The sequence below is a fragment of the Simochromis diagramma genome, unplaced genomic scaffold (assembly GCF_900408965.1).
Source record: "Simochromis diagramma unplaced genomic scaffold, fSimDia1.1 OVJJ01000646.1, whole genome shotgun sequence".
NCBI classification, from domain to species: domain Eukaryota; kingdom Metazoa; phylum Chordata; class Actinopteri; order Cichliformes; family Cichlidae; genus Simochromis; species Simochromis diagramma.
This window is the reverse complement of record NW_024387279.1, coordinates 3,307,280-3,580,881: the sequence shown is the minus strand read 5'-3', so window position 1 is coordinate 3,580,881 and position 273,602 is coordinate 3,307,280. Positions and strand designations below refer to the sequence as shown.

At 41.4% G+C, this 273,602-nt stretch overlaps 18 protein-coding genes and 1 long non-coding RNA gene across 29 annotated transcripts; 9 read left to right on the top strand and 10 right to left on the bottom strand.

Annotated features, from left to right (window-relative positions):
- Positions 1–26,466: 26,466 nt before the first annotated feature.
- On the top strand, positions 26,467–32,368 carry LOC120715902 (bactericidal permeability-increasing protein-like). The gene is made up of 16 exons (XM_040003159.1): positions 26,467–26,560; positions 27,555–27,665; positions 27,759–27,873; positions 27,976–28,107; positions 28,192–28,347; positions 28,461–28,524; positions 28,862–28,922; positions 29,001–29,092; positions 29,194–29,370; positions 29,453–29,512; positions 29,589–29,756; positions 29,840–29,907; positions 29,992–30,034; positions 30,109–30,172; positions 31,465–31,541; positions 31,690–32,368. Exons 2-16 carry the CDS (start codon positions 27,563–27,565, stop codon positions 31,726–31,728), a joined length of 1,419 nt encoding a protein of 472 aa, XP_039859093.1. The 5' UTR covers positions 26,467–26,560; positions 27,555–27,562; the 3' UTR covers positions 31,729–32,368.
- Positions 32,369–40,096: 7,728 nt separating this feature from the next.
- Positions 40,097–44,459, top strand: LOC120715903 (bactericidal permeability-increasing protein-like). The gene is made up of 15 exons (XM_040003160.1): positions 40,097–40,231; positions 40,324–40,438; positions 40,533–40,664; positions 40,745–40,900; positions 40,992–41,055; positions 41,736–41,796; positions 41,875–41,966; positions 42,068–42,244; positions 42,324–42,383; positions 42,456–42,623; positions 42,707–42,774; positions 42,859–42,901; positions 42,976–43,039; positions 44,086–44,162; positions 44,323–44,459. Exons 1-15 carry the CDS (start codon positions 40,129–40,131, stop codon positions 44,359–44,361), a joined length of 1,419 nt encoding a protein of 472 aa, XP_039859094.1. The 5' UTR covers positions 40,097–40,128; the 3' UTR covers positions 44,362–44,459.
- Positions 44,460–45,187: 728 nt separating this feature from the next.
- Positions 45,188–51,238, bottom strand: cdk5rap1 (CDK5 regulatory subunit associated protein 1). Its single transcript, XM_040003158.1, has 13 exons — positions 50,432–51,238; positions 50,250–50,353; positions 50,131–50,165; positions 49,943–50,043; positions 49,644–49,854; positions 49,436–49,556; positions 47,790–48,020; positions 47,604–47,701; positions 47,451–47,506; positions 47,040–47,170; positions 46,792–46,941; positions 45,876–46,016; positions 45,188–45,505 (listed from the first exon to the last, which is right to left on the bottom strand). Exons 1-13 carry the CDS (start codon positions 50,715–50,717, stop codon positions 45,374–45,376), a joined length of 1,797 nt encoding a protein of 598 aa, XP_039859092.1. The 5' UTR covers positions 50,718–51,238; the 3' UTR covers positions 45,188–45,373.
- Positions 51,239–58,523: 7,285 nt separating this feature from the next.
- LOC120715778 (trichohyalin-like) lies at positions 58,524–60,626 on the top strand. Its single transcript, XM_040002903.1, has 3 exons — positions 58,524–59,601; positions 60,263–60,360; positions 60,483–60,626. Exons 1-3 carry the CDS (start codon positions 58,524–58,526, stop codon positions 60,624–60,626), a joined length of 1,320 nt encoding a protein of 439 aa, XP_039858837.1.
- A 3,539-nt stretch (positions 60,627–64,165) lies between these two features.
- LOC120715993 (mitochondrial tRNA methylthiotransferase CDK5RAP1-like) lies at positions 64,166–67,478 on the bottom strand. Of its 2 annotated transcripts, none has more exons than XM_040003333.1 (5): positions 67,006–67,477; positions 66,824–66,927; positions 66,705–66,739; positions 66,517–66,617; positions 64,166–65,339 (listed from the first exon to the last, which is right to left on the bottom strand). In XM_040003333.1, the coding sequence occupies exons 1-5, from the start codon at positions 67,286–67,288 to the stop codon at positions 65,332–65,334; spliced, it is 531 nt and encodes a 176-aa protein (XP_039859267.1). In that variant the 5' UTR covers positions 67,289–67,477; the 3' UTR covers positions 64,166–65,331. The 2 variants fall into 2 exon arrangements, with proteins under 2 accessions (XP_039859267.1, XP_039859266.1); XM_040003332.1 differs by lacking the exon at positions 64,166–65,339 and adding an exon at positions 66,239–66,428 and having other exon boundaries at positions 67,006–67,478.
- A 603-nt stretch (positions 67,479–68,081) lies between these two features.
- Positions 68,082–71,852, top strand: ghrh (growth hormone releasing hormone). Of its 2 annotated transcripts, none has more exons than XM_040003114.1 (7): positions 68,082–68,129; positions 69,242–69,319; positions 69,543–69,630; positions 70,303–70,407; positions 71,240–71,344; positions 71,452–71,577; positions 71,674–71,852. In XM_040003114.1, exons 3-7 carry the CDS (start codon positions 69,554–69,556, stop codon positions 71,684–71,686), a joined length of 426 nt encoding a protein of 141 aa, XP_039859048.1. In that variant the 5' UTR covers positions 68,082–68,129; positions 69,242–69,319; positions 69,543–69,553; the 3' UTR covers positions 71,687–71,852. The 2 variants fall into 2 exon arrangements, with proteins under 2 accessions (XP_039859048.1, XP_039859047.1); XM_040003113.1 differs by lacking the exon at positions 68,082–68,129 and adding an exon at positions 68,376–68,564.
- Positions 71,853–73,877: 2,025 nt separating this feature from the next.
- rpn2 (ribophorin II) lies at positions 73,878–85,494 on the bottom strand. Of its 2 annotated transcripts, XM_040003107.1 has the most exons (18): positions 85,400–85,494; positions 84,871–85,061; positions 84,675–84,770; positions 84,381–84,556; positions 84,200–84,275; positions 83,578–83,712; positions 83,315–83,491; positions 83,096–83,214; positions 82,755–82,860; positions 78,809–78,900; positions 78,575–78,689; positions 78,163–78,357; positions 77,997–78,083; positions 77,811–77,906; positions 77,265–77,340; positions 75,637–75,766; positions 74,973–75,072; positions 73,878–74,478 (listed from the first exon to the last, which is right to left on the bottom strand). In XM_040003107.1, exons 1-17 carry the CDS (start codon positions 85,410–85,412, stop codon positions 75,021–75,023), a joined length of 1,932 nt encoding a protein of 643 aa, XP_039859041.1. In that variant the 5' UTR covers positions 85,413–85,494; the 3' UTR covers positions 73,878–74,478; positions 74,973–75,020. The 2 variants fall into 2 exon arrangements, with proteins under 2 accessions (XP_039859041.1, XP_039859042.1); XM_040003108.1 differs by lacking the exon at positions 74,973–75,072.
- A 1,123-nt stretch (positions 85,495–86,617) lies between these two features.
- mybl2b (v-myb avian myeloblastosis viral oncogene homolog-like 2b) lies at positions 86,618–93,900 on the bottom strand. Its single transcript, XM_040003109.1, has 15 exons — positions 93,601–93,900; positions 93,070–93,166; positions 92,869–92,940; positions 92,693–92,785; positions 92,372–92,592; positions 91,698–91,830; positions 91,544–91,603; positions 91,241–91,441; positions 90,796–91,068; positions 90,581–90,720; positions 89,538–89,634; positions 89,342–89,449; positions 87,851–87,955; positions 87,634–87,765; positions 86,618–87,533 (listed from the first exon to the last, which is right to left on the bottom strand). The coding sequence occupies exons 1-15, from the start codon at positions 93,618–93,620 to the stop codon at positions 87,405–87,407; spliced, it is 1,881 nt and encodes a 626-aa protein (XP_039859043.1). The 5' UTR covers positions 93,621–93,900; the 3' UTR covers positions 86,618–87,404.
- Positions 93,901–94,598: 698 nt separating this feature from the next.
- On the top strand, positions 94,599–95,530 carry si:ch73-303b9.1. Its single transcript, XM_040003116.1, has 2 exons — positions 94,599–94,700; positions 94,789–95,530. Exons 1-2 carry the CDS (start codon positions 94,667–94,669, stop codon positions 95,274–95,276), a joined length of 522 nt encoding a protein of 173 aa, XP_039859050.1. The 5' UTR covers positions 94,599–94,666; the 3' UTR covers positions 95,277–95,530.
- Positions 95,512–100,167, bottom strand: ift52 (intraflagellar transport 52 homolog (Chlamydomonas)). 3 transcript variants are annotated; one of them, XM_040003112.1, is made up of 14 exons: positions 100,073–100,167; positions 99,384–99,551; positions 98,958–99,045; positions 98,689–98,818; positions 98,517–98,592; positions 98,292–98,363; positions 98,083–98,209; positions 97,912–97,995; positions 97,745–97,813; positions 97,471–97,625; positions 97,304–97,391; positions 97,056–97,164; positions 95,813–95,958; positions 95,512–95,738 (listed from the first exon to the last, which is right to left on the bottom strand). In XM_040003112.1, the coding sequence occupies exons 2-14, from the start codon at positions 99,500–99,502 to the stop codon at positions 95,697–95,699; spliced, it is 1,305 nt and encodes a 434-aa protein (XP_039859046.1). In that variant the 5' UTR covers positions 99,503–99,551; positions 100,073–100,167; the 3' UTR covers positions 95,512–95,696. The 3 variants fall into 3 exon arrangements, with proteins under 3 accessions (XP_039859046.1, XP_039859045.1, XP_039859044.1); XM_040003111.1 differs by lacking the exon at positions 100,073–100,167 and adding an exon at positions 99,835–99,942; XM_040003110.1 differs by lacking the exon at positions 100,073–100,167 and having other exon boundaries at positions 99,384–99,828.
- Positions 100,168–102,459: 2,292 nt separating this feature from the next.
- On the bottom strand, positions 102,460–107,356 carry srsf6b (serine and arginine rich splicing factor 6b). 2 transcript variants are annotated; one of them, XM_040003048.1, is made up of 6 exons: positions 107,146–107,356; positions 106,288–106,430; positions 104,882–105,003; positions 103,937–104,139; positions 103,705–103,767; positions 102,460–103,287 (listed from the first exon to the last, which is right to left on the bottom strand). In XM_040003048.1, the coding sequence occupies exons 1-6, from the start codon at positions 107,250–107,252 to the stop codon at positions 102,909–102,911; spliced, it is 1,017 nt and encodes a 338-aa protein (XP_039858982.1). In that variant the 5' UTR covers positions 107,253–107,356; the 3' UTR covers positions 102,460–102,908. The 2 variants fall into 2 exon arrangements, with proteins under 2 accessions (XP_039858982.1, XP_039858983.1); XM_040003049.1 differs by having other exon boundaries at positions 104,882–105,000.
- A 239-nt stretch (positions 107,357–107,595) lies between these two features.
- Positions 107,596–112,384, bottom strand: acot8 (acyl-CoA thioesterase 8). The gene is made up of 6 exons (XM_040003047.1): positions 112,132–112,384; positions 111,104–111,240; positions 110,672–110,897; positions 109,699–109,856; positions 109,417–109,608; positions 107,596–107,880 (listed from the first exon to the last, which is right to left on the bottom strand). The coding sequence occupies exons 1-6, from the start codon at positions 112,329–112,331 to the stop codon at positions 107,762–107,764; spliced, it is 1,032 nt and encodes a 343-aa protein (XP_039858981.1). The 5' UTR covers positions 112,332–112,384; the 3' UTR covers positions 107,596–107,761.
- phactr3b (phosphatase and actin regulator 3b) lies at positions 111,966–170,894 on the top strand. Of its 3 annotated transcripts, XM_040003044.1 has the most exons (14): positions 111,966–112,173; positions 114,152–114,918; positions 140,058–140,216; positions 140,348–140,422; positions 140,562–140,702; positions 141,639–141,869; positions 141,943–142,150; positions 143,324–143,514; positions 145,169–145,322; positions 167,415–167,470; positions 168,732–168,793; positions 168,941–169,081; positions 169,810–169,886; positions 170,309–170,894. In XM_040003044.1, exons 2-14 carry the CDS (start codon positions 114,810–114,812, stop codon positions 170,322–170,324), a joined length of 1,620 nt encoding a protein of 539 aa, XP_039858978.1. In that variant the 5' UTR covers positions 111,966–112,173; positions 114,152–114,809; the 3' UTR covers positions 170,325–170,894. The 3 variants fall into 3 exon arrangements, with proteins under 3 accessions (XP_039858978.1, XP_039858980.1, XP_039858979.1); XM_040003046.1 differs by lacking the exons at positions 111,966–112,173; positions 114,152–114,918 and adding an exon at positions 134,614–134,960; XM_040003045.1 differs by lacking the exons at positions 111,966–112,173; positions 114,152–114,918 and adding an exon at positions 135,827–136,157.
- LOC120715831 lies at positions 147,770–166,280 on the top strand. Its single transcript, XR_005691743.1, has 2 exons — positions 147,770–163,288; positions 163,324–166,280. It is a non-coding gene; the product is annotated as an uncharacterized LOC120715831 (long non-coding RNA).
- Positions 170,895–180,747: 9,853 nt separating the features above from the next.
- On the bottom strand, positions 180,748–182,299 carry ppp1r3db (protein phosphatase 1, regulatory subunit 3Db). Its single transcript, XM_040002886.1, has 2 exons — positions 181,995–182,299; positions 180,748–181,825 (listed from the first exon to the last, which is right to left on the bottom strand). The coding sequence occupies exon 2, from the start codon at positions 181,803–181,805 to the stop codon at positions 180,912–180,914; it is 894 nt and encodes a 297-aa protein (XP_039858820.1). The 5' UTR covers positions 181,806–181,825; positions 181,995–182,299; the 3' UTR covers positions 180,748–180,911.
- Positions 182,300–185,429: 3,130 nt separating this feature from the next.
- Positions 185,430–201,737, top strand: LOC120715862 (solute carrier family 41 member 1-like). 2 transcript variants are annotated; one of them, XM_040003098.1, is made up of 10 exons: positions 185,430–185,593; positions 192,626–192,733; positions 192,993–193,064; positions 194,371–194,515; positions 194,608–194,754; positions 195,144–195,288; positions 195,386–195,465; positions 198,428–198,562; positions 198,735–198,883; positions 198,990–201,737. In XM_040003098.1, exons 1-10 carry the CDS (start codon positions 185,465–185,467, stop codon positions 199,167–199,169), a joined length of 1,290 nt encoding a protein of 429 aa, XP_039859032.1. In that variant the 5' UTR covers positions 185,430–185,464; the 3' UTR covers positions 199,170–201,737. The 2 variants fall into 2 exon arrangements, with proteins under 2 accessions (XP_039859032.1, XP_039859031.1); XM_040003097.1 differs by lacking the exon at positions 185,430–185,593 and adding an exon at positions 187,021–189,583.
- Positions 201,738–202,787: 1,050 nt separating this feature from the next.
- Positions 202,788–222,578, bottom strand: si:ch211-236h17.3 (carbohydrate sulfotransferase 11). Its single transcript, XM_040003099.1, has 3 exons — positions 221,987–222,578; positions 209,465–209,544; positions 202,788–205,083 (listed from the first exon to the last, which is right to left on the bottom strand). Exons 1-3 carry the CDS (start codon positions 222,078–222,080, stop codon positions 204,238–204,240), a joined length of 1,020 nt encoding a protein of 339 aa, XP_039859033.1. The 5' UTR covers positions 222,081–222,578; the 3' UTR covers positions 202,788–204,237.
- Positions 222,579–236,986: 14,408 nt separating this feature from the next.
- Positions 236,987–248,164, bottom strand: txnrd3 (thioredoxin reductase 3). Of its 2 annotated transcripts, none has more exons than XM_040003345.1 (16): positions 247,736–248,164; positions 247,082–247,142; positions 245,986–246,095; positions 245,245–245,346; positions 244,736–244,808; positions 244,452–244,634; positions 244,226–244,368; positions 243,755–243,870; positions 242,668–242,893; positions 242,348–242,440; positions 241,869–241,945; positions 240,205–240,361; positions 239,757–239,864; positions 239,408–239,503; positions 239,172–239,306; positions 236,987–237,981 (listed from the first exon to the last, which is right to left on the bottom strand). In XM_040003345.1, the coding sequence occupies exons 1-16, from the start codon at positions 247,850–247,852 to the stop codon at positions 237,919–237,921; spliced, it is 1,860 nt and encodes a 619-aa protein (XP_039859279.1). In that variant the 5' UTR covers positions 247,853–248,164; the 3' UTR covers positions 236,987–237,918. The 2 variants fall into 2 exon arrangements, with proteins under 2 accessions (XP_039859279.1, XP_039859280.1); XM_040003346.1 differs by having other exon boundaries at positions 237,919–237,981; positions 244,515–244,634; positions 247,736–247,852.
- Positions 248,165–255,304: 7,140 nt separating this feature from the next.
- bin2b (bridging integrator 2b) lies at positions 255,305–269,381 on the top strand. Its single transcript, XM_040003347.1, has 12 exons — positions 255,305–255,655; positions 257,913–257,993; positions 258,908–258,962; positions 259,385–259,479; positions 261,407–261,502; positions 261,624–261,731; positions 261,835–261,920; positions 262,783–262,858; positions 262,945–263,027; positions 264,889–265,519; positions 265,677–265,769; positions 268,381–269,381. Exons 1-12 carry the CDS (start codon positions 255,563–255,565, stop codon positions 268,492–268,494), a joined length of 1,611 nt encoding a protein of 536 aa, XP_039859281.1. The 5' UTR covers positions 255,305–255,562; the 3' UTR covers positions 268,495–269,381.
- The last annotated feature ends 4,221 nt before the right edge of the window (positions 269,382–273,602 follow it).

The following is a 273,602-nucleotide window of genomic DNA, read 5'->3' as shown; positions in this document are numbered from 1 at the left end:
AACCGTAGCTCAAAAATAACAACTCAATACAACCGAGCTATGAAGAAGATGACGTCTGAATGCGCAACGCTCCCAACTTTGAAGCATGGGAGCACACCGGGGGCCAGTCCTGTCAGCTAAGAACAGGAAACTGAAGCTATAATTTGCATGGCCTCGTCAGAAAAAAAGAAAACTGGAAAAATGTTCCCTGGTCCGATGGGTCCTAAATATGGGGCAGTATTTGAACGGTTGGGTAGAAATTTGGCGCATACACCATGAAAGCATTGATCCATCTGATAGAGCACCTTTGGGATTTTGTGGAATGAATGATTCACATCATGGATGTGCAGCCAACAAATCTGCAGCAACCGTGCGATGCTATCATGTCAATATGGACCAAAGCCTCCGAGGAATGTTTCCAACACTGTGATCTATCTATGAATGCACTTCTAAATGGAAACAGGGGCGTCCAGCCTGGTAGTAGCAAGGTGTACCTAAAGTAACAGGTGGGTGCCAATCGCTATTTGCTAAATTTTGTGTTGATCTTGACAGTTTTTTAACAATAGCACCACAACTGCTCCATAACACAAAACAAAGCCAGAAGCACTTCAATATTTTATTGAAATAAAGTTAGACATAATTGGTAAATGTTACCTAATCCCTGCTGTAGTACAGCTAAAATCACTGCAATGTTTTGGTATCTTCACAACCTAGAAAGTGATGTAATAGGTAATGTAAGATGCTACATTTACCATTCTGTAATAATTTTTTGAAATGTTTTCTAAGATACTGATCGATATTGAACCACTTCATATACAAAAATGTGTACACGTAGTGCTGTGTAGTATCAAAGGGGTTTAGAAGCTTGTTTTTGTTCTGATGCACGCAACCGGGGGGGGCAACGCTCGGTCCTTGTTCGTACTTATCCAGTGTTATGTTTCTCCATTTTTTATTCAGCTTTCTCCTCTTCATTTGTAACCCGTCTGTAAATTTATCGTCTTTTCCCAAAGTTGCATCATTAAGACATTTCCACTGAGAGAACTGAATAGTAGATGAGACAGCCTAAAAGTCAGTGAGAGATAAAAGTGTTGTTGCACTTTGAAAACAAGCATGTGTTCTGTGTGAAAGTATTCTGAGGCTGAGAGTGGTTTAAGTGGCTGTGTTCCTCCGTTACTCCAGTTCAAGCCGGCCAGATCTGCATGCACGATGCGCCGAGCTATAAGTCAAAAATGAAATTACTATAAGTGTTTAGCTATTGATCCTTGCCGCTCGCCTCCCCTTAACACACGCAGGATTGTTTAAATTGCGGGTGGACAGATCAATCCGAACTACTTCAAAGGCAGCCTGTTTAATAATGAAGCATCTATCTCCTCTGCAGTGGGAAACATAATGGCTCTTCAGAAGAGAGTGAAGTGAGACGATGGCCTCGGAGGAAAGTGGAACAGACACGGGGATGGACATAGCACACCAGTAATGCATATTCATAGACAATCAGGATGTTAATAAGTTGATCCCGGGCTCCAGTCCCTTGCTTAGAATTTAATTATCCAAACTGGCTGAGTAAGCACAGAAACATGAGTCAGAGCTGCCGGTTGAGGTTCAACCATCACCTTAATGTTCCCTTTGAAACATGAGGTAGCAATTATTCTTTGTAATGATGATCATAATGATCTGCTTTTCATTAACATCTTTATGAGAAACTCTGAAATTGTGGAAAAAGCTGCCAGAATATTTTTTCTAAAATATTATTTTTAGGGCTATGTTAGCAGTCGTGTATTTTAATTCCACATTTCTTCCAAGACTAATTTAAAGTCATTAGAACCAGAAGATTGTCTCAGTTCACCTTGTGCATATTTGTTTTTTAAATGTACTTTTTATAAATCGGTGGCGTTGCTGGAAATTGTTTGCCTGCTTAAATCGCCCCCCTGGGATGAAAAGGGTTTTAAGCTCAGTTCAATTATTCTAACATGCTGTGAGGAAACAAAACGGCAATTCTGGTGAGAACTGGTGCAAATTATTTGTTCCTCTGGCTCATCCATCTCACATTACCTAGATCAGTATTATTGCTGCCTACTGCAATCACCTTTTTGGATTCTACCAGTGGGTTCCCCAAAATTGGGAAACCAAACTTGTGAGAGGCCAACAGCATATTTAAGTCTTAGAGCTGAAACTGGATTTCTGCTCTGTCCTGGCTGCATGTCTAATAGCATCCTGAACCCCCTGCCCCCGCACACCTTTTGGCCTCATATAGGAGGTGTCTGTGTCGCCTATTATCAGTAAATTTCCGAAACCGAAGATGCAGCACTCCCTTTACTTCACGCTGTGCTGAGGTGAGAGAGATCTGTTTCCCCCACTCGCTTGGAAATTATGAAACCACTGAAACCGGCAGAAATTGAGTTCCATCGTGCAGGTGCAGACCTATTGCTGCATCCAAATGATGCTTTAGTTTAAACTAGCTTGGTTTACGACTCCATGGAAGCAGGATCTGTTTGGCTCCAAGCAAACATCTACTTGGCAGGATAGCACATGCACTGCGGACAAGAAAAACAGCTGAAACGACACAAACGCCGGTTACACGTCCACCGTGTTATTCCACCTTTAAACCAGCTCATCATAGTGCCAAGTCAGCGTAGGCCAGAATTTCCCAAAATCTGAGCTGATAGATAATCTATCCAACAGACAAGCTTTTAGGATTCTTATTGGAATCTGCTGTTAGCTGCAGGCTGCTAATCAAAGACAAGCCGAATACTCAATGTGAAGCAAGGATGCTGCGTGGTTTCTGGCATCTGCTGCTTCCAGTGATGTTTTTAACAGCAAAGAACATCATATTTATTTCATTAAGGGCTTCTCCTTTCCCACTGGCAAAGTTTCTTATCAAAGCACGCACTGCATGGAAGGCAGGGAGACACAGGTCCACTGCACGATTAACACAAAGAGACAGATGCTCGAGCCCATACTGAGCCAGAGCACTGTAGAGTCTCCAACCAAACTTAAAAGAGTCCCTGAAATACACTGTCTTCAAATTAACTTCAAAGGGCTGTCAGACCAAAAGAGCATAAATAATAGGAAGAGTGTTCACTGGCCAAATGGATAACTTTAATTAAATATTCATTGTTACTCATGTCACAGACGTGGTAATAGGTAGTGATCTCTGAGCCCTCTGAGGTAGAAGTCATAGGTGTTAACCCCTTACCCTCATCCTGTATTTTGAAAGACGTTTAGTTTAAGAAGGGCAACCAACATGCATGATGTCATATAAAACAGACATTTTTTTAAATATATTTACAGATTATTTACAGATATAATTACCCTTTTGACCCTTTTGTTAAAATCATTCTGTTAACCCTCTGAGGTCTAAATCATTATACGTGCTAACCCTAACCTGCAGCACCAAGCATTGCATTGAAAAGCTTTGCAATATCAAACTTAAACAAATACCTGAATCCCAAACCCAATCTGTTGGGTTATTTTAAAATATGACACTGAATGTTATTCATGCCATTTCTGTATATATTATTTTAAATAGTTTAACAGTGTCATTATCATATCGTAGAACAACTAAAAGGCTCCTGTGTAGTAAGATGTGTCCACAAGTAAAACAAAAGTATTGGATTAGGCTTAATGATGTCTCCCCCCCCCCCCCCCTTTTCTTTCTTTTTTGGTTTTTATTTATAGCATCAGCTAAGTAGCCTATTTCTTATCAGTCAGTCGACTGTGACTATTGCTAAGAAACACTAACTGACAACATTTAGTAACATTTTAAGCCATTAACTGATGTCCATTGGTTAGATGTCTAAAACACGTGTTTAGAATGAAAGCCAGTACAAGGGGTATTAGCATGTACCATGGTTAGCTATCATGGATAAAACTGAATGAATAGCTGACCTTGACTAAAACTGAGTTAGCCAAGTAGATGTCAGCTCATACCTAGCAGTAGTTTCAACTGTGGTTATATGTACTAATATAAACACATATCTAAAACAATAAGACAATGTGGAGTAGAACATTGCTGGCTAAGAGCTAGTTAGCAATTTTCTAAAACTAGCTAACACATCAGTTCCTGCATATGATCACCGGACAGATTCGGGTTTTACTTATTCTCATGTAGCACAAAATCTGTCAGGCTAACTATAGGTCACTTTAGATTAAACAATAAATGATTTTCTTCAATAATAAATTATCGGGAAAAATCTATAAATTATTTGATAATTCCATTATGCGTCTTTGGAGCGTTTTAGATGTTCTGGGCTATATCGTAACTTCATCTACCTCATCCATCAACAAATGTCATTCTAAATTATTTTAGCACAGCGTATGGACTTCATGTTCATGTTGAACATTTATAGTTGAAATAATTTCAAAAAGATGTTTTATTTATCCAATTTAGTGAAGTGAAGCCATCTTAAATCTTCTAAATAATTATTTAAAACTTATATTTTATAAAATACTCTCTCCTCAGTCTGTCTGCTGCCTGTCTGCTGATAACGCTCAACAAAAGAGTAATAAATAATTCTAAAATTATTTACACGTTTCCATTTTTTTCTTTGAGCAATTCATCACCAGCTCACTTCAGGAAAATTGTAATAGCTGTTTTAGCAGACGTCCACATAGGCCAGGAATGAAATCTGGGTCCTTCATGCTCTGCTCTGCCCACTGAGCTTCTACCATATATTAACTTTGCCTGAACTATAGTTGTGCAACAATGCCCATAAACATGCTGTGTTTTGCACAGCGCCTGGGAAAATATCCCACTTTATCTATTATGCTCACTGTTACCAGTTAAGCCCATCTGTTTATGTAAACCAGTCACATCCCGAACAATTTTCCTCCCTGTGTGACAAAGTCTGGCATGAAATGATAAAGTGGCCCCGTCCAAGTGATTTACAGTGTTTTTGAAGAGACTCAGAGGAGACCTGCAGCATCCTGTCTCTTCTCGGTCTGATCCTTTTTCCTCACCGTCCTCCCCTGCTATCTGTTGGCTATTTCCTTCTTTTCATTTGTTCCACCACCACATGACCTTTTTCTCTGTGCAGCCGTGTGTTGTCTCTAAAACAGAAAAATTTAAAAGGTTAAATTTCAAGTGCAATTTGTCAGACGAAAATAGATCAAATACAAACAAGGAATTAATGTAACTGTGTGTGAATAAATTGTTTTTGTCTGGAGGTGCTCGTACAGCTTTGCAGTTTTTGAATATCTGCTCGTATTTTAGTGTATGTAAATTAATGTCTAATTAACATGGTTTGTCTAAACTACTCACTGCGGCACTGAAGGTCTCCATCTTAATTCAGTTAACTCAACAACACTGAGGCGATCTGGTGCTGATCTGCAGTTTTATGGGTGAAACTGTCTCTTTGTTTTTTTTCTACTACTATCTGTGCTGCATCGAGGGTCAGACGGGAACCCGCCTGTCATGCTCCACCATGCATGTGCATCTGGACAGCCCTGATGATTGCAGATGGCAGCACAGCTCCTTTGCAGCTGCACAGGAAACCTACCATGACATCCTGTATCTTCCTTCACCTCTGTTCATCAAAACAACAACAATTGACATACAATGCAGATCATTGTGCATCTATGCCACTACTGACTGAAGGTTTAACAGATTCAGGTTCAGGCTGCTGGTGCTGTAATGGTGTGGGGGTATTTTCTTGGCACATCACAGCCTACCTGAGTATTACTGCTGTCCCTCTATGACCACATTGTGCACATCTTCTGAAATAGTTACTTGAACATGACAATACTCAAATGATTTCCACAGTCCCCAGATTCCAACAGAGCGCTTTTAGGACTTGGTGGAACAGGAGTGATGCATCATGGATGTGGAGCCAACAAATGTACAGCAACTCAGTGATGCTGTCATGTATGGAGCAAAATCTCTGAGGAATATTTCAAGAACTTTGTTGAATGTGTGCTATGAAGAATTAAGGCAGTCTAGAAGGATCTATGTCAGTATTAAGGTGGAGCGCCTAATAAAATGGCTGGTGTATAATGACAGAGTAGTGCCTTATCCCAGTGGGAGCTGGAAAAACCAACTCCCACTGGGACAAGAAGATAATGCGGCACATTAGGCTTCATACACAACTTGCTGCATTTACTGATCCATAGTCATATTGGAATTTTAAGAAGAAAAGAAGAGGAAAAAAACATTCATAGAAATGAGTTCCCTGAATTTTGTCCTTTATTTTAAAAGCAACTCATCTATAATTAACATGATTAGCCATTCTGGCTATTTCTATTCAGAATCTGATGTTCACTCACTATGTTCTGACATTTCTTCAGCAGACAGATGTGAAACCTATTAATACATAATTATTATCATTACACAATTTCATATTAGCTAACTACTACGTGGGGTAAGTAATGATGCAAGTTAGCCTCCACTTTGCATAAATTCAAGGCTATTAAGATTACAAAATATTAATATTTAATATTAAAAAATATCATTTAGCTCCTGTTTTACATTTGAAATTAAAGTGGTAAGTCTAAAATAATATAAATATGAATATGAGTTTTAGAATTGCTTATTTCACACTGTTGAATATAGTGTGTCACTGTAGTTTGTAGGTTTGTAGGCAAGAACAAATGTAATGTTTAATGTTAATGACAATAAAATGTGTACTCGCAGTATAGAAATGTATCGTATTTGTATATGCATGAACGGCTCCTTGTGAGCCAGTCCAGAGACATGAGGATAATATAAACTGTGTGGCTAATGGATAAAAAATAAGTGGTCTGATAATTTGGTTATTGGTAAAAACCTAAAATGCAAATCCGTATCCAGTAAGTCCACACACACACACACACACACACACACACACACACACACACACACACACACACACACAAGAGAGAATTATGGTTGAATTAGTGTTGCGCGAAGCTTAAACGAACTGCACAGCCTTCTAAGTGCTTCTTCTCTCTCTATTTGCTCCCACAGAGACTGACTCAGTGCTAATGTTGTATGTAATATATGTCATAATTATCCTCAGATTTAAAGTTTATTCGTAACTTTCTCATTTGACTCACAGTATGAAGGAAGCGAAGGCATTTCATTATGTAAAAGCTAATTTTATTCCCTTCACTGTTTTTACTCTTATAAATCTGCTGACAATATGATGAGCCTGGCATTAAGCATTTCTTATCTCTTTTCAAACATTCTGTCAAATTAAAATCTTACTATGGTGAACCTATTAGGAACTATTTATAAAATTCAGTGGCTTCTGGCGAGAGCTGTTTGTTTGAACCAGTTTGAAAAAGCAATTTTAATGTTGTAACGCTGGTCATTTTTAATGGATTCATGGGGACTGCGTCTCTTTTAGATCAGCCTCAAGTGGCACAAAGAGGAACTGTGGTTTTTCTCACTTCCTCGTTGGCTTCAATGTTCAGCTCTGGAAAATGCCCGTTGGGTCAAAGCAGTTCTATTTTAGAAAAGAAAAAGGGTTCAGCCTAGTTAGCCTGTGCAACAGCCACCATTTCAAAGATGCAACTTTAAGTTTCAGGATTTTCAGTCAACAAAAGACGTTCACGTATACTAGACTACCTTTGTCATGCACCACAAATGTTGAAGCCATCAAAAGATGCAAAAAAGCCACAAAACCCAATGATAGTGATAGCGACTATAGCAAGGAAACAACTCTAAAGCTCTTTTTTGTAAGCGTTGTTTAAAGGGAAACATTACCAAAGTGCTCATAAGTAAATCATTCATTGTCAGTTTCAGCTTGTTGATACAAGAGTAATCCGTTTCACTCATTATGGGAAAGAAGCTTGCAAGATTACCGCCAATGTTAACATAAAGGTGAACAAAGGAGCTAGCAATGTTGGCGCTTGACCTCTTATGATAAAAACCATAACTAATCTGTCTTTATGGAAATCATTATTTTTGTTTTGTTTTGTTTATCTGTCTGTTGCTTGTGAGAACCTAAAACATCTGGCTAGTTTATTAGTTATGCCTTAGCCCTGCTCTTGAAGGCGGCTTCTCATAGTAACCATCAAAAGATGGGTACACTGTGGTCATAAAGTGATGGGCATGGTCAGCAACACTTTGTGTGGAAGTTTGGCATTTCAGTTTCCACAGTTTTCAATTGGTACTAAGGCGTGTTGTGCGTTCAGAGACGCTCTTCTGCATACCTTAGTTGTAACAAGTGGTTTGTTGACTCTTACTGTTGTCTTCCCATCCCCTTGAAGCAGTCTGCCCGTCTCCCCTGACGTCATATTTGGCCCAGATAACTGTCACCTACTTATTGTAGGTAAATCCTAAATGGCTGTTTCTGTTCATTTGGATGTAGCGTTTTCAGTGGGAGAAATGTGCTGTTTGTAAGTTTGGGGAAACCTGCAATCAGCCAAGACTGAAGAAACGTTTCTCCCACTGAAAACGTTACGCTACGTCCAGATGAACAATCAACCTTTTGGGAGTCAAACCAGCCAAATTCTAATTCGCTTAAATGATCTTTCATCCTAAAACTAATGCTCAGTTCGAACTTCAGCAGGTCTTCATGCACAATTGCTTTGAGTTGCGATGTGACTGGATGATTAGATATTTGCAATAATGAGCATTTGATCAGGCATACCTAATAAAGTGGCCAGTGAACGTACAATAGTGCAGTTTATGGGTTTGGGGCTGGTTTAAAGTTTGTCTCATCAAACATGTGATCAAGTCCATTTGGATTCTTTGTTTTTTCAGTGGAATAGACATAAAAAGCCAGTGTTGCCATGGAGAAGTTGGATGTGGTCTCCCCGTAACCATGTTTGTGTTTGTTTTGTCACCAGCTCGGAAAAATTAAGTTGGTGTGTTCCTTTTTTAAGAAAAATAATTCTGCCCCATTGCACAACAACAGGAGATAAATAGGGTGTAGCAGAGAGTCTAATATCTAAAATCACACATGCCTTACAGGGAAATAAAGAGGCCTTAATTTGTGTGCTATTGAGCATGAAGCCCTGTGGTCACAAGAAAGCCCCTGCTCTGCCTCACATTCTGTGAAAGCTCAAAACAGATTTTAGAGATCAGTGAACTTTCAAATATGTGCTAAACGGAGGAAACAACTGTAAAAACCCCAGATTTTAAATTATGTCTCCCACCCACCTCCTCCTGCTTCGCTGGGCCTTTGTAAGTCAGTCAAACACAAGTTAAATGCCATTGTCATACGTGGTCACGGATAATTTTTGAAAGGAGTGGGCACGGTTTGCAAGGTTACGAGTGCAACATTAAGCTTATGAGTCAGTAACTTTCTAACTTGTGTTTTACGGACATCTTTCGAAGATATGCGACGTTGCATTGCAGAAGCAGATGTAATTAAAGTGCGGTTCTTTTCTGAAAAATTTACAGAGCTCAGTGTTTTGGCCATAGACGGAGGTCTAACAGCGTATGGAGCAGAGTGCATGGATGGGTGCCCGGGTCCCGCAGCTGCATGGCGCTGGGGCACAGACAGCCCTTCTCTCTGGGACACATTGCTCTTTTTATGCCCAACACACTGAACCATTGATTTGAGGATCCCTCGTCTCCGCTGCATCAGCACAACTCAGGTCATCATAGAGTGCAGCGGAGCTCACAGAACACAATATCTGATATCTGACAAACATTCATTTGCTTACAAGCCCCCGCCAAGGCACGAGCAATTGGGGAAGTGAAAGTTTATCATGATATTCCTGTAACCTCCAAGATGTTATCAACACTGTGGAATGTATTTTTTTTAGCAACCGTAGAAATTCCAACAATATGACTAAACTTGAGGTACACATGACATGTTATCACACAGAATGTGAAATATTTCATGAATTGTGCTAAATGCAACTATTTTGACTGTGTTACTACCAAATATATTAATAAGATTAAGCTGACAACACCTACAGTGTGCTCAGACAACAACAAAAAGTTAATTCAAATGATTCAAGACTGTCATACCATCACAAGACAGCACCTGCTACACATGGCATCATCTTCTGGTGGTCGCAGAAATTATAACAAGAGCAAAAGATTATGGCAAAAATATAAATTCAATGTAGAGAGGAGCTCGGGGTGGCTAAATGGGTCAATGCAACACTGTTTTTTCTGGGGGGCTATTTATTTCAGGCCTCTCACCTTAAAATACAAGAGTAGAAGAAGATGACTGGGGAGAGGCAGGTCTGGGCTTAGGCTGCTACCCCTGCGTTAGTGTATTGTTGCCTTTTTTCAATAAGTTCTTTTGAATTTACAGCAAACAACTTTTTAAATCCATCTCACAGATGTTCAAAAGGTATTTAAGGGTTTGAAGGACACCTTGAGGCACCACTTTTCCAACATATGGCTTTGGATGAGCTGGAGCCTATCCCAGCAGCATCTGGAGAGAGTGAGGCCGGTCACCAGTCCCTCACACAAAGAAACAAACATCCATGCACTCCTACTGCACCTTCTAAATCACCAGTTAACCTATGTTAAGGTTCACATAATTGAGGAAGGAGAGTACAAACAACCATTGGTCCAGAAGATCTTGGTCAAACAATTGATTTTAATGAATACACGCGTGGGAAGACCAGTCTGTACACAGACAGGAATTGATCTTCGTCTTAATCAAAGCATACACAGATTTTTATAGCATCAGGGTTTGAATTAATGACGCCCCTTCATACATCACAGACAGAATACATACATACGTCAAATCAAAACCACAATGATTTTTAACACGGTTTAAAAGAACGTTGTCTTCTATCTCGTCTGGAACACGAGCCCCACATCCTGCCAGACGCTGTTCCTCTTTCCAGAGACAAACATGACCAACTTCTCACCTATAAATGAGTCTAACTAATGTGTGTGTGTGTATGTGTTGACCTTACATGCTCTCTCATCTCACCTGTTGCACTTCTGACCTTTTACCAGACCAGAGGCTCATCCTTATGTGTAATAACCTAACTGAAACTATATGTACTATGTTGAATAAATGTTTTAATCAAGAACCTCTACTAAAACCTTAATAAAAGAATATAAAAGTATAACAGACAATTTGAATAACCTAGTAATTCAAATAGCCTCGTCTAACCTGCTTCTCAGAATAACTTAGACTCTGCTTTCACTTCTGCAAACTCTCTGCAACTTCCTGTCAACTCCTGCCTGCAACTTAGTCTTTCTGAAAGACACACACTGTTTAAACCTCTGAATACAATATCAATGCTGCAGATTATATTATTAATGCAATGGTAATGATGATGATTATTTAACAATAGCAGTAAAATAATTTCCCTGCTCCACACCTAACATACATGTCTCTGGACTGCAGAGAAACTCAGGCAGGAACATCGATGCCCCAGATGAGCTCAAACCTACAGCAACTGTCTTAAGCACTGTACCTTCATATTGTACATAATGGAACAACCTCACCTAATTTAAAGGTTTACAAAGTAGAGAAATTGTAGAAGATACCTGAAAAGCTTTAGCCTTACGATAAAGCTGTTCTTTATGCGTGGGTGGTAAAAAATCATTTATGGTTGCTTTGATTTATCTCATGAAGCAGGAGTAGTCCAGGTTCTTTCTATTGGTTTCCTGAAGTTTCTCTCATTTTTCTTTGTGTCTTTGTATATTTATGAATCGAGCAGCACGGCATTGGAATGAGCATTTTTTTGCAAAACAAAAAACAAGAAAACAAAAACATTTCCAGCTCATGCTGTTGTGTCTTCACTTTCATTCATGCTCCAGGGCTAAGATGAGTCTGTGTATCAACTACTTGCATCCATTTTGCATGTAATCACTCAATCTGAGAGATTCAGATTATACTTCGGTTTAATACTCCCGGAGGTAGCATTATACCAAATCCTGCATAAGAGCCTCCAGATGAATGATGTCGCAACTTCAACCTCAATTGTCTCATTTTAATACAGAAAAACTAATAGCTTCTGAAAGCTGTGATAGATATTACAATTCCATTAAGAATAGTGGCTTAAGCAACACTGATTACATGAAAAAAACATGAGTTTACTTGGATCATGCATACTTGTTACTGCTTTGCTGATGTAAATAATTATTTATAAACTGGCTGTGTTGGATGTGTGAGCTGTAGCAGACTGGGTGTATAATGCAAAATAAAACTATAAAACTTCTCAAATCTTTTTGTTTTTTGACATTTCTTCTGTAAGTGTTGCTTTAAGTATCAGAAGCAGCAGCCAGCGTACTGTACAAAGTACACTCTAGTGCATATATTTTCAAATATCTCATAATATCACACAGATAATTGAGCTCTTTCGGTTAAATGACAACATAATCGGATTGCAAATTAAAGCTGAGAATGATTTATAACAGCTTTCCACATTAATAGATCTTTGCAAGTGTTTGTAGGCGTTTAGCTGTATAAGCAAAAAACTGTAAAACTTTTACAGTGCATGGCAAACTATCAAATGTGAAAGTTTGTGAGTTCTCCACAGTTCTCTGAGTTCTCTATTGTAAACTGTTTCCGATTTAAAAAAAAAAAATCAATCCACCCCCCATCAGTCTCGCTTTCTTTATGTCTCTCTGTGTGTGTTCAGCTATCATTCTGCTGGCCCAGGGAATACTGATTGATATTCACTGCACTTTTCCGCTGGCTGATACACTGACCAGTTTACAACCTCGGTGGGAGGAAGCCTGTCAATACGAGGCTGAACCTCTTTTATGATTCTGCATAGCAACTTTTCTAATTCTGTGACTGAAGTGCCCTTCAATGATATCTGTGCGTTTTAGAATTAGCAAGCCTCGGGTTTAGACTATAAACCACTGAGACATCAGTTTGGACTGAAACTGAGATTTACTCACATCCAGTTTATTCTGAAGAGCACCCATTGACACAGACAGAAACCGTATCGATATGTCATGCTAATGTGCCAGGATTACAGTAAGTGTTAAAATATTAAGTGACCTACATGGTGTGATGGCAGATACTAGAGAACTGCATGCTTTTTAAATATAGAAACCGTGTGTGTGTGTGTGTGTGTGTGTGTGCGTGCGTGTGCGTGTGTGTGCGTGCATTCAAGGATTCTCCACCAAATAACGTAAAAGCATCGGCTTTGTGTTTGCAGCCAATCGTGTACAGAAACATGTATTCGTGGACTGGCTGACATGACAATGTGCAAGACAGCATAAAGTGCCTTGTTTGACCTCTACTGTGTGGAAGTTTTTTTTTTGTTGTCCTTTAGAGAAAGGTTACTGGTGTTTGCTGATTAGCTAACACTAGTATGCTAGTCTTAGCTAGTCTTAGCATTCACTTGCAGCTCTAAGAAACAACATGGCGGAGGCCAAAAGGCTGATGTTAAAAGGTCCTACATCCTGTAAAGAGTCCATTCTTTGATTTATTATCAAAAATAATGCCACCCATCAAGGATCAATCATGAAAATTTACTTATAAACACAGATCTGAAAAGTGAAGCCAATAAGGAAGTGCCTAAAACTTGCAGTATTTCCAGCAGGGGGTGAATCCTGTTACTGTAAAAATAAGTCTGTTTGCATAGAAGTCTACACAAAAATGTCCCAACTGCCCACTTCACCCATGACCTCAGTTAACCCTGATGGGTTTACGGTCTCAGTTGCTACCTTAAAGTCTTACAGATGCTCATTTTGTGAGTGAAATAAATTTACATGTTGCTAACATAGTAGCCTTAGCAGTAGTAGTATTAGCCTTGTTTACATCGTCAGATCCATGTGTCTTGCTTTATACAACATGCCTCAGTCAACCATGTTCATGTGCTGCATTGAGAGGAATCTGGGGTTAAGTATCTTGCCCAGGGATACTTTGCCATGCAGACTGGACCAGGGTGGGATCATGTAAATGACCTGCTCTACTTCCTGAGCTACAGCCACCCTTACAACAGAGATTGTGAGAGTCAAAATAATCAATTTGTGCCTTGGAAAACCAATAGGTGATTACAATGGTTGCATCAATCTTCACGTACAGCCTGTGGATGCTATGCTGTACATGGCTTATCATAAATTACAAAGATGGACACACATCACTCAATATTATACCTGCTCAACATTAATTTGCTGTCATTTACTGTCAGCGTGTTACCATATCAGTGTTAGTGTTGTTTGACTTGAAAGCATGGCTGCTTGGCATCATTTTGACAGGGTACATTGGTATCATCAGGGCAAAATCACAGGGAAATGTTCTGGTATCTGTAAAGTCAGTGACAGGAAATCTTTGCTATAAACAGGAAATTAACATTAGAAAGATGAAATACCAATCCAGTATGTCTCATCCACAGCACAGCAGTGTGCAGACGTTCTGCTCAGAGAGAGACAGATTCACTCACGTTAAAGCTGTCCCTTTATGATTTTCTTTTTTTGGTTTGAAGCCATCAAAGACCTGGGTGGTAATCACAAGCATGCTGTGTGCATTTTACTGACGCCCCACTGCATAATTCCAGAATACAGTTCAAATTAATTTAAAGTGCCATTTGGAGTCATTAACATAAAAGGCTACCAAAGGAGACATGCCACAGCAAAACTGTTTCATTTACCCATTTCCCATTGTTTAGCTCCAACCAGCCACCCGTGACTCATTAAACACTGGAATTAAATGAAACCATACACTATATCGAAATGCGTCTTGCGCTGATGTAGTATCAGCCTCCCTAAGTTACTAAATGTTGTTATTCTGTGTGATTTCATGTTAACGTGTGGTTATTGTCTCCTTTCTTGCAAATGAGCAGCAGAGCGTCCTTGAAGCTTTTGCGTCCTCAAGGAAAGAGTAGTGAGTTTGCCCAGAGTTCAACCATGGGGCACTTGGGCCATCCGCCAGAGCATTTCCAGTGTTTAATGCCCTAGATTTATTTTTTTTAAGATGCATGACTTCAAGAGAACATTTAAAAGTGGAAAAGAGAAAGAAGAGTAAAATACAGGCATGGTGAAAAGAATCACAGCCTTGTTAAATTCCAAGGTTTTATGCATCAGGACATAATAAAAGCTAATCTGGTCCTTAGTGATTCTTAGAATTGGGTAAATATAACCCCGGGTTAACAACAATACATTACATATTACCCCGTTTGATTATTTATTTAACAAAAGCTAATCCAAAATGCAGAACTGTGTGAGAAACTAAGAACACCCTTCCTGCCTTCGTAAATATTAAGAGGATAAGTAGCAGCCAGATGCTGATTATCAAATGCATTTGATTAATTAGTCATCAGAAAGTGTGAGCGCTGTTTAAAAGCAGATGTTTGTACTGAGTGTTGGCCTGGAGCATTCAGGTGTGTGTTAACACAATGCAAAGAGAGAAATACATCAGCGGTGATCTTAAAGGGGCAACTGCTATTGCCCATCAGTCTGAGAGGGGTTATAAGTCCATTTCCAAACAATATGAAATCTGCTACTCTGAGAAATATTATTTACATGAAAAACAGCGCCTTAGCTTTTTGCTGTGTGATATGTCATGTGTTCTTGTTGTTGTATGTCTGAGGTTGTTTTTAGTTCATTTTAGGGGCTAAATCATTTTTGAGTTTAGCTTATAGAGGGTGGCTTTTGTTTTACCATGACTCTAATTTTTAAGGGAATGTTTCCTCTTCTAGAATCTTCCTAAAACATTCACAGATGATTTGGCAGCTCACTGCAACAGAAACTTCAAAGGTCCACATATTCTGTCTCTGCATCACATCGCTGTACACTGGCTTATTTATTTGAATATATTGATTTCTGGGACGCAAGAAAAAAAATGTTTAAATCATATTTCAAGGTTGGCAATTTTAAGTCTCCTGTTTGTATACATCAATATTGTAGCTGAGGAAGCAAGCAAACAAATTAGTAAGTAGATTTGCATCCAGTTTCTGCCTAAACATAGAACTGTACACAAGATTCATCACTCTGTGATAAAGTAATAACATTTTTCTGAGTTCAGCAGAAAACATGTTGAAGATTTGATGAGTTTTTATCACATCTCCAACATTACCTGCACTTTGGAAACAGTGATTCATATTTTATGATAAATAAATAAATCTTGGGTTTGGTTTATCCAGTGTAGAAAAGAATCATCATGATCTTTAAGCTGAAAAAAGACATGCAGACTTTATGAAGCCACTGTGATCAAAACAGAGTAAAACTGATAAGGCATTATGAACTAAAAGTGCATAGTTCATTACCATAAACTGATGACATAATAATTCATTTGGATGAGTGTTTTTCCTATTTCTGTCACGATTACAAGTGCAGGACTCACTCTGAAGGAAAAGTCAAAAGGCGGTTTATTCACAAAGATGTCACCAGGTGGGATACATACTGTGGTATCGCAAGAAATTAGTTGGTTATATAAATATATGAGTATGCATAATAGTTATTATTCATAGATACCTACATCCTAAGTTCCTGTTATTCATCTGAAAGAAACAGAATGAGTGTGTCGTCACAATGGTAATGCCAGGAGAGGCAGTATTGGTTCTGTGTTACATTAATGTTGTAAGGAAGTGGAAGAAGAGTGAGTCCTGTAGGAGGCAGTAGAAAATGGATGCTGATGTTCTGTACATGCACTGAAAAGAAGGTTCAGTAAACCAGTTGCAACGATACTTCATTGTGGGTCTCAGTTATTTCATTTTTATTTTTTGAAGATGCAACACATACATACATATATACAGTGCTGGGGGGAGGAAACGGGGTCCAAGGCTGCTAGGAGAAGGTCCAAAGGAGGGGAGGTCGAAACTGCTCTTCACACACTCAGTGACTCCACACAGTAATCCAGTCCAAATTCCCTCTCACTCACGCTTATCCACACAGTGTCCACACAGTGTCCACAGGGAAGGAAAACAGGCCAAGTTCCAGGGAATCTATACACAAAGAGAGGTTCATGTTAGCAAGGAGCAAAAATACTGGTGTGTGCAAATTTATTCAGCTACAGCCCTTTCCCCCCTGTACTCCTAGCAACATGGCAACATATTTTCATTGTTTAACAAATGAGCTTGGAAAGGTAGCCTGCCACTGTTTCTAGTTGCTGGACGACTTTTGTCAGCTTAAATCTGGGGAATCTCTATTTGCATTAGAAATGGCCAGGACTGGTCACATGTCCTGACTAGCTCTCACGTTAATGTTGTCATTTTATTATTAGCTATTACTTGCTAGCCACTGCATTAACGATTATGCATCAACCAGCCAGGTTCGAATTTATTTGAACTACTTAATACTTTAATGCTGTTGAAACAGGAGCTTTAGTGGGGTGTTCGTCTTTACGATGACTTGCTAAGTTTGGTGCGTTTATGTGTTCATCTGCTAGCGAGAGCTGTATGATGTGTGTCTGTGTGATGAAAAAGGTAATGAAGAAAAAGTATCTGATTCTATAATAATATCTGCTATCAACCCATATCCGACTATCAGCCCTACACAGTAAAAACGCTGTTTACAATACCTACAGTTCTTTAATTAAAAAACAATCAGCGTCACATTTTCAGAATTTTTGTAACAAAAGACACAGTTGCATCATTTCTGGACCGCTTGTCCAGCTTTGTGATGGGCACAACAGTGTGTGAGCTGTTTTTGTCTTTTAGAGCATTATTAACAAAAAATATTAGAATAATATTATAGCTCGATGTAAGCAGTACAGCCAAATTTGTTTTGCAACCACTGGTGGTCATTTAAAAGAATGTAAGGAACTTGCACATTGGCTTCACTTTTCAGACCTGAAAGCTCTGTCCTTTATTTTCATACAGTCTATGTTCCCAAGCCTCTAAGCGGATGTGCTGGGAGGAAAAGTTTGCTTGCTGTGAGTCTGTCAGTTAATCTGCATTCATACAGAGTCAGGTTTTTGCAACACATTTCTTCTGTAATTATCTTGTGTCATAGTGATCAAAGCGTCATGGCTGAAAAAAACCTCCGAATAGCTCCCAGCTGCTCTTTCCGTGATGTTTAACCATCACAGCTACGTTCCAAACCTTTAGCCTAAACTAACCCTAATTCTAACTGACCTCACAGCCCGTTGTTCATTCGGTGGGCTGGTTTCAGTCACTGTGCAAAGGTACTGTTTATAGGGCTGGGGAAACCTGCAGTCAGCTGAGACTGAAGAAGTCACTTGGATGAGTGACAAAACGTTTCTCCCTGAAAACGCTACGTCCAGATGAACAGAATCAACCTTTTGGGAATTCTAACTTACCCTTTAAGCTTTCTGGTGGTCTAAAACACAAAACTGTCTTTGCTTTCCTGTGACACATGACCTCAGTCACTCACTCATTTAATTTTGGTCATTTGAGAAAGCTGCAACCCACAATCCACCCATTCTGCACAGCCACATTTTAAACAGGCCCAGTCCCACACATACACTCATCAAGTCTGTCCTTGTTGCTGCCCTCTTTCCAAAACAGTAACACTATGATTGCCTGCATGTGATTTGTTTTTCAGGAGTCATCTGTAGCTCTGGCTACAAACACATGGCTAGAGCTACAGGTGGTTACACTTTTTTTAGATGGACAATGCACAACTCTAATAAAGTCTATTTCATCAGGATGGCCCATATTCCAAACTTATTTCCCCCCCAATCAACATTTGTATCCGTCAATCTAGACAAACAGGCCCAAGCCAATTATGATAAGCTGAGCAAGGACAAAATATCCTATTAATTCTAAATGCTGTTGCTTTCCATACAAATTAGCTGAGAACCATCCACCCACAACATTCAGATTTTATTTCCATCTCCACTCTGACTGAGCTATAATCCCGCTTTGAGTTTTCTTTGATTCACCTCAGGCAACTTTGCTGTTATTTTTTTATATATACAGCTCTGAAAAGTGTATCATCAATCCTAAGATATTAGTTGTTCTGAGTTGGACTGCAAATGTCAGTGTGGGGGAAAAAAGTATCACTGAAGCTTGAGAGAAAAAGATCTTTGTTTTCAGAAGAGTCAGGAGGCTCCGAGGACCATAACAGTGAAATATTAGAGGGGGATTTCTCATCAGATACTAGAAAAGCCTGAAGCAGTTGTGACTTTAACAGTATGGTGACAAAGGTGGTACGTTCAACCGAGCCAAGCAGTGCAGAAGAATGTCTAAACTGGTGCTGCCATTCAAGCGGATTTGCCCTGGATGTATATCTCATGTGCCGTGCTGCCTTTACTCTGAAGGGGGCAGAAGTGCTGCTCCAAGTTCAGAGCAAAAAGCCAGCTGACCAAGATGATTCACATCTAGCATTAAAAAGTAAATGTTAAATGTGATTAAGAAGATGTTTTTATAAGAAAAAAATGCATTTATTACAAATAATGCCATAAAACTGTTAGAAAATACAGTTTTAAAACAGTCAGGTCAGGTGAAAATCCCGTCAGTGAAAATCAGTGACTGGACGAGTCAACTGTGACTCGACACTTCGCAGTCACTCCACGGTTCTTCATAGCTGTGCGGGCTGACAGGCCAAGTTAAACTCACTGCTGAAGACAAAAAGGAACAGGCTCTCTGTTGCAGGTCTGAGTGTGGACAGCCTGCAGGCAGGAGCAAAGCAAGCTGAACCCTGCGTGAACTCCTCCATGAACCACTCTTTTACCTCCTCTGTACTGAGCTGCAGAGCATTTTTCGCCATGTGTTTTATCTTCCCCCAACGTGAGTGCTTTAGCTGCTCGTTTAGTGCCCGCAGACATTAGGCTGTGAAAAGCTATGTGTCCAAATGGCCCCAACAACTAAGAGGGCTTTCAGACCCAATGTCTGACTGAATAAACCGACCTGCTGTCTGCTCTCGTCCTGGACTAAAAACCATCAGCGTGGAGTCTTTTGAGCCAGACACACAGACTCACACAGCTCATCTTGTTCCATAGTCGGATAACATGAGAGTGGATGAATAATAAACACACGCCTCGTCTAGTTGCATCACCTCAGCTGTTGTTTTACATATCAGACCAACAAATTCAAATTCACTTTAATAAAAGCATGCTTCTTTCCAATATTATCTTCATATAAGGCATGTGTTTAACATCTTATTGTTTACATGCAGTGTTTTAGTGTGTTTACTGATGCAAATTGATGATTAGTAAATCCACATCTTCAATACAGGATGCAATGAAGCAAGGGGATGCTTTCTAAAACAGCCCTGGAGTCAACAGACAGCTGTCCTAGCTTTGTTTCCTCGCAAGAAGGTAACAGGACCTACATTCTACCTGTGTCTCAGGAAACCAGGGATCCCTCACCCTGGAAAGCAGTAGCATTTGAAGGTGTTTACAGGAAATGTTGGCCATTTCTGCACAAATGTGAGGTAAAAAAAAAAAAAAAAAAAAAAAAGTATTGCAAACCTATTCAGGAACAGCAGAAACATACCAAAAAGAAAAGTTTTCCACTCTCAGATTATGTAATATGGAATCCTTTTCCTCATTACATACCAAACCATGTCTATTTTTGTTTAAATGACTGCTCTTTTCCTACTTTTCGGACTTCTATGACAATCAAATAAGGTCGAGTTCATGCAGAAATACAGAAAATTCTAAAAGGCTCTCAAATCTATAGTGAATAACAGCCACATTTACACTTTGGTGTTCTGGACAGATGAAACATACTGGCAATAAGATGTTAACTATTTCAGAAGTGCTTATAAAGTTGCAGTTGTTGACACTGGATGTAGCTAAGATAATTTAACCTCTTGCTAAGCTAATCTGAAGTAACCATCTCCTTGTTTTATTGCCTCTTGTAGCACATGAGAATCAGGAATAGTGCTGAAATTTGGACTGGTTTTATTAGATGAAAAACAAAAATCAAAATCTTAAACAGATAGGCAGAAGAAAAACATGAGATACAGAAAAAATGTCCAGAAAACTGTCCAACAAGTTAGGCCGTCTACTAAAAACAAAGTTTTGATGATGTTCTGAAAGTGAAAAATGTGTGTATTCCACTTTCAGTCCATATTCAGCTGTAGCAGAAGTACAACATCCAGGTATCTGTAGAGGACTTTGTACAGCAGCATATGATACTATATAAATACACTTTTGGACTCATAGTTCTCAGACTCCTCAATTTGAGAAACCAGTGTTTGGTTATTTGGTACGTTTTTCTAACGTACCGTTGTCATCATGTTAGAAAAACGTTTTTGTGTTATCAGAGACACAACTGCATTCAGCCGTAGCAAATTTTCAGCATTTTCGGTAGTTTACAACTTCATTTTGAAAAAACACAACACTGTCAAAATTCATGTCTTAGTGAACACATTCATGTATCCAGTGGATGTGGTGAACTAATTGAAAGTGTACTTAAAGTATCCAAATTGAGACACGCTGTGAGAAGAAGCTCTGAGTGATGGGAAAGGGGTGGGATTAAAGGCTTTGCACACACCTGCAGGTGTTCCAGTCACACCCTAACAGGTTTAACTAAGACGGGGAACTGAGGCGAACGCCAGTCAGGCGCAGTCTCTGCGTGCCTACACAGAGATGTCAAATCAGCAACGGCAAGGAGAAGCATTTATGTGGGCTTACCTCTGGGTGCTGTGCAGGCATCACTCACTCGGTTTGAGTCACAGAGCAGGTTTAAATAATAAGAGCCTCAGCAACAGTTGCTACAGGCGTTCAGCCAGCATTCAATCAACTTACCCATTAATCTTTCATCCAGTAATTAGGCTAATTCATGTCACAAAAACTAAAGAGAATTACTGAGTTTGACAGAAACATTTTGTCTACTTTTCATCCTCCATGAAACAAAAGACCTTATTGTCCACGCGCCAGTGTTGATTCGTCACACACTGCAACACTGAAAGGGCTTTTTTCTCTCTTTTTTTTGGACAAGGACAACAGAGCATGAAGTGTGTGATCTCTTAAATCCCCAAGCAAGACCTCGAGGCACCCCTGCTGGCTGCAAATTAACCTACTTCATACCAGGCTCCTAATGCAGTGTGCGTGATAGTGTGAAACTAAAAGCTCGTCGTAGCTTGTTTTTCATGTGTTTGCTTTCATTGAGCTGCAGACTGGACCTGGAGTGTTGCAATTACATTAGATGTTGTGTAATTAGCTTGATTAATAGAGGCAGCAACATGGGTAATCACGGAAGCAGTTCTCCAAACGTGAAGACTGGGTTTATCCATAAACAGCATGTAAACATTGTAAATGTTAATGTTATTAAATCACAATCCCGAGGTTGTCTGAGGGATCCCCTTTGAGAACCACATATAAAGTAATGTGTACATTATATATACTTGTGACCACAAGATGTCACTCCAGTTCAGGAAGTCTCAGCAACAGCAGTGTCAGCGTCTCCTGAAATAGCAAGCCTGTCCTGTCAGCCTCTCCTTGAAAACATGCATGACTGTGCTTTTGATTGCAATGTTTATGGGCTTTTCTATTAGCTGCTGCCTTTGAGGGTCACCACAGCAGATAATCTGCCTCCATTTCACTCTATACCTAACATCCTCCATCACACCAACCCATCTGCATGTCACACTCATGAATCCCTACTCTGGCTTTCCAATTTCCTCCTGCCTGGCAGCTCTATAGTCACCATCATTGGCTCAGTACATCTACTGTCCCTCTACACATGTCCAGGCCACTCAGCCTGAGCTGTCCCTCTAATATAATAATTTCTGGTCACTCCCAGTGAAACCTTCAGGTCTGCCACCTCCAGATCCACCTCCTGTCTCTTTGTCAGTGCTGCCGTCTCCAAACCACACATCATAGCAGCTCTCACTACCATCTTGTAAACCTTCACCTTCACTCTTCTCGCTACCCTTCTGTAACAAATCACCCTTGACACTCCTCTCCCACCCACTTCACCCTGCCTGCACTCTCTTCTGTCTGTTGCTTTGGACGGTCGATCCCAGGTATTTAAATTCACCTGTCTTCACTGCCACTGCTCCTTGTATCTTCAGGTAATATGTTTTCAATCATCTTGCTATTTCAGGAGAGTACTTGGCACAGTGGTTAGCACTGTCGCCTCACAGCGAGAAGGTCCTGAGTGCAAGTTAAGTGCTAACTTTAACTGTCCGTAGGTGTGACTGGTTGTCTGTCTTTAAGCCCTTTCACAAACTGGCAACGTGTCTCCCACCATATGGCAGCAGGGATAGGTTCCAGCTTCCTGTGACCCTGAGTTAAAGAAGATGGATGGATTTGATTAGCTCCATATTTCTTGAGTGCATCAGTCTTCTGTTACCTTACACCTGTTTTGAGAACTTACAGCACTCTGAATTACACCACACCTGTATGAAGGGATGTTCTACACTGACTGTCCAATGGCCTCTCAGAAAAGGAGAAACATTGTATCAGGGTCAGTTTAGGAATTAGGGAAAAAATCAAGATGAAGCAAAGCTTTGAATCCATTTTAAAGACATCATGCCGCTAATGAAAATGTGTTATTTGTTTTTATCTCAGAGATTATCTAGTAGCTTATGTTGAACATAGCGGAACAACTCTACATTACTTTTCTGTTTTTACAGTGAGGTTTCACTTTAGCTTCAGTCTATCCTGATGTTTTGAGTCTAAAAAGTCTTAAAAGCCACTGAGTGGTACTTACACTAAACATCAAACAGTAGAAAGAAACGGTTGTGTGTCTAGCTTGTGAACGTAGTGCATTTAGCAGATAAATATTTCCTCAGGAAGTTGGTAGGGAGCAAAAATAGGTGGCATAGGTGGCAGGTGGCAAACGCTCCCAAAGGCAACAACTTAAATGTGTGTAAAACAAGTTTCTGCTGCCACCAAGTGGACAAAAGCAGTTACTAGAAGTTTGATTTTTTGTCACCTCACCTTTGAGTTCAGGAATAACAGTGAAATTCTGCACACAAACCAGTGACAGGAGCCATTTCTGCAGAGCAGCTGTGACTGTGCCAAAAGCATTTAGAGCAGTTAAACTGTCTCCTGTAGTAATAACGAGTTGTTTCACTACAGTTATAAAAACCTGATGTTTTTTTATGCTAGCAGTGCGTACTAATCTAAGCTGCTTGCTTGAACCCTTCTAAGGCGTCATATACACAGTTTCATTGAGGGTTTGTGGTTTTAACTATAGTCTGTTGCATATTGAGCAACCGTGTGTTACATCCCGTCTAGCGGCCGATGTTATGCAAAAAAGTGATTTCCAATGTTTTTGTGTAATAATTATGTGTAACGTCTTTGATAAATTGGTAAATATATTGCATTAAGGGGTTATATATAAATTTATGATAGGAATGTTGTTTATGGATAAAAATGACTTGATATGATTTGTTGAGATATGTCTGATGCATATTTTACAGATTATAAGCCCGCCCTTTATAAAGGAGGAAACAGGGGAAATCACATTTTAGCACAACGACAAGACATGGCATGAAAACAAAAGCATCCACTTCCCCGAGAAGCCACAGAGAAGAGGAAAAAAAAGTGTTGTATTTATTATTCAGCAGATTCACAAATTCGGAAGTAGAGAATCCTCAGGGTGAGCCAAAGTCAGAACAACCAACAAACAGAGCTGTGCATCAATACCAGATCAGATGACCTGCCTGAAAATAACAAACCAGAAAACATGGGCTTGCCTCCCTGGTCCGTGAAAACGGTTACAGAAAACAAAAGGCAGAACAGTGCTGCTTACTTGTTCTCTCTTGCTAGACACAGAACAACTACAAGTCTCAATTATCTCTGCTGTGGCTGATTGAATCAATAAGAAGCAAATGAGCCATGTTGGTTCCATATATAGGGATGGTCCTCAGGTTGGAGCTGGTCCTCTGTAAGCTGTAGTGTTGCCACACTAATTATAGCCACTCCATTTAAATGCAGATGCCTTCATAAAACATTGCACGAGAAACACAATACGGGTCTAACACAGAGCTTGCCCAGCAATTTAGATCTGAATTAAATTCATATTCATTATCTAATCATCCAAGTATTTGCTGATGACATAAAGTTTCAGGTTGGAATAAAGGAAATGTTTTTGTCTACAAGCAGCGGTTTAAAATCAATTCAATTCAGTTTTGTTCATACAGGGCCAAATCACAAATCACAGTCACCTCTAGGCGCTTTATATTGTAAGCTAGAACTTACAGTAGTGCATACAGAGAAAAACCTCAAAATCATATGACCCCCTATGAGCAAGCGCTTTGGTGACAGTGGGAAGGAAAAACTCCCTTTTAACAGGAAGAAACCTCCTGCAGAACCAGGCTCAGGGAGGGGCGGGGCCATCTGCTATCCAGCTGTAGGTGGTGAACTTTAAGAAAAATGACAACAATTCCTTCAGAATGTGTGTCACATGACCAAAGCTCTTCATGTGACTGTATTTCCTACCACCTCTTTACTTCGTGTGTTGCAGTTGTAGGCACTTTAGGAGGAATGCTGTAAACTAATAATCCACCCAACATGCTTTTTCTCCTGTCAGCACAATAATTAGATTCTCTCAGACTTTAATCCCATGGCCCGCTGCCATTTTTTACCTCTTCATGCTGCCTCACATTTCTCACTGTGTAAAAGTTCAGTACTGTTCAGATTGTAAGCGATGTCCACGTTGCTTTGATGCTCCATAAAACAGCAGTAAACACCGAATAGTGTACAAATCATCGTGTCTAATTCTAGCCGCTGGTTTGTGTGGACCAAAACAGGTCTGACTGGATGCCACCTTGCTTTTTTGTACCTCCACCAATCAGCAGCAAGCAGAGTGTTTTCTTCCCACTGTAAAGGTTTTACACAATTGTGTCAGTTTTCAGTGAAAGGCTTCCTGTTTTCAGACAATAACCGCAGTTACTGACCAGCTGATGTGTGATGACTTTGTATTTTAAACATAAACAGCAATTCAAAAAGCAGGAAGCAATTTCAGTGGTTTTTAAATCACAAAGAAAATATTGATGCACATCATGACCAAGCAATCTGATATAGTAAACTTGGTTTTGGTTGTGATGTTGTCACACTGGATTTTCACTGAGGAACCATTTCCTGGTCTCTTCTTCTGTTTTTTTTTTTTTTTTTTTAGAAAGTCTAAATGTGCATTTACAGTAAAAGTACAATAAAAACACATGTGGTTATCTACTCAGAGCAGCAATTTGAAGAGTATTTTTTGATAGCATGGAGAGTTAAAAGGTTATGGCAGTCACAATAAGCACATTAATACTTTAGTTATAGCCAAAATTGTGTTGTGTGAGATCCCAGTGACTTTAATAAAGAGACCAAAATCCACCAAGTTCATCTTTGAGTCCATTTGAATGCTTGAAATTCACTCAAGGGACTGATAACTGATACTGAGTCCACAAGGATGGAGTGGAAAGCAGCCATTGTCTCTTTAAAAAGCCGGCCTGGCAGCTGAACACATTCAATAATTCTTTGAAAAACTGAGATGAGGAAGTGGGAAGTTGAGTTGTGCCTGGTTCTTGTGTGGTACTTACTGTAAATTCATGCAAGGAACTAAAACACAGACATACCTGCAAAACAAGAGGACAAACTTTCAAGGACATAAAGTTCTTCAAACAATACCAAGCTTTACAGTAGTTGACTTAGTCTGTCTTTAAAATCTCTGATAATCTTTAACTTCTACACTGTTAGTCTTTTGTGAAGAAATGATAAGGGAGTGGAATGAAATTCAATAAAGGGACATTGCAAACAGCATGTTTGCTTATTGTTGCTGGGTGAGTTTCTTTGAGAAGCTCAGTTCCTGATTAAGTAAGTGAATTAGAGCGCATGTGATTCTCTTCCTCTTTCAGTCTGACTCTTTGGCTACGCTGGCACATCGTCTGAGAAAGGGCAAGCTACGTCTTCCGGACGAACTGTTGCTTCAGGTAAGAGTGAGTGTGGGTTAAATGTATATGACAGCAATGTTTTGTAATGCTTAATCTCAACACAGATGGTGCAGGCAGTTAACACAGATCTCTCAAAGGGTAAAATCTGAAAGGGTACGTGGCTACTCTACTGCAAAATAAGTTATATTTAGTCTCTCGGTGTGCTTTGGTTGTTGTTATAAGGTTTGACTTGTAAAGACTTGTTATCAGTTGAGCAAACTAGTGTTGCAACTCAGGTTAAGACAGATGTGGTTTGTATTGAGTGCACCATCTCTGAGTGTTGAAAACACTGAGATCTGCATTCAGATGAAACATGAAACATACTTGAGCCAAACTGACAACATTGAGGATGCTTTTTTTTTCACTGGGTATAAAGAAAGGTTTTGGTTTCTAGTGTGGGCTGTAAAAACCAAATGATCTTCAATAAAACAACAAAAACAATCCACATTCTTCAGACAAACACACTTTACATCACATTATCATATTTTAGACTTGCACAGAGTCCAGATCTGCCATCCACACATGCAGTGTACTAAAGTTCAAGCAAAGTCAGCAGCAAGAGTGAAGTATGAGTTAGAAACGGTCAGCTTTATTTTGGTTTAGTGGGGAGAATGACACGCTGTAGACAAAAAGCATGTAACTGCTCTGGTTTAAAGCTGTATGCACATCTAGCTTGAAACACGCAGTGCTGGTAAAGATGGTGGACCATCTTTATGCCCTGACAATCAGCCTAGGTTGATATAGCTCAAGCTCACCCTGCTGACCTCTCAGGGGACATGTGGTTTCATGTGAAGCAATGACTGTTAGCTCTTTCAATGAAGCATGAAATAAACCCCTTTATACTTCTCCTCCACTGCATAGTATTTCAGTAATGTTGTATTTGTACATCTTCTTTAATTTCTTTCTTTCCAATCTTTCTTCACAGTACTGCTCTGTCTTCTGTTGCTCTTGCATAAACAGGAATTTTGCTGATGTTCTTGTCCTTCTTTTCCAGCTGCTGAGATGTTCCTGTGCTGTTGGCTGGTTCTGGTGGCTCTCATCCCCACAACCTTAAGCACCAATCCTGGAGTAAAGGTCAGGCTGACAGAAAAGGGCATTGAATATGGTAAGGTTTGTGTAAAAATGCTTCATTTTTAGAAAAGCACTGATTTCTCCAGGATTTGTTCATCAGATTCTTTTTTTCTTTGGTTGTTCTTAGGCAGGCAACTGGGCATGGCTGCCATCCAGCAGAAACTCGGATCAATCAAAATTCCAGACTTTTCTGGGACAGAGAAGGTGTTTCTGATTGGAAAGGTTCAGTATAGTTTGTCAAAGTAAGCCACCAGATTTTTTTTCTTTTACATGTGTTTAGATTCTGTAGCAAACTGTTATTTTGTCCTTTTCCTTCTTTAACAAAAACACATTAATTCCTCCAGTATCCACATAGTTAATGTGGGCTTACCAAAGTCTTCAGTGGACCTGGTGCCAGGGACTGGAGTCACACTGTCTATAGGTGATGCCTTCATCAGTCTGAATGGAAACTGGAGGGTCAAGTACCTGCGAATAATGTGAGTGAGGTAACATCTCTTCTATAGGGAAAATAATTTGGTTGCTTAAAAATATAATATCTGATATCCTTTTTATTTTACTAGAAAGGACAGCGGGTCTTTTGATTTGGATGTGAATGGTCTCAGTATCGCTACGACCATCTCCATCAAGAGTGACGAGACAGGCCGACCAGCGGTCAGCAGTGACAGCTGCTCAGCCACTGTTGGAAGTGCAAAGGTCAAGTTTCATGGTGGAGCGAGGTGAGAAACCCAGCTGTGAGGGAGAAGGGTTTTACTATTTTACTACATTTTCTTGACAAATGGCAGAATTTCTCTAAATCCTGCTGTTATTGTTTTTGTTTGTCTTTTGTTAGCTGGCTGTACAATCTCTTCACAACATTTATTGATAAGGCTCTGCGCAATGCACTCCAGAAACAGGTGAGAGCAAATCAGCTACTTGCAGCAGAAATCCAGCTCATGCAACTGACCAGAAGTGTCTGCTAGTGCACAGTGTCTCACATTATCTTTTACTCTGAAGTAGAATGAATATATAATATAAAAGGTGCATCTACAGATGTGCCAAGCTTCACTGTTGCTCATGTGCATTGATTAATTAATTTTTTCCACAACTGCTCTTTTGTTTGAAACATTCACCAAATGTTTAATTTTGAAATACCGCTGTGAGCCTTTAATGATGACTTTCTTCGATACAAACCACTGTCTCCAGATTTCTTCCTGAAAATAAGGTTCTTCTTTTCACTACTTGCTGTTGCAGATCTGCCCCCTGGTGGCTGATGCAGTATCTGATTTAAACCCTCAGCTGAAAACTCTCAATGGTAAAGTATCCTGTTTAGTTACTCAATCAGCTGTTTCACTGGTGATGAACACATGAGTGAGCTTCTGTCTCTATGCAGTCTTAGCCAAGGTGGACAAGTATGCAGAGATTGAATATTCCATGGTATCGTCCCCGACTGTTTTAAAGTCCTCGATAGAGCTGAGCTTGAAGGTAAAGAATTATGCAACACTACATTTTTACAGGAATCTAAAGATATCATTTTATTATTTTTAAAAAATCTGGAGCATTGTTTTCTGGGTCTTCTTTCTCAGGGGGAATTTTACAACATCGGGAAGCATCAGGAGCCTCCGTTCTCACCAGCGGCCTTTTACCTGCCACCCCAGAACAACAACATGTTGTACATCGGCATGTCTGCCTTTACTGTCAACTCTGCAGCCTTCGTCTACAACAATGCTGGAGTCCTCAGCCTGTCCATCACTGACGACATGGTAAACTGCTGCCTCCTGAGTCTCATACCTTCTTTTCAGGGCATCAAACTGATCTCTAACCTTTCTCACTTTGTCGTGCCAGATACCAAAAAGCTCTCCAATCCGACTCAACACCAAAACGTTTGGAGCCTTTATCCCACAGGTGACAACACAATTTGGTATATTTAAAGTATAAATGTTTGGTAGCTTGTCATCTGAATTTCTTCTTTCTTTGCCAGATTGCTAAGCAGTTCCCAGGTCTGATGATGAAGCTGCTGGTGAAGACAGTGAAAACCCCCACACTGACCTTTGAGCCCAACAACGCAACAGTCCAGGCCACCACCACAGTGACGGCCTTTGCCATCCAGCCCAACTCTACTCTGTCGCCTCTTTTTGTCCTGAACTTGGTAAGTTACCCAGCTGATATGATTTTAAATTGTCTTTGTGGTTTTAGAAAACCATCTGAAATGAACCACCATTGCCTTGACAGGAGGCCAGCGTGAGTGCCCGTATGTTTGTCAGTGAAATGAAATTGGCTGCAGCTGTCACCCTCAACAAGTGAGTTAACTGGCAAAGAAAAATAGGGCCGAGAGGTCTTTGTTAAGATGAACATCACGTTCTAATTTAGTCTAATTTGCACAGAATGGATCTGACCCTGGACAAAAGTAATGTGGGAGACTTTCAGGTAAGAAGTGCGTTTCTATACAATAACAGTCTGAACCATCAGCAACTCAAACTAACCCTACATCTAACCTACAGGTGGGACCACTGGAAAATGTCTTTCAAGGGGTCCTCAAATTGGTGGTGATACCTGCTGTTAATGGTGAGTTCATCCTCACTTTGAACTCTAAAGAGGATTTTTCAACAAAAGTTCCAAAAAGGATTTCCATTTGCATTTTCTCAACGCTTCCAAAGTCCTGGGGAATATTATACAAACAACTTGAAGGACCTACACAGAGCATACAATGAGCTTTGCAGACGAATGTTTAAATACTTGAGTTTAATACTGACACTGGGCAATGACTGTAACGTGGAATAACCACTCCTGACTTCACAGTCAATGATGTCTCCTGCAAATCGTTGTCATTACTTTTTACTTGAAAAATCTCTTGGGCCTATCCAACTAGCAAAATCCACATCTTCATGTCGAGCCAGTTTGGGACAGCAGTAGAACAGACCATAAAAAGCTGCTGTGCAGACCCAAAAGCTCTGCCAGGGTATGTAGTTGAAAACATTGCATAGTTATTACCAGTGCATTGAGTAAAACAGCCCTCCAGAAATGTACTGCTGATGTATATCCACTGTGTGGGTACTGGTAGGCACAACGTAGCAGAGACGTGTGTTTGTTTTTTAAGAACAGGTCCTTCTTACGTGGTTTAGTGCTGCTGTAAATGATGTTCATCAGCAAGATGCTGTAGCCACGTTGCTTATATGTGCTTCTCGTATTCTTCTATTCTTTCTCTGTCTCTGTGCGACAGAGAGACGGGAGGCGCTGGGTAGCTTGGAGATTGTTTGGGATAAGTAAGCAGGGAAGTTGGATAGTGCAGTCTTCCCAATGAGCCAATATGTCGCTGCCATTTAGGGACTACCACACTTATTTCACAATGAATGAAATTCACCAGTGAACTTACTTTAGCATATTCCACAGTTCGCCCACTCTCACCTCATCAAACAGCCACAAAGGTTTTTGTGCTCGAATCACAAACTTTCCTCAGCAATCACCTTACTCTGGATTCCTGCAACTGATTCTTCTTCCTCAAAGTGAAACTGTAGAGTCACCGTCCCTGTTCTGATGCAGTGAAAGAGACATGCAACTCTGCCCTATGAGAAAACCTTGAAAGAAAGATTAAGCCTAATTAAAATCTGGTCAAGTTTTTACTTCTAGGTGGAGTTGCAGAAATGTGTGATTGTAACTTGAACATCTCCATGACTGGATTGGATTTGTAAACTCACTGATTTTCCTCCTAAAGTGTATTTTAATGTTGTATTTCAGTAGATGGCAGTAGATCCATAGATTCCAAAACATGAGCCGTCTAATACAAGTACTTCCTATTAACAATAGGCCACTTATAAGACTGTGAAAGTTGATCTAAAATTATGAATCTTACTTCACAGCCCAACTTGCTAAGGGATACCCACTGCCCACAATTGGAAAGATGAAGCTTATGAACACCCAGCTTGATGTGCTGAAGGTCAGAGATACTGATAATGTGTTTGATAAGTTTGTTTAAGCATGTTTGTGAGCTTAGTGCTTTTTGTTTATGACATGAGATCTAATTAGAAATCTTGACATTTCTAAGAGAGATTTTTTAACTCAAAGCTGTGAACTGTTCCTTCTAGGACTACATCCTGATTGGGACAGATGTTCAGTTCAGCTGAACTGCACTCCTGAAAACTCCCAGGAGTCTTTTCTGCATTCTGGCGTCCTTCCATGAAGACACAATTACAGTCAGAGTACGATAATCTGGCAGAAATTCCACTAAAACCCCCAAAACAAAAAACAAACAAACAAACAAACAAAACAAATGAGAATGAGTATTACTTCTGTCTGATGACTGTTTGGACATCATTTGATTTTTAAAATATATATTATATATTTTCTATGCATTGATTTTGTGAACTTTTGTGATAGGTATATAAACAGTTGATACCGACCTAATCTTTTCTTCATTATGACCTGAAACCAGTGGCTCAGCCCATAAACTCATCAGGAAGGTTTGTACTGATGTCAAGGGTATGATTCAGTGGTCCATTTTGTTTAGGAAGATCCTGAGTGAGTGAAGCAACCTGGAAGTCTCTACATGATGGCCATAGCTTCAGAAGGGTTCAGAACATTGTAACAGTTACAAAATAATCGAACATACTAACACAGTCCTGTTAATAGCAACATTTGGACAGGCATTTCACTTTTATTGTTACAGATTCAATAATATCTGTGATAAAAAAGTAACTTCCTGTATGCAGATTACTGAGATCACTTTATTTCTGCTGTGTTTCATTAAAATAAGAGTGTTATTGAGGTGTGTGTGGTTCATCTCTAAATACTGATCATAGAAAGTTAGTGTTTTAAAAAAAGAGTCAAGTTTGGGGGGTTTAGGTTTGAGCTAAAGCACACATCCATTCTAATAACATCTCCACCTCTCACGCCAAATAAATCAACTCATAGGAATAACTTTCACAGCCACAATACACATGGCATAAGACCAGCCCCCCACTTCTATCCACAACTTTAAAAACTGTCACAATGGGAAACTCAGATGTGTGAATATGGACAGAAAGACAGAGACAAACCTCAGTTTTTCACTAATTAGCAGTTAATAAATTCACTGATCTACAATGGTTTTTATACCACTGTGTTAGCAAGCCTTACCTCCCTTTCTGACATATTTAATCTAAGTAATCGATAATGAGTCAGAGTCACATAATGAATCAAATATATTTACATATTCAGCACCAAACAGTTTATAATAATTATAATAATTATATATAAAAATATAAAAATGTTTATCATGTAGTTCACAGAGGCAGGAAGCTTTCTGTCCTTCTCTTGGAGAAATTTGCTATTACACTAGAGCGCATTAGCAGGTTTCAAACTGCATTAACACACATATTACTGTGCATAGTGTTTTACCAGACATGTTTCAACAGGCATTCTACACTGTAAACAAAATCTGTAATTTACCAGAACTTTTTAAAATATATTTTTTCAGAAATTTCCTGTTATTTTTAAATACATGAAATATCATTGAATTACAAAAAAGACGTGAATTAACATGTCGAATGTACAATAACGTGAAAAATTGCACCTGTAAATACAGATGATTTATTTGCATATGTTTTTGTAATTTTACATAGATTTGCTTGTTAATCAACTTCTATGTTGTGTAATTTTGTGTTGTTATGGCTATGTAACATCAGAAAGTATTAATAGACTGTCAATTGGTAGGTATATTTACAGTAATTTCACAGTCTGTTTTATAATAGTCATGTATCTTTTGTCATTATTTCCCCTAAATTGGTAAAATTATAGAAAAGTAATAATAACAGAAATACATATTTTATATTATTCTTAAGATAGTCACAAAATAAAGTGAAGTGAGATTAAAGGCTTGCATCATTAAAATACAATCAATAGCATTTTAACCCTTTCACTCATTGTGGTCACTACAGTGGACAGCTATTCAAAGGCTGTTTTTTTGTATTTGTATCAGTGTTGATGGTATACTTGCACATAAACCACTACATTAGACACTGATGTGCACTCGTTTGTCAATTTCATAAATTAAAACACATGTTGTCCACCTAAGTGGACATGTAAAAAACTCTTCGAAAAGTACATTTTAAAAAATGTAGTCTTTTTTTCATGCCTAAAGATGAATAAAAGTACTTAAGAAAAAAATCTTGATTGAGGTTGTCATAATTCATGCATGACAGGTTTAAATTGAAACAACACAAAACACTGCAAACCACAACACAATTAAATATAAATTATAATATGAAAACAAAAAGAACATGCATATTCTCTGTCATATGGGCCCGCATGAATAAACTTTCTGAATCCTTTATCATCTGCAACTGAAAATAGTTGTGGATGATTGCTATACCTTTCTAATGTGACGTTGTTGTCCCTGGCTCTTTCTCTCTCTCTCCCTCCCGCTCTGTTCCTGTGCTACTGAGTGTAACTACCGCCCTTCCCCCCTCTTCCCAGCTTAAAGCACAAGGCTGCATGCTGAGTGAAGCGGAAAAAAATTGCGAGAGAGAGGGTGAGAGAAAGAAAAAAAAACCCACGGCTCCCGATAAGGAGCTGGCTTGCGTTGTTCACATCAAAGAGCCGGGTCCAAGAGCCATTTTGTTCGCGACCGACCCATCACTATTGTTTAGCAATCTTATAGACGAACTAAAGAAAATGGAGAACAAAAAAAGGAAAGGAGGTGCAGAAAAATTAGGGCCAAAAAGAAACAAGCCCTTCAGGCAGACGCTGCCAAATGTGTAAAAATAACTGAAGTGTTTGGCGGTAGCTATGGCATAGCTTCCACAGATTTAGCAACATCAGCAAGTGGTGGAGGCCAGCAGGTGGATAAGGGAAAGGGGAGGCAAGAGGACCCGAGGCGGCCGCCGGTCATAGTGGCAGAGGAACTGAAGTTATGACCTGCTGTCTATCTGTGTCAGATATAAACCAAGTTTAGTTGTAGTTTGTTTTCGTTGTGCTGACTTTTTACAGTCGCTTAGAATAACTGGTACTGCGTACTAGCTAGCATGACAGAGTTTATATACTGCTGGGCGGGTGCTATGAAGTTACTGATGGTAAATTTTATTTTATGCTTAAGGTTAGTTTCTCAAACTCCTCAAAATCTTAACAAATTGTGCCAATCCTTACATGTTGCACCAGGCTGATTTATCATCAAAAGTGGAGAAGTCTGAGACAGAGGAGACAGAAGAGCAGCAGAGAGAGATGGAGAGATGACTTTATGTCATCCATGAGGGATGCATTTGACATATGTTTCACATATTATATCCCAACAAGTTACTTATAGCAATTTAAATACGAGCAATCACTTTTTGGCAAATACCAGAAATCACTTTTTGGCACAACACTGGCTATTGCAGTTAATAATACAACAGCTTCTTGCCATTTTTTGTGTTTCTTTTTATCGCTGTGTAACTGAGTTCAATTGAAAGCCTGCATGCGCTAGTTCCTCTTGCCACAAGTTCCCAGAATCCTTTGCGGTTTTACCCCTGAATGACGTCACATTTTTGGTGGGCCGGTCTCTAGTCAAAATGCCCGGGCTGATTTTTTGTCCCAGTCCAGCCCTGTCCCCTTCCCTCATTCACCTGTTGCCTCTGTGGAAGCTCCGCCATAGCCACCACCAAACAACTGAGTTATTTTTACAAATCGGCCAGCATCTGGCCAATCCACCACCTCTCATTGTTCATGCCGTTACAAAAAAAAAAAAAAAAAAAGTTATCAGCCCACCGTGAGAATTCCAATGGCTAGTCCAGCTATGTTAACTTGTTAATCTTTCGCCCAAAAAATGTTTTCCGTGGTGCCGTCTTTCGTGCTTGGCTCTCCTACCTTTGCTAACATGATGCTCATAGTGCAGAAGCCGGTGCTGCATTCACTTACCCTCGGATATCTGAGCTTCACTGTGAAACCATAATCGTACATTTGATATTTCATTAATTTTTTTTTTTTTAGCTTCCGGGTGGCACCTGGGGTGGCCAGTCTGGTTGGGGGGGGGGTGGCCTGTGCCCCCCCCAGGCCACCCCGCTGGACACGCCACTGCCAGGGATCCCAGGGGCTGTGTTGTCCGGGGTGCTTTGGTACCCCGGCAGGGTCTCCCATGGCCAATTTGTCCTAGGTGAGGAACCACACAAAGGTTCAGAAGACCCCTATGAATACAATATCAAGGGAACAGTTCACCCTGCCCAGGATAGTGTTACTGGGGCTCTGCCCTGGAGCCAAGCCCAGGGAGGGTGGGCGAGGGCGAGTGTCTGGTGCCCGGGCCTTAGTCCTTGGGACCCGGCCGGGCACAGCCTGAAAATGGGACATGGGCCTATCCTCCTGCAGGAGGCGCCATAGGGGTCAGGTGCAATGTGTACCGGGCGGCGGCATTCTCTAGTTTGTACATTTGTCAATGAATGACACCATTGTGAGAGCGAGAGAAAAATGAACTAGCAATACAACAAAACTCATCAATAAACCAGGGCAGATAATGGTTTGAGCATGAGCTTTCTTTCATTAGTGGCAGTTTGCAGATTGATAAAGAAGTGAAACCATATTCTCAAAATGCAAACAATGAATTAGTTTAATGCAAACAATGTTAAGGCTTTACTGAATCTTTTAGCAAATTTTTATTAACCTTAAAAAACATAAAATAAATGAAAACATAAAACAAAACATTAAAAGATAGATAGGCGCGACCCTTTGGAAACATCCCATCAAGTCAATAAAAATCTAAAACTGGTCCATTAGATTAGTTGGTTTTTATTTTGTTTGTTTTATGTCATAACATGAAAAGTCAAAAATTTATTTTAAATGAAGGATTATAACAGAATTGACAGAACATCTAAATCTAAACTTATCACTACTGTATCTTAAACACTAAAAAAATTTTTTAAAGTTAAAAAAAAAAGATGGTGAGATATTCTGAACGTACTATTAGTACATTTCAAATAACTTATCATTACTACTCTATATCTTAAACTTAGCAGTAACTATGTAGGTAGGAAGGAAAAGAAATGTGTAAAGAAATGTGTGGCTGATGGATTTGCCACTTAAAGACTCTCTAATGGAGACTGCCCTTGAGTGAGTGAGAAAAACTCCATCTGTGGTGTAAATGAAGACCTGTTCCACCACTCCGACACCATACCCAGTACATACAATATTAACATTAACAATTTTTGGTAGAAAACAATAAGGGAAGCGCACGGTGGGGCGGGACCCGTCGGTGTCAGTCTGGACTCTGTAGTACCCGCTCCGGAATCTTTGCCGTTCCTGCTGCAGTAACGAAAAGGAACAAACAGGTTAAAAATGCTCCAGTCATTAGAGATCAGAGGACAAACATTTAAAGCTGAAGTGAATACAGTGAATACATGACAGTATTTTTTTTTTTTCTTGAAATATCCACCACTGATGCTTACAGCATTGTGATTACTCACCTCTTCCTGGTCAGCCTCCTCTCTTCCAGGGTTGTAAAAAGAGGTAGAAGACTGGTTGGACCACATGATCTTCGTTTATCTGTGTTATGTGACGGCTGTGTGCGAGCAGGAGTGGTAGGCCACCCAGGCCACCCCGCTGGACACGCCACTGCAACCATGGAAAAATTCAGGGAAGGAAAGTATTCACAATTTGAATCAGGTGAAGGAACAAAAATGAACCCTACAAGATCAATCAGCTAAGCACTGTGGATGAGGCAGCATTCTGAAATTGTTGTTGTGAAACCAACTATAACTCATTTCAAAGGAGGACTAAAGTTCCATCATGGATCTGTAAGAAAAGTAAACCAGACTGTACCATTAGGCTGCTTACTGCTTACTATATCACACTGTCTTTATCCCAACTTGGCCCTAAATCTCTATGACCAGTTATGGTGCATATACTTATTAGATGTGTCAGCTAACTATAAGTATTAAACCAACTGTTCCCTCTCATGATGTTGAGAGGAGAGTGGGTTTGCTAGCTAAGCAAAAGCAGACTGAGGTGATGTTAGCGGTTTTAAAATACCTGAACACGATAGTTGTTCAGTGTGGTTCAGGACTCAGATTAATAGAGGAAAATTAATGGAATAATTTAAAGTTATTACTTAACCTAACCTCTTTAAGCATAAAATAACACCTGTTGTGTTCACAGTCAAAAGTGACCGACAATATTTTATTTGGGTATTTGATCAGTCCAGGATACGGTATATTTCTTTGTCCTGTGGTCACCTTGTGACATTTTCAGCTAAAAGCCCACCTTGATTCTCAGGTGGGGATTAAGTCCAAGTCTTTGACTTGAATGTGACATCAGCATCAGCATAGCCATTATCTACATCAGTGGATTCGCCCTCATTAGTCATTTCTTGGTCTGGATTATATTCAACTTCTGACACTTCCCCCTCTAATCCATCTTCAGTGTCAGTTTCCTGGCTTCTCTTTCTCCTCACCAGTGTGCTTCCTGTTAAATCCAGAATTGAATTCAAAATCCTGCTCCTCACATACAAGGTCTTAAATAATCAGGCCCCATCTTATCTTAATGACCTTGTAGTACCATATCACCCTATTAGAGCACTTCGCTCTCGCTCTGCAGGCCTACTTGTTGTTCCTAGAGTATTTAAAAGTAGAATGGGAGGCAGAGCCTTCAGTTTTCAGGCCCCTCTTCTGTGGAACCAGCTTCCAGTTTGGATTCGGGAGACAAACACTATCTCTACTTTTAAGATTAGGCTTAAAACTTTCCTTTTTGCTAAAGCATATAGTTAGGGCTGGACCAGGTGACCCTGAATCCTCCCTTAGTTATGCTGCAATAGACGTAGGCTGCCGAGGATTCCCATGATGCATTGAGTTTTTCCTTTCCAGTCACCTTTCTCACTCACTATGTATTAACTAGACCTCTCTGCATTGAATCATATCTGTTATTAACCTCTGTCTCTCTTCCACAGCATGTCTTTATCCTGTCTTCCTTCTCTCACCCCAACCGGTCGCAGCAGATGGCCCCGCCCCTCCCTGAGCCTGGTTCTGCCGGAGGTTTCTTCCTGTTAAAAGGGAGTTTTTCCTTCCCACTGTCGCCAAAGTGCTTGCTCATAGGGGGTCATATGATTGTTGGGTTTTTCTCTGTATCTATGAAGCACCTTGAGGCGACTTTTGTTGTGATTTGGCGCTATATAAATAAAATTGAATTGAATTGAATTGAATTGAATTGAATTGTGGTGATCAAATGTGTAATCACGAGCCTCACTCTATATCGACCTGCCACAGTGCTGCCAGACAGTGCTCTGTGAGCAAGGCTTAGAAAACAACGAATCATTTCTATTAATGGGATTACGTTTGACCAGGAACACCAAGAGTGTAAAAATGCTCAATAGAATACACAAAATGTTATGCAAATTAATCAAATTTAGGTTGTGCGTTGACATCCTCTTTGTGGAGAAAATCACAGAATCTTAAGTCTGTGTGATCAAATTAACAACACTTTTCAGACATAAAACTATTAAATTGGTCAAATTTGACCAGAACACAACACAAGGGGGGCTAGTACAGGAGTAACGGCTCCCACCACTGACACGCTCTTTGCAAATTTCTCGTCACTGTTTTGCCAGAAAGTCTTTCCCTGTTAACAGAAATTGTGTGAGCCTCCGATGTGTGATGAAAACAGGATGTCAGAGCAAACCAGCCAGTTCTGGTATTCTATGGGGAATTCCAATGGATACATGGTGCTGGGCTGCAAGCACAAGTCCCACTGCATGACTGACAGCGTTTGTTCTGTTCCTCGTTGCACAAAGCAGCCGTCACTAGTCCTGCTCTCCTTGTTTAACAGCATATCTCCTGGTATCTCTGTCACACTCTTGCACTGTGTCTTGCAGTAACAATGACACTAGCAAAAAGCAAAACTAGAAAAAAAATAGGATGGATTAGGAGAGAGCAATGGTGTTTGGGCACCTTTCCTAGAAGATGGGCAACCGTTTCATTCAGGTTCACAGTCACACCTGTACCTGTCGCCAAATGCACCTACAAACATCTTCAGGTGTCTATAGCACCGGGATAACTTTTGATGTTCAGTGTGACTCTAAATTTAGGGTGCTCTCAATTTAACAGCTAGATGTCTTTAACTTTTTCTAAGACTTAATGTTAGAGGTTTTTTGTATAGCTCTGATAACAAATCGTTAGTAGTTTTCTGTTGTGGTTTATTTGTTAACAAAATTAAATGTTGAGACACATGAACTAAGTGTGTGATAACTATGTTGTCATTGTATAACTAAACTTCATCATTATGTAATTTGTCATTCAATCTTATGCAGTCTCATGTGGAGCAATGGCCGTTAGCTCTTTCATAGGCTTTCACTATAAGCAACCCAAGGAAGTGGTGAAATAAACTGCTTTGCATTGCTGCTCCACTAAGCTCGGTATGTCAGGACTGTTGAATTGGTACATGTTCTTGTAAACTGTCACTAAAAGAAGAAGCTGGATTTTATTGCTCTCCGATTTTTCCCCATAGATTTCGTAAGCAGAAGCTTAGCTTCTTCTGCTTTTGTGCTTGTATAAATATTCCTTGGTCTTCTTATTCTTCATGGCTCAGATCTGAAGATGTTCCTGTGCTGTTGGCTGGTTCTGGGGGCTCTCATCCCCGCAACCTTAAGCATCAATCCTGGAGTAAAGGTCAGGTTGACAGAAAAAGGCATTGAATATGGTAAGGTTTGTGTAAAAGCTGTCCTCTTGCTCAAAAAGGACTGATTTCTCCAGTGTTTGCTCAGTAAATTATTTTTCTTTACATTTCGTTAGGCAGGCAACTGGGCATGGCTGACATGCAGCAGAAACTCAATTCTATCCAAGTTCCAGACTTTTCAGGGGAACAGAGGGTGTCTCCGATTGGAAAAGTCCAGTACAATTTGTCAAAGTAAGCCTCCAGTTTGTTCAACATGTCTCTAAATTCTGTTACAAAGTATTTTGTCCTGTTGCCGCTTAAACAAACAAAACACGAATTCTTCCAGTATACGTGTATTGAAGGTGGGAATACCAAAGTCTTCAGTGGACCTGGTGCCAGGGACTGGAGTAAGAATGTCTATAGGTGATGCCTTCATCAGTCTGAATGGAAACTGGAGGGTCAAGTACCTGCGAATAATGTGAGTGAGGTAACATCTCTTCTTTAGAGAAGTAATTTATCTGCTTAAAAATATATCTGATATTTTTTCTCTTTTACTAGAAAGGACAGCGGGTCCTTTGACTTGAATGTGAATGGTCTCAGTATCGCTACAACCATCTCCATCAAGAGTGACGAGACAGGCCGACCAGCGGTCAGCAGTGACAGCTGCTCAGCTGCTGTTGGAAGTGCAAAGGTCAAGTTTCATGGTGGAGCGAGGTGAGAAACCCAGCTGTGAGGGAGAAGGGTTTTACTATTTTACTTCATCTGCAGAATTCTTCTAATTCCTGCTGGTTTTGTTTTTTGATAGCTGGCTGTACAATCTCTTCACAAGGTTTATTGATAAGGCTCTGCGCAATGCAATTCAGAAACAGGTGAGGGCAAATCTGCTACATGCAGCAGAAATCCAGCTTACACACTTTACCTGCTAGGTAAGGTGTCTGCTAGTTCACAGTGTCTCACATTATCTTCCTTCATTTGTTACTCTGAAGTAACCGGATAATGATGAAAATAAAGAAGTAAAGATTGATTGGTTCGGGCTTAGCCCGCAGTGTTTCAAGATACTTTGATTTACCTCCAAAATATGGAAACCTTAGGAGCCTTAGATATGCACTGAAAGCCAGAAGCAGGGAGGAAGGGAGGCAACAAACACAAACCAAACTACACTAACAATGTAGCCTAATTGAAATCATGAAACAAGCTGTATGTGGAATGAAACGTTCAACTGCAGCAGCATTAAGTTTATCATTAAACAAACACATCATCATCTCTTTGCTTTCCCAGTTAGAAGGATTTTGTTTGTTCTCAGAAAAACTTGTGTATGTTTTTTCATTAGGTTATTTTAAGCTGCTACATGGAGAACTGTGAGCTTCTCTTAATGGATATCCATGTTGCTCATGGATATCCATTAAGAGAAGCAATTAAGTGATTATTTAACATCTGCTCTTTTGTTCACCAAATGTTTAATTTTGAAATGTCTTTGTGAGCCTTTAATGATGACTTTCTCCAATACAAATCAAAGTCTAACACCAGATTTCTTCCTTCCGCTTTGCAGATCTGCCCTCGGGCCACCACTGTAGTATCTGATTTAAACCCTCAGCTGAAAACTCTCAATGGTAAAGTATCCTGTTTAGTTACTCAATCAGCTGTTTCACTGGTGATGAACACATGAGTGAGCTTCTGTCTCTATGCAGTCTTAGCCAAGGTGGACAAGTATGCAGAGATTGAATATTCCATGGTATCGTCCCCGACTGTTTTAAAGTCCTCGATAGATCTGAGCTTGAAGGTAAAGAATTATGCAACACTACATTTTTACAGGAATCTAAAGATATCATTTTATTATTTTTAAAAAATCTGGAGCATTGTTTTCTGGGTCTTCTTTCTCAGGGGGAATTTTACAACATCGGGAAGCATCAGGAGCCTCCGTTCTCACCAGCGGCCTTTAACCTGCCACCCCAGAACAACAACATGTTGTACATCGGCATGTCTGCCTTTACTGTCAACTCTGCAGCCTTCGTCTACAACAATGCTGGAGTCCTCAGCCTGTCCATCACTGACGACATGGTAAACTGCTGCCTCCTGAGTCTCATACCTTCTTTTCAGGACAAACTGATCTCTAATCTTTCTCACTCTGTCTTGCCAGATACCAAAAAGCTTTCCAATCCGACTCGACACCAAAACGTTTGGAGTCATTATCCCAGAGGTGACAACACATCCCAGTCATTTTATGTGACGCATTCTTGGCAGTTTTTCACATGAAATTCTTTTTTTCTAGATTGCTAAGCAGTTCCCAGGTCTGATGATGAAGCTGCTGGTGAAGATGGAGAAAACCCCCACACTGACCTTTGAGCCCAACAACGCAACAGTCCAGGCCACCACCACAGTGACGGCCTTTGCCATCCAGCCCAACTCTATTCTGTCGCCTCTTTTTGTCCTGAACTTGGTAAGTTACCCAGCTGATATGATTTTAAATTGTCTTTGTGGTTTTAGAAAACCATCTGAAATGAACCACCATTGCCTTGACAGGAGGTCAGTGTGAGTGCCCGTATGTTTGTCAGTGAAATGAAATTGGCTGCAGCTGTCACCCTCAACAAGTGAGTTAACTGGCAAAGAAAAATAGGGCCGAGAGGTCTTTGTTAAGATGAACATCACGTTCTAATTTAGTCTAATTTGCACAGAATGGATCTGACCCTGGACAAAAGTAATGTGGGAGACTTTCAGGTAAGAAGTGCATTTTTATACAATAACAGTCTGAACCATCAGCAACTCAAACTAACCCTACATCTAACCTACAGGTCAGCGCCCTCAATAGCATCTTACAAGGGGTCTTCCAATTGGTGGTGATACCCACAGTTAATGGTGAGTTCATCCTCACTTTGAAATTTAAAGAGTTTTTTTTCACCAAAATCTCCAAAGAAGATTTCCATTTGTATTTTCACAGCAGCTCCAAAGTTCCAGGGAATATTAAACAAACAACATGAGGGACCAGCAGGATTATCATTTTTAGCTACATATGTCTGGATAGTTATTAATATTGTATTGTGTAAAACAGACCCCCAGCTCTTGCTTATATGGAGACTATTCTCATTCCATTTCTTTCTTTCTGTTGATTTAATTTACGCTACCAGCTCATATTTTATAAAGTCAATAAGTTTATGAAATCTGAAGAAGTTCATTATTTACCTCTCAGGTGTTGTTAAGAATTTAAAACATAAAAGATAAAGTTATTCAAGTAATTTACAAGAATCCAGAATACTTCCACCACAGTACAGGAACTGTACTCACCTACCTTCACTCCTGCTTTTATTGGAGATAAAATATCAGGAATTTCAGGAGTAGGACCACACCTCCAAATATGCTCCTCCGGGTTCTCATCTATGTACGTTCCTCCAGTTCTAACAGCTGTTCGTTCTCATTTACGTGCCTCACCTTCCCTCCACTTTTCAATTCTTTAACTTCTTCACTTCTGTTTAGTGCATGGGGATAGAGCTTGTACTGGTCTTCTGAATATTTTACCATTTATTTTAAGATTCGACCCCATTTTCTTATTGGGGAAATCATAAAATGTTCCAAAAATATATACCTTTGAATCACCTTCAGGGTCATCTCCTTGTGCATCTCTTTACCACTTCTAATGAGTCTGCTGTTTTTAATTTGCACTGTGGGAGTCTATTTTCTAACAGTTTAAATGAATGATGTTCATCAGAGACCTTACTTTAACACATTCCACTGTTTTCTTCAATAATTTTATTGATGTCAGTATTTTCCTTAATTGAATTTGTGTATGAAGTTACATTAGGTTGAATGATTCCAGTGCATGCTATGTAATACATCTATAATATCATTATGACATTTTGCCACATTTGTGAAATTGTGATCTAAAATTATGAATCTCATTTTTGCAGTCCAACTTGCTAAGGGATACCCACTGCCCACAATTGGAAAGATGAAGCTTATGAACACCCAGCTTGATGTGCTGAAGGTCAGAGATACTGATAATATGTTGTTGTTGTTTTTTTAATCGATTTCATGCATGTGAGCGTATTGCTTCTTGTATATGACATGAAATCTAATTAGAAATCTTAACATTTCTAAGGAATGAGCAGATTTTTGAACTCAAAGCTGTGAACTGTTCCTTCTAGGACTACATCCTGATTGGGACAGATGTTCAGTTCAGCTGAACTGCACTCCTGAAAACTCCCAGGATTCTTTTCTGCATTCTAGCGTCCTTCCATGAAGACACAATTACAGTCAGAGTACGATAATCTGGCAGAAATTCCCAAGAAAAAGCTAAATAAGTATTACTTCTGACAGCAGTCAGAATATTGTGTTTTCTATGTATTGGTTCTCCTCTGAAGTTAACCATTTCTATATTTAGTGCGTATGGACTTTTTTTTTAATATGAGTGAAATGAGTTGCCAAGGACATCATCAGCACACTCATCAGCAAAATGTCTTCTGAGCTCCAGTCTATAGACCACTTTAGGACTGCTAGTCTTTTTGCAACTGCATGCATCCCTCTGTGGTTGGTAGAGATTAAAAGAATATAAGCTACTTCCACATGGTTTTATGGGTGAAGCTACATGACATTAATCTTAGCAACCAGCATACAGTTGCCAAGCTAGCTGTAACCAAGCTAGCTGCACAAATATGACATGATTCATTTGTAACAATAAGTATTTTGGCAAAAAAAAGCTAAGCTACTACTTCAGCCCTGCAATTAACCTTTTTCTCTCAAGACTACATTTTGACATATAAGTCAGGTTGGAATTTACCTTAGTTGGGATTAGAATTGGACTGTAGAATTTACCTTAGGGTGTCGTCCGGCTAATATTAGCTAACGCTTGCTTCCCTGTTTGCTTTTTGTAAGTTACCTTACAGCATGTTCAGACATTGGCAATTTAGAGTGCTTAATAAATGACAAAGTCATATAAAAGACAATGTGTCTCCTTATGATTCAATGATCTTAAAAAATGCCACTTTATGTATCACACAGAACACCGTCAGGCATCGTTCAAACAGCTTTTAATAAACTTCCATAGTTTGTTTACAAGTGAAACTTTCACAGCTTGTTGCAACAGTCCACCTGAAAGCATCCTCCATTTGTCAAAAACGTCAAACACGTGATGAAGGAAACGTAGCAGTCTGTTCGATGTGGTATCATCCGAGTCCATCAATCAGTGACATGTTTAAGTCACGGTTGAGTGTGAGCTACATGTTCATCACGCTGGTCCTCAGGTGGAGTCCTACAGTGCACTTCTCTGGCTCTCAGGGAGCTGAGACTGAGAGCTCGACCTCTCAGGCTCTGGGAGTTGGCAGACAAGATCTAAAACAAGACAAAAGAAGACGCCAGAGAATAAAAGACTGAATACAAGAACCGTATTTATACATTCAAGATAATCAATATTCCCGAAACACTTTTTCAGTCACTTTCCTGACTGGTGACAGTGTACCCAGCATTTAAAGTTGGATCAACCAATTCTTACAGCAGAAACATTAAACCGCTGACATGATGATACATCATAAACACATGATATATTCACTAAAGGATCCCTTAAAACTTGGCTTTGACTATTTCATGTAGTGGCCTAACACTCATTCAATCTGCCAAACATCTTGCTCATATAAATTGTGTTTTTTTAGAAGACAACAGATATTCTTTAAAGTTGCATCCGTCTATATCAATTATATCCTACCTTCACCAGCACATAGTCTCCAACACTGATGGGTACAGTGCTGAATGCTGTAGGCTGAACATGAACGTCCTCTTTGGGGAAAATCACTTTCATATTGCCATCAGTTCTTCCACACAGGTCCTCAGCAGATCTTTTACTTTCCTGAATAAAAATCAAAAGCAGCCAATTCAGTTTCTTTCTACTCAAAGCAATTTAAGTTCCAGTCAAGAAGCCACATCCAGGCCTTAAGCCCACAATGAAGTGCCAAAAAACTTAGTTCCTCAGCAAGTAAACCACCACAAACCTTGACAAATGTCAAAATATCTAACTAAACAGCACTGAAAAACATGAGTACAGTCTGTTACTTTGTTTTACTATGTCATTGTGGTGGGACGTGGTCTCGCCGGCTTAAAACATGAACTATGTCCTGTTGTTGTTGTGTGTAGGCTGTAGCTGAAAAGCTGCAGCCGAGTATGTAAATCGACAGCCGCAATAAAGAGGTGTAGCGACAAGTGCAAATATGTGGTCGGGTCTGTCATGCATCGTTTACAGACGTACATTTGGACACTGGCAAGGCTTGAAGTTAGGGGGCTAATACAACTCAATGAACTGGACCTGTCGACAATGTGCTGTTGGTGCCTCTTTAATGGAATAGCCATATAATGGGGCTGTTACCAGGTACAAAGTGTGCTTCAGTTTGTGCAGTAATTGTGCACATTTGTGTTTGTGTTTTACTCATATAGCTCAAAATGTCCAAAACCAATGGGTGACATCACAACAGCTACACCATCCTTTACATATGGCCTGTGGTTCAAGGGTGTGGCTGACGTAGTTACTGTTCACTGCTCTACCACCTGCAATCATGCTATTTGAAGGTCAACATATATTTAAAAACAATTTTGATAACACACTGGTAAACTCTGTGTGTATTACTCACTCCCTCCACCAGGACAAGCTGTGTACTGCCAATGAGAGCAGCGTTGACCCTTTCAGCTTCTCCTCTGAACACGGTGATGCACTCCTCCAGCCTTCGCTGCTTCACCTCCACTGGGACGTCATCTTGGAGCCGGTGGAAGGCATGCGTCTTCTGAATGTGTGGCAGACATGGAAAAACAATTACATCACATATCATTTAAAGGACGGGTGAAAAGAAAGTAAGTGAGTTCTAGAGTAAGAAGAACTCACCTTTCTCATACTGTAAGCAAAAAGGAATCCCACATTGTAGCCCACCTCTCTGATTAGAGACAAAGTCTGCTGGTGGTCGTCCTCAGTTTCACCACAGAAGCCTGAGATGAAGTCACTGCTGAGACTCACGTCTGACACACGAACAGAAATTATGTAAAACAGACTGCGGTTAAAGAGGACAGAAGGTGCTTTTCCTTATTTCTTAGTGTATTTTGTAATTTTACAGATAGATTCAGGATTCTCCTGGAAAAAGGAGAAAGTTTTGTTAAAAATGAATGGACAATACCAAGATCTCTTTACATTCGTTCTACATACAAGTGAAAGATACTCAGGTAGTAAAATGAATGTTTAAATGTAATAATCGTACCCAGAGACAGGTGACAAATTGAAGGAGAAACCTGATTTTAGTACCTGGGATGATCTGCTTTATGTTCCTCACAAGATCGAGGTAGGCCTCTCTGGTGTAGCTGTACATATTAGGAGGAAAACAACATGTTATGAGGACAATTAGTGGTGTTTAAGTTTAATTTCACAAAGTCATATGCTAGTGAACTAATCTCTTACCCGCGACGCATTGCTTTAAGGACCCGGCTGCTTCCACTCTGGGCTGGGAGGTGGATCTGCTTACAAACGTTCCCTCGCTCCGCAATCAGATGCAAAACCTGTAAAGATCGACACACAGACCAGGTGAGCAGGGCTCACTGAACCAGGTGAATATCCAAAGGAAGAAAAGCATATTAAAGCAAATACCTCATCAGGAAAATCCTTGGGGTGAGGTGATGTGAATCTGATCCTCACGTCGGGATCGATGCGTGACACTTGGTCGAGCAGGTCAGAGAAGCGCAGACCCCCCCGCTTTGTCTGGTAGACGGTCTTAAAGCCACGGCTGAGCTTGGTCGCATCTGAACCACAGAACTGCTCGTCTGACGTGTCCCTGTAGCTGTTCACATTCTGACCCAGCAGCGTCACCTCCTTCACACCCTGACAGAAGCACCCAGCACACACTCGTCAGGCACACTCAAGTGTTCATTTTAGAGAGCTGAACTCAAAGGACGACAAATTTGCAGCAGTGTCAGACACATGAATAATTCAGAAGAAAAGGATCAAAATCAACACCAGAGAACCAGACATAATTATTAAAGCACTCGCCTACTGCCTATAGAGTGCAAACTGTATAAACACACATCTACATATGAATTTGGAGAATCTATAAACAAGGTGGATGATATTTGGGCACTGAAAGCTCTCTGACCAATCATATTCAAGCTTTGGATTCCTTCAGTACAACAGTCTATGTTCAGAGCAAGAGGGAGATTGCATTTACTGTGTAGAAAAGAGGGATAATGTCTCTGTAATGTTAGGGTTTTCACTGTCATCACATTAGCATCTTTTATCCATACCAGACCAGTTAGGGGTGGATCTGACTGAGAAACAGAGGGATGCTCCAAGCTCACAGCCCAACGATTTGTTAATGAGACGGTAAAGCATACCCTGCTTTAGCTCCTTTTTTACTTTACTGGACAGTTTAAATTACAGAATGAACATCATACTGTAACAACTGAGACCTCAGACTGACAAGTAACGCAATTGCTGAGGTGACAGATCAGGTGAGTTGACTCATAATCAGGGGTGCACATAAGTGGTCCGCAGGTGCGCGTCTTTTATTTTGACAGTGCAAGCGCACCTGCGGACCACTTATGTGCACCCCTGCTTATAGATGCATACATCTTTTTAACGATAAGAGGCATTGTTGCCCCCTGCTGGCCATAATAAGAATTAAAGGTTTCATGTACTTTTTCATAAACTTCATTTTTCAGACTTAGAAGCTACAAACTTTTTTATAATAGCAGGAAGTCTATGATTTATGGGTTATTATCAATAAATGACTGGTTGTACAGAATTTCATCCACTTCCTTATTGCATGACCTCAATAAACACTTTCATGATGAGATTATGGTCTTAATCAATAGTTTCAACCTTTATTGAAAGGAACATGGCATATGTTTTCAGTCTTGTCTCCCCTCGACCCCAACCAGTTACAGCAGATAGCTGTCCCTTCCTGGTTCTGCTGGAGGTTTCTTCCTGTTTAAAAGGGAGTTTTTCCTTCCCACTGTTGCCAAGTGCGTGCTTATGGGGTGTTGTTTTATTGTCTGGGCTTTTGCTTACCACATAAAGTGCTTGGAGGCAACTCTTCTCGTGATTTGGTGCTATATAAGTAAAACTGAATTGAGTTTGTTTCATAAGTCATGTTAAATTATTGTTGTATAGATTTTGCATTTATCATAAAACACAAACACAAAGTCACTTTCTTTTTTGTTTTTTTCCTATTCTGTTGTTGCGTGGTTACAAATGCAGGAGTTTTTCCAACCAACCTTAAGGTTGAAGTTACAGCTTACCTGATCAGAGAGCATACGAACTTCCTCCAGGATAGAGCGGACGGGTCGACTCCTCTCTCTCCCTCGAGTGAAGGGAACAATGCAGTAACTGCACATGTTGTCACAGCCTCGCATGATGGACCTGCCGGTACACAAAACCATCAGCAGATTCAGTATGAAGATGCGTTGTTACAGGAAAAGGCGAATAACCATTTGATAAACAACATACACAAAAGCACTGTGCCCCCGAGGCGCGTGGTGGACGGGCATGACGTCAGCATAGGTCTCCTCTAAAGAGAGCAGCACATTGCACGCCTGCTGACCTCCATCAGATACAGCCAAGAGATGCGGAAGGTCCCGGTATGCATCTGGACCGGCAAGGACATCTACGAGCTTCTCTCGCTCCAGAAGCTCCATCTTCAGCCTCTCCGCCATACAGCCTGAGACAAACACACCCATGAACGTACCCTTAATGTGACCTCCATCATCTGATGGAGCATGAGAGATGGTGCATGAGAGCTTACTCACCTAAAATTCCAATTTTCATTGGTGTGTGGGTCTTTAATCGTTTCCTCTTCATAGCTGTTAGTTGTTGCAGTCTATTCCATATTGTTTGCTCAGCCTTTTCTCTGTTAAGAAAAGAGATTAGGTTGCAAAGCTGCCATCACCTAGCACTAAATTTCAAAACTTTTCATGAGTTTGATCTTTGCTCCTACCTTACAGAGCACGTTACCAGAAGAACAACATCTGCCTGCAAGTACACGCACATCTTAAACAAACTGCTTTAAAGTTACTTCTGCTAGATTCATAAAATAAAACCAGAAGTCAGCTGTACCTCGCTTAGATGAGCTGTGCGCTGATAGCCCTTCTTCTGCAGTATGGACCAGGCTATCTCTGTGTCATTCACATTCATTTGACATCCATAGGTTTCAAAATAAACTGCAACAATAAGCCAAAGAACCCCTTTAGCATCACCACAAACATTCAAAGCTAAGTAAACAAATGGCTTTCACCGACCTTTCCTTGAGTTTCCCATCAACAAGCCTTCAGAGAGATAGTCATGCTTTTCTGAGGGTTCTTCATCTGCAGCACGGCTCCTGTTAGCTGGAAGCCCTTTAACGAAATCCTGAAAACTTGGACCAGATGATAGCCGACTCTTGAACTTGTCTACAGTCTTCTTCTTTTCTCTCACAGTGTCAACAGCGCTAGCCAGTTTAGAACAGTATCTAGCCTGGATGCGGCTGAGAGGTGGCCAGTGTTGGGTTACTGTAAATATAGGTTTTAAAGTCCTGAGGTACTCCATGCTTAGCTAACCACAACAGCAAAGGCTTCGTAATTCCCTATCGGGTGTATCTGGAAATGAGCGACTATGTATTTTAGTTAGCTACTTTTGCCGCAACCTAAAAACTAACATAGTGTCAAAAGTCTCTTTTTACTCAGTAAGATACACCACGAGTGCTAACTACCTCGAATGATTTGTCATTCAGGTACAGATATCATGTGGAGCCAAAGATGTCTTAGTATCAAGAGGAGTCACTCCCTGTTTCAAGTACCTGACGCTAATGAAACCCGGAAAAACGTGTCACTCTTGTGAAGTGTTGCTACATACTAGTAAGTTTGTTTCAAACATAGAGGAAGCTCGAAAAGAGGTAAATAGTTTTTATCTTTAAGTCAATTCAGGCGCTTATCCGGTGTGTTAATAAGGTAATTAAATGTCAGACTACAATCCTCGAGAAGTCCGTAATGTCCGTTAGACAAAAATGTCACTGTACGTCCATCTTCACGGTCCGTCGTCATAATCTCCTTATTCTAAACTATGGTTCCGTATGTGCGACAAAGCTTTGAAGGGAAAATTAACATTTACAGAATTGGGTTATTGATGGTGAGAGACGGATTTATGTCGGTAGGTTATTGTTCAAAACTCAGTTGAGATCGAGATTAGTGCGGCGAATGAAATAAAAAGTTAATGATTTGTGTTTATTTGTTTGCTTGTTTTATTGTTTACATGAATCGATTGAGCTATCGAGCGTTTCCTCATTCATTCATTCATGCACAAGTTTAATTCAAGTCAAGTAGCGTTTTATTGTCAACATAACAATATACACTCAAGTATACAGTAGGACGAAATATCACCCTCCTGGATCAAAGGTGCACAGTGTAAAAATAAAATGAAAAAATTTAAATATACATACATACAACTGTACATTAATAACATAAACTAAGAGTGAGTACAACACTATTGTTCTTGAATACAGAGAGAGTAAGAATAGAAAACAATGAGAATTAGAATAAATAAATACAATACACAGACAGATACGAACAGTGCAATACAGAATAGTGCAAGTATCGGGAGTGAGAGGGAGTGTTTTGTAGTCCAAGAAGAGAGTCCAGTGTGGAGGAGAGCAGCATGGTGTTCAGGAGCCGGACTGCTTGGGGGAAAAATGTAGTGATGGCCAAATGAAGCTTTCTGAAGCATTGAAGCTTGTATTGAAAAAGGGTTCATTACTCGAAGCTTTTCAACACAGTCCTCTCTGGTCACATCTGGTGGCCAAAAATATGAAGAGCAGCTTGAAGCTCCAAAATGAAACGAACTGCTTCATTATGACTGCCCACTCTACAGCGTAGAGTTCACACTTCTGTCTGATATTGGGCCACCGTTGTCTTGCTTTGAACATGTATTTTTTGGGGTGAAAAGAAAATGTTGTTTATTTGTTTAATAAACAATTTTGATACATAAACTTTCCTTGTTTAAACATGTGTGACGGTGTGGTCTTTCTTTACTTGTGACTTCTTGATGTCGGTAAATACAGTAATTGAAAAACACATATAATATACATGTAATAATGTACAACAGATTATGGAGTATGCTTCTGCTGTGAGGTCCTGCCTCCATGTACTAATGCAATTAATCACTGGACAGCTGGACAGGTATGTTTATATATAATATTATATTAGGCCAATTTTCTTATACATGTTTTTGACCTGGGGGTAGAATTGATTGTGAACTGCAAAGGGAAAATGCTTATAAACTTGCAAATTAAAAACATGATGCATTTAAGGAAACCCCTTTTAAATTTTATTTAAGAATTTGTTCCACTGTGCGATGGCCGAATCTGTTTCTTTTCATGGAGATAATTTCCCCTGCCTTCCCCTCAAATGGAACAGAAGAGGCTGGAGTGCACAGAAACTGTAGAGATGCAGGTATACGGTCTTCCTGGGTCTCACAGACTATCATCTAAAAAGAACAAACAACAAACAAAGTAAATTGCTGCACATTTTGTAGAATACCATTTTAAGATTATTTTTAAAATAAAATATATTTTTTATAACATTAAAAGTAAAGAGTCAAATGGAAGTCTTTCTAAAGTTATTTAATGATATTTATATTATGAAGTAGATTTTTGACATTTTAAGTTTTTCACGTTTTCACGCTATTGGACAATCTCGCTGACTTGCTCCTTATGCCGCAGTCGTCTTCTGCAGCATAGGGGAGTAAACAGTTGGTGGGAGGGCTGATGTTGGACAGCCATGATGCTAGTGGCTATCCCAATGCAGAGTGAGGTGCAAATATCCTGTAGACTGGGTAGAGAGCTGCCAATAACGCACTCAGCGGTCCATACAATCCTCTGGAGAGCTCTGCGGTCGGACGCGTGGCAATTTCCATACCAGACTGTGATGCAGCGGGTTAGGGTGCTCTGTATGGTACCCCTGTAGAAGGTGTTAAGGATGGGTTTGGGGAGGCGCACCTTCTTCAGTCGTCTCTTGAAATGCAGTCACTGCCGAGCTCTTTTTGTCACTGATTTGGTGTTACTGGTCCAGGACAGGTCCTCTATGAAGTGAACACTGAGGAATCTGGTGCTCTTCACTCCGTCTACAGTGACACCAGCAATGCTGAGCGAGAGATGGACAGCCTCGGTTTTCCTAAAGTCAACAATCACCTCTTTTGTCTTGTCAACATTGAGACATAGATTCTTGTCCTGCCACCAAAGCGCCAGCCGCTGCACCTCCTCCCTGTATGCCGCATCATCATCATCCCTGATGAGTACCACCACTGTGGTGTCATCTGCAAGCTTGATAATGTCGTTTGCTTTTGTTATGCCCCCCCCCCCCCACACACACACACACACACAAACCCACCACCCAAGAAAGAGCAAGAACAATGTACTTTTAAAAGCGCTATGCAGCCATTTATTTACATCGCCAGTGAGCAATGCAAAAATAACAAACAAAGAAAATCCCTAAAGGTACGCAAGCTTCCCGATTAAAAAAAACAACAAAAAAATCCAACCAAAAGAGAAAACTGAGTCAGCAGAAAGGGCTTCATACCACTACTAGGCTGCTGCAGTGGACAATACATACACAGTGAGAAAGGCACGAAAATGCTACTTTACAAAGCTACTCACAACTATTTACAACGGAAATGCTCGAGCGCCAGACACACATCGGGTTATACATGCAAGTTTTCAGACAAAGACACTAAGTAACACTTGGAAGGACAGGCTGTTTGTTGGGTGGTGGAGGCTAGGAGAGAGGGGACCAGGGGGTTGTCATCTGGTGGTTAAGTACTGGTGTGATCAACCAATTATTCAATCCCCGAACAGAAATGAATTCCACCCAATGACATAAGAGGCTGATTATAAAAATGATCCAAGCATGCCTTATGACCTACACAGCACGTACAGTTAACACAGCTAAATGGCCGAGAAATTGCAAAGTTCCTTTTGAAATAAAGCTATTCAAAGTCATTTAACTGGGACTACAATAATAGCAATGTTAGCCAGCAAACAAAACGTTAGCACTAATTAACATAAGCTCCTAGGTGATGGTACTGTTTCAAGTTCTCTCATTGTTTGACATGTAGGGCGGATATTTTGGTGACACTGAGATTAGCCAGACACTAAACAGCAGTGTAATATCAACGCTAGATTAGATGTTTTCTAATCCGATAAACTGAAATGATTCCAGTTTATAGAAGATGTTTGTCGCCTGTTTGTTTGAGTGACAGGAACAGGAAACAGTGGTTGGAAATGACTGTTGTGTTACATGAGGGTAAAGAAGGGCTTTGAGCACCTGGGTAAAAACTGGACCCATGATGAAACACTACAACAAGTACAACATATTCTTCAGTTTTAATATGTGACCATACTGTGCAGACTCTATGGTAAATAACAGAGATTGAAACTTTACTGATAATTTGTCCAATTTAAAAAATGCCCTCTTCCACAAATGTCCTGTGACACACTCATTGGCTAAAAGAATGATGATGTCACACACATTTAGAATCATATCACCAATCTGATCCTTTGATCCTTTGATCCTTAAAACCCATAAATAGGGGTGAAAAGCAACCACTTTTAGTCCGTTATTGGCAGCATTTAAGTTCGCAGCATTCGAATCTTCGCCAGAGAAGCATTTCAAAACTTTTGGTCAAAGGAGCTTTTGGTCAAAAACTTTTGGATCCTTTGCAAAGTCAGTGCATCCAGACCTCAACATGTCTCAAAGAGAAGATCCAAACGGACAAGAAGTTGACCCCTACGCTCTTCCCTGGGATCAACCACTAGACCCTTACCTCTCCTCTCTTCCTTGGTGTGAACAGGTAGAAGTAGAGGACAAGCGCTTGAAAGAATTAGAGAATGAAAATCTCGTCAACAGAGAGAAGATTGTGTTATTGACACAAGAAAATGAGAAAAAGAGCGCCGAATTTAAAAAGCTGTCCTACCAGCTTCAAGATAAGGAAGCTGTTATTGATGAGAAACAATGGGAACTCCTAGATAAGGACAAAAAGATCCAAGAGCTCCAAGCAAAGCTTGATGAAGCTCTGCAAAAAAATACAGAAATCCTCCAGCAGAAGAAACAAGAGGACAGAAAGCAGAAAGACATGAAGTTTCAACTCCAAAACACGGAGATACAACACAGAGTGCTAAAAGCAAGGCTTGATTACCAACTGAAAGCAAATGAAGATCTTCGTCAAGAGAAGAGGCAACATGAGATCAAGCAAAAAGAAATGGCTTGCAAGCAGAAAGACATGGAGTGCCAACTCCAACAAATACAGGAAAAAGACAGGATGCTGCAGGCAAGGCTTGATAAGACACTGCACAACTATGAGGAGTTGCTGCAAGAGAAAAGGCAACATGAGATCCAACAACAAGAAATGGATTTCAAGCTTCAGACCACCAAGAAAAAACACCAAGACTTGCAAGGAAAGCTTGACGAAGCGCTGCAAAAAAATGAAGAAATCATCCAAGACAAAAAACAGCTGGAAAGGAAGCAGAAAGACACACAGTACCAACTCCAACAGATGCAGGGAGAAGAAAGGATGCTGCGGGCAATGCTTAATAACACACTCCAAAAGTCTGAGGAGTTGCTTCAAGCAAAAAAGCAACAGGAGATCAAAGAAAAAGAAATGGACTGCAAGCTTCAGAGCGCTAAGAAACACAGCGAAGGCTTGCAAGGAAAGCTTGACGAAGCTCTGCAAAAATATCAAGAAATCTTTGAAGAGAAAGAACAGCTGGTCATAAAGCAGAAAGAAGAGAAACTTCTTCTCCAGGACTTTGAGAGGAAAAACAAAAGCCTGCAAGAACTTTATAACAAAATGAAAAACAAAACAACAGAACTGGCAGCAGAAAAGGAAAAAGAGGAGGCAACATCTAAACAACTGAAAGAAAGGCTGGACGAAAAAGACGCCAAATTAGAAGCAGTGGAGAAAACGTGCAAGACACTTGAGCAGCAAAATAGAGAAACAATCGATGAGCTGAGTACCCTGATCCTAGCAAAAAAAGTGCTCGTCGAAAAGCTGCTGCAAAAGAAGAAAAAACGCTTCTGCTTCTTCCGGAGGAGGGACACTCCTGCTTTTACTACTGCTGATGTCACCTCGTCTTCCTCCACCTCTGCTCCAGCTTAATTTTCCCCTCTCCGCATAGTGCTTGCTCAGAGGGGATTGTTGGGGTTTTCTCTCCTCTTTCTCTTTGCTCCTTTCTATCCCTTTCCATTACCCTCTTCTCTACAACCCCCCCCCCTTCCATTTCCTCCATATTTTAATAAACACAATTGGCTACATTTTACAACTGTCTGATTAGTGTCTTCATTCAAGAATGAACTGTCGTTGTCACGGTCTGGGGACCAAGGACTCGTCTGTATTTTGTGTTTGGCTGACCCTGGACTTCATAACAGCATCACAAGGAGGAGTCTGTAAGCTGATTGGAGAGACACGTTGCACGTTATTCCAGGTGGCTACACGACTGGAGGAGACATCTATGAAGCGCTGCAGAGCTTAACTGCTCTGCAGAAATATGTGGCAGACCGTACATCAGGAGGAGACTGTATGGTACCCCTGTAGAAGGTGTTAAGGATGGGTTTGGGGAGGCGCACCTTCTTCAGTCGTCTCTTGAAATGCAGTCACTGCCGAGCTCTTTTTGTCACTGATTTGGTGTTACTGGTCCAGGACAGGTCCTCTATGAAGTGAACACTGAGGAATCTGGTGCTCTTCACTCCGTCTACAGTGACACCAGCAATGCTGAGCGAGAGATGGACAGCCTCGGTTTTCCTAAAGTCAACAATCACCTCTTTTGTCTTGTCAACATTGAGACATAGATTCTTGTCCTGCCACCAAAGCGCCAGCCGCTGCACCTCCTCCCTGTATGCCGCATCATCATCATCCCTGATGAGTACCACCACTGTGGTGTCATCTGCAAGCTTGATAATGTCGTTTGCTTTTGTTATGCCCCCCCCCACACACACACACACACACAAACCCACCACCCAAGAAAGAGCAAGAACAATGTACTTTTAAAAGCGCTATGCAGCCATTTATTTACATCGCCAGTGAGCAATGCAAAAATAACAAACAAAGAAAATCCCTAAAGGTACGCAAGCTTCCCGATTAAAAAAAACAACAAAAAAATCCAACCAAAAGAGAAAACTGAGTCAGCAGAAAGAGCTTCATACCACTACTAGGCTGCTGCAGTGGACAATACATACACAGTGAGAAAGGCACGAAAATGCTACTTTACAAAGCTACTCACAACTATTTACAACGGAAATGCTCGAGCGCCAGACACACATCGGGTTATACATGCAAGTTTTCAGACAAAGACACTAAGTAACACTTGGAAGGACAGGCTGTTTGTTGGGTGGTGGAGGCTAGGAGAGAGGGGACCAGGGGGTTGTCATCTGGTGGTTAAGTACTGGTGTGATCAACCAATTATTCAATCCCCGAACAGAAATGAATTCCACCCAATGACATAAGAGGCTGATTATAAAAATGATCCAAGCATGCCTTATGACCTACACAGCACGTACAGTTAACACAGCTAAATGGCCGAGAAATTGCAAAGTTCCTTTTGAAATAAAGCTATTCAAAGTCATTTAACTGGGACTACAATAATAGCAATGTTAGCCAGCAAACAAAACGTTAGCACTAATTAACATAAGCTCCTAGGTGATGGTACTGTTTCAAGTTCTCTCATTGTTTGACATGTAGGGCGGATATTTTGGTGACACTGAGATTAGCGAGACACTAAACAGCAGTGTAATATCAACGCTAGATTAGATGTTTTCTAATCCGATAAACTGAAATGATTCCAGTTTATAGAAGATGTTTGTCGCCTGTTTGTTTGAGTGACAGGAACAGGAAACAGTGGTTGGAAATGACTGTTGTGTTACATGAGGGTAAAGAAGGGCTTTGAGCACCTGGGTAAAAACTGGACCCATGATGAAACACTACAACAAGTACAACATATTCTTCAGTTTTAATATGTGACCATACTGTGCAGACTCTATGGTAAATAACAGAGATTGAAACTTTACTGATCATTTGTCCAATTTAAAAAATGCCCTCTTCCACAAATGTCCTGTGACACACTCATTGGCTAAAAGAATGATGATGTCACACACATTTAGAATCATATCACCAATCTGATCCTTTGATCCTTTGATCCTTAAAACCCATAAATAGGGGTGAAAAGCAACCACTTTTAGTCCGTTATTGGCAGCATTTAAGTTCGCAGCATTCGAATCTTCGCCAGAGAAGCATTTCAAAACTTTTGGTCAAAGGAGCTTTTGGTCAAAAACTTTTGGATCCTTTGCAAAGTCAGTGCATCCAGACCTCAACATGTCTCAAAGAGAAGATCCAAACGGACAAGAAGTTGACCCCTACGCTCTTCCCTGGGATCAACCACTAGACCCTTACCTCTCCTCTCTTCCTTGGTGTGAACAGGTAGAAGTAGAGGACAAGCGCTTGAAAGAATTAGAGAATGAAAATCTCGTCAACAGAGAGAAGATTGTGTTATTGACACAAGAAAATGAGAAAAAGAGCGCCGAATTTAAAAAGCTGTCCTACCAGCTTCAAGATAAGGAAGCTGTTATTGATGAGAAACAATGGGAACTCCTAGATAAGGACAAAAAGATCCAAGAGCTCCAAGCAAAGCTTGATGAAGCTCTGCAAAAAAATACAGAAATCCTCCAGCAGAAGAAACAAGAGGACAGAAAGCAGAAAGACATGAAGTTTCAACTCCAAAACACGGAGATACAACACAGAGTGCTAAAAGCAAGGCTTGATTACCAACTGAAAGCAAATGAAGATCTTCGTCAAGAGAAGAGGCAACATGAGATCAAGCAAAAAGAAATGGCTTGCAAGCAGAAAGACATGGAGTGCCAACTCCAACAAATACAGGAAAAAGACAGGATGCTGCAGGCAAGGCTTGATAAGACACTGCACAACTATGAGGAGTTGCTGCAAGAGAAAAGGCAACATGAGATCCAACAACAAGAAATGGATTTCAAGCTTCAGACCACCAAGAAAAAACACCAAGACTTGCAAGGAAAGCTTGACGAAGCGCTGCAAAAAAATGAAGAAATCATCCAAGACAAAAAACAGCTGGAAAGGAAGCAGAAAGACACACAGTACCAACTCCAACAGATGCAGGGAGAAGAAAGGATGCTGCGGGCAATGCTTAATAACACACTCCAAAAGTCTGAGGAGTTGCTTCAAGCAAAAAAGCAACAGGAGATCAAAGAAAAAGAAATGGACTGCAAGCTTCAGAGCGCTAAGAAACACAGCGAAGGCTTGCAAGGAAAGCTTGACGAAGCTCTGCAAAAATATCAAGAAATCTTTGAAGAGAAAGAACAGCTGGTCATAAAGCAGAAAGAAGAGAAACTTCTTCTCCAGGACTTTGAGAGGAAAAACAAAAGCCTGCAAGAACTTTATAACAAAATGAAAAACAAAACAACAGAACTGGCAGCAGAAAAGGAAAAAGAGGAGGCAACATCTAAACAACTGAAAGAAAGGCTGGACGAAAAAGACGCCAAATTAGAAGCAGTGGAGAAAACGTGCAAGACACTTGAGCAGCAAAATAGAGAAACAATCGATGAGCTGAGTACCCTGATCCTAGCAAAAAAAGTGCTCGTCGAAAAGCTGCTGCAAAAGAAGAAAAAACGCTTCTGCTTCTTCCGGAGGAGGGACACTCCTGCTTTTACTACTGCTGATGTCACCTCGTCTTCCTCCACCTCTGCTCCAGCTTAATTTTCCCCTCTCCGCATAGTGCTTGCTCAGAGGGGATTGTTGGGGTTTTCTCTCCTCTTTCTCTTTGCTCCTTTCTATCCCTTTCCATTACCCTCTTCTCTACAACCCCCCCCCCCCCCTTCCATTTCCTCCATATTTTAATAAACACAATTGGCTACATTTTACAACTGTCTGATTAGTGTCTTCATTCAAGAATGAACTGTCGTTGTCACGGTCTGGGGACCAAGGACTCGTCTGTATTTTGTGTTTGGCTGACCCTGGACTTCATAACAGCATCACAAGGAGGAGTCTGTAAGCTGATTGGAGAGACACGTTGCACGTTATTCCAGGTGGCTACACGACTGGAGGAGACATCTATGAAGCGCTGCAGAGCTTAACTGCTCTGCAGAAATATGTGGCAGACCGTACATCAGGAGGAGACTGTATGGTACCCCTGTAGAAGGTGTTAAGGATGGGTTTGGGGAGGCGCACCTTCTTCAGTCGTCTCTTGAAATGCAGTCACTGCCGAGCTCTTTTTGTCACTGATTTGGTGTTACTGGTCCAGGACAGGTCCTCTATGAAGTGAACACTGAGGAATCTGGTGCTCTTCACTCCGTCTACAGTGACACCAGCAATGCTGAGCGAGAGATGGACAGCCTCGGTTTTCCTAAAGTCAACAATCACCTCTTTTGTCTTGTCAACATTGAGACATAGATTCTTGTCCTGCCACCAAAGCGCCAGCCGCTGCACCTCCTCCCTGTATGCCGCATCATCATCATCATCCCTGATGAGTACCACCACTGTGGTGTCATCTGCAAGCTTGATAATGTCGTTTGCTTTTGTTATGCCCCCCCCCCCACACACACACACACACAAACCCACCACCCAAGAAAGAGCAAGAACAATGTACTTTTAAAAGCGCTATGCAGCCATTTATTTACATCGCCAGTGAGCAATGCAAAAATAACAAACAAAGAAAATCCCTAAAGGTACGCAAGCTTCCCGATTAAAAAAACAACAAAAAAATCCAACCAAAAGAGAAAACTGAGTCAGCAGAAAGGGCTTCATACCACTACTAGGCTGCTGCAGTGGACAATACATACACAGTGAGAAAGGCACGAAAATGCTACTTTACAAAGCTACTCACAACTATTTACAACGGAAATGCTCGAGCGCCAGACACACACATCGGGTTATACATGCAAGTTTTCAGACAAAGACACTAAGTAACACTTGGAAGGACAGGCTGTTTGTTGGGTGGTGGAGGCTAGGAGAGAGGGGACCAGGGGGTTGTCATCTGGTGGTTAAGTACTGGTGTGATCAACCAATTATTCAATCCCCGAACAGAAATGAATTCCACCCAATGACATAAGAGGCTGATTATAAAAATGATCCAAGCATGCCTTATGACCTACACAGCACGTACAGTTAACACAGCTAAATGGCCGAGAAATTGCAAAGTTCCTTTTGAAATAAAGCTATTCAAAGTCATTTAACTGGGACTACAATAATAGCAATGTTAGCCAGCAAACAAAACGTTAGCACTAATTAACATAAGCTCCTAGGTGATGGTACTGTTTCAAGTTCTCTCATTGTTTGACATGTAGGGTGGATATTTTGGTGACACTGAGATTAGCGAGACACTAAACAGCAGTGTAATATCACTTAAAATTTCCAGGAAAAACACTACCTTGGCTACTTTTGTGCTTACATTTGATCTATGCTGGGTCACTACTTTTGCACTATAATGCTGCTGCTGACACCTTGGTTCACACTGACAATTAGAAAAAAGCAGGATGGAAAATGCCTGGAATTTAGTTACACTTGCAAATACTGCTTCCTCCAAACTGCAAGCATCAATAAAATGTTACAGTATTGTTTTCTAGATCTGTGCATATATCCTTATTGGTAGTTTTCTCGAAATAGAAGATCTTCATTTTTTTATAAAAATCTCTGATAACATTGCTGAAGCTAGCGCCCACCCCTACTGCATGTACTGCAAATATAAAACTGATATATACTTACATCATGAAGCAGTTGATGTCTGGTTTCCGACAAATACAGCAAAGAGGTGCGTTCTCCCCCTCCATACCAGTGTTCTCAGGCACTGGTACATGGTCAGTGTCAGACACTTCACTGTCCTACAACATACCACATAGGACCACATTAGAAACGACATGTATGTAGACATGCTAATTATACCTGGCTAAATGGATGCAGTAACAAAATGTTACTTAACTACTCTAGTTATTAGTTTCCAGATGTGTGCAGTTGCTCCAGTCTTACTGACAGTATACTGTTTCAAACACCAGTGCCAACATTTTATTTTTTAAATCTTAGTATGATTCTGCACCAAGACTTGTGGCCTGTTGCTCGGTAACTTATTGTCTGACTATATTAACTACAGTTCATAAACATCATTCATTTTCTCCTACTTATTTTATTCAGGTTGTATTCCAGCTGTCATAGGGCAAAAGTACACCCTGGACATGTCACCTGTCTGGAAAAGCGTCTGGAAGAAATGGAGGATGAAATGCTCACGAACACAGAGAAGATTAAGTTCTTGATGGAGGAAAATGAGCGAAAGAGCGCTGAATTAAAAAAGTTGTCATACCAGTTTCAAGAGGCTCTTGCTCTTGACTAAGGCGGTCGCACTTTTCTCCTCTCCTCCTCCTCCTCTCCCTTAGCTTCCCTGCTTAGCCTCTTATGTCCTTGTTTAGTCTCGTGTTTTTTGTATTACTTTTCCCTGGAACACTCTCTCACAGTCTGTTCTCTAAAACCTAAAAGAGGAATTATGGATTTGATCAACTGGTCCCTAAATGCAATTGACACCCCTTTCTCAACGAGAAGTTTGGGCTTGGGTGAGCCTGAGTGCTGAAGATATCTACCTATTCGGAACCATGGTAACAGGGTTCTGGCTGATCGGAGCTGGCTTGGCCCTGACTTATCGAAGAATTAAGGAAGCAAAACCAGCTGTTCAAACCCCCACAAGGCTGCCTGCTGGGATTGAAACGATGGGAAGAGGCGTGAGTTTCTCAAAATGGGCTCATTGAGTGCAGCACGGATAAGATCTTGGAAAGGCTACGGCTGCCGTGAATACTCAGAACAACATCTCTGACTGCAGACTGGATTACATCTCGGAAGGGCTAGCTCGGAATAACATCTCTGAGCGCAAATTGGATGACATCTCGGGGAGGCACACTGTTGTGAGTTCTCAGAAACCGGCTCCTTGAGCACAAGAAATGACAACATCACAGAACGCAAGTATGGGGTGAAGCTCGCAGCTCTCCAACGGGAGATTGAGAGACCAGTGTTGGACTGTAGAACTGCTTTGAAATTCATATGAGCTGTTCACACTAAAGTAAAAACCGCCATCACTTATGCAGATACCCCTTTGGCGCCAGCTGCGGTCTCAAGGCTGGAGCTGAACAACAACACCCTGATAATGACTGTGTTTAGTCTGTTCCTTCCCATTCCATACAAGGCCACCTGGGTTGGCTGGAAGACTGTTTACTTAGCCTAGCAGGGCGAAGGACACTGTCTCAGCTGAACTCTGGACACGCACACACATACATATACACTGATATGCACACACTCATCCCCCCTCCCATTCCAAACGCCTTCGACGCTTATTCCCTTCCGATGCTGACGGTGGATCAAGGAGACCAGCCCACGCAGGCCCGGATGTACTGTCTAATTCGGCTGTCTCTAACCCTTTACCCACCCCTGTTGCTTGTCATGCGTTTCTTTGGTGTATTAAGAGTTTTTTCATGTGCAGAGGTGTTTTTTTCTGTTCTCAAACTGATCTCCCTGTTGGAGCTCAGTCTGGGGGGAGTTATTTTTTTCTCCTTATCTTTCCTCATGTGGTGCATTTTCCATTGTTATACTTCTCTGACCTGTCTTCCCCATGTGATGTTTTGTGTAATGTATGTATGTATGGTCGGAGGGTAAGATGGCGCCGCCATTGCATGCAATAGGTCGGGAGCCTTATGAAATTTCCCCTTGTGGGACTTATAAAGGTATATCAAATCAAATCAAATGGAAGCTATTATTGAGGAGAAACAACAGGATCGCTGTTATGGCCCTGTCCATAATCTGTTTTGGTGGCTGTTGTTGTCTGTGCCTTTAAGTCTTTGCAGGTCCCAGAGTGGATGAGCTGACGGCTGCTGATTGGTCCCCTGGCCATGTGATCTTCTTCAAATCCCTCACCAGCAGTTGTCCCGGGGCAGCCACTGACAGCAGCAGCAGACCTGACCCTGGCCTCCAAAACCTGAGACTTTTGTGCCTGTGATTTGTGCGGCCTTTCTGAGTTTTGTATATAGTGTGTATATTAGCTTTCATTGTAAATAGCACTGCAACAGAAGGGGTGAGCTGCCGTATTGTTTTTCCTTGCACTGTTTTCTCCTGTTTATTTCAGTTAGGGAGTTAGGTGTAGCGCTTGTCTTTTGTTTGATGTTTGATTTCACATAGGGTTTTAGATAGCACCTCCTCCTGACTTAGCTTGTTTTGTTTGTTATTTTGGCCTTTGTTCACCCTGGAGCTTCATTTTTGCAGTGTAGATAATAAAACACGATTCACTAAGGAATTGGTTTCCCTCTGTGTATGGTTTTGGGGACCAGGGCGGGGCAGTCTTTTCAAACTTATGTTGCGTTCCTGTACCCCTAGACTGGGGCGTAACAATCGCCAAGGCATGGACAAAAAGAACCAGGAGCTCCAAGGAAAGCTTGATCAAGCTCTGTGCCAAAATAAAAAACTCCTCCAAGAGAAGAAACAAGAGGACATGAAGAAGAGAGGGATGCGCTGCGATCTCCGAGACATGGAGTTAATGTACAGTACTGACAAAAAAAGGCTCGATGACACACTTGATGACATGACACAGAGATACATATATAGAGATAGAGATACATATATATATAGAGATACATATATATAGATACATATAGAGATAGAGATACATATATAGATAGATCTATATAGAGAGACATACATATATAGATCTATATATATAGACATATATACCTCTCTCTCTCTCTCTCTCTCTCTCTTCCAAGGTGAGGAATCAGGATGAGGAAGAAATGAGGTCAGATCAGTGCAGGTTTTTGCACTACTGACATAAAGTTTCTGCTAATTGAAAAATGTATGTCGACATTTCTGAAATACATTTGCAAACAAATTATGTTTTTTTATAAAAGAAAAATCAGAGAGTAGAGCTGGTAAAACAGCTTAGCTCCGCAGGTTACAGGAGATCAGATGCCAAACAGCGCCCAGCCCTATTGCATGTACTGCAAATATAAAACTGATATATACTTACATCATGAAGCAGTTGATGTCTGGTTTCTGACAAATACAGCAAAGAGGTGCGTTCTCCCCCTCCATACCAGGGTTCTCAGGTACTGGGACATGGTCAGTGTCAGACATTTCACTGTACTACAACATACAACATACAGCACGGACCACATTAGAAATCATGTATATGTAGATGTACTAATTATACATGGCTGAATGGATGCAATAACAACATGTTACTTAGCTACTGTAGTTATTTGTTTCCAGCTGTGTGCAGTTGCTCAAGTCTTATTGACAGTATACTGCTTCAAACACCGGTGCTAACATTTTATTCTTTAAATCTGAATATGCTTCTGGACCAAGACTTGTGGCCTGTTGCTCGGTAACTTATTGTCTGACTATATTAACTACAGTTCATAAACATCATTCATTTTCTCCCACTTATTCCATTCAAGGTCTATTCCAGCTGTCATGGGGCAAAAGTACACCCTGGACAGGTCGCCAGTCTGTCGGAGGGTTATTAGAGAGACAAACACGCACACCTATGCCAACTAACATAGACTGTTTCTTCCTATCCTACGCAAGGCCACCTGGGTTGGCTGGAGGACTGTTTACTTAGCCTGGCAGGGCGAAGGACACTGTCTCAGCTGAACTCTGGACACACACACACACACACTGATAGACACTCATCCCCCCTCCCTTTCCAAACGCCTGCGATGCTTGTTCCCTCCCAGTGCAGATGGCGCAGACATGCTGCAGGACTGGATGCGCTGTCCACACCGGCTCTCTCTTACCCACCCCTGTTGCTTGTCTTGTGTTTCTATGGTGTATTGACAGTCATGTGCTTTTTGTGCTGGGGTGGGTTTTTTTCTGTTCTCAAACTGTTCTCCCATTAGGAGCTCAGTCTGAGTGGAGTTTTTTTTCTCCTCCTCTCACCTCATGTTATGTATTTTCGTTGTTTTTTCCTATCAGCCTACCTCTCTGACATGTCTTCCCAATGTGATGTTTGTGTAAAGTTCGGTCAGAAGGTTCCTTTGTAAGCGCGCATGCGACATTAGTGTGCTGCCTGCTGTAACCCATAATTTCCTTCGGGATTAATAAAGTATTCTGATTCTGATTCAGATACAGCCAAGAGATGCGGAAGGTCCCGGTATGCATCTGGACCGGCGAGGACATCTACGAGCTTCTCTCGCTCCAGAAGCTCCATCTTCAGCCTCTCCGCCATACAGCCTGAGACAAACACACCCATGAACGTACCCTTAATGTGATCTCCATCATCTGATGGAGCATGAGAGATGGTGCATGAGAGCTTACTCACCTAAAATTCCAATTTTCATTGGTGTGTGGGTCTTTAATCGTTTCCTCTTCATAGCTGTTAGTTGTTGCAGTCTATTCCATATTGTTTGCTCAGCCTTTTCTCTGTTAAGAAAAGAGATTAGGTTGCAAAGCTGCCATCACCTAGCACTCAATTTCAAAACTTTTCATGAGTTTGATCTTTGCTCCTACCTTACAGAGCACGTTACCAGAAGAACAACATCTGCCTGCAAGTACACGCACATTTTAAACAAACTGCATTAAAGTTACTTCTGCTAGATTCATAAAATAAAACCAGAAGTCAGCTGTACCTCGCTTAGATGAGCTGTGCGCTGATAGCCCTTCTTCTGCAGTATGGACCAGGCTATCTCTGTGTCATTCACATTCATTTGACATCCATAGGTTTCAAAATAAACTGCAACAATAAGCCAAAGAACCCCTTTAGCATCACCACAAGCATTCATAGCTAAGTAAACAAATGGCTTTCACCGACCTTTCCTTGAGTTTCCCATCAACAAGCCTTCAGAGAGATAGTCATGCTTTTCTGAGGGTTCTTCATCTGCAGCACGGCTCCTGTTAGCTGGAAGCCCTTTAACGAAATCCTGAAAACTTGGACCAGATGATAGCCGACTCTTGAACTTGTCTACAGTCTTTTTTTCTCTCACAGTGTTAACAGCGCTAGCCAGTCTAGAACAGTATCTAGCCTGGATGCAGCTGAGAGGTGGCCAGTGTTGGGTTACTGTAAATATGGGTTTTAAAGTCCTGAGGTACTCCATGCTTAGCTAACCACAAGAGCAAAGGCTTCGTAATTCCCTATCGGGTGTATCTGGAAATGAGCGACTATGTATTTTAGTTAGCTACTTTTGCCGCAACCTAAAAACTAACATAGTGTCAAAAGTCCCTTTTTACTCAGTAAGATACAGCACGAGTGCTAACTACCTCGAGCAGTGTTGGTCAAGTTACTTGGAAAAAGTAATCAGTAACTAATTACTGATTACTTCCCCCAAAAAAGTAATCCCATTACTTTACTGATTACTTATTTTCAAAAGTAATTAATTACTTAGTTACTTTTTAAAAACACGATTTACAACCTGAAGAGGTGATAAAGTGATAGACCTTTCAGCCCAATTCTACTTTTTCTGCATCATCAAATCATCATCATCATACAAAATGTAATCAAATGGAAAAGTCTCTTTTTTTTAAACTTGTTTTATCAGTTTTAATCTTTTAACTTTATGCATCAAGCAAAAATTTAATTATATGCAACATTCTCTGAGTTGAATAAATTAGTTTAACATTTAAACCTATTTTCCGCACATTCCAGCACATAAAATAAAATATTTTTTGTGTTTACACTCACTCTTTCAAATAGATGCAAGTAAAACACAGCAGAACATAAATAAAGTCAAAGACTCAGCGGTCCTGTTGCTCTATTTTCACCTGTAAAGCAGGACTGCGGTAGGCGGAGGTTTACCCTGGTGCAGGTGTGCCACGGTCAGTTGAAGAATCCGCGAGTGAAGTTTAGGGGTTTTTTTCGCTGTAAAAAGAAGTTTTCTTCCCACGCACGATGGACACTAATGTTTTTGTCACTTTATATGGAATCAAACTCAAAGTAAGGTCAGTACTTCCAGGCTTTAAACGCTGCACGCTCATACTCTCTCCCACAATCGATATGTGATCCATTGTTGATCTGCACACAGCTGTTGTCACTAACGGCGCACTCGCTTACGTCACTGTCATGAGACATTCTCGCAAAAAATCACGGTTTTAGTAACGCAGTAACGCAGCGTTCCTACGGGAAAGTAACGGTAATCTAATTACCGTTTTTGCAATAGTAATCCCTTACTTTACGCGTTACTCGAAAAAAGTAATCAGATTACAGTAACGCGTTACTGCCCATCTCTGATCTCGAGCGAATTGTCACTCAGGTACAGATATCATGTGGAGCCAAAGATGTCTTAGTATCAAGAGGAGTCACTCCCTGTTTCAAGTACCTGACGCTAATGAAACCCGGAAAAACGTGTCACTCTTGTGAAGTGCTGCTACATACTAGTAAGTTTGTTTCAAACATAGAGGAAGCTCGAAAAGAGGTAAATAGTTTTTATCTTTAAGTCAATTCAGGCGCTTATCCGGTGTGTTAATAAGGTAATTAAATGTCAGACTACAATCCTCGAGAAGTCCGTAATGTCCGTTAGACAAAAATGTCACTGTACGTCCATCTTCACGGTCCGTCGTCATAATCTCCTTATTCTAAACTATGGTTCCGTATGTGCGACAAAGCTTTGAAGGGAAAATTAACATTTACAGAATCGGGTTATTGATGGTGAGAGACGGATTTATGTCGTTAGGTTATTGTCCAAAACTCAGCTGAGGTCGAGATGAGAGTGGCGCATGAAAAAAAATAAAAACCGTTAATGGTTTTTGTTTGTTTATTCGTTTGCTTGTTTTATTATTTACATTAATCGAGGTCTTGATCTTATAAAAATATTCAATAAAGTTTTTGTTTTTGGTTTTTAAAGAAGAAGAACAAACGGTGATGAGAGAAAGCAACTTCTCATATGATTAAGTGAATATGCCCCCACACACAGACAGAGAGAGAGAGAGAGAGAGAGAATCATGTGTGATGTAGGCGTGACTGGAGCCACAGGTTCAGTATAAAGTGAGCATGAACTCTGGGATGAGAAACAGTACTGTTCCAGTGTTTTCTTTTGTTCGTTCTTTCCTGGAAGTGAGACATCATGAGAGTGGAAGGTGCGGAATAAAACTGCAGAGGCACTCAGGATTCTTACCAAGAAAAAAAAATCAAGGTAACTTAGAAAAAACACTCTGAATTTGATATCCATGTTTGTATAAATGTATTATTTATTCTTAAAATCATGATATTTCCTGTCACGTTATACATCTCTGCCTGCCTCAACTTCAGTTCCTTGTGCAGAGCGATGAGGCTGGTCTGGGAAACTGTGGTTTCAGCGTTTTTTCTAATGTAATTTCTACTCCTGTCATTTGTTCTGGCTATCCACTCTTCTCCAGGACTAGCTGTGATGATGGAGAAAGCTGCACTGCTGCTTTGCTGCCTGATCATGACTTTGTCAGGCTCCCCACTCTACCCATCCATTAGGTAAGTCCTGACAAAATCACTCAAATTCATTAGGTGTTGTTCATTTCCATTTTTACTGAGGTTTAGGCATATTTTGAAAGTTACGTAAACCCTTTGCTTAGTTCAGCCGTTCAGCTTTGGGAATGCCGATCAATGACAGCATTGGATGATTACACAAAGGGAACATTTTTTGTAAACTCATGGCAAATCACACCAATATGCACTATATATGCATCATTTAGCTGAAATGTTTGGAAACCTTACCAAGTGACATAGAAAATTTTCTTAATATTCAAAATCTGAATTAAACATTAAATATAACATATTTGATCTCTGTCAGGATTAGAAAAATGGTCGTGTCGAAGCTCATCTAACAGTTGACTCTTTACTTTACATGTCATAGCTGTGTCCTCTGTACTTCTGCTAAAAAGGGTCAAGAAGTCTGGATTAGTCACCGCGTTACGTTTACGAGGCATCATCGTCACAGTGTCGTGTACCAAAGCTGCAGATGTAATTTTTCACGCGCTAAAGCATTTTGCAGACTGATGATATTTTCTTTTCTTTTAAATCTGTCATCTTTACAAAGACTCTGCACTTCTATGAAATCATCGTTCTTGCTAGATAAAGGGCTATGTTTGAATAATGGCATTTAAGATGTTCTGCATTCATATAGTTCATGGGGATGTTTCTCAGGTTCGGCCAGAGGGATACATCTATCCTGATGACATCTTCACTAAAGAATCCAGCAGAGCAGCAGGAGGAAGACGCACGTCCTCCCAGGGAGCCAGCAGAGTTGCGGTCCGTATGTTAATATGGTCTGAGTGGCTGATGTAAAATATGGCTCAAAGGCTCAGCTAATGAAACGTCCCAGTCAGACTGGATCATTTACACAGTTTTTAATGGGGATTCTTGATTTATTAGAAGGTACATCATTTTCAAAGATATGTCAAAAAAATACACGCAGCTGAATACAATGCAAGCAAACATTGGACTACAGATAGTCTATGCTGGACCTAAATCTTTATATTTTGACCTATAGCCTTTTAGCTACATTTTATTAAAATAGTGCATAAAGTTTTGGCATCATTCATTTATGAATTAATTATGAAATGTGGCTAAGATCGATCCACCCCATAATACAGCCCGTGCTGCAAATATAACATATTTCTAATGTAAGATGGGGAAATATTGTTTTTCTACAATATTATGATTTCATTGCACATTACTTAAAATTGATTGTGCAGTGAACATGCACTTGTCATTACAGTATATTTCTTTGTTTCCTGTAAAAACTTCACTTGTTACTTTCTTATTTTGGTGTACTTACCTTTAAATATTTATAGGTAACCATGACTACATTGTAATTTCAAAGCAAATATGTTGAAATTCCATTTGATTACAGAGTACTTACACCTTTAGTTGCAGGCCGTATTTTAAAGTTTTACTAAATGTGTCTTAATACTTTGAACTTCCTTTGTTCCTTTAGTGTGGATGCATAAAAAGATGTGAGCAAATTGTAAATCGACCGCTGGCCAGCTCCCAGATAAATCCTGCCGCTGCACTGCAGTTTACTTTATTTTCTGCTTACACTGACTGAACTGATGCAAACTGTCCCCATTTCTGATTCCAGCTTAGGGCGCCACGCTGATGCCATCTTTACAAACAGCTACAGGAAAGTCCTGGGCCAAATCTCTGCCAGAAAGTTCCTTCAGACAATCATGGGCAAACGGCTGGGGTAGGTAACACAAGTGGAATGAAATCGCTCCAATGTGTGTGGGTTACCAGTACAAATAGCCAGTGAAAGAGGAATTATTGTGGGGTTTGTTTGTTTTTTCCCCACAGGGATGGAAGTGAGAGCTACATGAAACGTCAGTCAGATATCTATGAGGGGACATACAAGGAAGACCTCACAGCCATACAGAGAAATCAGAGATACAGGGGGGTGCACGGGAATGTCCTGAGACACAGGTATACACGTCTCCAATCTTTAAAAAGCCTAAACATTCAGACTTTGGCTTTTCCCACAACTGCAGATTCACTAAACTGAATCTTTTCTCTTTACAGACTGCTGAGTTGAGGAGGAAAGCTTTATCATCACATTTTTTTAACCATCTTTTATTTGTTTGAAGGTGTCCTTCAAAGAAAAGAAATCGTCTTATATATTCACATTAAAAGTTGTGAGGAAATCCTACAGCCTAGCTTATCATTGTGTGTATATGTGTGTGTGTGCGTGTGTGTGTGTGGGCGAGGGGGGGGGTTGGGTTATTCAAACACCCAAATCAAACTATGTGACCAGATTTCATTAAAAAACCCTTCAGTGGCTTTCTGATTGTGTATCTTATGTGAGGATTGTCTCAAGAATGTGTCTTCAGGGCCATGTCTGCATTATAAATGCCAACTCTGTGTTACAGGTTTCCTGCTATGATTAACAGATGCGGCCTTGATGGCCTGTTAAATGGCCGTGCGCGTTGATGTTACTGTACATCTGCACCTTTTCTTTAACATTTCAAGATGTTTCACGAGACAAAAGATGTGATATTTAGAAAGCTTGTATGGAAATGAAGTACATATTTGAAGCAATAATATATTTTATGAGTTTAAAAAGAAGTCTTGCTGTAGTCACATGCAACTAGTAGCTTTTGCTGCCTAATGCGACTCTTCAAACACTGCAGATTAACTGGATGTCATTCTGCTGTGTTCTGTACCTGTTACACTACAGTATGTGCTGGCATTAGCCTGTAATTGTCTACTGTGGCCATCATGGGCACGCTTTATAGACTACACAACTTCACTGAGTGTGAAACACCTTCAAAGATCCCTCCATAGGTACCACGGAGCACCTTAACTCTGGGAAGGTGAACCGTTTTTATCTTGTGTGAAGACTGATTAAAAAAATATCCCTTTAAGGGACACACATGTGTGTACAATAGCGGGGAGTGTAATCACGGTACTGTCTGCACAACTGAGGAACAAACCCCAGCAGGCGGCTGGACTCGTGGCAGCACAGGTGCTGCTTCTAACATTGTCTTAATAACAGCTCTGCTCCATTTAGAACTCTCATTAAGCTCTGCCATTGATCCATAATGCACAAACACCAGTACCCGACATTTGAATCATCCATGAATCGGTTCTATGGATTAATAATCTTCGCAACCTGTCATTTGATCTGACTTTGAATTAATCAGGGTGTTATCCACAACCCACGTGAGTCCAAGTGACGAGCTTTTGATGTGATTTCTATGAGTGATTCTTAATGTTTAGGCTAAAAGTTGCTCTCTGTTCCTAATGCTTCCTCCAGCCTGCTCCACTGTGTGCAGGAGAAGGGCCAAACATGTTTGGCTCTTTGTGAACACACTGATGCCTTCTACATAAAGGACAATAAATCTCCCTCAGGTCATTTTCTCTGCATCAATGATTACAAGACTTACTGGAAACATCACAAAATGATGACAGTTACTTCACTTAATGCTGGCATCCATTTGTAAATACAGATGTAAAGCAGTTTTCAGATAACTATAAAATACTTTGTTTAGTGCCACACTGCTGGTTTCGTTTTCTTTCAGCTCCTTGCTTAGAGAATTTTTTAAAATACTAATAATTTTATTCTGTGATATATTTTTATCAGACGAAGCATTTTTCACAATAAATTCCTAACTTTTGGAGATAAAAGTATTCATCTTTTATCTTATATAAGCTATAGTAATATGTTATATTCTGACTGCACTACAAAATAGCGAACTCTCCACTTTTTTCCTATGCTATGCTTTTTATTTTTATTCCCACAATCTGCTCATTTGCATTCAGTACATGTAGCCGCCCTCCACTCAGACCTGCAATAAATTCGAGGCTGCTGTGGCTCAGGAGATAGAGCAGGTCATCTACCAATCAGAGGGTTAGTAGTTCAATCTCTGGCTATTCCAGTTCAAGCACCTTAGAGTCCTTAGGTGAGATACTGAACCCTGAATGGCCTCTGATGCATTCAGTGGAGTGTGTGGGATCACTAAAGGTGTAGCTTTTAAAAGCAGCAGTGTGACTTTGATTAAGAAAGCACTATGGCAGTGCAAGTACATTTATCATTTATCTAATGTGTTTAGCTGTAGCTGGAAAAAGAAGAATGTTTTTACCCAAGCAAATATCATTTCTTTCTCCCCTACTGTGATGACAAAAAAATAAAATATATAAGAGATAAATATATAATCAATTTGACATACACAAAAAACCCACTGAGCTCATATTCTTCTCTATAATAAGAAAAAGAAAACAACACGTGAGACTTGACCTCCCCAGCACCTTTATTTCCTGTTCTTCTTTACAAAAACATCCTCAAATTGCCCTCTTTTTTTTTTACTTATTAACAGACTTTCTCAGAGACATCGACTCTGTATCAAATAGGAAACAGCCACAGAAATGTTCCATGTGTCAGTATTACTGCCAATATGGTTCATTAACAGTTGAAAAATGTTACGAGGTGAGCTGAGGGACAAAAAAGAGGAATGTACCAAAAAAAATAAAATAAAATAAGGAGGGGGGCGGGACAAACCCAGGTTTAAAAAAAACAAAACAAACAAACAAAAAAACAAAAACAGCTCGCAATAAGAAAACAAATCTCTCAGGAAGATGAAGTGCAATGATCAGTAGCTCCACAGTCCTCTGCACTGAGTGTTATTCCAGACTCCCAGAGACGTGGTGATATTTCAATTTCTTCCATTTGGCAACACAGACAAACTGCATGCTTTGAAGTTTTCAACTTTTCGTCCCATTTTCTCTTAAAAAAACCCAAAACAAAACAAACAAAAAACAAAACAAGGTTTTGATGGAAACAACAAAACAATCATCTTCTTTTTTTCTTGCCCCTATTTTTTCTGATTTCTGTGGAGAGATACAAAAACAAGCATTAGTTATTACAGACATGCCAATGAATGAATGAATGAATGAATGAGAACCTCTCTGGGTTCTCACTGAGCACCTGATCACTGACAAATCATGGATCATGCATTCTGATGTGCACCCTACCACAAAAACACAGTGTAAGTAGGCAAAAACACAGAGCAACCATCATGACCAAAATCTCTCAAGTCGTGGACGATGCACGGACATGGACACAAAACACATCTCTCAAATGTAATGGTACAACCAGAACCACGAGTGTTAGACAACACAATGGAGGGACTGTCCAAGTGGCTGCATGGCTATGGTTGCAGTGATCGTGGTGGATGAGTGAAGAGGCAAACCAGAGGGGGGGTGGGGGGGGTGGCAGCAAGTACATGTGAACACTCGGAGTTAGAATGAGCACCACACAGCCATGCACGCTGCGAGACATTATGGAAATGCGCAGTGGATGCAGTCTGTGAGGATGCCCTTACTTCAGCCTGGAAGCAGAACCGACTCATTTGTTACAAATGGGGGAGGCTTTATCGAAGGCTTCTATACTTTGCCAATCTACTACTTTGCTCTGCAGCAATCCTGTAAGACACAGCGAGGTGTGGATAGAAGGGTTAAAGAAAAGAAAAGAGAGCTTCACGAGACAAAAACTAGCCTGGAAGAAGGGACAAAGTCCTCAGTTGGAGAATGACATTGGTGAAATCGTTAATTGAAATCTTCTACGTTGTTAAATGGGCTGTTGTGAGATCAAGAGGTAAAGGCGGACAATTACAAAGCGAGCTCTCGAGTCAGAGACAATTTGCTCACTCTGGCCCTCAAAGAGCTCTACATAATCACGGTGAAGAAATTGCCCCTGATATCATCACTGCTTTCACTCCTTTAGATCTTGCTGCTGTTCTTCTCTCCTTGTCCAAGTATGCACAAGCTCTTCTACTGGCAGAGAGCCTGATATCGAAATTAGCCTCTGCAGGCCCACTGAACAGCTACGAATATAGAATAGGCACTTTCCCTCAAGTTTGGAGATAAGAACTACCTAGAGGCCTCACAGCACTGAAGTCCTTGTTATCTGGAAAAGGGCTAGGCTTTCTCTCTACCATTAAGGACTCTCTAGGAGCCATTTGTGCCAGTCGCATTTGGCAGGCGTACCTCTTCACTGCTTTCTGGGCCAGCATGCGGTTTCCGGCAAGGAAAGTTACACCGCCGATGATTGCCAGGTACTTCAGAGTCTGGAACATGTTCAGGTGGGTCCAGTAGACGTACATCAGGCCCAGCATGGCTGAAATGAAACAGCCAAATAGATTTGAACATTAATGACCACCCAGCCACGTTCCCCATCTCCACTCCTTCACAACATATAGAATGCTCCAATGCTGTGATATACTGAGCCATAGTCCTTTGAATTTGACATATATCTTCATGGTAACAAAAGGAAATAATTATAGAATAAAACCTTTAATATTTTTACTGGAAGTATTACAGTGGTCCTGTGGTTTGGACAGCCAGCCACAGCCATTAACAGAACTGCAGCCACCATCCTGTTGCGCTGTAGTAGCCATTGTGCTGTCACATCATTCACTCTAAAACTTACACTATAGCCTACATGTGTTAGTATCATGGATCACATTAGCTGTTTAATTAATATGCCAACTCAACTAGCATTTAACAAGTGCCTTCTTCCTAATGGCTCCTCCTACTCAGCTTACAGAAACCACGCTCTGTCCTGACATCTGCAAACACGTTGCTGATGAGTTTATGGGCTCAGTCACTTGTTACGGGTCACACTAAATGAGTCCAATATTTAAATATTTAAACTTCTAAGAGTCCCTCAGCCTAGTGACTGTTTAGTGATCCCCAGGGAGCCGCTGGTCTAAGAAAAACTGAACCCGACCCAGTTAGCAAGTAGTTGTGGCAGGTTGCTGCCAGTCACTAACATGAGATAGGTTTCCTATCCCATTCTGGTTCTAAAAACACTACCCTCTGCAACTGGTTTCACCCAGCAGTAACCAGCCAACATTTGCTAACTGGTTGGGGAACACACATTTTTCCCTTTATATTCTGGGAAGCGGGAAGCGGCCGCTAAGAAAGCACAAATGTTCCACGAAAATGTTTTAAGTTGCGTTAAAAATTACATTAAACTGTTACAGAGCCATGAAAGTTTTGCCACGTGTGCACAGAGACATCGGGAGACACGGCACTTCGAAGGAAATGTTTTATGCCTAAAACACAAACCTCCCTTTAAAGAGAGCACTGTGGCAGGTGAAGCATCGGATCTGTGTGGCGTGACGAGAACACTGAACTCTGTGGTGATAAAAACGCACAGAGCTAAGTCTGCTGGAATTCTGCATTGTTTTCCTGTCACAATTGCCTGTCGCACTTTTGTGTCATCATGAAGTGCCCTCGATTTCAGTGGTTTTGACACTTCATGGGAGATGTAGCCCCACCAGATGTTTACTTTGGAGAGCAATTTGCACAACAATAGTGATGATGGAAATGAGCAGAAATTTGCATTTCCTGTTGTCGTGCTTTTCTGGGTTTAAATTTTTGCTTCTTTTGGCTGCTAAATTCCGCACATGGAAAACTGACTTAATGTCACAGAGGTGTTTGGGGAATTTCATGAATAATGCATACTTAGAATAATCATTCTGCATAATGTCAGCTGTTCTTACAGCAAGTCGCTCATCGTGTAGAACAACAGCGGGCAAACAGCAGGCAGAGAAGCTGGGAAAAAAAGTCGAGTCTGTGGCAAAGATTTCATTTCAAACACGGGGACTAACCTGCGTGTCCCAGATGGAACAGGATGGTGCTCGGAGAGAAGCTGAAGCTGGAGATGTTGGCGCCGAGCTTGACCCACTACAGAGGAGAGAGGGGAATAAAACACAATGTGATTTTTCGTCCTCTGCAAGAGGACAAAAGAGCCAAAAAAATTGTTTACCACCTAACGCACAATGAACTGATCCACGGCAACAATGACTATTATTCATCACTGAAAATGCCAGGGGAAAAATACACTATAGCTTTTGTGATTTCAAATTAAAACAAGTATTATAGTCATAGTGGACTAGAGTCTCATTCACTGTCTGTGAAGGCTTCGTACTGAAGAGCTTTTCAACAGGGGAAAAAAGATCACTGCACAGAGCAATGGCACAGGCGGACGAGTTATCAGGGAAAGCTTGGACTGATAATGAAATAGGTTTGTTTGTAGGTGTGTCTCTTTAAATAGCAAATTACTTCCATACGTATACGAAACCACAGCTAGATGGAGAGTGGGAAAAAAAAAAGAAAAAAGGAAACATTTTGTACAAACATATTATTATTATTACCAGAATGAGCAGCAGCAGGAAGGGAGACAGGATGAGTGCAGTGAAGGTGTTGGAAACCACTGTGGAGGGCTTCTTCTCAGGTTCCCTGAACAGATGCTGCACAAACATGAGGAGATTGTTAAAATCAAGCTGGTTTCATTCTATCATCAGCCAGTAAATGAGATGTTAAGAGAGCATAACTAGTACCTGAATCTCTGGTTTGGGTACATAAAGAGTCTTAGGTTGAATTGTTGCCGGGGCCTCCTCATCCACGAACTTCAGAATGACGTCGGCCTTTCAAAAGATTAAAAGTGGGTGAGCAGTGTTTACGTCAGCGAGGACTCGCTATCGCCAACAGGCCTCAGACACTCACCACGTTCCACAGGATGGGATTCTCTAAAGTGGCGTCTCCAACGATGAGGTAGAGAGAATAGGTGCCAGAGATGGAGTCGAATTCCGATTTCCGCTCGGCTGTGTCCAACTCAAACTTGTACAGGTTCTTGCTGTCGGGTTCGGCCACAAACACGACCTCCTGGCCAGTTTTCTGATTGTGCAGCCGTACAAAGGTCTGCAACATGGACAAGAAACAGGTTTTTGACATCAAGTGAGGGTTTGAGCTCACCCTCCTGCCATAACCAGTGTGTGTCTTCTTGCGTTTGACTAGACGTTCACTATGAGGGCCGTATGGTCACAAACGAGACTATAAAAGCAGACGAAGTCAGAAACAAGTGTTCTGTCAGCAGTTTGCTGTAGACGTGTGTTCCTGTCACACTCTGATTACACACCTGGTGAGGTGTGAGCTCCACTCCAGTGTTAACGTCAACCAGCTGGAAGGACATGGCAAAGTTCTGGTGGCTGTCTGCTGTGAAGGAGCTCTTAGCTTTGGAAGGATAGTCCACCCTGCATGTGTATTTACCAAAAAGAAAAGACAAAAACAGATGAAAATCATTTAGTATTTTACTTTCCTCTTACGGTGGATCAACAAAAGCTGGCACCACTTTTTAAATTTGATTTCCAACCTGGTGGTCTTTGTGCCGATGCTCTGGTCCTTATCCACCACAGAGAGGTCCATGTTGGTCACAGCCACCTCTGTGGACACCTTCACTTTAAGCTACAGGTGGAGACAGAGTACAAAGCAGAGTCATGACTACAGTAGTCAAAGTGTGTGCACAAACAATGCAATGAGAATTCAGTGGTTCCCCACACAGCCTGCACACGGGCAGGCAGCCCGGGTATATTAAAGCCTGAACAGATTATCCTGGATGCAAATCACATTCTACAAATCTGTGATTGATCTAAAAGGAGTGGACAATCCCTTTACTCTTGTTTTCAAAGTTTAATCACTGCTCAAATGTCTCCTTAATATGGTTTAATATGCTACTGTGGAAAAACTCAACAGCATTCAGCTGCTTCCCCAGAGAGGATCGCAGAATCCAACTCCACAGTAGCTGGACCAAAGCTTGCATCAGCAGCCCCGGAGGGCCACTCCAACCAAAATGTGTAGCAGATGGAGAGCTGGTCCATACGTGACTACACCGAGACTGCCAAAGAGCAGAATGAGAACTACAAGTGCCAACTTCAAGACGGTGCCATCATCCCTCGGATCAGAGGTTTGCTGGACTGACATATGATTTTACTATTTTTTTTCCACAAAGTACATGGCAAATAAAATATTTGCTGATGAGAACCTTATAAACATAATTATTTCTTTATTCATTTAAGAAATGATGGATCCCTGTTTTTCCTTCTCCTTTCCTTCTTCTGCTTTCCTTCTTTAAGCTGCTGGACTTGAATGAACACAAATTTTAAACTGGTGCAGCAGGTACTTCACACACACACACACACACACACCAGCACCACGTTAGAGTGGTCTGTCCAACGATTTCTGTAACTGGGTTCACATCCACTTCATGTCGTGACTGGCCAGCTGCGAGGAGCCAAGAAAGCAGCCTGATTTTGTACTTCTCTCTCTCTCGTGTTCCCTTTTCCATTGGACACAGAGCATTTTACGGCACTTCTCCTGCGAACAACCAGGTGAAATATCCTGACAGTCTCCATGGAGAGACTGTCTGATGACGTGCACCATTGTTCCCACATACTGCACAGTATCCTGTTATACCCCACCCTCCAGCTTTGTCATGTCTCAATATGAATGAACAAGAGCTGCACAAATATGTTCTTCTAATTTTTGTTTTTAACTATGTAGAAAACAAGATCATCTGTATAACCACATCTCCCTGATCAAGTTTTATTTATTTGTTTTTCAGTTAGATTGTAGCTAAAGTTCAATCTGCTGAAAAAAAACAAACATGTTTTTAAGTTAGGAAATACATAAAGATTGTAGAGCACTTGTGTTAATAATTGCAAACTCATTACTGACCAAAACTATTCTGATTTCTGCCATAACTGAACATCAGCAGTGAAAGAAAGCTGTAGCTGAAGCTGTAGAGGACCACCGTTTCCACAAGCCCAACAGCAGGCCCTTTGTCATTAATACAAACAGCCTGCTGGTTAGTGGGATGGGCAGTACACCAGATGTATCAGCATACATGTAGTAATTTCTTTAATTATATGAATATTAAGTCAATAATAAGTCAAACAGCACTCAATAAACCAAAATGCCTATTGTGGATTTTACAGGAGTTAGAGCTGCATCCACACAGGAAGCAACGTAGCGACCAGAGCCCACAGAAAGTGATCGAGTAAAATAATCACTGGGATGCAAAGTTGGCGGAAAGCGAGTACCAATGCGAGTGCAGGATACTGTCGATTGAGATATGACCTAGTAGTAAATGCATTAAAGGGTTACCTAGGCAACTGGAGCCTGGAACGTGTGCAAGCGATGAGCTGTCAGCTTCAAAGGGAATCATTTTGTGTGGACACAGTTTAAGAAGTTGAAGCTCAAGCTACACTTGTAGTATATTCATTAAAAGGAAAGTTTTCTATGCAGTCTATGCAGCGCTGTTCAAAACTAAGCACACCCCAACATTCAACAGCTTGCAGAACCACCTTTAGCAGCACCGTCACTGTTTTGTGTACGACTTTATCCGTCTCTCACGTCGTTGTAGAGGAATTTTGACCCCACCCTTCTTTACAAAACTGCGTCAGCTCATTGAGATTTGACTATATTTGATTAAGGCATTCATTTAAGCACAGCTCTCTTAAGATCAACAGCATATTGATCAGGTTGAGTTCTAGACTTTGACTGGACCTTTACGACATGTTGATTCTTTTCTCTTTCAGCCATTCCAAACTTTACTGCCAGAAAGAAGAAGAGTTTGTGCTGATGTGCCATGTTTGGTTTTTCCCAAACATGGTAGATGTACATTATGGCCAAACATCTCCACCTATTCACATAAGTTTTGCTTTAATAATCAACAGCTTCCTGAAATCAAAGCACGTAACAGCGTTTGAAATATGAACACTTTCCAAATCTTTCATACTTACAGAATGGTATTCTGGGTAATGTCATCTTTCAAGGTAGAATAACAGTATAACAGCTGGGAGGATGTTTGTGGCTACATATAAAGATGAGGATGAAGAAAGAGACGTGACATGCCCTAACGCAGACCTTCCCAAAGTGGGGGCGCAGAGCCATTGCAGGGGGGGCGCGGTATGAAAAGGGGGGGGAGGCTTGGACACTGCTAGCACGGGGCGCCCACACAAACGAAAAGCAGGAGATGAAGCATCGCTGAATATGTTTCCAAACCAACTTCATTCTAAGCCAAAGACTAGAAAATATGGTGAAGCATGTCTGACCTTTGGCTTCACCTGCACAAGTGCTGAGGTAGGTCTCCCTGCAGGATTGGTTTTCCCTGCGTCGGGAGCAGCGCTGGGCTGTTCAAATCACGGACAAACAGGATCCCACAGCTGTTTGTTTTTAAACCCATTTCGCACAGAGAGGCATTTTTTGAAAAATGTATTGATAGTAATGTTGAATATTATTACACAGGGAAAAAACAACTACACGTAAAATAATCACACCGTGACGCCTCTGCCTTTGTAAATGGAGGGACAGTAACTGCGTGTGTGTATGTAAGCGTGTAAAACCTGAAGATAGAGACAAAATACTGTTAATCTGACTATCTGCCATTCTGCAATTCATCTCACGTAAACAATAACGTGGCGCACAGCGTGACGTGAAACAAAGCACATCCCTTTGACGTTGTGTTACGAACTCTGTATTCCTCGTCCACACGTAAACGCAAAAAAGGAGTTTTAAAAAAATCTCAGTTTTCGGTGATTTGAAACGCCGTTTAGGTGCGGACGAAAGGCCCAAGCACATAGAAACAGCTGCGTTTTCAAAAATACCCGTGTAGGTGTGGACGTACCGTACAAGAGTTAGTAGTTTATTTTATTATTACCTGTAATTTATTGCAGATTACTTGTATTTGCTTAATTGTTTACTAAATGTTTGAGGTGTGAAATAAACCGCAATGGAGCAAAATATGGGTGTGTGTGGTTGGAGGATGTGTTTGTGCGCGCGCAGGGCGCGAACATTTTTCTTGTAAAACAAAGGGGGGCCCAGCAAAATAAAGTTTGGGAACCACTGCCCTAACGTAACATAACATGTGACCAACAGAGAGCCGTGTGTATTTTAGGCTTTTTAGTTAAAGAAAAAATGAAAAAAATTTTTTTTGACTTTTTCATATTTGCTTGTTGCTTTGCTCTGCAAACACTAACAAGTCACATATTTGCTTCAAACCAGCAGCAATTAAAAGTGACCGTAGGTGCAGACTACAGGCCTCAGGCAAATATTTCATATTAGTTAAGGGGGGGCTAAGACTACTTTTCTTATTGTTCTGATTGTGTGTTATTACAATGATTTATTTTACATATACCCCTGACAAAAGGGAAAAGGAGTCACTGTAAACCTAAATAAAGAACCACTGATTGGAAAAATAACAATGACTATTATTATGCATGCCAATTCCAGCTAAATGCAGCAAGAAAAAAAAAACGTACCTCGACATGATTGGCAACCAGCCGGCTGTCCCCGGTCACTGCAATGGTGAACTGGTAATATCCGCTGGCTGGCTGGCTGGACATGAAGTTTAGTTCAAAGACGCCGCTGAAAAGGAGAAAATAAGAACTCGGTATAACAGCTGGGGTTGCAGTCACAATTTACTGTAAAATGAAAGTACGTTGGGATATTGTGTAAAGAGGATTAGAAACACAATCTACAGCCAATGACAACTGTCTGCTTTAATACTGGAGTTTACCCTGTCGTTGGGGATAAATCTCAACTTCTGGGGAACCTGAGAGACGACTGTACAGCTAACATACATCTGGATTCTTATACATACTCATTAATTGTGAATGGTGCTTGGTTGAGAATGGCAGCCTTCGAGGCCACAGCGTATGCAGATTCCACCACCACGTTGGCTGAGTCTAGTGGTTGAGACATGACATCAGTGACAAGGAGCTGTGAATCAGAAAGAGAGAGAGACAGGGTGATGTGACTGTGAGGTGATTAAAAAAAACACACTGAGGGCTGTAGATAGAACACGATCCATCATGTGTACCTGCAGGGTTGGCTGGCTGTGGGAAACAGTAGCTGGGCCCTGGGCAGTGACGACTACCGGTACGTGGAAGCGGTTGCCGGACAGAGCGGCGGCGGCGCTTGCCACGCTGAAAGCCTCAGCCAGAGAGTCCCAGGATTTCTTGCTGAAGATAGAATTCACCAGCTGGATGACCTGATCCTGTGTGAAGAGAACATTTGCCATCAATACCAAGCCAAATCGATATAACTTCAGCTGGTACAGCACCTCACAAACAGATATCAGACCTCTTTGATAGGAGGCTCCATGTCCATGTGATCTGACAGGGAATAAGCAGCGGTCACAAACATGGCGGTTGCTTCGAGTCCCTCTTCAAACTGGAGGTAGAGGCCACCGAGGTCATCCAAGCGAGCTGTCAGATCCTGGAAGGGAAAAGCCATCAGAAGGGGAGTTAGAATTTACCTTAATTTCTGTCGTGCATATTGTTGCAGTGATAGATACTCTTATTAAACAAAGCCATGGTCAGCATATGTACAAGTAACACCTCGGAGTCAAAAGTTCAGACTTCAGAGGTTTTTTTTACTCCTGACTCCTTACTGTCACTGAGAGAGGATATCACTGACTTGCTCAGCTCATCTGTTGTTCACACCTTGTGACTGTAAAAAGAAGCCAACCAGAAGGACGCTAAAATGCCTCATTTGAACAAAGAGGCTGTCCCAAGGCCTAGTGCAACACAAATGTGGATCATTTGCAGCTTTACATCATGCAAAGCAATCCTTCAAGGGTCAAAGAATAAAAATATAAAACCATAAGTAAATACAATAGGGCCCGTTTTGAAGATATAGGATTTCTTGCTATAAATCAAAAAATAGTGAGACAGCACCATCTGGTGGTAGTTTTAAAGTTCACCTCAATTTCTTCCAGTATTCCTCCGAGCTCTGCCTGCTGGGAAAGCTGGGATGCTGTTTGCAGAGCCATGGTGATGCTGTCCAAAGAGAACACCCATTTATTGTAAAATAAGATGCATAGACTCTCTTTATTTTTATTGTATTTTTTTGGTAATGACAACTGAAAAGCATCTAACACTTACGCCATAACATTATCCTCTTTGTTGATCCGGGCTGTCAAGGAACCTACAACTTCCTGGGAAGCAAGAGGAAGCCCAAGAGAGCTGAGAGCAGTCACAGCCCGATGAATCTGAGTCATGGTCGAATCTTCACTGACTGCAGCCAGGAGGAGGTCGCGGGTTTCGTTGGATACAGGGATCTAAAGAGTTAAAAACAAAAACAATGCACACAAATGTAATTCATGCATTTCTGTTACACTTATCTCTAACAGAAAGAAGAGATAACAGACAGAGAGACACCATGAAATATTTTTATACCTCACATCCTGAAATGGCACGACTGATCTCAGCAGCAAAGAAGAGTGAATCAACACTAGTGGAATCAAGCTGAGATTTCACAAACTGGCACACATCCTAAAAACAAACAAACGCAAAACAGCCACATAGTGAAGACCGATGGGAGTCTAGAGTCCATATATTACATATGCAAATAATGAAGGGCTGTTTTTCTCACTTCGTGATCGGGAACTGTCGCTCCCAGCTTGGTCAGACCTACAACTGAGTAGTATGCGGACTCCAGGTCAGTGAACTGCTGGCTCAGGAGGTTCTGCAGTCGGGCCACATCAGACAGGGAGAGGTAATGTGACGGTGTGAGCGCCTGAGCTCCGGAAAGAGCCAGGCTGAGAAGGAACAACCCGAACAGCCCTGCGGACACACAGCATGGACTAAGTAATCTGACGCCGGCTGCTGCTCGAAAGGTGAATTCATAAACACAAAATTAAATATATAATAAACAGAATAATACATTTTTATAATAGCTTCTCAACATACAATTCATTCATTCATGTAACGCTCGCTCGTGCAGGTCTAGCTACGAGCCAGCAAGCTAACGTCAGTAGGAAACGGCACACTGCGAGCACAGAGCGGTATTTTTCCACCAACGCTAAAACCTGCATTTCAACAATAGCTTACACGACATGAATAAAACCAAAGATGCACATAAATGACATTCAATTCGGCGTTTTGTAAAGGAATCTACTCACTAGACCGGTCCATGTCTTGAGGTCTAATGCAGCGTCACCAAAAGCGACGATTACTTCCGGTGTCTCAGAGCGCGACCTGTCAGTAGGGGGATATCCGGCTGTACACGTTGCATTTAAAAATAAATGCCCACTAAAATTATCATTTTTATTATTATTATTTTAATATATAAATACTTTGTATACGTGTAAGACGCACTGTAAATAAAATAATGGTCTATATTTACATTCTGTGACATCGAATGCAAACTGTAGATCATGTTCGCAAATATCAGCTGTGCCGTCGCCATACTGCAACAGGATTCTGGATGCTTTCAGGAAATTTCTAGATTTTTGTACCTATACAGCTACCGATATCACTGTAAAGTAGTATTTGCAAATCGGACTTGTTTAGTTTTTGTTTTTAATTTATAAAAACCGCATTTAAATTGTAAGCATTTTACAACTAATTTTAAAAGTACACTAATGTGACCAACTGTGCTCTTTTTTGCACTTGACTTGTAAAAGCCTATATGACTTTTTTTATTTCACCATTCATTAACCGCATAGAGAAGTTTTCGTCGTTTAATAATGTTAAAGTTTTCTTGAAGCAAACGGTATTATTAAAGTTCTTCATGACCGGGCCAAGTGTCCTCTTATGTGGAAATCAAAATATGGTCACCCTAAAGTACACCACGTGAGTCAACTGCCAAAACCTGTTTTTATCAAGGTGGTTTCTTGTGCTGATGGTGAGTACATTAAGTGTACTCCACTTACACTGATACTTTCAATGGAAACAGTTTGTTTTTGAATTTTTCACAGGATTATATAGAGCTTTAGGAAATTGTTTTTTCACATTCCTGTGTACTCAGAAATTTAGATCTTGCATTAAGAAAATGGATTAAACAAAATGTGATTGGAAAATTCTGAAAGTTAATATCTTAATTTAAGTTACCTGGACAACTCCAACTCAAGCTAGGAAAGAACTTTAACCTCTAACCTTTAACCTGCTGAGGCTTCCTGATTGTTGGGTCTTTGCCTTGTAATATAATGTGACCCGATTCAAATGTTGTGAACTGGTGCCATATAAACATAATTGAACAAAATGTTGCATAAACTAAGACAGGCTCCAATTATTAGACCACACTTTCAGCACATTCCAACTAAAACAAAGCCTACTTTAGACACCTTAATTTGTCAGGACTGCATCACAAAGTTGCAGCAGCATAATCAAACAGCAAGTGTATTGAACATATCAGTATTTTATTCAATTCTGCAACATTCTTGTATGACAGAGCAAACAGTCAACTCTATTTACAGTGTCACATTATTTATAATCCCCTTCACACCAACAGTTGGAACACTTTTACACCTTCACTACGTCTCACATAAATGACTATTACAGATTAAAACTTGAGATGTACGCATCTTGATGGGTAGCTCCTCATCTTTAGAGATATGATTAGTGTCAATTTCTCTCCAATGTGTGGGAAGCTATAATTTGTGTGTACCGAAATGCATCATAAAACGAATCTATACATGCTAAATAGATCCTACAATAAGTGTTCCCTTCATGCATTACTGTTCAACCTGTAAATCCTCTATAACACAGAACATGGTTATGGAGGGGCAACCTTTGTACAAAACACAATGTTAAAAAAACTGTTTAATCACACGTAAAACCTTTTTTTTCCCAGTGATGGCAAAACTATACAGCCTTGATTTTTCATTTACACATTCTTCTTCTTCCCCCTCAACATTCATTCGTTCTTTTCAAACACTGAAATAACAACTATGGAATTAAACATGCCTGGCAGCCTGACTCTACATCTAAAAGCAACATTCTCTTTCAGACAGGCCTAACACTGTCAATAACCTGATCGCTAACGTGTTGTTCAAACATGGCGCTAACCTTACAATACGTGACTCTTTCTCCGCCACAAAGTACACCAGGCCCTCAGGAGAAATGGGAAAATAGCAACTGTAAGTTCTGGATAAGTAACATTTTGGCATAAAAACACGAGCCATCTCAGGACAGGATCAGAGCCCGGCTAGGAGCGTGGGATTTTAGTGAGCGAAGGTAGCGCCGGGCTTTTTCTGTCATTATTAACTGGTCTTTAGTTTGTCCGCAAACAACCATTTCCCATTCCTTTGACATCTGTGGAGGAAAAAAAAAAAACCCATAAACAGATGTAAATGACTTCACACTCTGATTACACTTATAACTCCTCTCAAAAGAGCAAAAAGGTGGAACATACTGGAACTGGGGGGACTGTGCTGGGAAATATGGCACTGTCACTTGGTCCCAAAAGGAAGCCCTGATCCAAAATGTTTTCGTGCCGCTTGCTGCTAAGTGGTGAAGAGCTGACAGAAATCAACATCGGTTCTTCCTGTGGCCAAAAAAGGACCAAATATCAAGAATTAGGATATGACTAAACCACACGCAGGCTAATAAAGCGTTCCCACACACTTTACCTTGATGTTGTGTTTGGCTGATTTACGTTTGGATGTAGGCATCACCTGGCAGTCCATTACATCCAGCGCCAATGACTTACGCACTTTCTTCATAGGAGGGCGATGCTGGCAATAAAAGACGATCAAATCGGCAAAGAGAAACAAGGTCTGTTAAAAATATCTGAGTGAAGAATGGAAGGAGGGTAGCAATGAGCTGTCAGCAGCTCTTAGCTCAAAGCATTCTCACAGAGTGGTGGCAGTAAGAGCCTGCTTTGGGTAAAGCGACTGAACAAGGCTGCTTTCTGTGTGTGACAACTGTGATTGACAGCCCCGAGGTGGGAACTCCTGAGTGTGAAGAAAGGAGGTGCTATGTTCCAAAACTTTACAAGTTACAAAAGGCTCAGTGTTTGTGTAGCTGAAGGTCATTAACAGAATAAAATAGCATCCCCTGCATGCACCATTACAAAAACCCTTTTAAACAGAATTCCTCCATACTAACATTTGTCAGTTTGCAGCTACGGCTCTAGGTGTATTATACTCATACATGTTGCACTCAGAATGATTTTTTCTTTAAATTATGTGGAACATAGCAGAACAAAAAGAGTGCAAAACTGTGCAGCCTATATAGTGGAAAGAAGACCACCTAAGACTATTCAGCTAGTAGGGGAAGGATATGTCATAAACAGCAGTAGATCCTTTCCCTGCCCCAGGTATTAGTGTTTTTGGCATTTGTGTCTTGAACTCGAATATTCAGTGTAGGATTAGCACTGTGTTATACTGCCCACAGTATAAGTGTACAAAAGTGAAGGGACCTGATGCATGTGAGCAGAAACACACTGCTATCACTGACAGAGCATGACAGCACATGTAACTGAACTGTAAAGTTTGATGATTTTAGCAACTTACATCTACTTACAACTGCTAGTGAGACTTTTAGTAGTTTTCCTAGGATCAGTTTCACTCCAGGTTTTAGATATTTAGTGCACAATATGTATACTATGGATGTTATGATCAGGAGTATCAAGATGTCAGAGCACCCGCACTACTACTATATTAGTATAGCGGGTCCACGGGGATGAAAAAAAGAGACAGTTTTTGTGAATTAAGAGAACACTAATGATTTTTAAATTAAATTCTAGATATTGAGCTGCTAGCCAGAATTTTTTTTATATAATTTTATGATGTTATTTTATTTATTTTTTTCCAGTGTAAGCCTAATGAGCCATGATGATGACGACTTTCTTTAATTTACTGTAGTAGCATCTTCCTAAAGTGGACAAACTCAAAATTGTGTTTATTTTTATAATACATCTCAGCCTCATATTAATGGATGGGGTATTATATTTCTTTATACTAAAAGAAAGGGAAACAATATGCAGGTGTATTAGGTTAGTAAATCTACCAGTCTGGCCTACTTGGAATCAAATGTTGGGCAGAAAGTGAGTCTGACACCAGCCTCTGACTGAAATGACTAAAAATCTGTGCGATGTATTAAAATCGGCTTTTAGTTACCACAGTTTTTCGCCTCTGTTCGGGTGGAGTTAAGCGCATCATTAAGTCGATCCCCGCATCTCTCAAGATGACCTCATTTATGTCGTCCTCGAGGTTGGGAGTCTGAGGCTGACAAAAGAGCAGAAAAGGCTGTTAAGAGCACAGGAGAAAGACGAGAGCTAGCATGTTTTCCCAGACAGCACATGCTGATGCTCACCAGAGGCTGCAGAGGCCCGTACTTCTCCATGGCATTTTTAAACGGTGTTGGAGTTCGTGGGGTACACAGCTCAGACTTGTGGTTGGGTGTAACAAAACTAGAGAAAACAAAAAGGAGAACACAGAGAAGTTCATATACACTGTGTTAGATTAACAACGTATAACTCTTACTGTGAGAAAGACGCTAGAAGTCATTGTTCAGATTAACATCAGGCCCTGCTTAAACTATGTTAATGACAAAAATAAAAATCCTACTTCCAATTGTTATCCACTCATTTCAGTGTTACGTCACTTATGATCACCCTCACTGGTGGATGTACCGCCTCACTAATACGTGTGGCTTTGAGCAGATAAGACACAAGCAGGCTGAATAGTTACAGTAATCCAGGTGCTGGCGAGATGTTATGTTAGTGCAAGTGCTGCATTAAACACTGAACATAGGACTCGATTAGCCCATCGTCACCAATATCTAATCTCTCCAAACTTGAATCAGCATCGAACCGATATCTGATTTTTACACCACTTTACAATTAATGATTAGTTATTATTAATCTCTCACTCTCTTTCACAGTGTCTCTTTTGTCCTGTTTCCAAACCTCTGCCTGAGGCTTCTTCCTGTTAAAAGGGAGTTTTTCCTTCCCACTGCTGCCAAGTGCTTGCTCATGGGGGGGGTCGCCTGATTGTTGGGGTTTTCTCTCTATTGTTGTAGTGTCTTTACCTTACAATATAAAGTGCCTTAGGTGACTTTTGTTGTGATTTGGTTCTATATAATAAATGAATAAACTGAATTGATGTAAAAAAATACTAGTAATAAATGTTAATCCATTGAATCTGACATATTCAATCCACAACCCTTTATACTTGTAGAAAAACACACTCTAATAATTCTAAGAACATTACATGAGATTAAAATGTGCAAGAATCATTATTATAAGTTGGTGGAGATGCTTTGATGGCATCAGATCTTCAGAAATTTGTCTGTTTTTAGATGAACCCATGAAAAACGAAGCCATCAGATGCCTCCACCTATTAGAGGACTCTTACACTGAGTTTTCCTTTTGAGTGAGAGGCGTCTTGTCTCGCTGCAGTGGAGTGGTAACTATGGCTTTCTGGCTGCACACGGGTGTGGACGTGAGAGGCGACTCTAAGTCATGAGTGTCCTGCTTAGTCCACATGTTGAGAAACTGCAAAAACACACATTTGTCAGTAGAGTGCATTAATAGGACATGACTGCGAGTACCACTGAACAAGGGACTTACTTGAGATGGAGAAAAGGGCAAGATTTTGACAGGGGTGCTCTTAGGAGTCATGGACTTGTTGGCGTCGGGAGACAAAGCGATGCACCTTCGGCTCCGGTGGCTCAGTATGGAGGGGGGTGTGACGCCCCCAGGAGAGATGGGGATGAGTTCTCCTTTGCTGCCTTTGCTTAGTTCCTGCAGGGCGCTGCCTTCCAGACGAAACTGATGTCGCTCTGGGCTGGGACTGTCCTCGGGGAGGTCAAAGGCTGCGAGGTTGCACCAGCCATCAAGATCCTTAGTGGAGAAGAGACATTTATTTGTTAGGTCAGCATGCAACCACGACTGTGAAATAGCCAAGACTGAACAGATGCAGGACAAACTGTATAGAGAATACATTATAGACAATATAAAACCAGGACAGGTTTTTTTTTTTTTTAAATAACCCCGTAGTATTGTAGATATTCACCCCATCCACCATGTCTAACACTTCCTTCAGAGCTGGGCCAGTGGGAGACAGAAATCCGGAGCTGTCCACCACCCAGCTGGTGCTGTTCAGCGCGCCTGTGCTGTCCACCTCACTCTTGGGACTCAGACTGTTGCTTGGAGAGGAAACAGACTTTGACGGCCCAGCTTTGCTGGTGCCAGCTTTAGCTGACATTTCTTGCAGCTATTGGAAAAAGGAGATTCTATAACAACACTAGCATAGACTAGTTTCTGATACTTAAGATAACTGTGTTATTTTCTTTAATGAATGCGAACAGTCACTTACTGAAGGAGGGATCTTCTGCTCAGAGTCCTTGTCTGAACTGTCTTGAGAGCAACTGGGCACCTGTGTAATGAGAAGAATCCAATTTCTGTATCTCACCATACATATCTTTTGTATCTTGTATCATAGAGGAGGACATCATGGAAACACAGCCCACCTGACCATCCTTGTTAACACGAGCCCACAGCTCCTCCAGCTCATTGGGCCTGAAGACCTCCCCGGAGTAGAAGCCCATCTCTAACTTTCGTTTGATCGTCGAATTCCAGTGATTCTTCACTGCATTGTCCGTCCTGTCAGTATATATCAGGACATGAATTGCAGTGTTTCCCCACATACTGACTTTATTTGGCAACACAAAGTAATCCTCACACTTGTTTTGAAAGTTGACTTATTGCCAACAACCTAGCCCTGGCCCTTCTCCTGACGCATCCAACAATGTAATACACTACCTCTTAAGTGTGTCTCACATCCTGTGGATGAAAGGATTCCAACAAACAACAGTAGACAATATTCTGCTGCGAAGATCTGCTGTGACCTACAGGCTCAGTCTAGCTGGAACAAGTCCCTTGTGGCTGAGAACAGAACAAGGACTACTGTTTAAGTTTAAGACTGTGGTGTAAGAGTCCATGCAGTCCATTGCAGGACAAGTGACCCACCAGATAGGCAGCTGATTAAATTGTTCATCAGTTGTTACAAAGTATCTGACAAGCACAGCAAAGTATCAAACTTTTCTAAGTTAAAAATTTAAGAATTCAATTCAGAAAAGATCAGGAGTTTGCATGTAAAAGCTCATATCAGCCAAATTCTGTTTCTGGCAGAGTAGCTACTTGCCTTCCAGGGAGCAGTTTTGCGATCTCAGCCCAGCGATTGCCAAGCAGGCAGTGAGCCTTATAGATGATGAGGTCCTCCTCAGCTGTCCATGAAGACTTCTTGACGCTGGGATTGAGGTGGTTGTGCCAGCGCTCTCTGCACTGCTTCCCCAGTCTGCCTTTCAGGTGCTTGGCTACCAGTGCCCACTGTTTGTTGCCATAAAGATTGACAAGCTCTATAACCTAGAGGACAAAAAAAGAAAAGTTAAAAAAAAAAAAGAAGATGACCAGCATGCTTTTATTCACAACATATTTACTCCGTTAACACCTCTAAACTACCTACCTTCTCATCTTCCTCTTTAGTCCAGGGGCCTTTCACTAATTCTGGGTCCAAGACTTTAAACCAGCGGTGCTGACACTGATGTTCAGTATGATTCTAAAAAACAAAAAAGCAAACTCAAAATACTGAAAAAGATTTCTGTTGACATACATTCTTACAGAAAAGATGTTCAGACTCACAGGTATGTAGCTGGCTATGGTTTTCCAGTCATTTGGTCCCAGTTTCTGAACCAGCGTTTTAAGCTTCTCATCCTGTATACACACCCAAAAATGAGCATTTTTATGATCCCTGTCCTCTAAAGCCATCTAAATAGTCGGTTTACTTCAATGTTTAAATTAAGGTTTGGTTTACATTATATATATTAAAAAATAAACAAATACCTCCTCTTGAGTCCATTTCACCTTCACTTTCCCTCCATCCCTCTGCTCTGCCACATCAGAATCAGTGTCCTGATGCATGGCCTCCTCTCCATCCTCACTGAGAGACAAACAACTGTGATGTGGACGAACATAGCTGACAGACAACTCACTACTGACCGGCCCTGGTGATGTCCGGAAGACAGCTAGATTATCGTTCTTATTTTTCTAGCAACTGCGCGGACAACAGCTCGCAGAAATAACATACTGTTTACCAATTATGTCTGTGTTGAGCAGTGATTTATTTATCTAGTGAGATCTAAGAGAAACCGTGTTTGGCCTCAAGTTTAACCCTAAGCCTGTTTTCCGTGTCCGGAAAAAGGGCGGCATAGACACAAGCGAGCTCCCAAGCATAGCAGGGTTAGGTCAAACAGTAAAGACTGCAGTTTCCAACTGACTGTATTAAACAGAAGAAGTTAAATACTCACATTATCCCCCGTGTTAAAAAAATAAAATAAGCACAGCTAATTTAGGTAATAAATATTAACATCTTACCCGCGCGGCCACCGGGACATTTCCCTCTATTTCTGTTGTTTACGGTCGGAAAGCGATTTCTCCGGCGGCCGTTGCACGTCATGTACATACGTACTCGGTATTATGTCGTCGTAATACCCGTGATTAATGTCTCTATGCTGTAGCCAGTGTTGGTGATGGAGGCTCGGCACTTTTCTAATGTTACAGCCTATACAACCAGCTGGTGCGGAGCGCCAGAGTTGTCCGCGCTCTTGGATTTCTATCTCGCGCTCTTCTCTGTCGTAGGAACCGGATAGTGACGTAGCTGCGCATTGGAGCTGCGCTTAGCCACAAAGAACGCTTCCGGTTTGTCCCAGCGGTGTAAATTTTGTTTTATTATCGTAAAATAATGTTTTTTGCAGTCATTTGTGTGTCTCAGTCAAACACTGTAAACACCCAATTGCTCAGAGGGGATGTTTAGATATTGTTACATAATAAAACAGTAAAACAGTAAATTTAGTTTGAAAAAACACGATTTTTCTACTAGAAAATTTCAGACACTTTCACATAAATATTTTTACTTATGAAGTCATTTTAATTTATTTTTTGTTTGTTTTTTCATATTTACACTTTTAACTAAATATACTTTCTACCATTTCCTTCCCAGAAAATCTATAGTATGTTTGTGAACAGCTTTTAAACAATACAGTGCTTATTAGACCACCACCCAGTGTAAGGTTTATGCCACAGCTGTCTTAAATTGATAGTACTAGTATTCAAAAAGTATTTTTTTATGTTTCTGTATTGGTTAGGCCAACAGTATGTGTGAGCTCTTTAATAAAAATTTTATTTTTATGCTAAAAGATTTTTTTAAACAGCATACAAATAAACAGTTTTTAAAAAGTTTAGTGCTTTTGTTAAAATTACAGCCTTAGATATAACCTAACAGATTAGTGCTCAATAAACCACAAGTAAATTAAAGGGCCTGAATCTGTACAGGGCTGACAGGTCCGCCTCCTTCTCCCACTGATGATCTGCAGCTGGGTCAATTAGCAAGTAGCTCCAACAGCTTAAAAGCCAGCTGGAGCTCAGGCAGCCCTGATTAAACATGGAGACAATGGAGAAAGTGTTTGTGGTCAAAGGTAAGAAAACTGGACTAAATTAGATGTGTTCATTTGCCTCATCAGGTGATTTGTTTCTGAATTCTGTCCAACATGTTTTACCTTTTAGATATGAAAAGCTTTGAGTGCTCATCTCCATCAGAGCTTGACAGGAAGTTTTATGGGGAACAGAGTCTGCTGTCTGCACTGTCAGTGGAACAACTGTCCACATCGAGGGTGTTGAATGACACGACAGCTGATGGATTGGACACCAGGCCGTCTGTTGGAGCCTCTCTCTGCCTGTCCTCTGACACCGCCTCCCCCTGTTCAGGGTTTTCAGTGAACACCGTGAACACTCATGAAGCTGACGGCTGCTACCTGGCCGTCCCATTACTGGGGAAGTCCTCCACTCCCCACATGCTCCTTCAGAAGCCAAAGCAGCCAGCTTGTTTTGATCAGTCATACAACGATCTCACCGCCTCGCAAATGTCATGGGACGTGTCTGTGATCAAGTCGGAGAGCAATAGCCCCAGATTCTACGTGGAGTCCTGCACTCTGGAGCAAACGTGGAGTCCAAAACCCTCACAACAAGAGTCACTAGCTGATGTTTCGCCCTGATGTGGCTAAAATTAACACTTTACAAGGGAAAAACGTTAGCTGTCAAGTGTGACGTGCACTCCCAGCCTCTTCACACACTATGTCCAAGTTACCCCCCCCCCCGCCCTCAAATCTGTAGTTTGACATCATGTTCTGTTTTTAAGGGATCCATGTGAGGACTGCTGCAGAACAGTTTGCCTTTTTAATAATCATATCAATGTTTTAACTACAAAAATATTTTCAAAGCACTGTTAAATAAAGGGTATAGAACTTTATTTGCTCTGGTATATTCTTACAATGAAAGACAATACAAAGTTATAAAATGTAGCTGTACATGTTCTGAAAAGTGTGGTTACTGCAGTCCCTCCATTGTAACTGTGTGCGCATAAGCTTTCTAATTTCAACAGGGACGTATCGAATGTTCAGGTTTCTTGAATCCAATCACAGCGGAGTGAACCGGGCCTCCGGGTCCACATCGTGTTCCTGCCAAAAGTGAGGAAAGTCATTATTGGACAAAGCCTTTAGATACAGGAAGATGTAGTTATGAACACACTCACCTGATTTAGTTTCTTGAACTCTACAACCTGGAAGAAAATGTGTTCCAAGATGTGCTTGGCATCCCTCTGCTCTTTATCCAACTTAGAAGTCACTCCGAGAATTTCACCACATTTCCGGACGTAGAATTCAAGGTCATCATCTGTACCTGTGAACACAACCAGTTTAATATCAGGATGAGTATGATTAACTGTTTCAAAACAGGCAAGTTCAGAAATAAACTTAGTTTAAGGGAGATGTCTGGGTAAAGTGTACAAGCGGTGGGACTAGGATGATCAGATTTAGACTCATGAGCAAACATTTAACATGTAAAGAATATCTGTAGCAGGAGGATTGAAAGTTGCATCCCACCTGACGGGAGGTATCAACAGGCCTCTTTAGACTTGTTTACAAAAACAAAACACTGCATTTCCTGTTATTTGTAGTACTTTTATTCATATTCCATGAACATTTCATTCACTTTTGGTGATTTGTAAATTTAAACTTTAAGTAAACAGAAAAATATCATGAAATGCTAACCTGCAGGAGAATTATGACAACATTCTTCAGACATTCAATAATTCGATTAAATTTTATTTATATAGTGCCAATTCAGTCCCCTATATTTTATTGTAAATACCCTACAATAATAGAGACAAAACCCCAGCAATCAGATGCTCCCTATGAGCAAGCAACTGGTGACAGCGGGAAGGAAAAACTCCCTTTTAACAGGAAGAAGCCAACAGAACCAGGCTCACGGAGGGGCAGCCATCTGCCACGATTAGATGGGGTGAGGGGAGGACACTGTGGAAGTAGAGTTAGGTAGCTGCTCTGCTTCGTGTTGCCACATGACACTAAAGATAACAACTGTGGAGGAATTGGCTGACTTTTGAAGTGTCCTGTCTTATATATAATATATATGTTGACTTTTAAAACTAGGTCCAATTAAAAGATAAGACATAGGTTAAGTCTTAATATGTGATGCAAGAGCTGAAACTGCTGTGCAGTCCCACGTAAAGAGGGACACCTGATCAACCTATATGAGATACAGATGACTACTGAACTGCTGTGAAAATAACCACCAAGCTTCTCACATTAGCTTATCACACATCATTAGTCTTATACGTGATAAATAGCAAATGAAAGTCAGTTTAATGTGGAATCTCACTGCCCTGGACATGTAAGTCCTCACATACGCCTCCATCAAATGATATCTAGAGGGCTGCAGTGCATGTTTGAATGCTCCATTAGCAATTCTGAACTTACACTTATTGGTGAGCTGTGCCAGACGCACTTTCTCCGACGAGAATGTTTCGTCTAGATCGAACAGATCCAGCATGGGTGGAGGCAAATCATTTAAGGCAGGCGGAAAGACCTGAAAGACAGGGCAGCACCTACTTTTGGCTTCAAACTTGTGGGACTTTAAGCAAAAATGTTATCTTAAGATTTCAGTGAAATCCATTGTACAGAAAAACCCCAGGGGAAAAAAACAAACAAAAAAAAAAAAAACTCACAGCAGGCTGAAGCTGAGGCAGAGGAGTTTCAAACTGCGGTGCAATCAGCTGCAGCGGCTCAGCTTTCACATTAAGCTGCTTGTAAGCACTGCAAACCAAAGATCTGTTTTTAGCTTCGAAGGGAAACAACTGCGTTTGGACTGAGGGGAGGGTGACCGATTTCTCACCTGATGACTTGGGGTAAGGTGTCAGTCGACAGATTGAACAAAGACATATCAAAGAGAGAGGTGAAGTCCCGTGGGTTTTCGTCTCCTTCTTGTAAGCACACTCTGAGCTGTTCAGACAAACAGCCAGTGTCTGGCAGCATCGTGTAATCTGTGATCTGGGGGACAAAAAAAAAGGACAAGAAGAAAAGAAGAACCTTAGCTCATTAAAAAAAAAAAAAGAGAGAGAGAGAACACAATTAGGAAAGCCATTCTGCCATGCACTCCTCTTCCTCACCTCTGGGTCTTCAGCATCAATCTGATTTAGCTGAATGTTATCGGTCATGAGCCACTGAAGCACAACGTCCTGTGATAAAAGAAAAAGTTTCATTTAAAGGAGCTTTATTCTAGAAGGATCATGCTTCTACCTTTACCTAATAAATTACACAAAAAAAGTGGACTTACCATGATTTTACTGTTCTCCTCTTTGTCTATGTATTGATCACTGAACATGTGGCAGGAACCCAAGACAGCCAGTTTGCCAGAATTCTACATTAAAAAAAGTAATCTCCATCTTACCACATTTCTGACCATATGGTTAGAAAAACAAAGTTGTTACTACACTGTGCCTCTGACCTTGCCATGATAGAAAGCCAGGACAGGCCTGTTGAGGGGGAAGCAGACGGAGCCCGTTGAAAGAACAGCCACGGCCGGCTTCATCACGGTCAGTGTGGCACCGTACGGGTACACAAATGTGAGCGCCCTGCACAAAGAAAGACAACAGCTCAAATGTGAAGTCTTTCTCTTTAATACAGAAGATGGAGGTGTACAAGATTGAGACTCACTGTGCATCGTTTCCAACATTTTCATCTTCAATGATTCCCGTGACCACTTTTCCAGCAGCACGGCTGATCTCCCTGCACAGGAAACAGGCAACTGAATTGATAGTTTGGCATGTATCAGCATACAGATGAAATTAGATAAGTCTTAGATCATGCCAGCATAAATTTAGGCTAGAACAATCTGGGACTCTGTGAAATATACATAAAAAGAGAAAAACACTGGTGAACCTGTTCAGTACACCATTGGACACAAGCGCCTCCTTAGGATGGAAGTATTTGTAGTACACATTCCTCACCACAGCATCTTGGATGAACAAGATGAAAACGAATACAAAGCATTTTAAAAACAGCATGGGCAATGTTTGCATAGCTGTTTTTCCAACAAGGTTTCAATTCGCACCATTGTTGACCATTACTCCAAAGTCCTCCAGGAGAAAATTGATGTTTGTGTCATACTTCATTTCTCCTCCTTCACCGAGCATGACCAAGATATTCCCTCCTCCATCCAGGTAGAATTTCAGCGCCTCCATCTGAAATAAAAGGAAATAACTAATGTGAAAATGTGTTTGTGGTTGAACAAATGAAAGAAGCTTAAATATTCTGGGTGGCCCTAAGCCTTGTAGAATTTTAGACTGCTTGGAAATTAACATCTTTTCGCCCATACATCACCTCTGACGCTGTGAACCTCTCCCTTGGACCTGCAGTTATCCACAACTTGACACTCTTCAGCTTATCCAAGGACAGCTCTTCTTTTATGCTACAGGAGACAGCACAGATTTTGCATTTGAGGTTTTAAAATTGCTGCAGAACTATGAGAAAATGTTGGTTAAGCTTGAGAAAAATGACAAAGTAAAATATAACTCAGTAAACATACTAAAGTGCTTTAGTAAGATTATTACCAATACGTCCCATTTTATTATTTTACTTTACTATACTTACTTACAGAGACGAATATTCTAGCCTCCTATGTCTATATGCTTGCTTTGTTTACCAGGTCCACTGTATCACATTTACATTTAAGAGCATGTCTTAGCTGATAACTAGAGGACTTGGTACTAATTCTCTCTTGTATTTAATCGTCCCCAAACAACTTACCTTTGGATTTTCCACTGAGCTTTTAGTCTCTTCTGCATGGATTTGTAGCCATTGTTCGTAGTAAAAAGCTCTCTTTTTGAAGCATTGAAGACCACGCTGTTGCACTGTTCCTTCTCCATTATTTACCAGCTTCAGTCACCAAAGTTAGTGCTCTTATCATCCACACACCTAAAAGACGTTAAAAGCCCAAGTCAGACTTTACCATTAGTCCAGGGCTGCTATTCGCCAGCTGTAATTAGCATAGTTTTGGGTTTGCATCCACCGTCGTGTGCTAAAACGGTGTTAGCAAAAAACAGCCAAGAAGCTCGCTAACATTATGGTTAGCCGTGAAGCTAATAGCGAGGTGTTTTCGCTTCGTTTCACTAAAGACTGCTATGGTAACCTGTCAACTGTAGCACTCTGTTTTCCCCTTATGTTAAAGCCCAGGTTTACATTATTAAATGTTAATTACCTCAAGGCGCTCTTAGAAGCGGTGCATTATGGGAAATAATGGTAACCAAGGGCGCTAACAGCATAGCAACTGGATAGCGCAGAGTGTGTCAAAGCAGCGTACACTTAAAACAGCTTTTCAGTGGGTTTGTTCAGTTAGCATCACTCCAAGGTCAAAACATTTGCACTTTGAAGTGCTAGATAAAGTTAAAGGAATGTTCTGTGGTTTAACGATGGTTTTTATAAACAGAAAAACTTACAAACAAGTCAAAACTTTAAAGGTGAAGGATGTGGCCATAGGTGGAAATCTGTTGGGGAATTCTGGAGCAGCAATGATGGTGATAGAAGTCTGACAGAAGTATAACCCAGAAACAGGCGTGGATCTAGAGAAATTTTCTTAGGGTGGTATGAAGGTTGCATGGAAATCAAATGGGGTAGGAAAATCAAAGCCATTTTTTACACATAGCCAGGTGTTACATTCTGTATTATGCATTATATATCATTAAAATACATCAAATACAGTAAGTTTACGCATGTTTCATATAAATATACTATAACTTTCTTGTTTTCTTTAGCCCACATAATTAAACATTTCAGTTACATAAAAAAATGCAAATTTTATTTTATTTTCCTCATTATTGTTGTTTCTGCTTCCAGGTCACAAAAGCAGATGAAGAGAAGATGATGGAACTATTTGATCAAGTTGTGGCCCGTGATTGTTTGGGACCAATACATGTTGACAGCGAAAAAGCAATCATAAAGTCTGTGTATTCATTACTGAAATGGCTATCAAAAAATATTTCACATGACATCTTCATTCAGAATGATTTCATTTCATCCCTGTCTATTAGTGCCATCACGGTGCATACACTAGTGCGGCTGATCCCAATAACCAACCAAGTATGACAGGAACTAAAGGTCTGTGGTTCAGATGAGGTGTGGGGACCTTCACCAGATGTGCCAGCAACTCTTACATTTGAAGTATATAAGTAAAGTTGTAAAAGAGGCTCACACTCATTCCAAAAAATATATTTTTTTAGTTATGGTAAATGGCCTGTATTTATATAGCGCTTTACTAGTCCCTAAGGACCCCAAAGCGCTTTACATATCCAGTCATCCACCCATTCACACACTGGTGATGACAAGCTACATTGTAGCCACAGCCACCCTGGGGCGCACTGACAGAGGCGAGGCTGCCGGACACTGGCACCACCAGGGCCCTCTGACCACCACCAGTAGGCAACGGGTGAAGTGTCTTGCCCAAGGACACAACGACCGAGACTGTCCAAGCCGGGGCTTGAACCGGCAACCTTCCGATTACAAGGCGAACTCCCAACTCTTGAGCCACGATCGTAGTTATGGTATCTGTTCCTCCAGTCTGCCTTCAGCACAAAAATATCTGCCTTTTCTGGAAGAACTGGAGTCAGGATCTGAGAATGTGTGTGGGACCCTGGAGGCAGCACCATCATACCAGCTGGTGAGTCTGTAGGAGGAGATGGAGTGGTGTTCCCCCTCGGACTCTGCTGCACAGGGGTAAAAAAAAAAAAGGTGTCATCAGCTGCTCTGAGTGAAACAATCCCCTGACTGCAATATGAGGAAACTCCTTGGACCCCGTAACCAGGTCATGGTAAAGGGAGAGGAATAGATTGTTCATAGAGTCCAAATGGCTGCTGTTTAAAGGATGGTTCCTCAAGTTTGTGATGAAAATCTGACGTACGAACATCACACAACTGTGGGATACTGTCTGTTCGTGACTTGGACAGGGGGAACAAACTGTAGCAGGATCAGCCTGATATTATTTGTATCCCACTGTAACTTTACTGTATAAAGAGCTAACATCTCCAAAATTTCAGGAGTAGTTAGTCATTATAAGAAGTGTTTATGAACTAAAAATCAAGAATGTGGGGTGCTGTTTGTCCGTGATTTGGAAAGCCCAGAGCGTGCTCCCGACGCTGGGGAAACAAATTCTGCCGTGGATACTTACCTTGGCATCACTGTTGTGCAGGTGAAGCCAAAGGCAAGATAGGCTTCATCATATTTTCTAGTCTTTGGCTTGGAAACATATTTAGCGTTACTTCATCTTCTGCTTTGCGTTTGTGTGGGAGCCCCCCCCCCACACACACTTTGGGAACAACTGTGTTACTGGGTGGTTGTGGCCTATGAGGTGAGTCACATTCGCCCCTAAGTAATGAATACATTTCATACAAATCATCTACTGATGGAAATGTTGGCAGTTCCATCCCTGGCTGCTCCAGTCTGTATCCCAAAGTATCCTCGGGCACAATACTGAACACAAGTTGAATGTGGGAAAGTTAGAGAAGGAAAACGTTAGATAGAAAGCCCTTAGATGTAGGAAGGGTGCTTGTATGAATGTGTGTGAATGACGCATGTTGTATAAAGTGCTTTGAGTGCATGAGTAGAAAAGTGCTATATAAAAGTCAATTTTATAAAGCAGTTGCTTATTGCTATGTGATAGCCTCTAGCAGATTTGGAGGTAGACTCCAGGTGCCTTATTCGTGGTAAAACAAGAGACAGATTTATCTGTGAGGATTTTTCTTTTTTTTTTTACAAACTAGCTTCAAATGAATGAATATTAGTACATAAAAAAAATTAAATAAATATTGTTAAACATTAACAAAAAACAGCAGAGCTTGTTCTTTTTATTCTGTTATTTTATTACAATATAACATTACAAATAAATGATGTAGACCGTTTCAAAATGACTGGGGACTTTAAAAGGCAAACAGCTAAAAAACAACCATCACAAACCATGCAAATGTATTCATTACAAACAAAAGTATTAGTTGGGACTGAAAAAATATGAAGCAACTTTCACTGCTGCTGTCAGCGGTTCGACTCAAATTGTACATTTGGACTTCACTAAAGAGAGAAATACTGTCACGTAAAGAGTTTCATTAGTTTCATCTAATAACTATTTAATTTAACAGAAAATACAAACAAAGAAACAAACCAAAAAAAGACTGTCAAGAAAAGACAGATTTATAGATTTCACAGCCTCCCAGTTTGTGCCAGAAGATTGAAACCTTTCTGCTTCTGTAAACACCTCAGACAGGCCTGAGATTGTCAGAGATCCAATCAATCCTGCGAGGCTGATCTGGATCGAGAGCGAGACTTGGAGCGGGAGGCGGAGTGCTTGGCAGGGGACTTGGATGCCTCCTTGCTCGGGGGTGATTTGGAGGTATGTTTCTCTCCCCTACTCTCTGAACGGGACCTTGATCGGCTTCGTGACTTCTTACTGGACGACTTCTCCTTGGAACGACTCCGGGATTTGCGCGTGGCTTTGACTTTGGATGAGCTCTTGGAGCGAGACTTCCGAGTGCTGCTCTTGGAGGGACTGTGAGATTTGCGAGTGCGAGACTTCTCTGGAGATTTAGAACGGGATTTCCTCTTGGATCTGGAATGCGACTTCCCCTCTGACCTGGAGCGAGATCGCCCTTTGCTGCGTGACCGAGACCTGCAAAACACACACACACACACACACACACACACACACACACACACACACACACACACACACACACACACACACACACACGGAGAGCGAGAGGAATAATTCATCACCAACTTGGTCTGGTCCCTGCACACCATCAACTACCAGGTTTCAGGACTGAGATGTAGTAAACAATCACAGTAACTGGGTACTTTGGCTTTCTCTGACACCATATTTCCTTAATAACATGACAAAAACATGACTTCCTGCTGCTGAAAAGTTTAAAAAAACTGAACAGATGAAGAAGCAGTCCACATGAAAACGACAAATGGGTTTGCCGTCTTCGTCAAAGCGGAACCACTAAAATTAAAACGGCTGCTGAAAAGACAAAAAGCTAAATGTGCTTAAAGCATGAGACAAAGCCATTCAAACGTAACTGACCGTGAGCGGGACCTGGATGAGCTTCTACTTCTGCGGCTGTGAGAGCGCCGTCTGCTACGAGACCTGTGGGTTCGAAAGTAAAAACAACTTTAAAGTGGACGTGGAAATCTGCTCACCACCAACATTACGTGTTAAGTTTAAAATAATCCTTAATTATCCTGAACAGCAATAACAGATAAAACATAAGAAAAGTGAACAAACAATAAGCATGAAAACATTAAACCTCACTTACCTGGATCTGCTGCCAGAATATGAGCGTCGGCGGCGAGGTTTGTCTTCCACCAGACGAATCTTCCTTCCATTAATATCAGTGCCGTCCAGTTTTTCCAGAGCTCGTTTCATGTCTGAACGGGAACGAAATTCGATGACGCCCTCGTTGGCCCGTCCTTTATGAGCGTCAGCATAGGTTACTTCACCCGCCTGCCTCATAAAGTCCTATGACACAAATAAAAACATGACTCTGAAAATGACTGTGGCTAGTTGTGGATGACATGTGGCACGTTAGCTCTATAGAATAGAATAGAATAGAATTCAACTTTATTGTCATTGCACATGCACAGGTACAGGGCAACGAAATGCAGTTTGCATCCATCCAGAAGTGCTTTAGTGATATAGATATATTACAATATATATTAGCAATAATATAGATATGTGAGTATATTACAGAAATGGGTCTATTATGGTATGTTATAATGTACATGGTATGAAGTATGTTGTGAATATTCTATAACTATAAGTATGTACAGGCTGTAGTGAGTACAAGCTATGTACAGGATATAAATATGAAAAACTATACAGAATATGAAATAAATAACTTTACAGAATCTGAGATATACAGCTATACAGAAATGGGAACTGTGCAAGTTGTAAACAGTTGTAGGATTAAAGATTATCGAATGTACAGAATGATTATTTACACAGAGCTATACAGTAGTGCAGTTCTATCTACCACTGGACATTATTAAGCTGTTCCCACACAGGAAGCAATTTGCTTGTTGCACATCGATTTGAAGCTGAAGTTTGGTTGTTCGTGTAGCAGCCAATCAAGTCTCAAAACAGATTCATCCTGTAGGTGGTTAGGTCCAGGCTAATTTTTCTTTCTTGCAAGGGCAACTGCCATCCTCTGCTGACATGCAGAGGTGGTCAGGAAAAGGAGACAGGAGATACAAAGTCTCACCTTAAGGTCCTGCCAGCTGCACCTGCTGGACAGGTTCTCCACAATGAGGCGGTGTTCAGTGCGAACAGGTGGCCCGTACTTATCCCTGCCGGTGCGATTCCAACTGCTGTAGCCTCCACCTTCAACAAAGACAGAGAGACTAACATTTCATTCAAGGCCAGAAAACCTCAAAAAAAGGACTCCAAACTGGCCTAAAAAGATTTACTAGATCACTGCAGACTGAACCTCTCGTTTTTTTTCTTAAACCTCCTTCAACTATTAATTATACCATCAACTAATACCTGTGAACCTGTCTTAATTGTGTAAGTGAAGGGGATTAAAGATGCCAGTGGTTTTTAGTATAAATCCCAGAGTCCTATTGATTTTTTTATATGTAGACAGGGATCGCTTAATTTAGCATTTAAAGAACAGAGAAAATGTGCAGCACCCTATGCCCTGTGGACAAGGAATAAAAACCACTTTATTAAGAATTACACAGCAGTTCTTCTCCTTTAGTTGTATTTATTAAACAGCTACAGATTTGCCTAAATATACAAAAAAAAGGATTTTTTATTCTGTCCTTATAAGACACATCTAACGCCTCTTTTTTTCCTCTTTATATACTGGGAATAATGTGATGCTTGATTCTTGCTGTTGAAGCTGTTTTAGAGTCTACAGTTTAAATATAAGGTAAGGCTCTTCCTAAATTTCTTATTTTCTAGTCTTACTGTACAATAAAATATGCCTTGTTCTGAACTCTATCCACTTGAAACTCAATGACACAAACATGAAACCTACCAAACTCTTTTACTACAGAGTACAGGGAGCCAATTCACAGGCTCAAACGCGTGTTGGCTCGATCCTCTGCGACAAGTCTTGCGTCAGTAAAACCAACAGGATTCCTCACCATCACCCTGGTCTATTGGAAAAGGGTGCTGTCATCACGGCTTCCGGTTATGTCAACCAATGGTCAAAGGGCAAAGGTCACACACACATTTCAAGGGAGAAAACCCAGGCCAAACAGGTCAGGCAGTCATCGTTACCCTCATTGGACTCGGACCCAGCCCGCAGTGGACTCTTTCAAATTGAAACATCAAGCACTGTGTTAATGTCGACTTCAAATTGAATACATCGTAGCTTCACAAGTCTTACCTTTTCTTTAATCACTGTTACTCATTGGATTTTAATACAGTTCTCTTTACACAAAGGCACAATGGATTTGAGTGCTAATGGGAACAGACGTGTAAATTAGCAATGTGTATGGCAGGGCATGTCACATGTGTACAGGCAGCTTCAGTGAAACTCATTTAATTCTTTGCTTCAAGAGTCAGTGCAAGTGTAGCTCACGTTAGTTAGCACAAACGTGTAAGAACCCCACGTCTGTATGACAATCATGCTTTGCTCTCAATCAGACGTGTTCAACTTACTACGTCCCCCATAGCCATATCCGTCTCTCCTGGGTCCACGGGCATGCTCGATAACGACCCGCTCTCCACAAAGTTCCTTTCCATTCAGCTCATACACAGCATCATCAGCATCTCGCATGTCCTCAAACTCGACAAAGCCGTACCTAAGAATCAGTGTGCAGGAGTCAAAACAATGGCAAACACTAGCCATTAATATCATTACCAATTAATGCAAATGATTCATAATTAACTCTAAAGACTGTCTAATATGGTAAACTTTTAATCAGCGGCTAAGAGAACTGCTTTCCAATTTAAAAATCCTGGTGCTCCTGTCAAACTTTACAAGCAAGGGAATAAAGGGATTTGGGAAGCTATGGCAATTAATCTAGGAATATTTCTGTAAAGTTTATCATAGACTCTGACTCTATCTGATCTGATTTGGTAATTATATGCAATCTATTTCTCTAATACAGCAATTATCTAAAACTTACACTTAACTATTATATTTGTGCTCAGCAGCCTTTCTGTTTTGTAGGCATATAACCAGAATACAACCAGCTGGCAGCCAGCTGATAGAGTCCCCTTGTTTGCGCTCACTGACAAATTCTCATTTAAACTGATGACTGACCCTGTAGCGTTTCCCAAGCAGCTAGTGTAATGTTAGCGAAGAAAAATTAGCTAAAAGTACCAAAAGCAGAGCTTTGTAAAACTTAAATGACAAAAGACAGGACACTGTACCGCAAATTCAACTTTTAGCTGACATTAGCGCGGTTAGCACCGCACACTGTCCCTACTAGGGCATCAACTCTCGGGGTTAACATTAAAATAACATCGAGCTAGCTCACTAGCTAGCAGCTAAGAAAGATGAGACGGTCTTACCCATTTTTCAGGTCGATCTCTAATAATTTGCCATAGCCACTAAAAAACCTTTGAATATCTTTCTCTCGAACATGGTAACTAAGTTTGCCAACATAGACCCGAGGCATGCCTGAAAATATTGGGCAGAACAAGTTAAACACAACTTGTTTGGAGCTACACACAGGCCTAGGCGACGCACGAGGTTAGACTTCCGGAAAAAACAACTTCAGAATAAAAGCTGACGAAAATGTAGGCACAAAGTACACACTTCAGTTTTGTGTGTGTGAAGCTTGTACATAAGACCTGTGCGGCACCTTCACACTGTACATGTCTCTTTTGACTTATGTGAATATTCAAGTCTTTGCCTTGATAAGGAGAATTTCCTGTAGGAATATGAATGAAGGATTGAATCATGTTTATGTGTGAGAATGAAGGCATTTCTCAAACAAATGACAAGCGTGCATCCATTACAACTATTTTAGTCTTTATTGACGGAAAATACATTTATTAAAAAAAAAAGAAAAAAAAAATCATGCTTTCATATATTAATTTTTAAACGTTTAGAATTCTTTTGCTAATCATATAATTAGATTATACAAATAAATTAGGGTTTCAAAAGGAAACACATAAAGTATCCCTATAATTTGCTGGGCTCAGTGACTGGTTTCACTCTCAGGACACCCTCCTGGGAACATGAGGCAGCCAGCATCCCATCTCTTCTCCACATTCGGCCCTGCACCAGTCCCCTGCTGCTCCCTGCAGGGCACAAAACAGAAAGTCATTTCAGGAATGGACAAAAGGACAAGCAAAGCATAAACAAATACAAAGTCTTTGAAAGTTAGAACCAAATACACAACAATCATCATCACTGATGATGGTACTCAAAAATACTACTGTTACATTAATACTACTTAAGATAAGATTTTATTGGTTCCACAACGGGGAAATTTCAAGGTTCAAGGTTCTTTATTCGTCACATGCATAGTTATACTTATGCATGGGGGGGGGGGGGGGGTTGTTTTTGCGTTACCTCAGCTCAGGTACAGATATCAGAAGGAAAATACAAAAAATACCAATAAAATAGAAACAAATATAAAATAAGTAAGATAATACACAATATACAATGGTAGCATACACAGTGATTATAGATATGGTTGTGGAAATATGCAAGACATAAACTATATAGCTTAACATAACTATTCTACCACTACTATTCCTATGTAAGTAACAGATATCTATAAGTATAGATATCAGACATCAGAGACATCAGAGAAACACTTTAAATGTTTTAGTATTATAAATGGTATGCACAGTTATTAGTTTAGGTAGTTATCAACATAATTAGACTAAAAGACTTAAAACAAACACAGATGATGGATTATAAACACTGTAATGAGGATGGGAACAGATAACTCATGGGGTGTAACAATAATCATGCACTGATGAACTGTGAGATTTAAAAAATGAAAGTCAACTTGGTGGAATCAGTTTGCAGTGCCTGCTTGTTTCAATAATAAGACTCATGTTAGTCTACTTTGCATTAGTTTTCACATCAGGAAGTGATATTATATACAGATAGAACTGTATGTGCATGTGTGTAGCAATCATTTGCTAAGCCTTTTTTGCTGCAGGTAATTTTTAATCAGCTGTTTCTGCTGTACTTAAATGTCTAAAATTACATAGACACTCAAATGTGATAATGAGATCAATGAAATTAAACTAAACTAAAAGCAAGAGGGAAACAAACCCCAAAATCCTGAAACAAAATAGAACTGAAATAAATGCATGAAGTGATTTTGGTCCAAATGACCAGCACAACCAGTCTGAGTGTATGTGGTGGTGTGTGTGAACTGTGGTGTACTGGTGTATCTGATTTTTAGACTGTACCTGACTGTGTAGATTCTATTGTTATATTGTTCTCAGCTTCTTAAATCTTACCTTTGCGATCTCTATATCTGCATCTATCTATCTATCTATCTATCTATCTATCTCCCATGACAACAAATTATAACAAAGAAAAGCTAAAAACAATATTTAATCGAATAAAAATGAAACACATACCATGTGTTCCCAGGGACAGAAAAACAAAGACTGCTTTTCAAACGAGTTCAAGCTACTAGTTTGAATAATGCAGGACATACACTTAGGTAAGCACTTTGTTTCAAAATAAAAACAAAGTGCTTACCTAAGAAAACAGTGAAGCTGGAAACATGACCGGTCATATTCTGATGTTAAAAACATATGCTTTACTGTGTTCTGCATTCGTTCTTGAGATGTGATCAACATACTGACCTGCCCATGGGCTCTCACACTCGTACAGCATCCACTCATCACTGCGGAACGTGCTGTGGAACCACATGGAGTGGTCGAGCGAGGCGGCGAACTTGGCCCTGTACTCTGGGTAAGGCAGCAGCACTGTGCCCAGCAGAGCAAAGTCTGACACATAAGCAGCAACGCAGCAGTGCAGCTTCATGTTACCTTCCCCTACGCAAACACACAACAAAAACAGCTTAGCATGTACCATACGTCTTACTCTGATCTCAAGCACGAGGCAGGATGACAATGATATTTTACCAATATGTCCTCGTGCTCGCCCCCAAAACAGCCTTCTTGGTTGCTCTGGACCCAGTCTGTAAAAGTGTGCTGGGTTGACTGGTTTTATCTCAATGGGGACTTCATTAGCCAGCAGTTTTTTCAGGCCTTTCTTTGCCTCCTCTGCCAGGTCAGGTTTACTGCAAAACAACCCACAGACAGAGAGAAAACACAGTTATATGTTTGCTTTATTTATTCTAACTGCAGTTCTTTAGTAACGCATAATAGCAGTGTTAGCAAAACTGTTGTTTTAAACAATAATAATAAGTTTTACATTTTTTGATGTCTATGAACTTCAAGATTTTTTACTTCAAAAATAAAATGCTAGTGTGGTTTCTCCTGATTAATGATCCTAATCCATGAAGTTTGCATAATAAATAAAGTGAAGTTTTATATGATTATAACTAAAGTGAATACAAAAACCCCCACAGGGTACCTGAAACCAGACAGATGGATAATGACAAATTTAGCAGACTTTACAGCTGGACTGAGATATTAGTGTTGTAAACAACAGCTTAACGAACAGTTAAATCTAAGTTTTAATCAGCTGATATGTGTCGTAGGAGAAACAACACAATCTGGACTTGTCCAAGCAAAAAAGCTCTTGTTTCTTAGCACTTCCTCTCAGCTCCTTACTGTATACGCCTGCAAACAAAGACACAATGCAGAAAGAAAACAGTGAAGCTGGAAACATGATTATAGATGATTATATAAGTTTAAAAAAAAAAAAATAGAAACTAAAGCGATCTGCAATAGTGTCGTTTACAAGACTGCTCCTTGACAAAAAGTTTTGGTCAGTGTGACTTTAGAGGCCATTCTGCCTGAGGAAGCCTCAAAGGTGCCTAAAATTTACAGAAAACAGTGACTTGGAATGTTATTTTATATAACTTTAAGCACAATGTGGATCAGACGAAGGCACAGTCTAATCCACAATAATAAATAAAGTCAATGCTACCTGAGGTAATGGTGAATAAGTTCCTCCACGGTTAGGAGGTCTTCAGGCGGAGGGACCACTGGCATGGGGAACTGGTGCTGCAGGGGGCTGGGCTGCAGTGTTTGGAAGGAGGCTTGGCAGATTAGTATGGGCTGTCCATGCTGGATGGCCTTCACAGAGCGCACGGTGAAGCTGCGGCCGTCTCGTGTACGGTCCACCTGGTAAAGCACCGGAACCTTCGGATCACCTGGAAAACACCAAGAACAGTAAAGTGCTATCATAACTGACTGAAAATGAAAACAGGTGCACATTTGCTTGTACAGGAAAAGAAGAGGAGATGAAGCTATTTAAGCCAATCTGTATGCTGTCTCTTTCTCTCTGTCTTTGCTGACTTCCAAATGGATTCTTTGTAATGTTATTCTTTCATCACCGAGGAAGTTCAGCTCATCTTACCTGCTCGGACAAAGTAGCAGTGCAGGGAGTGGGCGTACAGGCTGTCGCTCACAGACTTGGCCGCAGCCACCAGGGCCTGGCCAACTATCTGACCTCCAAACAGACGCTGAGTACGGGGCACCCAGTGGTGGGTCCCCCTGTGGGAACAGAGGATACACTGCTGAAAGGTAATCAGGCAAATGCTTATAAAAGGTGAACTGAACTTATCACAGAACGTAAAGAAAATTTGTGTTTGGTGGATTATTTTATTTATATACCATTTGAAATCCTGTTTATTTCCCCTTAAATGGTGCCACATTTGGATCTATCATCTTACACCTCTGTTGATGACAAGCCTTGCTTTTCCAGTGAGGGAGACGCTGCCCCACACCATCACACTGCCTCCACCAAAAGCTGGTGCAGCAATCAGTGTAGTGTTCTCTACATCTTCTCCACACTTTGACCCTATGATCCCGTTGCTGTCGCAGAATATGAACTCATTGCTGAACATAACTTTCCTCCCAACACGTTCTCATCCCAATGTCTAACATACCGACGCAATGTGCCAAATCGTCGGCATGAGAGCCAAATATTCCACATAACAGGGAGCGCATCCCCTGTTATATGGAATTTGGCCTTAAATTTGGAGTTGGTACTAGGGCTCCATCCAGATAATGCGGCAGCTTGGTTTTGTGGAAAACAGGCTTGAAGTTGTCCTATGCATAATTTCAATAAAGGCCATAATTTCGTTGTACATGTACAATGACAACAAATGCCTATTCCATTGATTCCTAATCAGTCAAACGTGGCGTGCTTAGAGCAGACACCTGCTGACCGCTGTAGGAGGGTCCATGCTCACAGGTGCTGCTTGCTAATCAGGTCCCTGGTTGTCAACACCTGTGGTACCAGAAGCTCAAAAAGAGTCAGCAGCAGATAGAGAAGGTTTGGGAGGTCGCTGCCTACAATGACGTGTTTTAAATATTACCTTCCTGTTGTATACCGAGCGGGGACCAGTGCACATCAAACAGCGAGCTGCAGTGGAAACTTACCGGTACAGGTCGACATCCAGCTTCTCCAGGTTTAAAACGCTGGTGAGGAGGACGCTTTTCAGGTCCTGCTGATACTGAGAGTTACGGCTCTGCGAAACTTCATCTTGTTCTGATTTCAGTGCCTCATTAGCTTCCAGAATTTTGTTTTTATCGATTAAACCGCTATTTTCATGACATCCGCCGAGTTCTTTCTCCGCCATGTTTGTTTGGAAACTTCTTCTACACCGTAAAAGGAAAAAATGGTGAAAAGTTCATAACTGCCACCTAGCGTTGGGACAAAACACAGACATTTACTACTACCATTAAAGTACCAAAGTTTCTCAGCACTTGAATTAGATCCATTTATTTTGCACTTTTGCAAAGACACGGATCAGGTATAACATTATGAACGCCTGACTAATATTGTGTTGGTTCCCTCTTTTTGCCCTGACCCATCAAGGCACGGACTCCTCTAGACCCCTGAAGGTGTGCTGTCGTATCAACACTAAGGTGTCTATATTGTGATTAGAAAATTAACCATCTGACTGGTTCAATGCATATTTGTGCAGAGTTTATATAGCAGGTCTTCCTTTACATTGTTAATGTTGTAGTGTGTTATCACTGGCATATGGCAAACTATGTAAATGAGTGTCTGAGAACAACATGTTTATTGATTGATTTGAGTTTTACTCTGTCGGCATTTTGAAGGGAACGTCTTAATAAGGAGGAAACAATACGTCTCTTACTTGCCGAGGAGTTATCAGTCTTCTTAGCTGTGCTTGAAACAGTCAGAGCAGAATAATGATTTTCCTTTACCAGTCATTCTGCTCATATTATGGCATTTACAGGGATGGCGTTAGGGACACTCATGGACAGTTTAAAGTATTTACAGTTGGTTTACTGTTTTCATTTCTAAATTTGGTAAGCAGTCACAAGGTAGTAGGTTTTAGTATACATTCTCAAACAGTTTCCAGACCTTTACAGACTGTTGTTAAAGAAAATTAGATAAATGAGAGACTACACAGTGTTACCCTCTCTAGAGGGATTTGAGACTGCCATCAAATTCCAAATAGTCTTTAAAAGATTATTTAAACACTTGACATACTTTGTATTGTGAATAAAATATGAGTTTTTAAGATTTGCAAATTATTGCATTGTTTTTATTTACATTTTACAGTGTGCAGTGTCTTTGTACCTTTCATCAATTCAATAAATCCAACTATCAGCTTTTTCATTAAAATTTGTGGTCTGTTTGTGGTTTTAAATTAAAATTCAATTATTAGTTAAATTTTAGTTTAGAAATTCCATAAAACTGTCATTATTAATTAAATATCGTATATACAGAAACAGAGCAGCAGGCCAGAGACGCAGAGATGACTATCAGGAAATGTGCATCATCTGTGTTGAGTCAGCGACATGTATCCACAACTCTTCAAAAGATGTACCAAAAGAACAATTTTCTGTGTGTGCAGTTAACCTGATATTTAATCTTTTCAAAAACGATTTGTAAAAAAACAAATGTTCTTACTAAATGTGAAGACTTTGTGCATTGTTGCAATCTTGAGTTGAAACAGTTTTTTTTTTTGTTTGTTTTTTGGTTGCTGTTGACTTTGACTTTACAGTGACTGATTGTTTAAGGTTGACTGTTGATTTTGGTTTTTGTTGGGGGAAAAAAAATGATTTGTTCACTGCAGGAACCATGACTGAGTCAAGTCTATAAACTACACAGTTTTCAGTGCGTCATTTGGGAGAAACATTTTCCCAAATGTACTTTACATTATACCAGCATGTTGTGTTTTTTTTACTTTCTGCTTTGTTGATGGAAATGTGTTGATAACATGTTATACTCATAAGACCAACCTTTTTAATACATAATCACCGGTGATAACTGCCATTTCAAACCCAAAGCTGAAGTATCTCACATGTAATAGTGTTACGTCTGTGTTAATGACTTTGGCCATGGCAGTGAACTGAAAACGATGTCTCTGTCACTGATGTCAAATTCTGACTGCTATGCACTTCTCCTCCTCCTTATATTCAGATGTATTTGGTGCTTAAAGTGATTCAAGCGTTGATCTGAAGTATTAAGGAGAGAACAGCGCAGCAGACTTCAGAGGGATCGAGCAGCACAAACTATAAATTTAACCAACATTGACATGGTTTGCATGAACTGGACAGAAGGCTGAAACCAAAGCATGGATTCAGAGGAAGATTCCATTAAGACGCTGCCCATTTTCAGCTAATACCAAGCAGGCCATGACTCCGATGCTGCCTTCAGAGGCTGTAGGATCTATTGCTTTCAAATGTGGCCTGATATTCAAGACATTAAAGGGCAAAGAAAAAACACTAAAAGGCACAAGCCTTTCTTACCAAATTGCACAAACCGGGACTGCAACAGAGGACAGATTTAAATGGAGTTCTTTATTATATGAATTTGAATCAATATTGCGCTTTCCTAGTTTTATTTACCACTCAAATTCACTTACTACCTGTTAACGTTGCTGATTTTGCGAGCAACACCTGAAGGCGCCATGATGCTGCGCGCGTAATGGATTTCCCCAGCGCTGCTGCTTTTCGGGGACCAGGAGCTGCAGCTGCAGCACTCCGACCACATTTAATCCGCACCACCTCTTGATGCCGGTGACCTTGGCTGACGGAGATCGCCCCTTTCAGTCTCGTGTCGCCGTCTTCTTTTCACCATGGCATCATCGGATGGGCTGGAGGAGGACTGTGTGTTGCAGCGGGGAAGATCTCAGAGTGACCCGAGCAGCATCACCGAGGTCCGCCTGGGTGAAGCGCACAGAGCAGGTAAGAGGAGGGGGGGCGGTAATCCGACTGCTTGTTGGACATGTGTCAGCTGTCTCATTTACTGCTGCTTCACGCGGTCGACTGGGTAGGCGTGACATCACGGAGTCCGGGCTCGCCCGCATCCAGTCACGCAGACTGCACCCGTGGTGGTCCCACTTCATTTGTGTGCTTGTGTTGTAAACGTGCGTCATTTACTACCCAGTGCTCGCTCTGGCTGTGAGAAGTAGGCCTTCTGTGTGGCTGCCTTTAAAATATCAACCACACCGTAATGAATCAGGCTATGATGGGTTTTTTCTTACTAGTGTCATGCAGGTCATATGTAGAGTCCCCCTTTTTAAGCATTGCACTGATTTTATCCCAATAATGGCATCCAGACTTGTAACATCAGCTCCTCATTGCCCAAATCTCCTTCACATCATCAGGCTGTGACATCTTTGAATAAACACGATGTCATGATGTAGAACTGGGTGTTCTCTCTCTCCTCCCCCTCTCTATTCTCGCTCTCCTATTTCTGCATTTGTGAACGAGGTGTGTGCTTGCAGCATGGGGGCACACAAGTTGCTATCACACATGGACTGCAGTGTGTTGAGCCGAAGCCGACGAGAGTGCTGGTTGTGTATTTGGCTGTTTCCATGGTGATCTAAATGGCAGAAGGCAGCGCTTGGCTCTCCAACTGTGAGACGACATGGTGTTTGTCTGTCTGCTCCACACTGGTGATGTACAGCAGCCAGCAATTCAAAGCGAAATGCCACTTAGGCCGTGAGTTGTGCTTATTCGTGAGGTGGGATTCGCAGTTCCACAGGGAGTCTGTGGGAAGGCGTTCACTGTTGCTGTGTAGATGTGAAGCAGGAGTCATAAAAATGTTCTGCTTTCAAAGGTACTGAGCGACAGACTCATGTGAAAGTGAGTTGATTATTTGCAGGCTGGATGCACAATGCTGTTTGTTTGCCAGCAGTACATTCAACTGGTTTCAGGTAAACGGCAACCTCAAGGTCCGAAAACTGAAGCCAACACGGAAGTGCCAAACACTACACTTCCTCTAATGGCCACTAGAGGCTGGCTTCTGGAATGAGTCAATCCTCAGATGATAAAATGTACAACTTTACATGTTTACAGCCTCACACTTAAAAGCTTTTGGCCGTTATGAATATTTCCCCTTTGTAACAGCTGTGTGGAGGGTGATTTTTCTTAAAAAAAAGAGTCATCCATCTCCATACTGTTAATGCTTAAAGTTAAGGGTGTGGCCATTTTGATTGCTTGCTAACATGGGCAGCTAGCTGGTTACTGAAATGAACTCTTGGCCATATTTATGGTGGTACCTTGCCCCTAACCCCTCCACCACTCCACAGTGATTATGCATAGAGGTTTAAACCAATTTTTTTCTGCACCAGGCCATGAACATGGCTTTTAATGCTGTGAAGTTGGGCATTTCAATGAGGGAGTCCTTGGGGTTTGACTTGCTTTTGGAGTCAGCATCAAGTTGCCATTAGATGAAATGCTGTCTTTGTATGTTCTGTGTTGGCTTCATTCCAGAGGCTGTTGCTCAGTGGCTCCAAAAATCCAGAAATATTGCATGGCATCATTCAAAATGGCAATGTTGGGACTTGGAAATACAAATTCCAAAAGCAATGCGTGCCTACATACACCCATATTTTATATACGGTCCATGGTTTCACAGCCAAAGTGATGAGTACAGACATTGATGCTGCTGTATCTCTACAAATAAGAGGCTCAGTTACTGAATCACAAGTGTGGGGGTTGCAGTATAATGCACATGACAGGATTCATTCATCTTGTGGCATGCATGCCACACTTTCATTTTCACCAGTGTGTGATGTTACAGTCTGTTTGAACATTGGACTCCTTCAGCTGGCTGTCTTTAGAGAAAGAGAGCCACAGCAATGCTGCAGAAGAGGATGTTCAAGTTCTCTCGCTGGCGGCGAATACCGTTGTGTTCATGCCTTCGGTTTCTACTGCTTGTCACGTTGTTGTGGTTGTTATAGTTATGTAACAGCGTTGGTGTATATGTGAAACTCTAAGGCATCACTGGCAGGGTTGTCCTGTCATATGCCGCTTATTACCATTTTTATCTAAATGTCAAATAGGCTCAGATCTTATTTCATTTCATCTCTGAAGCACTGTGGCAGATTTCTTCCCAAAAGCTGGACATTTCCAGTGCAGCATTAGACAGACAGAGCTCAGGCAATGCAGCAAGTGCAAACCTGCCTGTCCTGTTCCTCCCCCACTTCTCCATCCCCTCAGATCGGTGCTAACCCTTTCCGAGCCCCCTACTGCGGCTTTGATCCTTCTACTTGAAGAATCTTATCCATTAGAGGGGAGGAAAGGGGGAGTGACAGATCACTGATGGTGGTATTATCACAGCACCCAGCTGGGCAATGTCAAACTGAATCAGCTGCACAATCGACCGGACTTAATACAAATGACTTCTTACAATGTAAACATTTCCTCTGAATTACAAGGTTGTAACCAGAAATGGAAAATCACTTGCCATTTGTGCTTAGTCCTCACTCAGTGCTTTTAGCATCTGTTAAACACTGAAGACTGATTTAACCCAAATACTTGTTACCCTGAAGTTTAAAGGTTGTCAGACAGGTCTTTGCTTTACCAACTAGGCTGAGAACAGAACAGCATGCCATGTATTAAAATCTCTCCCTATGGACTTCGTTAAGTGGTGATAAGCAGCTGCCTTAAGCAGCTGCCTTGATCAGCCCATACAGGTTACATCATTGTCTCTGCTAGAGATGGTACAGAACAATATGTGCCGCCAAAAACATTGTAGCCCAAAGGTGGATTCAAATTCACATTTTGGCATTTACACTAAGAGTCAAAAGTTTGGACATGCCTTCTCATTTAATGTTTTTTCTTTATTCCATATTGTAGATTCTCACTGAAGGCATCAAAACTATGAATGAACACATATGGAATTATGTAGTAAAACAGCCACCCTTAGCTTTGATTCCTGCTTTGGACACTCTCGGCATTCTCTCGATGAACTTCATGAGGTCGTCATCTGAAATGGTTTTCCAACAGTCTTGAAGGAGTTCCCAGAGATGGTCAGCACTTGTTGGTCCTTTTGCCTTCACTCTGTGCTCCATCTCATCCCAAACCATCTCGATTGGGTTAAGGTCAGGTGATTGTGGAGGCCAGGCCATCTGGTGCAGCACTCCATCACTCTTCTTCTTGGTCACATAGCCCTTACACAGCCTGGAGGTGTGTTTGGGGTCGTTGTCCTGTTGAAAAATTAATGATGGTCTAACTAAATGCAAGATACTGTGGTAGCCATGCTGGTTCAGTGTGCCTTCAGTTTTGAATAAATCCCCAACAGTGTCACCAGCAAAGCACCCCACACCATCACACCTCCTCCACCATGCTTCACGGTGGGATCCATGCATGTGGAGACCATCCGTTCACCTGTTCTGCATCGCACAAAGACACGGCAGGTGGAACCAAAGATCTCAAATTTGGACTCATCAGACCAAAGCACAGATTTCCACTGGTCTAATGTCCACTCTTTGTTTCTTGACCCAAACAAATCTCTTCTGCTTGTGTTTTTTTCTTAGTAGTGGTTTCTTAGCAGCTATTTGACTATAAAGGCCTGATTCACAGTCTCCTCTGAACAGTTGATGTAGAGATGTGTCTGCTACTGGAACTCTGTGTGGCATTTATCTGTGCTCTAATCTGAGATGCGGTTCCTGAGGCTGGTGTGTGGAGGGGTGTGGTTTGTGACTCGGCTGCAGAGGACGTGTGGAGTGAGGTCCCAGTGTGGTGTTAGGGGGGAGGCTGACTTGCACACCTGACCTCCATCATCGAATCATGACTCCTCTTTAAAGGATGTTGCCAGACAGGAGGGGAGAGCGGTGTGGCAGCTGGTAAGCTGCTCAGACAGAAAGTGTCTAAACGTATACACAAGAAAACGCATAGCAACGTGCAACACTGTGTGTGTGGGTTCTCATTCGTGCCACGTGATGACTCGGATGAATGTATTCTCAGCAGCAGAGGTGGCTCTTGGTCTGTCTTTCCTGGGGCGGTCCTCATGTGAGCCAGTTTCATCGTAGCGCTTGATGGTTTTTGCGACTGCATTTGGGGACGCATTAAAAGTTTTAGCAATTCTCAATTTCCCTTTAGCTCTACATTTTCATTTTACAGTTTATATTGCTTTTAACTAATCTTGCTAACCGACTAGCTCACGAAATGTTGCATATTTCAAAAGGTAGTCAGTAAAATAAAATAAAATAATGCAGACTTACATACAATAGGCTATGGAAATACAAAACTAAAATAGTTTAGTGAGACAAAACTTGTAATGTGTATAGATAAGAAAAGGTTTGCTAGCTGCCTAGCTTAAAGCAGGTAGCATTGTTCAAAATGCAGGCTGAAAAACAATAAATAAAATAATACAGAGTGTTCTCATATAGTTTTCCAATGCTGTGATCAATTGTCAGCAGTGTTTTACAGTTTACCAGATTTACTACCTGTAGTCTAACAGCTGAAGCTTTTTGCTCAACAGGGTTTATTTTTGTAATATTATGAAGCAAGCTGCAAGCAAGTACACACACATAATGTCAACATTGATAATGATAATATATATAATACAGTATTATCATTAAATGTTAGAATTGAACGTATCTTATTAACTGTATTAAGACAGAAAATTCTTTAAGTTAAACGAAGTATTCATTTATGCCAAATGTACTGTTGCTTGTGCACTAAAGATGTGAAGCTTGCTGACACTGTAACATTGCCCTGTCCCTCCCTGCTGTTGCCTTTAGCCTGCAGGAGCCTCTTCCCTTGCTCCCCTCATCTCCCTATTTGAGTCTCTGCTGTTGTACTAATCTGACATGCTGCTCCGACATCAAAGGCTTTCTCCCTGGACTCCTCTGCTGTTCTCGTACACTGCACCCCACCACCATCACACCGCCGCAACCCTCGGTTACTGATGGGCCTCAGTTTAGTCCTCGCATTCAGTCAGAGGCGATGGCGGCAGCCTGATGAGAAGATTAGGATTCTTTTTATTTGAATTCCTCATGTTTTGTTAATCAGGAAGCCTTTACATAAGCCGGTTTGTCTCATTCCATATTCACTGCTGTGATTGAGAGGACAGAATAGCAAGCCTGGCACCTGGCAGCTCACTCCTACATGCATGTTGAGCTCAGCGAGGAACGAGTGCTAAATGTCTCCACATGAGTCACTGCACAGCAGCTGCAGTTGGAGATGAGACAGAATAAAAGGTGTGCATAGCTGGAAATAGAAAACAATAAAGCAATGTCACTTCCATTGTCCTCATGTGTGTCTGTGGAAATGTCAGCTGTAACAGCATTTGGCAAGAGCCTTGTCATAAAGTTTTTGGGTTTCTGAAATCCATGTTGTGAACCTGGAAGACGTTTTCTTGTCTTCACTGCATACTTAAATTTCCCCTCTCACAGTCTGTGTGAATTACCCATGGGTATGCAGCTTAGATTTTAACATGAGATACAGAGAAGCATGCAGCTGCAGACTGTTTACCCTAGGTCTATCAGCTAGTTAAAGGATACTTAGATTCTCAGTATCTTACCTTATGTTATTTCACTAATATGATTCTAATATAATATATGAATGAAACTTTGTCACACACAGTGATTGTTACCATCTAGTTGTTTTAAAAAAAGGATTTATTATAAATCACAATTCACGTGCAATGTTCAGTGCATATTAGGCTTAGTGGTCACCAAAATTTGTATCTCCAACTCACCACAAAATATGGAAGGAAGAATATGAAAAAGTGGCACAGGCTAGCAGATCAATAGATGGACATAGCTACCACCTAATAACACGTTTGTAAAGTGCTGATGTATTGACTACCACCATGTTGGGCTTTTTTTCTTTTGCTTTAAACTAGTACTGATTGCATTTGGTTTAGAGGTTGGCGTGCTCAGTTAAGAGCTAATGCCGGTAAGCTTAGCTGGAAAGATGCGCTGAACAGAAATCAGTACTTTCCTTCCATCTAATTAGTAATAACCACAGGTTGCAAATAAAATGCTAGTAACACCACAAACATGATTGAAAGGTCCAGTTCAGTGAATTAGTGGACGCAAACAGACAGCTGGTGGCTTAGCTGGCAAAGCAGTATTTCCAGTCTATGTCTACACAGGTTTACGCCATGTAGACCTGTGTCTACATGGCGTAAACCTCATTTTCAGAGCATCTAATATCTGCTATTATTTTTTTTACCGTGCTGAATTTTGACTGCTTCTTGATTTTGATTGTTTTGTGAGAAGTTCAACTTCTCAGTTCAACTCAACATTAGGTTTATGGTTTTCCAACAGGTGGTAGTACATGGTACCCAGACCTTTTTAGTGCCTATTTGGCTGGGGTTTCAGGCGATCTGAGGCGATCCAAAATTGTGACATCAACAGACTGCATTGGCTAGTCAGTTGCATCACTCCATGAGTCATGAGTGTCTCATTCACAAAAATCTAAACCGCCATTTTTTTAAACCCAGCAATAAGGGAAATCCATCCATCCATTCATTTTCTTCCGCTTATTGCTGAGTTTGTCCTTTTCTGACAAAAAGCCTTATGCACAGCAGCAGGTATACCATCACTTTGACATCCTCTATTATTGTGGCGTTTGTGTTGTATACAAATGACATCACCGGACTTTCAGTCACACGCTATAACAACCCCACGCACATTAGGTGGTACTTGATTGTAATGGAAAACATGTGAAATCCAGTTCAGGCAAGTCGAGCTGTGTCAAGTAGGTACTAGTGGAAAAAGGCTTTAAGTGTTACCTTAATTTTTCAGCCTGAAAGGTTCTACTTTAGGACAGACTACACGGATGCTACTGACTCCTTAAGGCAGTCCTGTCCTCTCATCATTTGTTGCATCGTTTTATCAGAAGAAAGTTCCTTTGGTTCATTTGCATGCTAAAAGAAGCAAAAATACTTCCAGGGTTTTATTTGCTTCTTTTAAAATCTAAACTCACTATATAATTAACCAAGGGGTTCCCTAACATGTGCTTAGAAATGCATTTCCACCACTAAAATGTGACATCTGCAGCTGGAGTAGATATGAGTTTTGAGACATTTTGAAAGACTTGTTAATAACTTACATAGTGGCATAGCCCTGAATATGTTTCTAAGTGGGTTCAAGAGCAGTTGAAAGGTGAAACACAGCCACAAGAGGGCTCTACTCGGCAGATGGCTTAATGTTGCATAAGTGCAGTGAGCAGTCACTGTCACGGCAAGTCCAGCACTGCAGTCACCAGGTCTCTCTCAAAAAAGAGGGACAGCACATGGTTTGTTCAAGGTCATGCTGCATACAGTGAGAGCGGACAGACTCCTTCCTAGGATTAATCAGCATTACTCTCCATGTTTTAAGATGAGTCTGAACTGGTATTGAAGTGAGGGGCACTTCAACTCAATATTCACTTCATGTCAAAGACCGCAGGGATGAGCGCAGTGAAGGCAATATTAGAATAAGTTTGGAAATCTTTTGAAATTCAATTAGAGGTGGTTACAACTGCACACGGGAAATGAAACTTTGCTCATCTTCACACCCCTCTATTTTCAGAGCTGATGCAATTCCTCTCAAGCTCTTTTTTTGTGATCTCATGTCTGTTTCAAAAGAGGAACATCTTGAAAGCAGTGATGAAGGATTTAACATGGACAGCTTGGCCATGATTAATGCGGAGCATTCCAGAAGTGATGTGACTGTAATGTAGGACTATAAATGAAATGTGGCTTTGCTGAGACAGTAATGGGTTGTTCAGAGTGAATGTTACCCTTGAGTCTTTGGTGCAGCATTGATTCTTTTTTATTGGTTGGCCAAGGCTCAGTAGTACAGTGGCTAATTCAAAAGCACTTCGCTTTTTTCCCCTCCCTGTTTTTTTTGTGCCAACTCATCTCTCATACCCTTGTGCACTATGCAGAGACATCGCTGGGTTCCACTGACTACAGAGCCCTGGGGAGCAACACAGCAAGCAGGGAAAAACACGACGTCACTGTTGGCCAATGCCATGAGAGGACAAAACACTGTTATGCAGAATGCTGTAGCTAGGTCATTAAAAAAACTGAAGTCACCAGTCCAAAATAATATAAAGGAAGTGATCAATTTGGCGGTTCGGTTCGGTTCGATACTTTGGTGTCACGGTTCGATATTTTTTCGATACAAAGAAAATGTTCATGCCTTTTTAATTTGTCATTTATTAAAATTATAAATATATATTTTAACTCAAAAGTACAGTTTTTAAATGTAATGTTGCTGAAACAACAAAATAATAAAAAAATAAATCTATCTGATCGAGAAATCACTCATCTTTGGAAAAGAGTTTATTACAGAGAAATGGCTCTTTCTAAAATAAAAGCTATACTATATGCTTCTTCTGGGGTATATTCTCAGCAGCACATTAAACATATCAGGTCCCCATAAGGAGAATCATGTGCTAACGGCTGTCTAAATGACTCTGGTAAAGTTTGTAGCATGCGTGCTTGTTGTTTTTGTCTGCTTCCACTTGTCTTTGAACTAGAATGATGTCAGCGTAAATGTGCAGTCATATTCATTGTGTTCCCACTAGTGCTGTCAGCGTTAATCTCGTTAAAATGACGTAAACGCCATAACGCGGCAAATCTCCGTTAACAAGTTACCGCGGATCGCCCCGTGCATGGGGCTGGACAGCGTCAACACGTTAACGAGCTAACTGCGCTAACACACTAGTTCCCACCCATGTAATTGAGCATTGCATGGCACATCCGACATACTGTTTTACTTTAGTCCATGACGCGCTTACCTTCAGGGTCATACTTCACATGAAGACCAAAATAATTCCAAAGGCCAGATATGAATGAGGTTCAATTTGCCATGTTGCAACGAGCTTAGCTTCTGTCTCGCTAGCTTGCTCTGCGCTCAGTGGATCTGCGCTCGACAGTGCAGCCTAGGCGGAGTAGTCGAACGCAGATCCACTGAGCTCTCAACACAGACAGCATCGTCAGAAGAAAAGTTGATAAAATAAATGAAAAATTTTGTATTGTTCAATACATATGCGTACCGAACCGAAAGCACTGTATCGAACGGTTCAATATCGATACGAGTATCGTTGCACCCCCAATAAATAAATATATATATATCTATATATATCTATATATATAGATATGTATGTGTGTATATGTGTGTGTATATATATATATGTGTATGTGTATATGTATGTGTGTATATATATATATGTGTATGTGTATATGTGTGTATATATATGAATAAATAAACATCAAGGTCTTGGTGAGTAGGGCTGGGCCATATCATACCGTTCATGGTAATATCGGTATAATGTTGGGCAACGATAAGAAAATGAAATATCGCGATAGAATATGGGTAAAATGCGCATGCACAGTAGCTTTGTTTTCATACGCACATGGCGGAAAAAGCATGACAGCGACAGAGAATGAGAAGGGCGAAAGCGGATCGTTGAATGAAACGGATGAACCAGAATTGGTTTGTAAAAATGCTGCAACTTCAGTGGTGTGGAACTGGTTTAGCTTTTGTCCGTCATATACACAACAAAGCACTATTTTTGGTAGCGCATGCTAGCGGGCCGTCGTTATTACCGTGTGTTTTGGAAAAATATGGCACACTTAAAATCAATCCTTTGGTTTTTCTGAAAATTGAGAGTGCCCCTTATAATCCCGTGTGCCTTATGTATGAATTCTGGTTGTGTTTACTGACCTCGAAACGATTTTATGTCGTACACAGCGCTCGAAAATCTGTCAAATGTTTCAGTACGACTTTGCTAAGCTACAAACCCGCACCGCTTGATGGATTGTCGGAGCATTACGGCTATCGTAGGCAGGCGCCTCGCGGAGTAATACGTACTGTGCTTCAACATAATATTACCGTATTGTGTGTGTATAACCTCTTTTTAAGTTTTGTGGATATTATACATGTTTATGCTGAGAATATGTCGGCCAATTTCCACTGGAAATGCCTTTTGGTTAAACTGTCAGCAAGGAATTTGCATTTGCACTGTTAAATTTTTATATAACTTTAATGCACTTAAAAACAGCTGCTTGTTTAAGTGAAAATACATTGATGGTTTTTTTGCACTAATAAAGTTGTGGAGTTGTAAAGTATTTTGTCTAGTGTCAATTATATCGTCAGTTATATCGTTATCGCAAATTTTCAAATATATATCGTGATAAATATTTTTGGTCATATCGCCCTGCTCTAGTGGTGAGTACCCGTGCATATTTGAAAAGCACTTTATAAAGCACTTTAGAAGAGTCAGTTGGGTCTGAAGGCTACAAGTTCAAATTTTAAAAAGAGGTGTATAGTATTCCCGAGTACTTCAAGTCATTTTAGCATAACACAGCGGGGTTAAACTGTTAGGGGCTATAAAATGTGTACGTTGCATAATGGGTGATGTAAGCACTTGGGTTTGTCAACGGAAACAAATAAGAAATAAGAAAAGGTCTCTGGTTCTGGTTTTGAGCAACAACCTTGCGGCCTGAAAATTTAAGCCAATGGGAGAAGTTCCAAAATCTGCAGTTCCTTGTGTGGCGACTTGAGTCAGTCTTCACAGACACAATTTAAGAGCACAAATAAACACGTTTAGAGTCTGTACAAGGAGCAGTTTTGGGCTCTATAACTATTTACCGTTATATATATTTTTGTTTATAGCTCACATGTTTAGCTTTTGTTTGGGCTCAGGCTTAAGGTTCAAGGTAGCCAGCAGCTGTCTCCTCAATTTTATCCCCAGACCTGGCCCTGTGCTGTTAAGTGAGTGGACCAGTTCTTCCCGTAATGTGCTGTATGTATTGCTGATACGCTGCATCGCATTCAAAAATCAAAACACTGTTTTTTTTTTTGTTTATATTAGTTACAAAATATCAAAATTAGGCATTACAAACATAAAATAAGCAATATGAGTAAATAAAAGAAGTGCTACTGGAACCCCTCAAACACCACAATCATTTCATGGTTTGAAATGATTGCAAAACAATAGAGAAATCGAAATATTATGCTTAAAATATCAGTTCAGGCACTTGGGCAGGTTTAGAAAAAAATACATCTAGGTATATTGTTAATGTCTTCAAAATAAAATCCTCTGATTACTTTTTCAAACCTATCTAAAGTGCCTGGACTTGGATTTCTTGTGCAATTTTTGGAGCATAATGTTTTACAAAATATGCAATGTGGACTTAAACAGTAAAAGGTAATCAGCTTAAATTCTCAGAAATGTGAATTATGCTCTCCGTACTATCACCACGTACAAAGTACTTAGGGCCTATTTGATAACGAATGGAAAGGAAGGACTGCAGAGCTGGTGATAATTCTATGTTTTGTCCTCACAATTTGCTGTTTTTAAACTTCAGGGCAGAAACATAATTTCCTAATCAGAGTGGTTAAGGTTAAAAAGCTTTAGCAAACTGACACAGTGGAGTGGTAAGGCTTCTGACTTTGAAACTGAAACCCGAGAAACTTCCCGAGCAATTTGACCATCTCGGTGAATGAAGCGGGAGCTGTCTGGCATAAGGATGTAATTAACATCAAAGCAATAACATGTGATGATGTGCTAATTCTTTTTCAGGGCAGGTTTTTCCCCTCTCATAGAAAAGATGAATATAAATAGGCTGATAGTCTTTGTCTCTTTGTCTCCGAGTACACACTTGATTGAACGGCAGCACAAACACGACTGGTATGGATGTACCATCCCCTCCCCGCTGCACGCACACACACGCTACTGTCTCCCCTCCCCCCAGCTAGAAAACAAAATCTCCACAAAAACAAGGATGTCTCCCGTACACTGGGACTTTAACATGCTTCTCTGGTGCGTTTGAGTCCTCGACAGTATCTGCAAAATTAAAAACAGAGTGGCGGTGAAGCCGTGCCCAGAGAGATGAATGGCTTGTGGCTTGTATTTATTGCTCTGCATGCTGCCCACAGTAAGCTTAATGTTTTCACACCAAACAGAGCTTCACTTTTGTGCCTTACTGTGATCTCTCTGCCTCTGATCTGCACTGCAATGGAGCAACCCTGGCTTTACTGCATGTTTGTAGTAATAGTTTATGCATCTCGTGTCTTAACGTGAGCTTTAAGAGAGATACCGTTTGCTATGTGTGTAACGGAGACAGAGATGTACCCTGCGACTGGGCCAGACATGCTGGGGGAAGCGATTCGAGTTAAGCTGTCAGCCATTTACACATAATGTATCTTTTATGAATGTTTCATGTGCTGACCTAATTCCTTTCAGAGCCGAGTAAAAGCAATATGTTGCACATGAGAAGACACCAGAGCATCCAGCTGATCCTTTTGACATCCTCGGCCCACGACGAGGGGATAGGAAGGGTCGGCCAAATGGAAACAGAGCTGCGATGTGAAAGTCGAGAATAGAGGCTGTAGACCCCCCCGGCAGAGTTATTTTCAGCCATTTGTTTCTACAAAATCTACACTGCATCCCACAGAGATGGGGAATAAAACAGACACACAAGCAGATACTGTACTTTGCTCTCCGCCTTACGTGTAATTAAACCGCGCGCTTAAGCTTAGAGTTAAGAGACTGATCACTCTGACAGACTTGAATGTTTCAGCAGTGTTAAACAAGGACGAGGATCAGGAAGAGGAGGAGGGGGAGGAGGGGGTGCTGCAGCTGCAGAAATCAGTGTGGGTGCTGTTGCTGAACTCCATCTAGAATTAAGTAAAATCAAACTGCTGTTCCAATGTGACGAGAACTAACTCAAAGAAATTCATGCAGGGAAAAAGTGTGGCTGCTCAGAGTCGTCTCAAAACACAGATGTGTCACGTTATGTGATTACAGTGACAAACCTGTTTGATTTCATGAGCTTGCCAGACTACCGCGAGAGCAATTAGTCGCATCACTGATGGACGCGATACCGGAGGCTGTCTTCACAAGTAAATGAGCAAATTCAGTTTGTGTTTACGTTCACCTAACTGGAAGCAGACATCACATTTATGATCCTTATAGTAAGAAATGTGAAGGCCTTGAAGGGAGCATGTCAGGTGTGATAGAAGGGTCTTTTGGTTTCATCAATCTTTTCAATGATCGTCGTGCCAGGAGGCACTGAGGACCACAACAAAACTTTCAGCTGTACAACTGAGGAAGCTTCCGACGGTAGTCCGTTAGATGTTCAGGTTTGTTTAGGATCATTGTTCTGATGTAGTGGCCTCTCTCTTCTAACAGTACAATAGTAAAAAACCCTTACTGGAAGGATGTGAGGTTTGGTACCTGCGATCGTGGCTCAAGAGTTGGGAGTTCACCTTGTAATCGGAAGGTTGCTGGTTCGAGACCCGGCTCGGAAAGTCTCGGTCGTTGTGTCCTTGGGCAAGACACTTCACCTGCCGCCTACTGGTGTTGGCCAGAAGGGCCGATGGCGCGATATGGCAGCCTCGCTTCTGTCAGTGTGCCCCAGGGCAGCTGTGGCTACAACTGTAGCTTGCCTCCACCAGTGTGTGAATGGGTGGATGACTGGATGTGTAAAGCGCTTTGGGGTCCCTAGGGGGGACTAGTAGAAGCTCGGGCTGCTGTGAAAGGCTTTGTAAGATGAACTGATCTCCAAAAGGTGTATAATACAGGCATTTTCATTCTAAACAAGCCAAAATGACACTAATATTGTCTTTTAAAAACATGCAGGTTTACTGAACTGGCCAAAATAGCGTGTGACCCCGATGGTATAACATGTAAGTAAATCTGGATGCTTCTAATTTTAAAATCTACTTTACACTTATACAAACAGGCTTGTGGATCTAATGTAGTCCTGTTTTAAGTATTTGTGCATGCTTTACAGTTTATTGAATGGGGAAAGGGGGCCCACTGATATTGCTAATTAGAGGCCACGGATATCTGTGCTACACCACTGCTTTTGTGCTCCAGCCTTATTAAACTTTAATCACAGCAGAGGCAGATGAAACATAGTAATAAAAGTGGTCACCTAATGATAATTGTTTGGTTGCATAACAATATTAAGCAATAATTGAAGACGGCACTGATTAATGGCCTCCTGCCATAGAGCTCTCTAACGGGAAAATGTGTTGATCAGACAAAAAAAACCCAAGACCAGTTTTGAAGACATCAGCTAGTGTTCTGGGAAGACGATTAAACCAATAAATTAAAATAAAATGTAAAAAATCGATAAAGTACGCTCTTGCTCTGCCCAGGCAGCATCCTGGCCTCCTCCCAACCTTGAAACCTCTCCTTCAGAGGAATCCCAGAGACTGTTTTGTTTGCAGCTCACACACTCTACGCACTCAAGACTGTGTCTTCCCCACTGCTACAGTCCCCCCATCTGTCACTGTGACACTGCACTGGCTCCAAGGCTACGCAGGCTGTGGTTGTACCTGATGAATGATTAAGCAGATTTAAAGGGGGCCAGGGCAGAAGTGGAGTAGCAGCAGCAGAGGCCTTTAGGAGCACTTACCTTTTAAATGTGGCTGCACTGCCACGGTGCAAAGCCTGCTTTGGAGTGAAATGCCACAGAGTCAGTCTCCTACGGCCTGTGGAGCTGCTTCGAGCCTGGCATGGTTTGCCTCGTGAATCGCTGCCTTAATGTAGAGTTTGTAAGCAGTTCATGTATCGTTTGTGTCTTTGTGAGCACATATTTGAATGATACGCAGCTTTAAAAAAAAATAATAAAAAAAAGTGTAGTTAAATGTGTAGTTTAAATAGAAATGAGAAATCTGAATACGAATATCAGACTAATTTGATTATTCAACATTACTTTTCGTTAACCCTCATGTGCCTTCTGATTCGGTTACTTTGTGGCTTATCTCTGATGCTCAGAAGCTCTCACTCCAAAGAGAATGTGACCATGCTGCTGCTGAGGCTTGCAATCAATTTTAAAGTGCTTTGGTGCAAATTGCTCCACAAATGGACAGTCCATAACTGCAGGTTTGAGCATTTATACTGCTGATGTACAGCACGTTTCTCCATCTCCCTCATCCCCCCTGTGACTGCACCACAGTTAAATTCACTCTACAGATACACACAAACATAAAAAAGTGCATACATCTACACGTCGCTGCCAGTGATCATTTACAGTCATCAACAGTAAAAATGCAAAAGTGCCCTAATGATGTGACATCTTATGTTATGCAGTTTTACATCATCTGCAGCAGCAGATTGAACGTGCAAGGGAACGTCAACACGTGTTGGTGCTATGTCTTTATCATGATATGACGGCAGTGTCATTGGAGAGCTGAGCATAAATTTAACTGAACAGTAAAATGACACCATTAAATAAATGCAGAATTATTAGAAATATTTGCTCCTCCTGTTTGTGAACGGACAACTGACACAGGCTCACTTTGGCACTGAGGGAAAGTTTAAATATCATAAACGAGTTAAAATTGACACTGAACTTTACAATGGAGCAGTTTGCATACATGCGACTCGTGCATTGTCTCACTCTTATTGCAAATTGTGTTACCTAATTAGCAAATTCATCTTCGTGATATCCCAGTGTGAAACTTCCTTCAAGACCTGTGGTTTGAAATGAATGAACAAAGTAATTATAGCTGTTTTTCCTTTGGGCATCTCCAGTTCAGGGCCCATGGTACAGATATTTTAAGGCGGATATTAACTCTCTTGTCTATTCCTAGATGGGTAGACCCACTGCTGACCTTGTAGTCACACAATTTAAATTGCTTAATTTAGTTTATCTGAAGTGATTCATTAAAAATCATTACAGTTGAAATCAGAAACACAGCAGCCGTGTTTAGCCCCCTTTCCTTTCACCAGAATTAATTCAACTGTGTTGATATTGGATTTAATGTTGCTTTAACTGCCAGTGATAGCTGCTCTGCAGCCGTGTTACTAGCAGTTTGTTGAAACCTCTGGGAGGTGCACAGCGATTACAGCAGAGGTATCGCTCATAACTATGATTTGGGAAAGAGGGCTGGTGTTTATGAATCCTAGAGAAGCAGACATACAAATGACTTTGTTTCCACTGAAGGGCGGTTATGATCAGGCTTTCTATCATCATAAAACAGGAAGTTTATGCATATGCCCATGCAAAGTAGGTTTTAATGTTCTCTATGTTGCCTGTTTGAGCCTCTACTACAAAGTACACACTGCATTTCTTTGCATTCTCTTCTTTGTGTAGGTCTGACTTCCCCTTTTCAACTAAGGTACTAACACAACCCTGACAGATGTGCAATTCTGAAAATAATAGTACTTTATACAACATATAGAGCCTATTAAATTAAAATGAACTATTGGTAATTCTATCAAAAATATGACTCTGATTATGTCATCACCTCACACGGCTGCATGGGCCCCTGAATATAATAACAAGCTGTAGACTCCAAAAATACAAAGCATTAGTGCGACGTCTTGCAGTATAATCAACAATATATAACTGCACACAAGATGTACAGTAATATATTAAAGTCCTTCTAGAGGAAATTCTGTCACCTGGCACCCATCTTGAAAAAATCCGTACAGGCACTTAAATGGTTATGTTGAAGCATATCTTCATGAAACTGAGATAAAGACAACATATAGAATCATAAGTCAAATCTGATGACTTTCCCTTAGAACAAGATTATAAGAAATCTTTCTGCACCACAGATTTAAATTCAGTGTTCTCCCAGTGCTGTGTTTCTCTTTATGTCTCTGGCATTAAAATTGGACAGTTTGTATCTATAAATGTACAAAGGTGCAATTTCCTATTAAAATGTCCCCGTGCACGATATCAGAGCCTACACTGACACTCCACAGTGGGAAGCAGCCATCACTGAAAATATTAATGACACGTCGTGACTTTTTCCAGCTGTGACAACAAGCGATTTGTTTAATATGAATGCTAAAAATTGTCTTTAATAATAATAATAATCTTTAGCTGTAGCTACTGAAGCAGTGCCTTTAATATTTCTACATATCGGCTTACATAATGGGTTATAGTCTTGTTTTTTCATCTCCAAGTTAGCCAGCTTGAGGTCATGTGTCAGTTCCTTATTAACTGGTCAAAATGTGCTCGCGCAACCTTTTGGCCCGCCTCCCGTCCTCGGCCATATTAAATGAAGCCTTGTAAATATTGAATGAGACGCTATTCGGTGAGTACCCTACATCCTTGTTTATATTCTTCGCTGACTGCTAGTGTGTCCCTAAGGAGATATCCAGCCACGGACTTTCATCATCTCTGATGTAACTCGGCTCTTCCTGCTGTTAATGTATGAGGGGCCCTCTGAAGGATCGATGAGAAATCACAAAAGACTTTATTTACACATAAGTGATGTTGTTTGATAAATTATTAAATCATCTGTGTTTCAAGCAGACTTTATGGAAGTCAAAGAAACGTATCTTTAAGAATAGATCTAACAAGAAAGGTTGCCTATTTAAAAAATTGAAAGTGGTAACCCTGTGTTCTTGCAGTGGCAGCTGTACTGTCTGAACAAGAGGCTTGCAGTTACTAGTGTGGACATATTTATCTCTTTATCACCAGTCATTTTTCCTGTGGTATAAATATCTGTCCTCAAGTAGGTGCCTGATCTTTTTATATTTACTTGCTATTGTCTGTTTGACTAAAGGACAAACTTGTGAACCGGTGATTTTCTTTCCTCTAGCCCAAACACCAGGCTGACTTTGAGGGCTTTGAGTGACGTGGCTTAACTTTTTCGACACATGTTCACATTAGGTTGAACTTTGGTGACTTCTTGACTCTTTGTCTAGCATCATTGTGGCCATTTAACAAATTGTGTAATTTATGACCATTAAGCATTAAAGCACCTCTTTAAACTTAACTGAGCACTTAAACATTTGGTGATGGGAATTTTTACTATTTTTATACATCATATAGACTTTGTGGTTAATGAAACTGAGATATTAGCTTTCATGATAATCATAATGGTTAGCTGAAACAAAGCACCAACCTCAAGAGCTGAAAAATCAAACAAATATGAAAGTGATTTTACAAGATTGCAGTTCCTCAAATGGCCCCTTGAGGCTGCTTCCAATGGTGAGTCAGTCCACGAAAACGCGCCCATTTTAATTCTTTTATCAAGCATTTTTGCAGCATTGTACAAGATAGTTTGGGCGTCTGTGGTTACTTAAACATAAGTGTCCCCTTATAATGATAAACAAGTTTTAAAAGGGGGAAAAAAAACTCATTTACATGGATACTGGTGAGGTTCAAAGTTAGGGGTGTGGTTGTTTGGCTTGACAGGTTGGTTTACCCAGACAGCTGTTGCCCATTACGGTCTGCTAGGCCTCAATTATTACACCTCACCTCTTTTTGGAGTATTTTAATGGGTTTAAGAGTATGGCTTGCTCTTTGGTTCCAAGAACACCCCGTCTAAGAGGTTTGTGCTTCATTTTGGGTGAATTAAATTCTATAATTTTATCAGTCTGTTAATTAGCAGAGGTGTATCCTTTGGATCCCTACATGAAAGATAGGAGTAGCTACTGTGACATCCCATTTTGAAGCCTTGAAATGAGTGTTTCCAGTCTTTGTTTTGAAACATAGTAAAGGTTTAAGGCAGGGGTGTCCTGCAGGTTTTAGATGTGTCCTTGATCCAACACAGCTGATTTAAATGGTTAAATTACCACCTCAACATGTCTTGAAGTTCTCCAGAGACCTGGTAATGAACTAATCATTTTATTCAGGTGTGTTGACCCAGGGTGAGATCTAAAATCTGCAGGACACCGGCCCTCGAGGCCTGGAGTTAGACACCCCTGGTTTAAGGCATTTCCATTGGCTTCTTTTTATTGTGAGAAAGACTCAGAAGTTCATGTTAGTGTCTAAGTTGTGGATGCAGCTTGCTCAGCACTTCAGCTTCTGGTCTACTAAAAAAGACACTAAGCTGCTCTGCTGCTATAGAGTCCAACACCAATAAGTGATGTCATGGTGGCTTTGTCCATCTTTTATATGCAGTCTTTATATGTGGTCTTTATCTACAGGGGCGATCGTGGCTCAAGAGTTGGGAGTTCGCCTTGTAATCGGAAGGTTGCCGGTTCGAGCCTGGCTTGAACAGTCTCGGTCGTTGTGTCCTTGGGCAAGACACTTCACCTGTTGCCTACTGGTGGTGGTCAGAGGGCCCGGTGGCGCCAGTGTCCGGCAGCCTCGCCTCTGTCAGTGCGCCCCAGGGTGGCTGTGGCTACAATGTAGCTTGCCATCACCAGTGTGTGAATGTGTGTGTGAATGGGTGGATGACTGGATATGTAAAGCGCTTTGGGGTCCTTAGGGACTAGTAAAGCGCTATATAAATACAGGCCATTTACCATTTACAGTCCGTTTTCAATTAATTTTTAAATCCCCAAGAGCAAATTTAAACCCATACAATTTAATCCCATTCATTTAAAGCAAGTGTGATCTAGGTGTTTTTTAACATTATATCCTCCTGAGAGCCAGCCTATTCCTTTATGTCCTCTCTAATGGACATTTGTTTTTGGTCTATATCTTTTGACTTACTTGAGCTAGTCCAGATGACCTTAACAGAGAACATCCTGGACTTTCCATTGATATCTCATGTATTTGGGCGGGCTATTAAAGGCTATTTTAGGATGCAAAAAAAAAAACATGTACAAAAAGCATTAAAATCCCTTTACATTAATTATTATATATAGTAATGCATATATGACGTATATTATACATTAAACCCTGTTAATGTTAAACCTGTAGTCGCGGCTAAGCAGCTGTTAACAGCGTGTATGTTTGCTACTGTACTACATGCTCGCAGTACAGTGTGTCAGAGTGTATTGGTGTATTTGCCCTCCTCCTCCCGGCGGAGGGGCGGGGTCCATATGATTGCACATCAACACTCACAGCTAGCTGCAGACGCAACTCGGTCGCTCACACTTTCTCCACTTTCAGCTCACTCCCGGCGTTCTCGTCGCTGTTTAAACAACGTTTCCGCAACTTTTAGGAAGAGGAAATTTGAACATAAAGTATTTTTTAAATTATTATCATTGTGTGGTAATTTAAGAAAGAAAAAGAAGAGGAAGAGAAACCATCAGTCTCTGGTTCAGCCGCTCCGCTCTTTGGGAAGATATGATGTGAGCACCGAAGCTGCAGGAGGACTGGATAACCGCGCATCCTTTAAGTAAGTGCTTCACGCCTCACCGGCACGGATTTATGGCTCGTGGAGATTAATAACCCCTAACATAGTGCTGCTCTTTTACCTTTTTTTGCGCGGGGGTCATACGCTGCTTGCCTACCGTGGATATCATTTTCCTCTGATAATCTTATTGTGACCCGTAGCGTTCAGCAACTAGCCTGTACCTAATATTGTTGTTCTTTCACTGCTATGACTCTACAGATGAACGACTCTTTGGGGACTTTAGGTGTAACATTACTGGAAACGACCTCTCCCTGCTGACTGACTGTTTTTATGTTATCTGCAGCACTAAACTCATGACAGATCATTTGTAGTGTAAGTGATGAGGCTGTTGTAACATTTCCAGGAGCTCTGTGTTTCCCATCCTCAGCAGCCACATTATGTGCACAGCTTTTCTCTAGGTTACTGTGCACACACTACAGAATCTGACTTTCACCACTTGTTTTTTTTTTCTTTGCTCCAAAACCCTCCACCAAACAAGTGTCCTGCATTTGCAGAAAGCCATGCTGACGCCCTTACCACTTCAATAAATATTTTAGCATTAGTTGTACAAATGAAACATGCAGCATCTCCCTGACTTACATTATGCACACTTGCACGCTGAGACGCGATTGGCTGCAGCTCAGCGTCTCTCCGTGTGGCAACAAGCCTTCCCCATCCACCCAGCAACTCCCTATTCCTCATGCTGTGGTGAGTCTCTCTGCCTCTGAGGGCCCTTTCTGCAGCATCCGACGTGGTAACCATGGCAGCGGAGCCTGACCCTGGGCATGCTTACTACAGGCTTGACCTGGATTTCTCTCTACATGCCAGGCAGGGGCGCATGACTTGGGCAACTGACCCGCTTCTCACATTGATTGGCTGTCGAGCAGTGAGATCAGAGGCGACGATACGCTGCTTGTTCAACGAATCAATGAACTCACTTGTGATTGGCTTTGTGTCACTGGGTGTCTGAGTAATGTGTTTGTAATGTTAACACATTTGGTAATGCTGTTCTGGGAGACGAGACGGGTGCTTTGCCAGTTTTTCTAGGATGAAGACTGGCTTTTCTTTCTTTCTTTCTTTCTTTCTTTCTTTCTTTCTTTTTTTTTTGAATTAATCTAACGTGCCAGTAGGTTTAATCGTTTTGGATTGTGCACTAATGCTTGGGGAAAAAAAGACATCTGAAGATGATTTCTAATCCGTGTAAGTTGAGATGATCTCTGGCTTCTTGTTGCTTGGTTTTGGAGGATTTGAGCTTAATAATGAATTATTTTTAATTACATATTTAAAAAATTTTCTAAAATTAATTTTTGTTTAGCACTTTTGCGTCACATGCCTGGTTTCATATCCACCACCTGGCTGGTTTCTGTGTGGAGTTTGCACGTTCTTCCTGTGTTTGCGTGGGTTCTCTCTGGGTACTCCGGCTTCCTCCCACAGTACAGAGACATGCAGTTAGTGGGGTTAGGTTAATGGGTGATTCTAAATGCTAAATTCCCCTTGCTGCAAATTTTGAGTGTAAATGCTTGTTTGTCTCTCTGTGTAAACCCTGTGACAGGGGCAGCCTGTCACCCCAGCAACCCTGAATTGGATAAGTGGAAGAGAGAGAAATTAATTTATTACGAAATTCTGTCCTTATTTTTTTTTACTTTTAACTATTTACTTCTCTTCATTCCAGGGAAACAAAGCAATCTTTGTCAAAAATGACTGTGTTAAAGGTACTTTTTGTAAAAAAACTTCTGTAAACTACAGTTAAAACTTTGACCACAAGATGGCAGTGTTTTAAATGAAAATGTTAGTGTAGTTGCCTGCTGCGCCAGAATTAAATGCATAGTACTGTGCAAAAGTCGTGAGCCACCCCTCATTTGATCATATTTTGCTAGGAAATGGGACATAGGTGCATTGATTTATTGAAATATGCAAATACAAAAAATAAGAAAAAAAACTGAGTTTATTCATTTCTAACAAGCTTGAAAGTCAATATTTGGTACGAGCACCTTTATTCTTCAACACAGCTTGAAGTCTCTTGGGCATCTTTCTTATCCTTTCTTCAAGTTGTCTTAAGGAACGGTTCTCCAGGCTTCTTGAAGGACATTAAACGCTCTTCTTTGGACACGATCTCACGCTGCTTCAGTAATGTTGAGCTTCGTGCTCTTGGGAGGCCAATGCATGACTGATAGTGATCCACTGTGTGTTTTTCTATCCAGGCATACTTTTACTGTACTGGCAGTGTGTTTGGGAGCCGTTGCCAATGAGATGCATTCCAGATTCTTCGGATTACTCTTTTGTGTTTATAATTCTATAATTTTAGACAACAACATGACTGAATTAGAGCCGCGAACCATGGCTGAGCTTCCACCATGTTTTAGAGACAGGAGGCACTCACAGTTGTACCCCTCTCCTGATTTCCATAGTGGTTATTGATTTAACCACAATTTTCAAATTTGGATTCATCACTTCATAAGACCTGTTGCCACTAACTTTCAGGTCTTGTGTAATTTGGCACACCTCGGTTTCATCCCATGAACTTGGTGCCTTTTTTCTACTTGAACGATTCACGATTCACAGTGTTAAGTAGCAAGGACTGGACTGAAAATGAGTGAAGAATCAGCCAATTTCTAAAGAACTTTAGCAACATTGTTCCGTTGAATGTGGAAGATATGTTCCTGATAGGTATGCACCTGTTTGGCAGATACACTTTTTCCTGCTTTTTAAATGGAGTTTTTTTTAGTATTTATTTCCCTCTTTGTTCCAGGGAAACACAGAATTCCTGATAAGCAAAGTGACCACACAGTGTTTAATATCTAGCTAGCACAAAACTGCAGATAAATATCGGCTACATATAACTGTATTAAAATGTCAGTGTGTTTGCTCACGCTGATGTCACTGGGACCGGCTGCAGATATTCAGTCGATATTTCTGCACATCCTTAGTTTCAAATATCAGCTGATTTTTGACCTTTTTTGTGTTACATTTGCTTGCCTTGCCCCCACACAGACACACACCCGCCCACCTGTGGAATTTCCCTGTATAAATAGCGGCACATTCAATGTCTTCCTCTTACTGTGTAATTCGAGTGTATATGTAATTCATTTCTGGAGGGATAAGTGAGCAGATGTTGTGGATTTAGTCGCCTTTGACAGAAAATGGAAGTGTTCATAGATCCGTCGCTGCGCAGCCCACGGCTCAGCTGTAAGATCCCCGAGGTGTCAGCTTGTTGTCGGAGCCAGACTGTGTAGGAGTGCCTATTTCTGTCCTCTCTCTCTCTGTGTCTCTCTGCCACTCGGTGCATCATGACTGAAGTCAGCACGGTCAGCCTCTTTGCTTCTCTGCCTGTCAATGTGAACCCTCGTATGCAGCTTAGCGTGCAGACTTAAGAGCACTCGAAGGAGTCAGAGTACCTGCTAAGAGGGAGAGCCATTGATTGAGTTTGTCTGTCGCAAGAGATCAAAGCTTCAGTGCAAAATTAGTCTATATGCAAAATGTGAATCTGCAGCTGTTCAGATTGTTGCTCTGAAGCAGTGAAATATTTTTAATTTGCAGCTTTGCAGATGTGAAGATTTCCTTGCCCTCAGTGAAGACTAGAAGCCACTAATACAAGTGATTAGTCATCACGCAGCGATGATATTAATTTGGTTATTTTTAAAAAGTAATATAATATAATAACTCTCTGATATTCCTCATTAATTGTGAGTGGTGTTAATTCAAAGTGGACACATTTAGGAACCGCAGGAACAGAGAAACCACATCGGCTCATAAGGATTCCTTCCAAACACAAGTTTGTCCAGGATTTACAGTCCTGTGATTTTCCTCCAGGCTTTCTGAAGCTCTTTCAAAGTTTTTCTCTTTATCACTCATTTTCAATCCAGCCCTCGTAACTGTCCAATATCAGAGGATTTTCTTTTTGTTTGTTGAGCCACTTAACTCTGGTGGGCAGTTAATACAAATAAATAATAAATAAATGAAAATACTGACAATAAATTAGTTTAAATGAAAAAAACCCTCTGGTCTTACTTTTCTTGACAGAGTACATAATTGCAAACTTGAGCATCTTCACTGATAACTTTAGCATATTGGATAAAATAAAAATGACAAAGCTGAACTTTGGGGAAATCATCTGCAGCTGAAGGTAATGTTATTGCAATACTCAGCTTGTTGCGATTTTTAACATTTTGCAATAACATCGTATCGTGAGTGAAATTCTGTGATAATATCGTATACCACTGGTAGACATACATCTTTATAGTGTGTTATGAAGGTTTCTTGTTTTTAACAGTGTCAGCTTGAGCTCTGGGAAATCTTGGTCAGCATCTAAACTATTTTAAACTATTTTCTGGTCTTTTATTGAGGGGGAAAAGGAAATAATATGCAGTGTTTCCTTGCAGTTTTGCATTAATGGAGTAATTATTCAACCACTGACAGAACATGAATTGTAAAAACTTGAATCACCTCTTTTCAAAAGCAGGCCTTCCAACACGCGCTCATCAGTATCCAAAAATAAAAACAAACGCCGGACTAAAAGAGACAACAAAAATAAACAGTGGGGGCTCGGAGGCGGGCAGGAGGTTCTAAAGGGCTGTCAGTAGCTGCATGCAGGATTTGTACGACTCTGTCACTAGTGCACGATGTTTCGCACGCTGATGTTTACTTCACTGAGAGAAGAGTGCAGGCTGAAATGGTGTAAAATCAGTGTGGAGTCAGGCTGCAGATTTCTGCTCTGATGACCTAAGGAGAGGCATTCGAGCTGAAGATGATTTTATTTATTCCCTGCGTGTGTTTCAAGACGTCGTTTAAAAGCCTTCCATTGTGTGCGTGTTTTGGGGCCGGCGAGGTCTGGCTGCTGTCGAACCATGTGAGTCACACGGCAACAATGCGATTCTCTGTCCTCTCCCCTCAGCACCGCTTCTCCTCAGAAATGAGGCTGGAATCAATAAGGTGTTTGCAGTGACCCACATTTACTGCTCTCAGATGATGAGAGGTTATCGGTAAACGAGGGATTCAAGAAATTCCTCCAGTCCTCACCGTGCTCGTGACGGATGTCGTGAACGCCTGGGTGGATTTTGTTTTCTCAGCCCGTGTTAAAGGCAGCTGTGTTCTGTATTGCAGATGTGATGGACCAGCAGAGGGCTCTGCATTCAGGTTGCCTGGTCTCAGGGGTCCGTACGCCTCCCGTTCGCCGCAACAGCAAGCTGGCCAGTCTGGGACGCATCTTCAAGCCCTGGAAGTGGAGGAAAAAGAAAAACGAGAAGCTGAAGCCCACAGGAGGTGAGTGTGACGCCGTGCACTTCCACGGGTGGCGTTAAACGCTGAAAGCCATAACATGCAAATAGTCCCACGCGCTCTCATTTCCTTATGCAGTCTGAGGACCGGTTTGATTAATGTTTGTGTTCGTGTAGCGGTGGAGAAGAAGGCAGCTGTACGGCAGAAGAGAGATGACCTCGTCAGGAGGAACCCCGGGGAGACCGAGACAGGTGCAGAACCACAGATGAACACACGTTAGCGCACTAGCACACATATGACTCCAGGCTTTGCACGGTTCACTTGCTCAGCCGCATGAAGCCTAAACTGCCACGCAGACTCATTCCTGTCGCCTCTGTGTGCTATGTGCAGAGTCAGATCTTGCTTGTGGGGGTAACAGTGAGGACCTGGACACCCCCCCTCACTCTGACGGTGAGGACAGAGACGAGGAGCCGGTGGCACCGCTGGCCAACACTAATGAAGACCTGGGCAGTGATTTAGAAAGCTCAACAGGTACAGCGATGTAGGCTCAGGCTTTGTGTTCACCTTGTTGCTAGCACTATTTTCTTTTTATACATATCCTGTAACTGCCTCACAAAAATGCTGCTTTATTGCATCAGTTGTGCAAAACTGCTAAACATATTTGTCACATCTCTAAGAAACTTTAGGAAAACTGTTTTTAGCATCTTTTAGCTCATTGTTTTGATTTTATAGCTCATCTGTTTTTTACTGGATAGTCTCACATACGTAAATTCATCACAGCAAACAACAGACCCACACCACGCTGGGGGACACAGGGAAGCATTTATCGTGTAAAGATGGGAATTTCCCAAAACAGTTGGTTTATAACAAATATAAAAAATACAGGAGAGTAAATAAAGGTCACGACTTGACCAAAAGTATGGCTCTTAGCGCTTAGCTAATACTGGCCCCGCCAGTATCTCAGCCAGCTATATTTGCCATTATTTTGGTATATATATTAAAATTAAATAGAAATTCAAAAGAAAGGAAGAGATGAAAAACATTTCAAATATGTTATAAAAGTTTCTGCAACTTCCTTGTTGACATGTGTTCACAAAACAAAGAAAACAACCACCTGATGCGAGTCAGAGTATAAACAAATAATCCATGATTTGTTGTAACAGTGCAACAATTATTTTAAGGGCTCATAAATAACAACACACAACAAATGTCAGAAATCTGTTTGTGTTTCACGTGTCTGAAAGAAAATGTAAAAACATCCGCCAATGTTTAAATCGCCAAATATGGATACAGACTCTTCCTTACTTTAGTTTCTATTTTCATCACCTGATTTAAAATAAGTGATATTGATTATAAAATGGGTTTTCCGAGTGCAGTTGCGCTATGTCTCTGATTGTCCACTAGGTGGAGCCAGAGGCTTCAGAAACTCACTAAACCTTTCGGCTTACCTTCGCTGTGTGCTTTCAGTACAAGATGTGACTGAAGTGGCAAAGACAGCAGGTGATCAGAGTCAGAGTGAAGATGGAGAAGATGAAAGCACCTCAATCAGTGACCCCAGCGAAGAGCAGATGCAGGGCAAAGCCGAGGGTATCGAGGGGAAGCAGGAGGCGGCGGCGACCAAGCCTCAGAGACGAGCCAGCACCCCTCCTCCACCCAGCCTGCCTGTCAAACTGCTCACCAGGCTGGGCAGCTTAGAAGGTGCGTCCAGCAGGACTCACACTGATGTAAAACCAGCGTTCGGTATCTGACTCGATGTGTTTCGCTTCTCCAGGTGCTCCTCCAGTGCCGGTGAAGAAGTCCCCTGCCACCTTACCCAGGAACTTCACTCTGCCCAAAGACCCTCATGGCTCTCTGTTGAGAGGCAGGATCTCCACACCCACCGGGTCCCCTCACCTCGGGGCGCTGCACCCACAGCTGCCCCCCAGCTGCATCATTGAGGAGCTGCACCGCGCCCTGGCTACCAAACACAGACAGGACAGGTCAGGCTTGATGTGCAGCATTTCCACCACGTCTCTGTTTGTGTAGTTGCCAAAGAACACAAACAGCACTTTGGTCAGTGAATGGATTTGCATTAGTCCTGTTAGACAGAAACTCCCACGACAAAAATATATTTCATGTATAATCCATACATGACCTGTTTTAAATGATGACCCCTTCAGAACAGAATCCAACTTATAATCAGCTTAATCTCACCAGCAACATATTGGGACAGTTTCTTTTTAACAAGGAGCAGCCATGTCTGACCCCCTCTGACCTTCAGGGGCAGCTGTGCTGTGTGAGGATATGCTTCACGCTCGTCCTTCAGGACATAGTGGAAGGGTTGGAATCATATGTGAGTGTTACTCACAGACTGGAGCTGCAGGCCAGCAGGCTGTTGATTAGATTTAAAGAAGCAGCCTTCTATTTGAGTTTGCCTCCCGTTAATGCTGACCCAGACAGTGTGTGCACGTGGACAAAGATGCTAATCTTCAAGTGCTAAAAATGAATGAAATGAGGATAAAATTTGAACTTTTTTTTTATTCTAGTGCAGAAACCAACAAAATGTGAACAAGTGTTTAAAAAAATGAATGAATGGACGATTGATTGTGTTTAGTTTTCTTTAGATTTGCTTTGATGTTGGAGCTTGAACAAGGACGTGCAAGTAAATGCTTCACAGACCTATAGTATTATTGGTATTTTGAGTGTTTATACTTGTGGGTGTTTCATTTGCGAGTGTTGTTGTGTTTTTTTTTAGATCTGTAAACCTGTTAGTGAAGCAGAAAACAACAGAGAGGGATTCCCGGTGTATTCAAAGCTTTTCATCTCTTATTTTGCCGTAGGAACCCAAACTGAAGCTTTATGCAGTTTAACGACTGTTTAGTGCTCTGTTTTATAGTTTACAGTCAGCTCATGAAGATAAATCAGTCTGTTGTTCCAGTGTCTTGGTCACAGGATTGTCACATTGTGATGCTTTAGTTATGCGATTTCTGCCTGGGCTGCAGACACAACCTGAACTCTTTAATCACTTCAGTGACTGCTGCTCGACCACGTTCAGTGGTAAACTAACATTTCAGCTGCTCTCTGAAAGATGAGCCGTGCAGCATCTCAGTCGCTCAAACTCAACAATCCACCACAGCTGTAACTGACAGACATCTCGTGACATGTGACCTCAGTTTTCAGATGAAGGAGGCGCGCTCGTCTCCGAAACGCCGTCCGGAGGGCCGCCTGTCTCGCACGTCCAGCACAGAGAAGGACCCGGCCGGAGAGTCCGAGAGCAAGAAGGAGTCTGACGAGAACAAGGAGAACTGGCGTCTGGATGAATACTTGAGCGACCAGGACAGCTGGAACGAGTCTGTGATCTCCGGTATGTGTGCCGACAGCCGACTTGTGGTATGATGTTTGCTTTACTGTTATCGCCCACCTTCTGTACAGAGCCCAAATCTGGGCACCCTGTCAGTGGATAATGAAGCTGCATAATCTGTGGTGATGTTCGTTTATACTCGCAGCCTGACGGGGAGATTTACATGGATGATGAATGGCATACTTGCTGGTGTTAAGTTTCAGAGCCTGTCAACATCTGCTCTGGTGGCCTAATTCTTAGCTGTTCATTTGGGTCAGTGGTGCTCGGACTCCTGCCGTTAGCATGTCTGCGACTCTGGGGGGAAAAAATGTTAAAAGGGTGAAGTGTGGAGCTCACTGGAGACTTAAATAGCACTGCCACAAAGGTTTACTCTTACCCAGAAAGGGTTAGTCGCAGAGATCGTGATGCTAATGTGTGGTGAAGGAGATGCTAACAGGATGAAAGCAGGAAAAAAAACAATGATTCAAAGGGAGTCACAGCTCAGATTTAAGAATGGTAGCAGTGCATCTTTGCACAAATCAGATATTTTTGGATACTATGAATGCCTTTTAATGGCCTCTTTTGTCAAGCAGAAACATGTGGTGTTAAAACGTAGAGCCCAAAAACTGCAGTTCTTTCAGTGGACGAGCAAGGCTCGGTAATAATTTGAATATTTTTGATGCCTAAAGTTGGGTTTAGTTGACACTCCTCTGCATCAAAAGGAGCCAGTTGAGGCCCAGGATGCCTTCTGGGCATCTTGGCTGGCTTGGGAACATCTTGGTGTCCCCTCAGAAGTGTTGGAGGAGGTGGTCAGGGGAGAGGGAAGGTCTGCTGCCCTTGCGACCTGGAATGGCAGAAAATATGCGGATGCTGGGATGGGCATTTGCTTTTACCAATGATTCCAGACACAAACTCCGCCTCATGAATGTTTGTGTCAGGAAGGGCATCCACCACAAAATCTGTGCCAAATCAAACATGTGGATCCATCTGCTGTGGTGACCTCAGCCAAGTTCTAACATTAGTCTAAGTAATTGGCAGGTATCCGTGTTTGTGCACAGCAGGCATGTCACAGTTGATACTTTCATCTTTTATATGCAGTCTGTGTTCTTTTAAATTGAACATAAACTCAAAATATTTAAAATATGAAAGGTTTGATGGAGACGAGCACTCAGGCAAGGTGTGACATCTGATCTGCTCAGTCCGATCAGTTTTCCTGGTAAAGACAAAAATACCAGCTAATTTCCCAGGAAACAACTACAGCACTGGGCATTTGTGAAGGGAGGGAATTTTATGGAAATACTTCAACATGCTTCAGTCTGCAAGAGACGTGCAAGCCTGGGTGAAGATTTTCTGTATTTTTTTTAATCAAGCCAACTCAGCAAACATGAAATCAAAGCTTCACACTGGCTTAAAAAAACCCGTTAATACCCCGGAGCAGACCCGAACTTAATCCCGAGTTTGTGGAAGGTGTTTTATGTAAGAGAACGAGGGTTCAGACCTCTCCACTCAGACTCGGGCTCTAATCAAATGTGTAGCTGTTGCGAGGAATGTGTGAAAGTTCACAGGCTAATTCTTAGATGATTAGAATCAGTTTAGCAGGTTAAGCTGGAAAACTATGTGCAGCAGCTAGAAAGCCACTGTACAGCCACTGACGTTAAGTTGTGTTCGACGACGACAGGGACCCTCCCACGCAGAATGAAGAAGGAGCTGCTGGCTGTGAAGCTTCGGAACAGGCCCAGCAAGCAGGAGCTGGAGGACCGCAACATCTTCCCCGTCCGCAGCGATCAGGAGCGGCAAGAAATCCGCCAACAGATAGAGATGAAGCTGGCCAAGTGAGTCGCTGTGTGTGGAGCCAGACCAGCATCCCACCCCTGTCTGACCCCCACCCCCTCATCGTGCTCTGTCTCATGTATGTCCGTTTCATCTCTCATCATCGCTGTTGACTGCACTTTGCCTGCTTGTCTATTTCCCATATGTAAATAATAATTATAATGATTATAATAATATGAATGATAGAGGTCCTTGAATGCAACACAGAGGCTTTTAATGCACATTCAGTTTGCGCCCTCAAACTGAGATGTGTAAATCTCTGCACAGTGTAAACCGGTAACAAGTACAGCAGAACATTGTTTTTACACACAACACTTTAATCACATCCGATGCGGTAAATGAGACAGAAACCATTTACAGACAAGCAGATGCACTTCCTATGACTGTGCACAGAAAGTTCACCAAGAGGGCAGATGGCCGTCAATGAAAGGAGGGAATGGAGCTAAAATATTTATTTATACCTGCTCCAAGACAAAAAGCAAACATCAACTTTGTTTTTGCAAATATTTCATTGAATGCAATATTTCCATTTATCAGAGTTGAAGTATAACAACATTGATGTTACATTGCTGTTATCACATAATTACTAGAATCCTGCTAATACATGCTCGATTGTTTGGATGAAACAGAAACATGTATAAAAGAAGCATCAGGCTGAGGTGGCTGTTGTCAGGCAGATCCTGCTTGAAGTTCTCTGCTCACAAATACTGTAACTACCTGTGTCAAAACTGAGCCTTTTCTACATGGAGCTTAATGAAAAGTTCCAGACATCCCAGGAATGTTAATTCTGTGGGTTACAGTTCAGCCCCTTGTGAAACTTTCCAGGAAAGGTCGTTTTCCCTCTTATTTCTGAAATACACCGGGTATCTCTGACGTAGCTTCACTCTGTCCTTTACACGTTTTCCCATCACAGCCAGAGAATTTTAAAAGCAGGACATATAATCCAGAAGGAGACTTTTATTCTGAAAATCATCCCATGTGTGTTTATCAGAGCATGTCAGTGAAACGTTCACTGAGATTTGCTGCTGCTGGTGAGAACAGTTGGTGACAGTGAGCCTAGATTGTGTTTAAAAGATGGATTTAGCCACTGTGATGTCACCCTTTATATATTTATTTATTCATTCATTCAAATTTCATTCAAATGTAGCCCTTTGGCTGCTGCCATGTTGTTTTTTTCTGGCCCAGAAATAACCGTATTTGTGCAAGAGGTTGGAGTGCTGAGTTATCAGCTTGATTAGCATTTTTCAACCCCAGTATTTGCTGCTGGAACCAGGCAGTGACCGAACACACTACAAGTCAACCTAACGCTTTTATTTTCAGGTGTCTACAGCAGGGGTCTAATCTAATCTAGTACTAAACTTTCACGTCATGTTTTAGTGGTTACCAGTTTTCTTGAATTTTTTTTTTATATTATGCAAAATATAAAACATCTCTCCCCTTTAAACACCCCTAAGAAGCCATCATCGTCATACAAGCGCCATCACTCTTAATAAACCTAAAAATTAAAAATAGGCCATGATACTTGATTGAACATGGCGTCGAATGTGTTTGTTGCCACTTGTCTCCTAAAACAATGAATCTGAGCTAAATGGCACTGGGATCTAGAATTTTATGAGTCCTTTCCCAAAATTCCTGCGCCTCCCTACACGTGCCTTCTCCTCATTTTATACATCTGTGATGATCTTGGATCACTTTGACATAGATCACGTCAAGTGTACCAGCCATCCACATCATACAGATACAGTCGCCTAAAGAAATGGTGTAATGCCTCCATAACCATGCTCACAACAGCTCGTCAGCGCAGCGTTGTCCTAGTACACTATTGCTATGTTCACACTGCAGGTCTTAATGCTCAATTCCGATTTTTTTTTTTGATCAAATACGATTTTTTTTGTCTGCTCGTTCACACTACAAATAAAATGTGACAGCAAACGCGCTCTAGTGTGAACCCTCAAAGCAGCCAGCATGCGCAAAAGAAGACGTCACACACAACGCGCTCTGTTTAGACCCAGAGCAAACAGTATTGTTTGACTGATGGCCCTTAATATAAAGACTTATTTTCGGACTTCACGTTTCCCAATTTTTGCTTTAAGTTATAAAGTTATTTTGTTCTTTACATATGGCCTAATAATGATCCTTATTGCTGTTTTAGAGGAGCGGTGCTTCAAAGGATAGTTGCAGATTTCTGTCAGAATCTGCAGATTATACAGTACAAAGAAAATGTTCACGTTTCTCCAACGTTGTCTTCCCAACAGTTTCACTGGATGGCCAGGAAGTGTTCACGATGTCTTCTCCGGCGCTGATAATTGGTGTCTGTCTTGTGTCAGTGACGTAAAAGACGGAAACAGCAGTCGCTTTCTAAAACATCAGATATGTATCGGATTCAGTACCACATACGAAAGTGACCCAGATCGGATTTGAAAATATGGGATTTGTGCCGTTCACACTGTCAAACCATGATCAGATATGGGTCGCATAGAGTCAAAAAAGTTGGATTTGATGCGCTTTCCCCTGCAGTGTGAACGTAGCCTAAGTTGCTCTGTTGCGTGTAGTTCCATGTACAGTAAATAGTGCAGTCGAGTCCTACCTTTATAAAGCTCATTCATTTTTGTTGTAATGCACACCTGTGTGAATTTTACGCAGTGGAAATGTATTATGTATTATGCAGGTTTAAAGAAAAGAAGAAGACACCTTTCAATGAGTGTATATGTGAGCAGGCAGAATGAATGCTAGGTTATTTGAGAGTTTCTGTGCTAACGTGGGTTTTGGTTCTTATAGCGCTTTTCTAATGAGTATTGAGCACCAAGTGATTTTTGCTACAAGCCTCATTCACCCAGTTATAGACCCGCATTCATACAAGCAGTTTTTTCCTATACCTAAGCAAACACTAACTGGTGGATGCATCGGGGTTCAGTAGAAATCGATCGACCAACCTTCTCCTTGATAGGACTTCCTCCTGACCCAGAGCCACCCCAGCTGTTTTCCACATCAGCTGTGTGTAGATTGTAAACATAGCGATTGTTGTTGCTCACCTTTGCTTGGATGTGCTTTTCTGGAATGTGGAACAGGATTTTCTGAAAGGCAGAGCAGAAAGGCCACGCAGATCATAATAGTATTTGTCATCTTATGTAAAAGGCAATAGGCTGTTACTACGGTGACTTTAATAGGATTATAGTAACTATAAAATTAGATTTTCTTTTGTGTGTGTGAATAACACAGCGACAGGGTGTTCTGGTATGCTTCTGCAGCGTCAGAATTGAGAAGGAAAGTTCATATTTCTCTGAGTCCCCAAAATAAATGAGTTCTTTGGAACACTTTCATACCACGGTGAGATCAAGTGTGGGCGTTGGACAGTAACACAGGCTCTCTCCACAGTGAGCGACTCCGACTTTGAGGACTCACACAGAGTCGATGCTGATTTTAGAGCTGTTTGCACTTTTCTCTCAGAGGACTATTAACACATTGAGTTGTTTTTCATACCTTTGTTGATACGGGCAGCTGTGATAATAGCCTGTTAGCAAAGTGTTCACACCTCACTTGTGCTTCCGAGGCTGCTAAGTGCTTTAATTCGACGTTGACCCGCTTTCAGCGAGCTGAAATAGAAGCTATTGTTCTCAGAGAGTGACAAACAAGTGCAAGTTTCTAATTAGCTTCTCCAAATGCATCGCTACGGCTCTCAGCTCTGAAGACTGAATTACAGTAAACGTGTTTTCTCAGCTGAACAGCTTCAAATCATGTTGCAGTGCAGAATGCTGTGACATTTTCTTCAGTGATAGCTTATTATACGTGCATATGAAAGCCTCTACATAATGCAATAGTTAATAAAGCACCTGCGTTATACTGTAATGCTGTTTGCTTTTGTTGAACAGGCTCCTTTAAGAGCAGTCTACTGCTGTAATCAGTCAGTTTGTAGTAACCGTGGGTCGGACCACTGCGTGTGATGTGTAATATGCATTGTGATGATGATGATGATGATGCAGAGAATCCTGCCGCTTTACAGGTCCTCTCAGCTCTATGGAGAGTTTTAGCTTCTTTGAGCTTTTTGTTTTGATTTTATTCATATTTCTCAGCAGAACAAAGAAACTGCTGAAAGGAGGCTTTAATTGTACTTCAGATAAATGCCTCTGCTGTTCTGTGTTTGCTGTGTTTCATAACGAGGTTGTTGTATGTTCCTCTATGAGATGATCGTGAATCTTTGTGGTTGCAGTTTCGCTTGATTTGCGATGCTACAATCCAACAAATTTCTCTTAAAAGCACTTGTTTACTTTACTGAATGTAACACTGTGCTGTTATAGACTGACTATAAGGGCTGTTCAGTTCCCATGCCACATTCTTGGCTTTCTATGAGAAAGACTAAGACTAAATCACTGGAGGTTCATCTGTGGAGGATATGAGAGACACTGTGGTGATTCTCACTGTGGAGTCTGCCCGTGAACCAAACCACAGACAATAAATGGGAAGTTAAGCGGCGGATACCAATGTGACTCTAGTGTGTCTAAAGTGTTGTTGGAAGTATTTTTTTACCGGAGTCAGGTGGTTTCCGTCATTGGGTCTTTCATGTTCACACAGACGGTTTTTTAATCTTAGGTTAAATAAGATCACGATTGATTAAAATGTTGAATAAGCAATAAAATGTTGTTTGTCATACATGAGGGGCATTTCAAGTCTTATACAATAAAGATGCTTTCTAAATATGAATACTTCATACTTTAAACCAGTGTTTCCCAACTAGTGTGCCACGGCCCATAGGTGTGCCGTGAGAAATGATCAGTTATCTGGTTCCACCTGATTAGTACTCGAGCGATCGGCGTGAGTAACGCGCAGAACAATTACATACCTGCTCTAATTGATTGGGTTGCAAACTGCCAGTTTAACAGAAGAAGACGAAGAAGAACTTGCATAATAGTTATGCTGTGAGACGACGCAGCGTGTAATAGCAATAGATAAATATTTGAAAGGAAAAAGTAGTCAGTCTGACCTGGGTCCTGGAGAAAGTTCGGACCCAGATGAAGGCCTAGCATGAGTAGTGGTCAGAAGAAAGCAAAAGAGGTATAACTGGGGACAAACGAGCCTGGTGCACGGGAACATTTTTGTTTGGCGGTGTGGCGTGTGACTTTTCTAATGTGAAATATGTGCAGTGGCTCTAAAAGGTTGGGAAACACGGGTGTAAAGTATGATCTGGATGTGTTGCATTATATCCCATTGTATAATAATATGTGTTTAGGGGCTTAAAGGTGGTCTGTTGGATTGACGTACTAGGGTATTTGAGTACAGAGAACTCGCTGTCATGTCAGGAGATGGCTGCACTGTGGTCCTAAAGGGATGGATGGCAACAATACTGTGTGAGCGTAATGTGGAGAAGATTTCCTCTACGCCATTACACCATCACCAACCATGAACCATTGATACAGGAAAGGTTGGATCCATCCTGCCATGTTGTTTGTGCCAAGTTCTGACCCTGCCGTCTGAATGTTTCTCTAGAAATGGTCATTAGACTAAGAGTCAAGAGGCTTTTGCAACTGAAACGTCACATGGAGTCAGTGAACTCCCTTGATATCCTGGATGTAATCTCCTTCCGTATCCAAACACATCACAGGTCAGAGCAGTTAATGAGAGAGATGAAGAGTCTGAGCTGAGAGAGAGGTGCTTTCCATTCCCGTCTCAGTGCGGGGAGAAACAAGGCGCTGAGTGTTTGATGAAGCCTAATTAATTTACAGCTAAGCCTTTTGCTCCCCGCTTTGTAACTTTGTAACTGTGAGAGATGAGTAAAGCAGGGAGACATTCAGACAGGCTACATAATGCTTCTCATGAGCTCCTTTGAACCTGGCATCATGCTTTTTAATGTGCCTTTTTCCTGCGCTTTCACCAGAGGCATTTCACAGCTGCGTGCTAGTCTGGATAGGCACCGTTCCTATGCCTGCATGCAGTATACGTGAAATTATCACAAATCCAAACTAGTTCCAAGCACGCCTCCTTCCATGTGCACAGACACATTTCAGCAAGTAACTGCAAAATAGAAAAAAAAAAAGGCTTCGTGGACTTTTTTCCCTAAACTTACTTATCTTTATTCTGCAGGGGGCAGTGCAGTGAGACCCAGCTTGACCCCAAGCAACACTTATATAAAGTCAACTCCTGATCACTCTTGCATAATGAAAACAGAAAGCGATCAATTGTGTGTCATAAGTGCACAGTGTAACAGTGGGGCTCTGGGTATGAACAGTGTGTGCACTGTGTTAGGTAAGGACAGAGGTCAGCTGCTCTGTTGTGAGCCAAGGTTCCTGCTGATAAAACCCAGTTCACTGTGTGCTACATTACTGCAGCGATTAGTTTTGTGACTGCAGCTCTATACAGTATATAAGCCTCCACATACACCAAAGGTCTTAATTATGTTTCTGAAACAAGCAGCAACCTGTGGCCAAGTTCAGTTCATCCAAAAGTGAGTCGGTTCCATAGACTGTCCTGTTAAAATGCTTCTCTTTATCGTAGGAATAATTTCTCCTTATAGGTACATTTTTTGTAACTAACCTGTTGTACTTGTATTAGGACTTAAGTTACACACGACTGTGGAGTGGGGAAATTTATGCCGTAGTGGTGTCTGAAACCCCAAACTGTGACCCACAGCTGAACCCTCGAAGTGTAACTACACCTCAGTCGACGCCGCACGCTGTGCTGTGATTCGCCTGTTCAACGCCCTCGATTCCTCCTGCGCAGATGCTTTTTCACCACCTTTTTTAAATTTATCAGTATAACAATCATCCTCTCAGCATAAGGAATAATAATTGATAAAATGTCAATATGAGCACCTTGAGGCAACTGTTGTTGTGATTTGTGATGTAAATAAAGTTGAATTGAATTGAAAGGAATCACAAATGTAACAGTCAGAATAGACGTGAGGGAATGTACGAAAGACCGGGGAAAAACCTCCCAGCATTTTATTAATTTCTGTCATGGCTGGCATAGCTATAAACACTCAGAGCAGCCACATACTAATTAACACATAATTAACCAGTGCCTTAAATGACATCAGCCACTTGTGTAGGTTACATCAGCAGGATCTACAAAGCTTCCCTGCAGAAGTCCAAGTCAGGCCTTAATAGAAGCATACCCAAGATAGCTGAAACCCTCATCTAGCTCAGCTAGTTCTGGCTGAGCAAAACTAACAAGTTGATGACCATGAAAATAAAATCGCACCTTTAATTTGCAATGTGCAAAAACCAGTGGGTGACGTCACAATTGGCTACATCCATCTTTTATATAAAGTTTATGATTCAAATGAGACATTGAGCCAAAAGCAGCATAGTAAAGTACGTTGTGTCATTTTAAACAAAGAGCCAGCTGGGTGTAAAGCCTTCTTTTTCAGATGTGCAAAAGTTATCTGCGGGTAAAAATCTGCAGTTGAATTATACTGACATGAAGATCAGAGAGCTGGCTGTGACCTCAAAACAGATCATCCATGAAAAAAAGACTCGAAGTGCACGCATCGAGAAGAAAGGGGAAGCCACTGGTGTACTTGAAAAATAAATAGAGCACAAGACGATGACAGAAAAATCCTTTGAGCTGTGAAGACGGACACCAAAACAGTGACTTCACTGCCAGTCTGTAGAGCTGTTGTGGTATGTGTCACAGTTCACAGGTTTTAGAAGACTTAAGCAGCAAAATTTCAGAAAATATCAAAAGATGTGCAGCTCGAGGTCGAGCAGAGAGAGTCCAGCTCACAAAGTGGAATTTGCCGAATATTAGAGGAAAGCTTTATGTGGGTGCCGCCATCCAGACTCCATAAAATATACATGTTATTTTGCTGCTTTTGGGACTAGCTGAGCCTAACAGCAGCATTTAGAGACGTACTCATGTGTTGTGTCTGCTTATGTACTGAGGATTTCTCTGATCTCAGTGGCTGACCTCTGATTTATAGACAGACAGACAGAGTGATTTAACACATACCAATGCAACCTCAGCTTTTATCAGTGACAAACCTGGAAGGTCTTACACAACTGCAGTAACAGACAGCCAATAAAGGCAGCTGCTTTATGGTAAAAAGAGAAGCACTTTCCCCAAAGGTGATAGTGCTTGCTTAAGCAGTGTCATACTCATGGTCGAGTGCGCTCTGCTTGCCCGTCTGCCTGCAGAGAGCTCTGTTGGCCGATGGAGGCAGTGTAGAAAGTGTTCCAGCCAGTCTGTGGGCCACGCTCAGTTGTGCTGTTGTTCTGTCATCCAGCCTCACAGGAGAGCAAAGTTATAACATTCAACTAGCTAAAGTGAGACTTGGGTGTTAAAAACAGTGGAAGCACTGTCTGCACCCTGGCTGAAATGTCCCTTTATGTATTGATTGAGGTAATCTTCAATTTCAGATGGACTGTAACAAGTGTCCCATCCAAGCCATTAAGTGCCTGCAGAGTTTTGCTGTGTTTGCAGGCTTTCTCACAGGTGCTGCCTCGCTCAGCTCTGACCCAGACTGGCTGGTCAACAGGACTCATCCACATGAACTGAGTCAGGGCTGCGGACAGCTGAGGCGTGCCATTGTTTAGGTTAACAGAACCGTATGTTTGTCTGCGAGCGTCTCCGTCCCGCTGACCACGGGCTTCTGGCACAGGACGTGATGAGTCTCTCCCTCCCAACAGCGGTAAACAAACGCTGATTCGGCCTCTCCCGTGCCTGCTCTTGAAACACCCATCCTGCACCGGTGATTGTCCGCGATGAGTGAATCACACTTAATGTGTCGCATTGAGTGAGTCGTGCTGAATCAAACAGAGCTGTGTTTGTGGAGGTGGCTGAGCACTGCGTGTCCTGGTTAAAGCTGTGAAGGGCCTTGGGAGGCACAGCTGTTTGTGCAACATCAGGAACAGAACAGCCTTCATTAGGGACAGAGAACAATCAGTTGTTCTCACCTTGAGTCATCTGCAGAGCAGCAGCACACATGACAGACAGCTGCACGTTGCCCTGAGCTGATCCAGTCAACATTTTAAAGTGGCTTTGTCTTGAATTTAAATGTGATTTTTTTTTTTTAGATATTTTTTTCAAATTGTTTTTATAAAGTAGGTTTTGCTTGTGTAAAAAGGGACGTATCCTAGAAGTCAACACTGCATTTTCAGAAATGCAATACAGTACGGATGTAAGGAGTAAGGAGGTGCTGCAGAACTGCACTACACATTTTGACAGGTTTGAGAAGCAAACATTATTCAGCAATGCATAGATGAAGCCGAGTTGATAGCAACATGCTAAGCTGTTTGCAGAGAGAATTTAATGGTTTCATCAGTATTTACAACAGAGACAGAAGTTTGAATTATCTGCAATCCTGCAGTTTTGGCATGTTTGGGGTCTAAATACTAGAAGCTCAGCCAGGACGGCAATATAGCCTTAAAACTACGTCACGATATTTCATGGAAACTTGTGATAACAGTATTTCACACGATATTAAAAATAAATCTGGAACATTTTATCATGACTGCAGTGTGCAAGCAGCAGCATTTAATAGTGCTAACAGTGAAAAATGAAACAACATAAAAGATCTTTTGATTCAACTTTTCAGTCAGCTTCATGTGACAGACTACCTGATGAACGTGACTCTTTAGAAACAAGGTTCCAGCAGCATCGTTGTAGTGTAATAGCAGGGACACAGCATTGTATCCAGTGACACTGCAAAGGTAGGACATTAGTAAAAAAAAAAGGAGCCTAGTTAGTGTTTTCCCTGGAAATAGTTTTATTGTAACCACAGTAAAGTAACCATGAAATTCTTTTTACCTGGAACGTTGAGTCTTGGATCGAACTTTCTAACCAGTCGATTGCAGCCCTGCTTTTCTGCGGTTACGTATAGGCCACACACTATATGTCCTGATATATGACGTGAAAATGGCGAGTGCTCCAGCGAGGTTCTGTTGAGTAATTTGATTACATTTGGATCACAAATCAGTACCTCCTTATTCCTTCACAGCCTGGTTGTTCTCAACAGTTTGCTCTTTGAGGCCTGACCTCTTGTACTTAAACCACCTTCACACTGTGGAAGTTTTTCCCTTTTCAGATCCTAATGCTTCAGTCACATGAGGGACAACAGCGATTGAAGACTGTGAAGTTTTGCAACAGTGTGCAGTTAACTTGCAGTCATGTTCCCTCGGTTGCTTCAGAGATGTTGATCAGTAGATTCAGATCAGATTCAGAGTCCAGACAAAACATCTTCAATTTAAACCTCGTAAATTCAGAAATTCCTCCTCAAATAGTGACGGAGTTTAACTGCAAAATGACTTAGGCACTCGCCAGCTTTGCTTTAATATAGGAATATATCCAGAATGCAGTCAGTTAGCAACCAGCTGAGTTGAGACCCCAGCTGCAAACAGTTGCAGACCAGTTGCACTTATTGGCGCAGACAGACTCAGATTGACTGCGATTTGTTGGCAGGCTGTGTTTACAAATGAAACTGCAAGTATTTGCAAACCTTCGCCACTCTGTCTGACAGTGACTGCCTTCAGATTGTAATTGTTTGGAGACGGGTTCCTTCTCGCCACATGAACTGTGCAATCTGTTTGTGATCAAAAGTGGTCACCCAGAAGTTGGAGTTGAAGGCAGCTACTTGCTGTCAGTTATTAAATGCAATCACCAGGCAACCATTGAGGTTTTTTTGTTTTCTTTTTTCATAGCTGTTCTATTTTTACTCTGGTGTGATAGAACCATAAATTGCCATTGGAGGCAGACACACTGCTCTAAGACTTGTTTGGGTTTGTGTTGTTGTTGTTGTGTGTGCTAGGAAATGTAAATGCATGATGTAGCTATAGCATTCATATCATGACACTTTGTTTATCACTTAAAGATTTCCACCCCAGTGAAGAAATTCAGAGCACTTTGGCAAAACCAGACTAATTCCTCATGCCAGATTCTTTAGGAAACACTGTTCACGCTGTTATTGGGAAATATTCAGGTTGGATTAATGTGTCTAGATATCAGAAACCTATCTGTAGCCATTGCTGTGTTAACAATATACTTTTCATACTTTTAGCATTTGTCCACACACTGCTGTTCTCTGTGTCGCCCTCCTTAGGTTTTACTTGCAGCACTTTGGATTCTCCTGCTCTGATTGTGACGCCATTGCTGAATTTTTCTTGGCAACCGATGCAAAAGATGCACAAATCTGATTTGAGTAGCACGAGCATCAGGGCTGAAATGCAGTTTAATCTAACTGGAGTCACATTAAACCACCTCAAAATGTTTTTGTTTTTATAACTAAAAATTTTATAGCTGCTTTGTAAATATATACATTGGCAAATGCTGTAAGATTAAACAAATAGCAGGCTGCAGAACTTATGTCAGTAATCTAGCTTGGTGTTTGAATGTTTCCTACCAACATGCAAGTCATTGCTGATATATTGTTTTCACACCAGCTTTGTAAACAGGCAGAGTGTAAAGCAGATCCAAGCAGTAGAAGTGGTGCAACTTTGAGTCACCTATCTGTGGGAGAAAACGGATAGACCCGGGGATTCCCGAAATAGTTCCTCCCACTTCACAGCTCTGTTCCTTTACACATATGCTTTTTGGAGGAATGCATTAACTACATTATGGCGGTTTCAATCCAGTTAAGAAACTCTGCATTGCTGTTAAGCATCGTAGGAGGCTCATTAAGTCACGAAACAGTGTCAGACTGACAACCCTGAATCAGGATTGTTGTCTTTAAAGACGGTCAGCACAGAATGTGTGAGAGCATTGTTGTATTTTCATGTGTGCTGTGATGCAACACATGCACTGATATTCACCGAAGCGCACAGACCATGTTGCATTGATTTGCATTACTTAAGCACGGCGCTCTGCAGCAGAATGCAGAGCAGCAGGCTGGCCCAGGATAGCAGAAGGGAACCCTCTCTTTCTAAATTTAGCTCTCAGTGGCGAAATGCTGCAGCGGCACCCATAATCAATGGCCTGTCTACGTCAGAGCCCAGCTTCGCTTTCCTTTAACCCGGGCCCCGCAGATAAATAGATTGTGCTTTCTCTGCTGGTCATTTCTCTCTGATCAAACTGACACCATTGCCCTCTGTGTTGTTCTATTTTTGGAGAGCAGACCACAGTTTACTGCATGACCTGCACCTCTGTCCTGTGTCCTGTGCAGGCTTTTATGCAGGCACCCTCAGCCTGTGCCCTCAGCTGAGGACATCATTGCTTACATAAATGTGACTCTGTAAACACTTCTTTTATCATACTGCTGAGATTGTGCTGCAGCCCTTCTGCAGACCGTGTAAGGTCATGAGAGGGTAGTGATCATGCATCTGATGACTTAGAAAAAAGTGCCTGAAGCGTCAGTGACCTGAATTCCCTGCGGGAGTGTTTTGCTGCTTTTAGGAGGGCGAGTTTTTACATCCATTGTTTGTTTGTGTGCACCTGTGATGTGACTGGCCCTGGAGCTGACCATGCAGGAAAAGGCAGTAATGTATATGTGCACAATAATGTTCATGGGGGATAAACAGATGGACTGCGTTCATCTGCCTAATCGAGATGTGAAAAGAGAGGGGTGGATCTCACTGAGAACCACTGCACAGATGCACAGATATGGTAGTAACTTACCCATCACAGGCTCCTACCTTCAAACCACACTCTGCTTTATTTACTCTGCGGAGCTTTGACCCGGCACCTCCAATACAATCCAGATATTAGAACCATTTTTCTTATTCATTCAATATATCGATTAGATTTGCACTTTGATTATATTGTTTGATTATGAATAAGGATGATTTACTATTAGCAAAAACACGTGTTTAGCACTCTGTATCACTATAAACGTAAAAGGCTGGAAGTTCTTTTACCCTCTGTGTGGGATTGCAGGTCTAATAATCAGAAGGTTGGTGGGTTGATACCAAGTTGCTGTGAATGTGTGTGTGAATGTTAAATAGCATTTAGGCATAGGAAAATTTTTTTTTGTGTGAATGGGTACAGTAAAGCGGCATGTGTGTATCTTTAAGCAGGTTGTGTTCTGATGAGGTCTGATGCGTTAAAGCCGGTGGTAGATCTGCACTGCTACTTTTGGTTGCTCCCTTGTCACAAGGGGTTGCCACAGCGGCATGTTTGATTTGTCACAGTTTTACACTGGATGCAACTTCAGAGGGGATTTGTGTCTCCAGCAGGAATCAATAAGAAAATGCCTTTTTGCTGCAGTGAGTTCGAACACGTCATTTACTGTGTCGAGATCCAAAGGTCAAAGAAGACAAACCACTATCTGAAACAACAGACTGACCCCATCACTGTTGGATGCTCTCGCCTTCCTGACTTCCAGGGTTCAGTGTACACTCGTACAACTAGTTAAACTATCAAGATGAGCTGACATAAGAAGATTATATCAATGAATGTGACTGCTTCTTATAAAAACACTTCTTGTCTTTGCAATTCAAATTTGTGCTGAAATAATTTAGCACAGCAGTATTAACCTCCTCAGCCATGCTCGTTAGCTCAGCTAACAGGATTATTTCTGCTGTGGGGTCATCCTCAGTGAAAATGTCTGTGGAGATAAAACTCCACTCAGCACGCCTGCTCTCTTTGGGGTATTTCAAATTAAGAGTTATGCTAAAGGAAGAGGAAGGCAGAAGGAAGGAAGACACAGCAGTAGCAGTAATGGTGATGATGACAGGAGCCCACTCAGTATCTGCCTCCTTCTGCAGAGCCACAGAGAAACCAATAATTGGATATTTGTGGCACAGAGACCAATTTCTGCTGACACCACATCTCACTGTGTGAAGTAGGATGGAGTAACTAAGCACAGCTGCTGTGCAGAACTGCTATAAATAGCTCTACTGGCCACACAGCAGCTGACTGCAAGACAACAGTGTTATCATTCAGGAATCCCAGTGCTGGGAGTTTCAAGTACACCTCTTTTCCACAGTGTATTTATTATCTATCTGTGATCACTTTAGTGGGCAATCATTACACTCAGACAGAGCTAGAGTCCACAAAGTAACGAAAGACAAGCGTTCGAGTGCCAGAGCTAAGAAAGCTGGGCTTAATTTAATCATTCCACTGACATAAAAGGATTTCCTTTCAAATGATATCACCATGTGCTGCATTTGACACAATAGCAGTTTCCAGGCAACCGAGGCTGTCAGATGGCAGCAGGCTGCTCTTCCTTGCAGCTGAGAAAACTTTCAGTTTTATAATCTGTTTCAGCCGACATGAAATATTAATGATTGCTTTCCTTGGGTTTCCCCCCTCACTCCTATTCTTTTTTTTCTGTCCTGCAGGCAAGAAAAAAAAAGTTTGCTTGGTAAAAAGATTACTTTCCCAGAAGCAGAAGTGTGTGAGTCTTGAGGACTTTCACAGCAGCGGAGAGTGCAGTCGACAAAAGCAAGGCCTGCTGCTTTGTTGTGCAGTGTACGTGATGCAAAAAAACCCATTTCCAGCAGTTCCAAATGTCCAAACCTCAGGAAAGAAAAATAACACGAGTATCTAATCAACGTAATAACTGCTAATAAGTGTGACCAGTCACTCTTCTTTTATCTGCTCTTATCTCGTTTGGGACTGTTTGACCTGCAAAAGATGAGATGTTTTATTCACTGTAGCAAATTTTCTGCTGAACTGTGCAGACAATGTCATCAAGTGTCCTTTGTCCTCTAGACCTGTCCTTGTTCGTGTATAGAAATCACATGATGCTATAGTTGTTTTTGTAACAAGCTGTTTCATATTTAAACAGCAAGCTGTTTTTATGTCATGACATGAATTTCTTGTTAATATTATCATAACACAGGACTGCATGTATGATAGTAGAAGTAAGGATTCAGTCGAAGCCTAAATACAGGAGGGCACCAAAGAGCTGTGTCTAACATTAGCTAGCCACATGTTATCGTTATAATAGTAAAGCAGATAAAGGTGTAGAAGCAAAATGAAGGGAGTGCAAATGTTATACCAAAAACTTTCAGTTTGCAAAACAGCTTCTTAAAAAAGTGAATTTGCATAGAATTCAGACTCTGCAGCAACATGTGGACGTTGGGCCAAAATGGACGTTGCATTCTTGAGTCACTCGATTGATTCAATGACTCTACGTCTCTTTGTTCGGCCGAAGTCTGTAACTTTTGGATATTGGCTACAACCTGTTATGGTGGAGTTCCAGAAATTCCTCTATGCAGGAATAACCCTGCCTGCTTCATCAGTTGTGCGTGCAGAGAATATTGTAGCAGGTGTTATGGTGCCCATGCGTCCAGTCAGCACAGAGCGCTCAAGGAATTTAGACGACAAACAGCCTTATTTCTACACTGCACGGAGAAATGACAAATTAAACAAGAACCCGTGTGATCTACCGGAGGTTGGCCTGCGTGGTGAAGCACACAGAAACTCAGGGTTTCCTGATGACAATAATAATAACTTTATTTGTGTAGCAGTTTTTAAAGCACACAGTTATCAAGTGCTTCACAGTTTAGATGGAAACATACCTTACATTTGTTTCTACGTGCAGACTTCCATACATACATTAGATGTGAACTCTAGCCAGCAAATAATGTGGGAAACGTGAAGGAAACATGAACCTGTTTAAAGAAAGCACTGAGGAAGGCTGTTCTAAAATATAGATGCAACAGCCTCACGGTGTAGAACAATCCACAGACTCAGATCTGATGGCTGCAGATGAATAAGGTGTAGAATAAGATCTCAGCAGCCTGGATTCACAGCAGATGAATTTAGCTTGATTGCAAGGAGTTTGATATAATAACTGACCTCTGTAGACGCGACAGCAGGAATAAACACAAGATCTTCATTTTTGACAGGATTGAGAATGAGGCCATTTTACGGCATTCAATTAGTAATTGCAATAAAGCATTCTCTAAGGTAGGAGAGGCTGCTAAGGGTTGTTAGGCCTAACAGACAAATAGAGCTGTGTATCCTCAGCATAGCAATGGTGGGAGATGCTTTCGAAGCTCTTAGTTCAATTCAATTTTATTTATATAGCGCCAAATCACAACAGTGGTTGCCTCAAGGCGCTTTATATTGTAAGGGCCCTCCAGTTATACAAATAATATGAATAAATACACAAGACAGCAGTAATACATAAAATGAAAAAAGCAGTGGTCCAAAGAACGACACATGAGGGACCCCATATACAAGAGGAGCAGAAGACGACATATTTATTAATATGGCTTCTGAATGTCAGTAGAGTAAAAACCATTTGAGAGCAGCGACAGAGATGCCAACCCGGTGTTTAAGTGATGATGTATGAACTCTGCTTCTGGGTCCAAACTACTCTGCGTTTATTAAGGTTGTTGTCTTTTTAACATGTTTTAATGCTTTGCATCTTGTTCTATTTAATCTGAACAAGCCCCCTAAAAAAATTAATTAATTACATTTTTTTGTTTTGTTTTGTTTTTGTTAAAGGCAGTGATCACTGTCAGACTGTCAGCAGTAAATTAGTGACTAACCTCTTATTGGGGATGGATTATCTCAGTTGTTCTCCTGACTGAAGTTTGGTCCGTTTATAGCATCGGAAACCCTCACGTCAACTTTTATCAGTGCTGTGGAAAATATGAAAAATTTGGAGGAGGTTGATTAGTGAATTGGCCAGTGATAATTAACACTTCCTACCATCGCTCCCATAATCAGACTACTTGACCTCTCCTCAAACTCCAGAAATCAGACCCCATTACCACATTACATCACAGTGTATGGTTTTTAGAGAGAAATTTGAAAATAAAGAACCCTGGTCAACTTTACAGAGTAAAAAGCCAGCTGACCCACCCTCCTCGAGCCATCGCTTTAGTTTTGTAGTCAGCTGAGGTGTTAAAAAAATGAAGCCAGTGTGTAGTTCTCGTTTTTGTGGTTTCACACGAGGGACTCTTTTCTCAGAACGTGCCCCTCCGGTTTCTATTTGTGTCTTTATAGTGAGCAGCATCACAGCCGGGCATCACTCCAGTTACAGGGCTGGAGTTGGCAGATACTGTAAAACAGTTGGGTAGACGTAAGCACCGGATGACACAGCCTGCACATATATGGCATAAAGCGAAATCCTCAAATTACATGTTGTCACCACTGTAGACTGTCCCTGTCCCACAAGCAGTAATTAACGTTATACAATGGCTTTTTCCCCCTCTAGAGTTCTAGCTGTGAGAACCCTCTCATTGAAATGCCAAAAGTCTGAAAGCCTTTGCACCCACTCTGATCACTGGTTGATTTTCTTTTCAGCCTCACGCCAAATTAGGGTTAGATCGCTGACGATCAAAGATGTGACATACGGCTATTTTTATTTGCCTGTCACCCACTGCTACAACTGCAGCCATAGAGAATAGAGTGTAGTTGTTTTGTTACAGTCTGGCCTTTGTACATGCAGTATCTAGGACTGATTGTGGTCCTCAAGTTGACCGTTAGACTGGTCAATATGCAAACAGAATCAGAAATAGATTTTTACATCTGCTATGTTGACTAATGGATATCCATTGCTAAAGAAAATCAGATAAAGAATTTTAACCATGCTTGTAGTTAAGATGTTGGTGCGCTAGTTTGTCTATCACCACTCGTCTCGATGTTCCTTTACACTTATTTCATGGCTTGCTGTGGCTGTGTCAGTATTATTTTGTCTCTTGGACAGTGAAAACTTGGCAAAGACATTTAAATTGTCTAAACTGTGATGTTTAAATGTTTCTTTTTAAGTTGGTTAAATGTGTTTGCCTTATTTAACTTTTCATCTAGCACCACATTCATGTCAATATTTACCTTTGTCTTTGATTGGCTGGACTTTGTTAATTTTAGCATGCTAAACTTTGCTAATTAGTGAAAAACACAGATTTGAATGTGATTTTGCAGATATCTGGTCTTAAACCAAAGTAAACATTAAACGTGCTTTGTGAGCATGTTCACTTGCCGACATTAACTGTATTAACTTTTGATCACATGTGGACTTTCCAGGCTTAAGAAGGTCATGTCAGCTAGTGTATTCTTTCCTTCAACTGGTAATCACTTCAGTCACTTAGTTTAACCCTAATTTCTTTGCCCTTTTACATAACATCTACATTACACTTTACTATATATGGTCAGTTTATCTGTTGTGCCAACACCAGGTCACAGAATGCCACCAACAAAAGCTCATGTTTCTATTGTCATGGCAGCTTCCTGCATTTACCACGAGTTGTTTATTGCAAACCGAGTACAACAATTTAAACAAGTGAAGGCTATCTGCTGACACATGTTCATATGTGTTTCGTGTCAAATCAGGATGCAACACATCCTGCAGGATGATTAGTCATTTTACAGGAAATGACACGCTCTAAAATATCATCAAGAACACCTACAGAAGTTGTTGCGTACCTGTCACCATCAGTTTTGGTATCAACACGGAAGCTTTGCTACAAGGATCAGTTTGTCCCGTGTGAATCACAAGGCTCTTTGTTTTCATGTTTACACACCCGGGACCTGATCTGGGATAGTGAAATGATTGAGAATGAATTTAGTTCGGAAGGGTTTGGTTGATTTCATGCTGTTCTGCCTTCATTGTGAAAAGTGTATAGCCAATGTACAGTAACCTGTAGAGAGACTGAGCTATTATAAAATGGTTTCTTGCACACTGTGCTCCCAGCAGGTTGTTCAAAAGCGAGAAATCATCCTTCACTTGATCTGTGGACCTGAAGAAAAGGGCAAAGCCTTGGAGATCAACAACTGTCTAGATAAAGAATTGATTCTTGGTCTTGGAGTGTTTGAATGCCTCGCATTCATAGATCATCAATAGCACAGCAAGGCTTTGAGGAGAAAAATAACTTTACAAGGTAGTTGGTGGATGTTTGAATTATTTACTGGAGCTTTGCTCTAACGTGAATTAAGAGGTTATAGAGTTTCAGTTTGAAGTGATCTCAGTAATGGAATATACTGTTGACCAAACTAGGACCGACCTCAAAGTCGTTCATATTTGATGGACCTAGCAACAGAGAGAGATATCCAGGTCAACATTTAAACACAACAGAGTCCTCCACAACCACGTTACATAAATATTGAGCTTCTGGTACAAAGAAGGTTCCTTTAGCAACAAGCCCCCACCCCCACCTCCTCGGTCCCCAGGGCCATCCTGGGCTCACTCAGACTCCACATCCGAGCGTGGCACCGCTGTCCTCGGGCTCTCTCACTGAGGGGAAGGAGCGAGGGATTAGGACACACCTCAGTGGGCAGTAGCAGGCCGCCGCCTGGCCCGTGGCGCCTGACTCATCCCATTCTCCTCCACTTTTTATGGGCTGACATTCCCATCAGCCCCTGCTCTTACAGGCGGCTCATCGCTTTGACGTGCTTGTGAGTTCTTCAACAAACAAGGAACTTTTACCTCTGCCCAAACAGAGTGGGCGAGCACTTGTGAAGCGCACATCGCTGCAGGAGTTTGTGACTAATAGCCCATTAGGATTTTTTGGCAAAATACAAAAACAGGCTGACTCACCCGTGCTTTTATGCAGCTTGCATTAAGTATTTGATTTTAATCCACTGCACCTAAATTTTCTAACGCAAAATACATCTGATACCCCTTCGCCTGCTGCAGCTCATATGACTTGCTCCGCGAACCAAGGGAAGTGCTGCTGACCTGAACGGTTTTGTGCTGCACGCCACACATCCAAGTACAGCTCCGCTCCATTTAGCACGCTGACTCCTTGCAGGCCTCCAGTGCCGCCGCGTCTGTGGTCCTGTATTGCTAGTCGTCTGAGATCCCAGTTACAGCTGACGCCATCACAGGACGGGCTTATTTTAGGCCTGCGCTACAAATGCTGCAGCTTGTGAAATTTTTCTGTTATTTGCTCGGTGCATTTTTTGGCCTCCGCTTTTCCAGTTTCCTCACATTTTTTAAAGACGCAATGCACACCATGCTAAGATATACCACATTTTCAGCTAATATCTCATTGGGTTAAAAAATACTAGTTTATGCCTGTCAGACTGTTATCTGCGGCATTTTCCATAGATTCAGGTACAGAAATACAGAATGAATGATGTGTTTGAGACAGACTGATGGTTACAAAGTGTCTAAAGATACTGTTTAAAACTAATTCTTTGCTAAGTTGTCTGTTATGTGTAGACAAACATCGATTCATTCCTTGAGTCTGATGCCTTTTTTTTTTATGGTTGAATGACTCATAGGTTAGTGTTAAGTTGGTAAACAAACAAAACCTCTGAAAATGGTCAAGTACAAGGACTTTTGCACAGTCCTACTCTGATACATACATGATGCATTTACCATGATACAGTAACAGCTACCCAACGCACTCAAAACAGAATTTGAAAGTAATCACTGATTCATGTTTATGCCAGAGATCCCTGGTATTTACTGAACTTTGACTTAAGTTGGCTGCTTTTAATCGTTATATGATATTAATGACAGTTGAACTGGATTAAGGAGACGTGAAAACTGACTGCATCAGCTAGATATCGATGTGTCTGTTGGAGGTGATAGGAGTACAGTATGTAAATGCTTGCTATGACTGTGCCACACGGTGAATTATCTTCCCTCAGACAAACTTTGGTCAGCGATGGACTATTTTGTACACAAGTTGGGACAGCAGAGTTTAACCTTTTGCTAAATGAGGGAAGGTGCTTTTTCTCCGCGCAGTGTTCAGGATCACTTTGCATCACATTAGTGGCTGTAACTGCTGTTACATCTGGAATCTTTCCCCTCTGAGCAGCTGGACAGTCTGTTAATGCTGTCCTACATATGCAAAGAGCAGTAGAAGCCAACAAGGATTTCTTTTTAATACCTTGAGCCTATTTTGAAAGAACTAAATGCAAACAGAATCAGAAAAAATGAACATTTTCTATGAATCTGTATATGTATAGGTGGCAGGGCGGAAATGTATGATAGAAGGGAATCATAAACATCAGATGATGTTGAATGGTGTAGAAATCTGAGTCTGTCAAACCGCTCAAAAGCTGCAAGGAATTAACACATGAGTACAGCTTGTATGTAGGGCTGAGCATCTGCCACCATGACTGCATTGTTAGTGCTGGACTGATTAGGCCAGTCAATTGCAGAACAGTTACTTATTTAATTGATTTATTGGGAAAAAATGTATTGCTTGGAGGTTGTCAACAGTGGGGATGTTTCCTTTGTCTTACATTTCTTTGCTGAAAATGAAAAAGTCTTAAGAAGTGGGCAGAACGCACAATTTTAGGATTTCAAATGGGGTTAAGCTTTCACGGTTTTCTGAAATTCTTGCGCTAAATAAATGTTTCTGGCCTATCCTGCGCTCCTAACCGCTCTCTGAATTTGGTTCCGGAAGTTTCTTCCTGCTAAAATGGAAGTTTTTCCTTCCCAAGTGATTGCTCAGAGGGATTTTCTCTGTATGGCTGTAGCATCTTTACCTTACAAAAAATAAAACAGTTAATGAGAATAAACTAACAGATCTGCATTTTATAGCTTTTTTTGTCGTTAAAATGTCGTTACTAACGCGTATTTAGTCTGTCCATAAAAGAAAAAACCGCATTGTTAGTTGCTAAATTCTCCACTAAATTTTAGGCAGTAATTTTCTTTTTCCCCTTTTGTTATACATTTCTTCTAAAACCCCTCTTTCATTGATGCTCCTCTACCACCCCATGTTAAATTCCTGGAAATGCCCCTGATCCTGTAAACGTGTTTCAATACAGAACAGCTCGCTTCATCGCAGCCGTGTGTGTGTGTGCGTGTGTTGCGTGTGAGTGGGTACACAGGGAATCTCCTCCTCAGTCCCACCCCTTCACATTAGTAGTGAGCTAAAAAGGAGGCAGGCGGTGCTGCACCACTTTCAGTCCACTCAGCGCGCATCGCAGAGCTCTCTCCTCATCTCCCGAACGTCCGCGGGGACTCCACCGAGCAGCCAACCAGCGCTCCTCGCTCTCTAAACTCAGCGTCTGCTCGAGCAGCCTCCAAACGGAGCAGCTTTGTCAGGGACAATCTCACATTATTTCCTTTCCACGGAGCTGCGAAACGCGGGGCCTGACTTTAAGTTCCCGATGTGGAGTTGTAATACTTCAAAGACCAAAACGAGCAGCGCGTCGGACTCGAGGTGGAACGCGTTTTGGATGCGCGGATCTCGGCGCTCTGCGCACCGGCACAAGCGCGCCAAGTGCTAGTAGCAGTGAAAGGACTGAAAAGACTATTGACGGGTGCTGTGGGAGGAAAACATGGTCCAGAACGTAATTCTGGTGTTTTTCCGCAGGAGACTGAGCCAGAGGCCGGCAGTGGAGGAGCTGGAGAGCCGGAACATTTTGAAGCGTAAGTAAAGCGAGCATCCACGGAGCTTTCCACTCCCACTTCATGGCAGGCCTGCGTCTTAAAAAACGAAGTTTCTGATCCTAATTGTAATATTACAGTCAGGTGCTCCCGGAGTTTACATTGACTGATTGGTCCACTTCTTATTTATTTCAGACTTTGGTCGTTTCATATATCTTTAATACTACTTTAATAAGTTATATTGTAATATATCTATATCACTAAAGCACTTCTGGATGGATGCAAACTGCATTTCGTTGCCCTGTACCTGTGCATGTGCAATGACAATAAAGTTGAATTCTATTCTATTCTACTTTGGACTCTCATGCCACATGGACAAATAGATAATATTTTTAAATAAGTGGATAATGACGGAAAGCTTCATAATCAGTCATTACCCAATTTCCTTCGGGGTCAACCTTCAGGATTAATAAAGTTTTATTTTATTGAATTGAATTGAATTGAGAATGGCAGCTCTGCTTTTTGTTTGTAGGAGGCTGTAGTTATCATGGCCAAATTCTCTTTTTTTCAGCAGATAACGGTCCCCCTCTGATTACACAGTGTCCACGTATTATGTGGAAATTGTTCCCGTGCAGTCCCAGTAATAAGAACATACTTCACTGTGGTTCTAACTGCATTTTTGCAGCAAGAAATTGTTTGATTGTAGCGCTCCAAGCAGTGGAATTAGTCCCGCTGCCCTGAAAGAACAGAACGCTTATGAAAGAGTGTGTGAGGAGACCTAGATTTTGTACATCTGTGTGTCTCTGAGCCACCTGTGAGCCCTCAACAGCTGCCCCTTTCTCTCTCCACACAGGGGCATGTGTTTAAGCCAAACAGCTACCCCTTTGGCATGACACGCACTGTCTAGCACAGAACATTCAAAAAATTTTAATATTTGGAATCGTGTTTTCCTGTTGAATGAAAAAGAAAGAAATGCGCTCAGGTGCCAGCCCTGCTTTAAGCTGCCAGACTAGTTGACCAAAATTTCAAATGAAACAAGAGATTAAAAATAAATGAAGTGACATCGAGGGATCTCTGGGCTGTATAATAAAGATGAATCCTATTAGAGGCCTAATCTGCTCCAGTCTCGCTCTCTGACTGACTTGCATTCCTTCTCCTGAGCGCTGCTGCACGCTGGCTCACTAGTGGATATTGATTATAAGGAGGATCAGACACACTGGCTCTGTTAATCACAGATTACCTGAGCGTCTATCATTTTGCCTCATTTTTCACATCTAATGTTTGTCCTTTCATGTGTCAACAGAGAGAAATGACCAGACTGAGCAGGAGGAGAGGAGGGAGATCAAACAGCGGCTGAACAGAAAGGTAAGAATTTCCCATGTTTGGGTTCACCGCAGGAACCCCAACAGCACACTCACTGTTGCTTTATAAAAAATATTTAGCTTCTATCACCAATTCCATTGATTGCATGAATAAGCTGAAACCATTTCGTTGTTTTGTTTTGTTTTCCAGTTGAACCAGCGGCCGACGGTAGATGAGTTGCGGGACAGAAAGATCCTAATTCGTTTCAGCGACTATGTGGAAGTGGCCAAAGCTCAGGACTATGACAGGAGAGCCGACAAGCCCTGGACCAGACTGTCAGCTGCTGACAAGGTAGCTGAAACTTCTTCACTGTTGTTGTTTTTTTTAAAGCACATAGTCTTTAAATGTCTCTCTTTTTTTTTTTGTTTTGTTTAATTGTTGTGTTGTCCCCTTTTTTTGGAGGGTATTTATAAAAAAGATGACTTAGCATCCGGTATTTGATTGTTGGATGATTGCCAATCATTAGATCCTATTGGACAGTGTTTCTTCTTGACCAAATAAATATTCATAAATGTATAATTTGCAATTGGTTAATCCATCACATAATTCAGATCAATTCAAATTATTTATATGGCACCAAATCACAGTAACAGTTGCCTCAAGGTGCTTTAAACTGTAAAGTAACGACCTTCCAATAACAGAGAGCACACCAACAGTCAGAACTATAAGTTGGCTCTTGGCAACAATGGGAAGGAAAAACTCCCTTTTAACAGGAAGAAACCTTCAGGAGAACCATGCTCAGGGAGGGCCACCCAACTGTTGTGACTGGTAGGGGTGAGAGGAGGAAGATGGTTATATTGTTGCTCCTGGTTTCCCATTAATGCGCATTTATTTGCATTCAGTTTGGGCCACTTTCACTTTTTTTTTCACTTCCTAAAAACCCATGTAAGCTTACATAATCTGAGCCCAAACAACAGATGTTCCCCCCTAATTTGAGCTCCACCACCTGAGCGACCGCGTTTGGGTTTCGAGGGAGGGCACACCTGGGCTCACGCTTGATGTTGCTTTTGTTTTCGCAGGCGGCGATACGGAAGGAGCTGAACGAGTTCAAAAGCAACGAGATGGAAGTTCATTCTTCGAGCAAGCATCTGACAAGGTCAGTGTGTGAGCACGGCGTCACTGGTGCTTCCTTTCTTTATATTTCTGCTAGCTTTACTGTTAGCGGACGGGGTTCGGTTTGACATTGTGCAAAGAATGGAAAGTGCATTATTCAACATCAATGAGTGCACACCCTGCAGAGTAGAGCTTAAATTTAGCTGCAGCCGGGGCCCTTGAGATGGGGGGGGGGAAAAAAGTTGCACCACCTCTCGGCTATAATGAATGTCCGCACATATTCAGCTTACGTTTTGCTTCTGTCAGGACTGTCTGTAGCTAAAAAAAAAAAGAATTAGCTGGGGTTGTGCTTACGCAAGACCCCTTTTTTTTTTTTTTTTTTTAAGTGCCCTGTCCATTTGGTAATAATAAGACTGTTGATTGATGAAACCATGCTCACTCTTTCCCCCCTTTTCTGCTTCGCAGGTTCCACCGGCCTTAGCAAGGTTTCTTCTGTGAAGAGTTGCTTAAATCTGGTTCCGTCAGTGAAGACCTTGCACAAAGTCTTCCATTGGCCTGCAGCCACTGGGTGTCCTGATATTTGGGTCCGTTGAACCTTTGGAGGCTATGTCTCTAGAAATGGATCTGCCAGCAGAAGGACAGGGGGGGGGGGGCACGCAGCAAGCTCCACTTCTGCTCAGAAGACCATCTCCTTAACCCTCACTTCACCTTGTCAGCGGAGCAGGAAGAGCTGAGGTTGCGCATTCGCCATAATAAACAAAGCATTGACTTCTTTTTGTTTTTGTAAACGGACTCTTTTAAAAGACGCTCTTTTTTGACACGGGGGAGGGGGGGGCACGTGCATGTGACCGAGTCGACCAATCCCACTCCAGTATCAGTAGTCACATCCCCGAGCTGTGTCGGAGTCTCGCTGATTCAGTTGATGATGATTTTCATATCGACAGTGTACATGTTCTTAAACAGAAACCTTGTCTGTGTACAAGATGAAAATCCCTTTGTAAGCACTATTTATTGTCTGCACAATACAGGCTTTCAAATTTGTAAAAACAAACTCTCCTGGTCTTGTGTGTACATTGTGTGTGTTTCAGATCATATTTTAATATCAAAAAGCACAAGAGATATGTGGGATATTTTAGAAATGTGATTCAAAGTTGTTGTTTTTTTTTCCTCACAGAGGTCAGAATTAGGCTGACGGATGATAGCTGGCTACGGCTGATGAATGGGTTGTAATCCCCTAGATTTATGTCAGTTTTAGATTTATAACATTTGAGTGAAGTTCACCTCGTCACATCAGATGAAGCAGCAATTAGTTGGCAGAATGCAGGCAGTGACCTGTTTCTTATCCTCACGCTCTGTCATCCTCGCACAAATGGCTCTCTGTGCCGGGGACGTCATGTGGGTTTAAACTCCCTCGTGAAAACAAGCTCACCTGACTGCATTTGTCCAATTTGCAGCGAGCTGCTGATCTAATAAGCTTTAATGCGGCGACACAGGAACGGGAATAAGAACGAACCGTTGTGTCAAACCTGAATATTACATGACAAACGCATTAAAATGGTAGGCAAAGCAGGTGCAAGTGAGGTGAGTGAAAAGCCGCTTTCAGAGATTAGAAGCCTCTTACCTGATATTAAAAAATAATAATAAAAAATAAACTAACCCTCCTAATGTAACATTTCAGTCAAGTGGAAATATCAGAGGCTGAAAAATGAAGCACTTCCTGCTGACCCTCTCACTGACTCTCAGGGAATAGAAGTGAACAGAGACAAAAGCTAAATGGCTAAAACGATTATTTATACCTGCGTCTAGATTTTTAGTTCTTCCCAAATACATTATTGCTAATGTGTCCGAAATGTAAATAACACCTATTTCCTGCTGTTTTTCTTGCAAAAGCCAATTTTTCCCATTCTACGCTATCATTCTGCAATGCATGCCGATTGGTCAGCTAAGGATTTACTCGAGGACACTGTCCCTTGATGACAACCATTTCCGTTTCCAAACTAGATGTTAAAAGCTTTGTTAAAGTATTTATTGTTAGGAGCTGGTTGCCGTGGTTGGGACTATCGGGGGACTTTAATCAAACTGGCAGATGCTGTGGTGAAGTCCCTAATATTTACAGTATGGTATTTCACTACAGTTGAAAAATGGAGCTAGAACTGCCAGAAGAAAGAGGTTTACCCAAACAAATGTTTTTTCACCGTTTAGAACTATCTCACTAACATACTTTATGTAACAGGAGGTTTATAAAGCAGAGGTTCTTAAGTCTTCAGACGACCATGTTCATAGGCCCATCTTCAGCTATTGAATCACTACCTCACAACCTGCTACACAAAATGTCTGGTCTCTGTGGTTAGTTTCCCTCCTTAAGCGGTGGATGGATCAATCCAAAAATCGATAGTATCGAAGCCAACTCTTGTATTTATAGTCAATCAATACTAGTGTGAAAGGATCAATACTTTTACTATCATCTAAGGTCAATATGTAGACCACTGAATTGTGTTAAATTATTTTTCGGGGAGAGGGTGAGAAGATACACAACAAACATGCACTATGAAAAATGTCTGAATCTTCTTGTGTTGACTGCCATGTCAATTTAATTTATATCCTATAGTAGGGCTGTACGATATGACCAAAATCTCATATCCCGATATAAGACATCTATCATCCTGATAACGATATAAATCACAAAAATGTAACATTTTCTGTAAATTCTGTGAATCTCGGGCAGCTCGACTTGCGTGAAGTGTTTCCAGCTGCGCGTCCTTTACCCGGAGTCGAGTGTTTTAACTGATGCATGAAACGATACATTTTTAGACATAAGTTGTAACGGCCGCTGCTTTCTTTGTGAGTATTTATTACACGGCGTGCTGCGGGGAAAAGCCTGTTCTAACGTTTGAGTCTAAGGTTTATGTTTTAGCACCTGGCGGCTCTTTTTTACTTCTCATCCGTAAACACTCTGCATCTTTCACGTGATTCAGTTTATTTTGAAAAGTCTCAACAGGATCTTGAGCTTTATTTTGAAAGGTTTAAGTGGAAAATAAACAAGCGGACACGCGATGCTGTTACCGTCGTTGTTGCTAACAACAACACATAAAAACAAGCACTTGTCTGTCTGTAGTGTGGTTATATTAAATATAAGAGAAAGAGAGAACTTTAAGAAATTAATATAGCCACTACAGTGACCATCAAAATAATGAAAAAATATTGCCGTAAACAGTTTATTTTGCGACACCACAAAACAAACAATAGCGTAAAATGAAACGATAGACATTTTCATATCGTCATCCGATATATATGAACAGCCCTAGCCTATAGTACATTTAAACAACAGAAGCTGACCCAGTCCTTTAGAGACAGGCATGTTTACGACCCAGGTCTCAAAAACAAAACCCAGTTTCAGAATAAACGATGAGATGAAAGGTGTGCTTGTTGCATTAACTAATTGTTGCAGAAAGTTAAAATCACAGCGATTTAGTCGTTATTTAAACGTGTGAAGAATTTGCAAATTGATGATGATTCATCTCATAAGTCATGAGTCGTGACACTGCTCTGCCCTTAAACTGCCTTCACAGTGTAAAAGTATTGGTACCGGTATTTAGAGCACTGGCCCTGTATTTACTTTATTTTGGATATACCCTCCATTTTTAAATGTAATGAATTTCTAACTTTAATGTTAACGTTAGAGGCGTGGCTAGTTTGACTGACAGATGTGCTAATCTGTCTGCTAACTGGAGCCTATGAACTACTGAGGTCAGTCCGCCAGCTCAAAGTTTCTGCTGCAGTTTAGGTGAGTGAATTTCTATTTCACAATTTTCTGTTACTTACCCCACACCTATAGTTTATGGATATAGCTAGCTAAATATAGTTTGCTAACTTAAGCTGTGGCTCTTGGGGCTTTTCTGGTACACTTCCGGTTCCAAAAAGCCAAGATGTCGGCATCAAAACACTTTCACTGTGACATAGAAAATGTTTTTCCCTTCTTTTTTTTCCCCTTTGTTTCCGCTGAGGCTTCAAAACACGAGTAGTGGCTACGGGCACATTTTGCATACACACCGTGATCCGTGTCTTTCACCTCTCTGACATAAACATACACGTTATGAGTCACCGGCTTTGTCCTGGGAGGAGCAGATGGCAGGTGCACTATACTCAAGGACCTCTTGCTGTGTGTAGTAATGAAACACTGATGGTGGTGCAGTCCGGTCCAAACCTGTGGAGGTGCGTGGGAGGAGTAAGGGATGCTCTCGTAGGCATGTGGGGATATCCTGACTTCCGGAGTGTCCCTCAGATGGCTGAAGTCCAGCGGCAAACACACATGGTGAACATATGCTTTGCAGCTTGTAGCCAAGGGTAAGCGTGACGACTATCTGCTCCTGAAACAGTCAAATGTTGTCATGTGTTGGAGCTCGCTTACCCGGAAGCTGCTATTTTCAACCACGCAGTTGCGTCTGTAGAAGCAATCTGAGGAAATCAATCACATGATGAACACTAAAAATAAACTGCTATTACAAGTCACACAACTCCTTTATCTCAGAAAACATTTCTTCCTCACTTTTTGATGTTACAGTAATTATTTGAATCCTAACGAATCCATTAATTTTTACATTTCAGTCAAAGCCAGTCTACAAAGTGAACGTCAGCACCGATCATCATGCAGGCTCCTAATATGGTGTCTTCTTATATAACTACCGACAACAAGCGCAAGATGACGGCCCAAAAATAAAGCCAGAGCGCTGGAAGGCTGCATTCAAGTGTGTCTCAACAACAGCAACACCACACTGGCACAACAGCTATTCAATTCAGTTCAGTTCAATTCAGTTTATTTATTTAGTGCTAAATCACAACTGTCACTTCAAGGCGCTTTATATTGTAAGGTAAAGCCCCTACAGTAATACAAAGAAAACAGAGAAAAAAACCAACAATCATATGACCCTATGAGCAAGCCCTTTGGTGACAGTGGGAAGGAAAAACTCCCTTTTAACAGGAAGGAACCTCCAGCAGAACCAGGCTTAGGAAGGGGTGGCCATCTGCCCTGACTGGTTGGGGTGAGGGCACAAATAGATGAAGACAGGATGAAGATGTGCTCTGATTTCGGCTAATGGACTATAAATGAGAAAGGGGAAAGCGATGAAAAAGTGGTAACATAGAGCAGCGGTCCCCAACCCCCGAGCCACGGACCAGTTTGGTAGCGGGCCGCGAGAGTTGAGGCTCGGGTGTGAAATTTATGGTTTTATGTTTTTTTTATGTAGACTGGAGCCTTCAAGTTTATATTGTTAAATGGAAATTATGAGACAATGTTTTCACATTATTTTAAGGAGAAACATGAAAGTAACGTACTGAATAGTATAAAAATGATTTTCTCCTGGAAATAATACTGCATTACTTTTACAAAAAGTGTTCCGTATAATATGTGTAAAACTTCAGTTTTTTTAAGTAACAACCCCGACACTGATCACAACATGTACAAACATTGAACTACACAGCATGCGGTCAATTTGGATGAATGAAACGTCTTTGAAATGTTGCTTCTGGTGGTGATTGTCAATGAGAACCCAACGGAAAATTGGTAAGGAATGTAATCAATAAGTAATATTGATAAAGGAATAATAATGGAGAAATTCTTACAACTTCCCACCCCATGTCGTCGATGTGCTCTTGGAGTAACTGGTAGTCCGGCAACTCCTGGGAAGGCCCACCACTGTCCCAACGTCTCTCCAAGCCTAAGAAATAGCTTTGTAACCCTTCCAGGCTGATGGATGTCAATGACTTTGTTTCTCAGCTGTTTCTTTCTATTGTGGCATGATTGACTGAGATCTTTCAGCCTACTTCTCTTTGTCAGACAGCTTCTATTTAAGTGATTTCTTGATTGGCAGTACTCGGGGACACTGAACTGAGGTTTTCAAAAATGTGGTCGATCAAAGTTGATTCATGATTTAATAAGTGGGGATAATTAGTTTTTCACATAGAGCCAGGTAGGCTTGGATGGCTTTCATCCCTTAATAAATGAAATCATAATTTTATATTTCTTCACAGCATTATAAAGTGGAGGCACCAGAGTTTATAATTTGTATTGCAAGAATAGTAGAAGTTGCAGAGGCGCATAACAACCCCATCATATATGAGATATTGTTACATCTTAAGTCCCCCTCCCCAAAAAACGTGTAAGCTAGATTAAATTTGCTTCACCTGGAGTATTATGTGTATGTATTCATATAGCAATGATCCAGTGGCAGCATATAAAAATGTAACTAAAGCTATAACTCCTTTGATTGTTTGATGTTGTTTTTGTTGCTACTTTTAAACATTTGAAATGGAACATTTCACTTCTGTAACAGAGGTTTTTGGGTTTTTTTCATGGCGGCTTTTGTCTGAAATTTTCCATCACATACCCTAAACAAAAATGTGAAACTTAGTAACTGGATTTCAAATCAACATACAGTTGGAGCAATTGCGCCATCTAGTGCCCCACAAAAATATCAGCATTCCCTGGTGTGAGTAAATGAGGAGTGGTTGGCATTTTTTGCACTTTCAGACATTTTACAAATCACGTAGAAGATAATGAGACATGACGATTGTTCCAAAAATCTGCAGCCTGCTTTTTTATACTGAAAATTTAAACGTTACCTTGCTCTGTTTTGAATCCTTTTTAAATATGAACCGCTGTAACATTATACAGTATGTATATGACGGAAAATAAAGAAATTCATATTAGGTCTCATTTAAGATATACATAAATATTAGGGGTGCAACGATACACAAAATTCACGGTTCGGTTCGGTTCGATACTTTGGTGTCACGGTTCGATATTTTTTCGATACAAAAAAAATGTTCATGCCTTTTTAATTTGTCATTTATTAAAATTATAAATATACATTTTAACTCAAAAGTACAGTTTTTAAATTTAATGTTGCTGAAACAAAAGTAATTTAAAAAATAAATATATCTCAGGGCTCTCAAAATTTCAAAATCCCTGGTAGCCCTTCGGGCAGGGACTCTTCAGTTTTTGGTAGCCCAAAATAAATGTAAGTAGCCCGAATAAAAAAAGAGAGCAATTTTTTGATTGATTAATCAAAAAATTGTTGAAAAACAAATTACAACATTGTATAAAAATTACAATCATCAACTCAAATACTTGGTTCTAATTGAACAGAAATTTCTATGAACTTGTAAGAACTGTGTAGGACATGAATCAGTCTGTGTCAGATCCTGAATTTGAAATTTCCACTGAAGTCACGGGTAAGAGACAAGTGGAACCAAGATCTAGGCCATTTGCTTTTTGAAGTTTGCAAAGACTGCTAAATTTTGCCAGTGGTAGTTCACTCTTTGCAACATAGCACGCTGTTCTAAACAGATTTTTCAGGTTTATTTTTAGTATGTTATTTGCAATTGGTGTTTGTTCTGGGAAAGATATTGCAGACTGAGCAATAATGCATTTCTTGCATTTCTCATGGCTTCTAATGGGGGCCTTTCTTAAAATGACTGGTCCCAGTAACAAAGGCGCTTGTCGACTCAGAAATCGAGAGAAAACCAACAACACACCCGGCAGAACATTATGTTATTTACACGGGTGCACATAAGTGGTCCGCATGTGCGCATTCGCTGTCAAAATAAAAGACGCACCAGATAAGAAGTTGCAACGCGTGTTTGCGTCCATATAAAAAGCACTGTTTTTGTCCGCTAGAGTGGGATTTTCACGGCACATTCCGCACCACATCTCTGTGCGTTCATCATTTGTTTGAAGCCAGCTCACCTCCTGCAACCACTTTTCCGAGAATACGTGCTTCTTTTGTGGTTCGGACTCCTTCTGACATTTGTTTGGAGGTGGAGGAACACCAAAGTAATTGCTTAAAGGAGCTTCTTCGACATCTTTACGAGTTTTAAACAAATGTCTGTCCTCCTCCAGAAAATCTTATGTATGCAAATACGCGTTGCAACTTCATATCTTGTGCGCCGTTTTTTTTATTTTGACAGCGAATGCGCACCTGCGGACCACTTATGTGCAGCCCTGGTTATTTAGCTCGTCATATTGCAGCCACAGAAATTCTTTTGTCCATGAAACCATAAAGCTGCACTTTCTTTTTGCCTTATAGTCTGATTTGTCATAACTTTTCCGTTTTGTATTAAGCTTTTCTTTGGCTGTCACTTCTTCACCCTGACCTGTCTTATTTGGCTCAGCAGAACTAAAATATATATCCTGCTGCTTTTACACACACACTCACATAACGGTCAGCGATTCTCTGCGCGATCAACCTCTCACATGTTTAAGCTGCGGGAGATTTCACTTGTCATGTTTGCATAGTAAGCTAACGATTGATTAGACGATGTCAGAGGAATTGGTGCACAAATTATCATCACTCACCAATCAGTGCTGTCGCTCTCTATACACAGTTCGCACATTGCAAAGTGAAAGCAAAAAAACAAGCGCAAATTCAAACGCGATTTCAATATGTCACATATTGACAGTGGCTCACCGATGCCAATGACATAATTACCCAGCTACATTTCCGAAAGAATGCAAAAGCATTGACATCTATTTTTCCTTCCTACAATAACCCGACGGGCAGGGCAGAGATAGATTTTGGTAGCCCGACTGGGGTTGCAAAATCGCTAGCCCCGGGACGTCGGGCTAGCGATTTTGCGAGCCCTGTATCTGATTGAGGAATCACTCATCTTTGGAAAAGAGAGTTTATTACAGAGAAATGGCTCTTTCCAAAATAAAAGCTATACTATACGCTTCTTCTGGGCTATATTCTCAGCAGCATATTGTAGCGGGTCAGGGCTGTTCGGGGTTCTGTTTGTACAGTTATGTTTTGTTTATGTTGCCATAGTGACGGGTGACGCCCTCTCGCTGCGACGGTGTGTCCTTCCGGGGTCAGAGGGCGCCCTGGGTGTTGTTGTTGTTGTTGCTGTGCGGTTGCCGTGCTGAGCAGTTAGCTAGCGGCAGTGATCTGAATGACGGTGGGGGAGGTTCAATTTGCCATGTTGCAAGGAGAGCTTAACTTCTGTCTCGCTAGCTTGCCCTGCGCTCTTCCTTCTGACGATGCTGTCTGTGTTGAACGCTCAGTGGATCTGCGCTCGACAGTGCAGCCTAGGCGGAGTAGTCGAACGCAGATTCACTGAGCGCTCAACACAGACAGCATCGTCAGAAGGAAAGTTGATAAAATAAATGAAAAATTTTGTATTGTTCGATACATATGCGTACCGAACCGAAAGCACTGTATCGAACGGTTCAATATCGATACGAGTATCGTTGCACCCCTAATAAATATGTATTGTATGGATTATGTTTTCCACTGTTTCAGCAGAATCATATTAACCACAGTGCACGATCTAGAAAGTAAATCCATTAATCAGGAGAAGGAAATACTCAGGTGTATTTAAATGCCTGCCTGATATGCTCTGTGAGGTCTTGGGTGGTCACATCTCATAGCTGCTGTCATGTGTAAAGCATGCCACACAGCTGTGGTGACTAATGCAGGTGGAAACATATCCTCCTGTGAGCTAAACACCACCGCCTGCCAGAAAGTGCTCTGGAATCTGTGCTCTCATATTTATGGAAACTTCTTGGTCAAAGGTCAGCACTGTTTGGGATCTAAGGCCCTCCCTACAACAAAATGATCTCCAGAGGAATGGGGTCAAGCAGAAAGTGCACAAGCAGCTTATGTGTAGCCAGCAGCTCACGACGTCCAATCAGCACAGAGAATAGGTTTTATCACCTTGTGCAGTTTCTGCGTTAAGATGCGACGATTCAGACTGTCAGTCACGAAAATGGGTCCCCAGACTTGTTAAAGTGCAGAGTGAGCAAAATATTTTGCGAGTTTGTGCAGAGGTGGCCGTGGCTTTGTCTAAATAAAAGCCCAGTAGGAACATGCAGATCTTTTCCGGACTTCAAATGCAGCGGCACAGATTTTACTCACCAGGTTGTGTTGATTTGTTACAAGGTGATGTCATCAGGGTTGTCTCGGCCCAGTGTGTACACTTTATTTTTTTAATACTTTATAATATAAGCTCACAAACAATGTGGATTTATGCCAATTGACACTTTTTTATTCAGATTGCAAAACCAAATTCACCAAAACACACACAAGACAGCTGATCAGATAAATTGAATGGCATCGTTATATTCATGTTCATCTTATTCCACTGTCTGTTTTTAAGGTTTCATTTGTAAACCTCTGAAGAGCTGTAGACGTTGGGGAGCATTTTACCAGCAGGTGTGTCGTCTCAAAGCCTTGATATCTCTATCAAAACCTACCGAGTTTCCTCAAGAGATCTTTTCCCAGACCAGCATGGAAAAATAATCTGTTTTGAAATCATTGCCTGTTTAAATATAGCATACTGTGCCATCTTTCACTTCAGCTACAAACTACACTAAAGTTGAGCATGGCACTAGTTCAGCTTCAGTTGGTGTCATAGCTGCTGTTTCCTTGTATTCTGTCAATCTGATTTAAGTAAATGTAGAACATTTTAAACTATTTTTTAAAAACAGGAATTCACATTGAGTACCTTTTAATAGCCAAATAGCTCAAAACTTAATCAAGGAAGTTAAAAGTCCCACAGCACCTTCTTTCAGATTTCACGGCAGCCCATTGAGACACCACTTTCTAGTACATTTGGCACAAAATTACTAAATGACTGGTTCACACAAGAAAATGTTACTTGTGCATGAGAGGTGAAGGACATGCTGTTTGACTTACTGTGAAAGCAAAATTTTAGCATCCAAAATGATACATGGAGCTGAAATATTGTGAAAAATATGGACATTCTAAACGGTAACTGAACATACAAAGCATTAAAACTAATTACAGATAAAGTGAAAAACAACATTGTCTTATTAAGATGCAGTGTTCTGCCTGGATACTGCCCAGCACAATTATATAACTGGAGGCAGGTGGTTTTAATGTTAGCTCTTTTGTAGATGGTATAAACTGAAGAATTTGCATGTTAGCAATATTTAAAAGTAGTTAGAAATTGTGCTTACTTAGTTCCAGTCCACCACACAATGCAATATAATAGATAAACGTTTGGCTGCAAAGGATTTAGTGTCATCCTCTCCATGCGTCCATGTGGTTGCTCAGGTGAAATGTAGCATGCTATCTTCACACTCCCTTGGCACGGTCACCTTGTAGCTGTGGCATGAAAGTTTGTAATTATTGCCGTTGTTGTTGTCCCAGTAATCAGATCCTTTTACGTGGTAGCAGATTGCAAATTCCAAGCTAGCCCCTGGCTGCAAAGCGAACGGTGGGACAGGAAGACGAAACCTGAAGACGTCCAGTACTGGAGAGTCACACCCCTCACGGTATACACTCGATAGCCAGGATGCTGCTGTATTTGTGTGTGTTCTCCAGTTGGTGTAAGAGTAGTGTACTGTGACTTCTTTCTCATAGGCTACATTAAATACTTGTATGGTGCCTGTTATCCCCTGCTCTGAACATAGGATCTGCTCAAGACACACGCGCTGTGTGTGCAGCCGTGTCAGGAAGTCCGGCTGCGCACCCATATTTTCAGGAAAACAGGGTTTGAAGTAAGGCAGTGACAGCTCCAGGGACTTCCCAAAAGCCAATTCAGAGCTCATCAGCAGCCTGAATATAACATGTTGGGGTATAATGGGACACTCTTGAACTTTGAAAACCTTAACTTCCTCTAACTGAAGACCCAGTGAGTCCACAAAGCGTACCTGTACACTCCTAAGTTCCTTTTTGCGCTCTGCAGACGATGGAAGAGACTGAGCCCGTCTCCTTATGATGGTCTTGGTTGAGGGATCGCTGGAAAGACTTTGCCTTGAACTGGGCTCCTTCACGGGTGGAGGTCTTGGACTTGGAGGGCGGATCCGGACGGGGGCTTTGGGAGGTTGAGGTTTGGGATCATAAATGTCCCGTAGCCGGATGGTTCTAGTTGAGGATACATTGTTGGAGCCACCCATGAACTGAAGCTGGTTCCAAGACTTCTCACAAGAAGCCCCATCCATGTTTGTGACAACTGAAACACCTTGAGAAACAAAGCAACCAATGCATAACCCAAACATTTCATTCACAAACTGCTCATACAGTCTACAAGCATTCACCAATTCTACACAAAACATATTTGACAAAATGATCTATCAAATGCTTAAAATCTAAAATTGCTCTGTGCTATACTGGTTCAAGCAGGATCAAACCTTTACAGCAGTGTTTGTTGTTGAGCAGGTCTCTTGCATGTGACCTAGTTCACTATGCGGGACTTGCTATGAACCCAGCTGCAACCACATGACAGAGAAGAGGAGACCACCTCTGCCAGCAAATGCCAGAGATTCCACGGGAAGGCTGACTAGACATATTTAGCCAAAATGAAAATAAAAAACCCTCTTTATATCTCTCTATCTAGACTCTAGAGAGGTTTGTATTAATAAAGATATAGCTAGCCACCAACAGTTAATAATTAGCAAAGATAATTCCATAAACAGCCTAAGGGACTCCACTGACAGCCAGATCTGGACGATAACCTCCAATTTGTAGCTCACACCCTTTGATCTCAGCACTTGACATATAACATGAGACCCTAACTGAGGACGGGATGAGTGTTTATTTATAGCAGACAGGGAAGGACGGTGTCTCTGTTCTCTGAAGATGCCTGTCTTGTTTCTTTATAGTTGCTGACCTGAAACAGTAATTATTTACAAGCTTAAAAATGGTGAAACATACTGCAGCAGCAAAACACTATGAAAAGGGGAATTTCTAATTTTTAGACTGGATTGGTGTATGGTGATACTAGGCTTGAAATAACCAGTCATGGAGATGCAAAAAAATGTTGAAAATTTCAAGTTTATTTTGTGTATTGGCTGAGGAAGGGTTTCAATGATGCCTTTTTTACCTACACTACCAGTCAGAAGTTTTAGAACACCCCAATTTTTCCAGTTTGTTGAAAATTATGCAGTTCAATATCTCGTTTCAGCATAGTACAAATAAGTAATTGGAGTTAAAAAAGAAATCATGCTTCAAAATTCTAAACCTTTGACTCATCAAAGTAGCCACCTTTGGCAGATATAACAGCTGAACACACCCGTGTTCTTTCTACAATTTAAATCAAATATTCTTCAGACATTCTTCTGTCCAGTTCATCCCAAACCAGCTTGATGTGGTTCAAGTCTGGAGCCTGTGCTGACCACTCCATGTTTTCAAGCTTAGCATCTTGTTCTTTTTTCCTGAGGTAGTTCTGTCACAGCTGGACTCGTGTTTTGGGTCATTATCTTGCTGTAGGATGAACCCCTGACCAACTAGGTGCATAGAGGGTACTGCATGGCGCTGCAGAATGCTGTGGTAGCCGCTTTGGTTCAGGCTGCCTCTCACTCTGTACAAGTCACCGACCCTGGATCAGGCAAAAAGTCCCAGACCATCACACTGATGCCACACACTGTGGAACCATCCTTTTACCTGCTCGACAGCTCACAAAGATCCTGTGTGATGAACCGACGATTTTGATTCACCCATAACACCTTCTTCCAGTCTTCAGTAGTCCAATGGTGTTGTTTCATGGCCCAGGCAAGCCAAGTCTTATTCTGACATCTTAACAAAGGCTTTCTTGCTGCAACTCATCCTGTCAAACCTGCAGCTCGAAGTCTTCTCTGCACAGCTGAAACTAAGACTTGCTACTATGACCGCTATGAAGCTGTGCTTGAAGCTGTTGTCCTGTCGCCTATCACACAAGCTGTTAACTCTCAGAAACTTGTCCTCTGATTCAGTTGTGGCTTTGGGTCTGCCAGACCTCTTCCTGTCAGAGTTTCCCAGTTTCTGAGTCTTTGATGGTGAAGGAACTGTGCTCACTGACACCTTGAATTTCTTTGCAATTTCTCTGTAGAAAAGACCTACATTTTTATGTGTTATGATGGTCTGTCTCGCTTCCACTGTTAATTGCCTTTTTCTTGCCATTTTTGTATCAACACACTACTTTCTGCAGTACAATAGTGTTCAACTGATGCTCACAAGGGTATGATACCACAGTGTGTTCTAACACTGCTTTTATGCAGACAGAGGAGTAAGTCATCCAGAAAAGTTGGAGCACCTGTAGGAATTAGTAGCACCAGATTTCAAGACTTGATCAACCTTCATTGCTGCAGAACAGTTTTAAATTGGTAATACATTTTTGTTTTCTTGAAAAAGGACTCTTTTTTTTGGTTTTGGGTAACCTTACTGCAATAGACTGGCCACCTGTCCAGGGTGTACCCCACCTCTCGCCCTGTGATAGCTGAGATAGGCTGCAGCCCCCCTGCAAACCTGGTAGGGGTCACGGGGGCTGCAGACGATACTTATTTATTAAGGTTGTTTGTTTTTTGTTATGTGGGAAAATAGGCTTTTATCAGACATAGCATGGTAATGAATTAAGCAGCACCAGCTAGCCATTGATACATTGAACTCCAACATATTACATATATTTATGTATGAAGATGGACAGATCCATTGGCAGACTTAAAAGGAGAGATGATGATGGCATTAGAGCTAGTAGTTAAAAGTTGTATTACAGCACTGTGAAAATAGCTTTTACCACCCCTCTTGTTATTACATTTAGCTAGGCAAACGACAGTCCTTCATTTTATTGTTCAATACAGACTGAACTTCTCTTTTTGTGCTTTCTTGAAGTAGTCTTCAGGAACAATTCTCCAGGCTTCTGGAAGAACATTCAAAGCTCTTCTTTGGATGTTGACTGCCTTTTGTTCCTTTCTTTGTCAAGATGATCCCACAATAGTTCTTGGCTCTGGGAGGCCAATGCATGACTTTCAGTGGTCCACTCTGTGTTTGTCTATCCACGTATGCTTTTTCTTTGACAATTTGTTTGGGATCCTTGTTATGCTGAAAAATAAAATCCCTGTCAATCTGACAGTTTCCAGATATCTTGGTACTCGCATTTATAATTTTCTCAATTTTGACAATAACTCCAACCAGAACTTTTATATTTGGACTAATCACTCCATCAGACTGGTTGGCACCAATTTTCAGTCCAGTTCTTGTGTAATTAGGCATCGATCAGTCTTTTCTCCCCATTTGCCATCCTTACGTATGACTGCTTAAGACCCTACAGATCATTTCTGATGAGGACTGAGCAAAAATTAGATGGATCAGGTGAAAGGTGAGATGCATCACGCATGTACTGTCTCAGGTCTTTGCTGAATTTTTTTTTCCAGTTTCTTATGACTTGCTACTGTTCTTCTGCTGTAGATAGTTTGTCAGGCCTGTCACATGTTCTTTTAGTCTTCCACTTGTCCAGTTTGTGCAAAATTGCTTGCATACATACTGCAAAGCATGTTGACTCTTATCAATTTTGGTTAGTAGCTCTTTGGTAAACAATTTGTTGTTTCAAAAATACTATTTTATAACTGTCAAACTATGTTATCAATGGCATTTTTTCATAGATTAAACCAAAGAAACAGGAACAAATCATGTGTTTTTCTGCTAGACAGAACAACTGAACACACGTTAGCACAGATACCTGCGTTTATCACAGAGAAGTGTGGAGGACAGGTTGACCGATTGAAGTTCAAACAGCTTTGGGCTCTTCTGGTTGGCAGCAGTTTGGATTGTGTGAGCACTGATCATTGGCAGCTTTGCAGAACAAACATCAATCTTAGAAGCTGTATAGCTGCCCTGTCCTGAAAATATGGAGGAGCCAAAGCTTCACATTTCCTGCAGAGAGTCATCAAGGGTGATCTGCCTTCAGGTGCTGCCTTCATACCTGCTGGCAGGGCTGGGCATGGTGACGGCTGGTATGCTGCTAGACTGTGTGCAGGTCAGTAACACACCAGCTGCTGAATCAAAGAACTATGACAGTGTTGTTCTGTACAGGGTAGCTGCAGGTCTAGTACAGTCTGATAAAGCACAGAATTCATTCTCCTCACCCAAAAAGTCAGTAGAAAGTATTGTTTATGTTCCTCACTTCACTGCAGGTCTGAACTAGCAGGTGTGATCTGCACCGAAATGATTGGTGAGTTTTAGCAAGTTTCTTAGGTTTGTATGACTGAAGTTAGAATAAAACAGTTGGGCTTATTGCTCGTGTGTGTTTTCCCAAATCTTTGAATGATATGATCACAACGAGGTTATTAAGTATCATCACACCTATCTTTAAAATTACGTTTTAAAAAATTCTGACAAAAACTTGGTAAGCAATCTGAACTACACTGTGACGTGTCCAAGCTTATCTCAGGTGAAGTAACTGAGCTGTGAGCTCATGATAGATTTGGAGGTCACCATGACCAACTATGAAGTGGCCTTGACCTATGGGAAGTAAATAAGGTTTGAAAGCAATTTGCAATTACCCATGAACACGCCAACAAGGCTAGACTGTAAATGAAAATGGAAGGAGAAACACTGGCAGACTTTGCAGTTGTGTAAATGGATAAAAAACCATTAGGCAGGGTTAGGCCTCTTAAACAAGTTTCACATTTTCCTGTTATATTGTAAATCTGTAGTACAAACAGAGTATTAGGGCCACATTAAGAAGAAAATATTGTTGATCAGTTTGAGAATAAAGTCGAAATTAAAGTGGAAAATCTATTTTGAGAAAAGTCAGCATGTGGAGATTACCATTGTTGTGTCAAGACAAACTGCCACGTTTGCTGTACCCTCTACAAAATACCTTGTTTAGATGAATTTGTGACACAACATACATCCTCTTTACTGCACGAGGGTGTATCTGTCCATTGCCAGTCATTTAATTTTGTATGAATCCACTCTTGTGAGTTTGTGTGCTTTTCTTTCTGCTAAATCATTTCACAGCACTTATACTGATCACCACGATATGTTTATGTGCTAAAAGTGAAATCATTTCCTTCCTCGTTACTAAAACTGATTCTGAAGTATGATTTCGCTGACTCAGAGGAATAGCAACTGTGGCACTTTGTTTTCAAACAACAACTATAATCTCTACATTTCAACTTTTTTCTCAACATTTTGTCCTTTTTCTCAAAATGATCGATTTTTTTTCTTAACGTGGTCCTGATACTCCTTCGTACTGTAGAAACCTGAAGCTTTCAATAATAATTAAAAACCTATAATGAATTCTAATTTGGTTACAGAAATGTTATATTTATTACAAGTCAGAATTCATGCTTTTTATTTTCTTTACTTATTTTTTGCTAACCTTTTAGCAAAAAGGTCAAAATGTAAAGTATTGTGTTGCTATAGCAACAACATTGCAGTATGATTTTTATATCGCCTAGAAATTTATATCAGGGACATTATGCTATGACTAAGCCCTGCTGCTAATGTTACAATGTGCTGTGGCTACACACTGTGAGTGATATCTTTATATGTAATCAGAGAGCAGAGATAACAATTACAGGCTTGTGAATGAATGTCATACAATGCTCTCTCTTGTCTTCACTAAAGAGAACATCTGCCTTATTCATAGAAGATACAATGATTGGAAAGAAACACACACTAAAGCACTCAATGCACAGTGATACACATAATCAGCATGTTTCTGGGTGGATGTAAAGGCATGCATATACGCAGTATTACCATGCTCCAGTGGATTGTATGACGAGTGAGATACATGTCTTTAACTTTTTGATAGATGTTCCACGTTGGTTTTAAAAGTGAATCTAGCATCCAGCCAGAGTCCTCAGTATTTCTAACTTTTATGGGACAGATACTGTTTTCCTACTGAAAGCAGGACCTGTTTCCTTTTTATTACATAAAATTTACTACCAAACTTTGAGAGGAAGAGGTGCAGTGAATCATCACTGACATTGAAATGTGGACTGAAGCTGCCTCTTCGTTTGGCAACAGGCCCTTTTGAGATTTTTTTGAAATGTAATATGAGCTCCGGGATCTAGAAAAGCCTTTTGGTGTTTTGCTGGTGCGTTAGTGAAACAGAGAGATGTGAGGTGATCTGAGATGCCAAAAAGCAATGCTCAAGAAGATTATTTTAGTTACAGCTCAGTGTTTTGCAGCTGTTGCTTCACTGTTCAAAGTACAGGAAGAAGTCAGAAGGGGGAGCTGTAGAGAGTGGAGCACCAAGTCATGTCTCAAGGACACTTTTCAGCTGAGTCACTGTCCTCATGTACGTGTGTCTGAGACAATGTCGTTTACAAAGCAGTCTGCTTCATCTGCTCTTCTGTTTTACATTATTTTAATATGTGTACTGTAGTTTGACCAGAGGGGAGGAAAAAATGCTCTTTTTAAACACAAAGTCGCAGAACTTGCCCTATTTCCATCTTTCTGTTCCACCTAAAGCAGCAGTTTATCCACATGAAGAAACAGCAGATTATTATTGCTGTGCCATGCGTCGCTAATCATTACTTTGTGTAACACAGAAGAGCAAATGACATAAGAAGGTGTGACGTAATGATCTCTGACAGACTGTAAATATCAGTTAGTGGCAGCGTGTGTGCTTCCTCCAGTCAAAGAGGATACACTGCATCCTCCGCAGGCAGCAGCAGCACCACGTGTCTGTGACAGGTACAGCACCTGCTGCTCTGAGTGCGTCACCCACTCAGAGTGTGAGGAGAAGGAGGAGCTATCAAAGAGGGGGAGAGCACATCTGCAGTCTCCTCTGAACTGATCTGAAAACAGACCAGGAGGAGAGAAGAGTCCTGATACAGCCTGGTCGCTTCTGCTTCTACTCAGACATCTTTCTGATCATCACGCCTGCACACACACTCGTGTGCACTTTTTCTGTGACTGCCACCATCACAGAAAACGTCACGACTCATCGATCCACCTGGAAGACGAGGGAAGCCCTACCAGAAGAACAACAACAATCACCCTGCCTCCTCAGACAAGCCTCAGACGTCAGACCGTCCATCAGCGCAGCCTAGGCCGACACCGCGGCGTCCCACAGATTAAAATGAAGAAGGTGCTCCAAAGCAGTGAGGCTCACACAGAGCAACAGCGCGGCAGCGAGGAGATAGAGAGGGAGAAGGAGTGGCAGCACAGTAGGGCTGAGAAGAAGCTGCTGGCCTTCTGGATGTCCTTGTCTCACAGGACCTGGACCTTCTTCAGGCCCCGCGAGAGGCCGGGATTCCAGCGCTCCGCCTCAGCCGCCCGGCTGCTGAAGAGTGAGGCGTGAGGAGAGAAAGACAGGGGGCATGTGTGTGGCTGGAGAGTGTGTGTGTGTCTGTGTGTGCGTGTGTGTGATGGTCTGTCAGTAGCACAGTGTCAGAAGAGGCCTGGCAGACCTGCTGTCAAGTGGTCCTGTGTGTGTGTGCCTGTGTGAGTGGTCCATTCAAGTAGATGAAAGTTTCCATTCCTCTGGCTAGTCCACCATTTGCAAAAGCACTCTGTGTTGCTGCCCTGCCAGTCCTGGAGTGACAGGTGAAGGGCAAAGCACTGTTTACTTCTTCTTTAAGCATTGTTTTTCATCACCTGTGACTTAACGGCAAGCCTGGATTTTTGTCACAAGAACTTAACAGTCTGGAAAAAGGAAATCTTCTCTGTCCTGGTTGCAACTTCTTACTCTAAGTGGATCGTTACATTCTTTTCAAACTAGCCTTCACGGATTCAGCTCGAAAGCTGAGTTTGTGGACACTCCTCGCTAGAAACACTTCAGCTCGAGGCAGGGATGGGTTAACAGGGATCAGCCATGGTGGTGACCCATCTGGCTCTGGAGTTTCGTTTCCAGGGGAAGAAGCTAAGGGGCTTCAAGTGCAAACTAACCCGCTCAGCCCGCAGCTTCCTGCCAGAGAACTCATGGATCATTGCAGCCCAAATCCTGCTGCCTTACCTGGTGTCTGGTCTGGGAATGGTGGCAGCAGGAATAGTCATGGATGTTGTGCAAGTATGGAAACTAATTATTTTCAATGTGTTAAATTGTATACACTAATTTCTAATTAGGTATGATTGTAAAACAGGTTTTATAGTGACAGTGTTTAATGTAACCTTGAATGGTCAGTAGTGAGGATGAAAGAGGTGATTATGTCATTCCCTATATATGCTTTGCAATCAAACCAAGATGTACAGAAATAATAGGAACAAATGTTAGTGGTAGGCTGAAATATGAAGATCAGCCGTCTTCCATTAAGGATTCAGTTTTATTTATTAGCAGAGATATCTGTACACCTAACGCTGTGTCCACAAAGGAAGCTGATTATTGATTGCTAGTGGACATTTTAGGCTAGGTAAATGTATGTATATATTTATAAAAAACACCCAGCACGCCCCTGCGGGCGGTTTATCCTTCAAGCTCGGGTCCTCTACCAGAGGCCTGGGAGCTTGAGGGTCCTGCGCAGTATCTTAGCTGTTCCCAGGACTGCGCTCTTCTGGACAGAGATCTCCGACGTTATTCCCGGGATCTGCTGGAGCCACTCGCCTAGCTTGGGAGTCACCGCACCTAGTGCTCCGATTACCACGGGGACCACTGTTACCTTCACCCTCCACATCCTCTCGAGCTCTTCTCTGAGTCCCTTGGTATTTCTCCAGCTTCTCGTGTTCCTTCTTCCTGATATTGCTGTCATTCGGAACCGCTACATCGATCACTACGGCCGTCTTCTTCTGTTTGTCTACCACCACTATGTCCGGTTGGTTAGCCACCACCATTTTGTCCGTCTGTATCTGGAAGTCCCACAGGATCTTAGCTCGGTCATTCTCCACCACCCTTGGGGGCATCTCCCATTTTGACCTCGGGACTTCCAGGTTATACTCGGCACAGATGTTCCTGTACACTATGCCGGCCACTTGGTTATGGCGTTCCATGTATGCCTTGCCTGCTAGCATCTTGCACCCTGCTGTTATGTGCTGGATTGTCTCTGGGGCATCTTTACACAGCCTGCACCTGGGGTCTTGCCTGGTGTGATAGACCCCAGCCTCTATGGATCTTGTACTCAGAGCTTGTTCTTGTGCTGCCATGATTAGTGCCTCTGTGCTGTCTTTCAGTCCAGCTTTGTCCAGCCACTGGTAGGATTTCTGGATATCAGCCACCTCCTCTATCTGCCGGTGGTACATACCGTGCAGGGGCCTGTCCTTCCATGATGGTTCCTCGTCTCCCTCCTCGTTCTTGGGTTTCTGCTGCCTGAGGTATTCACTGAGCACTCGGTCAGTTGGGGCCATCTTTCCAATGTATTCTTGGATGTTCGTTGTCTCATCCTGGACTGTGGTGCCGACACTCACCAGTCCCCGGCCCCCTTCCTTCCGCTTAGCGTACAGCCTCAGGGTGCTGGACTTGGGGTGAAACCCTCCATGCATGGTAAGGAGCTTTCTTGTCTTTATGTCAGTGGCTTCTATCTCCTCCTTTGGCCAGCCTATTACCCCAGCAGGGTACCTGATCACGGGCAGGGCGTACGTGTTGATGGCCCGGATCTTGTTCTTACCATTCAGCTGACTCCTCAGGACTTGCCTGACCCTCTGCAGGTACTTGGTGGTTGCAGCCTTTCTAGCGGCCTCTTCATGGTTCCCATTTGCCTGCGGGATCCCCAGGTACTTGTAACTGTCCTCTATGTCTGCATATGTTGCCTTCTGGTAGTTCAATCCCCTCAGTTCTGACTACCTTCCCTCTCTTTGTTACCATCCGACTACACTTCTCCAGTCCGAACGACATTCCAATGTCATTGCTGTATAGCCTGGTAGTGTGGATCAGTGAATCGATGTCTCATTCACTCTTGGCATACAGCTTGATGTCATCCATGTACAGGAGGTGGCTGACAACTGCTCCGTTCCGTAGTCGGTATCCGTAGCCAGTCTTGTTAATGATCTCACTGAGGGGGTTCAGGCCTATGCAGAACAGCAGTGGGGACAGAGCATCTCCTTGGTAGATCCCGCACTTGATGGTGACTTGTGCTATGGGCTTGGAGTTGGCCTCTAGTGTTGTACGCCACATCCCCATTGAGTTCCTGATGAAGGCTCTTAGGGTCCCATTGATCTTGTACAATTCTAGGCATTCCAGTATCCAGCTGTGGGGCATTGAGTCATAGGCCTTCTTGTAATCAAAGTGCACAGGTTGGTCAGTCTGGTCTTGCAGTCTCTGCTGACTGTTCTGTCTACCAGTAGCTGGTGTTTTGCGCCTCTGGTATTCTTGCCAATTCCTTTCTGTGTCCCACTCATGTATTGACCCATGTGCCTGTTCATCTTAGCCGATATGATGCCTGACAGGAGCTTCCATGTAGTACTGAGACAGGTTATTGGTCGGTAGTTGGAGGGGACTGGTCCCTTCTTGGGGTCCTTGGGGATCAGGACCGTCCGACCTTCGGTTAGCCATTCCGGGTGTCTCTCATTAACTAGCAGCTGGTTCATTTGTGCTGCCAGACGCTCGTGGAGTGCAGTCAGCTTCTTTAGCCAGTAGGCGTGAACCATGTCGGGCCCTGGTGCTGTCCAACTCTTCATACTGGAGACCCTTTCTTGGATATCTGCTATCTGATATCTGATATCTGTTTAATTAATGTAAACATTAATTAAACCAGAAGTTAAACTTTGTTTGAGCGTGTCCACATTTATGAAAATGCAGGGGTCTTACTCTGAGGTAGTCAGCTCTCCCACTGCCAAAAATAATCCATCAACCCCTGGAAATTATTAATGTTGCTGCTTTCTTCATATGAAAGCACTGGTGCTTATCTGACCACAAAGAATGTGATTAGATAAGAACACAGTGACCACTCACCCACTGCAGTCCTAGTATTTATTAGACCACAAATCTGGAGTGTGTATGAGTGGTTTGATCAGATAGAACCGGCATGTCCTCAACAAAGCTCCAGGAGATCACTTGTTGTGTTTTTCACCTATAAAAGTGGTGAAAGGAAAGAGAGAGTGACCAGTTTAAAAAATAAGGGGCCAACTGTGTTTTAGCAAACAGTAGCTTTACTGTGCCGTTTTTTTGTTTTGTTTATTTTAGCACTGGGAGGTGTTCAAGGAGATCTCCGAGGTGTTTATCTTGGTGCCAGCCCTCGTGGGTCTGAAGGGGAATCTGGAAATGACACTGGCATCCAGACTGTCAACAGCAGTGGGTGGAAAAACACTCACACACCTAGTCTTTTAACACAAATATACCTTTAAAACATTACATGATAAACTGACATTGATACAGCTTCATTGAACAAGAACTGACAATCAATACATGTGATTTTCTTTATCAAATCTTTCCAGGATTTAGACTGTACTAATAAATAATCTTGTCTGCCAGTGAGCATTGATTTTACACATTCACACTCGAGACTGTGCGATGGAGCAATATGATTACGTAAACCTGTTTGTGCCCACAGGCCAACACAGGGCAGATGGATGAGGCCCAGCAGCAGTGGAGGATGGTGTTCTGTAATCTGGCTCTCATTCAGGTGACCCTGCAGCACAACGCACTCTTCATCCTATTAATAACACACTCCATCACTTCGCCGGTTCGTTGCTGGCTTCATGACAATCCGCTTAAACTCAAAAAGCTTTGCTGGGGTGATTAGATCGTCCTCCCTTTCAAGACGCTAATGTAGCTCAGCCAATTAACCACACATGATAACAGTCGGGGATGATTAAAAAATGGGAGATCAGATCAGATATTGAAGCACAAAATCCCAAAACTGGTTTAATTCAGTGTCTGCTAATGAAAATACACTCTGCAGTGTACACAGTGCGAGCGGCATGAAGATATTTAACCAGCACTCTTCAAAGTATTTAGCATTTCATATATTTCATGGAAGGATACTGTGAAATGTAAAGTCAGTGCTTCAGCTGATGCCCCTGTATGCAACCTGGTGGCAAATTTCACATAGGTGCACAATTTCAGCTGCTTCAGCCTCTAGACAGGCACTCCTGTTTCTGCAAGCTGCTTTGCAACCCACTTCCCTTCCCCAGAGCTCCTCCAATTCACACTGTTCACTGTATTTCTCACTTAATGTCATGTCAGTGATGCCTCCACTGTTCTGTGAGGTCGGCATGGTATCGCCCTCTTCCTCACCTTACACTCAGCCTTTCACAAGTGCCTGTGAAAGGAACAGGGAGTCCCCATACTGTACAATATGAATTATTGCAGATGGAAAAAGCAGGCATAAAGTGGTCCTGACACTGATATATTTATTGCTACCACAGAGTTTAATACTAGGATTTATAAACATGCCTAATAAAATATGGAATACAAATTAATCTATCTTTTAACTGTTATGGAGAAAATGTTATAGGATACTGTTCCTTATTTTTTCCCTTATATGTGTTAAAAATGATCAGGGTAGGTACGAAGTTGTATTTGATATAGTATGACAGAGGGGGGATCCTTAACAGGAACATTTCAGCTCTAAACATATAACTGTATTATAAAAACATGTGCAAAAATATCTGTGGGCACCAATCAGATGAGAATTGGCTTAAAGGGAGAGGAGCTAGAAAATCTCCTCATCTGATAGAACACAGGGCTGCTCAAAGGCCTTGTATAAGGTTAAGAAAGGTTATTTTTTTTACCAGGAAGTCATGCAGAGCTATTGTAGTAGATTCGAAGAAGGAAAATATGGAAATAGAATCAGAATCTTTAAGCATTTTTGTTACTCTCACAGGGCACATTTGGTGACATTTTAGTTAAAAGAATAAAATGTCTGAAATCAAACTTGCTCTTTCATTGCTTTGTTTCCTTGTCTTTGCTCTGTCCTTCTTCCTCAGGCTCAGGCCACAGTGGTTGGTTTCCTGGCAGCAGTTGCAGCAGTAGGTCTTGGAGGTCTGACCAAAGGGAGAGTGGATGTTACCCAGGCTGCTGTCCTGTGTGCCAGCAGTGTCACCACTGCTTTCATTGCCGCACTGTCTCTAGGTCAGACAAAGGACCCCGTTGCTCTGGAGGAAGAAACAATGTAGAACACAACATGGAGGAATCCATCTCTGGTATCCTGTGTTTGGTTTCAGGGTTAGTGATGGTGGCAGTGATCATCGGCTCCAGGAAGGTGGGCATCAACCCAGATAACGTGGCCACGCCCATCGCTGCCAGCCTGGGAGACCTCATCACTCTGTCTTTGCTCGCTGGGGTCAGCAGTCTATTCTTCCTTTACAGAGGTCAGAGGTCATATATAACATTATAAAAGCACCATTTCAGTACACAGTATGTCTCAATATTCTGAACGTTTAAAGGAACAAGATCGCAGCTACAATCAGAGCATTTTTTGTGATATAAAGCAGTCGTTAAAGCAGGTTAACTAAGTTATTACAGACAGTTATTAGCAAAGTGTTTCAGCCAGGAGAGGGCAGCAGATCCCATCTCTTATTTTTATGCTTACAGCAGAAGTAGATGCCAGACATTCTGACAGTCTGCTCTTTCACCAATCCCTGCTCCCTCTCAAAAAAGACTCAAAGATAAAGAGAAGCAATCTTTTTTTTTTTTTTAGTACATGAAGACTTTGTGGAATATTTTTGAAAGATTTATTCTCTACAATGTTACTCTGCAGACATATGGTACCTGCCCTCTGTGGTGTGTGGTTTCTTCCTGTTCCTCGTCCCTGTGTGGGTCATTATTGCTAGTCGCTCTCCTCAAATCAGAGAGGTCCTAAAGTCAGGCTGGCAACCAGTCATTTTGGCCATGTCCATCAGCAGGTGAGGCGACCTGTCACAGATCACTGTGCTACTTCCTTTTCAGTGTAGGAGTGCAATAGGTCAACTCACATGTATCGTGTCTTTTCTTCTTCCCCAGTATTGGTGGTTTGATTCTGGATAAAACTGTGAGCAATCCAAACTTTGAGGGTATGGCAGTGTTTACTCCAGTCATCAATGGTGAGTAAAAGAAGAACCAGCCAGTGCAGATATGTGCAGAAAAAAACATACATTTATCCGTTTCTTCTTAATTTCCCCTGCAGAGCATTCATGCAAACAGTTAATAAGTGAGGGATAATAAGGTTTGAAATGCACATTTTAAACCTTATTATGCAGCATTTATTAACACTTTAAATACATAAGCAAATTATCCACTGGTATTTTTGAAATTTTGAGAGAAAGCTTTAATTTTAATGGAGTGAGACAGAACACCGAACAAAAATCCAGAAACAAAAATAAATAAAAGTTATGAATTGATTTGGATTTCATTGAGTGAAATAATTATTTAATACCCAAGCAAAACATGACTTAGTACTTGGTGGAAAAGCCCTTACTTGTCAGGGTCCTGGGTCTCCTGACCCAGCATGTTTAGTTCTTTGTAATTTTTGTGTTATTGTACTTGTGTGAGTTATTCTATGGTTTCTAGTTTCGATCCCTTGCCCTTCATGTCTCTCTGTGTCCCCTCTGTTCTGTGTAAGTCTGTGTCTGCATGTTTGAGTTTCCCTCTGTGTCTTTCAGTTCTTAGAGTCCTCTGCCTTATGGTTTATGTCTCTGTGTTTCTTAGTTGCTGTCTCCACCGTGTCAAGTTCGCGTCTCTGTGTGATACTTCCTGTTTTACTTTGAAGGTCTGTGTCTTATGTGAATGCGTCCTGCTTTGCTTGTCTCATCAGTCCTGATTTCTCCCAGCTGTGCCCTCCTTCTGTGTCTCATTCCCCTCGTTACTTCCCAGTGTATTTAAACCCTGTGTTTCTCTGAGTCAGTGTTGTGTCGTCCCTCATGCTGTGTGGAGCTCCCTGTGAGTTTTAGGTTGTCGTTTCCCAGTTTAGTTTACTTTGTATGCCCGTTTTTCTGTGACCAGCAAATAAAGCTGTGGTTTTGAGTGCATCCCTTGAGTCTGTGAGTCCTGCACTTTGAGTCCTCATCTCCTTCCTGCCACACAGCGTTTCATGACATTACTGGCAAGTACAGGGCATTGAGCCCACTGTTTTTGTGACCGGGTGCTTTATAAACTGGTAACCCGAAGCTTCAGTCCCCTTCTATACGACTGATTTCTCATTAACCTTAATGAGCTTCTGCTTTAGCCACTCTTTGTGTTGCCTTGGTGTTTTCATGGGCCATTGTTGTGCAGAAAGACCCATCCAATGTTCTGGCTGAGAGGAGGAGGTGGGATTCCTGCTGAAAAGTCATCCTGTACACTTAGATCAAAAACAGCCAAAAACATAATGTTTCCACCTCTGTGCTTTACTGTGGGGATGTTGTTCGAGCTCAATTTCGACCACAGCACTTTCTCCCAAGCCTTCTTTTATTACTTTTATGTAATGTGTCTTTCCTGGATTTTTGGTTGATATTCTGTCTTTCACCATAAAAATGCAAAACTGCTTGTTTCTTTGGAAGTGAGCAAACTTTTATATTCAGCAGAGGATCAAATAATTATTTCCCCACAGTGGGAGGTAAATGCAACAGCAGTAATGTTATTGTGTGTTTTGCATGCTGCCTAATTTTGTAAAATGGTGTAACTGACTCAGCCTGATTCTAAATCCTGCTCCATTAAGTAAAATAACCACACTCATAAACGCGTCTGCAGCAGTTCAGTGGCAACATCAGCATGCTTGTTTATCATGTTTCAAATCTCATTAGGGACGCATTATCCATCGAATGATTGTTGAGACATTTCAGGGATATCTGTTTGATTATGGTGAAACGATTAGTGGCATATCTTCTATGAAAAATAAAGCTGGCATGTTTTCTGAAGGAGAATGGAGAGCAGGAATGTAGGTTTATGGTATTTTCATCCGCCCTCAGCTTTGAAGAATAGTTCATAGTTAGCTTAATTGCTATCAATAAAAAAAATAAAAATAAAAAAAAACATCAAGCCAACTGATGTCATGTGGAAATTGTTGAAGCCTGCAAGAGCCCAGCAGTTAATCCCATCATTTATAAGTCCTGCTGTGTCCACACCCTGACAGCGAGGCGGTAAGCAAGCTGAGCCTTGCTTTTAAAGGGCTTCAAATCTCAGGGCTTACTCAATCATGAGACATTAATGTGCTGCTGATTTCGAGGAGTCTCCTTCCTGTCAAAGTGGGCTAGATCTTTGCTTTGTGGCCAGCCTGCTGTCCACAAAGCGGCATACTAAGTAGAGAGGAATAACAATGGTCTTTACATAAACCACAAGCCTGATCAGAATGCCAACTATGCATTCACTGGCTCTCATTTCCGCAGCATCCCTGCCAACCTCAGTGCTACCCAACACTCCTGCATGTATTGCCATCCCAGTACAGGAAGTGCATTTGCATTCCAATTCAGAGCTCTCCTCTGCAGCCTTGCTGACCAGAAACACTCCTCCATTTTTTTTGTTCAAATGAGCCATGTGCTCCAAAGCTCAGCAAATCCTGGAGGTTTTGTTTTTAATGACATCAGCCCGAGGGGTGAGCAGCATTGGGACTAATATGGCACAACAATGAGTATGCCTTTTCCAGACATTCAGAGAAGAAAGGCCCCGGGAGACCCTGCTGTAGGAATAACTGCTGAATAGATTCCTAGCAAAATTAGTTGTTGGACGGTGAGTTATTTTTCCAAGATAACTCCGTTAACTCTCCAGTGCCTGCTCAGCCTCTCGTGTGACTCTTAGATGAAAAGGGAACAGTGGCTTAACAAGTGATGACTGTAATGTACTCTATGATATATGCATGTTTGCAAATACCACAGTAATACAGCCATATTAACACATAAATAAAACGCAACGCAGTGGTTACAAAGTCACTTTGAATGAGCAGTGCTTTCCTGTCATCAGCAACACCACCCTTTCTTTGGTGTTTTCAGTGGAATCTTGGAATGCAGTTGTGCTTTTTGTCCTGTTATTGCTGTTTTTATTAAAATGTCAAACACGATCAGCTATGCTCAGGACTCGTTCATATCCACACAGGTGTAGGGGGAAATCTGGTGGCCATCCAGGCCAGCAGGATGTCTACTTACCTCCACTACTGGAGTGTTCCCGGAGCTCTTCCGTTCAACATGAGTGAGAAGTGTCCTGGACCCTGTGCTACCTTCTTCTCTTCAGGTTAGATACTGAACAAATACACTATTTACATGTGAGTTGAGTTTCAGCCATGTTTGCTTGGTTATGGTTCAAAAGTCAGTCAACTAACTATCAGCCAGAGAGACATGGGAATAGGCTTTTAATGTGCACCTATTGAACAGTCGCTTATGACTTTCTTTCCATGTTTATTCAGATGTGAACTCCAAATCAGCCAGAGTCCTGGTCAGCCTTGTGGTCCCAGGTCACCTCCTCTTCCTGTACACCATCCACCTCCTGCAGGGAGGTCACACTGCCATGACTCCAATGTTCATCATGTGCTTCCTGCTTGCAGCTCTGCTTCAGGTCAGAGATCCTCTTAAAGGTTTTCATTTTCAAAACAACTGTGTACTTTAAAAAGAAACAAAGAGTCTTCATCTTTGAAACATGTGCGACTGCTGTCACTATGCAGGTGGGGATTTTGCTCTATGTGGCCAGCCTGATGGTGCGCTGGCTGTGGAGCAGGGGCCTGGATCCAGACAACTTCTCCATCCCCTACCTGACAGCTCTCGGTGACCTGCTGGGTACTGGCTTCTTGGCTCTGAGCTTCAGGCTGATTGTGATGATCAGCTCTACTCAAACTGGACTTTGATACAAAAACATAGTCCTGCACATCCTGAATGCACTGTTCCCTGTGTGCAAGACGCCAAAACGAACTGAAAAGAAGGAACGAGAGGACAGAAGGTGTTATTTCTACACTCATTATCATGAAAAGAAGAATGGAATTTTAGCTAAGGAAACATATTTAGTACGAGGGCACAGTTTCACTCATTAGATTTCTGATTCTCTCCTCATAATTCGTTAAACTTTAAGATCTGCTCTACATTTCTGTTGACCATGAAACAGCACAGCTGTTACCTCTTTTCCACGAACACAGTCTTTAGGCTGCATCTACCAATCAGTGGTGAATTTCATGTTGTAGTCTAGCCTGTAACCACCAATTCAGTGGTTTCATCTTTGGGCCCAGCAATTTGGTAGTACCAGCCTTCTGGCACCAATCAAAGTCTGTTTTAGCTCTAGATTGGAGACTTGCATTGGGACCACACTGGTACAAAAGGGATATTTGTGTTCAGACAGACTGTCAAGCCTTACAGTTACATACAAAGCAATCTGTAGGCAGTATTTGTCCAGCTGCCATTGAATTGTCTTTGTGAAGTTTCTGATGAGGTCAGACGGAGCCTGAGTGGTCTGTAACAGACAGCTGGTACATTAGCATGTAGGGGAGAATAAACACACCAGCCACACTGTCAGATCTGTGTAAATTACAGCCGGCCCAAAGCTGGAGCAGGTAATGTCTGGTGTACTGTTTTGATCTCTAGTCCACCTGTTAGTAGGATTATTGGTTACTAGTTTAACTCTAATGGTGTATTCCAATCTATCTCATAAATAATTCACCAGAAACTCAAAGCTGAAGTATATTAGTGCTTAAACGTAGTCACCAGTTTGTTGCACTGTGATAAAGACAGCTTGGAGGACTTTGTTTGTTAGATAGTATTTTGCAAGAAAGAACACAATGCTAGCTTATTAAAATTTAACTGTTTATGCTCAAGAAACAGCAAAAGGAGACATCCAAGGGACTGAAATATTTGCTAAAGAACAACTGAGGAATGAATAAGGAAGAAGCTGAGCACTAATGAGCTGAGCACTTCCCTAATACCTCCTGATGATTATTTACCAAAGTAATCAGCTGGGAGATGTTACATTAGTGAAACAATAGCTAGTAAATAGCCTGTAAATGAAATGAAACTAATTCCCTGCTTTGCTGCCATTGTTTCCTACTGTGATCTTACATGTTTTTGTATTCCCCCTAATGAAGTACAGAGCTTCACCTTCAGCCTGAAGCGACAGAAAGAGCAGTTTACATGTAAAAGAATGCTACACGAACGAGTATCTACTTAGCTGGGTTACTTGAGGTGACAAAGAAACAGCAGGTAATAATTTGGTTCAGCCTGTTGTCCAAACATGCTAAAAGCTATTGTTCTGTTTTGTTGGTAATGAAAAAGTACACAGTTCTCATTATTTTAGTTTCATAACTGCAGCAAAAACAGGCTGTTACTGTGATGGAAAGCAAAAATATCTGATAGTGTTGGTTAGGCTAGCATACATTTCATAGGCTGTGTCACATTCATTGTAAGGTCCAAATATGTTTTGATACTTTTGCAATTTTGGGTAAAAAACGAATCCCTAAAAACATGCTAGATAGGAAATGATAAAGGAAGTCTTGATGAACAAAGTCCCACATAGTTCCTGAATTTTTCCCCACCAAGTTTGTGTGACCCTTGTTTTGTAAAAAAGCAGACATAACAATCACAACAGATTTTATTTTGTGAAAAGTAAATGATTCATTGTGTGGTTATAATTTATTCACAACATACACTACTGTGCAATAATCTTGAGTCTCCCCATCCTTTCATTATATGTTGCTTCCCCTCCCCCATTCAAGAGAAGGTCTTGAACAACAGTTCTCCAGGTTTTCAGAAGGTCTTTCAAAGTTTTTCTTTGGACATTGGCTGAGTTTTCACCCATTTTCAGTCCAGTGCTTGTACCGGACCATTTTCAGAGGAATACTTTGTCTGTTAAGCCAATTAACACCGACTTATGAACAGGTATTATCTGAAAACCTGGCATCTCTTGCCATGGTGTGCAGTGTGTTGTTAAAAAAAAAAAAAAAAATGTGAGGAAACTGTGGTGTTGGAGATCGTGATCCACTATGCAATACCACACGGAAAGCATTTAATTGGCAGCAACTTCATTTGTCTGCATGGCAATGATCCCCAAAACACGGTGCAGCACTGAGTCATGGATCGGCCTCCCCAGAGCTCGGACCTCAACATTACTGAAGCAGTGATCTCGGCAGAGAACTGAACAAAAGGTAGAAAGATCCAGAGAAGAGCTTTGAGTGTCCTTCAAGAAGCCTGGAGAACTAATCGTGAGGGCTGCTGAACAAAATCACAAAAATGCTTTGAAGCTTGTTACAATCGTACAGACACTGTTTTTGCATTGCATACTACATTGCACCCATTTTAGCAAAATATAAAGAAATGAGGGACTTTTGCACTATAGTTTATATCAATTTTTACTGTTTTCACTGCTGATAGTTCTTCACACCCAGCACTGAGGCACAGATATTCCCACTGTAGATAAGCAGCATGTAAAAAAAGAATACAGGAAACAGGTGGTGGAAGAAAAAATAAATAAACACGTGGACAGGGTGGAGTTGTTTTGCACTTTAGTCTCCATATTCACCAGCTCACTGTGGCCATTATCAAAACCACAGTCCATTTAAAGTGGATGCAGTGAGTGGGAGTAATGTAGAACCACCGTAATAACTGTTGGCACATCTGTACAACTGTTGTCAGCTCCTAAATGTTACACGGCAAATGATCGTATTCAGGCAATAACATATATACTGAGTGTAAATGTATACTAGGTGTTGCACAGTCTGGATGAATGTTAGATTTTAATCGTGCTTATTTTCTGTAGATTTGTGCCTTTTAAACCGTGACGAGCCTTCAGTTGGTTCTTGCCAAATTTCTACTGGATCTCTTATTTTTTTGTGCAGCACGATGCCACTGAATATAGCCTGTCGTATTTAACCGTGTCTGTGTTCCAGGTATTGATGGCACGGATTGTTTTTGTGCCGTTTTTGTGAACAAATGATTTAGTATGCACTTTTCTGTATGAGGCCTTCTCAATTGTTTGATATGCACTTTTAGCTTGTCATTAGTCTGGAAATAGCACTCAGAAACAGTAATTAATCCTATTTCCACTGACATCGAGCTTGACTGGACTTCGTAGTACCGTTGCCTTTATAAACACTTCTAGGTCACATCCAGTCATGGTTTATCATTTCAATAAAAGATTGACATGCAAAATGTGCCCGGCGTATTCTGCATTATTGCATTGAGAATTCTTGTAACTATTAAGGAATTAACAAGTTCTTTCTGAGATGCATTTTATTTGAAAATCGTGAGAGAAACTTTACCTATTTTGGTTGGTTTGACTCTGTGGAATCAGAAATGGCACAATAAATAAAGACAATATCATAGTTCACACAGAAGTCTCCTCCTACAGTACGAAAAAGTAAACAAAGTCACAGTTACAAAAGTTGTCATTTAGAACTGACCCCCCCCCCAAAAAAGGCCCAAAAGCAAAGGCACACATGTTGAGAGACATTCACTGTCTAAACATGAATTTAATACTTTAATCATTATGCTATGGAACTTGCAACAATAACGTTTGTCGTGCAAATACACTTTTAAAAACAGCAGACCACAACCGGAATAAAATGAAGCCAAAAATATTCCATGCTAGGACTGAGTGATCGGAAAAATATATCCGTTTATATCGCATATAGTCCAAAGCCGGGTTTTTAGCACTTTCTTGCTCCTTTTTGGTTGGTGGGTGGGGCTGGGCATATTATGCTAACATAATGGACCAGGAAGCAATCAACCTTTCTACTATCCAATGATTCCTCTGAGCTTTGAGGACTGCCAGCAGATATCCAGGCCAACGCTTGTTCTACTAACCACAGACGAACATTTTCAAATTTAGATTCAAATTACTGTCCAATAAAAGCCAGCAGTTCTCAGTTTGCACTTCGGCGATGCGTTCCCTTTTTCCGCTCTTCACAGCCTGCATGCAATCACATGCTGCTCGCACAGAAAAGCCAAAAGCTTCAGGTTGTGATTCTGCATAATTACAAGCAGAAATCTTTTTTTAAATGGAGACATATTAGACTAAATCGAAGCTCAATTCATACTGTACATGTATAGGAAAACATTTCACAAAACACTAAACACTTTTGCCATTTTTAAGTGGCTGCTGTTGAATTGATTGGCACTGAATAAAAACATCTATATTATTCAATCAAATTAAACAAGTAGACCAAAAACTACATGTGCAGTTGGGCAACCTAATCAATTAGCAAGCAGGTTATCCTGCTGTTTGTACCGCGTGGACGCACTTCATCTTACTGCTTAGTTTAGATCCTTTGGTTTGTCCGGTTGAACCGTCTGAGGTTTAAATTGTCATTATTGGACCTTAATCTAACCTTAACTCCAACTCCAGGCAGTCAGAGTATTTTTCTCCCAAGATTTGGAAAACTGGGAACAAAGAAACGAATCATTCTGGCTGACAACAGAAAAGCCAGTTTTGCCTCGCTCATAAATATACGGTTAGAGCTATCACGTATGATGACGTACACCTTAGGCAGTTACAACCATAATAAACCCAAATAGCGGATTCTTCTTTTCCTCAAATATCTCTTTTATGATTGCAAACAGATATTATAGCAATGCAGTAGTTGGACTGACGGTGGCCCAGTTGGAAAGTTTCAACATATCGCCCAACCCTGTTTCACACATTCAAAAGCAATGAGCAACATCTAGTTGCTCGATAACTACAGTACAATAGGATTTGCCTTTTTTAAAATTTTTGTTTTATTTTTTCCAGGCATCAATGTTGATCTCATGATTCCTTCAAGAGTTCTCCATCGCAATGTTCGGTCTCAAGAATAAAATTAGTTTTCTTTGGAGCTCTGATAAGGATTGCTCTTCTTTCTCTTAAAAGAGAACTTGCAGTGTTTGTATGGAGAAGCTTCTTCTGCAGGTGTCCAGGCTCTGTAATTTAGTTTCTGTGTGCGCGAGTGAAATCCAGCCTCATCTAAACTTGAGGTAGGCCGGTACAGAGTAATTGAAGAGCAGGAAGTCCATGCGATAGAGATTATACAGCTTCTTCTGATAAAAAGGGCTGATGTTGTGGAAGAACTGGGCAGCCATGTCTCCTGTAGTCCTGGTGCTCTTGGATGAGGCGGGGAAGCTGACCTGGTCCTCCACCCCGGCCAGCTGCAGCACGTAGCGGGAGTCCTGCTCCAGCGTCTCGTATTTCCCCACCACGTCATAGTGGATGAGGCAGGGGTGGCACAGTGAGTGCACCCGCTCCCAGTGCTCGTTGAAGGGCTCTTCTCGCTGGGTGGCTGGGTCCACGAGGTAATAGACAAACTCCTCAAAGGAGACGTCATTTCCTTTCTCCAGAGCTTCCGGCTGCGGGTCCGGCCTGTGCCGCTGCACTATCTTTGTGCCGTATCGTTTATGGAAGGCTGTGTTGTAGCTCCGTGTGAATTTGTTGCGGTACGCAGACACCAGCCGCTCAAAGGGCTCGCGCACGAAGACGAACTTCAGGTATGAGCGCAGCCGCTGATTGATCTGGGAGGTGGAGTACTCAGAAAGTGTGCGGAGGTTTCCGGGGATGTGGGCCTCGTTGGCAGGGATTGCGAGAGGGTCTCTGTTGGACCCGGCAACGCCCGTCAGAACCATGAGCACCCGCTTCCAGTTGGTGCAGGCCACTTTGGGCACGTAGCAGTAGAGCAAGCCGTGCTGGTCGTCCACGATGATGTGCTTCAGGTCCTCGGGGATGAGGACTCTGCGTTTGCGGGTATAGGAGCGACAAGCTTCTTCCAGCAGCTCCCGTCTGCCCTGATGGATCGCCTGTACCGCCGACTCAACCTACAGGGATGAGAGGAATCGCAGAGAATTGGCATTTAGTAATAAAAGAAAAACCTGAGTTACAATTTATACGAGTTTTTCAGGTCAGTTTATGGCACTGATTGTAAGTTATAATGATAGAAGTTACCAGAAGAAATTTTTCCCTCTTCATGGTAAACTCTGCTGTTGCTCTTTTCCCTGTTCAAGCCAACTTTCAGCATCTGTCCTATTAATAGCTACACTGCTGGTTTTGGGGAGGAGTGCATGTAAATGTACCTCCACAGGCTCTTTGATGGTTCATGTCCCACAACTCCTCAGGTATCAGTGCAGGACTTGCATGGCATTAAACCCAAGGAAAAGTGATTTAAAGTTGGGACAGTTTAAGTTATAATGTGACGAATGTGAGAATCTGGCCTTCCTGAGAGGACTCCACTGATTCAGCAGCACTGCCTACATTGCCAATGTTCCCTTCGTCCAATTTTTAAGGAATGTTGAACAATGCAGGTAGGACAGCTCAGATATGACCAACTTTGCAGCTTCAAACAGATCCAATAAGCTCGCTTCCTTCCAGTGCAACACCCCCTAATTTTTCCCCACTTTCACCTTCAGCAACTCAGTGTTGCTTAAGGACATTTAGCAGATTTTGTGCAGCGCCATCCGAGGCTGAAAAAAGGCTCTTCTCACTCCACCCTTATGATGATATACGGACGCCGCTTACAGCCTTTTGAATGAGAGAAAATGCACTCACAGATTTATCTCCTCTGGTGGTCTTAATTATGGCCCATCCCCAACTTTAATCAAGTCACAGGTCATCCAGTTCAGCTTGGCCTCTGCGTGGCACAAATGTCTTATTTACTCCTTTCATTTACTCAGCCTGGCATCCCACTGCAGTGGTTGGAGCCCCCAGACTCTCATCTTGACTCTGCGCCTGACCCTCTGCGTTTAGCGGCAGACACCTGAACGACTGCAGAGCCAACACAGACCCTTCCTCTCAGCAGAGGTTTGTGCACTGTGGTTACACAATAGTGCGTTTGAAACTCCTGTTTCAGTCTTTTCATGTGAGCAGGATGCACGAGTTCATAGTTTGAGGATATTAACAGCTGTTAGTGTTTCATGGCATTCAAACCTTCAAAGAACACCAAAGTCTTCTTAAGTGTGCTGAACACTTTAACATTTAATCAGTGGAGCGAGCAGCAGCTAGTGGAAGTGACAATTTGCTGTGTGGAAACATTCATTAAAGATATCGTGTTTTGATCTATTTGTAGAAATTTCATCTGGACTAATCAAAACTGATTTTCAGATATCTGTGTTTTCACACTTGGGGAAATAATTATTTGAATCCCTGCTGAATTTTTTCCATTCAAAGAAATGAACAGTCTTAAATTTTTACGGTAGTCTCATCAACTGAAATGTTATCCCCTATCACCCAGCCTGAATACTGGCTTTCACAGACTGGCTGTGGGCTTATGTGGCACACAAGCGATTACAAATACTCCTGATCTCAACTCATTATGTATATAAAGCACACATTCTTCATTTCCAACCTGCCACCATCATGAGCAAGAGCACAGAGCTGTCAAAGGACGTCAGGGACCAGACTGTAGCCCTGCGCAAGGCTGGACTGGGCTGCAAGACCATCAGTCAGCCAGAAGCTTGGTGAGACGGTGACAGCTGTTGGTGCAATTATAAAATGGCCATCAGTCGGCCTCAGACTTTCCTGCCAGTTTTTAAAAGGGGTCTCGAGCAATAATTATCCAGATTTTGTGGAGGTCTTTCAAAGATTTTTTTTTGGACATTGGCTGCTTTTTCACTCAAGTTTAGTCCAGTCTTTGTACCGGACCATTTTTAGAAGAATTCTGCTTGTTTTGGGTTTGTTAACCCACTTCACTAAAGTATAAAAAGGCGCCTTACTCAAGTCAACCAATGTTGTATCTACACAGACGACTTACCAAGGAACTAAGATTTAAATTGTATCTTTAAGCACTTTGTTACAAGCAGCGCATCACAAAAACTTAAAAACTGTTTGAAAAGAGGATTTTTGCACCCAAAAAAGCGACAGCAAAGAGTCTTACAACTTTCTTACAAGTTGTAAGCAATGGTTGCACTCAATTCTTAATTGTATTGCTCAGTTTCTTCCAGTCGCCAGGTTGTCAGCTATTCCGCTACATGTAGCTTTTCACCCAGTTACCTGCTGCACATGTGCAGAGAGCAACAAATGGAGACAGTATCAGTCGCCCATTGTGTTTACAGAATTAAACAATTAAATAAATCTGCCTCACATTAATCAAACTCACTCCAGCATCCTGCTGCTGCTAAACAGTTTAAGTGGAAATGGAACAGTGAAAATATGACATCAATTGGAAGCGAGTGGACCGGACTCCACTGGAGCTAGTTTGTTTTCTGGCATGTGCACCGTCCTTCTCCTCACAGGGAGATTTAACTGGAACCAGCTGTAAGATTTGCTTTAATAGCAGAGCCCAGATCATGAACGCTGAACGTCTGCGTAGAGGAAAGTGGTCATTCAGAGCCCCGCCCACGGGTGTTTACCTGAGAAAGCCTCCTCAAAAAGCAAATACTGAATTGAACTCAATAATGGCAGCTGTTTCCAAAGAACAAACTGATAGATAAAAGTTACGCTGAGTCATCGCTGTTTAATGTCAAGTGAGCTTGAGTCAAAACAAAGCAGGGATGAAAGTGTGTGTTCAGATATGTCAACACCCAGTTAGGCAATGGTTGTGTACAGCTGTTATAAGCAACTCAAAACTAGAGTGGAAATGAAAGGCTGCACATGGACATGTTTCTGTCTAATACTAAGCTCCAGACAGTAAACCTGCTAACGACCGAAAAAGTGATATTTTTGTATTTCCTGATAAAGGGCGGCTCCTGTTACTGCTTTTAGCTTTATGTAACCTGTGCATGGATGAAAAGCAGTCAGACGCAGCTCTAAATATAAAACTCTTAACTGCCTGACAGTATCTGTACAAAGTCGTGAATCCTCCTCTATAAATGTCGTGTCTTTAATTCCACAAAAATGGCCGACCTTTATTTCTCCTCTTTTACCGCTCAGATGGGAGTGCATCAAAGTATTTCTCCTTGACATGAAAAATATCACTATCAAGACTTCACAAATTTCCGGGGAGATTTGTCTCTTAGACATTTCGTTACAAAGAGCAGTTATTACTTTCCTTTAGATGCAGCTAAAGCAGATTTATGAGGACCGGAGCAAAACGTGGACTGAACTGCTGAATTAAGTGGAGGTGGCTCTTCTATGTTCAGCCATGCGTTTATGAAGTGGCTGTTTGGTCTCTCCGATGTAGAGGTCTGAGCATTCCTCGCCACACTGCACAGCATACACTACGATGTTAAGTTTGTGCTTAGGAGTTTTGTCTTTGGGATGAACCAGTTTTTGTCTGAGTGTGTGGCTGGGTCTGAAGTACACGGGGATGTCGTGATTGGAGAAGACTCTCCTGAGTTTCTCTGATAAATCTGGTACATAGAGGATGACAGTATTGTTCTGATCGTCTCTCTGACTCTCCCCAGCTGGTGGTGTATAGGGGGGTCCATGACCCACTTGGGAACACTCCCATAGGGCTTAAAAACTGGGACTCTCCACCAGTTGCTCTTACAACTGAAGAAACTTCTCAGATGAGAGGTGAAACATCTTCAAGGAAACTTAAAGACGTCCAGACGCTTTTCTTTCCAAGCTCCTTAAAAACCTCTGTGGTTTTTTTTCCCCCCCTATCAGCCATGGATCGGCCTCCCCAAAGCACGGACCTCAACATGATTGAATGAGTGTGGGATCATCATGACCGAGCACAGAACGAAAAGCAGCCAACATCCAGAGAAGAGCTTTTGAGTGTCTTTCAAGAAGCCTGCAGAACTATTTCTGAAGTCTAGTCAGTTCTAAGAAAGCATTCATTAGCGTTCCGGGTGTTCTGAAGAATAAAGGCGGTCACACCAAATGTGGACTTTCAAGCTTGTTAGAATTGTACAAAGTCTGTTTTTACCGTTACACTGCATTTCCATGTATGTTTGCATGTTTCAGTAAATCACTCCACCTACTTCTTTTTTCCCCCCCAAGCAAAGTATAAACAATTGTGACTCAAGAGTTTTGGACACTGATTTATTTATGCCAACAAACTGCAGGAGGACTGAATTTCCACAGCTAGAAGATTATTATTAAATATTAAAAATGAGACCCTGTTTATCATTAAACACTCGGCCTATCCTGTCTGGTTATATGTGCTCTCTTTCATTCAAACATAGAACGTTCCAGAAACACAAAGAATCATAAAATGACTATTTATCATGACCTTTGACAAGTTTTTTAAAATAACCCTGAGTAATCCTGGAATAAATCCTTACAAATAAATATTTAAAGTGCACATGACGTTAGACTGACCTGATCGCCATCGTACAGCGTCTGTAGAGGACTCCTCCTCGACTTCTGTCTGCTGCTGCTTTCACCCACCGCCTCTGAGGCTGAGGAAAAAGCACATCGGTTATGGAGCCGTCACCGCTTAATTATCACTAATAATGCTTTTGTGAATGTGTGTCATCACGCCCAAATGTGGTCCTGTGACCCTGACTGTGGTAGTTTGGCTGGTGTTCATATTTCTGTGGACACATTTTAAAGAAAATATGCACGAAACATTTGCAAACTGTCAACATGAGGCGAGTTAGAAGGCGGACGGTGTCCATCCCATGATTACCAATCAGTCGCTGACTTCGCGCTTTTATTGAAGTTTAGCATGCTGCAGCCTGAAGGGGCGTGAGCTTACTGCAGGGTTTCAGGGAGGAACAAAGGCCGAGGATAAAGAGGTGCAGCGCAATTATTTTATTTGATCATTCACTGAATTGCTGAATGCCAAAATTATAATTAGCCAAATATCCTCAAGCAAGCTACTGAACCCAAGCAGTACACAAGAATCAGCTCATTTACTATTTAACTACTACTGTTGGTGTTAACTACCATTATCATAAATAATAATACAGGGTGGGGTATCATTAGACAGATAAAACAGGTGAATAAAGTGCACTGTAGAACATTAACACAAACTGAGCACAAAAACGTTGCACTGAAACAAAAAAGTAAACTTTCATGGTTTGTCATCGCTGCTTTTATTTGCTCGAGTGCTTTAGAAACGGAACATAAGAGTTTTGGCCGGGCAGAACATTTCATTTTCCACGTTATGTCAGACTCAAGTTTGAAAGGAAGGATAAAAGGACCTTATTTATGTCCTTTGGCTTAGAGCCATTATTTGTTTCCTTCCAGATATTGGACATGTATAGAGTTTCACCACATGATCCTCAGATTTAATCTGGGTAAAGGTAGTCGATCTGTTCCTCCTAAAAGCTGCAGGCCTTCGTTGGAGAAAAAAAAAAAAAGAAAGATGCAAAGGCGTGCGGCCTGGTTTGAAAAGGCAGTTGTTGCTTCACTCCAACTCAAACAGTTTCATCATAGTTAGAAAAATGAAAACGAGCTCTCAGAACAACATCTACCATCAAGTATTCTGCACTCCAACCTGCCTGCAGTGAAAGCAGAGATGAGCACCACGCTGCTGAACCATGACTCACTGACACACAACAGGGAGCAGCAGGACTCCAAGACACTGCGAACATCCCCACAGGAGCACAGCTTATTTGATTTACAGAACAAGCTCATCACATCGAACACTTTCCGGCCACAGATGTAAGGTTACAATCAACACTCACGAGACTGAGTTACTGAGAGAGACACTTCCATCAGATCTGCATGTTGTGGACGTAGTCACTTCATATAAAAGCCACATCTTCACTCCATCTGCAGCGTAGTGTGGAGGTTATTTGTTTTTTCCTCAGAGATAAACACAGATAGCCCCGCTTCATCAGATGTACTTTTATGAAAAACGCACACTCCCTAAATGAAACGCAGATGTATTCTGGTGTGTTTAGCCAGTAAGTGTTAGCTTGAAGATAAAACTGCAATCTGTCACCTTCTTCAGATGAGATGAGTCATTTTAGTGTTTTAAATTAAGAAGTTAGCCAGGAGGCACTTCGTTAGAACAGCGGTCCCCAACCTTTTTTGCGCCACGGACCGGTTTATACCCGACAATAATTTTCACAGACCGGCCTTTAAGGTGTCGCAGATAAATACAACAAAATAAAACTAGTACCAGTACCGAAAAAAAGAAGATTTATTCATAACACATGTGAAAAGACCCAGGAAAACCGAGTTAATGATAAAAACGATAACAAAATAACGCTGAAAACCGATAAAAACCCTGAAAACCATACATTTCACACCTGAGCCTCAACTCTCGCGACCCGGTACCAAACGACTCACGGACCGCTGGCCCGGGGTTTGGGGACCGCTGCGTTAGAAGACTGGGAAAAGAAACAGCTAGCGTGGCTCTGTCCAAAGATCAGGCAATCTGAAGCTGCTGTGAAAAGCTCGCAGAATAAGTCCTCATGCTGCTGATTCAGCTGAAGAGGGTTAGGTTTCCAGTATCTCGCTGAACTCCGACCACCTGGTGCAGTGTTGTAGTTTCATGGTGACATCGGTGCCTCTTTCTGGAAAATCCAGCATTGAACCAACTTTGCTTTTAGCGTGCGTGTCGATTCCAGGAAGAATAATCCCCGCAATTAGTGATCCCTTTCTACACAAGTTAGACCTTGCTTCAATTCATGAACTTCCCAGTATGTTTGAGGAGTCAAGGAATTTAAGTACACACGCGCACGCGCGCACACACACACACACACACACACACACACACACACACACGCTCAGGAGGGTCAAGCGATACAGGCAATAATCCACTGAAACTCATTCAGAAAACTCCATAAATGTTCTTCTGTATTGCTGCCATTTAAATTTAACTTTACTCATATTCCTGAAACCAGAACTCTTCTTGCTCCATAACCACAATGTGAAGAAAAATATCACATTAACTGTTTAATGATTACATCCATTTTCACAAACTCCCCCAGTTTTAGAGGCTCGAAATTCACTGACAAGCAGTCCAACAGCCAGGTTCCCTCATTATCGACAGCAAACTAAGCAGATAAAAGTCGTACTTGAACTTGTTTCAAGTGTTACACAGAAGCAGTTCACTGGACCACTATGAGGTCCAAAGAGGCTCAGGTTCAGACAAATGCTCCTAAACTGTTCAGACAGTGTATAACAATGCAAACGGATCATAACCCAAATCTCAGGGCAAAGAACAGAGTCGGTCACCTAACATCAGCCCAGCATGCTTTTCACTTACTGAGACCAAAAGTGAACAGCAAACCTCAAAGAAGGAAGCATGTGATGATGTCCACAGGTGCTGGACTGCAGGATACCTGTCACTTTCAACAAATGAAAAAGGGGGATTATTTATAAAGTTCGGAATGAATAAAGTCTGTCCCTTCAATTAACATCTTCATCATTTGATTTAAAAAATAAAAAAATAAAAAAAATAAAAAATCCACTTTAGGATTTGGTTCTTTTGTCTTGAAGCCACTGGCTCATGGCTAAACTCAAGTTTAAACACATAACTTCCTGTTAGAGACGTGCTCTTCACAGCGCATCAACAATGAAATGACATCAGTTTGCTCACAGAGACAAGGCCAGGCTGCTTTTCCCTGGAGTAAACATCTGCAAGCAGCTGTGTGGCTGCAAGTCCAGATTGAGTAGTGCAACTCAGCACTAACTGCCCATTGAACAAATGACTTCCTGTGCTGTGCCATTATTCAAATGGCAGTATGCACAAACACCTTATGTACAAGTCTGCCTTTTATGCAGTCATTACGCTCCAAACTTGCACGAACAGCAACATTTGTCATCTGGAGACAATTAGATTTACAAAAGCTCAGGATTTGTCACTAATTAGCTGCTTTAATTGGAGACAATGATGCTGTAATGGTGGAAACTGCACAGGCCCAACACTATTGAGCACAGGCTACTGTGAGACTCAAGTGACCACATGTGTGCACCTCTCTCCTCCCTGTGGTGTGGTCAGGTCACTCATGGCAAACTGGTTATGAGCTGTAAACACGCTCACTGCAGGCAGTGCAGCATGCAGTAATGAGCATACTACACAGAATCATTGAGAATACCTGCGAGAGACACACAGTCGATCATACAAGTGAAATCACAGGTCTTTACTAGCTTCTAACAGCAGGTGCTGAAGCTGTGCAACAGTATTGTATAAAGATCATATATCAGTGCCCATCTTATTTCAGACACTTTCATATATACACTTGCATTCCAACATGCACACTCCATCCCCATGTACTTATTAACATAATGTATGAATCTGGTCAGCGTAGCGTTGTCTATATCAAGCATGCCAGGTGCAGTTACTGATAAGGAGGACTGCAACAGTAGACCGTGACTGTTGCATCAGCCGCCTCATTTTGCAATCTTTTACAACTGGCCAGCACTCTCACCACACATTAAGGCTGCACAGTTAATGGAATTTTAATCTTGATTTTAGCTTCCCACAGTTAAATGAACATGATCACATAATATATAAAATATGTGCTCAGCCAATAGAATGCAAAGCAAAAAGCAAATCAGGAGCTCCGACTGCATGCCAGCATGTGACAGTCACAGGCGTTCTGAAGTGTCCTGAACCAGTAAGACTACGTTCAAAGATATACAACAGAATTCAAATGTCTGCCACACTCATGCCTCGAAGTGGATCATCATCATCCATTTTTCAGAAATACTCTTAAGCAATCAGCTGGCTGAAAAACCACCAAGAACTGCAGTTCTAAATAAAACTCGGCCAAAACAAACAAACAAAAAAAAATAAATTAAAAAAAAAATAAAATAAAAATATGGCTGCTGACGTGAACTGTCCAACATCAGCTCCATAAAAGTCCATTAAAGCGAGCATGCATACTGTGCATCAGCGCTCACAAAGGTGCACTGACGTCACCAACATCTTTGCCAAAGATTCACTCAAACCAAGTGAATGAACACCAGTACTGACTAACAAGTGATCAAAATGATCACTTTGACCATAATCGTTCAGCCCTACCACAGATATAGCACTAAATGTTAATGTTCAGTTCAATAAAAATATAAGCTGCTCAGTGTTAGCTTGCACTGGCTTCTACCCAGATAGCAACCATTAAAACAGTTTACAGTGTTTCCCACTTAACTTGAATGCACCCAATTTAGAGGCAAAATTCCCAGTCTGGCTGCAACTAAAGTTATTCAGGACCAATTTATAAAAGCTAAAAAAGGGATGCATTGCATTTCGTTCTTCTGCACTCTCTCTTAAAATACTGTGTGGAATGACCCATGGAACTTAAACAAAGCAGCCATTTCCCCAAAACACCTAAAAAAAAAAAAAAAAACTAAAAAAAAAACTGCACTTATTTTGCTAAAGTGAGTTCTGTTTTCAGTCAAATTTGGTCAATGTCAACAAATCTGCACGTGGTCTTCTGTCCAGTCTTTGAAGCACAGTTTGCCTGAATTCGGACAGGACAGCATTGGCTCATATCAAACTTGGCACTTTGTGGATTTACTGATAAGCAGGATTTCAACAGTTGAACATGACTGTTGTGTTAGCGTCACATTTTACAATCATTTACACCTTGACCACATGTGACAATTTATCACTCATAAACACAAATAACCACTACAACTCCATATAAAGCCAGTGCCTGACACACACTACATTCAGTTAGCTAGCATTGGTACTGCTGTCAGTACTGACAAATTATTCTGATTCTTCCAGCTGAAAACGGTGTGGTGGTCGCTCTTTCAACCATCAAAAGTTGAGTTTTACAAAGTTCCACACTAAACTTTCTGACCATAGGAACACCGTCGAGGTACAAACAGCCAACTGGTTTACCAGCAGGCCAATATTACTGGCCCATACTATGCAATGTGTTAATCCAATAAGATTTACTTATTTAATTTCAGTTACTTTGTTGCAAAATGAGATTGTCAAGCATGCCAACCATGTTACTAAAACCTGCTGTAAATGTTGCCATGAGACAGAGCTTGTGCTATCAGTCTGATATCATTACACGCAATTTGGTTCTATATAGACAGAAATTCAACAATTCAAATTAGCAATTAGAATCGCGCTGAGCAGCCTTCTTCTTCTAGAGGATTAGAACCAAAAGCCAACCAGCAAACCTTCAACAATCTTACAGAGTGATTGCCATTAGTCAAAGTCAGACTCAGTTTGCAGAAAGGTTTCTTCCTACCAGCCGACCTTTGCAATCACCTTGAGATAAAAAGTTGCTGTGAGTGTGCAGCACCCTCAACATTAACTTGGCTCCTGGTTTGACATAGGCAAACGTAGAGGTACCAGGCGAACAGCCTGGGAAAACACTTAGAAAGTACTTAGCTGTTGCAATAACAAGAATATCACTGATCACAGCAAACACTCAGAGATTTATACATAAGAAGCAAGCTTCACAGTAATCAGCATCAATTCTTTTGACACATAAATAATCTTCTCATTTAGTGGATTCACCTCTGCCAAAAAGCCAGATGATGCCTTATTACTGGAATCAAGAGCGTCACATGCAGCCGGATGCTGCTGCCAAAAGGAGGCTTTGTCTTTTGCCTTGAGCTGCCGAGGTGAGGAGATCATTCTGCCACAGCGCACCAATTTATCTGACCTGTTTTCTAAACACATTTCATTGCGACCCCTCCCAAAGAGAGCACTTAAATGGAACAGAGAGGTAGCGGCTGAAATGATTCAGAAGCTGACAAACACCTGGAAAACTGAGTGTTTCAGCAACAGGGTGAGACGGCACACTGAAAAGGTTTGTGTCTCATCCGTCATCTGCTAACTTGGCATCAATTAGCAAGCAAGGAAATTTACAGTCCAAGTTTTGTCATGAGGTATTTAAAAGGGGGGCAGGTGAAAATATCAAGAAACTGTTTAAAATGTCAGAATAGCTGGATATCAGAGGACTGGGCGCAGACACTAGGACACACTGCACAGCATAGATATAGGTGGAAAAATGTGTGCTATGTTTTGCCATTAGAAGGGGAAAAAAAAAAAAAAGCAAAAAAAAAAAAAGCTGCTGGTTATAACCGTGTACCACTCTAACAAAACAGTGTCTCAGCTGCCCTTAACTCCTCCACTGATACAAGACGTCTGAAACTCACCAACCCCAGCTAAGGCAGACTCAAAGGAAGACGTCGTCCTGTTGGTTTAACCCTGTCTGGACCCCAAAGCCTACAGCATTCCTTACGGTACGCACGGAACCAAATGCTGGGGAAATGCAAAATATAGAAAGGCCGATGTGTGTTCCTGCTGTCCGAGCCATGAAATGAGCTCTGTGTTTAGGTCCCACTGGGAAAACTGCCCCCCCCCCTTCCTTGACCTGACTTGCCAAAGAGTAGCTTTGACGCTGTACAAGGGAAAGCCTGATCCTTTTAGGCCACAAATGTGTGTGTGAAAAGGGTGTTAGTGCATAGGCAGGAGCATGTGGGTGGTGTACTGTCTGTTTGCTGAGTCTTAGAAGAATGTCTGCAGATCCAGGAGTCCCTATGATCCTGTGCAGAAGCGTAAAAGAGTTCAATGTGCATTTGTGGGGCGACTCATTAGCTGGCTGACTAAAATCCATCACATCTGCATTTGAGCAGTTGGAAACAGTGACAATAGACACATATTTGGCCGTAAAGAGAAATATCCATCACACAGGAAAATACTGACCCGACTGCATGTTTCACCAGTGTAGTACAATCCTGAGGTCCATTTAACTTAAACTGAATCTCCCGTGGGTCTAGGCACCTCCGACTTTCTTCATATGCAAAAGCAATGATGTGTTAAATTCACTAATGGACCTTAACAGCCTGGTGTTAGAGTTTTCTGTTTTATACGTACAGAAAAAAAAATGAGGACGCTTGCTGCTGTGAGGCGACACTTTAACCACTAGTCACTGCTGTCAGTGTCACAGATTTCTGTGATCCTACAATGACAGCTGTTTACTGGGTGATTCAAGTTATTAAGGTTCATCATCTGAGGACACTGAATGTCTACCATACATTAGGGCGGTCAGTAACTTTACTGTGACAAACACTGCATGCATTAGTAAACACAATCAAATAGATTGGTATTTATTCTGCACTCTTCCTGATCACTCCGAGCACTCTACACCATCACCTCATTGTATAAACTTTAGTTACCTCAGATTAACATTAACCATCCCACCAGCCAATTTACAACCACATATATGCCTAACGTGCATGGACATGCATTCTAATCAATTTGCAATAGGAATCCAGGAGTGACAGCCCTCTGTATGCCCACTTATTATTTTAACATAAAAATAAAATATTTAAAAAAAAGTTATTGCTTCCATTATATATACACTATATGATCACTATATATATCATATATGCCTTATGAAAAGGCTTGATAAAGAGGAAAAGATCATTGCACCTGTATATGTAAAGTTTATGTAGAAACATGTACCTGTACATGATGTCATGTCTCTTGTTGCTCTTTGAGTGAGGAATAATAAAAGCCTGGCTCTGCGTGGGCTTTTTAACCGAGCGCGACTAAAATGACTGAACCAGAACAACCCTAACCTAGACAATATTTGCCAGTGTAAATTAGTCTGGACCAAAGTGGGGATGAGTTGAATTATTTGGCTACCACAGAGCACTTGGATTGAAACAGTAGAGCAGAAGACTTATTCAGTAACTTTAATTACGAAAGGACAAACCAGAAAAATCAAATCACTTGAGGATACGGGCTCTGAAAGCAGATGGTCCTAATGTAATTTTGAAAAAATTCCTCCAGAGTACTTTCTGTGCTATCAGCTCCTGCTGTGCCGTTTCATGAATATGCAGCTGGCTGGAGAACAGGCTGGAACAGCAGGACCACCCCGACCCCCCATGTCACCGCAGACGGACGGGGATCTGACAGCAGCCAGGAGGAGCGAGCGATTTCAGCTGGCAACTGCACGCCGCAGCATACGAAGATCAGGTCACACACTGTTCCCGTGTGGATGCGTCTGCTTTTAATTGGATAATGTCCCATCCACAAGTGACCGTGTGTGAAAATTAGTTTCCAAAGAGCGCCGCAACAATTTCGTCATGCTCCGACAGAGTTCTGGGAAGCTAATTTTTATGACTTTTGTGGCCTCAAGTCAAGCCTAGACAAGGGAGGTATGAGATGGGGGTAAGTCTACAGTACATGAATAACAACAGCTGCCCCGAGGCCCACACAATAGTCTCAGGCTCCGTTTGTGATTAAACAGCTACAACTAGCTACACTCATAGCAGTCAGCTCACATCTGTATGTGTGATGTTCCTGGATTTTACTCCCAGGAAAACAAAGGGAGAAGTCCCTCACTGTGCTGTAACATACAACACCACATTCCAGACTATGATATACTTCTTCCTCTTCAGTCAATGCGTCTAAAAGCCCAAAGGCGAAATCATAGTGGCGACTGTAGTAAAGACATCTCACGCTGACACATAAGCCCATCTTACAAAGTCAGCTTTTCTAAAACAGATGTGAATTTCAAAGACCGGATACGAAGACGTCACAAAGGGTTAAGTTTCTGCAGCATGAAAGGCAACTCGTGTTCTGAAAAACTATTTCTGTCCAGGATGTTACAGTAAAGCCACTCTGCATCTATGCAATTATGCTAAATTTGGATTAGCACTGCATTTCCAAGCACTGTAATTTTATGCTAACTCTGACTTGGCACTATGTTCCTTTGTTATGCGGCTGTTCTCCTTCAGCTTCACGTCGCCTAAAAACACTCTGACCTTTACCCCAGATAGGGGAGGTGAAGCAGCTCTAACTAACTGCATATCTGAAACCAATTTAGATTCACTTAGAGCAGACAGGCAGGTTTAATGGTCGGCGCGTGAGCTGCATTCCAGGTGTGTTTGGAATACGTGGAGCCAATCCCCCCCCCCAAAAAAACAGAGGCAGCATCTAGGAATGTGTGCACTTATGCCATGTGTCTCATCAAAGCACTGGTTGTAAACCTATTCAATCGAAATTAACTCACAAAGGCAAATTAATACACAATAGCAATTTACAGTAATCGTAAATAAAAGCATCTTTAATTTTGGGGGGGTTTGCACTGTCGATCGGACTGGAAAATCATCCAGTGCCGATTTTTGTAGCTGGTGAGGAAACAATTGCTTTTGTGCATTTATCCTGGCTAGAAAGCTCTCGTTTGGACCTGTAACGAATCAAGCGCTCCCCTTTCTTTGATACAGCGAAGCGCACAACCTTGTGAAAAGGCCAGTTTAAATGGATGGTGACTGATCACGATTGCTACCTTCTTTTTCAAGCGACTAGGGTATGACGCTGTTTTAAGACCTGCTTACTTAACAAGGACATAAAAAATTTAACTTGCAGTGCCACTTTTTGATGGGACAGCTCTAGTGTGCTGCTCTTCCACACCAACACTGAATTTCCCACGAAGGAGAAGCACAGGTGTGGCCAATAAGACCGCCAATGACTTCGTTAAGTCATTATATCACCGAGCAGCAAACCATCATTACTGTCACTAACACACCCCTGCTTTTCCTGCTAGGACATGTCTCCCGTTTTTATTAGTTATGACGTGCACACAGATGAACCTTTTTTTTTAAATCTAGAACTCACAAATGTAAAAGTCAAGTCAAATCAGGGATCGCCTGCTAAAATAAATATATACACATTTCCACTGACATGCAGATGAAAACATAGTTTTGTTAATCTATGAAGCTGGCACTAAAAACATGTCACAAAGGCCTGGATTATCTGTAATTTTCTATCTCTTAATTTGAATTTGCTCCTCAAAATGTCAGAAATGTGAAGTCCTGCGTCTGGATAGCAGTACCTTAGCCTCTAGTACTATCAAGGACACATTTTTTGTTAGTCCTTTGGACTGGCGCGATAAAGCTTTCTGTAATACTGTCAAAACAACAAGCACCATGTTTCAGAGCAATATTGAAAGACAATATTCATATAGCTTCATGATCCTGATCCACAGCTGGCCCAGCTAACAGTGGCACCCCACTCCATGAATCCTGGAAGCTTCTTCCTGTTAAAAGTGAGTTTTTCATCCCCACTGTTGCCAAGTGCTTTCTCAAAGGCAACTATTTTTTGTACACATGGATGTACCACAGAAAAGGTAAAATAATAATAACAATACATTTGGTTTGGGGAGGTCTAATGTTGCAAGTTTTTTGGTGGAGGCATTTTTAAGCTGTTATAATCAGCAGTAGAAGCTTTTAGATGAACACAGGTTTGTAAGATGATGAGGAAACCCCCTGATCAGTTTAGAGGTGATTATTTCCTATTTACGTTCACGGTGAGGGGGGGCTAAGAGTACATTTTGCACCATCTTACATTGCTGTGATTTAAGTACACGTGGCCACTGACCAATGGTCATGGCGCTTTGCATAATAATGATCATGAAACTGATCTTCTGGCTCTTTGTTTGGCTGCGGTGCTTGTTTCAATTATTATCCAACTTTATTGTTAATGCAGGTGAGGCTGAAGAAGAAACTTGGTTACGAAAAACTTTCTGGGATTTTCTACCTGGATGATTAAGAATTCCTCAAGCTTTTAGTGTTGCATTTTCAGAGTATGACTATCAAATCAAAAGCAATGCGAGTGAGAGATCCTACTGTAAATGCAAACATCACTTAATGTAAATACACTAAACAGCACAGACTGTTACTTTATTCTTTTACAACTGCATGTTGAGACCATCTTGCAGCACTATCGCATCATTTCCGAAGAACCACACCCTTGATTTTGATTTCAACCACACACCTGTAACGGTTTGTGACTGTATCTTACACAATCACACCTACCGCACTGACACGTTAACCTACTGACAGAAAAGCATATCAGTCACGCTATCATAGCCGATACCCCTGACTTTAACAGTGTAACACTACACTGACAGTAATGTCTTTCACAAGTTACTTATGGACATGTCACACACCCAAACTTTCTGGGATCGCCATTAAACGTGAATCCACCTCACAATATGGGCTATACCTACAATTTTTAGGCCCCTAAAACAGCTGAGCACGTGTGAAAGAGGCCTTTGTATGTGGCAGAGGGAAGCAGATCCCACCGAAGGAACAACCCCACTGCCAGCCAGCTGCGTCTGCTCCCAGCCCTCCTCCCTGTAGCTGAGGAAACACTGCGCTAAACACTCTGCTAATGGAAGTTTTTCTCCTGTTCCTCAATTTAGATCTGAGCTTCATGGGAAAATAAAGACATCGGGATGGAGCACAACGGGGTGAAATGACAATGGGCTGGAGGCCACGCTTTAGTATTGGAATGACAAGGACCAACAAGTCGCACAAAAAAATCCTTTATAGCTGGGCTAAGAATGTCTCAATAGCCTGCTTTCATGCACTTCACTGATATGTGTATTGGATTACAAGTATGCCACAACCCATTAACACAGCGGGTTATGAATGGGTTTTATTATGAAGGCATGGGCAAACCCATATGCCAACAGAAAGGGACCAGCTGGTCTGCTGCACACTTTAAACTAGAGCCCATACATCAGATACACTTTTGTCTCCACACAAGAGATCTTCACAAACACACAACCCTTTATGGGACTATAGATCATATGAGATTTTAAATTTAGAAAAACTTATAAATTAATATTTAATCAAATTTCTTTTGTTACTGATAAAAGAAAAAAAACCCTCATATTTAAATACTTGAGTCATTTGCAGATGGATGGAGATGAACTGATAAAAGTGATGAAATATTTTCTTTGCTTGAAAGGTGTCAGGTTGGGACGTCTGTGTAAACTATTCATGGGGCGCTTAATTTCTAATGTTTAATGTTTTAGCTTTAGTTTTATTCTTAGCGTAGCGGCAGGCAGACAGAGCGGGGATGCAGGAGAATGAGCGCTCCGATGGCAGGGTGTGGAAGCAAGTTTAAGCAGAGCAGAGGGGGAAATATTGTGTATTTATGGGATTTATACTCACCTGGCTTCAGACTGCTGTTAAAGTAGAATATGACCATGACGAAACATCCCAGGGACAAGGCAAAAACCATCCGGATCACTCTGGGTTTCCTCATCCTGAGAGTCTCTGGAAGCCACCGAGAAGCCGAGCCCAATCCTGCCAGGGTTCAGGCGAACTACACGGTTTTTGTCGAGTCTACTTCACCGGCCGTGGGAGCATCGATCCGGCTCGCTGCTCGACCTTTGCCGCTCCTTATCTTCCTGGACATCCTCGCATGCCGGGTCAGGAGGAGGCAGCGGTGAGGGAGGACGAAGGGGCCCCGGGCGGCAGACTCCGCTGGTCTGCCGTGTCTCTCTCGGTTACCGACGCGTTTCTGTGTGCCTTTGTAGAGACGACGGAGAAGGCTGCATCACTGCCGCTGTGGTGCCAGCACAGGCCGCCGGACTGCGTGGGTAACGGGCCCTTTATACGCCACGACAGGGTCTTTCCAAATGTCCGCTTAACCCCTTTCTCCCCACGGACACAGAAAGGGTCCAACCACTCAACGACCCGGTGGTCGAGAAATAAGCGACACGTTTCAGAAGAAGGGCGGGTTCCGGGGAGACCTTTCAAAGTAAAACTTCTATACAGACAGTGTGAAATCTGCTGTGAGTTTGGGACTGAACCGGTTTACAATTCATTAATGCGAAATTAATAAAAAAATAAATTAATATCACTGGTGGAAACGCTTCTAGAGGCATTTCAGAATAAGAGTCTTGCACCTTTTATGAATTTCAAACCTTAGATTTTAAAAGCTTGCTAAATTTCAGTCTTTAAAAAATGTGTAAAATTTTCGTACAAATAGAACAAAATTTAATACCAGAAATATTAAAGACATGACTGGTTTCAGACATGGTTTTTATGATGCTGCGACAAGACTAAATTTTAAGATTAGCAAAGAAACACCCAGAGAAAGCCTTCATATAGCCTGAAATGTTAGATGTGTTGGAAAAGTGTGGTTCTTTTTCCAATTCAGAGTGGGGGACAGGTCTATAAAAATCAGTTCCCACCCCCATTTCCAGAGGATCAAAAGTAGTTGGAAAAAACAACATTTAGGATAGGAGATAATATGGACTGTTTTAAATGAGAAAATGCAAAACCTGCCTGTCTAGAAACCATGAGCATCACAAAATGCTGGCTCTCCTCTTGCGGAGCTCTGTTGGGCCTTTACTACAGCCACCTTTAGTTGCTGCTTGTCTGTGGGTCTTTCTGCCTTCAGTTTTGTATATAATAACTGTAAAACAATGCTCTGTCGTTTTGAGATTGGGGACTGAAATTTCCTCTACCATGTTTAACAGATCATACAGGATGCTTCAGATCACCATCGGCCCCTTTTCTTCTCCAAGCTTTTCTCTTCCACTCATTTTGCAGCAAGTCAATTTTGTACCACTGAACATGTTTAGATATTTTTTCTTTATTTGTTATGTTTTTATTTTTTGGCAACATCTAAAAATGCTTGCACAGTGATACTGTTCTTGAGTGGTTTGTAGACTTAATTATAGATGTTGACACTAAGATGCCAGCCTCTTTGAGAGCGTTCCTGACTTAGCTAAATGTTCTGAAGTTATTTTCCTTAACGATGGAAATAATTCTGTCATCATCCACTTCAGGTTTCTGTGGTCTTGCTATACTGACAAGTTCATTCCTTCTTTTTAAGAAGGTTATGTAGCACTTTTCTACTCTATCTGAGAAATCAAAGCACTTTACACAACTTGCCTCATTCACCCATCCATACAAGCACTTTTTGCTATGGTCTTTCTGTCAAAGTGTTTTCTATCTACCATTCACAACATGCTTGTCTTTGACATGTAGACTGGAGCAGCCAGGGACTGGACCACCAATCTTCCGATTAGCAGATGATCTGCTCTACCAGCTATTTACGCCTAACTTTCTATTCCTAAAATTTCCTGAAGTTTTTGTGACCTGCCTGATTGGTTTGTTTTGGTGTTTCAGCCTAGTGATGTTCACCTTCACAGACATCATATCCATACTTCCAGTGTACAGCCACCAGAGGCAAGTTCAACACTTTGAACCAATTTTAGATCTTTTATCTGTATATTTTGCCATGGAACAACAAGTAAGGAGGCTTCACCTGAGGCTTGTCAGTCAGTTGTCCAATTACCTTTGAGCATCTGAAAATGGGAGATTATGTATAAAAATGCCTGTAATTCTTAAATAGTTAATGAAATGCATTTGTTATTAAACCTTGAATTAAAACTGAATTTGATTGTTTAAAATTCCCTGTGGTGGTGTACAGAGGCAAAATTTGCAAAGAATAAGTCATTGTCCATATATACTGACCTCACAGTACCTTAACAGGGGATAACCAATCTTTTGCTTTAATAACAGAGATGATACCTTTAACCTTTGGTCCACTGAGCTGCTATCATACAAAACTGTGATGTTAAAAATTCTTCTTGTGTAAGTTATATGTGAATGGGAGAATTTCTTTTACCACCAACATTCTCCAGCTGATCGGTCTTGTGTAAATCTGTTACTGGATCCATAAATTTTTTTTTTTTTTTAAAATAATGATAATAATGAGAAAGGCTTTAATATCAGTCCTTCCTGTCACAGAGGTCCCCATATTATAAACTAATTGCACCATATAAACATTTGAAAACTCAGACATCAAATAAATGCCTCAGAATGACTCCTCAAAGGTTGAATCATTATAATAAGAATACATCAGACATAAGCACTGAGTGCACACAGCTTAAAGGAACAGTTTCACTGTGCATGGCAGAGATCAGAGTGACAAACCCCAAAACAGGGATGGTTTTACAGACGAGGTCCTCTGAAGTTTTTCCCCTCCTCAGCTTTTCTGTGTTTTCACTATTTTGCGTTTTCTTAGGGTCAGTGTCATTGCTGGTGATACCTGGACCCTACAGAGGTTGTGCAGGTAGTCCAGCTCCTCCAGGCTGGCACATCAATGTGACATCATCATCAGGTTTGCTGTGTCTCCCAGTACAGTGTCAAGAGCATGGAGGAGATTCCAGGAGACAGGAGCAGAACCAGTATCTGCACCTTTTGTGCAAGGAGGAACATAATGAGCACTGCCAGAGCTACAAAATAACCTCCAACAGGACACTGGTGTGAATGCGTGAATGTCGCTGACCAAACAATCAGAAACAGACTTCATGAGGGTGACTGAGGGCCCAACGTCTTCTAGTGGGCTCTGTGCTCACTACGTGGCACTATGGAGCCTGGCATTTGCCACCCTGTGTGTTTCGAAGATGGTTCACTCTGAGCGCAGGGGACAAACATAAAAGAGTCTGGAGAAACCGTGGAGAACGACATGCTGCCTGTATATTGTTCAGCATGACTGGTTTGGTGGTGGGTCACTGATGGTCTGGGGAGGCATATCCACCGAGGGACACACAGACCTCTATAGGCCAGGCAACAGCACCATTAGGTGCCATTAGCTATCAGGATGAAATCCTTTAACCCACTGTCAGATCCTACTCTGGTGCTGTGGGGCCTGGTTCCTACTGGTGGTCTTATTAGGAGCATGCCCCAATGTTATAAGCAATGCATACAAGCACATGGTGGGGCCATACAAACTACTGGGTACCATTTTTTTAATGACATTTTAGTCAAAATGAACGAGCCTGGTGCTACATTTTTTCACTCTGACTTTCGAGGTGTCTTTGAACTCAGCCCTCTGTAGGCTGATAATTTTATATCCATCAAAAGATGTGCCATCCTTTCATTCTTAACAAATTACCCGATTCTTTTTTCCCCTTTTTTCCTTAAGATCTGTGGTGCTTTTGAAGTGCTCCTTTTAAATTTTGGAGCAGTGTATAAATATCACAGGAGGTCTTTTCTGTGCTGTGTTATCAAGATTAAAAGATATCAACAGATACTATTCTCTCTGCTTCTAGTTGTTCTCGCACAGTTTTTGTGATTTCTGGCTTTTGACCAGCACCCAAAGCGTGACAAACTGAGGGACTGGTCTGTCACGAGGAGACCTGAGTAATCTATGTTGTTTTATCACAGTTTGAGTCTTCAGTAAATATTTAAAGAGATCTGCAAAAGATAGGAAGAAAGGGTGGGGTCATGTTCACCCCATTATTGAGCACCATGAAAGAACTATACACAAAATCTTCAGGAATATAAAAAAGATCTGTATATTCATTCATGTATATGACCTACATAACATACACAACTGTTCATTACGTACGCTGGAGATCAAATTACAAAAACCGAAACAAAGGTTCGAGGATACGAGTGAAACTTTAGCCAAGAAATTCAATTCCATTTTATTTATATAGAGCCACATCAAAGCAGCAGTCGCCTCAAGGCACTTAAAGAAAAAGGCCATTCTGTTTAACAAACACGTCTTTCTGTATATGAGACATATTTTGGAGATAAGTTTTGAAAGAGAAAAAAAAAGGGTTTGCATGTTATAAATCCCAAAAGGTTTGTTTTCGCTGCAGACCGGTGATTCTTCCAGAACGTCAAAAATTGAAATATATACTCCAGTGATGACGCACATCTGCTACAGCCTTTTTCCAGCTTATCTGCACGCACACTCACATTCACAGTCCAGGATTACGCAGGAATTTCTGCTCTGTCACTTTTCCACCATAAATAAAGGAGATGGCCTCCTTGGAACAACTAATGTCTTTATTCACGTTGGACTTTTGACTCCTGCACAGCATTTACAGAACAAGAATAAAAGCTTAGTTCATAAACAACAGTGATTCATGTGATACGCATCCTAGCTTGTGTTTAGCCTCCACAGGAGAGTCCACTGTAGCAAGCCGACCACCGCTCCTGCTCCAAACCTTCAGGCCTGAAACTGGTAAAGCTAATGCAACTTGTAGCTCCAGGTTTAGCTAATTAGAGCAGTAAGGGCTTCCTGCAGAACTACTGTTGACCTCTGACCTCCTCACATTCCTAAAGTACGTCGTCCCAGGCCTCATGATTCGGATCCCCGGGAGAAGTCGGAATGAGTTAGGAGACACGCGACTGATCAAACCACAGGCCTGATGGCAAGACAGTGTGAAGCCTGCCAGTGTTTACTGTCTGAGAATGGAATGATGGGTAATGGCTGACGGGTTACTACTGGCAGGAAGTCAGGGCACATTCCCCCAGCGACTGACCAATCAGACGAGAGGTGTCAAGCAGAGTCAATACATGGTCAAAGGTCAGAAAAGCAGGTTTGGCATGGCCAGCTGTCTGTTTGAATCTGCCGTGAGGGAACACAGAGGGGTCGTTGAAAGGACTTACCTGGGCACAAGCCCAATGCCCGAGGGCTTCACCTGCAAAATGTCACTGACACAGACAAAAACAAAACCCAAAGCAAAGAATTTTAAAAACGAGTTTTTTAAAAACCAAAAGATGAGATGAAGATGAACTCAGGCATGTTTAGTGAGTCTGAGATGGTTTTCTCCTGACCCTCTCAGAATCAGCTGACTTTGTTGTCCTGTAACTTTAGTATATCGAATGAAGCCATGCCACATTTTACCCTTATGTGAAGTTACAGGTCCTTCAAGTACAAATCTGTTGCTTTTTAATTCACATTGTTTTCTTCTTTAGCAGTACAGGAAGTATCTACATGAAAAGTGAAAAACACAAATGAGCCCTGCTATTTGGTTTTATTTTCTGTTAATTCAGTGGAGAAAACATACATGACAAAGAGCATCGTGGATAAACTTTAAAGTGTGACATCACCATGAGGGTAAAGTTAAATCATACCTATGATGATATTATTTCTGACTATTCTATCATGTAATAACACTCATAAGACATAACATTTGAATTTCTGTTTAATCAAGTGTAAAAAGCATGGTGGATGAGTGACGACTGCCTATATACTGTTGTTACTCATATACTATATATACTGCCTATATGACACGTAACAAAGATTGGTTTGATCTTCAAACGTTTCTTCTGTATCTCGGACCACCAAATTTCAAGACAAAGTGAAAGCCTCTGTAAAAACATTGTTTATTAATACTGACCTTTTTGTGATGTCGGTGAGAAATAGCTGTCTAAAGTTCCCACTGCCTGAAAATCCTTCAAGTCGCTGTAGAGCTGTGAGATTTGCTACACATTAGCAGGTTAGCATTTTGTTAGCATTTACTTGTGAGAGTTGACAGACTCATGTTAGCATTTAGCTCAAAGCACCTCTGTGTAAATAAAGCATTATGGATAAAATCTTTAGTACTGCATTAAGGTTATTGTAGTTAATTAAAACTAAAACTAGATGTGAAAAACATTTTAATTAATTAGAAATTTAGAGAATTGGGAATTTTTATTTGTTATGCTAGTAGCAGCCAATTACCCTTGAGAAGCTAGCCTTGGCAGAGACAGGACTGATAAGCTCACTCCTTTCTCACTCCACACACTCACACTCCCAGTTTTCACAGTTGTAGTATTCAGGACCAGCTGGCGCTGACTCAAGTGACATCATTTGAGGTAGTCTGTATCAGACTTCAAGTCCATAGATAAAGCAAAAAGTAAGTTGAAGAAAAGCACTGGAACAGTTTCACAAACCTCCGTTTTTCTGCCTCTCGTCTGTCCAGCAGTTTGCTTCTGTACAATGAAAACAAAAGTGACATACTGCTGAGTGAAGGGAGAATCAATCTCAGTTTATGTGACCCAAGCCAAAAGCCTTTCCTTTACTAGAAAACCCAGAAAATTTATTGCAAACGCATTTCGTTTGCAGAAGAGGAGGATTAGGTGGAGAAAGAAAAGGGAGAAGATCAGTGCCCTGGCTTCAGATCAGGCCACAGGTGAATCAGACTGAAACAGATACTCTGCTGTATATGTTTATTACAAACATAATTAAACAGAGATATGTGACAGCGAGTGAGGACAGAGAGTACCTTCGTGTTTGTCAGCACCTCAGAGTTTCTTACAGGAAACAGACACGTTTCCTGGTAAAATCACCATCAGTCATGACTTGTGTTCCAGGAAATGCAGTCAGGATTAAATTAATAACCACACTGAGTTTGTGTCAGACATTAAGTCCATGGAAAAAACAACAAGTAAGTAAAAGGAGAGCACTGGAGCAGTTTCTCAAACCTCTGTTTTTCTCCCTCTCTCATCTGTCCAGCAGTTTGCTTCTGTACAATGAAAACAAAAGTGACATACCACTAAAGAAAGCAGGATCCATCTCTATCTGCAATCCATCTGTGACCCAAGCCCAAGGCCTTACTAGAAAACCTGCCCTGAAAATTTATTGCAAACACATTTCTTTTTCGGAAAAGGAAGATTAGGAGAGAGAAGAAGAAGAAGAGGGAGGAGGAAGCTGACTCTGGAACATCATGTGCAAAAAGAACAGGCTGCAGTGGTTTGGTATGAGGTGAAAAGAGACCGTGTGAAACATGTACTGGTGGCTTGCTGGCATGCAGTTTGTGTGAATGAATAGAATAAACTGTTGTAAATGTAATAAAATTCATTTTAAAGCAACAAATGTAGCATTTCACATTATATGCCAATTTTTTCCTAGATGACGTTTAACTATAATCACAGTGTAAGCTCTTTCATGTACAGACACCGATCAGGACAGGAGCATGACATTTGTGAGGCCACACTGCCCTCTAAAGGCCAAAGAGTGTCATCAGCAGCAGAAATGTGATATTAGTTTTGGTCAGAATTTTCACAAGTGCAAGGGATTTTCAACATAGCATTAATTTCGAAACATACTAGTTCTCTTTAGAAAGCAACAATTATTTCAAAATAGAAATAACCAGACGACATTATTAGTGCCGTGAAAAACTGAACTTTTTACTGAGCCTGCTGCTGTACAGTTATGTGCTTTAACTTGATAATACCCTTTGCTCGTAAAACTGATGCTCTGAGTTCTGAGTTTCCAAGTGTCAGTCAAGAAATTCAAAGAGAGCCAGACAGTAGAGAAAAAGCCTGATAGAGGTAGGAAGTGAAAGATTTGAAAGACTCTGGAAAGAAAACAAGTGAGAGATGCCTCAGTGCATTAATGAAGGCAGAATCATGAAGACAGAAGGATGTGTGAAAACTGGGCCTCGGACGTCGCTTTGTCTTCCAACACAGCAACAACCCAAAATATACATGGTGAAGAATGACCCCCAGAAGACCACAGTGAACATTCCTGACTGGCCTTGAATCCCACTAAAAATCTGTGGGATGAACTGAAGATCAAGATCAAGGCAGAGCAAAAATTTGGAGGAGCTTGAGAGCGGGGTGGGATTGTTCAGGAGACGTGTGAGACTTATGGAAAACTGACTACGATTAGGGGGGGCTAATAACCCCTCCCCAATACTTTTATTGTATTTTGAAGAGACACTAATTGTTCTGATTAAAAACTGTCAGTAGAGGATTCCAGGATCTCTCACATATATTGAGTCTGTTATCTTTGAGAAGTCTCAGTCTCTCCAGATGCAACATATTTACCATCCAAAGCTCAACTCAGTTTTTACCCCACTGCTTCAATATTATTATTTTTTGCAGTAACTGTTCCAAACAGGATTATGATCCATTCATACTTGTTTACAGATGTCAAAGAGCTGATTCCCAGCTCTTCCCAAATTCTTCAGAGTAACAATGAAAACTCGTCTTCCAATAAATGCATATCTTCCAATATCTACATATCTATATTACTGCTAATATATATTTTGTAATATATCTATATTATTGCTAAAGCACTTCTGCATGGATGCAAACTGCATTTTATTGTCTTGTACTTGTGACATGTGCAATGACAATAAAGTTGAATTCTATTCTATTCTAATTCTATTCTATCATGACAGACAGGTGAAATATTAGTGTGAAGCCTTACTTTGGAGTTGGGTGCGTTTTCTGACATAATTTCAAATTTGTAAGTATCCAATAAAACCCGGTGCAGTCATTTTGCAAACATTCTGTAACTGTGTAAATGAGGCACACTTACAGGGAGTGCAGAATTATTAGGCAAATGAGTATTTTGTCCACATCATCCTCTTCATGCATGTTGTCTTACTCCAAGCTGTATAGGCTCGAAAGCCTACTACCAATTAAGCATATTAGGTGATGTGCAACTTTGTAATGAGAAGGGGTGTGGTCTAATGACATCAACACCCTATATCAGGCGTGCATAATTATTAGGCAACGTCCTTTCCTTTGGCAAAATGGGTCAAAAGAAGGACTTGACAGGCTCAGAAAAGTCAAAAATAGTGAGATATCTTGCAGAGGGATGCAGCAGTCTCAAAATTGCAAAGCTTCTGAAGCGTGATCATCGAACAATCAAGCGTTTCATTCAAAATAGTCAACAGGGTCGCAAGAAGCGTGTGGAAAAACCAAGGCGCAAAATAACTGCCCATGAACTGAGAAAAGTCAAGCGTGCAGCTGCCAAGATGCCACTTGCCACCAGTTTGGCCATATTTCAGAGCTGCAACATCACTGGAGTGCCCAAAAGCACAAGGTGTGCAATACTCAGAGACATGGCCAAGGTAAGAAAGGCTGAAAGACGACCACCACTGAACAAGACACACAAGCTGAAACGTCAAGACTGGGCCAAGAAATATCTCAAGACTGATTTTTCTAAGGTTTTATGGACTGATGAAATGAGAGTGAGTCTTGATGGGCCAGATGGATGGGCCCGTGGCTGGATTGGTAAAGGGCAGAGAGCTCCAGTCCGACTCAGACGCCAGCAAGGTGGAGGTGGAGTACTGGTTTGGGCTGGTATCATCAAAGCTGAGCTTGTGGGGCCTTTTCGGGTTGAGGATGGAGTCGAGCTCAACTCCCAGTCCTACTGCCAGTTTCTGGAAGACACCTTCTTCAAGCAGTGGTACAGGAAGAAGTCTGCATCCTTCAAGAAAAACATGATTTTCATGCAGGACAATGCTCCATCACACGCGTCCAAGTACTTCACAGCGTGGCTGGCAAGAAAGGGTATAAAAGAAGAAAAACTAATGACATGGCCTCCTTGTTCACCTGATCTGAACCCCATTGAGAGCCTGTGGTCCATCATCAAATGTGAGATTTACAAGGAGGGAAAACAGTACACCTCTCTGAACAGTGTCTGGGAGGCTGTGGTTGCTGCTGCACGCAATGTTGATGGTGAACAGATCAAAACACTGACAGAATCCATGGATGGCAGGCTTTTGAGTGTCCTTGCAAAGAAAGGTGGCTATATTGGTCGCTGATTTGTTTTTGTTTTGTTTTTGAATGTCAGAAATGTATATTTGTGAATGTGGAGATGTTATATTGGTTTCACTGGTAAAAATAAATAATTGAAATGGGTATATATTTGTTTTTTGTTAAGTTGCCTAATAATTATGCACAGTAATAGTCACCTGCACACACAGATATCCCCCTAAAATAGCTAAAACTAAAAACAAACTAAAAACTACTTCCAAAAACATTCAGCTTTGATATTAATGAGTTTTTTGGGTTCATTGAGAACATGGTTGTTGTTCAATAATAAAATTATTCCTCAAAAATACAACTTGCCTAATAATTCTGCACTCCCTGTATTTTCCACATAAAGATCCCTGATGCAGTTCTAGCCTCTCTGCTTCCAGAATGAAACGACAAAACTGACAAAATGTTTAGTCATATACACTGAAAGTCATATATACGACAAAACAATGACAAAAACTGTTAGTAGATGATTTCTTAACTGAAGTAGGGATTTTGAGCAGAGCAGGCGATGTTATTTCATTCTTACTGGATTGATGTTCAGGACGCAGTCATGTGGAAGATGGACTTGACAAAAAAAGACAAAGAAAACTGGGGCTGACCCTTTTGACCCTGGTAGTTTTGGGATTTTGTGAATTAGTTTTAAAAATGTAAGCATTCGAAATACAATTAGGATGTCAGGGAAAGCTGTATAAAAATTATTTGCTCTGTTTAACAGCAATTGAGAAATGCTTTTCATAAGAGGGCTAATAACTCTGTCCTCATATGTACGTGAGATCAGAGCGCAGGTGAATCAGACTGTGCGTTCAGCTCTGTCAGCACCTCAGATTTTCTTACAGGAAACAGACACGTTTCCTGGTAAAATCAGTATCAATGATGACTTGAGTTCCAGAAAATGCAGTTAAGATGAAATTAATCAATAACTACACAGAAAGGCATGTCATTGACCCCGAGGTTACCTATTTGAAACTCACACACTGATGTGAACTCATTTTTATGTTGTGCGGGTTAATCATTTGCACACAAAAAGTACAATAGAAAGTCTGGTCATTATGAGTGTGCAGTTATAACGTGAGATATGATTACATAAGCACAGATTTCACCATCAGGTTAGCTGTGAGAAGGAGTGTGTTGAAATCAGCAAGTCATGCAGTACTGAAACTGCAATGATTTTTCATTTCTCATTGATTACCCTCCACATATCATCAAAGGTTTCTATTTCCTGCTGGCAGCTCCCAGCTTCATCGCCACCTCTTTACAAATGAGTCATTTTTAAAATGCAATGACAGGGCTCTTCGTTTCCTACAGACGCACATTAGCCATAATACAGGAAGTAAGGAGATTTAACTTGACTCAGTTGTGGATTGTGCACGTCTAGATATCTGTTTCTAATGTCACTTCCCTATTTGAGGGCGGTTGAGCAAAAAAATAAAACACATTTTACTGAAACTGCAAGTTGGTTGTTGCAAGACCCTCTGAGAAGAAAGTTAAAAAACTGAACAAAACAAACCCTACAAGACATTTTATCACTGTTAGGTTTATTTTGACCACTCTTGATGCATTAGATATACTATAAGTATATTTTTATGTTAAACCCTTATATGGGACAGCTAAACACACCCACATAGATGGTTTTTAACATCAATGCTTATTAAGAAGAGGGATGACATTAAAACACAAACACACAAAAGTGGCACTACAGTAAAAAGAAGCCCACTGATTACCACAGTATTAAAAGCAGCTGCCTTCTGTTGTGTAAGTCTTGCACATGCCTCCATAATAGCACTGACTCACTGGGCATGAACATGGCCTCTCTTGGGACATGCTATGGTGTCTGACATCAGGAAGTTGGCAGCTGAATATTTGGGGCTTTTGAGATGCGAGGTGGAGCCTCAGGAGGCCTTATTTGGTTCCTTCCAAGAAGTTTTGGGCTCTTTTTTGTACCTTGGGCTGTTTCTGAGCAGCCTTTGTGCAAAGGACAGGTACGTTGCCATCATATATGAGCTGTTGTCACTGGAGAGCATAGGGTTACAGTCGAGGAAATAATCCTTCGATCCCCTGTTAAACTGTAAGTTTGGTCACTTACAAACAAATGAGCCTTTTTAGTAACAATCTCTTCACTTGTTAATGGCCTTTATTCTGTTGCAGACTGGAATACAGTGAGAGCCAAAATACCTACAAATATTAAAAGAAGCTTTAAAGAGACACAAAACCAATACAAAGACACGACACAGCCAAAATGGGATCCAGAACAAAGACAGCGATGATGTCTGCCCATTATGACACATCAAATAAGCCCTATAAGCACCAAAAAGACTTCACACGCTACACAAAACTTCAACATATAAAACTACCACAAAGAGACAAAAAAAACCCCAATTCAACCTAAAAAGAAAAGAGAAAAACCCACAAAGAGGTCTCAAACAACTACAGAGAAATGCAAAAAGACAAAGATGAAAAGCAAACTTAATAAAAGCAAACGCACAAAGAGTCACAAAACAACTACAAAAAAGATTTACAATACACACAAAAAAGATGCAAAACTACCACAAAGATGCACAAAACCCCTTAAAAAGATGAAAAATGCTAGCAAGGGACACGAACCAACTACAAAGAGACGCTAAGCAACTTCAAAGACATATAAAGCACCCTCAGAGAATTGTAAACAAAAACAGAGATGGAGTATACACAATACATTAAACAACTGCAAGCATCAAAAAACAGACACAAAAACAATTACAAAGGGATTTTAAACAACAAAGAAAGGTGGAATTTATTGTACATCTTCAAAGATGTACAATAAATGTACACATAAGCACTACAAAGCGATGCAAAACAACTACAGAAATGGAATCGATCAACGAAAGGCACAAAGCGGCGTCACATAACTACAGAGAGATGCAAAATAACTTCGAAGGGGAAAAAATATCCATAAAAGAAACTATAAATACCCCATATAACTGTATGCTTATGTTTAATCAGTCACAAAAAAACAAAAAAAGAGGCACAAATTGTCACAAAGATCAACAAAAGCTGTCTTTTAACTGATGGCTAATGTGTGCACTACACTGCCAATACAATGCAATTTCCATGGTATGATTTCAGTTCAGTACTGGGGTTGGAAACACCTTAAGTGAAACAGTGAGTTGGTTTTGAAGTTGTTTAGAATTTGCTCCACTGATATCAGCTGAAGGTCAGTTTCTCAAAGCAGCACTGATGTGTAGACAGGTAACCTGAGCTAGTGGTAATGTCATACACTCCTTCTTCATTGCTTTACATGCACAAATAAACTGTTCCTAAAGTGAGCATGATTCAGGTAGAAGGAAGTCAGGGACATTTCAGCTCAGAAACCAACACCAGAAGCTTCACAGATCTTTAGAGAGGCCTCTGCCTTTGTGTGCTTTTGGCATAACGAACATCAGTGAATCACTGAGCTCACAACACTCCCTAAAACAAATGATTATCAGCCAAATAAAACTCATCAAAGCGCTCGTTGTCATGGCAGCCGTGCAGGTGACAGCGTTTTCAGATGTGAGCAGGTGAACCCAACAAAGGCTTCACACCAGCCTGGATGCTATTGATCACACCCGCCACTTGTGGAGGCTGAATAGTCCCACAGAAACCTGGAGGAAATGATGCTATTATCTCCCCGCGGCTCTCTGATGCAGGCCACATGAATAGGCTGACCACTTCAACGGGATGATTTTCATCTGGTGTACCTGTGTATATATGCAACACGCCAAACATCCGCCTCTGCTTACTTCAGCACCGAGACCACTGGAACTATGTGGTATGACATAAATAAATGGAAAACTGGACATTAACTCACAGAAAACATTTAATGAGTCCACTGCAAAAAGAAAAATGCATAGATTAACTGCATTTTTAAAACCATTATTATTAGCTTTACTATGTATTGCTACATTTTTGGAGTATTTACATAATTCATTCATTGCATTTTGACCACTATATGGTTTCCATGCAGGGTGAAACAAAGATGATTTAAGGGTGAAAGACTACATTCACCCTGGTTGGGGCTGGGTCTGCTCTGGTGTAGCTGCCTGCCTGCGGGATCACTGCTGCAGCCCCTTGTGGCTGCTGGATGACCCCGGTCTTTTCTAGGTGGGTGCCACAATTTCCCCCTGCGGTGGGCTGTGGCTCCCCACACCCACTATTAAAAACTTCGATGGAGAAACCTTCTGAACACAAGCACACATGGTGTGCTGTTTCCCCAGCAGGTGATGAAGCAGATTTTCTGTTTTTTCTCTCTCCATCCCTCTTCTTCTATTAACTTCCTCTCAAACTTCTTTCCTGTTCACCAGTCTTGACTGTTCTGATTCCAATAATGCAAAATGAAATAAATCAAATATGACTATTAGTTGGACCAGTATAGCAAAAGCCGCAATGGTCTAACGGCTGTAAAGTCTGTTAGCTTATGGATACTTCTTAAAATCAAAATTGTGTTCCTTCTTTTTTGGGCAGAAGGAAAAAAGATGTTTGCTGATGGTACTGCCAGGCTAACATGCTTTTTATTTTATTTTAAAATAATGACAAATTAAAAAGTGTGGTGTGCTACTGATCTAAAAGCAAAGTTTAACTACAATGCAAGAGATTTAAAGTCCCATTTTAACCAGTTCACACCATGTACACCAGTGTTGTGAATATCAGTCCAGTTAAATCCTATGACATTTACTAAGCAGCATATCCTTCAGCAGAAACACTATCAAGCACCGTATGACTAAGAGTAACTCGTACCTTTTTGTTTTTTTACATTTATTACTCTTGAACTAAATGGAAATCTGTGAGCAGGTTCTCTTATTTCAGAATCCTGATATCATTTCACACAAACTGGGTCACACAAGTCAAAGACAGATGAAACCTGAAGATAGACATGCCTTTATTTAACACTGAGTAGTCTCTACAAGTTCCACACAAACAAACAAGCCATTTATACAGATGAAATGTCGTCAACAGCAACGGGAGCGCCGTCTTCCAAACGACGCACGAGACAGCACAATGCAACAAGCAGTCATTAAATTACAAACTGAGCAAAAACGCGACCAGAGCAATCCAGGTGGAAACTTGCCATTCGCTTATTTGAAACAGTCTCCAGGCTCTTGATGCATCACAGGTTTCTCTTGAAAACTGAAAACTCTGGTGCTTCCACAAAGCAAAGATAAATATTGACAAAGACATGTATATTCATATAAGTCAACTTATAAACCTGTACGAAGGATGTATGGAATGATGAAGGCATGGTGCTAACCTATGCACGCACCAGAATTGTGGATCCTTTCAAACACTGGTAATGAGCCAATTTATAATAGATGAATCTGGGGGGGGGGGGGGTTGGACGAAGGGTTCGGGCCACCACCAGGTGCTTCTACAGAGGGACATCGATCCTTGCCCACCTAATTATTTGAGGTTACGGGTAAGGACGTCAAAAACAGCCCAAACACACACTCGGGAATGGTGTGTGTTTGGGCTTCTCCGAGAGTGACACGCTGGTGGGGCCCAATAGAAACATTAGCAGAGTAACCCCGCTGTTCAGCAGGCAGCTTTCACATCAGACTCCTTCAGCCAGAGCAGAAGACACGCAGATCTTCAGCCCTGACCATCTCCATTTACCTCGTAGCTCCCAGTCACACCGAGAGTTTTACGTTCAGGTGCTCCTGAGAAATAAATGCCCTGTAAAGGGAGGGGCTAGAGGTGAGGCTGAAGTTAAAGGTTGACTGGGAGTCAAGAGGAAAAGGTTTAGTAGGGGAGTCTAACGTGAGAGCAGCCTGCTAAACATGCAGGGTTTAACCTCAGCAACCGGACTGTGTGATGTCTCCACCAGAGCTCCTGGTCACCTCCAGAGTGGTAAAGACCTAGAAGGTAAAGAGGACACAGGAACATAATTAACATCTTTAATGACACAGGCATGTTCTCAGTGGCTGAAAAGGGATTGTTCTTAGTTCTGTTTAGTCATCTACAGCCAAACATGAAACTTCACACCAGGCTGTCACATCAATGCACTGCGTTTGTTTCAGATGAACATATTTGGGCTAAACCGTCAGAAAATAGAAATACGATGTAAACCCATCAAACAAGAGGATCCTCAGCAGCCTAATGCACTGTCATTAGCACCAGCACGATTAACATAATGAATAATCATGTCCCCTAATTACACCAATTATTCCCAAGCGTGCATCACCACACACACACACACACACACACACTTTAAGATCTACCAAGTTCTACACACGATAATATCCTGTTCCAGCCCAAGATAAAAGTGTGAGACCACTAAAGACAGACAGCAAGCACTTTAAACAAGCCGTCTATGGCTGCTCTTTGGACCTGGTGTCTTATCCTGGCCGTCTGATAGGACAACTGCAGACATACACAGCTTTCTTTCTGCCTTCAGCATATTTGCTGTGCAGTTTGTGTGCTAAAGGCAGCTCCAGTGTCATTTCCTGTTCTTACTGGCTTGACGAAAGTACTATTGCAACATGCTGTGGAAATTAACAGTTATTAGCTGTCATACTGGACCTGGAGTGGTTTGACACTGAACTGTGCGTCTGCCTCAATGAAAAACTGATTCATTTTACCGTCATTAAAACTTTGCTGAAATTATAGAGAACAGAAGGAACTGAAAACACTGAAAAGTTCATGACTCAAAACCGTGGAAAATAACTAAATAAAGCAAAAAGGGGGAGAGGGCGGGAGACAGAGAGAGAGACAGGAGAAGAAAAACCACACCATTGACCTTTAGGTCAAGGTCACTGAGATTTAAACTTCTCAAGATTTTTAGTAGATATACTTGTGGTATCAATTTAAAAATCCTGTGTCGCCTTGTTCTCATATTCAGTTTTGTGTCCATGCCACCTGCCAACCCAGCAGGGTGGCGATAACTTTTACAGATGGCCCGGTTTGGACCGATTCTCGGATGCTGGCTACGTGTCTCCCCCCCCAAAAAAAACAAACCCCATTCTAAATACATAAACGCAGGATCTAAGGCAGTCCACTAATACAGGAAGATACCCAAGTAAATAAAGTGGCAGCATTGTCTTTTTACCTCAGCACAGGTTGGGTGGATGCCAATGGTGGTGTCCAACTGTTCTTTGGTGACGCCACACTTCATGGCTGCACCGAAGCCCTGCGTCACCTCTCCTGCATTCGGTCCTAGGTAGTGGAAACCTATGACTCGATCCTGCAGTGTGGCATAAAAAAAAATAAATCAGGAGCTCAGGCTGGTGGCTGCCACAGATTCAGGCACATTTGTCGGTTGCATTTTAGTTGCTCTGATCTTACGTTGTCTAGTTTGTTGCAGATGATCTTGGCGTAGCATTTGTTGTTGTCCCTGCCGGGCACGGTGAACTCCAGAGGCCAAAAGAGACTGTGATACACCTGAACATGAGACCAGAAACACATGAATGGAAAAGCTTCAAAACAAACGCCGTTCTGCGGTCCAACGTCAGCTCGCATTCACAGATGTACTGAAGAGTTTGTATGACTGGAATAAAACACTAAACGCATGCATTTGCTTGATGGCAACCTGTGACAACCAAGTAAGTTAGAGACAGTTTCATTCAATGTGAAAGCAGCGACCAGAGCGCACAGTCAACCGAGCCTCGTCTGTCATCAACAATTCAGCTGTTACCTCGAGGTTTTCCTCGCCGTAAAGCTCGATGGCTTTCTCCTCTGGCAGACCGCAGGAACCATACTCCAGCGGGGTGAAGACTGTGGTGGGAACATTGATGTAGTCACACTGCAAAAAACAGCATTTGGTTAGTGATTAACAAAATCTTGTTATGGAACACCAGATTCATCATCTGGAGCACAAAACACTCTGACCTTCTTTATGTCCTTCCCTTTCAATGGCTTACTTCACATTTTAACACTACACCTCTTTAAAATAAGATTAGTCTTAATGACACCTTAACATTCAGTTTCCATCCTACGAAACAGGTCTTTATGCACCTTAAATAGGTACTTAAGAGACCGTTCAGACACTTTATGTCTGGTAGTATTGAGTTGGTTGTAGTTTAATGGACAAATAGATTTTAGAATGACAGTCAGAAATCATGACACAGTCACGTTGTACTTACTTTGACCGTTGATCCTCCGTAGAGGCGTCGGGCCAGCAGCTTGCCAGCCTGGATGGCTACAGGTGTCAGCTCCCACTTGCCTTCCAGAATGTCGCCAATGGCATGGATGTGGGGCACGTTGGTCTGCTCTTCATCATTCACAGGAATCTTTCCATTCCTGCAGGATGGGATCATAGAGCATACATTTAAGACTTTTATCCCGTTTTGTGACTTCAAATTAAATATCCGAGTGTTGAAGTTCAAAGTTAAGTGGGTGTAACAATAATAGAAAATTACAATCATTTTAACTGTGAATAACAGATATTTTCTTTATAATAAATCTTTACAATAAGCCTGACATTGTGTAGATGACTGGGGACTGTTATAGAAAGCACCAAAAAGAGTTCTACACTCAGCAAAAAGCCTGCAGGAAACAAGGTTAGAGAGCACCACACAGATATACATTTCTGCAGTGTGTCAGTGACAAAGCAGAAATGGATAACTGGCTATGTGGTCATTCATACTTAGCAAAAAGGAGAAGCACACTTGTAGTAGTATCCAAATCACTGGCAGTACTCTGCGCTGCGCAGGAGCAGAACAGCCACAGGCCCCTGAGCACAGAAGCCCTCTGGCTAACGCTGGGCTTCAACTAAAAATTGCTATGGTCATGAGACTCAGAACACTCTTTAAAGCTGGACTCATGCAGTCTTAATCCCTACAGGCCTCACAACACAGGCTCAGCCATTCAGTTATTCACACAAGAGTGGAAAGAAAGCCTTATAGAAAACACTGCATTTCTATGCTGGTATCAACAGCATCAATAATGACCTGCAGGACGTGTCAGTCTGTAAGAATGTTTTTCCAAACCTAATTTTATACTTTTACTCTTTCAAAAACAAACAAACCAACAAGCGAACTCAGAACAGAAAGCCTTTTTTTTTTTAATATAGATACTTCCTTTGTTCTGTCACTTAATACCAATGTGATTTACAGCAGTGTTCTCATCTTACCCACAAGCCACCCCTCACCTCCCCACCAAATTCCCCCAACACTCACACCAGGCAGAGAGCCCTGAGCAGCAAGAACTGCTGAATCACTGTGACTGTACTGCGAGTATTAAAGGGACAGGGGAACACACGTACAAGCACTCCGAGAGCAAATCAAGCCAGCTCACCCTGGGCGGTGTTTACTTTTAATTGTATTTTCTGTATATTCACTGTGTTTTCTCTGGTCTTCAAGAAGTTTGCAGTGGACTAAAATATTATACTACAGTATATTTCTATCTCATTCCAAGATATAACACATTTCGGGGCCAATTGGACAGAAAGACAGATGTGAAATGTAAATGTGAAGTCAAAGGTCAAGTCTCACATGATATTTGGATGCAGACTTTAAAAATAGTTTTAAAGATGACATTTTATGAAAGTTTGATCTCATTTGACCTTGAAGGAGAGGCCAGAGGTCAAATGTGACAGGCTAATACCATATAAAGATTTTAAAATTTCCATGTGTTGGCAATACACACCAGATTGTCACAATCTTAGTTTCTCAGACCACGACCCCACTCTACATGCCTACAGAAGCCACAAAAAAGTTTGACCTATCAAGTTTAATGATGATTTAATGACACGTGCAAATACACCCGAAACATGGCCTCCTCGGCAGTAACAACATACTGAACTTACTTTGGGTTGACTTTGACTCCTGCCTTGTCCAGGCCGAGCTTGTCTGTGCATGCGTCTCGGCCCACTGCGATCAACACCTGAAGAACAAAAACCCCAGCTTGTTAGCTTTAATGCAGTGTGATATTAATCCTTTGTCACTGCCAATTGTTCCAGAGACATGGCATCTTCTCAACACTAACATGACAGCTGATGATTACATGGCAGTATCTCAACATATCACAGATTATGTAAAATCATCATATCTTTGGTTGAGTTAAACTGTAAAAATGGGGGTTTAAAAAAAAGAAATGAGAGAAAAGTACCCTAAACACTACGGAGCCTGATTAATATTAAAGTGACCACAGAATAGTGATTATTGCAATACTAAATGTAGTTTCTTTCACAGAAATAAGCTGTGAGAGAAACAGTTTACTCTTTTGGCGGAAATACATGACGACGGAGCAGAGAGAGGGGTGAAGGAAAACCGAAGCGATACATACAGTGTTGTACTCTCCCTCGATGATCTCGTCGGTTTCTGTGGACTTGGCGGTCACCTTCAGCCTGCCAGGAGTTCCTGCTTCAAGCTCCTCTATCTGACACACATAATTGAAGAGAAAAAGGCTTAAAACATCATTCATCTATATGCTGATCAGAGTCTACTGACCACCTCCTGCTTTCACTATAAATCAAAGGCTTTTAATGTTGACCTATTAAGCACATGACCTGACAACATTAAAGGTTACAGCTATTACCATTGCATGTAGGCATACTCCGAGATCAATAAGATAAATCACAAACAGCAGGTTGTGTTCACGCTCACCTTTGTGGGTACATATTTACGGAGGAACTTGACACCGTGCCCCTCCATGTGTTCACCAGCGCGGTTGGCCATGTCCTGGTCGAAGCCCCTCAGCAGGATGGACCGTACCATGACGGTGACGTCGAGCCCGAGGCCGGCCAGAAAGCCGCCACACTCCAAAGCCACATAGGACGCTCCGATCACCAGAGTTTTCCCCGGGCAGTAAGGCAATGAGAAGAGGTCATCACTGTAAAAACAAAACAAACAAACAAAAACAAGGTGAGGTTAAAGCAGGTTTTTGTGCAGCTAGTTTTGCATACAAAGAATTTAGCAGGTGTGACACTTGCTTCTGCTGATCTAGACCTTCAGGTTATTTTTTCTTTTTACCTCACAGGGTGTGGAGAGATGCTGTCTAATACTTATTTAAAGCCTTGAGCCACACTGCGGATTATTTAATAGAACAAGGTTCATGATGTTGCTCAGTGCTGCCCTGCGCTGCCCTGCACTCTGCTCCTACAAGCTGGTCACTCAAAATTTTAATTCATTTCTTTTTTTCAAAGATTTTCAAATAATTAAATATTTCATGTCACAACAAATAAATCCAACCATATCCCGTATTACTGCTTATCCTATCTGTTTTCAGGTGTGAGCTATAGGATGTGTAGCTTAATTTCAGTAGCTGACAACAAAAGTACCAAATCTGGCTGACTGTCCAACAACAGCTGTGAGATCCGAAGAGAATCCCCGAATAAACCCTACCAAGCCCAGGCTTGTTTCTTACATTGTTCAGAAAGCTCTGGTTTAAGACCTTGTGGAATAAATGAGCCTCTCTGCCAAGACAGGAGCATAATCGTCAAAGACACCTGAGGATAATCTCACGTCAGCATTCACAGAGCAGGCAGACAGACGGCTGCTCTGAGGCACAACAACCTGCTGGATCATTAAAGGGCAGGTTTGTTTTCAGAGATCACACCCTAAGGAAGTGACACTTATTTCAGCCATGAACCCATCCACTGGTCTAAAAAGGAGCTCTGGGTGGAGCTTCAGTCCCTCACACACACTATAACACAAATTGTCAGATTCTGTGTACTCTGCACGGTGCTGTCACCTGGTGATGCAATACTCCTTGTCTCCGGGAACGCCCAGGTAACGTGGCCTCTCACCCGTAGCCAAAACAAACTTGGCTCCTGTGTAGAACGTCTCCTTCCCTCGTTTGTTTGTAGCCTGTCAGGAAACACAAACAGATATTTTGACACACATGCAACATAACAGGAAGCCTTTTCAATGTAGTGGATGTTTCTGAAACATCTGCTTTTTGTGCAACTAGTGAGGTGATTGCAACGACAGCCAACAACTTCTAAACACCGATAAGTATTTTTGAAAAGCCTGTTTAGGACACACAAAAATAACAGTTAATTCAACAGGATGATTTCAAAGCTGACAGCTTATACAGATTAGTAACAGGTTGCGAGATGGTAACATGAGCAAGCAGAGAACGAAGACTTTGTTAAGTTATGAAACGACTAAGCCTCTGCATGACTTTATTGAAGATTCATTTTCATTGAAAGCAGTCTGTTACCTTGATTTTGTGTGGTTCCACAAACTCTGCATAGGCATTGACATAGTTGACATTCTTGTCCCTCAGTGATACCCTGTAGCCCCAGTTCAGGGAGCCAATGTAGTTGTTAACAGCGGTCTTCATCGTGTCCCAGTTGTGTTTCACTGAAGACAGAAAAAGACACTCATCAGTAGAAGCAGTTGAAAGACTACGGGGTGCCTCCTAAATGGGCTCGCCTCTGATTTACCACGGCAAGCTGGTGTGATGTCACCCCTGCGTGACCTCCTGGGTCGGTCCCCTGAGCCCTCACCTGTCTCATCAAACTCCCAGCCGAACTTGCGCGCGTCCTGCATGGCCGTGGACAGCAAGGCCGTCTGGTGCATCAGCTTCTTGGGAATGCAGCCTACGTTCACACACGTTCCTCCAAGACCTGATCGTCACAGCCAGAGCACAGCGAGACTGTCGTTTAGCAGCCACAACAGATCCAGACAAACCCTGCGTCAAAAGTCTTACTAAAAGGAAGTATCATACCCCAAGTGGTTCCTTTTGGTGTGGGCACAACGTAGTCCAACACCATGACCGTCTTCCCCAGTGTAGCAGCTTCCTGTTGTTAAAAGATTATATCTTACTGTGGTGTTGCAGTGTTTTATGGAGCAAACAGAAGTGGTGTAAGTGAATTACATCATCAGCAATAGTTTCACACTAGTTCTGAGAAATCACCAACCACACCACCACAGATCAAGAACCACCTTGCACTATATTTCATTATGATAACACATTTTAGCCTTTCACAGGTTTCTGTTTTCCTGTCATTTACACTAGTACTCTAGTTTCTGTCCTGTGCCCTGTTTATCATACAAGTGTGTGAAAATCTCACTAACAATCCTCCCAAAGACAAAAGCCTGCAAATGTCTGAAATTCTGCCGGTGACCAAAGTTACAGCTGCACCCCCACACAAGTACAAAAGCACGGCTGTCTGTGGGATCCCCAGTTCACACAAAGCAGTCAAATCAGAGCTAAATACTGAATTCTGACATCACCTTCGAGCAGGCCAAGCCTCCAGAGCCGCCTCCGATGACGATCAGGTCGTAGTCGTAATTATCGCCGTTAAGCAGCTGCTGCAGGCTGCCGTCTTTATGGGCCTGACACAAACAGCAACACAACGTTTGTTACTGTAGCACTTAGCAATGCTAATCATTTCAAACAAAAACAAACAAACAAAGGGTACACTGAGCTTTTTCATACTAGGTGTTGCTATTAACAGATATCCCAGTCCAAGTCAGATATTAGCACTGCCACCCATTATCTGACGTGGATTCGTATCAGCAGTGTGTTAAGCGAGAGGTAAATTTTGCCATTCAAGTCTCCGGTGGATGCTACCGGTCGGGATAACATTATTATTAACAAGTAACTAGGTCTACAAAGATTAGCTGCAGCCATTTTACTGAATGTTTCTGAATATTTTCATTAAAGATTTTAAACAGTGGTGTTTTTTTTTCTATTTCTTTTTCCTGCAGCTGTATGAAGTGTATGAGACGGCATAGCCCACCCTGTTCATGCACCCCTGATGGAATAATCACCATAAACCTTTTTCTTTTTTACATTTTCAATGAGTTTCTCACAGCTTGGCTTAGTGGCATCATACGCTGACAACCACATGGTTTGTTTTCACCTCTTTCCAGTTGTGACAAAAACAACCAACCCATTTCTGCTATGAGAAGAGGCAAGTTACAAGAAAAAACAAGTTACATCTGAGCTGCAAGACGACTTTCATTGCTTACCTGTAATGTTTTGTCACAGCCACCGATGTGCTTCTTGTTGATGAAAACGTTAGGAACCGTTTTCTGTCCGGTCATCTCAAGCAGCATCTCCTGGTAGCTTGTCCCATTATCTGAAGGGGGGGGGGGGGGGGGCAAGTTTTTCACATGCTGAAACTTAGCCATGCATTGTGCGTTTATACCATCTTTGATGTGCAAATGAAATACAAGTAACAAAAGGGAAGGGTAAACCTGGAATGTGTACTGCTGTAATAAACACTTTCCTTAGCTGATCCTGTGCTGACTTTTACTGCACATTATGACCAATTATAGCCTCTGGTAATTAAGTTTGTTAGGTTTTCCACCGATTAACGTTTAACATCCACCACGTGCAACCCACCTCTAGCATTAAACCTTGGTAATTAACTCAGCAAGACAGGAGCAGTGAGGTACGAGTGCACTGAGATAATGGCACAGGGCCATCTTCGGTGAATGACTCAGCACATTTTGTGCTTTTGCAAAGACAGCCCAGACCGTGAACCAGTATAGGACAACGTTTCCGATATGTGAACAGAAAACCGAATTAACTACTGTAAAAATGTTATATATTAAATTAGGGGCTTTGAAACTGACAGCACAAAGCAAAATGTACATTAAACAGGAAGAGGCTTTCAACAGACAAACTAGAAACACGGGCCTTAAACAAGCAGCTGGACTGTCATGAGTGAATTATTAAAAACCTACACTAAAATGTTAGCATAGCTAATAAAGCAAACAAACATGTATTGTTTTAGTTATACCAGGTCACAGACAAAGATGGTCAGTCCCCTGTTTATACCTGCCTCTTTGTAACTTATTTGCTGTAAGAAGTGAAACATTTGTTTTGCTCAAAAGAATCTGCAGTTTTAAGCCTTTAAATGGAAAACTTCATACAACACTATAGCTAACTATAAAGCACTTACTTTACAATACTCCCAGCTGTTTTTTTTATATAGTCATTCGCGATCTGAATAATACACATAAAGCTACTTATGGGCAGCCACGGAGTGTAACAGCTGCTGACAAACACATTAAATATCCCTCACAGCGGCTATCAGTTACCTCACAATGCTCGTCTTACCCATAAGATCCAGCTCCACCACATTGCACTCGACTTGCAGTTCTTTGAACAAGTCTTTCACCTGAAAACACAAATAAGGTAAAAGATTAATCCTACATCAAACGCACACAAACTTGTCCACACGTTAGAACATTTCATACTAACAACAAATATGTCATCGTGTAACTGTCAGGTAAGCCTTTGTGTCCAGGTTATGGCGGCAGAAGGCAGCATTTTAAAAATGGGAGAAAAGTATGAGTTTTAAATAAATTAGCGCAGCTTTTTAAATACAGTGCGTTCAGAATTTACAGCACATTGTAGCGAATCACTAGCAGAGTTAACTAAGAACAATACGATATGTAAAGCTGACTTTTCAAGGAGCTCGTTCAGAGGCGGCTAAAGCGTCCCAGGCTTAAATATATAACACTGGATATTTATCTTCTGCCATTGTCGACCTAACGTAAATTACATTGAAGGGTATGCTGTCCGGTTTTGTTTTTGTCATTTAGCGAGCTTATGCGTAATAGTAAAGTTCTAGCCACCAAAGTTGATGACTGTACTAACGCAGCAAGGCCAAACCAGCAATTAGACCAAGCCCGTGTACTTCGCGGGAGAAGGTGGAAGTTTCTGACCGGCGCGGAGCCTCTACCGCCTACGACAAACTAAACGCCTTACCTTTACACAAAATGGGCAGTAGCTTTTGCTGAACACAATCACTTGATTGGAGTCAATAAGCGCTTGTATCTGAGATTTGAGTTCCTTCTTCCCGCTGTCATTTTCGACGGGAGGCATTTTCGAGATATTTCCGTCTGCCTGAGCAGGGCAAGCTTAGGTAGACGGCTGGCTACGGCTGGTGGAAAAAAAACGAACAAACCGCCTCTCTCTGTACAAACTCGAGAACAGATCTAAATCTCTTGAGTCTGTTTCCCAGAGAAAGTACTTCTAAAAAAAATATACTCGAGCCGCGGGTCTATCCCCGGATCTACTCCCTTTGCTGTCAGCAGCTAGTCTACCAACCGCGCCAAACGTCTTTTACTATTTCTTGTCTCGTTACGGTGGGTGCGCTCGATCTGAGTCACCGCGCTCACCGTGAGCTCCCTTGGTAATCACTACGGGCAGGAAGAACCCCTCCCGCTCGGGAAACCTCGTGCTATAAAACGCATCTAACTATAAACGTCACAGGGTCGGCTAATTACCTGCCGTAAAGTACAAGAACTGTTATGCAATCAAAATATTCCGCTTAAAATAAAGTATTTCAGAATTAAACGCGCATCTACGTAAAAAATAAGTAGCAACTGTCAGTTAAGGGGACGCTAACACAAGTTGGGGGCCTACAGGCGTCTCCGGAAGACAGCTAATCCTAATTCAAGACAGGAGTGAATTGAAGAGGAGCTGTACAGGAATGTACTGATGTATTGTTGACGTTTGACAGCAATAGAAAGCTAAGTTGACAACCGTGTGAGCCCCTAGCCCCTGAGTATTTCAGCATTATTGTGAATATTACTTGTCTAATTGTGGGTCCTGTAACGCTTACAGGCTGGTGTCTACCGCCATCTGCTGGTAAGTGTGCCACAGGTACATTTTCGCCGTAATAATTTTCCAGGTTCTTCCTTCTTAAACGGGCTATTCCTTCCTTTTGTCACAACTTCCTATGGCAAACTCCAGATGTCCACTCTGTAGCACAATTTCTGTTAAAAGTTCAGTAACCCTAATAATAAAACGTCATGTCTTAAATACACTTTAATTTAAAATAATAAAAACTACGTAAACCAATAATAATACAAATTTTTTTTTCTCGATTTTTTTGGTTTCTGAAGAAAGAACATAGACAAGATGATAGATTGATAAAGACATGCATAAATCAATATTTCAATTTTATATTTTTCATATAGCACCAAATCATAACAACAGTCGGCTCAGGGTGTTTTATACTGTAAGGTTAAGATCCTACAATAATATAGAAGCAACATAGAAAACCTCAACAATCAAATGGCCCTCTATGAGCAAGCACTTGGTGACAGTGGGAAGGAAAAAAAATCATTTTAACAGGAAGAAACCTCAATTAGAAACAGACTCAGGGAGGGGTGGGCATCTGCTGTGATTGGTTGGGAGTGATGAGAGGAAGACAGGAAAGAAGACACACTGTGTAAGAGAACCAGAGATTGATAATAGCAGCAGACCAAGACTATTGCAGCATAACTAAGAGAGGATTCGGTGTCACCTGATCCACCCCTAACTATATGCTTTAGCAAAAAGGAAAGTGTTAAGCCTAATCTTAAAAGTAGAGAGACTATCTAACTCATAAAGGCAAAATGGGAGCCTGGAAGCTGAAGCCTCTGCCTGTGAATTCACTTTCAAATAAGCCCATTGTGTCATTTTTGTTTATCGGTCACAATAAAAGTCATAACCTGGTCAAAAATGACTTCATGTTATTTTTTATAGGGGGTGGCTGTAGCTCAGCCACTAATCAGAAGGTCAGTGGTTCGATCCCAGGCCTCCTGGCTGCAAGATACTAACCCCATGCTTGCTGGTGGTGGTGGTCAGAGGGCCTGGTGGCATCAGTGTCCTCTGTCAGTGCGCCCCAGGGCAGCTGTGGCTACAATGTAGCTTGCCATCACCTATGGGTGAATGACTGAATGTAGTGTAAAGCGCTTTGAGGTCCTTAGGGACTAAGTAAAGCGCTATACAAATGCAGGCCATTTACCATTTATAGTATAGTGTTACTGGAGGCTAAAGTAATGCCATTTAGACCAAGTATCTAGTTAGAGACCGTATTTATAAGATTTTTAGGACAGAGTACAAGGACCTCAGTTTAATCTAAATTTAGGGGCAGGAAATTAGAGGTCATCCAGGTCCTTATGTCTAACTAATTAGTGTGTGTCATTTGGCTTCATGCATAGATAAAGTCAGGTATCATTTGCATAGGAGATGCCTTGCATTGAATGAATCTTATTTTTTTTTGGTACCGGTAATGGTTTTATTTTGTTGTATTTATGTATTTATAATATTGTCGGACATAAACCAGTCTGTGGCGCAAAAAAGGTTGGAGACTGCTGGTCTAAGGCACAGATGTCAAACTCCAGTCCCCGAGGGCCGGTGTCCTGAAACTTTTCTGCGCGTCCCTGCTGCAACATACCTGAATAAAATTAGTAGGTCATTAGCAAGACTCTATAGAAAGTCAATAGCATACAATCAAGTCTATAGAGTCTTGCTAATGACCTACTAATTTTATTCAGGTGTGTTGTGGCAGGGACACACACTGGCCCTCGGGGACTGGAGTTTGACACCTGTGGTCTAAGGGAGGCATGTATTATGTAAACAGAATTGGTCCTAGCACAGGATAATTAACCTTTCTGTGTGAAGAAAACTCTTCATTTACATGAACAAATCAGAATTTTTTCGATCGATATGAGTCAAACCACTACAGTGCAGCACCTCAATAATGTGGAAAGCTGCACTGAGGTCTAAAAAGAGAAGCACATAGATGAGTCCACTGTCGGAGGCCATAAGAAGATCACTTATAACCTTCACTAATGCCGTTTCTGTGCTGTGAAAAGCTGAAACTTTTTAAATAAACCATTCATCTGCAGATGATCAGTTAGCAGTTTTATACAAATTAGGGCTACATTAAGAAAAAATATACATATTATTGATCATTTTGAGAAAAAAGTCAAAAAAGTGTGGAAGTTACAGTTGCTTCAAGCCAAAACTGTCTGCTATACAATCTACAGAATGGCTTGTGTAGATGAGTTACTGAAACAAATTGATCAGTTGTCTTGTGACACAGCATACATCCTCTTTAGTGTATGAGGGTGTAACCATCGATATCCTTGCATCTCTCCACTGTCAGACATTTCATTTTGTACAAATCAGCTCTTCCACATCTGATCCGATGCAGCTTTCTGGAGCATCTTTTCAGTCCCCATACTGATTACAACACTATGTTTATGTGCTAAAAGAGAAATCATTTCCTTGTAACTAAAACTATTCTGAAGTACAATCTTACTAATTCATCTATAGAAGGCATTTTCAGAGGGTACAGCAACCGCACCAGTTTGCTTTGAAATAAGTATAATCTCCACATTTTTCTCAAAATGATCAATAATATATTTATTTCTCTTAATTTGGCCCTAATAGTCCACAGTAGTTTTACAACTACTCTTTCAAGAATTTTTGAGATAAAAGGAAGTTTGGAGATTGGCCTATAATTAGCTAGGATAGTTGGATCAAGTGATGGATTTTTAAGAAATATTTTAAAGCTTATGGTGTTTATCTGCGAGTCACTAACCCTCCAACAGATGTTTTTGTTTCACCAGGACCTGCCAAAATGTCCCCAAAAGGCAGAAACATCCACCCTACAATAACTCTAAACAAACCTTCTGTCCACATGAAGTTAGAAGGAACTTTTAATCACTTAGCAGTGAAATAAATCACCTCCTCACTCTAATGCACACTATAGCTACTTGTCCTCATCTTAACCTAAAACTAACTTTACATGATCGATACATGTTTTTCACTGAGGTCTGTCCCAACAAAATGAATGAGTAATACAAGTACACACACACACCTATAAGTTGCTGCACTGGTATGTGGTTACGACTGTATTTCCCCAGTACGACCACACCTTTGTTAAAGCATGGCAATAAACCATTAACATGTAACATCCAGATACTGGATAGTAGGACGAATGTATAACAAGTTTCGGTGACATTTATTCATACACTATTACATTTATTTTTGTACATGTGAGATATTCATATAATATTTATTAATTAATAATTAGATATGTTAAGTTACAGCTAGATAAAGCTAAAATATTATACAAAGTAACTAAAATGAGCCTATCACCACCCCCATCAAGATAGCAAAATATGGAGCCAGTAAAACTTGATCTACTGGGTCATGTGCCCACACTTCATGTGTTCACAGAGTTTCCCAGAACTTAAGTTGTACTTTCTTCATAATCTTCATCACAAACAGAATAAGAAATAAATGAGGAGAGCAGGGTTAACAATAGTTCCCAAATAGCTTTAAAGATCCCTAAAGGTCTAATTAAACAGCCTTCCGTGAATGTTAGCTGAATTTAACAATCAGCCGTGATTGTCTGACCTTGTTCTGTTATTATGCTGTAGGATGTATCATAACATATTAGTCATAGTGTCAAGAAGGAGATGTGTCAATAGCTTCCTATCAGCAAACGTGTTAGGAAGTCAGAGCAGTTTCCAGGAATCCTTTTTTTTTAATAGGGAGAGTTGATTACCTGGAATAACTGTCCTGCAAAGTGTTTAAACAGGCATTGATGTTCTTTGCTGAAATAAAAATACATAGTACTGGATTGGGTTTATTGATTACTTATGTACTATGTTATAATGTATATATAGAGGATTTATATTTTTAAAAGGTGCAAAATAATAAGCAGTTAAATATAAATCTGACTGAGATGCTTTGCCATAAACTTAAACAGACCGTTCATGCTTCCAAAATCTCAAATGTGGCTGAAACCAGTTCTGCAAAAAAGAGCATTGTGGACAACTAATTGCCAGTTAATGCAAAAACTTGACTGGACTTCAAGACCGTCATTAGGTTTAGGAGGAATTTCTTTTTCCCATAGGATCAGGTAAGTTTGGATAACTTTTTCCCCTTAATAAATAAAATCATTTAAGAACTGTATTTTAACTTGGGTTATCTTTGTCTAATCTTAAAATGTATTTGATAATCTGGAGCATGTAAGTGTGACTAATATGCAAAAAATGAAGGAGGTGAATTTTTTTTTTACTGCATTGTATGTAAGCTAATAACAAAGAAGTTTGTGAAAACAGAACAACTTATTCGCATTTAAGTAGAAATGTGAAAACACCAGCTGGATGAAACATGTAATTATGGAAAATATTCAAAGTATTGTCATTTTAAAAAGATTTAAAGTTACAATGTCTAAAATATCACCACTAGATGTCAGAAGATTGCAGCTGAATTCTGTTTTACCACTTCCCAATTCAAGCGTACAATGATGTTTTTATGCTAGCTGTGTGCCCCCCCTGTGTGGGTGTTGAGCAAAGCAACCAATATGGCAAGTATACCTTAGTCCTAGCTACAGTAGCCACTGTAGAACAAAAAGCTCTGGCAGCCATTCATCTGTAGCGAGTGTAGGCTGTCAGGAAGCTCACGTCATGTGTCAATATGTGTCCGTGTTTGTTTACTCTGGAGGAGGCTGTAAAACTTTGTGAAAGAGTCTGACTGGAGATGGTCCGTGAAGCTTGCTGCTGGGGAGCGCTGCTGTTAGCTGCTGTTAGTGACGCCTTCTTTTAAATGGCTATAATCTTGTTGTTTTAAATAACTTTTAAGTAACTGCTGTGCTCATAAGGAAGCAATAAATAATTTTATTAGGTTATTTAAGGTTTGTTTGTTAATTAGTTTGTTTGTTTGCTTGTTTTAATCAATTTTAAATCATGCTTTTTATTTGTTTTTGTTTCTAATGTCTCTGTAAAGCACTTTGAATCACCTTGTTGTTGAATTGTGCTATACAAATAAACTTGCCTTGCCTTGCCTTAAAAACATTGTACATTGATTATGTTGTACAATGTTGACACACTGATTAGTGTGTAATTACATCTTAAAAATACATAGGAGCAGGCGCCAGTTTGTGTAAGCTGCCATGTTGACTCATCATCTTGAATACAGTGGCCAAGATAGACATTGCAGTTCCACCTAATCACATTTTATGTATGTGGCTAGATTGTTGTGGTTTAAAGATCACAGATGGCTCTTTTAAACTACACACAGCCATTTAATAGATTCAACAAAGTGCTGGAAACACTCCCCAGAGATTTTGAGCCATAATGATCTCATAGCATCACACAGTTGCTGCACATCCATGATGCAACGCTCTTATTTCCCCACATCGCAGGGGTGCAGTTTTGGATTAAAATCTGGTGACAGTGGAGGCATATGAGTACAGCAAATTCATTGTTATGTATAAGAAACCAGTGTCAGATGATCTGAGCTTTGTACCATGTCAGAAGATGGGTACACTGTGATCATAAAGGGACAGAAGTGGCCAGCAACAATACTCAGCTAGGCTGTGACATTTAAATGATGTTTAGTTGGTACTAAAGAACCCAAAGTGTGCCAAGAAAACGTCCTCCACACCATTAGATCACCAGTGTACTGAACTGTTGATAGAAAGCAGGTGAAGTCATGCATTTATGTTGCTTACACCAAATTCTGACCCTACCAAGTTCAGAATGTTAGAGCAAACACTGAGACTCATCAGACAAGACAGTGTATTTCCATCTATTATCCAGTTTCAGTGAGCCTGTATGGACTTCTTAGCTGACAGGAGTGGCACGCGGTGTAGTCTTCTGCTGCTGTAGACCATCTGCTTCAAGGTTTGACCAGAGATGCTCTTCTGCATACCTTGGTTGTAACGAGCGGTTGTATGAGTCACTGTTGTCTTCCTATCAGCTCCAAACTGTCTAGTGATTCTCCTGTGACATCAACAGCAGCTTTCTGAGCATTTTGCCCAGATGACTACTGCTCACTAAATATCTTCTTCAAACCCTGGAGATGGTGGTGTTGGAAAATCCGAGTAGGTCAGCAGTTTCTGAAATACTCAAACCAGCCCGTCTGGTCACCAACAACCACGCCATATTCAAAGTCACTTAAATAGCCTTTCTTGCCCATTCTTGATGGGCAAGAAAGGCTATTCAAGTGATTGAACATGTGATTGAACAGCTAAATGGTAATGGACTGTTTCTTATATAGCGTTTTTCTACTCTCCCGGAGTATCAAAGCAGTTTATACAACATGCCACATTCACCCATTCACACAAGCACTGTCTTCTATGCTTCTAGTGCTTAGTAACATTCACACACATTCATACTCCGATGGAATCGAACCACCATTAGCTTTTTATAATTATTTGAACATTATAAAAAGTACCTAATGAAGTGGCCAGTAAGCGTACAGATCCGATTATTCCTTTATATATGAATAACAATATTCGACCGTAAAGAAATCTCCGGTCAGACATATATAATATGAAAGGCTGATACGGCTGATTTTTATTTTTTCAAAGTCTTGTGTAATTCCCTTTGAAAAAATAAAAAAAATTTGGCAGCATCATCTGCTGCCGCTAACCCTCACCCTGCCCGCCTACGTCACGTCGCTGAATCAGCTGCGCTGCACCACAGAAGCGTAATTTACGCACATAATTTTCAGGTGAGTTTTCGCTGGAAGAGTTTACCTGGCCGCAGGTGCAGGAGTGGATTTCTCAACTCTTACGTGACGTGTTTTCAGCAGATGAAAACACGCAGGGACGTTTCCAAATGGCCTAATTTCTTTGACAAGTCGCAACAGGACGAGCTGACTGATCTCTGGCTGCGCGCGCGCGTTTTGACATTGTGTTGCTCCACCTCCGCCTACAACAGCTGAAGTCGTAGTTGAGTCGCACGGAGGAAGCGCACAGCAGTCAGGGAGGAGAGAGAGACAGCGCGACAGCTGACGATGGCGGAGAATAAGATGGGCCCGAACCTCCAGGCTGGAGCCGGAATCTTCGCGAAACGGGTCCAGAAGTCCTTGAATCGAGCCCAGGAGAAGGTGAGCCAGAGGAGATCCACTTTTTAAAAAAGTTTCACTGAGCCCACGCAACTTCTCGACAGTGCCCGAAAGTCACTGCCACGGCTCTGTTAAACTATGAGACGGACATATTGAGCTTGTTTTATTAAGCTGCTCGGTGTTGAGGGCTGGAAAAGCCAGTATGAGAGGGGAGAGAGACCTTGGCATCATGTTCCCACGATGACAGGCTTTCTGAAAGCGTGTTTCGCTTCTAAGCAGGGTGATTGGTTAAAAAAAATCCCCCACTGATTTCACTTTTGTAATCAGTGTTTGTGTGTGTGTGTGTGTGAGAGAGAGAACTGCTCGACTTCATCACTGCCGTCTTTTCAGTTGTGTTCCGTTGCATGGTTTGTAAGGGCATCAATCAATCTGGACGCGTTTACGCACTGTGATCCTGACCACAAGACAGCATTCAAAGCAGTCTGCACACTGTGCTGTACCAGACTGAGCCACTTACTCCAGTTCATGCGTGTGGGTTCACCGTTAACCTCACTAAACTGGCCCCTTTTGTAACCACTAATAAAACGGTAGCTTAGATTTCCCCCGTCTGAGCAACATGCTGTTGTTCACTGCTATGCAGCTGTGTGCGGACACAGAAATGCTGCTACTTCCTGACTGTGCACTTCCTCTCACTAGCTGTGTCTTTCTCGGTTTGTGGTCAACAAACTTGAATTCACCACTCCACCTAAAAGCAGCAGCTACAAAGGCTTGCTTTTTCGGTACAGTGAAGACTAAAGGGCTGTTTTGGGGTGACTCTGTGATTTCTGTGGTGGTAAATTAAAGAATGGGCATGATGATGAGAGCTTTTATATGCAGATTTCAAGTCAAAGGTTTCAAACAGCTGCACTCGTTGGGCTGTGAAGGGCTCAGAAAAAGTTAGCCACATGTGTCTGGTTAAGTTTTGGGACGGGTGTAAATGGTGCTCTATGTAGAGTGTTAGTCTGGTTAGGTCAGTATATCCACACTGTCAGATAGATCCACTTTACATTACACAGGTTTATTTTGTTATGTTGAAAGTGTGTGTATCACTGCATGTCGTGGTCACAAACCTTTAAAGAATCAACAGTCATCTGTATTTTCTGTGTTTGCAAAACCTATTTTTAAGTTTTTTTTCAATTTGAGCCTCAAAAATTCATCATTCAGTGATTCAGCAGCCAGATGCTGGAGGCAGAGTTTAATATATAGTTTTAAAAAATATGTAATTTGGTCATAGATTGTATTTTAAAGGTGGTGACAAAGTGGTGTAAACTTTCTAATGGCTGTCAGGGGGCAACATGGCTGGTTGCAGATCAGACATGTTGAACATGTCCTGCATGTCTGTGACCTCAGTAAACGTCTGGACACAGATACTGGTTTCAAGTCTTAGTGAAAAAAGCATGATGTTAATCTTGTAAATTACGGTCTTTCTTAGGTTCAGAACAGATGACAATGCAGGGTGTGATTTAGGGTGGGCCTACCATGTGATTAGCAAGGTGCTGCAGTATGAGCATTCAGGATCCTTTGGTTTCTTAGCTCATCTTGTCTCGTTTCAAAACATCAAGTTGGCGGCAGCCAAAATGCCAATCTTGAACTTTCAGAATGAAAGTCTGTAAACCACTGGTGATGTGATGGGAGCCGTTTTTTGTTTACAGTCTATGCACTAAACAGACCATTTGAATGTGAGGGAATGTCGGTGCTCTCCTGTTGTGGGCGCCCTTGAAGCAGAGCTACTAAATAACTAGAGGACCAAGCTGAAATGTTTTTTTACTACATGTTGGACTGCCTACGCATCATTGTGGACCTAATATACAGCATCTGCAAAAACATCATGTGAAGGAAAACTCAATGAATTAGGTTTAATCTTATTGCATTTATATAGTGTAAAAAAAAAAAAAGGCGTTACAAATGGTGGAGCTGAACTACACAACACAAACAATCACCCATAAAGTAACTCAACAGTTCTGTGGGAGATTCAGGTGTGTTATACCTGCTAAATATTGGTAAAATTAGGTGAGGTCTGGTGAACTTACTACTTGCAGTTCCTAATTTTTCTATTTGCTTTCTTCAAATTCCAACTTTAGGTGATATTATTTAGTTGCACTTGCATGTACTCTACAACACCTGTAGGCAGGCTTTGATATAGTTTAACTTTAATCTGTATGAGCACAATCTGTAGAAACCTCTCGTGGCATATTGTTAAAATTTACTCAATCTGATTTCCCTTTTTTTTTTTTTTTCTTTTTTTTTTTTATGCTTTCAGGTTCTTCAGAAACTGGGCAAAACTATGGAAACCAAAGATGAGCAGTTTGAGCTCTGTTCCCAGAACCTCAACAAACAGCAGGTACTCCAACAGCGTAACCACAGTTTCTAAATGGTAGTCTTCTGCTTTCTGCTCTACAACCTTGATAAAACCCCTTTAACATCTTTAATCTCGAAGCTCATTTGTTTCCCTTTACCAAAATTCTTCACATAATTGCAACAGGGCCAAAAAGTGTTTTGTCTTTTTTTTCCCTGCACTGACGTGCCAACTCACAAGTTCAGGCAATCATCCTGGCCTTGAAAACAGGAAATGCAAGACGGAGCTCCTGCCTATTTTCTTATCTGTTCTGTGTAAATACGACTTACTATGTCTCCCCTAGAGATCTGTGTGCAGCATTACCCTAAATTGTGAAAGAGCTGTCATTTAAGAAAGGTTTTTACAGGCTGATGAACTGAAAGCCTCAGACTGGCCTTTCTGAACAGCTCTAAATGTAGACTATTTAAAATTTAGAAAAGAGGAAGCAAAACCGCTTTCATTTTAAAAGTAACAAAATGCCTTCATTTATTGTTGCGTACTGGTGATCTGTATTCCATGTTACTGTATTAATACTGTAATCGCTGCCACTGTTGGGCTTCTGTTGCTCAGGTTTTAAGTTCACCGAGTGGCAAACAACTACACTACATACTGCAGGGAAGTTGCCGAAGAGCAACAGGAAGGAAGTCTACCCACTGACACTCCATGCTGCTTTCACTTCACAAAAACCACATAAGATATTGTGATTGTTATTTAATTTAAACTCCAAGTTGTGGTGAGACTGCAAGGAGCTGCGATGTCAAATAAACTGATGCAGAGAGAGTTTCACAGCAAACTAACAGCCTGCAGTCCAGCTGAAGCACACTGGTGTCAAGGAAATGATGCAGCACAATTTTCTTATATTGTCCAACTGTTACTGGGCGTCACTGAATTGAACTTTTCTCCTTTCTTCCTGCACGCAGATCGACGGAAGCAGGTTGTTTAAAGATGTCAAAGCCTACTATGCAGCAGTGAAAGGTGGGTTTGCAAAGCATGGATTGAATCCCCAGTCTTACTGAGGGGAGAAGTTGAAAACTAGGGAAGTGAAAGTCTTCTATTTTTTTGTGGGAGACTTTTGCAATCCTGTCTGTGCTACCAAGTTGTAAAGATCCCTGATCCCACCTTAAAAAAAAAAAATAGCAGACGCAGCATCGCATATGTGAGTCATGTATGAGAAACCGTTGTTTTTCATGTTGTCAGCTTTTGCGCCTGCATTGTGAGCTCCAGTCAGGAAACTAGTGTTGTTTTGGCCTTTGTAATGTGGGTGCAGCAGCAGCATCAGAAACATTAAAAACAATACCACCGTGGGGCTGTTTGTGCTGCAAGAAGGTAGATGGGCTTATTCCCATGGAGTCATGACTACATTTTAAGATTTCTTTTTTTTTTCTTCCTTTTTACAGGCATGCATGAGACATCTAAGCGGCTATCCCAGACGCTGAGCGACATCTATGAATCGGACTGGGATGGAGTGAAAGATCTCGCTGTTATAACAGAAGTAGGATTATGATGCAGACACTGTTTTATTTGGGAAGTCCCACTTTGGTTGTGTCTCCACCCCCCCCCCTTGTGGCATGGTAGCTAAATGCCACAAGCACAGATTCAGTCACAAGTTAGGCCAGCCCTTCTTTGTCGTCAATCTAGTAACTCTAATTTACAATTTGGGCATTATTTGTCTTCGCCATGACTACAAACGAGCAAATGGGGCAATAAACTGATACGAAAATTGTTTACTGAGGGCATGGATTAATTGAGAAGAAGGCTAATTTCTCCATAGATTTCTGTACAACCAGACTATAAAGGATTTGCCCCCTGCTGGCCATTATTAAGAATGCTAGTGGCAGAGGTTTCTTCCTGTTAAAAGGGAGTTTTTCCTTCCCACTGTCGCTAAGAGCTTGCTGACAGGGGGTCATCTGATAGATAGTTTTCTGTGCATTATTGCGGAGTCTTTAGCTTGCAGTTTAAAGCACCTTGAGATGATTGTTGATTTAGGTGATGTTGACTGTGATTTGGCGATTCATAAATAGAATAGAATTGAACTGAATCCTACTGATACAGTTTTTACTTAGGACTACTGTGGATCATGTCATCAATATGTTTCACACACTTCTTTAAAATATTAGTGACCTTCATGCAACATGTACTAACAAATACCCACATTTAAATGCAAGTTCACTCTCTGGTGTGAGGTCCAGAAACTCATGAGGAGAGTTTGGATATTATTTTTCTGTCTTGAGCTGCTTAATTCCAAAGTCCTTCTAGATGCAGTTCTCTCCAGCTGCTCAATGCAAAGAGTTGACACGGAGTCTCTGGCTAAAACAAACAGACAGTCTGAAATTCAATAATTATGTTTACCTACATCGTTGCTACAGTGAGCAGGTATATCTGCCACTGCACAGCTGAACTCAACTGTGCTGTGATGTAGTTGTGAAGAAATTCGCCTTACAAATGAAATATCCCTGGTTCTGGGAGGAGAAAGGAACGGGTCACAAGCTAGAGTACTGCTAGTGCTGGTCCCAATCCCAGATAGATGGGAGTGTGAGTAAGGACGGGTATCCAGTGTAAAATTTCTGCCAAATCAAACATGTGGTTCTGTTTGGTGTGGTGACCTCATGGGAAATAAAGGAGCAGCTAAAAGTACCTTCATCTAGAGTCAAATAGTCAAGCAAGTTATACCCATTGAATACAGATATTATATTATATTATAGTATTTCTCCTAAATCATAGTATTTCTTTTATGTTATAGTATTTCTGCTAAATATAATAATTCTCCTAAATTCCTGTATTTCTGAGAAGTTATCATGTTTGTGCTAAGTTACAATATTTCTGCTAAGTTTTGCTATGTTATAGTGTTTCTGCCAAGTATTATGTTTCTTCTAAGTTATTGCAGTTCTGCTAAGTAATTACATCTTTGCTAAGTTGTTATGCTTCTGCAAAGTTATTACAGTTTTCACAACTTTTCAGCTAGTTTCAGCAGACAGCTTCAGCCGTACAGCTTCACACAGCATTTTTGCAGGAAATGCAAATTTTATAGTTGTCTTAAATATTTATGAGACATTCAAAATTAGACTAATGCTAGTTAAGCAGCAATATGTCAAACACAGACCATGGAATGTCAATAAAAATATCTTTGTAAGGATGAAATAACAATGGATGGAGAGCACTGGGCGATTACTGGGTTAAATTACACACCAAAGCCTGGAATGTCCACTGTTGATTAACTGTCAACTATAAAGCGAGGGCCTTTTCACTAATTATTTTGTGGATGGGATGGTTTCCATCAGTAAGTCAGCTGTCACACTGGACAAACTGCGACTGAAACTTTCCATAATGTGCAACACTGTTTGTATGCTTGCCTATTTGTGGCTTAGTGCAATGGGAACAAGAGTTTTTAACTCTAATGTGGCACCATCTGTTTTTCTTAGAGTGAAGACTTGCTGTGGAACGACTACGAAGAGAAGATAAATGACCAGCTTGTCCGCACCATGGAGAACTATACAAGCCAGTTTCCTGAAGTCAAGGTAAGCCGACGCTCAAATGAGTCCTGCAGAACTGCAAGGCGACGCTAAAACAGCTACTTTGGTCTCTCAGGTGCTAAGAGGTCTTTGAATTTCTGTGTTCACTTTGAAAAACTTTTTTCAGGAACGAGTTGCCAAGCGTGGACGGAAACTGGTGGACTATGACTCAGCACGACACCACCTGGAGGCGCTGCAGGGTGCAAAGAAAAAGGATGAAGCTAAAATAGCCAAGGTAGCATTACTGTTAAAGCCTGCGCAGCACAGACGTGCAGTGTGCCGCTGACAAAGACGTCTGATCTCGACTGTATTTTCTTCTTTTAAATCCTCCTTAACAGGCAGAAGAGGAATTCAACAAAGCTCAGAATGTCTTTGAAGAAATAAATAACGAGCTGCGCGAGGAGCTGCCTGTTCTCCATCAGAGGTATGCTTCAGCAGCAAGTAGACACAGAACTAGCTCAGTGGAATCTCAGTGGGAATCTGGATCATGAGTGGATAAATAAAAGTAGAATATGGATGTAGGTTTTTAAGACTTGCATATTTCGACCATTCTTATATGTATGAATGAATGAATAGTGGTATTGTAAAGCGCTTTGGGTGCCTTGAAAAGCGCTATATAAATCCAATCCATTATTATTATTATTATTATTATTATTATTATTATTATTATTATTATATGAAATCACCTTTCAGATTAAATTTATACAGATTTGTATTATTTTGGGAGCTTTTATGTTTGTATTGGATACAAAGTTGAGATGACAGGGTATACACTATATTGACAAGTCCCGGGTCACCTTCACATTACACCTACAGGAGCTGCTCGGCCGTGGAAACCCATGCCATGAAACTCCCAGTGTGGAGTTTCTGTGCTGATGTTAATACTTCATGTGGTTTGCCACTTGGTGGCTGAGTTGCGGTGACTCCTAAAGGCTTGCACTTTGCAATAATACTACTTGATTGTGGAATATTTAGGAGGGAAGACATTCCACAAATGAACTTTTTGCAGTGGTAGCACCCTATTACGGTACCACACTGGCATTCAGTTAACCTTTTAGAACAATCCATTATTTCACATGTTTATAAAGGGTAGACTGCATAGCTAGGTGCTTGATTTTATACACATGTAGCAAAGAGACTGAGAACAGCTGAAGTAAAAGAGAAAGATGTGGACCAATATTTACGTGGCTTATATGTTTAAAGGTACGTCAGCCAGTATAACTGAACCTAAGAAAAGTGTCATGTGGACAAACTGAAAGTTCAACTTTGTCTTTTTGTCTGTGCAGTCGGATAGGTTGCTATGTGACGGTCTTCGAAAACATTTCCAACCTGAGGGATGTTTTCTATAAAGAAATGAGCGGGGTAAGATGTCACACATCGCCTTCAACTTCCTCACTCTCTCACCGGCAATGTGAATTGAAGGTGGACTGATGTGCTTGTGTTTACAGTTGAACCGTGAGCTGTACAATGTGATGAAGAAACTGGAGACTCAACACTCGGGCAAAGCTTTCATCATCAAGGGCCTGAACAGGTAGGGTGTTCTGCTGCACATGTTGCATCATTTGTGGCAGCTGTGTGCACATTAAGAAATGTCTTGTCTTGAAATGCATACAAACTCTGTCTCTCAGGCTTAAAATAGTCTCCCGTGAAACCAAAATAATAACTGAAAGATGCTAAAATGGTTCTTACAGCTGAGAGGAGATGAAAACAATGGGAGATAATGTGGGTTTGCGTGCACAGTAGAGACCTCCATTGCTCTCATTGTGTTGCCCAAATGTGGACACTTGTTTTTAGAGTTGTTTGTTTCTGTGTCGGAAGCGATAAGATGGCCACATAGGCGAGTGGAAGGTGTTGCATACATAGCCTTGCAAAAATTTTATCTTTGAAATAAATGACACAGACATGCAAGGGTTTGGCACAAAAGTGTTTGTATTCGTATAAGAACGCTCAGTTCTTCATGAAACCAAATTAAATGAAATACTCTAACCACATTTTTTTTTTTTTTTTTTTTTTCTCTGATCACAATTTTTTCTAACTTGCATCCTGTACTGATGCTTCTGGGAGATTGTTCTTCGTGTTTTTCGTAAACCAGGTTGCGATTTTCACCCATACTGGATCTTTAAATGGGCTGTAACTCAACAAACAACAAAATCTCAAACTAGCATCCACTTTCAGTGCTTCCTATCTTGTAGACTGAGGTTAGGGGAACTCCAGGCCTCAAGGGCCGGTGTCCTGCAGGTTTTAGATGTATCCAACACAGCTGATTTAAATGGTTAAATTACTTCCTCGACTTGTCTTGAAGTTCTCCAGAGGCCTGGTAATGAACTAATCACTTGATTCAGATGTGTTGACCCAGGGTCTAAAACCTGCAGGACACCGGCCCTTGAAGCCTGCAGTTCCCCACCCCTGTTGTAGACAATGAAACTTTGTAGAGGGGGATGATGTGGATCCATTTTAGCTCTTCATTAAGCCGGAAGGCCTTGCTTTTTCAGTGTGAAAACTACCATCATTTAAATTAAAGACAAATAAATTAATTTCAAAGCATTTTGAGAATCTCAAAAAATCCTAAAAGTGTCCTAAAGTATTTCTCCAGTGTGTCAACCACAGGCTTCAGAATATATAGTACTACTTTGGTTTATTAATTATTTTTGTATGGGGGGAAAAAAACAACAAATTTGCACCTTCGATTAAACCATTTAAAGCTTTTTGGTGAGGCATGTTAGGTATTACGAGTAAAAATCTTTCACTATGAAACACAGAGGAGTCTAAGATATGTTATGCAATAATATTTGGCCCATGCGTTCACTTTTCTTTGATGCACTTTTGGCTATTTCTCACAGTGCTGCTGACACATCTTAGCCACAGCTCATTCTCATTAGGGCTAAATGTCAGGTATACTATAGGCCCAGATGTGTCTGCTTGATGCTGTGCAGTATTAGTTGAATTGGATCAAATTATAAAGGTGTTCTGAGGCAAAAAACTTGTCAAGAGTGTTCAAGAACTCTGTTGCAGTTGCAGGTCATTGCTCCTTTAACAGGAAAATAACCTAAAACAGAACTCTACAAGTACTGAGGTTGGCTGAAAACACTGTAGGACTGTTGTCTGTTGATTTTTTTTCCTGCATTCCTCACCGAATTCAGTGCAACTTTGGGTAGAAATGTAACTTGTAGATGGGAGGAACCCATACTTTGCAAATGACAAGGAGTTTGCTTCAGCGTCAAGAATAGCAAACTGATACTTGACTGCAACAAAGTCCACTGATTTCACAGAAAATTCTAGATCTTTAAATGGAAGGGTTCTGCTACTTTTGGACACTTATTTTTTTCTTTTCTGTATGCTGGGGTGTTAATGATAACTCGGTCACAAATAATGTGCTTTTGTTCTTTAAATAGCACAAGCAGCAAGTCAAAGAAGAGAAAGTCCCTGGTTATATCCAATCCCATACCCTGCAACACCGCTTTCCCAGCTGACCACGTCTCCGTGCATTCCCAAAACGGCAAAGATGCTGCACCCTCTTCCCCTGTCCCAAAGACTCAAAACATCGCTGAAGAAAGCATCCCAGCAGAAGAGAGCAGCATCCCTTCGAAAAGTGTTAGCTCATCAGATTCCGATCTCAGCTCGAGTGGCACCGGCTCACCCAAGAGGCAGTCGCTATGTGACAATGACAACAGCGACAGGAGCGAAACGAGCAGTCAAAACCCAGAGGCAGCAGTTGCGTCGGAGCCCGCTGAAAGCCAGTCAGAAGACAGCAAGGAGGGAGAACCAAAGTCAGAGGCAGCAGCAAGCCAGGAGATCACTGATCCCTCGGATTCTGCTGGTGGCGATGCCCCACATAAGGATGCTGAGAGCGATCCAACATCAGAGGAGGCCAATACCAAACCGGCACCAGTTCCAGCCCCTCGTGTATCCTTCCGCTCCAATGAAAGCCCCCTCTTACCTGCTAAGGAGCAGGAAGATTTGGACGAAGGGTTAGAGTCAGGAGATGACTCGGGTTCCCCCAGTCCACCAGGCTTCCTCTATAAGGTACACACTTAATCTTAAAGCAGCTACAGCTGACATTTCTATAACAGTATAGTCCCCCTAAAATAACCGGGAGAGTCTTAATAATTTGCGTGAGCTAAGCCTTTAAACGTCACAGCCGTGTGGTAATGTGGAATAAAACAGCTTTGTTTTACACCAGGGGGTGGCGCTAGAGAGTCACGCAGCATCTGAAGAAGGCCTGCTCCAGTTTGAAGAGGGCGACGTCATCATGGTTCTTGCTGACACTCAACAGGTGTGTTTGTGTAGTGTGTACTTGTAAACCATATCTTACTTCCCATTGCACTCTAGAGATTACACACATCCTGTACATTCTGGACCTGGACATGTCATTTAGGCCACTGTGTTTGTTTCTGGCCTTTCTGTGTCGGTACTTGCTAACGTGCATTTTATCACATGCCTGCGTATTTCAACCCACCAGCAAATAAAAACATCAAATCAACTTGGAATAGTCGTCAGAATCTATAATCAAACCAAAATGCACTGCAGTTTACACTACACTGTAGTTTAATGTAGTAGACTATGTTCAGCATTCTGAATATCCACAGCAGAGTGTCTGAAATGGCACATGACGCGTTATGGATGTACATCAAATGACAACACAGCAAAATTTCACTTCTGTTCTACTTATTGCATGTTTTTGAACTTTTGCATCATTTTGCGCCTCTGATAACACAAGGTACCAAATTCTTCAGTAGTGAGGATGACCCTAAACCTAACTTCACTTTTTTGCACTAAATGGTTAGCATAAACAATACTGTGAATGTGCACTAAAATGACAAGGTGATATTTTAACATTTACTACACTAAACAAGCCCACAACAAAAAATCTGCTTTTAGCCATTTATAGTTAGCATCATCATGGATGCTAAATTTATTTGTTTCTATTACAAAGCCAGTTGTTGCCACTATTGAGGGCAAGGCATGCACAGTGTTCCACATTTAACTCTTCTGCACTAAATGGTGGGATAAATAAAACTGTGAATGTACTTGTGCACTAAAATGGCAAGGTGTTGGAAGCATGGGATTGGAGAGAGCTTTAACTTTTTGTCACAGCCGTAACAAAAATTGGATTGAGCAGCTGTAAGATGAAGAGGCTTTAATGGTCTGATCCCTGGTTGCCAAATCTGGTCAAAGAGACATGAAACTTCACCTCTCTGGTGGGAAAAGGGCACAAGCTAGTGTGAAAGGTTCTGCTTCCCCTGTGGAGCTGCTCTGAGTGAGAGGCCATGTACAGTACAGGGGTGGGGATACTTGTGCTCTTCCAGTTCGGTACTTTTTTTGTACGTTCTGTTTACATTCCTGCTTTCACCTATGGCTGCGAGTAGTGACTGAAAGAAAACTAGAAAAAGTTGCATTTTTCTTGCGAAAATGCAGTGTGAATGCCATGTAGTGGAATCAGCTGAAAACAGCTGAAGAAGTAAAACTGTGCTGAAATCCAGTGAAGAAACTGAAAACTGTGCTAAAAAAACAGGTGAAGAAGCAGACATGTTTGCTGAAAAGAGGTGAAAAGCCAAAAATTCTGCTGAAAAGGGGTGAAGAAGCTGAAATTTGTACTGAAAAGAGGTGAAAAAGTTGAACTGTCAGCTGAAAAGAAATGTTGCCATGAGCAGGGTTCGAATGACAAAAATTCCACTGAAAACAGTTTGTGCTGAAAACGGCTGCAGAATCTGGTATTTTTGCTGAAAAGGGGTGAAGAAGCTGAAATTTGTGTTGAAAAGAGTTTAAAAAGTTGGTGTTAACTGAAAAAAAAAAAATGTTGCCATAAGCGGGATTTGAACCCGGGCCTCCCGCTCTGAGAACGGCTGTTCATATCACTGAGCACAGCTCACCCCGGCAAGCAAAATCAGTGACCACACTGATAATGTGGTCCATTCATTTCAATGTCATTTCAATTGTCAATGGGACAAAAAAATCGCATAAAAAATTTAGTATCTCAAAAAGTATACAAGTTCTGAGCACCAAAAGTCATAGCTGGCATTAGCAGAAATAGCAGATTTTTTTTTTTTAAAGATTTGAGCATGGAGCAACTAGAATAAAGTATAAAGAATGCCACACAACAAGTAAGACACGTGGCAGAAATGAGCTGTGTCTGAATGATGTCTGGGCTCACCCAGACCTCTTTTATTAAGGAGCTGCTCAGACTAGTGTTACTGATTCCCAGGCATTAAAAGGAGCTAGTCGAGGTGGTTGGGTCATCTGACAGCGATGCATCCTGTGCACCTCCTAGATGAGGCGTTTCAGATATGTCCACCCAGGATGTACCGGAAAGATTGCCTTGGGATCAAGGAACATCTGGGAATGTCTGCTTATGCTACCCCATGACCCAGACCCGGATGGTAGAAAATGCATGAATGGAGTCTGTAATCAGATGCTGTGAGAAAAAGCTTACTTACAATGATTAAGAACAACAACAAAACAATGTACACAGGAGACGCACAGGCCTGTTTTCCAGAAAAAACAGAATTAATTCATATTAAGAGCTGCTCTGATCAGGATATTTAAATAATAATGGCATTCAACGAGTCCCGAAAAAAAGATGGAAATGCACATTTGGCTTCCCATAGTGACAACTGTTAACCTTCTAAGTTGTTCATAATTTTATATTATCTTTCAACTTCCATGTCGAGGTTATCTAGTATCTTTTCACACTCCTTTACTGGTCACGGCTGAGTTTGAGTTTACTTTCACGGACTGGTCTCCCAGTCACTGTGTATACAGTGTGGAAATGAATTCAGAAGCACCATTTCACCCTGTTAGTAAATCTTACTGTCATGTCCTGAGTATCTAATCAGAGGGTGGATTTGTTTCCCTGAGTCCTCACATGTGTTTACTGTGTCTTGCAGGAGGAAGGTGTGGTGAGGGGCGTCAGGGAGCAGAGCTGGAACGAGCACCAGGATGCAGAAAATCACTCCGGGATCTTCTCGGAAAAACTTATCCGACCCATTAAAGAAGAGTGAGGCAATAGTCACTGCTCGGTCTGTAATCTGTTTCTTCTTCCATCAGGCACTTCTGGTGACTCACGCGCGCACACACACAGCCTCACACACACACACACACACACACACTGAGAGGGAGTGAACCCATATGTTATGGGTGCAGAAGCTGTCCAAACAAATGAGCACAATTCCCACGTGGTTTCCCTCATGCTATGATGTTGCAACTTGTGGAACAAAAGCGAACGAGCCGAAGAACATTTTGTAAAAGACATTTGGAAATCTTAAGGCATTTTGCTCTCTTTGGATCTATGAGAAACTGTGAAAAAAAAAAAAAAAATGTTTTTAAGCCCATGTTATTATCCTGTGTAATGTTTCCTAATAAAGTTGTAAGAAAAAAAAAAGTTGTTGTTCTGATGTAAGATTTTAACAAAGTAGGTTTCATTTGCTGTATGTTTTTAAATAAAGCATAATGTCGCTGCAGGGCCGCTGATAAACAGCCTGAGCCCGAGAAAGAGCTGCAGTGATTCACTCGAAAGGAATGTGAAAATATTGTCAGGACTTGAAACTCGAGACACATTGACTGATCGACTGTGAGAGCTTTTTGGAAGTGGGATCTGTCAAATATAAAAACAAACAAAAAGCTGGGGCAGACTACCCTCAGCCTGGCAGCTCTGTCGTTTGAATGAGAAAGTCTATCGCCAGACGAGGCAGCTCTGTGTGACGACACAGCCTGATGTGATTTGTTGGTCACATAAGGTTTTGAGACATTAAAGTAGAAATGTAATTTGCTGGGGCTTCCCCTGTGCAACATTGCAAGTTGAAACTCCCAGTTTCCAAAACAAACATGAGTTCCTATCACACTTTTAGTTTGAAAAACGAAGCAATAAAGAGAAATTTACACCCCTGGATTATTGTTCATTTTGAATTATGTGCAGGGTGTTGGTGTCATTACATATTTAGTTCTCTATATTGTAACTCTAAGTGTGAACATAGGTGATGGGGCTACTGCACTTTCCCAAACTCCCACCCTGGCCGGTGTTCTGTGGTGATGGAACATCGCTGATCAGTGACAAGGTAGGTCTGTGCCAAAGCGTAGTCTGCTTTACCCTCCATTTTTAATCTAATTGGGACCGCTGTCTACAAAATGAGCCCCACATTCTAGCCAGTAAAACTTGAAACTAGCCACAAGACCGATAACTCACCAAGAACATGTGAGAGGCTGTGACTTCTTGCAACCTGAGCGGTCTTCTGTATTTGCTTCACTTCTCAGTCCCTGAAGCGACCTTCATCAGTCCCGGTCATCTTCCCTAACCTTGTCAGTGGTGCTAGTTTTGGTCATTATGCACATGTACTGTTTATAAGGTTGGGGAAACCTGCAGTCAGCTGAGACTGAAGAAGTCTTGTGATCAAAAACCTTTTTGTGATATTTATCACTAAAAATGTAAACAAACTTAATTAAATTAAAGTAATGAATGCTTCTGATGTCTTATAGCCACATAAATACTAGTTATATTCAGAGTGTCACATGTATTAAAATGGGTTTCAACAGGCCCAATAACAAAAGCCTGTTTTTAATGCATTAGCCTCATAACGTACATTTAAACAGAACAAAGAAAACAAAATGAAAAACAACTTGAGATTCAGAGTTTTTACAGTGCATTGTTAGCAGTGTGCATCACTGTACTGTGGTACAGTGATTGCAAAACATGCTAATGTTAGCTTCCTACCACTGCCACTTATAATAATACACAATATTTCCCTTTAGCCTTTTATGCCATTGTCTCAGTTCTGCCTTGGCTGACTCACTAGCACGCTCAAATTCCACAGAAGAGGAAAACAAATGGCAACATGAACACTACTACTATGTAATGGGGACCAGAGTCGCCATGCGATGGCAAAATTGGTTAAACACCAAAGCATTGCATCTCATAGTGGTTTGATCCACTGCCTATCATTTCCTAGTCCAGGCGTGGGCAACCTTCAACATCAAAAGAGCCATTTTAGCTCCTCCTACTAAACAACAGAAAAAAAGGAGCAGCACACGCTGGTGGCAGGGGGTGACGGGGACAGATGGGCAGATGTAGTTGGGAGATGATAAATTAATAAATATAGGACATGGATTAATAGGGTTACAGTTAACCATAAATCTAATCCGTGGTTCATGAGCCATAGGTTGCCGGCCTCTGTTCTAACCTAAAATCACCAGTTGCTGAATTTTTGGTTTCCAAGTGGTTTGATTTGGTGTTTCTCATGGTCACTGGCCCTTGGTTTCCTCTGTGAAACCACATTTAAAATCACTGGAAATGCAGCTGTTCAAGGCAAACGACCTTGTGGCACTGGACCCAAGCGTCAGGGAATTACAGAGAGTTATATCAGTTCATGCTCCTGCCAGCACGAATATCTGTGGATATTTCAGTGCTGACTCAGGACCCAACATCTGGCTAGCATAGCTAAATATCTGTCACTGATATCAGAGTTACAACTTTTCAACCAACACAGGAGAAGCATAGTTGCCTGCTCACATTTTCCCTACTGTTGATGGCTTTGAGTTTTGTAGAACTGCCATAAAGACGAACAAATCTTTTGTTATGCTGTCGTAGACGCTATCCAATGCCAACAAACTGAATGCTACAGAAAGTTAATGTACATTTACTTCAGGTGTTTAGCAAAACTAGCTTCTGTAATGTGGCCTTGCAGAGATGCAGTTCAAAGCAAGGAGGCAGGAATCCAAGTATGTTGCACTGGCTCAGCGTTAGCGTAGTTAACCTGCCTGAAGGCCTTTTGGAGGTGGAGAAGGCCTGGTTGGGGTTATTACAGGTCCTCTGTACTTCATAACAAACACAATATAATGAATGCTTTATTTCCTTTTTGAGCATGCTCCATTCTTTACTTCCTTAAAAAACAAACAAAAAAAGCTGCTCTAAGTTTTAGTTTTCTTCCTGTCTTTGTGTTGCAGTGAAATGTTTCCACTGATTTAAGGACTGACAGAGAAACCTGGCTGCCTCAGTTCAGAATATTTTTCAAGCTACCTGTGGGAATACACGCTAACAGTTTAGGCTGCAGGCAACCATGCTCCCAAGTGTCCCTCATAGATTGAATCTTGGTCACTGATGGATTTCTGTTATTAATAGAGCTGCTTCGTCACCAAGAGGTTAATATTGAAAGGTGATATTCACAGCGGAAGACTCTGGGATTTGCTCCAGTATGAATATAATTTATTGTTACTTGTCTTTTTCTCAATGAGGGGCCTTCATCCGGGTAAGACCGTATCAGAGGCCTGTTTCTTCTCCGCTGGCCTCGTGCTGCTCTGCTTGTTTGCAGTGTGAGTTTTCCTTGCTGCTCCCCTTGAGCAGTTGGCAAGTAGGTTCAACTTGGGTAAGAGCTGCATTAGCTCAGGTTCATTAAGAAGCAGTTTTGTGTTGACAAGGCAGATGATAGATTCGCTTGGATTGAGTTCTCTGGAAGGCTGTGGAGTGCCGTGCACGGCTTCATCAGTTCATTGTGGATGAAAGTGATGGAAATGAGATGTGGGAAAACTAGCTCACACACCTCTGGATCTCATTCATAAATATGTTTCCCTCCTGCCCCCACATACACGTACCTCATTCATTACTGTATAAATGGAGAACTAATGCTAATCAACGCTAATCAAACACTTAAACGGAAGTGGTGGCTTTTCATAGCAGGCCATGACTGAAGAAGTTAGTCTCTGTGGAAACGAATGGGAAATCTCTAATCTCTATTTCTTCCTGTAAGAATAATCTTTTTCCTCTACTGCTTAGTCAGCAAGCAGAGAAAGGTCAAAGGTCAGGCTCAACCATTCAAGGAATCGGTGAGATTGCTGCTCTGTGATACAGCAGAGTAGAAAAAACATTAGAACACCACTGTTCATACTGTATGTTCTTTATAAAGAAGTATTTTATAATAAAAATGCATCAAACAGACACGTGACAGCAGTGAATTTTAGCTTTTATTGGAACAGGAAGGCCCTGCGACAGACTGGCGACCTGTCCAGGGTGTACCCTGCCTCTCGCCCTATGACAGCTGGGATAGGCTCCAGCACGCCCCGCGACCCTGAAAAGGACGAGCGGAAGCGAATGGATGGATGGATGGATGGAACAGGAAGCTGTGAAAAAAAAGTATACCCTGTTATAGACTTGGTAAAACCAGGACACTTTATTAATGAACAAGCACCAAAGGGTTAAAGAACTCCCATTTAACAGGATGAGATCTTCTGCAGAACTAAGCTCAGGAAGGGTCATCCACCTGATGTAATGAGGGGAGAGGAAAGAGACAAGCACGGAGATACAACAATATTGATGGTTGCAGCTTTTACTGATCCACCTAGCTACAAGTGCTCGTGCTAAACATGCAACGTCCAACAAACTGGGAAACAGAAAAGAACCACTTGCAAAAAGAGACCTATGAACAGTAGTAAGACCTCAAATAGAGAGATTTAATTACAAAATAAGTTGAAACTCTTTTCAGTTCATCATCTTTTTTCAGTAGGCTGTCTGGCCTAGTGTGCAGAATTAGGATAAGCACACATCGACTGGCACCTAATGACAGTTGCAAAAAGTCTGATTGTCCTGAGGCAGCTTATTTCAGGCTTGGCAAATACCTAACTAATAACCTTAGAAAAACATTTCCAAACTCCTACATTAGCAGACATGTTGTTGTTTTAATTGCGGTAATTCTGTTGCTATGTGTGTAAAGGTAAGAGTGCCCTTACCTTCATTGTTCAGTGCTCGAGACAACATGCAGACACTCCTAGGAGGTGTGTGTGTGTGTTATGTCTCTTATCACCTTCGCCCTGACATGATGCAGACAGTCCTGTGTGGGGGTGAAGCTGAAGGTAATTTTGGCTGTGAAAAGGCATAAATAATGTCCCCACACATGGCTGGTGAGTGGACCAGTGGAAAATGAGACCCTTTAAACTCTGCAAGCACATACGATTGCAAACGATTGCAGAAATGCTGAAAAGGTTGTTTCAGTGTGTGCTTCTGTTCTCAGGCCTTTCCAATTAGCGACTGCAGATAGAGCCGGCACAGCAGGCATTTGAGCTTTTGCAGTTTCAGCATGCTCCTTGTAGCTCAGAGCGTCGTCTTTTTTTCCACAGCAACGAGCCA

Coding starts and splice junctions, on each gene's coding strand:
- LOC120715993 (XM_040003332.1), bottom strand. CDS start 67,288: ATGGAGTACCTCAGGACTTTAAAACCCATATTTACAGTAACCCAACAC. Junction 66,928..67,005: donor GATGGGAAACTCAAGGAAAG/GTCGGTGAAAGC, acceptor TTATTGTTGCAG/TTTATTTTGAAACCTATGGA. Junction 66,429..66,516: donor AATGAAAATTGGAATTTTAG/GTGAGTAAGCTC, acceptor TGTTTGTCTCAG/GCTGTATGGCGGAGAGGCTG.
- phactr3b (XM_040003044.1), top strand. CDS start 114,810: ATGGCATCATCGGATGGGCTGGAGGAGGACTGTGTGTTGCAGCGGGGA. Junction 141,870..141,942: donor CAGGCTGGGCAGCTTAGAAG/GTGCGTCCAGCA, acceptor TCGCTTCTCCAG/GTGCTCCTCCAGTGCCGGTG. Junction 142,151..143,323: donor ACCAAACACAGACAGGACAG/GTCAGGCTTGAT, acceptor ATGTGACCTCAG/TTTTCAGATGAAGGAGGCGC.
- bin2b (XM_040003347.1), top strand. CDS start 255,563: ATGGCGGAGAATAAGATGGGCCCGAACCTCCAGGCTGGAGCCGGAATC. Junction 261,921..262,782: donor CTGCCTGTTCTCCATCAGAG/GTATGCTTCAGC, acceptor TTGTCTGTGCAG/TCGGATAGGTTGCTATGTGA. Junction 265,520..265,676: donor CACCAGGCTTCCTCTATAAG/GTACACACTTAA, acceptor GTTTTACACCAG/GGGGTGGCGCTAGAGAGTCA.
- cdk5rap1 (XM_040003158.1), bottom strand. CDS start 50,717: ATGGAGTACCTCAGGACTTTAAAACCTATATTTACAGTAACCCAACAC. Junction 47,702..47,789: donor CCAAGGATTTTCCTGATGAG/GTATTTGCTTTA, acceptor CGATCTTTACAG/GTTTTGCATCTGATTGCGGA. Junction 47,171..47,450: donor CATAAAGCAGATCATCCCAG/GTACTAAAATCA, acceptor TTCGTGTGTCAG/ACGTGAGTCTCAGCAGTGAC.
- LOC120715862 (XM_040003097.1), top strand. CDS start 189,389: ATGGTGGTGACCCATCTGGCTCTGGAGTTTCGTTTCCAGGGGAAGAAG. Junction 193,065..194,370: donor GTAATCTGGCTCTCATTCAG/GTGACCCTGCAG, acceptor CTTCTTCCTCAG/GCTCAGGCCACAGTGGTTGG. Junction 198,884..198,989: donor TGCTTGCAGCTCTGCTTCAG/GTCAGAGATCCT, acceptor GTCACTATGCAG/GTGGGGATTTTGCTCTATGT.
- rpn2 (XM_040003107.1), bottom strand. Junction 84,771..84,870: donor CGACAGTTCCCGATCACGAA/GTGAGAAAAACA, acceptor GTTTGTTTTTAG/GATGTGTGCCAGTTTGTGAA. Junction 75,767..77,264: donor GTTCCATCTGGGACACGCAG/GTTAGTCCCCGT, acceptor GTTTCATTTCAG/CCATGCTGGGCCTGATGTAC.
- acot8 (XM_040003047.1), bottom strand. CDS start 112,331: ATGGCGGAGAAAGAACTCGGCGGATGTCATGAAAATAGCGGTTTAATC. Junction 109,609..109,698: donor GCGAGCACGAGGACATATTG/GTAAAATATCAT, acceptor GTGTTTGCGTAG/GGGAAGGTAACATGAAGCTG. Junction 107,881..109,416: donor GTGTGAGAGCCCATGGGCAG/GTCAGTATGTTG, acceptor TGTGCCCTGCAG/GGAGCAGCAGGGGACTGGTG.
- si:ch211-236h17.3 (XM_040003099.1), bottom strand. CDS start 222,080: ATGAGGAAACCCAGAGTGATCCGGATGGTTTTTGCCTTGTCCCTGGGA. Junction 209,545..221,986: donor TAACAGCAGTCTGAAGCCAG/GTGAGTATAAAT, acceptor CTTTTTCCTCAG/CCTCAGAGGCGGTGGGTGAA. Junction 205,084..209,464: donor CGCTGTACGATGGCGATCAG/GTCAGTCTAACG, acceptor TCATCCCTGTAG/GTTGAGTCGGCGGTACAGGC.
- txnrd3 (XM_040003345.1), bottom strand. CDS start 247,852: ATGCCTCCCGTCGAAAATGACAGCGGGAAGAAGGAACTCAAATCTCAG. Junction 244,369..244,451: donor CATCACACCAGCTTGCCGTG/GTAAATCAGAGG, acceptor TTCTGTCTTCAG/TGAAACACAACTGGGACACG. Junction 239,504..239,756: donor ACGGCGAGGAAAACCTCGAG/GTAACAGCTGAA, acceptor TCTCATGTTCAG/GTGTATCACAGTCTCTTTTG.
- ift52 (XM_040003112.1), bottom strand. CDS start 99,502: ATGGAGAAGGAACAGTGCAACAGCGTGGTCTTCAATGCTTCAAAAAGA. Junction 98,819..98,957: donor AGAGGTTCACAGCGTCAGAG/GTGATGTATGGG, acceptor CTTTTATTTCAG/ATGGAGGCGCTGAAATTCTA. Junction 97,814..97,911: donor AGGAGAACAGTAAAATCATG/GTAAGTCCACTT, acceptor CTTTTATCACAG/GACGTTGTGCTTCAGTGGCT.
- LOC120715903 (XM_040003160.1), top strand. CDS start 40,129: ATGTTCCTGTGCTGTTGGCTGGTTCTGGGGGCTCTCATCCCCGCAACC. Junction 40,232..40,323: donor AGAAAAAGGCATTGAATATG/GTAAGGTTTGTG, acceptor ACATTTCGTTAG/GCAGGCAACTGGGCATGGCT. Junction 42,775..42,858: donor GCAGCTGTCACCCTCAACAA/GTGAGTTAACTG, acceptor TAATTTGCACAG/AATGGATCTGACCCTGGACA.
- LOC120715778 (XM_040002903.1), top strand. CDS start 58,524: ATGTCTCAAAGAGAAGATCCAAACGGACAAGAAGTTGACCCCTACGCT. Junction 59,602..60,262: donor CTTTGAGAGGAAAAACAAAA/GCCTGCAAGAAC, acceptor ACGTTATTCCAG/GTGGCTACACGACTGGAGGA. Junction 60,361..60,482: donor CATCAGGAGGAGACTGTATG/GTACCCCTGTAG, acceptor GGTCCAGGACAG/GTCCTCTATGAAGTGAACAC.
- si:ch73-303b9.1 (XM_040003116.1), top strand. CDS start 94,667: ATGGAGACAATGGAGAAAGTGTTTGTGGTCAAAG. Junction 94,701..94,788: donor GAAAGTGTTTGTGGTCAAAG/GTAAGAAAACTG, acceptor TTTACCTTTTAG/ATATGAAAAGCTTTGAGTGC.
- LOC120715902 (XM_040003159.1), top strand. CDS start 27,563: ATGTTCCTGTGCTGTTGGCTGGTTCTGGTGGCTCTCATCCCCACAACC. Junction 27,874..27,975: donor GTTCAGTATAGTTTGTCAAA/GTAAGCCACCAG, acceptor TAATTCCTCCAG/TATCCACATAGTTAATGTGG. Junction 31,542..31,689: donor CCCAGCTTGATGTGCTGAAG/GTCAGAGATACT, acceptor TGTTCCTTCTAG/GACTACATCCTGATTGGGAC.
- srsf6b (XM_040003048.1), bottom strand. CDS start 107,252: ATGCCTCGGGTCTATGTTGGCAAACTTAGTTACCATGTTCGAGAGAAA. Junction 105,004..106,287: donor ATATGGCTATGGGGGACGTA/GTAAGTTGAACA, acceptor CTGTCTTTGTTG/AAGGTGGAGGCTACAGCAGT. Junction 103,288..103,704: donor TCATCCAGGTCCCGCTCACG/GTCAGTTACGTT, acceptor TGTGTTTTGCAG/GTCTCGGTCACGCAGCAAAG.
- ppp1r3db (XM_040002886.1), bottom strand. CDS start 181,805: ATGGATGGGGCTTCTTGTGAGAAGTCTTGGAACCAGCTTCAGTTCATG.
- mybl2b (XM_040003109.1), bottom strand. CDS start 93,620: ATGTCCCGGTGGCCGCGCGG. Junction 92,786..92,868: donor CCATAGCCAGCTACATACCT/GTGAGTCTGAAC, acceptor TTTGTTTTTTAG/AATCATACTGAACATCAGTG. Junction 91,069..91,240: donor TGTTAGACATGGTGGATGGG/GTGAATATCTAC, acceptor TTCTCCACTAAG/GATCTTGATGGCTGGTGCAA.
- ghrh (XM_040003113.1), top strand. CDS start 68,516: ATGAAACCCGGAAAAACGTGTCACTCTTGTGAAGTGCTGCTACATACT. Junction 68,565..69,241: donor TGAAGTGCTGCTACATACTA/GTAAGTTTGTTT, acceptor CTTTCCTGGAAG/TGAGACATCATGAGAGTGGA. Junction 71,345..71,451: donor ATCATGGGCAAACGGCTGGG/GTAGGTAACACA, acceptor TTTTCCCCACAG/GGATGGAAGTGAGAGCTACA.